At 47.6% G+C, this 246639-nt stretch overlaps 2 protein-coding genes across 13 annotated transcripts; one reads left to right on the forward strand and one right to left on the reverse strand.

Annotated features, from left to right (window-relative positions):
* The first annotated feature begins 22773 nt into the window (after positions 1-22773).
* On the forward strand, positions 22774-95380 carry RIPOR3 (RIPOR family member 3). 5 transcript variants are annotated; one of them, XM_036827005.1, is made up of 22 exons: positions 22774-23167; positions 65910-66028; positions 71936-72082; positions 74348-74426; positions 77481-77504; positions 77813-77866; positions 78551-78700; positions 78884-78947; positions 79301-79344; positions 79532-79657; positions 79736-79881; positions 81631-81805; positions 83339-83911; positions 87224-87354; positions 88301-88424; positions 88980-89115; positions 89747-89908; positions 90625-90786; positions 91294-91496; positions 92542-92625; positions 93736-93826; positions 94253-95380. In XM_036827005.1, exons 1-22 carry the CDS (start codon positions 23165-23167, stop codon positions 94354-94356), a joined length of 2901 nt encoding a protein of 966 aa, XP_036682900.1. In that variant the 5' UTR covers positions 22774-23164; the 3' UTR covers positions 94357-95380. The 5 variants fall into 5 exon arrangements, with proteins under 5 accessions (XP_036682900.1, XP_036682901.1, XP_036682903.1 ...); XM_036827006.1 differs by having other exon boundaries at positions 83351-83911; XM_036827008.1 differs by having other exon boundaries at positions 81676-81805.
* Positions 95381-96051: 671 nt separating this feature from the next.
* On the reverse strand, positions 96052-186441 carry PTPN1 (protein tyrosine phosphatase non-receptor type 1). Of its 8 annotated transcripts, none has more exons than XM_036824827.1 (10): positions 163793-164010; positions 119367-119457; positions 116054-116154; positions 113157-113255; positions 107770-107907; positions 103920-104129; positions 103360-103521; positions 102753-102976; positions 99848-100019; positions 96052-96199 (listed from the first exon to the last, which is right to left on the reverse strand). In XM_036824827.1, exons 1-10 carry the CDS (start codon positions 163853-163855, stop codon positions 96191-96193), a joined length of 1269 nt encoding a protein of 422 aa, XP_036680722.1. In that variant the 5' UTR covers positions 163856-164010; the 3' UTR covers positions 96052-96190. The 8 variants fall into 8 exon arrangements, 7 of the variants coding, with proteins under 7 accessions (XP_036680722.1, XP_036680723.1, XP_036680726.1 ...); XR_005016399.1 differs by lacking the exon at positions 96052-96199 and adding an exon at positions 96496-99412 and having other exon boundaries at positions 99597-100019; XM_036824828.1 differs by lacking the exon at positions 96052-96199 and adding an exon at positions 96496-99412.
* Between the last annotated feature and the right edge of the window lie 60198 nt (positions 186442-246639).

The following is a 246639-nucleotide window of genomic DNA, read 5'->3' on the forward strand; positions in this document are numbered from 1 at the left end:
ACACAGCGAGTACTCAGAAGACACCAGCTGCTATTTTGAGCCATTACTCAGGGCTAAGGAAAGAGGAGGTGGGAGCGGAGAAGAGAGGATGACTAAGTCAGGCCTCGGGGGGTAGTCTGGAGCGTTTCACGGGTGAAGTGACTTTGGTTAGAGCCAGGGCAGAAGAATGAGTAGGAGTTTGCTAGAGGCACGGGGTGGGGGGGGGGGGAATGGGGCGGGGGAGGAGGCGTTCCAGGGAGAGGGAGCCTTGCAGCAGAGGTGTGGAGGCCGGGGGAGAGAAGGCGGTGTGTTCCCTGCGCCCTTGCGTGGGGCGTGGGTGTGTGCTAGGTGGCGGCCCTCTCTGGCCACGGGGGCTGGAGGAGGAGGTGGGAAGCGATGAGATGGGCCTCAAAGGCCACAGTGGGGAGTCTCTGCTTCCTCCAGCTGGTGCTGGGAGACTCCTAAAATCTTTAAAACTGGGCAGTGAAAGAAACAGATTTGTGTTTTCATAAGATCTCCGGAAGACGTAGGCAGTGGGGCAGCGAATTTAATGAGTCTTGCAGGGAAGGGTGTCATTAAATGGCAAAATGAGCGGTGTAGCGTGTGGGACTTAGGGAGGGGGCGGGCCGTCCAGCCATCAGTTATTGATTCATTCAGCACATCTTTCTTGAGGCCCAGCTACGAGCCAGGCACCGGCTGGATGCGGGGGCCGAACTGGGGAATAAGATCATCTCTTTGCACGAGGGAGACAGATGATAAGCAAGTAAACCCAATTTTGGGGTGGGGGACACAAACGGGATTGCTTTACCACCCAGGCAGGTGGCTGCGATGGGTGCAGATGCCAGGCAGGGCCTGCAGAGGGGAGAGCTCCCGCAAAGTCAAGAGCTCACCCAGCCCAGCCCAGCCCGTGGGTCTGTATGACGGTGGACTTCATAGTGGCAGGTCTCGTGGTTCTTTAAGAGAGGCTGGACATTTTTATGTGAAACTTCCTGATTTTTAACTGCCGGCAAGTGATCAAAAAAAGTGCAGTGACTGAGGATCAGTGGAGTGTGTACGTGTGTTTGCGTGTGCGCTCACGCTCGAACATTCTGCTTAGGATGGGTTGTGGGAAAAGCTCTGAGGAGGGGCTAGTGAAGTATTATAAGGTGCTGGCTGGGGCGAGAGGGAAGAGCATGTGCTAGAAGGATCCAGGCAGGGAAAAGCTTGATGTGTTTGAGGAGTTAAACGGAAGCCATGGCTGGAGCTGGAGGAGTGAAGGAGAAGAATGGTTCTAAACGAGACTGAGGGTGAAAGGGGGGCAGGGTGGGTTGTGCAGGGTCTTCCAGACCATGATGACTTTGGATTTTCTTTCAGGTTCATTGAAAAGCCATCTCTGAATCATTAGAAGTCATTCTAAGTTCCGTGGCATCTGAATCTAGATCTAGGAGGGGGAGAATGAGGATAACATTCTCTTGGGTGATTATTAAAAATGCAGATTCCAAGGCCCCCTTCTGTGATCCCATTTCTGGAGGCCTGAAGTGGGGCCCAGGGAACCAGTAATTTTAACTATGGGGATTCATCCCCTCCAGTAAGTTTGGGAAATATTGAAACAGGCACTCAGGTGGCACTGCAGGTTTCTGACCTGGGAACCAGGAACTGGTATTTTCAGATGGATTTCAGGAAAGAGTTTGCAGGCAGGAAGACCGGTGAAGAGGCCCTTAACATTTGTCAGGACACAGGACTTGAAGGTCTGGACTTGGGTTGTGTAAGGGAACTGTGGTAGTTTTCTAGGGCTATTGTAACAAAGAACCACAAACTGGGCGGCTTAAAACAGCAGAAATTTGTTCTCTCCCAGTTCTGGAGGCTAGAAGTCCAAAATCAAGATGTCAGCACAGTGGGCTCCTTCCGGAGGCTCTGAGGGGAAATCTGTTCCAGGCCCCTCTCCTGGCTTCTGGTGGTGGCCAGAGATGACTGGCGTTCCTGGGCTTGCAGGCCCGTCACCCCAGTCTCTGCCTCCATCATCATGTGGCATTTTCCTCCTTTTCACCTTTAAATTAGGTGTTGCCTGAACGTTGATTGAGGAAGGTGAAGAGAGGGAAAAGACCACAGGATTTGTTGAAAAGCTGCCTACCTGACACATCATAAATTCTCTCGATGCTGGTCCTGGGAATGCAGAAACATTTGTTGGAGACTTTGGGGAATGCAGTGTCAGGAGAAGGCACATTGGAGGCCCCTGCAGGTGGATAACGGGGAGAAGAGGACCGTGGCAACACCTGACGCAGAATAAGATGTGTGCCGGAGATGACCACCGATAACGACAGCTAAGACCGCAGAGCGTTGAAATGTGCAGGTGTGTTAAAGTGTGTACACATCTCTTCTCTTCTCATCTCAGGTGACCAGCTCATCCCGGTTGGCCCAGGACTTTCCCAGTTTTAACCCTGAGAGTCCCAGAAACCCCTCAGTCCCTGGCAAACCCTAATTCATCTTCACAAACATATATGGATTTAGGTACTGTTATCACCTTTATTTTACAGATGAGGAAACTGAGGAACAGAAAAGTTAAGTAACTTTCCCGGGGTCACACAGATCAGTGGCAGAACTGGTACTCAAATCCAAATTGTTGGATTCCAGAGTCTTCTAGTTTGCCTTTTCTAGGGTCGGGTGAATGTCGGTGATGGATTTTAAAGTCTTTCTTCCTTGATGAAATACATCATTTTGTTTGGAGGCAGAAAGCCTGCCTGTGTCCTTTTCCCCCTTCCCCGAGACAATCCTACAGGTGAAAAGTCGGCTAAGAGTCAGGTTGCAAGACTTGCTGCCCTCTAGGAGCCTTCTAGAAACACGACAGTCTCCAGGGGGTGTGCCCCACGGCCCCAGCCTCTGATCAGAATTCCTCGTGGGATTTTTTTTCAGGGGGAGGGAGAGTGGGTCACTATGGAGAGGAGTTTCCAAAATGAAAATAAACCAGCAAACAACCCAACTTGTTAACGAGATCCAGTGACTTAGCCCTATTAAGTTCAACGTTAAGGAGAAGAGAACGAAATCATTTATAGAAACCTTTTTCTCCCTCAGGAGTTATTTAAGAACTGAACTTTTTTTTTTTTTAATTTAAAGGAATATGCCAAGGTTATGTAAAATTATACCAATGATGAAAGAGGCTACAGAACAACAACAAGGCCAGCCAAAGTCGATGCCCACAATCTTAGACTCTTGGGAGACACAGAGGCAAACAAGAACAAGGAAGCCAAGAGCGTGAGAGTGGGGTGATGGGGAGCACAGCTGGGGAGCCTGGTTCCCTGACCAGCTGCTGTCCCCGAGCTGGCAGAGCTGAGACAGGGGACCTCGCCCACTGAGTCTCGTCTCTAAAAGGGGATCCGGAGTAGCTACCTCAGAGTGTTGTGTTGAGAACTCCACCAGATTACAAATATGTCATTTAACGCTGTTTCTGGCACATGGCAGGTGTTGAATCAATAGTACCTGTTACTGCTCAGGACTCTTTTGGGTTCGCACTTTGGTCTGTGATTAGAAAAAGCCCCCAAGCTAGTGTCTGAGGGCTCACGCTGTGTCAGGCCTGAGCTAGGTATGCTACACACATTCTGATATTTAATCCTCACATTAACTTAGGTAATATTATTATTCCGCTTGTAGATGTGGAGACTGCGGTGGAGGGGGGAGGAGAAATGGTTTGCTTGAAAGATTTACACAGAGAGGGAGGGATTAGGACCCAGGTCTATTCTTTTTTTTTTTTTTTAACACCCACAGGTCTATTCTGACTCTGTTTTCTATGATACAAGTTTACAGGGAAAAATACCACTCCCCCCCCCAAAAAAAGCAGATGCCATTTTTCTAGTTCCAGGTGTCCTTAAGTATAAAGAAGATCTGTTTGTTTCAGGAAAGTGCCAGTGGGGAATTTTTAAATGGAGCAAGGTGTGCCCGGCAGCCTTCCTGATTGGGGAGTTTTTGCTTATGTGCAGAGGCAAAATTTTCAGGCTCTAGGTGTTTCCCACACAGTTGAAGAGCTTAAGGCAGACTTGACCCAGGGCTGAACCCTGCTTACTCCCCAGTTCATCACCCCGAGGTGAATGTGCCCTAAAGCCTCCACTTAGTTCCTTAAAATAGGATCCTGTGCACACAGTCTGTGTTTCCTGTTACTCCTTCAGGATGGTAAGGAGATGGTTATCTCCGTTACTAACCTCATCTGACTTTTGTAGTCATGATCAGTGAATGTAACTTTTTATTTGTATGTGGGCCTTGCTGGTGGGTCAGTTCCATGACTTGGGGGGAAAAGGTCTCCCAGCTCCATCTTTTTTTTTTTTTTTTTAAATTAATAGATTTTACTTTTTTTTTTTTTAATTAATAGACTTTTACTTTTTTTTTTTAAGTATTTATTTATTTATTTATGGCTGTGTTGGGTCTTCGTTTCTGTGTGAGGGCTTTCTCTAGTTGTGGCAAGCGGGGCCACTCTTCATCGCGGTGCGCAAGCCTCTCACTGTCGCGACCTCTCTTGTTGCGGAGCACAGGCTCCAGACGCGCAGGCTCAGTAGTTGTGGCTCACGGGCCCAGCTGCTCCGCGGCACGTGGGATCTTCCCAGACCAGGGCTCGAACCCGTGTCCCCTGCATTGGCAGGCAGACTCTCAACCACTGCGCCACCAGGGAAGCCCCCAGCTCCATCTTTAAAATCAGGAGAGTGAACGCACAGTGATGCTCATCTCGAGTCTGGCCATGAAGTCCTAAGCCTTCACCCTTTGCGTGGCCCTAAATGAGACACCCCCATCCCAGCCGTTTTACTTTCTGTGGCTTCCTCTTTGTCACTCCTACCGTCCATCATTCGGTGATTTGCTCATTCATACAGCAAACTTGGAGAGCCTGCCACCGTTTGGACATCTGTCTTCCCTCCAGGGACCCAGTGCTATTCAAACAGGAGTACTGAAGGACCCGTTTTTCAAAACTTTCCCAATTGTCACGGATGGACGCTTTTGTAAAAATAGAATAAAAATGAACTACCAGGGACTTCCCTGGTGGCTCAGTGGTTAAGAATCCGCCTGCCAATGCAAGGGACATGGGTTCGAGCCCTGGTCCGGGAAGATCCCACATGCCGCGGAGCAACTAAGCCCGTGCACCACAACTACTGAAGCCCGCGCGCCTGGAGCCCGTGCTCCGCAACAAGAGAAGCCACCGCAATGAGAAGCCCGTGCACCGCAATGAAGAGTAGCCCCCACTCGCGGCAACTAGAGAAAGCCCACATGCAGCAACAAAGACCCAACTCAGCCAAAAATAAATAAATAAAAAAATTAAAAATATATATTTAAAATAAATAAATAAAAGTCAAGCATTTTGTGATAGCCCTTATATGTGGAATCTAAAAAGTACAACAAACTAGTGATTATCATATAAAAGAAGCAGACTCACAGATATAGGGAACAAAGTAGTGGTTACCAGTGGGGAGGGTAGGGAGGGGCAATATAGGGGACGGAGAGTGGGAGGTACAAACTAACAGGTATAAGATAGGCTCAAGGATGTATTGTACAACACGGGGAATAGAGCCAATATTTTGTAATAAGTGTAAATGGAAAGTAACCTTTAAAAATTGAATAAAAATAAAAATTTTTTTAAAGTCAAGCATTTTTTAGGGGGAAAAAGTCTCCCTTTTACCCTGCCTTCTAGGTCTTTTATTATACACACACAAATACAGCAATGGGCTCAGACCATACCATAAATTTAAAATATATATATTTTTACAAATCTTGCTTTCTTCACTCAACAACATATCATGGTGATACTTCCACTTACATACCATCCCCATTCCTTTTTCCTGGCTGTATTTAGGCTGTGTATAGGTAAGCCATGACTTATTTAGGCAGTCTTGTGATGGTGGACATTTAGGTCATGATTACTCAGAGTGTTGCAGTGAACATCCTGTGTGTATGTCCTGTGCACTGATGTGTGTATTTCTCTAGGATAGATTCCAACAAATTCATCAGTGGGTGTGCACGTTTGAAATGTAGGTACTGCCAAGATTGTCCTCCTGAAAGATAGGACCCGTCATCATCAGATTTCAGAGTTGGAAAATGTGCTGTTGAAGTTGTCCCTCCTTTTGCCAATCAAAAGGCTGAAAGGGGGAAGAGTTTGATCTAGGTCACATGTGACTTAAGAGGGAGCCAAGAACACAGCCTCCTGACTCTCTTTCCAGTGAGGTTCCAGGTTTTTATCAACTTCTAACAGCCCAATGGCCATTTACCTTGATTGGGGGCGTGTCCTGCACAGAACTAGGAATGAAAGCTTTGAATAATTATGTTCATGTCAAATTTGAACCTCGGTCCTTAAGATTGTGTCTTAAGGCTCTTAAGAAAGGGACTGTGGGGACTTCCCTGGCGGTCCAGTGGTTAAGACTGCACTTCCAGTGCAGGGGATGTGGGTTTGACCCTTGGTTGGGGAACTAAGATCCCGCCCGCATGCCGCTCAGTGAGGCCAAAGAGTAAATTAAGAAAAAAAAAAAAAAGAAAGAAAGGGGCTGTGACTTGGGGTGCCTTTGCAGCCCCTCTAGGAGGAACATCTGATTCCCATTTGACCAAATCACCCTTGTCATGCACGGGGACAGAACTTGGCCTCCAAGCTTAGCTCTGCTCTGACTTTGTGATTTGGGGCATGGTACCTAGGCCTCTCTGTGCCTCAGTTTCCCCATCTTGGAAGGAGTAAACCCTCTCACAGAGTAATCGTGATGACAAAATCAGAATAATGCATGGAAAAGGCTTGGGAGGCTCCCACAAAATGTTGGTTTCCCCCTCCTCTCCTTGTATCCTTCTCTTGTGGAGTTTAAAAGGATCAGGATTTGCGGTTGAGGCATCCAACAGAGGGCACTCACTGTCTGAGCTGGAAGTGGGATTCTTCTCCACACAGAGAGGAGCATTAGTAAGACGCTCCAGTGGTGCTAATTTATTCCCAGAGTTTAGATTTAATTAAGGTCAGAGTCATTTTTACTTATCATTGCTGAGCTGTTCTGAAGAGGTTATTTAAGGACTAGTAGTGGCCACATCCCCAAATTCCACGGACACTCCCTTTAATCTAATGCCTCTCTGAACTCCCCGTTTCCTAAATATCATCATCTGTCTTCACTTCTCTGTCTTCCGTGTAACCCATCTCTGTTAACGGCATCACTATCTCTTGGGCCATCTAGGACCATAACTTTATTTTGGACTCTCTGTCTCCCTCATTCCCTGTATCCCTGATTCAAAATATCTAACACACTGGTCCTTCTCTGTTGCCATGCAGCAGCGCCCGGGGGGCAGACCTTCACGACCTCCTGCCAGGACCACACTCCACATCCAGGCAGGTCTGGAAGCCTCAATCTGAGTGCAGCCAGAGCTGTCTGATCCGCCCCTCTGGAGCCGGGGGGGGGGGGGGGGGACTGGGTGACCCCCATCCCCTCCATTAGCATAACATTCAGGGCTGGGCAGGGCCCGGTGGCCCCAACCCTCACCTTCGGCTGCCATTTATGGAGAGCTGACTGTAAAGCTAAGGCATTTATAGGCCTGGTGTCATTTAATTCTCAGGAGATAGGAAATATTATTAACCCCTGTTTATGGACAAGGAAACTGGGAGCCAGCAGAGTGTAGAGACTTGCTAAAGGTCACAAAGCCAGGAAGTGGTGACGCTGGGATTTCAAGCCCTATGTGTCTTAACTATGTTTCCCAACAGTGGTCCTAATACTGTCCAGGGGTGTGTTAAGAGGGTCCCTTGGGAATTCCCTGGCAGTCCAGTGGTTAAGACTCTGTGCTCTCACTGCTAAGGGCCTGGGTTCAATCCCTGGTCCAGGGACTAAGATCTCACAAGGCACGTGGCAAGGCCAAAAAAATAAAGAATAAAATAAAATGGTACCTTGAAATGTCAAAAATGGCAATGGTTCCTGGCTAATTTCTACTTTAAAAAGATGAGTGGAGTCATTATTTTTAAATTTCCCTTAAAACACCTGGCAGTGTAGGACTTTTGTTAGTCCAGGAAAAAATGAGCCTGAGTGTGACTCGGCCACTTGCTTTTTTTTTTTAAATTAAATTAAATTTATTTATTTTTATACAGCACGTTCTTATTAGTGATCTATTTTATACATATTAGTGTGTACATGTCAATCCCAATCTCCCAGTTCATCCCACCGCCACCCCGCCCCCTTTTTCCCCCCTTGTCGGACACTTGCTTGGTTTCAGTGATGCTTCTTGAGGACCGTGCGGTCACACGGTATTAAATTGCTTTAATTCTTAGACTATATTGCCTCATTTATACCCTAGCAGAACCCTGATGTTGTAATCTGATAAATTAATGAAAAGCCATGTTACTGAAAAACCAACATTAAAAAGAAAAATTTAGCAATGATTCTATACACATCTGTACTTTCTTAGTTAGTGGAGCAGTGCTTACAAATTAAAACCTGAAAAAAATCTCTCCTCACCTCTTAGAAACAAACACAAAAATTTAAAAAAAAGAAAAAAACTTTGAAAAACACAAAATGCAAGGATTTTAAGAGAAGTAAAGTTCAACAACAGGTGGCTGTTAGGACCATGGTCCTTTGACTAGAAAATAAGCTTCATGAAGTCAGGGATCATGTCTTTTACTGCTGGGTTACCAGTTCCCGGCACATAGGAGACCGTCAGGAAATGTTTGTTGAGTGAATGAACGTCCATGGTACGGTTGCACCCAGGATAAAATGTAAATTTCCGGACTTGGTCCCTTTAGAAAGAACTGAACAATGACCAAGATTTTCTGCTCTTTATAGTTTGTGGTACTCTCATCGTCTCATTTGATTCTTACAATCACCTGTACAGTAGTGTTTTCAGAAGTGGCTGGGAGAGGTGAAATACTGGGTTCAAGGTCCCACAGTAAGGGAGAGGGGCCAGGTCTTTTGAGTCTAAATCCAGTTCTCTTCCCACTATCCTCCACCCTCAGCAGGTCAAAGGAGATCAGAGATTGGTGACTAAATTAAGCAAGGTTTAGATTCCTCCTCTGTGGAGTGGAAGTTTTGATTGGCACCCATGTCTACTCTGTCCTTGGACCTCTCTCTTCTATGACTCCTTCCCCCGGTGACATCACCTAATGTCATGGCTTTAAATACCACCTATGTGCTGATGGCCTTCACATGGATATCTCCTGCCCCAAACTCTCTCCTTAACTCCTTATATGTGTACTTAGTTTCCTCCTTGGCTCCATTATTTATGTCTACTAGGCATCTCACACTAACATGGTCCACACTGAACTCTTGATCTCTCCACTCCCCTTCTCATCAAGAATCTTCTTCCATCTCAGCAGATGGCAGCCCCATTCTTGAACTTGTGTCTTCCAGATGACTTCCATTGGCATTATCCTTGACTCCTCTGCTTCTCTCATACCCCATATCCAGTCCTACTGACTTGATCGCCAAAATATATCCAGTATCCAACTGCTTCTCACCACCTCCATACCGTCTACCCTAGACCAAGTCACTGTCATCTCTCGCTTGGACTATTGCAGTAGCCTCCAATCTGGTTTCTCTGCTTCTGCCCCTGCTTCTCTACAGTCTATTTTCTATACTAAGCCAGAAGGATCCCAGAAGTCCTAGGATCACTCTTGCTCCTCAAACAGGCTCGCTCTGATTGTCCCAGATTGCACAAATACTCAGGTGGAAAGCAAGCTGGTGGCTACACTGTCCCAATTCATTTTCCTCCCTTTTAGAAGTCCCATCCGTCTCCAACTAGGTTTGTTGGCACTGGGTCTTAAATTCTGATAATTGTATCTTATATCCCTGTCACCTCCCTCCTGCCCCACCTCTTTCCCTTTAAAAATATTTCAAGACTTTCTCTATGGCTGTTAAAACCATAAGGTAAAGACTCAAGTATATATTTAAAAATGCATTACATAAAAGAACTGATTATATCTCAACAAGTGGAATCCAAACAGAATGAAACAAAAATTCAGCAAATATGTATTTGTTCTTGTTACTTATTGCTCAGAGCAAAGCCAGGGAGTTTAAGTGGCAGAAAGAACACATGTCTCCTGTTTAATATTAGGCAGCTGTCATCACCCCCTTGATACAGCGTTCACAGGTTATGGTTTGTCTGGCACTGAAATATACACACCCTGCCTCCCTACGTAGAGGTGTCAGGAGTCTTCAGTCATCTCCTATGCTATGGTGGATTACATTTTCCAAACAATGAGCACAATTTCTCCCTTAAGGAAACTTGTTATCGAAAGATTCGAGGGATTGGAATGTGTAATACAAAACAGACATGCAGAGAAGAATGAGTTTTATGGCACAGGAAGAGAAGAACTGACTTTATTGGCTATAAAATAAAGTCCACATGCTACAAGTTGGCCTGAACCCACCTTGTGCATCATTTTTTTCAAATCGACCTAAGGTTAAAAACCAGTCAGCCCTTTTATAGCTGGGGGACTTTAGGGATAAGCCCCTTAGACCTCTCTTAGATAAGCCCCTTAGAACCTGTCTCCTATGAAGAGGGGCTAGTGCCTGCCAGGGAAATTGTGAGAAACGGGAGGACACACTGGCCAGTATCAGCATGTTCTGGGTTGGATGCAGGAGAGTCATGTCCCGTTAGGCAGAATTATCACCTAGTTATTGTCTCCCTTAGGAGATGAAGTATGGTTCAAGGAGATGCATGTGGGCATCAGGTTGACAAGGAGTGGACTCCTGAGGATAAGCTTGATGTATCAGCTTAATGGACTAAGGGATGCCCAGATAGCTGGTGAAACATTCTTTCTGGGCGTGACTCTGAGGGTGTTTCTGGAAGAGATTAGCATATGAATCAGTCATCTGAGTAAAGGTAAAGAAGATCACCCTCACCAATGCTAATGGCAATCTGTTGAGGCCTGAATACAACAATAAGGCCAAATAAGGGCAAATTTGTCCTCCTTATTTGAGCAGGAACACCCGTCTTCTCTTGCCCTTGGTCATTGGTGCTCCTGGTTCTCTGGCCTTCAGATTCGGACTGAGAGACACACCATCAGTTGCCCTGTCCTCAGGAATTTGGACTCGGGCTGAATTACATCACCAGCTTTCCTGGTTCTCCATTACAGAGGACAGATAGAGGGACTTCCTGGTCTCTATAATTTCATAAACCAATTGCTATAATAAATCTCCTCGTGTGTGTGGGTGTATATGTGTGTGTGTGTGTGTGTGTGTGTGTGGGTGTGTATACATATATATGTATGTATGTATGTGTATACATATATATATATGTATGTATGTGTATATATATATATATATATATATATATATATATATATATAAAATTTGTAAGTATCCTGTTGGTTCTGTTTCTCTGGAGAACCGTGACTAATGCATTACCATCATTTTTGTTTCCCTTCTGACCGGGCTCCACAGAACCTCATCAAACCTGGGCACTGCTGGCCTCCATACCTTTGCTTATGTGATCCCTTCTTCCCAGCAGGCTTTTAGAACCTTTGCCTGCCCTAAACAAACTGCAAAGTTTCTCACAAAGGCCGCCTCTTCCAAAACGTCTTCCCAGATGCCACCAGTCAGAAGCAATTTGTCCCGGCTCATCTCCTCAAGCATGATTGTACCTCTGTGATGGCCGTTCTATAAGACAGCTGTCAACATGGCGGTCTTGCAGCATCCCTGAGGGGTGGGGGAAGCCTCCTCAACTTGCTCAGGTCCGAGGCCAGGTGGGGCTCCAGATACCTGGCTCTTCATCACCTTCAAAGCCGTCGATCTTTGCCCATCTCCAGCCCACTGTTCACAGAGATCTTTCTCAAATGCAAACCTACATTATCATGGTGATGCCTAAAACCTTCAGTGGCTCTCATCAGTCTGAGGTTGAAGATTCGGGGTCATGATGCCTTGAACGGGGTGACCCTGTCTATCTCTGCAGCTTCATCTTTTTGTTTTGTTTGAGATATAATTCAAATGCCATAAAATTCACTCCTTTTAAGTGTACAGTTCAGTTTTTTTTAAACTAAATTAACAGAATTGTACAATTATCACCACCGTTTAATTCCAGAATATTTTCGTCACCTTCCAAGGAAACCCCTAGACCTATTAGCAGTCATTTTCCAGTACCTCCTCAGCCCCAGCCTCTGGCAACCACGAATCTTCTTTCTGTCTCTATGGAGTTGCCTATTCCGGACATTTCATATAAATGAAATCATACAATATGTGGCTTTTTGGGTCTGGCTTTTTTCCCTTAGCATAAGGTTTTCAAGGTTCATCGACATCATAGCATGTATCAGTATTTCATTCCTTTCTATGGCTGAATAATATTCCACCATATGAATATACCACTTTTTTGTTTATGCATTTGCCAGTTGATGGGCATTTTGGCTGTTTCTCGGTTTTGGCTAATATGAATAATGCTGCTGTGAACATCTGTGTTCAAGTTTTTGTCTCAACAATATATTTCCATTTCTTCTGGGTATACGCCTAGGAGTGGAAGTGCTCGTTCAGATGACACTCCATGTTTCACTTTTGAGGAACCACCAGACTGTACCACCTCACATCCCTCCAGCAGCATCTGGGGGTTCTGGTTTCCCCCCATCCTCCTCTAGCCTCATCTGGTACCGCACTGCTCCTGGGTCTCTGGGCTCTAACCCCATACTTCCTGTTAGATCTTACATCAGCCTGACTCCCTGTCCCACTGCAAGAGGAGAGTCGTAAAGGTGCCTGTGGTTCTAACCTCATCAGACCCAGTGGCTCATTGTCTACCCTGAAAGGAAATTCACAAACAGTATAACTTACCTACTCATATACTGAAAACATGTACATGTACTTCTCAAACTCTAAGACAAAGGAGAATAAGTAGAAAGTAATCTATAAGAAAATCATATGTATTTTAATGCTGGAAGTCCTGATGAAGTAGCCAGGGGCTTGAACCGAACAGGTAGAACCTCTGTGAAGGTGACAGCTGCACATGCAGGTAGGTCTAGGTGTGGGGTGTTGGCCACTCGGGCACCACGAACATGTCGAGCGGAGTTGCTGCCAGTGCTAATACTCCAGAAGAGTGACCAGTGTGAACCCCCAAGCAAAGTCCAGTCCAGCCTTCTCTCAACGTACATGGTCCCTGCATTCCAGGAAAATTCAGTACATATTACAACCATGCCAAAACTATTCTGTGTTTAAATGTAAAATAGAGTTGGGTTCTAGGTTAACCTAACTGCTCCTGGTAAGAACCACTGCCATGGGCTTCCCTGGTGTCGCAGTGGTTAAGAATCCACCTGCCAATGCAGGGGACACGGGTTCGAGCCCTGGTCCAGGAAGATCCCACATGCCGTGGAGCAACTAAGCCCCTGTGCCACAACTACTGAGCCTGAGCTCCAGAACCCGTGAGCCACAACTACTGAGCCCGCGAGCCACAACTACTGAAGCCCGTGGAGCAACTAAGCCCATGCGCCTAGAGCCTGTGCTCCACAAGAGAAGCCACCACAATGAGAAGCCCCCGCACCGCAATGAAGAGTATCCCCCTGCTCGCCGCAGCTAGAGAAAGCCTGTGTCAAGACCCAACGCAGCCAAAAATAAACAAATAAATAAAATAATTAAAAAAAAAAAAAAGAACCACTGTCATATGCTCTTCCCTCAGCCTGGAATATTCTTCCCCTCCTTTTTGGCCAGGCACTTCACCTATTCTTTCAAGTCTCAATTTGAAAGGTGCTTTCTGGGAATTCCCTGGCCGTCCAGTGGTTAGGACTCCGTGCTCTCACTGCCGAGGGCCCAGGTTCGATCCCTGGTCTGGGAACTAAGATCCCACAGCCATGCGGTGCGGCCAAAACAATAAAAAAAGAAGAAGGTGCTTCCTCAAGTAAATCTTTCTGGCCTCTTCTCACCAAACTAGTTCAGTATTTAATACCGTTTGCAGTCACGCGTTTATGTGGTTTCCTTTCATTAACTCCACCTCCCAGCTCGACTCCCGACCCCATGAGGTCTGGATTTGTGACTTTCCTATCATTGTATTCCCAGCCCTTAACGTAATGCCTGGTATGCAAATATTTGCTGCACGAATACAATAGTGCTTTTGTCTATCTCCTTTGTTGTCCCGGGAGTTCTTAGAAGACATTAGTGTGCCAGATTTATCTGTGTCCCTAGTGCTAAAGATAGTTCTTTCTTTTATGTGGAAAACAGTGGTCAAATATTTAATGAGCAAATAAAAGCAAAAGCACAGTTGGGCTCCCAACGTCCTAATGAATGAGCTAGGGACAGGGTAAGAGGCGTTTGGGTAAATCCTCCAGAAAGTGCTGTCATCCTGGGTCGTGCTGGAATCCTTTTTATAGCTGTGGTTTCAATAGAGGACCTTCGTTTTAACTGTGTTAACAATGATTTGAGCTCTAGCCGCTGTGTAACAAACCACCCCAAACCTTAGTGGCTTCCTTTAACAGAGAGCTGGTTGTGTCTTTTGATTCTGTGGGTTGGCCATCTGGGTAGTTCTGCTGGCCTCTCTTGGGCTCACTCGTGTGACCACAGTCATCTGACAACTTGACAGGGACCGGAGGGTCCACGTGGCCGCACTCACGCACCCAGCAGTGGTCTGGCTGTCAGCTTGGGTGCCATGGTTCCCATCAACGTGGACTTCCGTCTTCTAGGAGGCTAACCCAGTCCTCTTCACCATTGTGGTCTTGAGGTTCCAAGAAAGTGAAAGCAAAGACAGAAGGTGTAAGGTGAAGACTGCTTCCAAAGCGGGAGGGCCGTCACTTCCTCCTCGATCTGCTGGTCAGTGCACGTCACAGATTCACGTGGCTATAGCGGCATCAGCTCCTTGCAGGGGGCAGTGGATCCAGGCGGCACGTTCACTGGGATGCTTATTATAATAATCCACCATGGCAACCTCTCTAGAGGATACTCTTCTAGTTCCTCGTTCTGGAATCCAAAGGGCAGCTCTGGGTCTTTCTTGTGAATGGAGGGTCCTCTGGGACCCTGAGTCTCCCCTCCAAACGTGGCGTCTTCTTGTCTGGGCCTGGAGATAGAGTTGGAGAAGGTGGAGGAGATTAGGTTGGATGTGTTCTCTTCCAGATTTTGTTTGGTTTCATTTGGGGAGCAGGATCTCAATTTTGCTTTGGTTAAGTCATGATCTCATTTTATTTTTCCGCCATTTGCCTTGCTTCTTTTCCAACTCAACTGCAATAAAGAGTCGAGTTAATGGAACATTCTGGCTAGTTCAGCAGATTTTACTACAAAAGGACCTCAGGGTTGAGAGAGTTGATTCTAGAGCAAGACTCCTTGAGTTAGAATCCTGGCTCTATCAATTACCTGCTGTGAGACCTTGGGAAAGTGACTTCACCTTCCTGGGCCTCGGTTTCCTCCGCTTAACGTGGGGATCATGAGGCCGAGGGCGGTGGTTGTGAGGATGGAGTGAGGTCGTCAGTGCAAATCACTTAGAGCAGGCACAGCACAGTCACCACCCCAGACAACTGGGGAAGAGCCAGATCAGGGCATTTGCACACAGGTCAGGCAGATGGTCTATGGCTTCTGCCATAGGTGTTTCTCTTGCGGTGGGGGGGGGGGGGGTACAGATGGGGATGGGAAAGGAGAAGGTGGCTTCACTAAAAAGCGGTTTGCAGTCTCTCTTAGTATATCCGTGAGACAGGAAAGCCTCCATGTGTGGTTACTTTTGCACATAACTGCCTCTCATTGCAGCCCTATTATGAGGTATTTGTGCTTTCAGTATAAATTATAAATCTAAACACATGCAGGGTTTGTTTTCCCCCCAAAGCAGATTCCAACCCGCATGAAACCAGCCAATCCAAATAAACTGTGCGCTTAAGTCCATTGTTTCCAGCAACATGTAAACTGTTGGGTTGTAAAGAATTGCTTTGAAGAAGGCGCCCCATTAGTGCTTGAAGCATCAGGGTTCAATTTAGGCTGCGCATTTTTTGAAGAGTTTACTAGAAATTTGTGGCAAAGAAAGACACGCATTGGGGTGGGTGGAGGGGAAAGGGTTTTTATCAAATTATACAAGATGCATTAAGAGGATGTTGTCATAAAAGCACAAAATAAAGCCACAACCCTGAACTCCAGGAGAAATGCAGAATTCCTCGGCTGGGGAAGTCATTCTGGGAATGCAAAGATCGCTTCCAATGTTATGTTTGTAAGGAAATGACAGTCACCAAGTGGAGAATGTCAGGTCCTCTGAGAAACCCTGTGGGCACTCACGTGCAGAACGCTATTTACTTAACTGGAGTTGGTTCGGAAAATATTTGACTCTGGAGGGTCCCTAAGGGAGCATGGAGGGCATCTGGGATTTTCCTTCAGGTCAAGACTTGGCCTTTGCTAATCCCCCCAACTGATAAGGCTCCCAGATTTCAGGGCAGATTCATTCCTCCGCTGAACCAAGGTTTATGGCCCAGCCTGAGGCCAGAGGGGGGACCTGTCATTCCAAATGCTTCCCCAGCTCCACAGAGCCAGCCTCTATCTGACGAATCAGTTGTTTGCCACTGTGGAGCAGAGGTGCAAAGAACGGGACCCTGAGTCAAGATGGCAGTGGAGGAGAAGCTTGGCAATGACGGATCAGGATATTTATCTCCAGGAAGAATCCAGCAATTGGATGTTCTCTTCGGTGCTGAAGGGTTGATAAAGGAGGGGAGTTTTGATCCTACTACCTGTAGGAAAATGATGGATTTTACCAACTGGGATGAATTTCCTCCCATCAAGCTCACCCCCATGCCTTCCTGAATGGGAGACCCCTTCGCCATCCAGACTTTGTTCCTTGTATCTGCAGGAGGCTGGGGGTTTGGAAAAAGCTCAGCTGGGAGTAAGGCCACTGGGTTCCAGTCGGGCTTTTCCATGAAAATTAGACAATGACTTAATCCAGCCATCATTTATCAAGCACCTGCTCTGCTCTGGGCACTGAGTTTGCAATGGTGCACGTGGCAGTCGTGGTCTTTCCTCTCAGGTGGAGAAGGATGAGGAAACAGCAATCCTGTGGGATGATGATGGCAACCACATCTATTTAATAGGAGCCAACTGCGTGCCAGGCAGGGTCTTCGCACTTTACATATAATGTCTCAGTGCTTCTCAACTTTAACGTCCATATGAATCACTTTGGGATCCTGTGAATCTGGTTCAGAAGGTCGGGGGTGAGGCCTGGGACTCTGTACTAACAAGCATCCCAGGTGATGCCCCATCTGCTGGCCCATAGACTGAGCAACAAGTTATTGTTTCATCTCATCTTCACAACAACCCAATGAGGCTCTATAGTTACTCACATTTTACAGATGAGGAGATGGAGAGGTCAAGTGACTTGCCCAAGGTCGTTCAGTTGGGAAGAAGAGGAGTCAGGATTGGGCGCCGGGGCCTGTGAGCTTACACAGTTTTGCCACAATGAGACAGCAAGGCTGCCCAGGAGAGGGTCTCCACACCAGAGGGGGGGTTCGGAGAAAGCTTTGGAGAATGTGGTTCCTTAGTGGGCTCCAACAGGGTAAGGGTTAAGGTCTTAAACAGGTAAAAGCCAGGAGGGCGTGGGAGATGGCCAAGGGGAGAGAGTTCTGCTGGGGGAACCATGGGAGAGAGCCAGGCACATTAGAAGGACGAGGGGGCAAAGCAGGAGAGGGGTAGAGTCCCAGGCTCTGCAGGGCCCCCAAGGCTGCAGGTTTGGCCTTCCCCCAGGGCCAGAGAACAGAGGTTCTCTAGAAGGAGTACGTAATCTTTCTGTTTACTCATCCTTCCCTGCTGACACACTTCCCTGGGGCATCGTCTTCATTCTCGAAGGCGGGGGAGGAAGGGCCCTCCCTCACTGCCCCGCCCACCTGGCCCTTACTACCTGGGCTGAAATTAGCACTTGGCATTGTAGGTTTCTGTTTACATGCCTGTCTCCCACTAGAACATTTCCTCCTTCTTCATCTCTGTCCCCGAAATCCCCAGCCTGGCACGTGGGATGATAACACCGGCCCTGCCAACGTCACAGGATGCTGTGAGGGGTAGAGATGGGGAAATGGTTTGAAAGTGTTACGAATGCTATGCTGTTGGAAGTTGTGTGCCTGTGAGGGCGGCGGAGAAGGTTCTGTGGGCGACAGGGAGTGAGTGTGGCCACGCAGGGACTTGTGAGGGTCCTTTGGAGTCGCCACAGATCTCCCCGCCAGGCCACCTCTTAGCCTAGTTTCCCTCAAAGGCCAGCAACTCAGCACCACCTTGACAATTTGGCTACACTCATTTGCCACCTGGGCTCTTATGTACTAAATATTTTTCTTTATATTGATTTACTTTCTCTCCCAACTGTTTGTTTCAACAAATTTCAAACCTGCAGCAAAGTTGGAAGAATACCTTCAAGAACCCCCAGGATAGGACTTCCCTGGTGGCGCAGTGGTTAAGAATCCGCCTGCCAATGCAGGGGACACGGGTTCAATCCCTGGTCCGGGAAGATCCCACATGCCTCTGAGCAACTAAGCCCGTGCGCCACAACTACTGAGCCTGTGCGCCACAACTACTGAGGCTGTGTGCCGCAAGGTAGAGTAGCCCCCCATCGCCACAACTAGAGAAAGCCTGTGAGCAGCAACAAAGACCCAATGCAGACAAAAAACAAATAAAATTTAAAAAAAGAACCCCCGCATCCCTCTCACCCAGACACACCAATTGTCAACATTTTGCCACATTTGCTGTCTCTCTGTTTCTCTCTGTACATACAGTCAAAGAAAAGCAACATGCAACCACAAATAACAAGTGTTGGCGAGCATGTGGAGGAAAGGGAACCCTCGTGCACTGTTGGTGGGAAGGTAAATTGGTGCAGCCACTATGGAAAACAGCATGGAGTTTCTTCAAAAACTGAAAATAGAGTTACCATATGATCCAGCAGTCTCACTGCTGGGTATGTATCAGAAGAAAACGAAAACACTAGTTCAAAAAGATACGTGCACACCCATGTTCATAGCAGCATTATTTACAATAGCCAAGATATGGACGCAGCCTAAGTTTCCATCAACAGATGAATGGATAAAGAAGATGTGGTATATATACACACACACACACACACACATAAACGTACACATACACACACATACATATAAACACACACAATGGAATGAAAAGAATGAAATTCTGCCATTGGCAACAACAGGGATGGACCTAGAGAGTATTATGCTTAGTGAAATAAGTCAGGCAAAGAGAGGCAAATACTCTACGTTATCACTTATATGTGGAATCTAAAAATTGAAACAAACGAATGTATATAGTAAAATAGATACAGACTCACAGATACAGAAAACAAACTAGTGGTTACCAGTGGGGAGAGGGAAGGGGGGAAGGGGCAAGATAGGGTAGGGGATTAAGAGATACAAACGACTATGTATAAAATAGATAAGCAACAAGGATATGTTATACAGCACGAGGAAATATAGCCATTGTTTTATAATAACTTTAAATGGAGTATAATCTATAAAAATATTGAATCACTATGTTGTATACCTGAAACTAATATAATATTGTAAATCAACTCTACCTCGATTAAAAAAAACAAAGAACAGCAACAACAAAAAAAAACCATGGACTTATTTTTTTTCTGGGTCCATTAAACATAGTTAAATAAACTTTCAATTTTATTTACTTATTTTTCTTTCAGTTTTATTGAGATATAACTGACATACAGCACTGTATAAGTTTAAGGTGTACAGCATAATGATGTGACTTACATACGTCATGAAATAATTACTGCAATAACTCCAGTGAGCATTCATCATCTCATACAGGTACAAAATAAAGGAAAAAGAAAGATGTTCTCCTTGTGATGAGAACTCTTAGGAGTCACCCTCCTAACAACTTTCACATATAATGAACAGCAGTGTTGATTATATTAACTGTGTTGTGCATTACATCCCTAGTACTTATTTATCTTATAACCGGAAGTTTGTACCTTTGACTACCTTCATCCAATTCCCCCCTCCCCCAAACCCCCGCCTCTGGTAACCACAAATCTGATCTCCTTTTCTATGAGTTTGTTTTTGAAAAATTGACCTACAACACTATGTTAGTTCCTGTTACACAACATAGTGATTCGATATTTCTACACATTACAAAATGATCACCACTAAACTTTCAATCTTGGAATAGTTTGAAACTTACAGAAAAGTGGCAAAGATGGTACAGGGAACTCTACATACCCTGCACCCAATTTCTAATTGTCCCTCTTGTTGTCATCTTACATTGCTATGGTACATTTGTCACAACTAATGACCCAATATTGATGCATCATCATTAACTAAACTCTGTGCCTTATTAAGGTTTTGTTAGATTTTCCCTTAGCTGATGGATTCCCTTTTAAACTTAAAAAAATTACAAATAGGAAAGTGGAAGACAGTGGAAAACCGTGATCACTTGCCAAACAGGATTCTAGCTGGATGCTGTGGGCTGCTGGCTGACCTAAGCCTGAGGCCTGCTTTCTCTTTGTCAGAAAGAGAGATTAGTAGATGGTAGAGGTGTTAAAGACAGATTAGCACAAAGCTGAGACTCTGTCCCAGGCCAAATGGGATGGGAAGAGAATTGTCACAGGAGTGAAATGACGTTCCCACTCTAGGGGCAGTGCTGTTCAGTGCCCAGTCTGTGTGTCACCCAAAGTCATCTTGGGCACCGACCCTACGTGAGTCCCGCTTTGGGAACTGCATACTCTGCCATATCCTCAGACGGCTGGAAACACCAAGTCTGAGACTGCCCGCCTCCAAAGCTGGGGCTCCTTTCTGCCCTGGAGGACGAGCTGGAGGGGCTGGTGCCCCCACTGGCTTGGGGCTCTGAGAAGCATCACTTGTCTTCTCTACAGTAACTCCCCAGCCGAATTCCCAAAGCCCGCAGGCACTGGACAAGTGAGGGAATTCTGGCGAATTCCATCACATCACAGCACATGCGAAGCACCTTGTGTGGAGTACCAGGCTCGCCTGCCTGTTGTGCCTGTGAGATGTGGTCGTGCACTTGGTCGGTGAGCAGGAGGGAAACGGCTGAACTGAAGCTGTGCTTCTCGGCAGCCCTTTTCTTGGCATGAAGTCTGAACTTGTTCACTCCTTTAAAACGCTTCAAAATGGTTTTCATGTTTTTTAAGTTAGAGGAGGTGACATTGCTTCCTGAAACCAAGCCATCACTTTCCAGTACTTTGCTTTCAAATATAGATCTGCTGGCCTCCTTTCCCAGGAGACCTAAGCCCACTCTGGAGTAACTTTGACAGCTCCCTGGCTCTTAAGGAATTTCACTCAGTGGAAAGTCACTTTCGGCTCTGGGTCCCAACACCTGACTAGAGGTGATCAAACTGGAGTGTTTGTAGAACTCCTGGGTTCACTCCTCAGGACTGCTGTTCGGTTCTCAGCTGACAGATTATAGAATTCTTTGAGCTAGTCCAAGAAGGCAAACGGGGGGATGAAATTTTCTCCGAGTATGGGGTGCAATGTCACTGGTGAAGGAAGCTGGTTGAGAATCAAGGTAATAGATGAATCCATTTTCACTTTTCAGAATGAAGCTGCTACAGGTAAGAGCACCACCCTTAAACTTCTGCCTCCCCCACTTCCTAGAAGTAACGGCTCAGTGTGGTTTATATCTTTCCAGACTATTTTCCTGGCTTTATGTGTTTCCATAGCATTTCATTTTATGTGTGTATAAGGGCGGAGGGTTACACAATCAGGATGATATTGAATGTATCATTCTGACCCTCTTTTCGCTCAACAATAATATGTCTTAGAGACCCATCTCCATTGTTACATACAGATGCAGCTCACCCTCTAAATCCCTGCCTGGGATAGTACGATTCTTTCATATTCTATTTAACCAGTCATTTTTTTGATGGATATTTATTTCCAATGTTGCCAGTGATAAACCTTTTTTTTTTTTTAAGCAAACCTCTATGTGCATGCCACCTTGTGGACGTGCATTAAGTGATGTTCTGGGTGGCAGCTTAACCTCATTTCTGGTTTTTAAAGGTCTTGCCAAATTACCCTTCAGAGTATGTGTGTTTGTGGTTGTGGGGAGGGGTGTCAGTTTCTCTTCTTTGGGGATGTTTACTCCTGGTTTCTTGTCTGCAGTGGCTGCAGGGTGGCAGGGAGCCAAGGGGTAGCAGAGAGAAATTTATCCCTAGGTGTTACAGGCTGGGAGGCACCATGGCTGGGGGGTGGGCTCTGCGTGGTGGCGATGAATGGGGCCTTTGTTCCTGGGTCCATCCCTGAGCAGAATCCGAAAGCCGAGAGCCGAGATGTGCCGAGGTGACCAAAGGAGCAGTGCGTCGTGTCTGGACTCCACCCTTGACTGGGAGACACCGTCAAGTTCATAGGAGTTCTACACACCCATGTAATGGGGGTTGGGCGGCGGGGCAAACCCTGAAATAATTAGGTTGTAAAGAAAGAAAAGAGGCCGTAAAAGAAGCTGACCACTAGCTGTAAAGATGTAAAGGGAAAAGGCCAAGCTAATTTACATCCCAGGAGAAGTGGGAGGTGCAGAGAGGGCTTGGGGGGAACCAGGACCAGAGGAAGGGTTGTAAGGAGGACCGGATCTGGGACAGAGGCAGGGAACAGATGGGAAAGAGGGAAGAAAGGAGGGAAAGGAGAAAGAGTGAGGTGGGGGACCCGAAAGTGGCAAGGTAAGAAGAGGGAGAAGAGGGCGGGGGAGGGAGGGGGAGGCTGGGTCCCGTCTGTTTGTGATTAGCACGAAGCCCGGTGCAGAGTGAGTAAACAGAAACTTCCAGGCCTCCCCACACCCCCCTCTGAGGCAAAGCAGAAATCAGATGCTCCGTGATTAATCGTGGAGAGTTCAGGACACGACCACAAACGCCGTGCGGACTTGAAATTAGCTGCCTTCCCCGGTCCCCTTGCCAAGATGCGAGTGGGGGTGGGCCGTGAAGGGGTGGGGCCCCGCCTGCAGGGGGCCAGCATGGAATTCTCCCTGGCAGAGCTCACAGTGACACTGACGGGCAATCGGCCGCGGCCAGAGCGGCAGGCAGCATCCGGGGGGAACGGGGCCGGCGGGGGGGCCCCAGGCGGGCTTCCTGGAACCCCGGCTCCGCGGCCGCCTGCACCCTGACACAGGCCGGATAAGAGCCAGGCTGCTTTATCGGAGCCCGGCTGGCGGCCGCGCGCCGTCCCCACGGCACCACGAGGAAGATCGCGGGCAGGGGGTCCTCCGAGGCCATCTTCCAGCGGCCAGTCCGGACAGGCTGGTCTCCGGAGTCCCGCAGCCGATGGGAGCCGACACTCGCTTCAGCGATAGAGAAAGCCGGGTTGCTTCCAGGAGGACGGCGTGACACGGCCCTGAATGTCGAGACCTGCTCGATGGTGAGTGCGAAGTGACTGCTTCGTATGCAGCTGCCGTGGACCAGACTTTAGAGGGAGTCGAGTCGGGGTGTGAGGAGGGCGTCCGCACATCCCACCTGGAGCTCCCCAAGCGCTGAGGCTGAGATGAGATGACAGCATCTTGCTGTGTGGCCTTGGGCAAGTTCTTTCCCCTCTCTGGGCCTCCCTTTGTCCATCCCTACAATGAGGCGTTGAACTAGGTGATCTTTAAGGGGCTCTTACTATGACTACAGTTTTTTCCTTGTTTTTAGCAGCGCCAGGCAGCTTGCAGGATCTTAATTCCCTGACCAGGGAATGAATCCCGGCCCTTTCAGTGAAAGTGCAGAGTCCTAACCACTGGACTCCAGGGAATTCCCTACGACTGCTATGTTTTGTGGGCCTGCTGCATGCCAGGCACTGTGCCAGGCATTGCTGAAGCTTTAGCTCAGAGAATCCCCATGAGCCCCTGGCAGGACAGGGATTCTTACTCTTATTCTCATTGTACATTGAGCAAATGGAGGCACAGGGAAATGAAGTGACTTGCCCAAGGTCACACAGCTGGTGGGTGGCAGAGATGAGAATCAGATCTCAGAAGCTCTCCACCTCCAGGAGTAGCTGGGACTTCTGTGTTCTCTGAGTCTGTGACTATCCCAGGAAGCAGAGGTGAAGGAGGAGAGGGTGTCAGGGGAGTGTTATGTGCACGAGGAAGCAGAGCAGTGGGACAGACGAAGCAGCAAGCAGGCTAATCAGCCTGCAACTATTTAGAGGGTATGTCAGCCCAGGGATGGGCAGGGGCTCCTGGCTTGAATGGAGAGGGCCTGATGCCACTTGCTGTACGAGCCTCCCGGGGAATGAGAGAAGAGGGTTAATATTAGGCAGGGGTGGGGAGAGCTGGGGGTGGGGAGAGTGGCACATGCCTCTATGAGGTTTTGTTCCAGTTTTATTTTGCCTTTTCAAAAATCTGTTTCGAATCATTCTGGGCCCCCACTGCTCCTCTGGACGAAACAGAATTGTGAAACACATACAGTGCTTTCCACATGCCTCCCTTGGGGGGAATCACATATTAATATTATCGTAGGCCATTTGCATATACATCCCTGAAGCTGTGGTGACAGCAGCCAAGAGATGAGATGCAGATAAAGTCAGCTAGTGTCTCCCTGGCAGCAACAAGGAGTTGGCATGTTACCTCAAGGGCTGGGAAATCCACAGCAGGGCTGTGGCAGGTGGGAAATCCCTTGGGTGCCAGCCATCTGGGTAGAGCTGGAAGTCCCAGCACCCAGATATGGCCTCCTCTTTTCTCTTCCCTTGGAAAATTCCATCCTGCAGCAGCTCTGTACTCACTCCTTTTCTTTCTGGGACTGGCCCAGACCCTCTGCCTTGGGCTTGAGTCGAGACCCGACTGGTGGTCCTAGCTCAAGAGTGACCAACTTGTCCCAGGAGACCCCCTCAGTCCCGGGGAAACCGGGACAGTTGGTCATCCTACCCAGTTCTGCCCTTGATTTTTGTAATCTTGAGCAAGTCACTCCCCTTCTCTCATCTATAAGACGAGATTATTTTAGGAAATCTCTAAAATCTCTTTGCAACTCTAAAATGCTGTGACTCTGGCTGGAAGGCACTTATGTTCTAAACGTGGGTGAGATACAAGCTTAAAGAGGAGGAAAATCTCCCCGGGAGTCCCCCAGCGCATCAGGGGAGGGGCCGGAGGAGTCTGGGATTAAGATGGGCTTGAAGAAGTGATTGCTGGCATGCAGTGCCCCGTGACTGCTGTCAGTGAGAACAGTCCTAGGGCCCCGCAAGCTTCAGGAAAGCCTCATGAAATGCTGAAAGCCCAGCTCAGTCCCGCAGCTTAGGTTTGGCACAGAGTGATTTAACCCAGATGTCTGCCACTTACAGAGCCCTCACCTACGCGTCATTGGAAGCTCAGCATCCCCAGGGTCCCCCAGTTCTTTCTGGGGAGCTCCAAAGGGATGTCTCACGTTGGCTTGCAAACTGGTCCCTCGCCTCTGCCCCCAAGGCCACTGGGAGAAACTTCACTGTTGCCAGCACCCATCTGGTGGGGCCAGACTCCAACTGCTTAGTGCCTGAGCTGCTCTGGGTTCTGGGCAGAGGTAGAGGGAAGGGCTTCCTCCCCAGCCTGTGACACTCTCCGCCGTGTGGCCCCTGCACCGGTGGTGTGCCGGAGCCAGCTTGGACCGGCTCGCGAAAGCCGATTGTCAGATTTTCAGGAATTTGGTGAACTCGTTGCTAACCAGAGCCATTATTAAAAATTAAGCTACATAAACTTATAATTAAATAAATTTAATTAAAAATAAAGGTCGTGGGGCTTCCCTGGTGGCGCAGTGGTTAAGAATCCGCCTGCCAATTCAGGGGACACGGGTTCAAGCCCTGGTCCGGGAAGATCCCACATGCCGCGGAGCAACTAAGCCCGTGCGCCACAACTACTGAGCCTGCGCTCTAGAGCCCGCGAGCCACAACTACTGAGCCCGTGTGCCACAACTACTGAAGCCCATGCGCCTAGAGCCCATGCTCCGCAACAAGAGAAGCCACCACAATGAGAAGCCCGCGCACCGCAACGAAGAGCAGCCCCCACTTGCTGCAACTAGAGAAAGCCCGCATGCAGCAGCGAAGACCCAACATAGCAAATAAATAAATTAATTAATTAATTAATTAAATTAAAAAAAACAAAGGTCGTAAGTACTCAAAACTCATCACTTTCCAGTTTTTAAAACTACATGTTACTGATACTGGTTCTTCTGGGGATATTCACATCCGGTGTGTCTGTCTGGTGGGAACACCCCCTAACAGTGCACTATTGCAGATCTCTTCCCAATTCCATTTTTTGCGACTTAAGTTGGTAGCCCGAAGTCGGCCATGGTGGGAGTAATTACACTACGGGAATTGGCAAACAGTACAGCTCAGGGCTTGATTTACTGTTTTGTTGATTGTCTAGATCAACAGACAAAGTGATCTAGACAAAGAAAGGGAGGGAGAAAAGGATGATGCAGGTTAAACATAAAAGTGTGTCATGTCTCTAATTGTTATAGTGGGAATAACACCAAAAAGCAGGGAAGTTGCACACTTCGCTGACAAACCAGGAAAGTTCCGACCTGTTCTTTGGTGTATCATTTTTGTCTCAGTCCTTAAGGTAAAGGCAGATATCAGCCAACATTCTGGAAAGAACTACAGTCACTCATCAATTATAACCATAGGGTGACAACAGATACAAGAGTTGGGGGCAAAAATCAGCAAAAATGTCCTGTGTGAATCAACTGAGTATATGAAATTTACAAAAGGGGGGGCTATTGTACTTTTTTTTTTTTTTAATTTATTTTTTATTTTTTATGGCTGTGTTGGGTCTTCGTTTCTGTGTGAGGGCTTTCTCTAGTTGTGGCAAGCGGGGGCCACTCTTCATCACGGTGCGCGGGCCTCTCACTATCACGGCCTCTCTTGTTGCGGAGCACAGGCTCCAGACGCGCAGGCTCAGTAATTGTGGCTCACGGGCCCAGTTGCTCCGTGGCATGTGGGATCTTCCCAGACCAGGGCTCGAACCCGTGTCCCCTGCATTGGCAGGCAGATTCTCAACCACTGCGCCACCAGGGAAGCCCTATTGTACATTTTATGTTTATCCGTAAGTTGTGTGCTACACATCCTTTACATCCATACAATCTATAGTAAACCTGAGTATATATGTGTTTATGTGTGCAAGCATGAGTAAGTGACTATATCTGTACACGTGTGCACGTGCATACACGCACATACACTTTCCCCTGGAAAGCTGGTTGTTAAACCTTTACTAACAAACACACCACTGGCCCCATAGCATATATGCTTGTGCCCAGGGTCTTAGAAATCTTGTCATGGACCGTCCTTAGCTCTCACCCAAAGGCATTCAAACTCCAGGCACTGGGCCTTGGACACAATCCCTCAACTTCCTCCTCTGGCCTCAAACAAACCCAGCAGCCAAACTCCTCTCTCCTGCCCTAAGCGCTGGAATGGATGCAGAGATTGGGAGGGCCAGAAGGTGTTATTTGCACCGGCTGCATCCAGGGCCCCAGCTCAGGCAGCACAAAGGCCCTGGGTCCCCGCATTCTTGGTGCCCCCCATTCGCGCCCCCCCGCCCCTCCACATTCGAAGGGCGTTTCCGGGTCCCATCAGGGGCAGCTCCCTGTAAATTTCATCTCTTTTCAGGTCTCGCTCCCGCCATCCTTGATTTTCATGCACAACACATGATTCTCTAATCAAAATGGCATCTTGGAACATGGAGGAGGAACAGCTAAGCCAAACCTATTGGAAAGTTCAGACAACTCTCTATTTTTAGAAAGCCTAGGAGCCAGGTGGGCCCTTTCCAGTCTCCCAGGCCGGCAAGCACGAGAGGAAAATATTTCTCATTCCCCTGTTCTGCCTTCTTACAGGCCTAGCCAAGGAGGAGGCCCAGGTGGGGACGCCGGCCGCCTATGAGAAGTGAGGCTGGGATGGCAGGAAGCGAGCCCTGCCCACAGCAATCTTAAAAGGAGCTAAACCCAGGGTTTTTTGATTCTTTTATTTTGCATGTAAGAAGGGCAATCTTGACTTTAAATCTCAGTGGGTCCCACTCCAGGTAACCACTGTCTATTCTTCCAGACCATTCATTCACTCGTATATGTAAATTTAATGTTCAAAAATGAGGTCATTCTTACATTTTATTCTGCATCTTCCTTTTTTCACTTGACAATACACCCCGGGTGTCTTTCCCTGTTAGCACATGAAGACCTAAACCACTCCTTTCAATGCCTGCATAACAGAAGCCCCAGGAGGTTGTGAGAAGGGAGCCGTTTTGACAACCACATCTCTATTTTCAAACCAGGTCTCAAACTTTCTTGACTGCAAAACACATGAGTAGAGCCCAGCTGCTTCCATTTTTCAGTAAAATAGACATTCTATTGGCTCTACCCTCAACCTGTCTCCGGAAGCTGATGGCTTCCCGGCACCTCCACTGCCGCCACCCTCGTCCCCGCGGCCATCATCCCTCTCTGGACTGTTGTGGTTGCCTCCTCACAGACGTCTCTGCTTCTCCTCTTGCCTCTCTGATGGGTTCTACACCTGCAGCCAGCAGGTCTTATTAAAAGGAAGTCAGATCCTGCCCCTCCTCTGCTCAGGACACCCTCCTCCCCGCAGGCCTGGCTCCCTGCTCCTAACCATAGCCACCAGGGCCCGCAGAATCTGGACCTCATCTCCAGATTCTGCCCTGCCCTGCCCCTCGCCACACTCACTGTTCTCAAGTGAGCCAGGCTCAGTACTGCCTCAGGACCTTTGCACTTGCCTTCCCCTCTGCCTGGGACATTCATTCCCAGATCTCCACGTGGCTTACTCCTTACCTCTTTCCATCATCTAAAAATAATATATTATTTTTCTTTTGCAAAATATCCTCTACTAGAATGTGAGTTTTCTGAGGGCAGGATTTTTTTTTTTTTTTTGGCCTGTTTTGTTCAGTGCTGTATCCCATAGTAGGTACTCAGTTAAGACTTATGGCATATTTGCTTTGCTACGTTGCCAAGGGTGACAAAGCAGTCAGACTGAATGAGGGTCCCTGGGAACCTCTAGCTGCATGCCACACTTCATTTATGAATACCGCATTTTAATAGCCCGTGCTAACTCACCAAGCGGCCGCTCCTTTGCAAAACAGTGAGAGTCTGTGGAATCGTGCATCCTCACATGTGCCCGTCAGACCAACCCAGGCCCAGGTTCCAGGCTCTTCATGTGGCGCCTGTACTCACCCCCCCTTGTCTGTCTCAGGTGGGCTTGGAGGACCCGGTAAACAACCCCCTCTTTCTTACCTGAGTTCGGATAAACCCAGGAGTCAGGCAGGTGATGGGACACGGATTCTGTCTCGGCCAGGTGGCTGTCACCGTGTTGTCCCTTGAGTTGAATCCCTCTCCCACCACCCAGCGCTGCCGGCAGCCCTCCGCTGAGGAGCGAGCCCAGCATCGCCCTCCAAACTCGCTCCCCAGGGGAGAATGAGTGAGGGGAGGGGAAGGCCCTGCAGGTGGAGGCATGAGGAGGCGGGCTTAAGTGGTGCCTCCAGACCATTGGTTGCGCCCACTCGCCAGATGCCAGATAGGCTGATGCCTGGTCGACAGCAGCGGGAATGACCCGAGGTCTTTTCTCACTTGCCCAGTGGCACCCACTAGATCCCTGGTCCCCAAACCCAGGTCCAGAGAGCTTTCCTCAAGTCTTTAAAAAATAGACCTCAGGTGACTTGAATTAATCACAACCCAGGTGAAAGAGACACTTGAATGGCCCCATTTACCCACCCAACCCACAAACAGCTGTGACAATTATTTATAACCAGGTATGTGCTCCTTCCCACTGTGGTAGCTACTATTTGAATTTTGTGTTTATCTTTCCCTTGGTTTTTAAAAAATTGTAGTAAGATATCCATAATATAAAATTTACCATTTTAACCATTTTCAAGGATACAATTCTGTGGCATTTAGTACACTCCCAATGTTTTGCAACTATCACCATCATCCATCTCCAGAATGTTTTCATCATCCTGATTTCTCTTGTTTAAAAAAGTAGTATGATCACTCACATATTTATGCCATAATAATATATTATTTACTTTTACTTATTTTTGAACTTTATAAAAAGATATATGTTGTCTTGTGGTACCTATGTGTTCTTAAAGCATTTTATCACTAAAATTCATCTATGTCTGCATACGGCTTGCTGTTGACTCGTTTTCACTGCTGTATACTATTCTGCGGTATGCTAGAATTTGTTTTCCAAGTCTATGGGCCTTTGGGTTGTTTCCGCTTGTCTGTTTGCTGTTATAAACATAATTGCTTTGAGCATTCTTGCACTTGTCCTAGTACATTCATGCTGGCGTGTGTCTCAGATGTGTACCCAGGAGTAGGATTGCTGGGTTGTAGGGAACATGAAATAATATACTGAACTATTTTCCAATGTGGCTGTACCGATTCCCACCCACCCTCAACCATGTGGCATTCGTCAGATGTCTTACTTTTTTGCCACTTGAATGAGTGGAATTTGCCCTGGATCTCGACCACCACCACAGGGACAGGCCCAGCTGTCATCGACTCTGTCTCTCCAGGTCAGAATACCCAAGCCTGAGCGGGCTGTGGATTCCTGATGTGCCACATCTTTGTGGTATGGCTGCTTCTGGAGGGGAACCGAGCCTGACAGCTATGCTATAGGAAGGAAAATGTGGGGTAGGGATTAAAGACCTTGACCTGATAGCATCGACCTCTCCTTCCTCCCCTTCCCCTGCTTTTATTTAGTCTGACTCTCATCACATGTGGGAAACAGTGTGACGGGGGTAAGGGTAAATCCTCACCGTGAGACGGGCACTTTTCCACACACTTTACATGTACTGCTGTAAATTCATTCAACCCTCAGGTCCCGCAAGTGGAGGTGCTCTTATAAGCCCTACTTTACAGGTCTGGAAACTGATGAACAGAGAGGTTAAGTAACTTGCCTGGAATCACACAGAGTTGGGTTTGGATCCAGCTTGTCTGGCTTCCTCTGGAGTTTATTCCCCCTCTTGGTAGAGCTTAGCAGTTAAGTGTTGCAAACTCTTCAGTCCTACAGACTTGGGTTCAAATCCTGGATCCCCTACCACTGTGCTGTGTGACTCTAGGCAAATTACTTCACCTCTCTGCACCTCTAAAGTGGCAAGAGCTCTCTTTTCCAGAAGCCTCATGAAGTGTTCCTTTCTTGCGCCGTACTGTATCTTGTTAGCTTGTATGCCCATTCCTGAAATATCCCTGGAATACGTTCCTTGGCATGAGCAACTGACAAGGCTTATCCTTGGAGCTGAGGGGGAATCAATTCCACCCAAACCAGTGTCGGCGAATCAGGGCCTGAGGTGCCCCAAAGCCAGCTGCTGTTCTTGGGAGAAGGGCGGGGGTGCTGGGTAACAGGAGTGGAGACGTCCACTCGTCTGGACTGGTCTGGCCATTGACCTTGGCGACCATCTTATTGCCAGAAGGGCCGACCGGGATGAGTGGTGACCGGCCCAGGCCGTCTCTGGCCTCGCCCATGTGAAGCTGACGGCCGTGCTTGGGCCATTGCACACACACGTCTGGAATACCTATCCTGAAGGGTAATTCCCAGGGAGAAAGCATGTTCATACTTTTTTTGGGGGGGGGAAGATTCCATTTCTGTTGCCAATTAGTTCTGCTTGAGAACAGCTTTTCTCAACACCAACATGTTGGCCGTCCAGGCTCGAGTTCTGTTGATTAGCTCAGAGTGGGGGAGAAAAGTGATTTTTCTTTCCTTCCTCTGCCCCCGACCGTGATACCCGGCTGTTAGTGATGAAAGGGGTCCTGTAGCTCATTTAGTTTTCCTTGTCATGACTCCAGGAAAGGCTGTAAAAATCATCAGTGGGCCCCGCTGGCCATAATTGGCTGGAGGAGAAGTTGGCTACCACAGCGGCTGAGTTATCAGAATCCGCTTCAGACGAGGACGCCTCAGTCAAGCCTCTTCTAATTGCACCTGCTCCCCAGGCTGGCACAGGGCAGGGAGCGCTGAAGGGTGTCTGCGTGCCTCTCTTCCTTCCCGGGTTCCAAGAGCGCCAGGGCTCTTGTCAAGACAGAGAAGCTGGGAGACCATGTGGCAGGCTGGTCCCCAGCCAGCCTCTGTTGCCCGCACCAAATCGCAGCTCCGCTGTTCGTAGCCACGAGCCGTGGACGAGGGACTTGAGCTTTTTGTGCCTCACTTTCCTCATTTTAAAGTGATGGTCATGGCCCCTCCTGAGATTGCTGTAAGGACCAAATGAGTGGATACACTTGGAAGAGACCCTGACCACATGTAAAGTCCTTCCTAAACGTCAGTTTTTATTATGGACTCAGGATCTCCTCTGACGCTTGAGTCATATGTGATTGTACCAAAGTATCTTAACCCAGTCCCCTGTTGATAGACGTGACATCGGTTCCAATCTTTTGTGATTGCAAGTCATGCTGCGCTGAATGACCTGTAGCTTTGTGTATCCACCCCTCCCCGGGGTATGTGAACCCCACGATAACCTTGGCTCTGGACTTTCCTCCCTGGGGCCTGCAGAATGAGGAGCGATGTGTGGGCCATGGGCCAGCCCCGGCCTGGCATGCAGACCGGCCTGTGGGGCAGGGCAGGGTCAGGCCCTCCCGAGCCAGGTGGGACAGATTCCTTCTGAGTCCCTCAGAGGAGTGAGGCCATCTGGTCCCCAAGTTTCTGGCAAATGCCTGAGCTGGCCTGGACAGAGGAAATCTGTGCCATGCAGGTTCAGCCCATCTTTTGCGATCCTCTTCCTCCAGGAAGGCCCCTGGGATCTCTGTTCCAATACTCTTGGCTGTCTCTGCATGGATTTAGTACCATGGTGCCTGGCTCCCTTTTGCAGGCACAGGAGGAGTCAGGAAGGCTGGATTTTGGTCCTGACTTCTTAGCTCTCCACCCATGTAACCCCCAGGGCCTCCGTGTCCTCATCTGTATGAACCGGGTAATAACAATAATGGTAACAACTCCTCAGGAAGGTCTTGGGAGGTCTCAGCGATACAACATTGGTGAAGTGTTTGACCCTGTGTCGGGCATGAGAAACACAAGCTCAGGTTAGGCATGTCGCATCTATGGGAGGGTCCAGGCTCACCTCGCCCACTGGGCCGTGGGTACTTGCAGGCCACAGCATCTGGTCTGAAATCGAGGATAAACGGAGGCCAAACTAACTGTGTGGGCTTGGGCAAGTCGTCCTCCCTCTGGACTGAGTCTTCTTTCAGAAATGGGGGTCCTGACGATTCCTATCTAGTAGGTTTGTTTTCGGAATTAAATGAGGCAAAGCACATAATGCTTTGGATCTAGCAAATGCTCAATAAATGCTGGCTACTGCTGATACTGTTAATCTTCGGTGTTAACAGTCGTAAATATCCTCCCAGAAACCAGCACAGTGCCGTGCATGCACTGGGTACTTAGTGAATCACATGCATTGACTGACAGGGCCAAGTCCGCTGGTTATAAAGTAGGGCCTGAGGGAGGCACTGACGGAAGACCCCATTTCTCATGTTGTTGACCCCCTTAGAGAGAATAGAGGAAAACCACCCAATATGACCTGACCTGCGGTTATGCCATCTGCTGGCACTTAACTCCATGCGATGCTGGATCAGGCGTCAACACCCCCATTTTACAGATAAGAAAACTGGGGCCCAGAGATGGGAGAGTCTCACCCTGCGCCCCACAGCCGGCCCGCGGCACAGCAGGGGCCGATCCACTTCTCCTGACCCTCAGGGCAGTGGTCCTCACCCTAACCCTCAGCCCCGTGCAGGAAATGGACCGCGGGGGCGAGATACAGTGTCCCTCTGTGGCCAGAGCTCTTGCACATTTCTGACATTTTTGCCTCTTGGGACAAAGGGTGAAGAAACTCAGATGAACTCTTCTTGTTTCCCGATGGACAAACACTCCTGACCCAGGGTGAGGGATGTTTGCTGCTGGATTGGATCGGAAGCGTGGTTTTGCCTGGGTTTCTCCCCCTCCTCTGTACCCGACTGCAGGGCGACTGTAGAAAATCCAGGGAGGGCAAATCCAGGGATGACCTTAGGAATTCTTCCAGAGTATCTGAAGGGTCAGGGGGCTCCCTGCACCGTGGATGCTGGCAGCCCCGGGTCCGCGCCCAGTGTGCTGTTGGACCTGCCCCGAACGAGAGAACAAATGAATGAGCAGGTGTTCACTGCCCTCACCTGGCCCTCTTCCGTGTGTCCTCTCCTCTTATAAGGACACCAGTCATTGGATTTAGGGCCACCATAATCCAGTACGACCTCATCATAACTAATTACATCTGCAAAGACTATTTCCAGATAAGGTCACGTTCTAGGTCTCTGGGTAGACATGAATTTTGGGGGGACACCATTCAACTTATGACACCACCTAATAAATATTCGCCATTATTAACAGTCCCTTCACCACCTATTGAAGCAGTACACACCGCGTGCCGGGTATTTCTCTTGAGCTTCTTTTATTCCTTCTCTCATTTGGCCCTCTCTGAAGCTGTGTGAAGTGGTCCTGTGATTATCTCTGAGGCCCAGATAGGTGAACTGACTTGCCCTAGGTCACACAGCTGGCAAATAGCAAAGCTGGGCTTCAGAGCCTTTTCTTTCTGACTCCAAAGCTGGCAAGATTTCGAGACGCTCCGATCCCACGCTGAGAGTTGGGGTTGCCATACTTTCCTTCCCAGGATCCCAGTATCTGAGATAGGCTCGCTCCCGGCCCGCACCTCTCTCCAGAAACATCCCCCCGGAGAGAGGCTGTAAAGGGACAGAGGAGGAATCTTGTCTTTATCGTGGGAACCTGAGGTTGTGCTCTGCCTCGGGTTGCTGGTGCCCGGGTCTCCTGCGGGTAGGAAGCTGGCGTGCCACGTCATCCCTCACATCTGGGGACATTTTAGGAGTCTTGACTGGGGGCTACAAATTGAAAAATGGTCCATTAAGGTGTGATTTATTCATCTTCAAGACAATGCCATTAAATGCTCGCAAAGTGATTCACTCTGGCAGGTCGACGAGCCCCGACTTCTCGGGCCAGGCCCGGCCACGGCCTTGCAGCATTGGTGGGGCTGTTTCTTTGATGGTGGCATCGGCGAGGGGAGAGTAGGGCCTGGTGGGGCCGGGATGGGGCTCCGACAGAGACGAATGAACGCGCGGCCAGATGACGCTCCGCAGTTCACTTTTTATGATGCCGCCGTGGAAAGAACTTGCTTTGGCTAATGGGAGACGTGTGCAATTAGGAGTCAGGAAAGAAAACTTGTAATTTCCAACAACTGGGGCTTTGGGGCCAGGAAATAGTTGCTCTGTCAGAGTGGAGAGAGTGAGTGGATTGGAGACCCCTGGGGAGCCCAGGGGTCCCCGAAGGACAAAGCCAGTCCGCAGCACTTTGTGTGGGCGGTTGATGGGCCTGGCTAGTAGGTAGGGGCTGGACAGACACATGGCAGAGAGCACTGTCTCAAAGCCAGACTACCTGGGTCCCAATCCTATTCCCCTGCGTCCAGCCCCTTAGACAGCCCTATGTGGGCGAATGATGAGTAGACCATGATTTTTCGGAGTTGGGTTTGATTTAACCCACCTCACCCTCTGATTGGAACGGTCAGAATGTAAGATAGGGATTGTAACAGACCTCCCTTGGGGGCTTGCGGGGACGTCCTGAGCTAACGGCATAGAGCAAGTTCTTATTAACGCCAACCATTGCTGTCAGGACCGCGATCCGGTGGGGGGCTGGCCGCGTGTGGAGAAGAGCCGAGGCTAGCAGCGCGCCGGCTTCCGGCTGTGGCTCCAGGGCCCGGCTCCTAACTCACCCGCTGCCCACTGGGCAGGAGCCTTCTGCTTCCTCGGGGCAACTGGGAGCCCAGTACCGAAGTGGTCGTCACCCAGCTTGGGCGGCCCATGTGCCCAGCATCCAAGAAGCTGTGGGATCAGCTGGACCCAGGAGGAGGGCTGGGGTTACCCCCAAACCACTACCTGCCACAGCTGAGTCGCCCATGGGCTGCCGGCCTGTCTCCACGCCTGTGGACATCAAAGGTCTGACTCACATTCCCGTCTTCGGAGCGACGGCAGGACAGACAACGGCCATGTGGCCCCTGTGGTCCTCTGCTCAGGGGGCTCCAACCCTGGATGAGAGGAAGGGACGGACACGCGTCTCTGTGGGCAGTCAGCCTGGGCTGGGGCAGGGGGGCTGGGCTGGGCCGCACGGCGGATCCAGCTCAGGGGCGGGGATCACGTAGGCCTGGGGTGGGGAGCGCTGGACATCGTAGTCACGGAGGCTCCCGGGCCCTGTGCGCTGCATCTGGCCTCAAAGTCTGTTCTCCCAATCCGGAGTCAGGCATCTGTTGCCATGTGAAGGCTAAGGCCTGACCCCTTCCCCTTCGCCCCGTCACCGCCAGGTCTGACTGCTCGGGGACCACGGCCAGGCCGTGACACTTGTGCCAGCTGGCTGCAGCTTTCCCACAAAGGCCAGTTTCTGGAGCTCTCAGATGCCGTGGCTCTCGGCTTGTTTATCTCCACGGCGCCAAGCCTGGCCGGCTTTTGGGCAACAGCAGCCCCTTGGGGAACGTAATCCATGAAGAAGGGACAGCAGAACCCAGCGTCGGGGTATGGGGGAGGCCACAGGATGCTGGGCGCCCCGGCGGTAGGCAGCTGTGAGCACAGTCCTCTGGAGCCCCAGGAGGCCCTGGTCGGCAAAGTGAGGCTGGAGGTAAGGCTTCTCTGCGGTGGAGGACCTTTCCCCGCGGGACAGCGGGGCACTGACCTTGTGACAGCTGTTCAGTGAGGGCTCTTCACAGCTTCATTCTGACCTACCCTTGGCCTTCATTCCCTGATTCTGTGATCTTTTCAACGCTCAGCCAGGGGTCCCACTCATTCATTCGTTCATCCATTTTCTTAGTCCTCACAATGAAGCTATAAGGTGAGGAGGTTATAGGAGCAATTATACTAGCAGTTATATAGCAGTTATCATTATGCACATTTTTAGATGAGGGAGCACATAAAGTGTGAGTAATTGGTTCCCGGGCACAGAGGTAACGAGGGGCTGTATTAGTTATCTATAGCTGCGTAACACATGATCCCAAAGCTTAACGGCTTAAAACAGCCCGTGTTTATAATCTCAAAGCTTCTGCAGGTTGGGGGTCCAGGCCTGGCTCGGCTGGATCCTCTGCTTCAGGGCCTCTCACGGGATGCAGTCAAGGGGTCAGGGGGCTCCAGTTACCTCAAGGTCCAACTGGGGAAGGATCCATTTCCAAATATTCTCAGCGGTGCAGGCAGGATGCAGTTTCTCCACGGCTGTTGGTGGGAGGGCCTCAGTTCCTAGCCACGTGGGCCTCTCCAGCACGTCAGCTTGCTCTGTCAAAGTGTGTGTGTGTGTGTGTGTGTGTGTAGTTGAGTCACTGTCTTTTATAACCTCATCTTGGAGATGACATCCACCCCATCACTTCTGCCATATCCACTCATTAGAAGCTCGTCACTGGGCCAACTCATACTTAAGGGGCCAGGGTGGCCGCCAGCAGGGGTGGGTGGCTGGGGGCTGCTTTGGAAGCTGCCCACCACCAGGGCCAAGCCAGAGTTTGAACCCAGTTAGGTCTGACTCCAAAGCCTGCCCCCCTGTCCCTCTGCCCCCCAAAGGAAGCTGAGAAAAGAGTTCTTTCTTCCCCAGTCCTAGAGATTGGCCACCTGTCTGTTACCACTCCGAGTCAGAATCGAGTCGCCATTCACATATTCAGTGGACATTTCCTGAGCATGTACTACGTTTCAGACACAGTGCTGGACAGAATAGCTGTGGTTCCCACCCACAGGAGTGTCTATCCTGGGGACTGACATTGGGTGACTGTACATTTCCTCACACTGTCACATGTGTATGCAGAGAAAACTGTCTTTATTTCCTGTAACTGATCTGAGATTTCTCACAAACCCCAGTTCTAGGGCAACAAGGAAAAATGCTAGCTTTAGTCTAATCTGGTAGATTTAATCTGATCCAGGACTTCAGGCCTTTAGGTAATGCTCAGTCTCAGATTCCCTTCTGCTCCCCCCTCAGCCCCCTCTCTAAGTGACATCTGAGTCTGTGTGTCTGGGAGGGATACTGATGACGAGGCTCCCCATGGAGGGGAGGAGACGGGGTCTCCAGCCACGTCTGATGCCTGGATCACTGCTTGCCTTTCTGGCATCTGTGGCTAAAGCTGGCGGCTGGAAGAACTCATGCTCTGGGTCTGGAGCCCTGCCTGGCTGGCTTGTCTATACCTTGGCTCAGACCTCCCATCACCACTTCATCTGGCCCCCTGCCCAGGCTGTCCACCGCCTGCCTCTGCTGCGGTCACTCAGCCCCTCCCCCAACAGCATGTCCCCCACTTGAGCAGGGACGTGTTGAGCCCCATCCTGGCTGTGGGGAGACCCCGTGTAGCCGGGGAAAGTGGACCACGGGGCTTCTTTCTCTTCAACCTGCTGCATCTCTGGGTTCCCCATCCCTAGCTGGTGGGCGGTGGTGTCAGTGCAGCTTATTCCTTGAGCCTCCAGAGGATCAGCACAAACCCCTGCCTTTGGAGCTGACCCTGCTTGTATAAAAACACCAATAAATAGAAGCAGCTGACACGCAGGGTGCCTATTACACACTGGAGTCTGTTTTAAGCACTTCACACGTGAGCTCATTTAATACAACAACTCTGTGAGGAAGTACTCTTAGTCCCATTTTACAGACGAGGAGACTGAGGCCCAGAGAAGTGAAATGACTTGCTCATGGTCACAGAGCTAGTAAGTGGCAGAGCTGGGATGTGGACCCAGGGGCCCTAAAGTCCGTGCTTTTCAGCATTGGCCTCCTCCATCTCCTGTCCTCTCTGGGCTGAAGCTGAGAGGGGCAGAGGGGTCCTTGCTTCCTCTGTGTACTCTCCTTCGGCCATAGTTAGCAAGCCCGGGGTCACAGGGGAAGGGAGATCTTCTCTACTTTCTCAGTGATTTGGGAAATTGCTATGCCTTTGCTATGCTCATTGGGAGCTAAGGGACTTGAAAAAAATATTTTCTCACAGTGGAGGCTTTTAAGGCTACTGTCTCGTGGCAAAATCTATTTAGATTATGAGAAACTGAGTCTAGCCATGGTCCTGCTCATTATTCCTCTGTACAGATGGATATCTGAGGACCAGGAGGGGAAGGGCTGTTTCCCCACAAAGGCAGAAACTAAAGTGCAGTAATATTTTTCAAATTATTACCTGTTACGGAAATGATCACACACTTAATCAGTCACAGTTGTGATAAATTTGCTGAAGGAGAAACACACAGCAATACGGGTGTGTAATGACTGTCTGAGCCCATTCAGGGCTGCTGTGACAAAGCGCCAGAGACTGGGTGGTCAGAGCCACCATGTCACAGCTTCAGTTCTGTCAACAGACTCTGCGGCCTGGCAGAGGCCCAGCCTCAGTCTCCCTACCTGGGAGCAAAGAGGTCAGTCTGTCACCTCTGAAAGGGTAGAGCCGACAGTTCTCCAGGGGGTGACCTGGGATGCTGAAACTAGGGCGGCCGGGGAGAGCAGGTCAGGACCACCCAGGGTAGAATGATGCGGAAGTTCTGAGGGCTCCCAAACACTCTCCTCTTTCTCTCTTCTCCATCCTCCTTCCTTCCTGCCCCCACCTAAGCCAATCTAAATGAGAAGGATATAAATACTAATACTCTGCCATTTACTATGTCAGTCATTGGGCAAACATTATAACATCGAATTCTCAGAGACAGACACAGTGAGTAGTATTATTATCCCCATTTTACAGAAAGGAAAACTGAGACTCAGAGAGGTTAAGCAACTTGTCCGTGATGACACAGTGAGAAAGAGGCATGCTAGGATTTGTCCCCAGGTCTGTCTGGCTCCAAAGCCTTCGCTATCCTCCCACCGCTGCTGTGCCCGTCAGGTCTCTGGATAGGGGGCGGGGTGGGGGAGAAAAGAATTTGTCCCAGAAAAAAACTTCAAGAGGTGGACTCCAGAAATGCCTGAGGGAGCCAGGCCAGTGAGCCGAGCTGCAGGGAGGATATGTCAAGAACTTAAAGCAGAAACCCAATTTTGAAATGTTCTAGGACAAGGCAGGGAAGGGCCCTCTGGGGATGGGGTGGAGATTCCAGTCCATTTAACTGGAGGAGAGGGGGGTGGAGGGACATTAACTTTGCTGGTTGATGGTTAATGTTCCCTCCCAAGGGTATGTATGATTTATGCCGATGTTTTAAAACAAATTCAACCAAGCTAGACTCAGTGTCCCAGGAAGCTAAGGAGACAGCAGTCCTGAAAACTTTGGGGGGAATAAAAGGATATGTTCCAGACAATTGCCTCCTTTTTGACTCTACTTATCCAAAGCAGATGTCCTCTTATCACAGAAACCCCTCAGGAAGGGTCTTCCAGGCACCTCCATCTGAAGAAATTGGTGTCCTGTGTCTGCATTCTAGGCCTCTTGTCTTGACTGGATCAAAGAGAAAAAACAAAAACAAACCCTCAACTGTTCCCACTGTCATGTTAGCTAAACCCACTTTGGTCCCCATTCTGGGGTCTGCCTGGGAAAAAGAAGAATCTGTACATTAAGACTCTTTGAGTTACATGTGACAAAACCCCAGTTCATACTGGCTCAAGCAAAAAAGAGAATGTATTGGCTTACATAATTTAAAAGTCTAGGATTAGGTGTAGCTTCAGGTATGGCTGGATCCGGTGGGGTGGTAGGGGTGGGGGATCTTAGGGCTGATTTTCAGTGACCTGGCCTGGAGGAGATTTCCTTGGCTGAACCCGTCACGGTGGCTGCAAGGATGTGGTGGTCTGAATGAGTCTCAGTGGTGTGCACTGAAAAGTCGTAAGGGATCATTCGTCATGAGAAACCTTTGGTGATTTTAGAAGCAAAGTCAAATCAACAGAGAGATCTTCTTAAGTTCTGTCTGATCCAATGAGATCTTAAGAATCTGAGCTGTTCTCAGCTCTGAGGAACCTTATAAAGCATCTGGGTTGGGGAGGCCAATATGCGTGCCACCAAAATACTATTCTTCCCTCCTTCAATTCCTGGCAGACATCGCTAACGGATCACAGCACCCTTTCCCAGGGAGCCTCAGACTCCGTCTTAATATTGCTTTGGAAGCAACCCGTGTCCACCAGCTGGTGTTAGAACAGGAGCCGAAACGATTTGCAATTTCTCTCCTAAGCGGATGGAGAAAAGGAAACCAAAGCTCCGAGAGTTGTGATTTGCCCAGCGTCACGCAGGAACTCAGGGACCGAACCCTCCTGACTCTGGCCAGCCTCCTCTCCTGTGGGATTGCCTGATTTGAGCACTGAGTGGAGGTCTGTCCCTCAGTGGAGATTTCCACTGCAGACAGCTGCGGCACGTGGTAAAGAAATAGACTTGAGGTCAGAGGAAAGCCAGAAAGCTCGGCCACTGACCCAGCTCTTGCTGAGAATATCCCCTGGAGCTGAGTGCAGCTTGGTGGGCGGGGCGATTGGTGGGGAACCCACCAGTCAAACCACTTGTCCATCCACAGAGATCTCAACGGGCTTTTGGTGCCCTACCTTACATGTAATAAAACCCGGGAACGTGCTCTACTAGACACGCATTCTCAATGGGAGGTGATGCTGAAGTTATTCCCTCCTGGGGACGGGGATCAGGGTTGTCTTAGAGGGAAGGAGAAATGACTAAGAAGCCAGAAAGTGGAGAGTAAGTCCTGACATAGCTATTATTCTCCCAGCTCAGCCTCACCCAATCGGAGCAAGAAAATACGTGTCAAACAACCAGCTGATTATTTGGCCATAGGGAGGTACGGAAGGCAGGTCCTGACCTCAAGGAGCCTACAGTGATGTATGGGATGTGAACTTACTCAGTAATTTGTGTGGACTGACATTGGGCTCGCTGCGTGCCTCTCACAAAGCTAAGAGCTTTGCCTGCATTATCTTAACTCAAATTCACATGACAACCTGGAGGAGGCAGTGGAGATTTTCCTTATGAACAGACACTGAACCAGAGGCTTGGAGAGAGGGCGCCGCGCTGCCCATGGCCACCCTTGAGTGAGGGCAGAGCTGGGCTCCTGGTCAGGCCTGCCTGACCCTGGTTCTGACCGAGCCACACGCCCTGGGCTGGCAGACGTGGTGAAGAGGAACAGAACGGAATGTGTGAGCCGCTGGAAAGCCATTAGGCCCGTTGCCCCCAGCAGCAGTGTGCAGGGTGCTGGTGGGCTCAGAGAAGCACGCGCTCGTTCCCAGAAAGCACAGGTGTGCCCTTGGGAAAACGTCACCGGGGAGGCTGAGTAATGTAAATAAATGCCAGTCGTGACATTTAAGCCTGTGGCCCACAGAAAGGTGCAGTCGGTTTGAAAACTTCTGATCTAGAACAAGCCCCCCATTGTACAGGTGAGAAAACTGAGGCTCAGGAAGGAGAATTGACTTCCCCCAAGTTGCACGGCCGTGAGAAGTGGGGCCAGGACTTGAATCTGTATCGGAGTCCCAGTTGAGCCAACTCCCCTGGGGGCCCATGGGAAATAATAGGAACCAAACCGTGGCAGGGCAGTGACGGAGCATCCAAAAGAGGGTGCTGGGGGGGCCCGGATGGAGAAACACCTGAGGGTGCTGTGCCTCGCCACCTACAACAGATCCCCCGGGGTCGGGGTGGGGGGACGGCAGTGATGACGGCAGCGCCTATGATGGCCACCACCTGAGCTCAAACCCAGGCCTGGGACCTGGCGCTTAAAAAGCACCCGATTTCACAGATGTGGCCAATTCTTATTGCTTCTTTATTTCCTTTGGAAATTTACTTTTTTTTTTTTTTTAATAGAGAGAAAGTCTTTTATTTATTTATTTATTTATTTATGGCTGTGTTGGGTCTTCGTTTCTGTGCGAGGGCTTTCTCCAGTTGCGGCGAGCGGGGGCCACTCTTCATCGCGGTGCGCGGGCCTCTCACCGTCGCGGCCTCTCTTGTTGCGGAGCACAGGCTCCAGACGCGCAGGCTCAGTAATTGTGGCTCACGGGCCCAGTTGCTCCGCGGCATGTGGGATCTTCCCAGACCAGGGCTTGAACCCGTGTCTCCTGCATTGGCAGGCAGATTCTCAACCACTGCGCCACCAGGGAAGCCCGGAAATTTACTTTTAATACATTTTGGCTTTCCCCGTCCTCAGCGGGGTCTGGCCCTAATCAAGGCAGCCTGATTGATGACAAAAGCAGAGGCTCCCAGGTGGGCTGCACACACCCACACCTCCGGTGGGTCCGGCAGAGGCTGGAGGGAGAGTCAAGTTTGCAGCGAATCCTTTTCTCATCAGCAGTCAGCTCCTCGGAGCCTCTGGAGGGGCTGCCGATTGTGGAACCAGCTGGAAGGGAAATGCGAGGGCAGATGTGGCCACAGCCAAAGGCCTGAAGTCGGCAGAGCTTCGCCGCAGCGTTTTGGAAAAGGTGCCACACCTGGAGCCCATTAGATGCAGATTTGCATCCCAGAACTACCACTGACCGCCGAGCCGCTCTGCCTGGATGAGACTGGGTTCACCCCCAGGAGCGCCCTGAGCGCTGGGGCACTGCCTGCTGAGTGACTGCTATTTGTCCCTGTTGTCAGCTAAACTCACTGTGGACAACAGCTATTCTGCAGGGGCCAGGGGAAACGGAAGACATATTTCTCCCCCTTCTCTCCCAGGCCCCCGACCTGCCCTTCAGCCTCAGGAGTTCCGGGCTTCACCCTTTGTCCAGGACCTTCAGAGAGATTGTGATAACAGCAGTTCTGAAACTGAGAAGGGGTCGTCGTGAGGACAGCGTGTTCCTGTAGCAAAATCCTCCTCGCCTCCTTGCCCCTCCTCCAAGTGCTGCAGACCAGAACAGGGGAGCTTGTCATTAGGGACATGCAGGGACACAGCTTGGAATCCTAACTGTCTCAAAGGGCTTCTACCTGCTTTGGTGTAGTGTGTTTGGGTTCTCTGGACCATAAATCTACTGTAACAATTCTAGGTAAGAAGGGGATGACTTGGACGGTCACAGAGATGTTCCTTTTGATTATACAAAACAAAACAAACACCAAACTCCAGAAAATCTAACAAAACTAATTTGAAGAAAGATTTGTTGGGTCATGTATGGAAAAGTCCAGTGGTAGTGTAGGTTTTAGGTGAAGCTTGATCCAGCCACTCAACATTGTCACAGGGATCCAGACTGCCACAGCATCTGTCCCTCTTCCACATACCTCTGTGTGTGTGCGCTCCCGGAATGGCCATTCCAACTCCAAATATCCATGACCCTTCAGCTCAAGTATCTGCACCAACTGAAATGTCCTTCCATGTCTCTTCATTTGTATTCCTGAGGGAGGGAATCACATGTCCAGGCGCATCCTTTCAGGCCAAGCACCAGAAGTTGTATGTTTCTGGCCAGTGAGTGGATGGTCTCTCCTGGGTCCAGTTTCCAACACTTTTTCAGTCACCAGTGGCCAGACCACAAAGGTCACATGGTTGTTCCAACCCGGTGGAGGCAAGATGTCTGAGAAGGGATCTTGGACCAGTCAACCACCCTGATACCTTCCCAGAGAAGTGGGGACCCACAGGCTGAGTCCCATGAGTCTCCGAAGACTCTGCAATTCCTCCCTGGCCTGAAGATTATCTGGAGTCCTCTTTTGTTCTTAATTAGTAATTTTAGGAAAATTTTAAGATTGGCTCTGGTTAGAATTTTTTTCCCAAGCTTTTTCTTGAGGCTCTGTTTCTGGTTCATTCAGGAGGAGAATTTCAGACTTGGTTCAGGAAACAGTGTTAATCACTGTTCCTGAGAAATCTGTCAGTAACCACGTGTGTCCACCGTCAGCAAGCCCAGGATTATCCTCAGCTGGCTGTTGACAGGCAACTGGGCTGCTTCTTCAAACAAACTCTGCATTAGTTTACACTTTCATACCAGGAAAAAGGTTTGATCTTCAAAACAATGTACTCACGTCATCGATTAAGCTGGAAGAACTTGTTTGGCCAAATTTAGAACCCACAAGAAGGTCAGAGAATAAATTTAGAACTGAACTCTGCACCCTGAGGGCCAACAGCTCCATCTGGCACTGGGTGCCTACCAACTCCACCTGCTACCTTGAGTTTGGTTGAATTTTCCCCTCTGATTATGTGTCTACAGAATTCTTGCAGGATAACATAGTCTTTAAGGGCACGACCTGGCATCTAAAGCCTGTCTTTACTACTTGATAAGCTGTGTGACTCTGGGAATGTGTTTCATCATCTGATCCTTAGTTTCATCATCTTTTAAAGAAGTGGGGAGGGTAATAATAGCATCTACCTCACAAGATGTTACAAAAATTGATTAAGATATTTTTGTGTGGGACTTCCCTGGTGGCGCAGTGGTTAAGAATCTGCCTGCCAATGCAGGGGACACAGGTTCGAGCCCTGGTCCGGGAAGATCCCACATGCCACAGAGCAACTAAGCCCGTGAGCCACAACTACTGAGCCCGCATGCCACAACTACTGAAGCCTGCGTGCCTAGAGCCCGTGCTCCGCAACAAGAGAAACCACAACAATGAGAAGCCCACGCACCGCAACGAAGAGTAGACCCCTCTCGCGGCAACCAGAGAAAGCCCGCGCGCAGCAACAAAGACCCAACACAGCCAAAAATAAATAAATAAATAAATATTTTAAAAAAGAAAGATACTTTTGTGTGGTAAAATATATATAACACAAAATTTACCATTTTGATCATTTTTAAGTGTATGGTTCTGTGGGATCACATACATTCACACTGTTGTGTGCAATCATCACCGCCATTCATCTTCAGAATTGTTTCATCTTCCCCAACTGAAGCTCTGTACCCATTAATCAATAACTTCTCATTCCCCCTGCGCCAGCCCATGGTAACCACCATTTTAATTTCTGTCTCTATGAATTTGATTACTTTAGGAACCTCATGTAAGTGGAATCGGACAATACTTGTCCTTTTGTGACTGGTTTATTTCACTCGGCATAATGTCTTCGAGGTTCATCCATCGTGTAGCATGTGTCAGAATTTCTTTCCTTTTTAAAGCTGAAGAATATTCTATTATATGGATAGGCCACATTTTGTTTATCCATTCATCTGTCAATGGACACTTGGCTTGCTTCCACCTTTTGGTGATTGTGAATAAATGCTGCTATGAACACAGGTGTACAAATATCTGTTCAAGCCCCAGCTTCCACTTCTTATCCAGAGTGTGATTAAGATATTGATATTTTATGGAGAGCCCTTAGCCCATGTGTGGCATATATTAAGCATTCAACATATTGTAGCTGATAAAATCAGTATTAGAAAAATAGTGGGCAAAATTTTTTAAAATGCAATTAAAGAAGGAGGTGACATTTTTGCTTGTCAAATTAGCAATAACTAAAAGGTAATAATCCTCAGTGCAGCTGGGACATGGTGAGATGGATTGTGTCATACACATCCGTGGGAAATCTTTTTGGAAACAACTTGCAGTGCTAAATATGATATATTGAGGTTCTCAGAAGTGTTCATACCATTTGACCCAATAATTCCACTTCTGAGAATTCATCCTAAAGAACATCAATTGCAGACCAAGATTTGACTCTGGAGAAGTTTGTCACAGCAATCTTTGTGATATTGTGGAAGCATCCTCTATTTCTGTTCATAGAGAATAGTGAAAAAAATATTGCTGGTGTAGTCCTGCAATGAACTATTTTGTAGTCATTAAAAATGCTGATGAGAATAGTGAAATGAGAAGATGTACATGCTATACTCTTTCATGAAAAAGAAGGTATAAATATTGTATATATTGATCCTGTAAGGATAGGTACCATTTATTGAGCATTTACTATGTGCTGGAAACTCTGCTAAGTTCTTTACATACTTTCTTGTTTACTCCTCCCCACAACCCAAAGAGGTGGGTACTATTATTACTCCATTTTACAGATGAGGAAACAGAGGTTCCAAGTGGTGACATGACTCTCGGGGTCACACAGTCAGCAAGAGGCAGAGCTGGGATTCCAACCCAGGCCCTTCGGCTCCAAAGAGTAGAAGAGGAATGGAAAGAACACGGTGCACTAAAAGATAATCATGCTCCTTGGAAGAGTAAGAGTGAGCTAGTTTTACTTTCTTCCTCATGCTTGTCTGTACTTTTTTCCCGCAAACCGGAGTGGGGTTGGGGGAGAGCATATCAGATAAAAAGGGAAGGAGAGAGGCAATTGCCTCTTGCAAGGCAAGAACTCAGTTTGTGTCCTTTTTTTTTTCTGGTTAAAGTAGAGCAGAGTGTCCTGGCTGTGTCTTCTGGCTGATTGCTTAATAATTGTGGACATACACACACACACACACACACACACACACGACAGAAGAAGAGACAAAAACCAGCAGTAGCCAAAACTCTGCTAGATCGACGTAGACTGTTACACGCGCAGCTTTCCAAAAAGCAGAGCTCAGTGAAATAAATATTTTTCCTGTGAGAAGAGGCTTAAGTTGGCGATCTTAACAACCCTCCAATTCATTCCAGATCTTCTCTGAGTGGCTCGCGTCAACGCACCCATCTTGATGTACTTAGGATCACTTAGTAACTGCAGTGTGCCTGAGTGTCTGCCTGGCTTCTCCGGCTCGGCAGCATGCCAGGGTGCTGGGCAAGGGGGCAAGGAGGGGTTTGGCCCTGGGGAATGCTCTCCCCACTCCTCGAGCCCCCCATAACTTCTTGGGGTCCCCAACTTTCTTTTCCTGGTAAACCATCACATTTAATCTAAACTGGAGGCCTGAGAATTCAAACACTTTTCTTGGCAAAGGCTCCATTCCTTTAGTCCTGGAGAAAATCTGCAGGAAGAATTTAGAATCAGGGACTTTGGAAACATATACACATGAAGAAGTCTGGGCTATCTTAAAAACTGACAGCTTCACTGTCCAGGCAAAAATGTATTGATGGATGGATTCATTCATTCACTTGCTCACTCAACAATTGTTTATTGGGCCATCTCCTGTGTGTAAGATTTGATACAAAGTTAGTGTAAGATAGTACAAAGCTGCTGGACGTACAAGATTCATCCAACCATCCGCCCATCCATTCAACCAGCAGATATTTACTGAAGCCTCCTAGGTGCCAGGCACCTTCTGGGGATGCTGGGCCATTAGCAGGAAACTGCTTCTTAGAGCTTGCATTCTAGCTGGGGTGACAGACAGACAAGGAAAATGTAGCATATAGGATATCGGATGGTATTAAATGCTAAAGAGAAAAGTAAAGCCGGGATGGGGAAAGGGGGGCAGAGGTGGTCCCACTTAGATGAGGGGCCAGGAAAGGAGGTGTTAAGTCACAATTTGTGGGAGATGAGGGAAGATGATTCAGGAGGCACAGAAATTAAATAACAGTGACTCACGGATCACGTGCAGGTCCTGTTTCAAGTATCTTTCAGTCCCGATTACGCCAACGAGAAAGTCTCTACTTGTTAATATGTCTTTGATGCCTCCCTAAGACCCACTAATCTCCCCCTTGAAAGCACAGAGGCTTAGCAGGCAAGCATGCCTACTGGCCCTGGAACTTGGCTTTGTGTTCAGTGTGAACATTTTGCAGTTACTGTTTATATTACTATAGATGGGGAATGACACTGGCTCTTCATTTACAGTTATGAGAAGCATCTTTCTAATTTCATCTATTTTTTGAAAAGTGAGCTGATTTTATTTATTTATTTATTTTCGGCTGTGTTGGGTCTTCGTTGCTGCGCACGGGCTTTCTCTAGTTGCGATGAGCTGGGGGCTACTCTTTTGCAGTGCGCGGGCTTCTCATTGCGGTGGATTCTCTTGCTGCGGAGCACGGGCTCTAGGTGCACGGGCTTCAGTAGTTATGGCATGAGGGCTCAGTAGTTGTGGCTCACGGGCTCTAGAGCGCAGGCTCAGTAGTTGTGGCTCACGGGCTCTAGAGCGCAGGCTCAGTAGTTGTGGCGTATGGGTTTAGTTGCTCCTCGGCACGTGGGATCTTCCCGCACCAGGACTCGAATCTGTGTTCTCTGCATTGGCAGGCGGATTCTTAACCACTGCGCCACCGGGGAAGCCCTGAAAAGTGAGCTGATTTTAAAAAGTATTAAGGAACTTATAATACAGGTGGCACTCAAATATGTGGGAAATTGTGAAGGTGATAATGAATGAAATTTGGGACACACTTAAATCAGATGTGGGACATCCCTGGCGGACCAGTGGTTAAGACGCCATGCTTCCAATGCAGGGGGCACGGGTTCGATCCCTGGTCGGGGAACTAAGATCCCACCTGCCTCGCGGTGCGGCCAAAAAAAAAAAAAAAATCAGACGTGACCCTTCTCCTCGAGTTGCCCAGAGCCTGGCTCAGGAGATGAAAGCTCTCAGTGTGACTCAGCCTGTGATCAGCACCTCCCTTTAAGGGCCTCTGGAAGGGGACGGCGTTCCCTAAGGCTCTGATGGGTCAGGGAGAGCTGGTCAGAGGGGGAGCTGCCAGGGGCACGCTTGAAGGCAGGGGCAAGTCTGGACCTGCTGAGGGAGGACAAGTTGGGCATTCCAGGCAGAGGGAACAGGGAAGCCAGGCAGCGGGGGTGCAAAGATGAGGAAAGTCAGCCAGGCAGCAAGTATATAAGGGAGCAGAGCTGCTGGGGGAAGCAGACCCTTGGGAGACCACCCCAACTTTATACTAGACCTGCGACTCCTCCTCACACAAATTCCGTTCTTTGAGCACTGCTTTCCTGCGTTTTCTTATGTGATCTCGGCGGACCCACAAGGCAACACTGTGGTTAGTCCTGTTCCACAGACGGGGAGTTGCGGGCTCAGGCCACATCACCTGTGCAAGGTCATGCACTTAGCAAGCTGCTGTCAGCACTTTTTTTTAAACCTGTTTAAAAAAATTCAGATATAATTCATATACCATAAAACACACCCTTTTAAAGTGTACAGTTCAGTGGTTTTCAGCCTTTTCACAAAGTTGTGCAGCTATTGCCACCATCCAATTCCAGAACAGTTTCAATGCCCCCAAAAGAAATCCCGTACCGGTGAGAGCAGTCACGCCCACTCTCCTCTGCTCCCAACCCCCAGCCACCACTAATCTAGCTTCTGTCTCTATGGATTTGCCTGTTCTGGACACTTTGTGTAAATGGAATCATATAATACGTGGCCTTTTGTGTCTGGTTTCTTTCACTCAGCATCATGTTTTCTAGATTCATCCATGTTGTAACATATATCGGTACTTCATTCCTTTATATGGTGAAAAACATCCCATTGTATGAGTGTACCTTCATACATTTTTCTTATTCTTCAATAGCTGATGAACATTTGGGTGGTTTTCACCTCTTGGCTCTTAGGAATAATGCTGCTATGGACATTTGTGTACAGGCTTTGTGCGGACATATGTTTTCATTCCTTTGTGAATATATCTGGGAGTGGGATTGCTGGGTCATATGGAAACTCTGTGTTTAACCTTTTGGGGGAACTGCCAAGCTATCTTCCTGATCGGCTGCACTGTCCTGCGTGCCCACAGCAGTGCCCGAGGGCTCCAGTTTCTCCACATCTTCACCAACAGTTGTTACTGTCTGTCTCTTTGATTACAGCCATCCTAGTGGGTGTGAAGTGGCATCTCATTGTGGATTTGACTGGCATCCCCAGCAGTCAAGTTGCGTTTAATTAGAAACTTACTCCAGCCTCCTGTGGCTGGAACTGTGGTCAGTGGGAAGAGGCGGGAGGACTAATTGGGGCCGGGGTGCGGGGACTTCAGCAGCTGCTCTGAGGACGGGAGGCAATGAGAAGGGCAGTCAGAGGGGCCCCAGGGTTTGGAGCCTGGAGAATTTGGGGTGTGGTGGGGCTGGTAAGGGCAAGTACCAGGAATAGAACTCGGAGACTGGACCCACCTCTCCTCCTGGGTCCGGGGCGAGCTTCTTCCTCACGAGGACAGGCCTTGGCCTCGGGCCTCACTGAGATGGAGGGGGACAGAGTGAGGCAGCAGAGTTCCTCCTCAGGGAAGCCAGAGCAAAGGGGGTCTTGAGGAGCGAAGCACCCCCAGGCCTGCACCAGACTCCGAGGGGGGGCTCAGAGCTCGAGGCCTGGGCTTCACCCCGCCAAGAACGCTGGGCACATACCACCCGCTGTTTCCAGAGTTGTGACTTTCAGGTTCTGACTCCCAGGACACGGGCTGGGGCTCGTTCCTGTGCCCCTGGCGTGGGGGCAGAGCTCTGACGACCACAGGCCCACTGTTGTTAGTTGTCAACCGCCAGCTGATTTCTAGTCATTATCATGTACAATGTTCATGTTTCTTAAGCATTTACTATGTGCCCTTATGACGTACTCGGATGCTTTACATGCACTTAATTTCCATCCCCATTTCACAGATGAGCAAACTGAAGCTCTGGGCTGTGAGGGAGGTCTTGCAGCCAACCCCACATAGCCAGCGAGTGGGAGAGTCAGGTCTCCAACCTCGTCTCTACTGTCCAGACCACACTGGGAGGGAGATGGTGTAGGAGCCTTCCACTTTAAGGCCTTCCTCACAGGGGGCGGATTGGTTTTCTATTGCTATGTAACAAATTGCCGGAAACTCAGCAGCTCAATGCAATCGCATTTATGAGCTCCCAGCTCTGGAGGACAGAAGTTGGTATCTAAGATACCGGGTAGACCGAGTTCTTGTTTGGAGGGTCTGGGGACAAATCCACTTGCAAGACTGTTCTTGTTGGCATCATTCAGTTTCACGTGGTTGTAGGACTGAAGTCCCGCTTCCTTACTTGCTGTCAGCCAGGGCCACTTTCAGCTTCTAGAGGCTTCTGATTTCCTGGCCACATGATCCCCTCCCATCTTCAAAGCCAGCAATGGAGACTCTCTCACACCGAGTCCCTCTCATGCTTTAAACCTCTTCTGCCTGGAAGAGCCGGTCCTGTTTCAGGGCTCTCCTGAGTAGGTCAGGCCTGCACAGGATAATCTCCCTTTTGCCATAAAAGATGACATACTCACAGGAGTCATATCTCCTGATATTCACGGGCTCCGCCCACACTCAAAGGGGAGAGGATTTCAGGCAAGGTCAAAGGTCCTGGGGGTCATCATAATATTCTGCCTGCCACGGAAGATCTTAGGTTCTAATGATAATGATAGTAATGGCCACAGGAACAGTGATACTTCCTTTTACTTGCTCAGAGCATCATGGTTTCCAGACTCACTGTACATCTGTGATCCAGTTGGAGCCCAACAGCAATGCCGTGAGGTATGAACATTATCCCGTTTTACCCAGGAGAGAGACGGATGCCTAGTTAGCGTGTCTGGGGCCGGAGCCCAAATCTTCTGACCCCAAGCCAGCCCAGGGCTCTTGGAGCCCACAGCACCCCTGCCTGCCATCAGAACCCTCAGACCTCATTACCGTTCTTGGAAAGGGCGAAGCATCTCTTTCCAGCCAGCCCAGCCCTCCGGGAGCGCTTCCCTGCAAACTCACCACGTTGGGTCATAGAAACTCCAGCGTTTACAGGAACTGCTGCTGGGCTGGGTGAAGCTCACCTCATTAGGCAGGAAAACGAGTAAAGACTGAGGGGCACAGAATCAAAACAGCATGTGTGCAGGAAGAACCCCATGGCCGGGGAGGGCGTCTGGCTGAGGCTGCGATGCTCTGGCTGAAAGAGAGGGGTCCACGCTGTCCAGAGGGCCACGTGTCAAGTAGCACTCACCACTGCCCCTCGTCTCCATGCGCCAGGCACAGGACTCACGTGGGTGCCCTGAGCGGCAGCCCCTGGGTGCCTGCATCTGCCAGGCTTCTTGTGGGGTACCCTCCCCTTAATATTAACCAGGGCCCAAGACCCAAGTGGGAAATCCCTGCCCCCCACACACTATCCCCAAGGATTCTCGAGGGTCTTAACATTTCTAGATAGCTTTGTGCTGATACGTTAATTTTCTAAAATATTTCATTCTTCTCCTAAAATTGCTGGATGTAATTTTAAAAAGGAAAGAGCCAGCTTTGCAGCTCGAGGAGGATGAGGGATAGTTAACAGTCATCACTATTAGAAGGCCAGTAGGGCTTTACGGGGTAGGTAGAACTATTGTAAACCAAGGAGTTTGGGAGATTGGAATATCTGCTTGCCAGATCTATAGAAAACTGCAGGCCTAAGGTGATTGGATTCACTGGGAAGAATTCAAAGCACAAACTCAAATCTGCATAAGATTACCAAGAGCACAATTCTGTTCACTATTATTTTTAGGAGAACAAAATACGCAAAGCTGTGTTCATGTCCCTCAGAAAGCATTCTCCTGAGCAGTATTAACAGCTCAAGAAGTAAAAGCCACTTCTGTTTTTCCTTTTGACACCATCATTTTGAAGTATCACTCATCATAGGTGAGTCTGACCCTCCCAGAGGAAAAGACAGTCCTAGGGAGGGTCACAGGCCTGAGGCAGGCAACGCCACACTGAGAGTGCAGGGGAAAGAGCCTGTTTGGCTGGAAATAGGTCTGTCAGTCAGTGATGTGGACCTGCTTAAGGGACAGAGCCCTATGCTGTGTTCTGATAATGGACCCCTGGATGCAAAGGTGGTTAAAAACCAACCTTCAAGATAAAGACAAGCTGATCCTGAAATATAGTTCATTTGAAGTTTTTGGATGTTTTTTTCTAAGATTAAAAAAATGCTTAGGATTATTATAAATCAATATTTATCAAAAAGTAAAAGTATATTTAGAATAGTTTTGTTTACCTGATTAAATATCTGGTTTTTGGTATGTGAAAAAAAAAAGACAAAAAATTGTCTTTTTCCCTTTTATTCCACGCTGGATGCTGCTCCAATTCTTTCATTTTTCCTAAAGTTTTGCTGACACAAGGCTGCTGGGAGAGCGGCCTTTGGAGAGGTCTGTGGTGAGCCAGTGCAAAAGAATCTGGCTAATTTAAGCTGAGGGGGTCTCCTGGAAGGTCATGGGGAGTGGGGGTCACTGAATGGATCCAGAAAAACAGGACTGGAAACGGCCTGAACTAAGGGCTCGGGAACCCGAGACGGTCTCACGATAGACACTGCAGTCAGGGACTCACCGAAGCCAGAATGAACGAAATCCAGCATGTTCTGTCTGCTGTCCTACTCCAGTTTCCCTTCCCAGGAAGGCTGTGTCTGCTTAGCCCAGTGAGGTCCTTGTCCTCGCCTTAGTGAGGGGATGGTGGGGCTCCGGGCCAGTCCCAGCAGACTGAAGGCAGTGGGCTAGAAAAAGGGAAACAGGGTGCTGTCGGGAAGAAAGTCCACAGAATTTGGGGTAATGGGAACCCAGGGGTAGCACACTTGGAAGTAAAGTCTGGAATCACCACCCTAAAATCCCATTGCCTGGAAAATGTCCCATGTTCTGCATATTCTGCTCTCCCCTCCCCTCCCCCATAGCCTTCCCCGTCTCCAGCTGTCAATCATCAACACGCACATGTCAGTACCTTCTTACACGTAACAGTCCAGCATCTCTTCCCCCACCCCACCAATGCCTGGAGCCCACCTTAGCACATCCCAAAGCTCATTAAACTGCCGGGCTAAACAAAGTGTTTTCGACCTGCTATGGGTTGAATTGTGTCCCCCCGCAAAAGATATGCCGAATTCCTACCCCCTTGTACCTGCGAATGTGATCTTGTTCGGAAATACGGTCTTTGCAGATGTAATCAAGTTTAGAGGAGGTCTTCTGGGTGGGCCTTGATCCAACGATGGTGTCTTTACAACTAGAGAGAAATGCCTGGTGAAGACAGAACGCACAGAAGGCCATGTGGCCCTCGAGGCAGAGATTGGAGCGGTGCAGCCGAAAGCCAAGGAAGGCCAGGGATTAAGGGCCACAACCAGAGGCTGGAAGAGGCAAGGAAGGACTCTTTTTTTTTTTTTTTAATATATTTATTTATTTAATTTATTTATTTTTGGCTGTGTTGGGTCTTCGTTACTGCACGTGGGCTTTCTCTAGTTGTGGTGCGCGGGCTTCTTATTGAGGTGGCTTCTCTTTGTTGGGCAGCACGGGCTCTAGGTGCGTGGGCTTCAGTAGTTGTGGCCCACGGGCTCAGTAGTTGTGGCTCTCGGGCTCTAGAGCGCAGGCTCAGTAGTTGTGGCGCTCAGGCTTACTTGCTCCGTGGCATGTGGGATCTTCCCGGACCAGGGCTCGAACCCGTGTCCCCTGCATTAGCAGGCAGATTCTCAACCACTGCGCCACCAGGGAAGCCCCCATTTCAATGGTTTCTATTTTGTAGATGAGAAAACTAAGGCTCAGAGTTTGTGGCTTATCCATGTCACATAGTTAGAAGGAGGCAAAGGCTGGACTTGAACAAGATTTTGACCCCAAGACTTGTACCCATCATCCTCCCCGGGAATGTGTGGCTATGCGTCTCACAGGTTAGTGCAGAGACCCCAAATCCTAGGCCCCAGATGTCACTTTTCTTTATTACATGAGCTCAAAAGTTAGTACTAGCTTTGTTCTTACGGGAACTACCTGTTCCAGCCACATTTTCTGTAACATGAGCCTCTGTAAAGCGAACCTTTTTCCCTGGTGATTTTCATTACAAAATCAGAGATTCACTCCCACCAAAATCATCTCCCCGTAGACCCAAGTAAGAATGTTTGGCAAAGAAGGAATTAATTGATAAACAGCTTGTAGTATACTAACTCCAGTGTCTGCCTGGAATGTTTTGCAACACTTTTGGAAACTCCAGGATTATGATTTCAGCACAATCTGTTGATTTCAGGCTATTAAGCCGCATGTGTATTCCGCATGCTTGGGAATCCACCGGCTTCACTCTGAATGGCAAGAACGGAGACCCTCTCTCACTTTCGGGTGGGCATTTGTAGCGGTTGGTAGAGCAGGGCTGCAATCCCTGGGGAGACCAGTAGGGGGGTCTTCTTCCAACAGGAAATACATTTCAGGCTGAAGATTCTCTAAGTTCAAGGCTTTGGGTGCTAGAAAATAAGTCTGTTTCTTCGGGATGAAACCTACCCTCCTTACAATGTGGATTAACCAGTAGGTGTGAAATCACTCAGTCCTGAGAATGGGGCAAGAAAAGGTGTGAAAAAAAAATCTGACTTCTCCTGCCTTCTTGCCCCTCCCGGGAGGCACTGGAGCTGAGGCCAGGGTGCCTGGGACAGTCTCTGTCTTTCCAGTCGGCACCAAGGGGTAAAGGACACTGCACATCCGCACTGTCGAAAGAAAAACCAGAACGGCAAGCTGGCTTGACTTTTCTCTTGTAAATTGTTTACCTTGGGACAACCAGATGGCTCATCTCTTGTTGACCCCTTGACCATTTCTCGTGCTGTTAACAGCCTCTATTAGCAAACAGTCCCACTCCACTGGCCCATATGCCTGTGCAGGAGTCCCAGGGCCTGCTGGCTGGGGAGTCTCGGGCATTCCAGGAGGTTGACTCAGCACTGCTGGGCTAGCGATCTTCATCAGGGTTCAGGGTCTGGGTACTTCAGCTGTAAATGGGGTGAGGGGCTGCCTTACAGGCTGGAAATAGGATGGATGATGTAAAGGCTTTGCAATCCCTCCCACCCCCCAGCCCCTCATCCCCCAAACCCCTGGCCCTGCCTTTACCATGACAAGACCTGGTTGTGATTAATGTTTGAGGGGTGAGAAGGGGGCTCTTGCCTTCCTGGGCAGTGGGCAGGGAGCGCTCCGTCGTCCCTGTCTGGGTTCCATCCTTAGGCACTGCCTCCTTCTGGACCTTGTGGGTATGATGCGGGGGTGCGATTTTAATCCTAAGAGCTCCCAGAAGCCCCGAATCTGGGGTTGGGTATAAGAAACAGATGGACATTTTTAAAAGCTCACTCCAGTTTTCAGGGCAAGTGGAGGCGGGGAGACCAGTGGAGACCCGAGAGGTGAAGGGGCTTGGTCCTGGGGTAAGGGTGGAAAGAGGGGACAGATTCCGGGTGTTTCTGAGAAGCAGGGTGCAGAGTGAAATCTCTTGACCAAGGAGGAGGAGAGCGATGCCCTTGAGGGTCTTACAGCCCAGCTGCCAGCAGGACAAAATTCTCACCCACTGTAGACTTCTCACTTCTCACTATCTCACTGTAGACTTCAGTGGTCCACAGATCTGAAACAATTTTAGAGGTGGACAAAGCAGGTTCTAAACTCTAAAGCATAGAAGGAATGTTCACAGACCCAGACACGTAAATATTTGAAGCTTCTGTTACACACACTCACACGCACGCACACCTCATTAAGAGCAAGGTAAAAGGTAAGTGAAGGGCTGGGAGAAAATTCAGAAAAGATCACCAATCCAGGATTTATAAATAGCCCCTGGAAATCAATGAGATCAAGCTGGATAACTGGGGACTTCCCTGGTGGTCCAGTGAATAAAAACAGACTCTGCATTCCCAATGCAGGGGCCCCGGGTTTAATCTCTGGACTGAGATCCCACATGCCACACAGTGCAAATTACAAAAAAAAAAAAAAACTAGGTAACTGTACAAAGGAATATGAATTTGTAAGTTCCAGAAAAGAAGACTCTAAGGATAATGTACATATGGAAATATGCATGAGCTCACTAGGAATCATGTCCAAACATAACTTCTACCTGGGAACCACTCAGTCCATTTTAGAGATCTGGAAGTTGAGGCCTGCGGTCGATAGCACGGGCCAGAAGCCAAAACTCAAATTCATTAGACCCAAAAGCCAGAATGGGATGGAGTGAAACCTGCAGCACATTTCACTGAGGGTCAAATGAGCTGATTTGGGTCAAGTGCAAGGTCCGGCCTGGCTCTCTTAGCTCTTCCATCTTGGGGGGTCAGGCCCAGTGGACTTGGGAGTAGGGAAGGGGGAGATAAAACTGAGAAAGGGGGAGACAGGAAGGAAGGGTGAATCTGATTTGCATCATAAAGACTTGTGTGGGAGGGAGCTGGATAGGGAGCCCCAGGGCAGGGTGGGAGGTGGAAGGATTGATCTAGAGGCAGACAGATTGGAGGCGGGGCTAGGAGAGGGCCAAGGGCAGGGCCACGTGACGACTTTCGTGCCATCCCCACCCCCCCAGCACCTTGGCCTTCCGGGGACAATTCCTGCATAAAAAATATTAAATAGTATAGGATATTATGACTGGTATAAAGATGGATGTATAAAATAAAATACAGTCTATTAATATATATAAATAATATAATTTTACATTATATAATAAAACATTCTCTTTGACCTAAAATTTCATTTTGTAGTCTTCTGATTTTAAAAGTAATCCTCACGTTTTCATGGGGCCTGTGCACTGTGCCCCCGTCCCTAGTGGAGAAGTTGGCCCTAACTTGTTCCACAGACAGCAGTCAGGAACAGAATTATTTCCCAGTCCTTTTGGCTGGTTTGGAGAGAGACTCCTGGGCTCTGATGTCCAGCTGTGTGGCGGGGGGAGAGTCTGTGTCTCCAAGATTACCGAGAATTCCAGGCGGTTCATCCAGGGTGGACGGGTTGGCCCACGTGGCCGGCAGAGTTCTGCCTGCCTGGGTTTGAATCCAAACCCTGCCTGTGTTGAGCTGCCCCAAACCAGTGTGTGCGTTCATCAGCAGTCAGGTTCTTTGGGATTAAAAAGGTAGGTAGCCTTTGGGTCTCTCCTGGCCTCCAGGTAGGGGGTTACGATGAAGGCAGGTCTCACGCAGAACTCTGATGTTACAGCAAACACCCCCCAAGGAGAAGGTCAACCTCTACTCCAAGCTCAAGGCCTCACGCTCAGACCTCCAGGCCTTCATCCATACCCTGGCGTGTGTGCGCGTGTGCACACGTGCGTGTGAGGGGTGGTGGTGGCAGAGGCCCAGTGGGAGCTGTAGGCCCAGGGCCTCTTCTGCATATGTTGGGCTGCCGGGGCCCGCAGGTTCCCACACCCTATTCATGTCAGGAGAAGGAGCCTGAACAACATTCGTAGCCAACGGAATACAGTATCTACAACACTACTCCTTTCACCCGTGAGAAATCGTTCCTGACACCCAGCATGCTAATTCACCAGCCCTCTCGTGCAGATCTGACAGCTGCCTTTAACCTTTAACCCGGTCCTTCCCATCGGGCACCATTCTGCACCCCACCCCCGCCCCCGGGGGACAGTGCAGTGTCTGCAGACAGTCTTGGTTGTCACAACTGGAGGGTGGAGAGCTCCTGGCATCAAGGGGTGGGAGGGATGCGGCTAAATACGCAGGACAACCTCCACAGTGAAGAATGACCCCAAATGTCAGCGGCGCTGAGGTACAGACCCTCCCATAGCTGCTTCTGGAGTGCGGACCCACGTTAGCGCCCTGCACGCAACACCTACTCACCCCTAGGATGTGGGCTAGGTCTACGCACACGGGCCACGCTGCCCGCACATAAGCATTTTAAGGTGAGTTACTGAAGACCTAGTGCTGCCACGTGTTAGTTCAGGCCATTTCAGTTCTACCAGCCTCAGTTTCCCGGTCTGTAAAATGGGGGTGGTAACAGTGCCCACCTCAGAGGGGTGCTGTGGGGAGATGCCCAGTCCCTCCCGCCTGACCGCATTTTTATTGCTGGTCCTAAGCAGGCCAGGGTGGGGGTGGTGCTTCCAGAGGCTCAGCTTCATCACCTCCCCCCATCTCTGGGCAGCTCCAGCTTCCCGTCTCCCCTCCCCACACCCACACACACTCCTACCCCCGTGGCGGCCTCAGGAGGCTCCTTCCCCCAAGAGTTGCTGTCTCTTCCAGGTGACCCCTGGTCGACCCGCCAATGGGCGTGTGTCGGTGGTGATCAGGGGCCATTTAAATTAGAACACCCTCTGGATATTTCACAGAAATTCATGAGTCATTTTTGCCTCATAAAACCCAGTGGAGTTAGCTGGGAGTGTAGACGATATCTGCGGACTTTAATAATTTTTTTTCCTTTTTTTTAAAGAGGAAAGTTTCTCCTTTGATCCCAGGTTCATCCTGAGAAGCAACGTTCTCTAGGTTGGAGGACACGCAGTTAGCTTGGCAGCTTGATTACTGTGCGACTGAGGACAGCTTAGTCAATCTCTCAATTTTCTTCAAATTAACATTTTTTTCTTAATTTGAGGGAATACATGTCCATTGTAGCACATTCATAAGGTATTGTTTCAAAAATAAAACATGCTGTATACCGTTTACATCTTGCTCTGGTTTACTCACATCTTATCTCAAATATTTTCCCATGTCACTATTCCTCAAAATCATATTCCTAACGGCCGCACAAATTTCTTTTGTATGGGTTATCTAACCTGTCTCTTGCACTTGGCCATTTGTGGCTGCATCCCCAGTGTTCCCATCTGTGAAATGGGCACAGGTGTGCTGTGAAGTCCATGAGAGGGCCTGCCCGTGCTCTCCTGTGACTGGTCCTTGACGAGCCTACAGGCCAGAGTTGGAGCAGGACAGGAACTCCTCCCAGGCCTGCCCTGGGCAGGAAGAACACAGGGGGCTGTGGACTGCATGATACACTGAGGCAAGGGCCCTCTTGGATCCCGGATCCTGACTCCCGTGCCTGGTCTTGAACCATCTGGCCATCAGGAAGTTTCCATTTGCCCTGCAGCTGTGGGACAGTGGACTCTGGGGGGACAATTGGGGCTCCCCAAGGAGCTGCTTGCTCTTCTCTTATACCAGAAGCCGGAGCCATCAGCCCATCTGTCTCCTTGAGGCCAGCTGGCCATCTGCAGAGACACACCTGGGGTCTCCAGGTGCCACGGGCTCCAGGTGCCACTTCCACGGTGGCCCCTGAGAGCTGGTGGCAGGACCCAGGAATGTGGGCTGCCAGGCAGGTGGGTGCCTACTTGCTCTATTTAAACCAAGTGCCCTTCAAATCCGTACTGTCTTCATTTAAACATGCTATTTAAAAAAACACTTTAAATCATACAGAAGACAGCTTGCTCTAAATGGAAGGTTACCTTAAATGAAATTCAACAAAACAAAACAACCTGACTGCATTCAAGCTCCTCCTCTGCCCGCCCCTGGCTCTGTGCCCGGGGCCAGCTCTGTGCTCTGTTGAACAGGAAGGGCGGCAAGTGACAGAGAGCCGGGGAGCCATGATGAAAAGGGGACTAAAGACTAAAAGACTAAAGACCAAGATAACTCTCCCACCGAGTGACTCATAGAGTCCACTGGGCATCCCTCACGTGGCCCAGAGTGTGCTGTGCTTGAGGGAAGCCTGAGTTCTAGCCCAATCCTCCCATTTTACAGACTGGGAGACAGAGGTTCAGAGGGGAGGGAACTTGTTCTAGATCACATGCGGCTGGAACCGCATTCTCCTGTTTCCCCGGGCACGTCTTCCCGGCCCCATACAACCTGGCTCAGGAGGCGCTCAGCAGGGAGAGGGGAGCCCAAGCCGGCAGGCGTGGAAGCCGACGGAAGGCGTCCATCCTGCGTGGGTCAGCTACGGGATTTTAAGTGGGCTCCAGCGGAGGAGCAGGGGACTGGGTTTTGGCAAGGACAGGGAGTTTGGATTCTTCTGACTCTTCCATTCACCTCTGGGTGAGCTGGGCAGGTCGTCTGACCCCTCTGGGCTGGGTCTGGCCATCAGTAAGATGAGGGAGTTGGACTCCATCTGGTGCAGACAGTCTGGTTCCCAGAGAAGCCTCCTCAGGACGCCCTTCCCTCTTATGTATAAACTCACATTCCTCATCCTGGGCTATTCTGCCATTTCCTTTCGTGCTAAACCAAAGGGCTATTTTGGAAGCTCCTATAAGCAAACTAATCCCTGGCTGGCATTTGAACGGATATAAAAGAGCCCTAAGTGAGGGACTCAGGCATAAACGCTGCCCAGCCCCGAGAGCCCACACCGTTAAATTTAGAAGCATCACTTCCAAATGAGGTGAAATTGCAGGTTCCCTGTGGCCGGTGGGCAGCTTTGGGCAGCACCGAGCAGGACAGATTTAGCAGAACAGGCTCCGGTTCCCTCTGGCTGCACCTTGGGGGAAGAGGCCCAGGACGGTCCCTTCAGTGTCTGGGGAGCAGCTGCTGGGTAAGGAGCCCCTTCAGCTGGCCCGCCTGCCCTGCGCTCCCCAGCTGGATCCAAGCATCAGGTGCTGCGCGGGTGCCGGGCCGGAGAGAGGCAGTGAGGGACACGCGGGGAAGAGGCCGTCCTGTCTGCCACCGAAGGTTTGGGACCCGCATGACTTCTGTACCTCTCTCCTCTGCCCAGGGGCACAGTGAGGTCCCCGGCCTGCCTCTCATGCCCTGCAGAGTGCCGGCTGCCCAGGGCTGCCCGACCTGCCTACAGTCCAGCCGCTAAAGGGTAATGCCGGCAGGGGGAGGGGGAGGGGGGGGATGGTCTCGGGGGAGGAGTGGGGTCTCCAAGGTGCCCAGCCTCTGTTCTGAGCTGTCAGTGCCGCTGTTGTGTCAACAACTAAACATGAAGAGTGTGACCCTTGGTTAAAGGCGACAAACATCCGCTGGGACTTGTCAGGAGCCCACTGAAGGCTCCTGGGATTCCAGGGATCTCAGCCCGGCCATCTCATGCCGAGTCCACCAGAGGGGGGATTGTTTTGCAGCCCGCTGGGTGAGATCACAAGGGTCAACTACAAAGGATCAGCCCCACCAGGGATCCGCCAGGAGAGGCGCTGCTGGGATCTGACGCTGGTCCGAAGGGACCTGGGCTCCCACACCCTGAAGCCTGCAGGGGATGGGGCTTGATGTTTCTCAGCCACCCCCAGTGCTACGTTTCTAGCTTGGCAGGTCTGGGTCACGAACCTGCTTCCATTCTGGGGCCCCCTCCCTCCTGCTCAGGCTCATGGCAGCGGAGGGGGGGTGGTGTCCTCAGCACAGCCCCTGCGGAAGCAGGTGCAGCCTAGCACGAAGTAGCTGGGCTTTGGAGCCCATCATGCCCAGGTTCAAATCCCAGCTCTGGCAGTTCTGACCTGTGTGACCTTGGTTGAGTCATTTCCCGTCCTCTCTGAGTCTTGGTTTCTTTATCTGCAAAATGGAAAGGATAATAATAATATTTGCCTCATACAGTGTTGGGAGTATTAAATGAGATTTTAAACCTTTAGAGCAGGTAGCAGACAGAGTGCTGGCCACCCAGGGGTCATCCATCAATAGCTGCTGCTTTTGTAAATAATGTTTTAGTGGAACATAGCCAGACTCATTCATTTGCACATTATCTGTGGCTGCTTTTGCTCTAAAACGGTATAGTTGAGTAGCTGTGACAAAGACTATAAGGCCTGCAAAGCCAAAAAAATTCACTATCTGGCCCTTTACGGAAGTCATTTGTCCACCCCTGCCTTGGAGTCCGGCACACAGTGGGAGTTCTTATCTTTATCCTGTTCTTCCACTGACTGCACCTTGGGATGCACAGCCTGCTGAAGTGGGGGAAGCAGCCCCAGCCATTCAATCCTTATCCTCTGGTCCCATAAAGATGCGCTGTGACTCTTTCAGGCCCTGGAGAACGCCTCCAGCCCCACCTGCATGGAACTCTCTGTCTAGTGGGGGAGGCAGACAAGTCACCATTCACCGTCCACTGTAACTAAAGTGAGGCAGGGACTGGGGGGAGGTCCAGGAAGGCTTCCTGGGGGAGGTGACATCTGGGCTGGAAGAGGAGCGGGGAGGTCTAGCCAGGAGGCCAATCCCCACGTGACAGCCAGACCTCACATTGGAAAACGTGGCTCCCTGAGCCAGCCTCTTCACCTCTTAGAGGCTCTTTCCTCATATGAAGAGTGGGGTCATTGAACCTCATGGCCTTGTCGTGAGTAATCAGTCCGCAGCCAGGTGCTGGCACATTGCATGGGTCTGCACCGAACCTTAGTTCTCCTCCTCGGTCCTCCTTTCCTAATGTTGGGCAGGCAGATGGTTGGGTTTGTTCTAGCAAACTGCATGCAGAGGAACTGTTTAGCGATTGTCTTTCTCCCTTATCTTGAAGTGGAGGACCTGCGGGAGGCTGGAAGAACGACCCAGAAGGCCTGGGAGGGAGGGTGGTGGGGATGTGGAGGGAGAAGGTGGAGGGAGGGCGTTCCGGTCCCCAACCCCCCGGGGCTGGCTCCAGAGTCCATGTCCCACCCGCTGACCTTGGGGATCTCCCTGCCTGCTCCCTCCTCGTGCCCTTGCTCATCTTGGCTAGGATGGAGGGAGGGTGTGTTTAGCAGTTTCAGAAGGTTCCAGTGCCACCCAGAGCCTGTGCTGATAGGGGTGGGGGCAGTGGTATGCTGATAAAAGTTTAACAACAGGCAGAAAAACAAACAAACAGAAACACCTCAAAACCTCATTTGTAGCACTTGCCCATTTCCACGCTGTACTTAATTCTGTCATGGCTGATTTCAAGCTACCAACATTCCTGAAAATTTAACCGTCGACTCTTGTGAGCTGGTCCAAGCTGGCAGCAGCACAGCCCAGGCAGGGACCGTGGGGGCATGAGGGTCCTCCCGCGGGGCTGGGGCGAACCCCCAGAGCGCGGGATGCCTGCCCACGCACCCGAGAAGTGCTGCCTCGGCATCAGTCACGCTCGGGTCCTCAGCCTGGCTCTGCCGCTTCCTAGCTGGGTCCCTGAGCTCGTCTTGTTACCTCTCTGAGCCTCAGTTTTCCTCATCTATTGAATTAGGTTCGCAACAGCTCCTACACCTCAGGGGCTGTGTGGATCTACTAAGATAATTTACATAAGGCACGTAGTGGACAGCTGGCCTGATTATGAGCGCTCGGTAAATGGTGCCTCCACTGCCAGACTGCGTCAGTTTCCCCATCCGTACACCGGGCTGCTGTTCACGGATCTATCGCGTGGGACAGTCCCTGGCACTGGGGCTCCACTCAGTGGGTGCTCAGCAGACACTCGCCGCTTCCTCCGTCGGGGCCAGAGGTCGCTCCTCGGCTCATCTGCCCCAGCAGCTGGGGTCTCCAGGCTGGGGTCTTGGTCAGCCGATGGCACACAGACAACCAGCTCTTTCTGGTGTCTAGTTCACATTCTGTGCTGTCAGCACATTGTGTCCTTGGTCCTTTTCTGAATTTCCATTTTACAGATGTGATCACCGAGGCCCAGAGCCGGTGAGCGGCACAGGTACAGCTGGGGTTTGAGCCCAGGACTGGCTTTGTTGCTTCCAGAGCTCACCTACGCACAGCACATGTGGGGCTGTGGGGTGCGGGAGGTATCGGAGGAGGAGGAAGCTTGTGGGGGGTCACGCAGATCTGCCAGGGGGTTCAGAGTGAGGGCTCTGGAGCTTGTGGTGGGAGCTGACTACAAACAAAACGCAGGACTAGACACTGGATAGACGCGGTTGCAAAGGGAACGTTATTCCAGGCAGAGGCCCCAGGGTGGGCAAAGGTGTGGAGTCTGGGCTCATCCAGTGGGTGGAGGGGATGTGGGAAGCAGGGGCCCTACCGAGCGGGAATAGGAGGGAGTTGGCGAAGCGGAGCTTTCTCAGGGCAGTGGGGTCCCTGGAATCCTTGCACTGACGCCACCCTGGCTGAGGAGTGAGGTATAAAACTGTAGCAGCAGAGATTTAGGTTAGATATGGGGGAGAACTTTCCTATTGTGTTGGAAGACACTGGGTGATATTCCCAAAGGATGTGGTGTTATTTTTCCAATCTCGAGATGGTTTGGAAAAACGTAAAGACAGCCAGCGTTCTAGGCTGGCCTCCTTGCAACCTGGGTCAGAGATGGGGCAATGGATCTGTGGCTTCTGGAAGCCTTTGATGCCAGCAGCCTGGCCTCATGTGAACTGGGCTGACTCACCCCCTGCTCAAAACCTCCCATGGCTCCCAGTTACCCTTAGCCAATTGCAAGGTCAAAGTCCTCCCTGGGGCCACCAAGGCCCCTGACCTGTGCTCTGATGGCCTCTCCAACCTCACCTGGAGCCACACCCCAACCCACTGAACTTCTTTCCATTTCTGGATTACACCTTGTCCTCTGCACCTCCAGGCCTTTGCTCATGCTGTTCCCTCTGCTTCAGATACCTTTCCCTCCCCCGCCTTCCCCTTCTTCCCTCCTCGGCCTTCCCTTCTCAGCTCTTGGTCGCCTCCTCCATGGGTGGGTCTGGTACCCCCATCATTTCACTATGGACTCCCTGCTATAATGGTGGCTCATCAGCCTCCTGCTGGACTGGGAGCCCTGGAGGGCGAGGGCCTTGCCTGCCTTGCTCAGTGTCTGGCACACAGGAGGTGCTCAGTGGGGGTTTGAGGAGGGGGGTCAGGGTTACTGGCAGAGAGGAGTAGCTGAGGGGAGGTGCGGAGAGCTGGTTCACGAGTTGCTGGATGCCCCCTGCACGAGGACTCAGCATTGCGCAGGCATCGAGGACCCAAGCACAGGGTGCGGAGACCGGGGTTCGAATCTTGCTCCTGCCGCCCCCCCACCAAGCTCCCTGACCTCACTGAGCCTCAGTTTTCTCATCTGTGAGCTGGGGACAGCAGCAGCCGCCCCCTCTCTGGGGCTGCTGTAGGGCCCTTGGGGGCCATGGTGGAGGGTGGCCGGCCTGCGGTCAGCACTCACCGGGTGCCAGTGCGAGGCTGACTGTCCTGCCCTCTCCCTGCAGGTGACAGCCATGTCGGTGAGGGTGCGGTTCCTGTCCTCCGGGGACACAGGGGCTGTGGGGGTCATGGGCCGGAGCGCCTCCTTTGCCGGCTTCAGCAGTGCCCAGAGCCGGAGGATCGCGTAAGTTCTGCCCGGGCTGTGTGTGGGAGGCTTGTTTGAGGGCCAGGGATCGGGGGGCCGGCGGGGGCATCCTCCTCCCATGCGAGTGACCCTGAGGCTCACTCTCAAGCCAGGCCTGCAGCGCAGGGTAGTGTGTGTTTGTGTCTGTCTGTGTGTCTGTGTCTGTCTGTGTCTGTGTGTGTGTGGGTGAGACTCTTGGTGTTGGAAGAAACCTGTAATTTGCTGCAGATCTGAACAGGTATCACCCCACATGTTCCTGGCAGTTGATCCTGGAAGCTGATCTGCCTGAGCTTATCAGGCCCACTTGGCAGATCAGAAAACTGAGGCTCAGAGAGGCAGAGCTGCTCACCCAAGGTCACACAGCAAGACTGATTCAGAGTTGGAACTTAGTCTCGTAGGGGCCAGGTTAGGAAGGAATGTTCTTCTTGTTTGATAGAATGGGAAATAGGGCCACCTGTGACCTGGGGCAAGTGACTTCACCTCTCTGAGTCTGGTTTCCTCACCTGCAAAATGGGGATCACAAATGTCCCTCCCTCATGGGCTTGTCATGAGGGCACAGTGAGGTGACACATGGTGAGCTGCCGGCACGTGCTGGCACGCAGTAGGGGCTTGTGGGAAGTTTTCCAAGGAGTCGGAGCAGCCTCTGCAGAGACGGGCCTGGTTGGTACTGACCCTCCAGACGTGAGTTCACGGCTGATCTGCGATGTGTCTCCTCCAGCTGCAGGTAATGTCTGGGAGGAAAGTGCGTTTCTGCTCCTGGGGCCACAGCCCTGCCAGCCCAGGCGTGCCGGGCCCCTGGCTCCAGGGATCCTGAGGGCCCCAAACGGCTGCCAGTCTGAACAGCTGTGGTGGCCAGGCAGGGCCCTCAGCCAGAGCAGGGTGCAGAACCAAATCTCCTCCCGGCGCTCCCCTACCTGACACCCTCCGGAGGCTCCCATCCCACTGAGAGCACAGTCCGGTCCCCACGCGGCAGGGTCTCGCCGGCCAGCCTCAACCTGAACCCTGGGCTTTAGCCCCGTTGGCCTCTCTGTCCTCCAGGCCTTTGCACAGGCCCTGCCCTCCCCCTGGAACCCTCCCCACTGCTCTTCACCTGGCCTGGTCCCGCTTAATCTCATCAGGCCTTGGCTTCAAAGCCACTTCCTGGGGGTTGGGGGTGTGGACCACCCGAGCCCGGCAGGCCCTCCTTGTGCTCTTTCCCTAGGGCTCCCCAGCTGCGCGTTAGCCCCCCCCTTCCCCTCCCCCCCGCCCCCCATCACTGTGAGGCTGGCCCTGCGGTCAGGCCCTCCCAGCTCACTCGCCTTGTCTCAGGGCAGCTCAGCTCCTCAGTTCTGAGGTGTGCCTGGGAGGAGTGGCATCTCAGGGCTGAAATCCTGGAAGCACCCTTAGGAATCCCTAATTCTTTCCACAAGTATTTATGGAGCATCGACTCTGGTCAGGCCCTGCCCGGGGCTCTGGAGACAGACCCAGGCCCAGCCCTCCTTTCAGGATGGAAAACAATAAGCCAATGATAGTCAAGATGGATGCAGCTGGCGGCAGGTGCCCCGAAGGGGTTAAAGCAGGGAGGCAGGAGGGCAGCAGGGGGCTTGGAGGAGGCCCCCAGTGAGGCATTTAAGCGAAGGCAGAGAGAAGAGGAGCCAATCACGTGCAGACAGGGTGTGGGCGTGGGAAAGCCTTCCAGGCGGAGGGGACAGAGGTGCAAAGGCCCTGAGGTGGGAATGAGCTTCGAGGGACAGAAAGCGGGTGTGTGGCCGGCCTGTGCGACAGTGGTGTAAATGTCCTGGACCCCTCCTGGGGCTCCTCGTCCTGCCCCCCCCCCCCAACCCTGCAGGGAATTCTGGAGGATGCCTGGCTTGGACGGGTTCTGAGATTCCTGAGTGGCCTCCATCTGGCCTTGCCCTCTGTAGTCCCCTTGTCCAGGGGTGAGGAAGAAGCTGCCCATGCTGGCAGAGAAGCAGCACATCTATTTTTAACTTCCTGTCTCTGTACAACTCCCAGGGGTCTGGACCCTTGGCTCCGGGGCTGGACGGTCTGGATTGGGTTTCAGGCCTCACCTCTGGCATTATTTCCCAGGTAATCCAATCAGGCTGAAACACGGCCACGTTGCCAAGGCGCTCAGCAGCGGGGGCAGGTCAGGCAAAAATAACCTTAGACAGGAGAGCAGGAGAGCCCGGTTCCAGTTAGATATCCCCAACCCTTATCCCTGCCCTGGCACCTGAAGCCCCTTTGACTCTGGACAGGGTTGTTTTTTCCCTTTATTGCGTAATCAAAGAATTCACTTGGGGAAGTAATCTGGTGAGGAAATTTTACACTAAGTTTGAATGACTGCTATAACAAGGCCACATATAATAAATATATAATAATATATTATAACATAAGGCCATATATAGTAAGATGAAGAAGAGGGCCAGGCCCTGACACTGTCCCATTCTGCCCTGACTGACAGGCACGGGCTGCTCTTAACCCCTTACTGCCATTCCTCAGGCTGCCAGGCAGGGACCCTCCTGAGCCAGGAGACCCTGCAAGGTCCTCACCACCTGGGAATTCCTCCACTGGGACGGCTGGGAAGTGTAGGTGTGAAAACTAAGCAGCAGCCCTTGATTTTCAAGGAGAGGAGGCTAGAGAAAGGGGACAGAGAGGAGGGCGAGACCTCAGAGACATGTATCAGGAGAAACAGGCTAGTACACAGGAAGCACCCAGAGCAGAGCTTGACCTTTGCGAGTGCCGTGTGCGTGTTTGTCATCATTCCTGGGCATCTAGTACAACCAGATGCAGGAGGAAAGGTGCGCTTACACCCAGCTGTGAGTCCTCAGCTGAAATGTGTCCGGTCGGTCCTATTATTTATTGCCCCGCCCCCAGCCCCGCCTACCTCCGGATCCTGCACCTGCAGCAGCCGTGCACCGGGGCCTCCGATAGTGTCTCCCAACGACACCAGGTAGAAGGGCTGGCCCTGTGGCCTCACGTGAGGGCTGGGGCCAGTGGGTCACACATGCCCATCTGGAAGCTCGTCTGGCATGCCGGGGGATGTTTAATATTTACTGAGTCCTCCCAGAACTGCTGTGACATCCGCCCCTGGAGGTTGCTCCCTGCCTTGGCAGTTGTGACACTGGGCCAGACATACAACGTGATTTCGCCATCCGGAGGCTGCACATACATCACCATCCCTGGCGGGGCTGGCCCTCGGGGTGGCCACCACACCTGCTCTGTTGAACCTCAGACAAGAGCAGTGGGTTCAGAGCTTCCCCAGGAGCCGGTGCTATCAGGCACAGCCGCAGAGCGAGGGCGAGGAAGTTTCCAGGTAGATGGAAGCGGGACCCAGCAGAAGGCACGCATCTGCCGGGGACTGTGGGACTCTGGGAGCTGGCAGGTGAGCGGGGCTCCTGCAGCCCCACCTCCAAGCTGCTCGCGCCCAGCCCACCTGCCTGCCTGCCCACCTGCCGGGGACCCTAGCCTGTCTGAAACCCGCTTCTCTCGAGACTGCAGCCCTGCCTGTCCCTGCCAGCCGGGAGATGGCAACTTTGTGGAGGGTGTGTTCCAAGAGGTGGGTGATGTGGCCTCCGGGAGGGTCGGGGAGGAGGGAGCACAGTCCCTTCCTGGGCTTTGCAATTGACATATAATATATGTCACTGGACATATAATATATGAATAACAGCAACAGCAGGTGCAGGGGTGAGCACTACTGATGTGATAGGCTTTGTCCCCAGGGCTGTGTGCACATTACCCAGACTCAAACATCGCCTGATTGGAGGAACCTTCCCTGTTCACCCTTTACATTCATTATCCTTCCTTTGTTTTTATTCTTGGCACTAGGCACTATCTGATATATAATTTTTTAAATTGAAGTATAGTTGCTGTACAATATAACTGATATGTACTTTTAAAAATTACCTTATTAACTTCAGCACATATATAGCACTTACTCTTTCCTGGGAACTGCTTGAATCTCTTTACATTTATTAACTCATGTAACTCTCACAGCAACCCTTTCTCTGGTCCCCATTTTATGGATGAGAAAACTGAGACACAGAGAGGTTCAATAACTTACCCAAGGTCACACAGCTTATAACTGGGGGAGCCGGATAGAGACCCCAGCATGTGGTTCCGGAGTCTGTGCTTGCTACCACTTCCCACGGTCTCCCCAGCTGGCAGGGCAGCTCACGAGGGCAGGGGTTTTGTCTGTTTGGGTCACTGTTCTACCCCTGGCTCCTAGAATGGCATCTGGTGTATGATAGGAGCTCAGTAAATATTTGTTGAATGAATGACCATCTCATGACAACTCCATGGGGCAGGCCCTCTTATTATCCTCCTTTTACAGATGAGGAAACTGAGGCTGCAGTAGATTAAATACCTGTGCCCTCCGGGGCTAGAATTTGGACATGGGCGGCTGACCAGGAGCTTGTGTCCCATGAGATGATATGAGTTCCTAGCTTGGTGAGGCCCCTGAGGTTTCCAGGGCGGGGTTCCAGGTCCTTCCTTGATGCAGCATCCTTGGGACCCAGTTCTCAGCATCCCCGGGCAAGCCCTGGGATCTGTATTTCTGGCACGTTGGCCTGTAGTGTGGCTGTGCATCCATGTTTTGGGGAACCACGGGGTTTGGGGCTTGATGCTCGACAGCAGGGGTGGACAGGACAGCTCTACCGAGTCAACCACAGGACCCTGTGACCGTGCGTGGAATGTGCAGCGTCTGGTTGGCTTGGAAATACAGCCCAGCCACCTGCCAGGCCTCTTGGGGACCAGGGCTTGGCGATGGCCCAGGGGCCCTTCTCCCAGGCCTGGAGAAGGGGCTGGAGCTGTGTCCACTTGCCACCTGCCCAGCTCTCCAGACCACAAGCCCCCCACCCCTCCCCGCAGACTGTGAACCCTTGAGGGTGGGACTCTGGCCCCTTGGCTCCCATCATGTTGTGTGACTCAGAGAAAGCCCCGCTCTGTGAGTGTTTGAATGAATGAATGAGCCTGTGCCCTTGATTTGAGACCCTAAAAGGGCAGCAGACTGTGAGGGGAATCCAGGGAGACTCGGAGCTCGGTTTCTAGCAGGAGGACGTCTCCTGAGTGAAGCAGAAATGGTGAACCCCTGAGAAAGTGGTCCTCCTACTGTGGTCTGAGGACCAACAACAGTGTAGAGCTAATGGACGGTCTGCTCCATAGGCTGTCCAGGGTCTGTTCCTTCTCTCTTGTTGCTCGGCCATCCCTGTGGGGGGCCCCAGTGCACATGATTGAAGCTGGCTCTTCAGTGCACCCAAGGAAGATGAGGAAGGAAGGGGGAGAAGTTCTCTTCCAAGGAAGCGGAATATGTTGACTAACCCAGTCCTGGGACATGGGTTTGCCTCAGAATGCCCATGGATGCATGGGCGTGTGCGTGTGTGCGTGTGTGTGCGTGTGTGCGTGTGTGTGTATGGTGATTTGTCAGGCTACCTCCCTCCAAACTATATGTATAAAGAGCAGGGTTGGGGAGATGCCCTCGAGGGAAATTGAGGTGCTATTAACAGAGGGAGGGGAATGGATGTGGGGCAGGCAAAGCCAACAGGTACCCAACCCATGGGTATACCACTGGACTATGATTTGGCCTCCCACATAGCTTTGCCTGCACAGAGCTTGATGAAGAGCACAGACAGCATTGGCATTTGGGCTGCTTGATTGTATTTCTCACTGTAAGTTAATTTCTCATATCAGGTTAGTGTCATTATTTTTTTAATCCTCAAATCCAAGCCCTCATTTTACAGATGAGAAAACTGAGGCCCAGAGAGTCTTGGCAACTTTCCTGAGACCACACAGCTTGGTGGCAGTGGGGTGAGACTCAGCCAGGTCTCCTGACTGCCTGGGGCTCTGGCCACTATTCCCAAAGTGCCTGCCCCTGAGAAGGGCTTTGTCCAGACCCCTGCTCTGACCACCCCCCCCAATCCCTTCTCACAGAAAGTCCGTCCACAGGAACTCAGTGAGGTCTCGAATGCCTGTGAAATCCTCCAAGATGTATGGCACGCTGAGGAAGGGGTCTGTCTGCTCGGATCCCAAGCCACAGCAAGTGAAGAAGATCTTTGAAGCACTAAAGAGAGGCCTCAAGTAAGGATGGCTATTCGTTGCCTTTAACAAGTGCATTCTTTGTCCTCGTCTGCTTGGTCCTCTCTGCCTCTTCCTGGGGAACGTGGGTGGGTCTCGTCTGTAAGAGGCCACAGAGGGAGCTCCTGGTTATCCGTTTAGTCAACAAGCATGTCCTGGGTGCAGCCATGTGCTCGGCCCTGTCCTTGGGCACCGGGGACACAGTGAATATGGCAGGGGGACCCTGGTCTCATGGAGCTCACAGTGTGGAGGGGGAGACGGCAATAAAAAGTAATGTGATCAATACCGTAACTTCCACGAGCCCAGAGGGCAGTGAGGGAGGTGATGGAGAGACAGCATGGGGAAGGCCTGTCACACAGGGTGGCCCGGAGAGCTTCACTGAGGAGGCCCTGATGGTTTCCGAGAAGGAGCCATCGTGCTGGCCTCTGGGGGACAAGCATGCTGGGCAGAGGGAACGGCACGGGCAAAGGCCCTGCAGCAGGAGCTTGCACAACAGCTGGAGGTCAGGGTGGCTGGATTCAAGTGAGGAAGAGACTGACTGACTAACTGAGCAGAGGTGGGAACAGGAAGATTCAGTCACTTATTCCCCATATTTTTATTGAGGGCTTATCAAGTGCCAGGCGCAGGGTACGGGAATGAACAAAACACAAAAAGCCCTGCCCCCGTGGAGCTGACATACCAGTGGGGGACACACAGACAATAAGAAATATAGAAAAGTAGAATAGAGAGTATGTCAGAGGGTGGTAGCTCTTATGGAGGAAAACGAATCAGGGTAGAAGGTGTGGGGTTGATTTTAAATAAGGTGTTCAAGGAAGGGCTCACTAAGAAGGTGACATGTGAGCAAAAACCTGAAGGGGTGAGCCCTGCAGATAATGGGAGAACATTCCAAGCCAAAGGAGCCACTTGTGCAAAGACCCTGGGGCAGGAGCATGATTGGCCCATTAGGGGCACAGTGGGCAGGTCAGCATGGGAGCTGAGGTGGGGGGAGGGGCATTCGCGCATTTGCCGAATGGAAGGCTGTTCCTTCTTCCTGGGATGCCCTGCCCTGCCCTCCACCTCTGTGATCCTGCTCTTCATCCCTCACTAATTAATAATAATAATAATAATAACAGCAGCAGCAGCTCTATGACTTGTTTGGTGCCTCATATACTTCGTGTCCTTGATGCCACGAGAGACTCTCTTAGCCTCCTTTTCCAGGCGAGAAAGTGAGTCCCAAAGATGGGAAGCATCTTGTCCAGGATCCCACAGCCAGGAAGCAGAGAGTGGGGCTCCAGGGCCAAGGCTGCCTGCCCCGCTGTCCCCTGGGCTTAGGGTAAATGTCACCTCCCTCCGTGCCGGTGCCTGGCTCCCTACGCAGAGGTCATCCCACAGTGCGCCCAGCGCTGGTGCTGAGTGGGAGCCGGGGATGTGCCCAGAGGGTGGAGGCCTATCTCCAAGGTGTCCCTCTCCCAGGAAAGCTTCTGGTGATTCCTGTGAGGACCGCACATTTGAGACTTGTCTGGGGTCAAGGGCATCTCCTTCTTCCTGGGGAGCCCAACCCCTGAGGGAGCTGTGGTCTGGCAGAAGGTAGTATAAGTGGGCCCAGAGAGGGTGAGTCACCTTCCTAGGGTAAGCCAGCAAATCTACAATGGAGCAGGACGGGAACCCCACCTGGCCCCCAAGTCCAGACCTCAGGTTCCATGTCCGAGTCTCTTTTTGGCGGAAAACACAACATGAAAAGTCCCCTCCGGTCCATGGCTTTTTCTGTGCTTTCCAGAGTGGGTTTGTCAGGCCCCTTTCTGGTCCTGGGCATCCAGACAGCAGGACGGCCTGCCTTTGGCTGTGAGGGAGGTGTGCTCTCCGTAACCTCCCCACGGGCTGGGGTGAAGATACTGGACTGTGGAGGCCACTGCCTGGTTTCAGACCTGGGTTCAGCCTCTTCCCTGCTGTGTGACCCTGTGCTGAGTTGCTTCAGGGTCAGTTTGCCCATCTCTAAAATGGGTATAATAACAGTAGCTCCTGTTTGCAGGGCTGTTTGAGGAATCACCTAAGGGATTCCCCATTTTGTACAGCGCTGGGCGCACAGCCCTGGGTGTGTGGGATGTGGAGGCTGAGCGAGCCGGGACTGGGCTTCCGGCGGGTGGGCTGAGTCTGCCCTCTGACCCCTGAGCCTGCTGAGCACCCCCTGCTGGTGGCCGTGGCTGCCTCCTCCCTGGAACTCTGCTCATCTGCCTGTTTCTTTCCTTCCTCTGCTCCTTTTCCAACTCCGTTTCCTTGTTCTCCTCACAGGGAGTATCTGTGCGTCCAGCAGGCAGAGCTGGATTACCTGTCAGGACGCCACAAGGACACCCGCAGGAATTCCAGGCTGGTGAGACCCCTCCCGGGCCCTTCCCAGGCGAGCAGCCTTGGCCAGGGTTCAAAGACGGACCCTCCTTCACCCCGTTGCCTGCATCACGGGTGTGAATCTCAGTCTTGGAACTCAGAGGCCTAAGGAGTGGTCTTTATTTTTGATGAATGAACCTCACCTGGACCCGGATGAATTTAACCTCACAGACTGGTGGGAAGCTCCCGGCAGCCCCCAGCCCTCACATGGTGCAGCAGTTCACACATCTTTGGGCCACCTCCCTTTAGTTCTAGAAGTAACTGTAAGGTAGGTGGGTGTACAGAGGGGTGTCTACGTTAGATGGCCCTATTCTGTAGGTCTTGGCCATCTGGGCCCCCTGCAATCAGGGTGGCTTACATGATGGCAGGAAATTGGATCAGGCATTGAATCCAGGGTGTGTCACAGTGGCCCTGACACCGTCCTTGATCAACCCTGCGTGTTCCCACAATGTCCGGAGGCTCTGCAGTTTTGCTGCCATCCGAGTGGCATCTTTGAGGCTGCCCTGGGGCCTGTCTAGCCCAGGATTCACCTGCTCTGGGCTTCTGCCACCCCCTTAGCAGAGCCAGATTTAGAAGAAACAAAAACAAAACAAACGCCACAAAAAACCAATACCAAAAACAAACCAAAAAAATAGGATGCCCAGTTAAATTTGATTTTCAGATAAATAACAAATCATTTTTCAGTATGTCCCGTGCAATCTTCAGGACATAGTTATACTTAAAAAAAAAAGTATTCATTGTTTATTGGAAATTTAAATGCGACTGGGGGTCTTGTTTTTTTTTTTTTTTTTTTTTTGGCCATGCTGTGTAGCATGCAGGATCTTAGTTCCCTGACCAGGGATCGAACCCGTGCCCCCTGCGGTGGAAGCGTGGAGTCCTAACCACAGGACCACCAGGGAATTCCCTGGTGTCTTGCATTTTATCTGCTGGCACTGCCAGGACCCCACTGCTGGGTGCCTGCATCTCTCCAGCGGGGAGGCTCTTTCTTTTGCGTCTTGGGGAGTCCCTCCCAGCCCCCTCTTCTCTATCCGGCTGCTGCCTTGTGAAAACCCCTCCTGTCCTTAATTAGAACTTCTGGAAGCAGAAACCAGGAGCCCTTGATGTCTATGGTTTTCTCTAGCTCATTCCAGCACTGCTCCTCCAAGGGCCAAAGCAGAGAGCGGGCCACCGGCTTGATGGAGGGACTGCAAACACGAGGGGGTGGGGAATGAATCTATCAAAGTCGTGTCCCCCCACCTCTATATCCTGGCCCCAGCAAAGAAGACCTCGGGGGTCGACAGGGTGGGAGATGCAGGGCTCCCAGCCTGCCGGCCCACTTGGAGAAGGGAAGGCCGGGCAAGCTCAGTCATGCCTTGTCCTTGGTGGGCAGATGGGTCAGCGCAGAGGCGGAAGGAGGCGCTGCCTGGTTCCCGGCCCTTCGGAGCACTTGCCGAGTCTCCCTCTCTTGTGGGTGTGGCTGTTCTCACGTCCTCCGGTCTCTCTCTCTCTCTCTCTGTTCTAGAAGTAACTCTAAGGGAGGCAAGGTTTGTGTAAAGGTCTGTATGTGTTAGCTATTCCCATTTCATAGGTGGGCACACTGAGGCAGGGAAGGGGCAGCAACTGCGCTGCGGCCACCCAGAGGGACGATGCACCTGGGGTCTGGTTCTCAGTTTCTGAGAAGCTGCTGTGCAGTTACTTTTCTTTCCAAAGCCTTGGGAACTTTCCTATTTCTTAATTTCTTGCATAGAGTGTTTTGTGTGTGTGTGTGTTTTTAAAAAATATTTATTTATTTTGCCTGCGCCAGGTCTTAGTTGCAGCATGAGGGATCTTTTAGTTGCAGCATGCAAACTCTTAGTTGCGGCATGCATGCGGGGATCTAGTTCCCTGACCAGGAATTGAACCGGGGCCCCCTGCATTGGGAGCACGGAGTCTTAACCACTAGACCACCAGGGAAGTCCCCTTACATAGAGTTTTAATTTCATAATCCTACACGTACAATGTCACATAAATGCATACGTAGGAAAACAGACATTGGCGGGGGGGGGGGGGGGGGGTGGGGGGTGGGGGGTGGGTGGGTTAATCCATCTTTTCCTTCTTGCTTGACTGGCTCCCGTCCGCAATCTTCTCTGTCCCACCCTGTTTAGCCCTTGAGGACAATCTAGTCTTTATCTTTCCATATTTTCCTCCCTGGTCACATAATCATGGAAATATACAGATTGTGCATATAGAGTGGTTTGGTTAACAGCTATCTTACAAAAATGAAATCACAACTTACGTACTCTCCCACGTCTTACTCCTTCTCCTAAGTGGATCTCCAACCTTGTGGAAGTTCGTCCAGGCTCAGATATAGTGACTCTAACCCACGTGGGCAAAGCAGGGCCTGTTTTGGAAATAAAGTTTATCCGAACACAGCCCACACCCATCATTTACATATTGTCTGTGGCTGCTTTCATGCTCCAATGGCAGAAACCATATGGTCTGCAAAGCCTGCAATATTTACTATCTGGCCCTTTATACAAAGATTCCCCCACCCCGACAATATATTCTTTTCATTGGCTACACCGTGGCCCCCTGCAAATCCGGATGCACCGGTCCGGATTTGCAGTTTCCTTAGACCTGAACTCCTGGGTGGCGCTGGCTGCCTCCCCCCACCCTCAGTCCCTCTGCTCATGGCTGAAGTCACCCCTTAAATAATCAAATTGCAGTGGTTCCCCTCTTGTTGAGTTTACACCGTCCTCTACTCTTCATAACTACCCTATGGGGTAGGTGCTGTTGGTACCCCACTTTACATAAGGAAATGGAGGCTCAGAGAGGTAGAGAAACTTGCCTGGGACACACAGCTGGCAAATAGAGTCAGGCCTAGAGTTGCCTCACCCAAAGCCCATGTGTTTACTCATTCTTCCCGCTTGGCCTGGACCACAGCTTGCTGACTGCAGGCCTCAGAGGACGGAGTGGCCGCTGGCTTTTTGTCCTCTGAGCTCAGGCGCCCCTGGGATGTAGCCTCATGGGTCTTGGAGGAGCACTGGAGTCCTGACTCCCTCCTTCCTCTCCTCCCCTGCAGGCTTTCTATTATGACCTGGACAAGGTGAGGGAAACTCCTGTCTGCACGTGGTAAGCAAGGTGGGCCGTGGCTGGGCCTGGCTGGATGAGAATAACGTCTTCGCTTGCATTCCATCCTCCTGGCCGTCCCATGGGAGGAATACTTGGGTTTCCTCCCCACTTTACAAATGGGGAAACTGAGGCTCAGCGATGCGCCTTCATTTGGGATGGTGAGGGGCTGGCCTGGCGTTGAGCGCAGCTCTGTGTGTCAGTACCTGGAGGAGGGTGGCAGGGGCTGGTGGGGGGAGTGTGGGCCGGCTACTTTTGAAGCATCTTCTCTTCTTCTGGGAGAAGCAAACACGCTCTGTGGAAAGGCACATTCGGAAGATGGAGTTTCACATCAGCAAGGTCAGCCTGGCTTCGGGGGCGTCTCTCGGCTTGCTGGGCCTCTGCTGGGTTAGCAGTGGGGGGGTTCTCTGGGTGCCAGGTGGCTGGAGAGAGCCGAGGAGGAGCAGGGCCTGCAGGGGCTGAGCCCTGAGATGGGGATCAGGGGGTTGGGGTTAGAGGGCTGGGAATGTTGAGTCCCGCCACCCAATCATACAGATGGGATTGTAGAGGCCCAGAGAGGGACAAGGGATTGGCCCAGGGTCGCACAGCAAGTGCCTTAAGCTTTATATTCTGCAAACTCTTCCATGAGCTTGCTCTACTCCCCCAGGAGCCCAGTGGGTGGACAGAATATCACAAACCCACCTTCCCTGTTTCACAATTGAAAAATCGGGCAGGGAGAGGGGAAGCGAGGCACCCACCCGCCCAGTTCACTAGTTTTCACTGTGCACCCGCTGGGTGCAAGCCTCTGCCAGGTGCTAGCCTCTGCCAGGTGCTGGGGATGCGGAGCAGACGAGTCAGACGTGGTCCTTGCCCCGCGGGCGGACATTCTACGGGGGCGGGGCCCGTATGACGGGGCGGGGTGGGACGGCCGGGGTGGGGTCGGCAGCTCGGAGGCGAGTGACTGGCAGGTCGGGGCCCCGCCCTTCAGCGTGGGCCACGCCCACTGACCCGTGCGCCGCGCCCACTGGCCCGTGCGCCCCGCAGGTGGACGAGCTCTACGAAAGCTACTGCATCCAGTGCCGCCTGCGCGATGGCGCCTCCAACATGCAGCGGGCCTTCTCCCGGTGCCCGCCGAGCCGCGCCTCCCGAGAGAGCCTGCAAGAGCTGGGCCGCAGCCTGCAGGAGTGCACAGAGGTGGGCGGCGGTGGTGGGCGGCGTTGGCGGGCAGCGCCGCGAGGGTCGGGCCGGTCTTGGGGCTCCCTGGGCCCTGAGGAAGCCTCTCTCTCTGCCCGGGGGCCTCTGTCTGGCAGGGTCTGTGCGTCCCCCGTGGCCGAGCCCGGGGGCAGGCGGTGAGCCACCTTGTGTGGGGCTTTGCAGGACATGTGGCTCATCGAGGGGGCCCTGGAGGTTCACCTGGGCGAGTTCCACGTCAGGATGAAAGGTAACAGAACAGGGCTGAGAGTGGCTGGGCAGGTGCCAGTGCGGAGGGAGCATCAGGCCTTCTCCGGGACCCTGGGGCTTGTGCGGAGGGTTGGTCAGAATCCCGGGGGTCCAGGCCCAGCCCTCGTTTCCACTCCTATGACTTGTGACCTTGTGACTGGGCAAGTCCTGTCCTCTCTCTGAGTCGAAAGTGAGGGCCCAGGCCTGTCCACTGTCATCATCATGGCCTATCCCCCCCAACCCCCGAAGCTGATACCCACCCTGTGATGGGGGGCTCCCCGTGTGAGGGCCTGTGACCCATGGGGCAGGGACAGAGGAGAGTGGAGAAGAGATTAGCCCGTCTCTGTGTTCCAGGCTTGGTGGGCTACGCACGCCTCTGTCCGGGAGACCAGTACGAGGTACAGCCACGCTCCGGGCGGGATCAGTCCTCAGGGCTCCTCACCAGGCCTTTGGGAGTAGGGAGCTGCTGGCAACCAGGGCTCCAGCTGGGTTTCTGTCCCCACCCCGACCCAGTTGGCAGGGAGGGCCCCCAGGCAGGGGGCAAGGGGGGCGGCTGACCCCTCCCTCCGTGGGCCTGGCCCACAGGTGCTCCTGCGCCTGGGCCGCCAGCGCTGGAAGCTGAGGGGCCGGATCGAGTCTGACGACAGCCAGACCTGGGACGAGGAGGAGAAGGCCTTCATCCCCACCCTGCACGAGAACTTCGAGATCAAGGTGGGTGGGGCTTAGGGGCGGGGCCAGGGCGCCGGGGGGCTTGGCTCCGACACCACCCACAACTCCCCATGCCTCCAGGTGACAGAGCTTCGGGGCCTGAGCTCGCTGGCGGTGGGCACAGTGACCTGCGACATCACCGACTTCTTCACAACCCGGCCGCAGGTCATCGTGGTAGACATCACAGAGCTGGGCACCATCAAGCTGCAGCTGGAGGTGCTGTGGAAGTGAGTCGGGGTAGCCGCCTTCCCCTGCCCCTGGCCCACTGCCACGACGGGAGGCCGGCCCCAAACTCCCACCCAGAGAGGAGGGGGCGGGGGGCTCGCCGGCTCCCCCTGGTGGCCTGACCGCACCCTAGCATCCACCTTGGGCAGCCCTGCCCTCATCCTGCCCCCCAGACAGTCTGGGGCCCAGACCCTTCCCTGCAGCACTGCCCACCCCACCGCCCCTGCCCCTCTGAGCTTTGATTCCCTTCTCACTTTGGACCGAGTGGCTGTTAAAGACCTGGCTGGGGACTTCCCTGCTGGTCCATTGGTTAAGACTCCACGCTCCCAATACAGGGGGCCCCCGTTGGATCCCTGATCAGGGAAAAAGATCCCGCATGCCGCAACTAAGAGCCCTCATGCCGCAGCTAAGAGCCTTCACGGCGCAGCTAAGAGCCCTCATGCCGCAGCTAAGAGCCCGCATGCCACAACTAAGAGCCCGCATGCCACAACTAAGAGCCCTCATGCCGCAGCTAAGAGCCCACATACCGCAGCTAAGAGCCTGCATGCCGCAACTACGACCCGGTGCAGCCAAATAAGTAAATATTTTAAAAATAAAATAAAATAAAGACCTGGGCTGGCCAGGACCCTTTCCAGCAGCCTCCTGGGCTGGGTTCCCGGGAGAAGCCTGTCTCTGCCCAGGAGGACTGGCTTTGCTGTGCCCACCTCATTCCCCACTGACCCCTGCCACCCATCAGGCATAACGCCGAGCGGTCACCTTGAGTCCTCCCTGGGCCACAGCCCACAGCCCCATGGATGGGGGACACTCATGAGAACGACCCCTGCCCAGGGTGGGGCTCTCCACCGTGCATGCCATTTCAGTGATCGCTGGTGGTTTCCACAGGTTTCGTTTTTGGTAGCAGAGCTCCTTCTCCCAAATGAAACCTTGGGTTTTGAGGAAATTCCCTTCTCATTCCCCAGGGCAGGTGCTGCAGGAGCAAAGGGGCTGAGACACACTTCCTCTACTCTGGTGCTTCTTCTGACCAGTTGGGGCCAGTCTCTCCTTTCTCCCTGGGGTGGGGTCCGGGCCGGGGTCACTGGAGCCACTGCTCTCTCCCCGGTGAGCTGGGTGAATCTGGACAAGTGACACCCCAGCTTCAGTGTCTTCATTTGTCGAGCGGGGCTGAGCACGCCTCTCAAGTGTATGGGGCGGGGGGCGGCCCAGCGCCATGCAGCCCCAAGCCGGGCAGGTCCAAGGCCCCGGGTGTCCCGCTGGCCCGCAGCTGCCCTGGACAGGCAGGAAAGGTGTCCAGGCGGTGCCTCTGAGCCTCAGGCCCTCGTGGCCGGGCTGGCCCCAGATGTTGCGAGCTAGGCCTGTGTGCAGGGAGGCATGAGGCAGGGAGGGCTGACCCACGCCTGCCTGCTCCAAGGGCAGGCGAGGGCCACCGTGGATCTGCAGCCTTCCTTGTGACTGTGACTGGCGCCCCCTGACCGATGAGGAATCGGAGGGGGGCGGGGACGTGGTTAACCCAGAAGATGGCAGAGCTGAGTGTCCACCTCTGGTCTGCTGAGCTTCTCGAAAGGCCTCTAAAGGGGGGTGTCACTCACCTGTGTGGTGGCCGATTGCTGCCCCTCGCCATCTGGCTAAGGGCGCTCAGGGCAGCGGGCCTCTGAGAGACGTTGCCAAGAGGGTTGAGAACATGGATTTGGAGTCCCTCGGCTGTGCCTGCGCCTCCCCGAGCCTCCATCTCCTGGGTCCTGTCTGTGCTCCAGTGTCCCCCGGCCATCGATGACACCCTGGCCTCTGCTCTCCTCCAGCCCGTTTGATACCGAGAGCTTCCTGGTGTCGCCCAGCCCCACGGGCAAGTTCTCCGTGGGCAGCAGGAAGGGCTTCTTGTACAACTGGACACCCCCGAGCACGCCCAGCTTCCGGGAGAGATATTACCTGGTGAGTGCGCCTCACCGGGCAGGGCTGCGGTGGCCGAGCTGGGATCGGGAGGGGGGGTGCTCCCCGGGGGCCGGCACGTGGGGCTGGGCTGAGCAGCAGCAAGCTTTGGGCTCGGCCTCCCTTGTTTGGGGGTTATCCTGGGTGTTTTTCTGTACTTTCTCGCAGCCAACCCCTCCATTCTGGGGCCTCTGGACTTGGTTCTGGGCTTGGCTGGTTCTTCTGGATGCCTGGGATGGGGTTCTCTGGATGGTTCTACCACCCCAGCCATGACCTTGGCCTCCAGTCTGTTTTACCCTTTAGTATACGTTTCCAGTAGGTAATACCTTGACATCCTGTACAGTAAAATACCTCTTTCCTGTGACCTCCAGGGACCTGGGTCCCCTCCTTAGCACCAACTACTCTTGTCACCTTCCTCCATATTCCTCCAGAGATACTCCGTGCCGTCTGGGAGCAGATGCATCTTCTCCAGCCTTTATCCCACAGCAGCCCTTAACCTAGTGATGTACTGGACACTGTCATTCCCAGAGCGCTCCTCGTTCTTTGTTTGCACCGTGCAGCATTCCACATTTGGCTAAAAATCGCACTTTATTTAACAAGATATTGAGGTTCAGTTATTTGCTGTTACCAACGACGGGGCTGTAAATAACGTGGTACACACGTCATCCTGCATGTGTTCAAGCATCTTCCCAAAGCAGGTGCCCCAGTGAGGGTCCAGGGACAGAGACAAAAACAAAGACATTCTGTCAAGCCCAGAGGGAGGGTGACGCTGAGCTGGATGAACCTGTCTCCCGCCTGTGGACCTTAGGTGGGGAAGGCAGCTTTATATGAGCTGGGCAACTTGTGCATTTAGAGGAAATGTGATTGTCTGGCCAGGGTGGTCCCAGTGTACTTTGGTTAAAAAATCATCTATGGTTAAGAGCATGGACTCTGGAGCCAGATGGCCTGGGGTCCAAATTCTGTCTATGCCTTTCATCTGCTGTGTGACCTTGGGCAAGTCATTCAACCTCTCTGGACTTCAATTTCTGTATCAGAGAAATGAGAATAACAGCACCGCCCTGATGGGGCTTTGTGAAGGTTAAATGACTTAGTTAATGAGGAGTGCTTACAAGAATGCCTGGCAAAAACAGATGGTGCTGTCGGAACATCAACCATTATTATTTGGTCTGGTTGGTGAGGGGGAGGGGTTCGGGTTTACGTCAGCTCCCCTGGATTAAAACTCTCGCACTTTGACCCTCGCCTGTGTGGCCTGAGGATGAGCCAGTGGCCACCCTCAGGGAGGTGTGGTGACGGTTAAATGAGGTCTGACTCAGAGACTGGGGCTGGAAAGGAGTGCACTAGAGGGGTGATGAGGGATAAGGGCAGAGAGGTGCCAGGCTCTTAGCAGCACTTCCGGGCTGCCAGTCACCTTGGTGGACCTCAGTCATCCCGAGAATGTGGGTATGCAGAGCAAGGGTCTGTGGGGGAAGCCCTCTGGGGGCCTCGCTGTGATCCCTGGGGCAGCTGGTGAGGCTGCTCCTGCGTCCCCCTCCCCGGTCTGTCCTGCAGCAGCTAGCACAGCAAGCCTTGCTGCTGGACAGGCCGAGGGCCGCCTCCATCCTCAGCTGCCTGTCCGACGGTGACCTTCGGGGCCCTGGCCTGCGGAGCCGGAGTCAGGAGCTGCCTGAGATGGACTCCTTTAGCTCCGAGGACCCCCGAGACACTGAGACCAGCACAACGGCATCCACCTCGGACGTGGGCTTCCTGCCCTTGGCCATTGGCCCCAACACCTCCATTGAAGAGGGGGCCCAGGAGGACCCCCCGCCCCTGGGCCTCCTGCCAGAGGTGTTCCACCTGGCGGAAGGCTCGTTTGTGGAGCAGCCTGGGTGGAGAAATTTGGGAGTAGAAAGCCTCGACCTGCCGCGGGGCTCCCCCTTCCACAACCACGTGATCCCCGGAGGCCAGGAAGGCCACCATGAGGCAGAAACCGAGGATGGAGTGGATGGGCCCGGGGTGCCCCTCGAGAGGCCCCTGCAGGATGTCCTGGATATACTGAGGTCCACGGACTCTGCCCCGCCCCAGCTCCGGGAGCTGGAGTACCAGGTCCTCAGCTTCAGGGACCGGCTGAAGGTACGTTTACTCTTTGCTGGGCGGAAGCCCTGCTTTGCTGATGGTGTGACAACTGGGAGTGAGATCCTGGGGCAGGGAGCCTGGGCCAGCATCCTGGCCTCACCCCTGTGTAACCCAGGTGGGCGATGTCTCCCCTCTGGGCCTCCATCTGTTCATCAGTCCAATGGGTGTAACAGAGGCTCTCAACGAGCTGGGAGGAGGATTATAAGAGGAAGTCGGGGCTCAGAGTGGATAACTTGCTCCACGTCCGGCCACATCCCAGCCCCATCTCACATCTTCTGACCTGGGTGGGTGGGGCTGCGGCTCAGCTTTAAAATCCCCAATTTGGGGCATTCTCAGGGTCAGAGCTGGCACTGTGGGAGGCCCCTCACAGCCACACACCCCACACCAAAACTTCTCCACAGGGCCCACGCCGGGGGCTGTCCTTGGGTGGCTCTCAGAGGTGCTGGCCTGGGCAGGTTGTTTTAGTTTTTTGGTTTACATATACAGATGTACATAAGCTAAAATGTATACTTATATATATACATACGGCACATATATACAGCATATATACATACAGCACCTACTTATACATCAATTTTTTTTTGGCCGTGTCCCAAGGCTCGTGGGATCTTAGTTCCCCAACCAGGGATCGAACCCGTGCCCCCTGCAATGGAAGTGCGGAGTCCTAACCACTGGACCTCCAGGGAAGTCCCCATACATCAATTACTTTATGGAACCACTGTGTTTTGTGTTCAGTTCACTGGCACTGAAATAGTTTAACAGCTCTCTTCAAAATTCGTTTCGGTTATTCCAGCCCTGACCCCACCTCCAACATTACAGTTCAGCACAGGTGAAAGTTTAATTTTTCACTTTATATCTAGTAACTTTAAAAACACGTTCACCGTTTACCACTGCTGTGGGCTTTAAAAAGGACCTGCCAGAAATTTTCAAGAAAAAAATTTAAGAAATAACGTCACCCTTTTTGTATTTCTTAGCAGCGTTAGTATGTAGAACCATTCGGGTTGGCATGCACGCAGCTTCTGTCACATACCTGTATTTTGAAAAATACACTTTGCGTAAACAACCTAAAGTAATACCGCGATAGGACAATAATTTTAAACATCTTCAAGGAACTTTTTTTTTTTTTGGGGGGGGCAAACCAAGTTAGAACAATACAAATGATTATAGGCTATGGTGTTTAGTTTGACTTTTTCAAGAGAAATTATACACATAGGTATAGGTATATAAATACACATATTTATATACATGTGTATATGTGAGGATTTAATTTTATACGTGTGTATATATATTTATATACACACAGTTAATTCTCACTATTCACAGATTCTGTTTTTGCGAATTCACCTACTTGCTAAAAGTTGCTCCTGATGCTTTCGTGGTCATTCAGAGGCACGTGCAAAGGGGCAAATAATTGGAGTCACCTGATGTGCAAGTTCCCAGCTGAGGCTGAAGGAGATGACGCTCTTCCTTCTTTTCTCAGCTCATACTGTACCCAAGTGTCCTTTTCACCGAATATTTAGTGCTACGTTTTCCACATTTCTGTACTTATTTCTGGTGATTTCACTGTTTGAAACAGCGCCCAAGTGCCAGGCTGAGGTGCTGGCCAGTGTTCCTGACGTGCCTTATGGAGGAAATGTGTGTGTTGGATAAGCTGTGTTCGGGCGTGAGTTAAAATGCCACCGACCTTGGGTTTAGTGTATCAGCGGTACAGTGTCTATATTAAATAAGACGTCTTTAAGCAGACACACAGAAAACAAGGTTATGTATTGATGGGTTGATGAAAATGTTGACCAGAGGCTCATGCCTCGGCATCTCCCCTGGGAGCAATGGTTCAGTTTCAAATCCAGAGGTCATGGTGACTTTACACACCGTAACTACCGTGAATAACAAGAGCTGACTGTGTGTGTGAGCATGCACCTGTGCCTGCGCATATATATATATATATATAGTTTTTTTTTTTTTCTATTGGCCAAGGAAACCTCTGCAACTAGTCTTATTCTTCTCTTGTTGCTCAAGGTTTTCTCTTTGGGCTCAACTTTCAGGAGCCCAGTTCTGGCTCTTGGGGCAGCGTCTACTTGGGCTGTGCCTTCGGTGCACTTTGTGTGAGACGAGGCTCCTGGGGATGGGAATCAGCCACAGCGGACCCGCCACTGGGAGGCTCTGACGACACCCCCTCCCGCCGCCTCCCCCAGTCAGGGGCTGCCTTAAAACTCCTCTCCTTCCACGTCTCCCCGGGAGAGGAGACACCTGGAACCCAGAGGCTCACCTAGCAGCCTCTGGCCTGGGTTGTTGGGAGTTGTTTGGCCTGACCCACGCCGTATTTAAAAAATAATTTGGAATTACTGGGTCGTATGGTAATTCTATTTTTAGTTTTTTAAGGAACCTCCATACTGTTCTCCATAGTGGCTGTATCAATTTACATTCCCACCAACAGTGCAAGAGTGTTCCCTTTTCTCCACACCCTCTCCAGCATTTATTGTTTATAGATTTTTTGGTGATGGCCATTCTGACCGGTGTGAGATGATATCTCATTGTAGTTTTGATTTGCATTTCTCTAATGATTAATGATGTTGAGCATTCTTTCATGTGTCTGTTGGCAATCTGTATATCTTCTTTGGAGAAATGTCTGTTTAGGTCTTCTGCCCATTTTTGGATTGGGTTGTTTGTTTTTTTGTTATTGAGCTGCATGAGCTGCTTGTAAATCTTGGAGATTAATCCTTTGTCAGTTGCTTCATTTGCAAATATTTTCTCCCATTCTGAGGGTTGTCTTTTGGTCTTGTTTATGGTTTCCTTTGCTGTGCAAAAGCTTTTAAGTTTCATTAGGTCCCATTTGTTTATTTGTGTTTTTATTTCCATTTCTCTAGGAGCTGGGTCAAAAAGGATCTTGCTGTGATTTACGTCATAGAGTGTTGTCGATATTTAAAAACGGGGCAGCTCCCCACAAAGTCTAGATTTCCACTTTTTCTTGGAAAACTGAACAATCTGGCAACCTCAGGCCTCACACTCCGGGTGGCAGGTGGCCCTCTTGGGGGAGGGCCCTGCTCTCCAGCTCTCTCCTGTCATTTGCCCTGTCCCCGTGGGTGTTTGTGACCGGTGAGGTTTTTCAGATCTGCCCTCCTTCCAGCTGTCATGCCAGACCTTGTCACAGGCCGTTTGGGAGGGACCTTGGGGACGCGTCCCCTTGCCCGTCCCTGATGCAGGGGATGGCAGCCCTGCTGAGGGACGGTGACCAGGACGCCATTAGGGTGGGTGTGCTGGGCGGGTGGCCGGGCTGCCCTGAGTTCCGGCTGTCCATCCGTCCGTCCGCAGCCCCGCGGAGCCCGCCGGGAGCACGCGTCCGCCGAGAGCCTGATGGAGTACATCCTGGAGAGCTTCTCCTTCCTCAGCGCCCACATCGCCCCACACGAGCTGGCCCTGTTTGGGGGCTCCCAGGGTCCCCAGTGAGTGCACCCGTCCCAGCGTGGCCCTGGTGACCAGCCTCGGGGCCAAACTTCCTGCCGGCCTCGCGGCCAGGGTCTCCCACAGCCCCGCCCTGATGTCTGTTTTCTTTATTGTGGCCCCAGCCCTGCTCCACACAGAACAGGTCCTCGGTGACCACTTGAGTGAACGAGGATACCTCAGACTGGCCCTGAGCCTTCTGCCCGAGCGATGGGCTTTTTTTTTTTTTTTTTTTTTGATCTTAAAAAATAACAATAGCGCACTCAGTAGGACCTCTGACCTCTGCGGAGCAATCGCCCAAGCGACCCTGCTCCCGGTTCCTTCTACACAACCACCCGCCCTCACCTGCGACACCAACTGCGTTCTCGGTGAAGCAGCTCCCACCTGCCCACTCGCACTGGCCTGAGCGCTTCTCCTGCACCCAGAGCTCAGCAGCACAGAAGCACGTGAACAGGCCACATTTCTCCTCTCTTCTCATGATCCCATGGGGAGGGTGTGGCATCTCCACCCCCCTCAGGGCTCAGGCTCAGCCTCTGCCCGGAGCAGACACAGTGCTGGGTACGCTTGTGTCTCACTCACCCCTCACGGCCCCGAGCTTGGGGTTCCTGCCCCCACTTTACAGATGAGTAAACTGAGACTAGGGGAAGCTGACTTATCCAGAGTCACAGAGCTAGGAATTAGTTGGAACCTTAGGCTTCTGCTGCAAATTGCACACCCTGCAAGGTGCGGGGGGGCCCCCAGTGCCGTCCCAGCACCTGTTTTGAGTTGTTGCTACCTTTTGCTGCTTCTCCTTTTCTCTTAGTTTTCTCCTCAGTTTAACTCCATCTCCCTGGGACCTGGAGTTGGCCTCCCTGATCAGAGCTCTCCAGAGAGGGAGGGTTTCCTCTACCCTTGGAGGGAGCTGAACTGCTAACCGAACGGTCACCAGTTCTTCTCAATTCAACTCAGAAAGGACAAGACTCCACCTCCACCGCCATCGCTGAAAGCGTCGTCCGGGGAGCTCACGGCTGGTGCCCCAGAGCTGGACGTGCTGCTCACGGTTCACCTCCGAATCTGCAAAGTGCTGCTGCAGGTGGGTGAGGAATGGGGGAGGGTGGGGTGGGGTCGGGGTGGGGTGGCAGGTTCAAAGCGGGGGTGATGGTGGTGGTGCTGGTGAATAGTCATGGGGTCCTTATACAGCCCAAGCCCTAAACCAAAGGCAGTGGTTGTGTCTCTTTCAGTGGCAGATGCCAGAACTCCAATCCAAACTGGCTCAACCGAAAGGAAATTTTTTGGCTCGTAGAATTGAAAGGCCCAGAGGTGGGCTTCAGGCCCAGCTGGATCCAGGGTTTCAAACGTCATCATGACTGAGTCTTTCCCTCTCTCAGCTCTGCTTTCCTGTGTTGGTTGGCTTCACTTTCTGGCAGGCTGGCTCCTTCTGGTGGCAAAGGTGGCTCCTGGCAGCTCCAGCCTGCATCCTATCGTCTCTACCCCTTTGGCAAAGGAGGAATCCCCAGATGACAGTCAGGGAGCTACCATCGGGATAGAAGAAAGGATGGGCACGGGGAAGGTGGGCGCCACGGTCATGGTGGTTGACCTCAGAGGGCATGTTCTGTGCTAACCTGGAGCATCACGGGTTGCTTCCCAGAAACTGGACTCTCCTAATTTGTCGAAGATGGTCCAGGAATGCCTTCTGGAAGAAGCTGCACAGCAAAAACAGATTCTGGAGACGCTTTCTGTGCTCGATTTTGAGAAGGTCAGCAAGGCGACATCCATTGAAGAGAGTAAGTACCTGCCCTCCATCCATGGGCTGCCCGTGTGCATGGCAGGAAGTGATGAGGATGAAAGCCCAGGGGGCCTCCTCTCCCTTCCCAACACCCAGAGTTAAATGGAGCCCAGAGGACGTGAGTCGGGGCAGTGGCTGGGATCAGACACACACTGTGGGGTGGGAAGGGAGGCCCGCTAGCCTCGGTCAGCTGTGTAACTCTGGGCAAACGATTCACCTCTCTGAGCCTCAGCTTCCCCATCTGTATAGGGGAGGCCGCTGGGTAGGTGTCAGTGAAGGAGCCCCAGGACACATTCAAGGCATACAGTGTGCGGTCAAACAGTAGCTGTGACCCCAGTTCTGCCTCTGCCCCCTCCGTGGGACTTGCCCTTGTCCATAAGGAGAGGCTGGTGACAGCAGCAGCCCCAGGGTTGTCGTGAGGGCTGCAGGTGGTGACCCAGATGAGGTGCTCACAGCCGAAGCTGCTTGTCTCTGCGGGTCACACTGGGACGTGGGAAAGGGCCTCTGCGTTAGGCCAGGCCATCCCTCGCCTCCCCGACCTCTCAGGGCCTAGTGGAAGGACATCTCCGGGCTTCCTCACTGCCTGCTCTTCCCCACCGCCAGTCAGGCTTCTGAGCCTGGGCTTTCAGTCATCCCGCAGGCCACGCGGAGGAAGGGGTGCCTGAAGCTGTGGAGAGGCTGCACGGAGCCCGGCGCGGTCCTGTCCTGCCCTGGTACGGTGCTGCTGGACCAGCTCAAGAAGACGTTCCTGCACAGAGTCAGAGGGAAATACCCGGGACAACTGGAAATAGGTAGCCCCCTGCCTGTCCCCACCCCCCTCGGAAACGCTTTGTGGATCCTCTGGGCCTTCAGCATCGCCTCGGCAGGCCTCCTTGTAGCCCCATCTCCACCTCTGCGAACGCCTTCTCGGCATGAAGTGGAGGCCTTTCTGAGCTTGACAACAAGGCATCTCCTTTTCCTGGGGAGAGGAGGGAGGGGTCTGTGAAGCCGGGAAGCTGCAAACGTTAGAGGGCTCGTGCACCTTTCTGGGGACTGATTCCATGGCTTCCACCAGAACCTTAGAGGGGTTGAGAAGGAACCTTTATGAGAAGGTAGGCAGGACTTCACCTGCCCCATAGCAGTGTCTTGAATCTTGGCTGGACTCTTTCCCAGAATGCAGAGCTGCAGCATTTTTCTCTGTTGACAACTGAAGGGTGACAGTCATACTCCAGGCAGTGGCTCTGGGCCTTAAGCAGTTCTAACCACCTGCATATTCCCAGGCCCCGGCTCTGTGATTCAGATCGAGGGGCGGGTGGGGCCCAGGGCACATGGATGCACCGGAAGACTCCCAACTCGGGCCTCTGGGCCTCAGCTGGAGCACGCCCCGCGCAGGCGCAGGGGGCGCAGGGAGGGATACCCACCCACACGCCATCAGAGAGCCTTTAAAGTGACCCGGCCGTGGCCGGCTGAGCGGCGCCAAGGGGGCGGGGTCTCGGTCTCCCCTCACGCCTTGTCTGTGTGTCGCCAGCGTGCCGCAGGCTCCTGGAGCAGGTGGTCAGCTGCGGCGGGCTGCTGCCCGGAGCCGGGCTCCCTGAAGAACAGACCATCACGTGGTTCCAGTTTCACAGCTACCTGCGGAGGCAGAGTGTCTCCGACCTGGAGAAGCACTTCGCTCAGCTCACCAAGGAAGGTAGGGGCTGGGGCGGGGGGCACGTGGCCTCAAAGCAACACACTGACGACAGAGGAGTATCCATCGTGGAGACCTCTGTCTCGGCTCGGCTCTGGGAAGCCAGTGTTTCAGAATCACTGTGTCTTTCCCCTCCAGCTGTTCTTTCGAGAACCAGATTTAATTAGATTCTACATTCAGCCCACGTAGAAATGAGCTTCCAGGGTAGGAGGCTTTACAAAGCACAGAGCAGAGGTCAGAACTGGACAGGAGAGCTATTGCTGGGCTGGCCGGAGGCCCTGAAGTATGGACCGGGGTTTTATTCATTTTCAGGGTGTATTCAATCCCTTGCTAGAAAGCCTTCCTGGAGACTCCAGGAGGCTCCCTTTGAGACCAGTCCAGACTGGGCCTTGGTGATCACACGGGCTCGTCCTGGGATTTGCTTCTCCCTGGCTAATGCACGAGCCACAGCTGTCCAGCCCGGCCGCAATCAGAGGGGACCGTGGGCCGCCTTTTTTCTGTCTCTTTTAGTAACACTCTTCGAGGAGCTGCAGTGCATGGGCCAGGCCAAGACAGTCAGGAAGCTGCAGGGGAAGCGGCTGGGCCAGCTCCAGCCCCTGCCCCAGACGTTGAGGGCCTGGGCGCTGCTCCAGCTGGACGGGACCCCACGGGTGTGCAGGGCGGCCAGTGCTCGCTTGGCCAGCGCAGGCAGGAACAAGAGCTTTCGGGAAAAGGTACGGTGTGGGAGGCGGCAGCCCCTGGCTGCAGGTGTGTGAGCTGGGGGGAGGTGGAGGGAGGTAAGCTTCCTCTTGGAAAAACAGGGAGCAGTGAGCGACTGGGGGCTGCATTTGCTGCCGGTGTTTTGATTTAGAGATGCTCCAGACATGAACACAGCCTTCCGCATGCCCTCACCACTGGCAGCAGCCAGCCAGCCCTGGGGAGGGAGCTGGCGTTGCCAGGCGGTCGATCGTTAACAGCACGCCACGAGCTTACCACCTCATTCAGCTCAGTGTTTCTAAAGCAACTTATCTATTCGGTCTCTGAGATGTCACCTGCACATAGAATGTCTCTTTCTTAGACTTCTGACAGTCAGCCTCATTTACTTTCAACTAATGTGTGTGGCTGGCTGGTTCGTTGTGCTCGGTTCACTTGGAAACCAAGAGATTGGACCCCTCTGCCTTTTAGGTTCGTGAACACCTGTGACTCTTCTAGATTTCGGGTACCAGCCCCCGTGGTGGGAGAAGGGAAATACTGGGGCCTTGGTCTCAGGCTCACCCAAGTGCCAGGCACATCCCCACTGGCCCCTCTCCCGTGCTTAATAGCCCTTACAACAATTTTGCAAAGCAAGTGCCAGCTTTCTTTTCCAGCTGAACCGACTTGGCCATGGTCATGTGACTGACGGGGCGGGGTCAGAACTGTGGGTGGAGAAGAGTGAGGAAGGGAAGAGATGCTTTTCCTTCTGGCCAAGGCAGCAGCCTCACCGAGGCTCCCTCTGTGTATTCACTTCTTCTGCTGTCCCCGCTGGACAGCGGGTTTCTCTGATTCAGCATTTTATCTAGATGGCAGTTTCGGAACGCATTTTGTAAACAGTACTAGAGAAAAAGAGTTTTCTTATGTCATTACCCTCAGCCCAGGGACCAGCGTTTTTAGATAAACTGAATGCCGTAGCCTACAACTCGACACTGTGCACACATGCTGTCAGCATTCGGGGGATGAGCCGTGGGCACCATGGACCTTGCTCTCACCAGCGCCCCCATTCACAGCAACCTTATTTCCTAGGCTTTGCTCTTCTACACCAACGCCCTGACCGAGAACGATGCAAAACTCCAGGAAGCTGCGTGCGTGGCGCTAAAACATCTCAGGGTGAGTTTAACCCATCCTTGATGGGGATGGAGAGAAGCCTGCTTGTGGTTAATGCTGAAGTTAGTTCATTTCAAAATGATTCCACTGGGACCGAAAGAAAGAAAATCACTGCCAGTGAAGAAGCCCCGTAAAGAGCTGGTTGTAGAGGACCAGCCACCAGCTCCAGCAGCAGAAGCTCTGATGGCAGAGCCCCCTCGGAAACAGTGCCCGTTTGCTCTGGCTCGGTGTGAACAAGCAGGTGGCCCCAGAGACTCACTTTTGAGCTCTCAGATTATATGGTTTAATATGCTCAATGAAAAACGTTCTGAGAGCACAGTAAGCTCATTGTAGAAAAAAAGTGTAAAAATACAGAAATGCAAAAATTATCCATCCTAATTCTTGAGCTTCTCTGTACATAAAGCTTTTAAAATTTATATGGAGTTCTGAATTACTTCCTTAGGCTAGACTTAGTGTTATCCCAGGGCCAGAGAATGCATTGATAAATGTTTTTGAGACTCGTGATACAACACACCCATTTACACTCCCGAAAGCAGACAGGAGGGGATGCCCGTTTTACCTCAATCTCATCTTCATTTGTAACCCTTATTTAAAAAAAAAATCACTGCCATTTTGCTAGATGAAAAATGGTCCAATACAGACTAAATTCATTCTGGAATGAACCGACAGGAAATTCTACAAGGACCATCTGGTTATAATCAAATAACCAGTGAGTGTTAGGGTGCCCACTAGGGGGAGCTAAAGTGCACTCTGGTCCTTGGCCCTGGAGGTGATCACGTGGAGTCAGCCTTGCCTGAACCAGGTCAGGCCTCCTCTCCTGGTCTGACCTGGAGGGCAGGGTTGGGAGGAGAGGGGTAGAAGGGTCCAGGGGAAAGCAGGTCTTCTCATTTCCAACATGGGCCTTTCCGAAGGTGTCAGGATTGAAAACATGAGATGCTGCCAGTGGCACTTCGATGAACCTGAGGCCACAGGAGAAACCTGGAAGGCTTCAGAGAAGGAAGGGGCTGAAGCCGCAGAGACCATGCTAGGGCTGGTCCTGCAGGGTTTATAAAAGTGGATACCTGTTCCTTAAAATGCCCCCTAATGGACCCCCTTTCCCCCAACCTCAAACAGGGCATCGAAAGCATTGATCAGATTGCCCGCCTGTGCCAGTCTGACCTGGAGGCCGTGCGCGCGGCAGCCCGGGAAGCCACGCTGTCATTTGGTAAAGTACAGCATCCAGCGTTTCGAAGTGCAATGGGGTTGCTGGGGCCCGTAGAAAGGTTGTGCCAGAGAGGCCACAGCCAGCTCTCAGAAGACGCAAAATAGCACACGGGACGGGCACCGTTAGCAACCTGTTTGACTGCATTTGGCCAAGGCAGGTTTCCTTTATGGCTGAGGTGGCCGTTTACGGTCCTTGGGAATGAAAGCCAGATGCAAGGCAGGATTAAGGTTCAGCGGGCTCTGCCTTGGACAAAGGGACAAGGCCCTGGGTCCACGTGAGCCGGTCCCAAAGGCTCCCCGCCCGCTGCCCTTTACAGCAGCACCGGAGGCCTAGGCGTCTGGAAGTACTAAGGCCACCTTGGCTCACCAGTGTAGAAACGAGTGAGGTGGGGAGACAACCCAGTGACAGATGACCTTAATATTTCAGGTGAAAAAGGACGCTTAGCTTTTGAGAAGATGGACAAACTTTGCTCAGAACAAAGAGACGAAGCCTTTGGCCAGGAGGCAGACGTTGAAATCACAATATTTTAAAAAGCCTCAGCTAATGAGCCCAAATCTGGCATCTTTGTTTTTGCTGCTGCCCGGCTTCGACACAGGGAGGGCTTCGGTGGAGGTACACGGTGCGCTCTCCCAGAAGCGTGAACTGGCCAGAGCTGCTCCCGGACTCTGAGCCAGTTACGAAGCCCCAGGGCACAAGTGGGACTTCTGTACAGGAGCAGAACAAGGGGCTGAACGGCACTTTGGGGGCTGCACTTCAGTCAATCAGCCTTTGGCTTTGAGAATCTGCCTGACCTTCCCCGGGGGCAGAGCCGGGTCAGTGCCAGCCAGCCACGCCACGAAGGGGCCGAGGCCAGGCAGGCGGAGGCCTGGAATCAGCAGGTCAGCTGGCTCAGCACTTCTGGTTCACTAAAGACTGGGATCGAGGAGGCGAGCAGACCGAGCGTCCCTGCTGAGGACAGTACTCGGGTCATTTCCACGGCAGCAGGCTGTCACCGTGGGGAGGGCAGAACCAGGGTTTCAACGGTTCGCCCCCTCAGCCCGAGCTGCAGCCCAAACGCCACAGGGGAGCCGGCTGGCGGCCTGCTGACCGCGGGCCTTATTTTCACTGTGGTTCAACAGCACAAAGGCAACAAGAACATGCCATCAGCCGAGAAGTCTTGAGTGCCACTTGCTTTGACCTCACTCATCAGAATGGAATCCATTTTCTGAAGCAAGTCAACTTAGGGCTTATTAAATAAATTGCTTCAGAAGCCATAAGCTAGTTTGAAGAAAGATTTTACTGAACATCATGTTTAAAGAAAGAAAATTAATTTCCTATTTAAGTCTATAAAAAAAACCCAAACGTGTCCTGGGCTGTTTCTGAGTTAAGAAGAGTGTAGAGGTACCCTGGGGTCTGGATGTGTTATCAACAATGGCATTGGAAAGCTCTGTAACTTAAACATGCTCATTTACATTTCCTGTATGTATTTTGTGCTTTTCGGTTTAACTCAGTATTTATTTGCCTTGTCCATATGTTGTTTTCTGAAATTTCAATTAAAATAACTTTTTATTGGTGTTTCACTCTACCTGAAAAAAGTGGAGGGTAGTGGTTGTTTTCTGGAATATCCTGAGGGAAGAAGCCACCCCTCCTGTCCCTCAGTGCTCTCTTTCCAACGTGACATAGATGCAGGGGTGGAGGAGGGCAGCCTCGGGGCAGGGCCGCCCCTTGGACTCTCCACGTGCTCTCTGAGGCTCCCGGAGTCCCTTCTCCTTACAGACACCGGGCGGCATGGCCCTTCTCTGGCCTTGGGCCCTATCTGACTTCTGCTCAGTTACAAATTTAGTTATTTTTTTCCACAGTGGCATTCCTCCTCTTCATGAAAGCCTAGATGTCATTTTTTTTGTTTTTTTGTATCTGAAAACAATTGAGGTGACAGTGGGTGTGACACCACCACCCAGGTCCCCACTGTCCTCGCTGGGTGTTGTGTGGTCACATGACCACAGACTTTGTTTCTGGGTTCCATGCATCTTGCTGAAAGGCCACAGCGTAAAGAGTTTACTCAGCAGCCAGCTTTGAAACAGTCATAACACCTTGAAGGATATAAGGGAATTCTTTGTAGGATTTCTGCAACATTGTGCAAGTCTGAAATTATTTCAGAACAAGAAGTCGAAAAATCACTTTAGGGGAGACTTACGTTTAATTTTGTACATGAAAAGAAGACTACACGAATTGTTTATACTTCACTGTTACCTCTCAGTGTCAGTCTCCACGGATGTGTCAGTTCCACATCAAATGTGGCTCGGCAGAGGTGCTGAGATGTGGCCACCGTTGGGTCTTACAGGCAGCCGGCTAAGGGACACACGTTCTTGAGGTTTGAGCAGTTCTTCAAACAACCTGTATAAATTCATTAAGTTATTCAAGGGCCCTAACACTTGAAAAGGTGAGTTTTGTTGTTGTTGTTGAAATGGGTTGAGGCCTGAGGCGCTGAGTAAACACCAGGCAGGGAAAGTGTCCCCCGCCCAGAGGCACCCACGACTCCAGGAGGCCACCGTCGTAATCCTCAGATGCGGAAAAACTACAAGCCCTCTTGACTGACAACATCTGCTTCACATCAGCAGGGATGGAAAGAAACAGGAGTTGCCCAGCCTGGTTTAGGCCTAATAAGCAAAGAAATGGGAAGCACCCCAAAGCCATGTTCTTTAGAAAAAAATTTTTATTGTTGCAACTAAAATGCAAACCCATCATTTATATGGCAAGTTGGAAAACTGTACAGTTTGACAGTTCTGTGAGGTCACAGAAGACCCTGAGACGCGCCCCCCGCCCCCCCATCATGCATCCACGTATACACACACCTGAAAAGGTATCATACCAAAACACCTCGCTTTTTTTGTTTGTTTTTATTTTTGTAAAAATGGTTTATTCTATGGCCATCGTAAAAAATAATGACCTGATGAGTAAATATTGGCTTAAGGCATATAGCAGAGCAGCTCGCTACTTCTCTAACATACGTGTGACAAGATGGAGAACCATCTGTTTTCCAAGGATAGGAGGTTAAACCAGTATATCCATTTTGAAATGCTACTATATATACACACCAAACTACTACATACATATACAGGACTTAAAATAACAGACAAACAAGCCCAACTCAAAAATGCTTACAGCCTGGCACCTCAGTCTTATCCACACCTCACCAAGGCTCTGCAGGGCGATGCCTCAAATGTTCCCACCACAGAATTTCTCTGCACGAGCTTCTAACACGTGAAAGGCAAAATGTGAAAATGCTGGCAAAAGAGCAGCTCGTGAGCTATAGCTGCCTTTTTTTTTTTTCTTGTTAAAAAAGCCACTTAATGCGGAGGTCTTAAGTTCCCCTCGCAGGAAGAGTCGTGAGCACCATCAGTGCCCAGGGTTCAAGGGCAGGGGCAGACGCCTCTCTCAGCAAGGCCCCCGGACCTAAAGGGCCGCAGGCTGACTCGAAGGGACCGTCGTCCAGGCTGTTTCAAGAAGTGTGGTTTCCAACAGTCGCCTTGGTTCCAGATCACGGTCCGCTCAAGAAGAGTGTGAACTTGGCACAGTGGAGGCTGATCCCAAAGGTGTGTGTGTCGCGGGGGCCCTGCTTGTCTAAATGTCCAGAGTGCGAGGTGTGACTATGGCTTCCCATACCCCTGGAATGTCTGAGTTACAGTGGGGCCCAGCTGGACCAGGACAGGCTGGGCCTCACTAGGAAGTCACCAGAGTGTCATGCCAGGAATTAGGCAAATATCTGTTACTGGACAACATCACTCCGTTGCCGAATGGCGATTATTTCAGCAACGGTCTTAGGAACCAGAGCCACGTAATGCTCAGCTCATGCAAAGGTAGACTGGACTTGTACACGGAGCGCATCAGTAAGCAGAGATCTAAGGATTTCAAGCACGTGGTATTTGATCGGGACACAAGAAGACCGTACATGCATCCTAATACACACAGGGAGAGCGGTGACTGAGATCGAGGTTCGAGCAGACAACTGGGGAGGGGAGGAACCGGGACAAAGTAATCTCATGCCATGTGTCTTAAATAGCCAAGTGTTCATTATATATTATCCCTTTGTCCTATAAACATAGGCAAACCTCTTCTCGTGTTACCCAATGAAATCACGATTGCTTACAACTGTCCTCCTTCCTAGTACTGGTCTGACGCAGCAGGCTCACGGCAAAGTCCTCCGTTCCCAGTGCTACCTGAGGGTTTATTATTGTACTTTTTGATAAAGCCCTTGATGCAAGGCTGACATCAAAAAACTTTAATACATTATTGGTTTATGAAGATACTAGTGCACTGTGGATGCCTTCAGGAGAAAAGAATTAAAAAATAAATATGGAGTGGAGAGGCTCACTACACGCCGTCTCCAGGGAGGGCCGCGGGAAGGATGTCGCTTGCCGCCTGCCAGGGACGTGCCAAGGGGGCACCACGCGAGGCTCGCCCCTCCACCCGCACCGGCCGCCTTGCTCTGCATCACCAGCACAGCGCCCTCTGTGCCCTCCTCAAAAAATGGGTTGTAGATCTGGTATTCAGAGGAAGGCGGGGGGGGGAGAAAAGTAGAAGGATGGAGATGAGGCCAACCGCCTGGAGAGGGGGGCTTTAGTGCAGAACCAGCGTCCGTCGGGGCACGGCGGGCTACGCTGTCCGATGGCCCTCGCCTAGCGGCTGCCTGCTAGGCAGCTGAGGGCTCTACGAGCAGAGGCGGACCGTGGGTGGAGGTGGGTCAGATCATGTGTGGCTGTCAAGCAGGAACCGGAATGAAAGCAAACATTTTCAGGCGGGCCCGGCCCCGCCCCTGCAGAGCTGCAGGCTCCTGCACCACCTCGGCCACCCTGGCCACTCCAGCCCCCCGTGAAGGGGGTTTTGGTTATTATTATTATTATCTTTTACAACAGCTCCCCCTTCCCAAGATCACCCCCGAGGAAAAAGCTGTCTGCACGTTGCTAAACCATCGGATGCACTCAAAGGTGGTTGCTTAGAAAGAGGTAAAATATTTAAAATCATTAAAAAAAAAAAAAAAAAAAAGAAGTCTTGTGAGGTGATTTCCACGACCAGAGTTTTGAAGCTAATCCTTGCTCTTCTCCTTAACTTTAACGGCGACACATTCTAACGTGTGGATTTCTACTGAAATGGCATTTATATTCCAAGCAAAGTGGAAACTGCTCCTTCTGGATCTCAATGGCTGGGTGAAAAGCCGGTGGCCACCCTGTGGTGACCTCTGACCCTGAGGCAGGGGCCCTGAGGAACCCTGTTTGTGGGGATGGAGCAATGGGGGCAGGACGTGCGCAAGACGGCTGTAACGAGAGGGGGCCGGTGGAGGAGTGGACAGTGGGAGACCAGCGGGACACCCTGAGCAAAAGCAGAAGCCGGGTTCTGTTTTCTAGAGACGGCCTTTTGTTGTTTTTCTTCTTAAAACGGGAAAGCTCGCAGGCACTGTCCCAGCTCAGTGCGCGCTCAGCAGAGGAAGCGCCTGAGCAAGATGATGTCCGAAACCCTCAAACCCTCTCCTCCAAAGGACTTTACATTCGCAAAAGTGTGGGAGTCTTTCCCTGGGAAATCAAATAAAAATTGTGTATCTGGTTACACCACCTAAGGGTACAAGAAAGTTTCGTAAGTGCCTCGTCTTTTTTTTTCCCCAGAAATAACAAAAAGCTGCTTTTTATAAAGGTTAAAAACAACAATGTGTTGTAATTCTATTATTTTTTTTCAAAAACAAATGAACAAAAAAAAAAAAAAAAGAGAGAGAGACATATTTGGCATTTTGTCTACTTACTCCTGAATAGGTTAAGGCCCTGAGATTAGACTCTTCTATTCTTGGGACCACAGGGCTCCTTAAGACCCCGGTGCATCAATCCTCAATTCTCTCTCGTTAGCCCTTCACAGTCCCAGACTTCGCAAACCTTTGATCTGTCTCTTCTGAGGCTGGCTCAGAGGCTCCCGCAGCACTGAGCGCTACCGCCGGGCTGGCGGCCAGGGCTTGCTGTACACGCGGTCTGGCCAGCACGTCCGTCAGTGAAAACATACCCTGTAGCAGAGGTACGCGCCAGCCGTGAGGACCGTGGCCACGCACACGTTGACCAGGAAGGGCTTCCAGTGAGTCGGCGCCTGGTCCTGCTCCTCCTTGGACGGCGACGGCTCCCCCTGGGCAGGACCTGCCCTCACGACCCGCCTTCTGACTTCAGTGTCTTGACTCGCGCTGAGGAATGAGGGGGGCAGAGGCAGGTTACTCACTAGGGAAAACAATGGCAAGGATGCTATTATTCCCGGAGGAATTCTAGGAAAAAATGAGCCACGTGGAAGCAGAGCCTGCCGATGCCGACACTGGCCGGAGGCCCGCCTGTCACCGCCTCCCTCCCAGGGCCCGACAGCAGGGCCAGGGCGGGGTTCCGGAGACCGCGGACTCCTCGGTGACGGGGCTGGGTAAGGGTCTGAGGGGCAGTACAGCCCCTGGGGCCGCTTGCAGAATGTTCCCCTTCAGATCAGGGAAGGTAACAGTGCAGCCACAGGCTTCCACTCCCTCCCCGGGGCCTGACAGACGCGGACACGCAGAGGCCTTTGTTGCTGCTGACATGTGGACACCACACATCTGCAGTGCCGACCCTGTGCCCTCCCCGCCGCACGCCCAGCGAGTCCTGCCAGCAGGCCCACTTCGCAGGTGTGCCGTGTGCAGTCAGGTGACTACCTTGCTGGGGGCGAGCCAGAGCCACCCCGTGGGGCTGTCCCGGGAGAGGCCAGCAGAGGCTGTGGGCCTGGGTGCAGCCAGGCCCTGCCTCTCCCCTCCCCACCTCTCCCAGGCCGTTGCCCTCCCACCCTTGCGTCCATCGAGGCGGCCCTGGCCACAGGAAGTCCCGCCTCCCACGTGCCTCTCCTCAGCCCTGCTGCCCCAGCAGCCTCCTGCGTGACTGGCAGGACCATCCGGGGACACCGCCTGCCCAGGAGACAGGAGGAGGCTGCACGAAGCCCCTTTCTCGGCGCCCACCCGGCGAGGCCCCAGCCGCAGGACTGAGGCCTGTGTGCACATGGCCTCCCCGCCCTCCCTGGTGCCCAGAGGCGCATAGGTTCTTGGTCCAACTCCATTCTTTTCCTGGAATTCTCTGGCTTTCAGCTTCCCAAATCCACACCTCCCTGCTCACCACCTTCACCCACAGAATGTGAAATGCACCTTTCTCTCCACTGTCTTCATGAATAAAGAAACAGGACCCATGACACAAATCTGACCCAAGTCAACGTGCCAGCTCTCATCCCTCTCATCCTCGGCCCTCGGCGAGCCCTCAGAGGGAGCACGCCAGCCCACCCTGAGAATGTCAACAGAGGCCCTGGGAAGCGGGGCACAGCCGCACTCGCTCAGCACCTGCTCTGGGAGGCCCCGCTGGACAAGCGTCTCTCGAGCCGCAGAACCAGACCCGGTGTTCCTGTGATGAGGACCAGTTGCACGAAAGGCCCTGGGGAGTAGGTTCATGGGTCAGGACTGGGCCCTGGAAACCAGCATTTAGCAAAGTGCCCGGGGAAGATTTTGATGATCAGTTTAGCCAGAGGCCCCGGTGGGGCACACACTGTGTGACCTGCTTTCTCATGCATGACCGTTCCAATGTCCGGCCGTAACAATACACCCTGATCCCATTCTTTAATAGCTGCAGAACATCCAACACAGGGAGAAAGCACGACTTATCTAGTCCCTGGATATACAATCAGCTCATCTCTAGCTTTTCACCATTACAAATAATGCCACCACGAACACCTCTACCTGTACATCTCTGCACACCTGCTTGAGAACTCCTGCGGGCTGAGTTTCTAGTTGTAGACAAACGTGGGGTCAAAGTGTGCACTAATCTTAAACTGCCCTCCAAAAATGCAGGCACCAAGGGCACTGCCTCCACAGTCTCAGGCTCGGGCTAACCCCCGTTCATCCTTCAAGCTTGTGCACGATGCCACCCCCTGCTGGCAGCCTTCCTTGACCACCCAGGGAAGGCTGGGTGTCTCCTCTTTAAGGCTGACCCCCTCAGCGTGCACCTCCATCATATCCCTGTCCATGGGCCACCAGCACAATCTACTGCTCCCTTCCCAGTAAGATGGTCCAGAACACAGACCAGGGGCCCCAGTCTAGTTATCTCAGGGTTTCACATGCATCAGTAGGTGCTCAGTAATCTTTGTCAAACTGTAAGGAAGCAAAACGGCAATCAATTCAATCAAGACCACATGAAAAGGGGGACTTCCCTGGTGGTCCAGTGGTAAAGAATCCACCTTACAATGCAGGGGACGCGGGTTCGATCCCTGGTGAGGCAACTAAGATCCGACATGCTGCGGGGCAACTAAGCCCGCGCGCCACAACTACTGAGCTCACACGCCTCAACTAGAGCCCACGTGCCCTGGAGCCTGCGCGCCAGAACTAGAGAAGAGAAAACCCGCACGCCACAACTAGAGAGAAGCCCGCGCGCCTCAACTAAGACCCAATGCAGCCAAAAATAAACAAAATAAATAAACAATAAACAAATCTTAAAAAAGAAAAGACTACATGAAAAGGTTAAGTACCCCAAAACCATTCTGGGGGCTGAAGGTACGTGGTCAAGCCTGGATATCAGTTTCAGGACCGGCCTGAAGTCCAGGGCAGGCTTTTGTCTTCTGTCACTGTCATCACTGGGCTGGAAGACCTGACTCAGTCGCACCAGACCCCTGATTCCAACAAGCACCACCAGGTGGTGCTAGATCCCCGCTAAAGTCAGTCACTTCCCTGGGCCAACCTGTGGCTCAGTCAGAGGCTCCTCCAGCTGGGGCAGGAGCAGTGATGGTCCAGGGGCCCGTTCCCCAAGGACACAGAAGCACTGTTTGCCAAGAGGAGGCTGGGTCCACAGGGTTTCAATATCAATATGTATTTCTGGAACAGAAGGTCATTTCCCCTTGCCCCCAGTAAGCCAGGACCCTCTCACATTACCTTTCCAGGCTGCAGGGGACGTTCAAGAGGGTTCTGGTTTCTTCCTTGATGGGGCCATCTTCTTTAACCTCCTCAGTCTCATCCTTCACCCACTGGTGGTTTGGGAAGAACTCCTTGCACTTCCCATTGTGTGGCTCCAGGATTCGTTTGGGAGGCCGGGGAGGTGGGGGGATGTGCTCGGGTGGAGGCTCCAGGTCCTCGTGGGAGAGCTCTTTCCATTGTTCCTTGAAAAAGCAGCAAGAGGAAGTCCCATGAGATTTCACGTTTGGCTGATTTGTCAGGAAACCTGCTCCCCTTTAAGTGAGCAGAGGTGAGGGCTAGGTGAGGGGTCCTCTCAGCTTCTTGGGTCTCAAGCCATGTGCTTGGAAGATGAGATCTTATGAAAATAAAGTCTATTCTCCCTACTCATGATCTCTATGTGAGCACTTCAAAGGCAGAAATTGGAACATGGTGAAACCTTCCACAACTTTTTAGCTATTTAAACACGAAGCCTAGCTATTTCCTCTGACCCAGGATACTGTTTCAACGTTTACAATGAACAGCCTCCTTCTTTACAGGCAAAAATTTAAAACCAACACACCTGGATTAAAGCAAAAGCACTGCTGACCTGTACTGAAGAGTCTCCCATGATGAACTTGGCGCCTTCGATCACAGCCAGGTAGGAGAAACGGAGCTGGTCTGCTGTCTGGATCAGTCCCATCCGAAATTTCCGCATTTCTAACAGAACTTTCTTGATATCAACAGAAGAAGGGTCTTTCCTTTTGTCCATCTGAAAGCCAGAGAGGAGACACAGCTCAGTGAGGTCCGAGCCTTAAGTACAATGTGACTGTATATGTCCTGGAGCGTGACAGTTCCTACTCAGGAAAAGTCATAGCGAGGAAGGCAGAATTCTAGAAAATGTGGCAAAATTGGGACCATTTGAGCACAGGGGAAAAATGAGAGGGAAGGGGATTCTCTGGATCTTCCTGGCTTCCACATTAAAATTAAGGGCCTTCCTTCAAGCGAAGCTATTTAGGGTAAAGCTCCTTTCATGGTAAGGAAGCTGTTAAAAAGTGAAGATCAAAGCTAGTTTATTGCAGAGACAGTAACAGAGAAGCTGTGGCTGGGCCAGACTGGAGGTTAAAATGTGCTCCCTTCTCTTCCCGGGGTATTTAAGGGCCTTCTTACCAGCAAGAGGCAGGTGTCAGCCAGACAGAAGGTCCCCGACCTGCCGATGCCAGCGCTGCAGTGCACCACAATGGGGCCATACTCCGTGCTGAGCGACCCCGACTCGCGGACTTTGAAAAGAAAGTTCAGAAACGAGGCTGGCGATTCAGGGACTCCAAAGTCAGGCCACGTGGTATAGTGGAAATGTAAGATCTCTCGAGTTTCTTGAGACTGGAAGAGAAATATACTCCTGACAATTCTAAGAGAATCACCTGTACAGAAATCACTAATTCCAAGTAAGCATGAAGTGCCTTTCCACCCACCTAACTCCAAGAGTAGCCTTAATTCTCAGAATTTTCTCCCTGGGTCCACAAACCCAGTGAACAAATACCAAGCCCCGAGTGGACCCCAGGTTGCTCCTGCTTCAAGTGCCCCTCCTTTAGGATGGAACAGTCTTGCCCACAAGAGCCCTTGTCTCCAATGTTCCTCTCACTTCTGCCATCTTCATGGTTACAGCCTATTTCTGTCCGCCCCACAAGTCAAAATGATGCTTCGCTGCCACCCACAACAATCTTATCATCAAAGGCCTCGGGGTTTCACATGAAAGAGTGGAAACGTAACTGCACGTGTGGGGCACCAGCTCTGGGTAACTCGGGGCTTTCCTTACAGGACTATCTGGATGCCTCAGAGGATTGTCATTGTACAGAAAAAAGTCACCAACTCAGTCTCCAAAGACAGGAGGCTGCCACGTGTGGCTCAATATCCAGCTGAACAGATGGTCCACGATGAGGAGGAGGATGCCGACAAGACCAGCCGCACTGGGCCCACAAGCAGAGAGCTTTCCACGTTCCGGTGGGCACGAGAGCTCACTGAGTTCTCACAGCAATCCCTCGAGGCACATAGTCCTGTCACTCCCATTTTCCAGATTAGAAGACTGAGGCTTGGCAGCTAACCCTCCATTAAGTGGGGGAGCAGGAGTTTAAATCTAAGCTTGCTTGACTCCAGAGCCCGCTGCAGGAACTCTTGAAAGGAGGACCCTGGCCCTTGTCCCCTAGCCCAAGCTGCTCGCCGTGGAACAGAAAGAACGGCCTCTGGTGCTGTTTCCAGCTCCGCTCCTTCCTCTGAGCCTCTGAGACTCCACTCCCAGGGTGGACAGCTGGTCGCCAGGAGCAATGATCAAAATGTAGTTCTTGCTGAGGAGAGCACCCAAGATTATACTAAGGTAAGAGCCCACAGTAATGGGAGCCAGTCACAGGGGAAGTAAGGCCTGCAGACAGGAACCACCCCAGCTGTGCAGCGCAAAGGGCCAAGCCAGTGCCTAGGTCACCTGGACAGCAGCTGATGGTGAAACACTTTGGGCCAAAGATCCGCTGACCGACAATGTCTCCCTTCGTTTGGCAAATGTCCACAACGTGCCTCCCGTGTGCCCGGCACGATGAGGTAATGACCCCACGCCCTGCCCTCCCAATGCTCACAGCTTAGTTACAGCAACCTTCCCTGACACTAGTGTGATGAAAACGTGTGAAAAGGACCCACAAAAACAGCAAGGACCTAACATCAGCAGAGAAGACACACGTGTCGCCCTGCACCAGCTGTTACACACGCTGGTATCTTTCTGCAGAACTGGAAAAAATCTGCTTATGACATTAGGATAACTTATAGAACCACACCATACAATTCCATACTTTCCTCCCTAGAAAATGATCTCCTTATATCTTTTAATGGCTTAAAAGAGAAATGTGTCTTCTATTTTTTTGGAACAGAAAAGCACTTAAAAATAGATTTTAAAAAAAATGGAATAAGAAAACATGCCAAAAGCAAGTTCCTTCTTTTAATTCTTAAAAAGGTGTGGGTTATCTCCTGTTTACTCCCTCCCTCACGCCTGCCCACCTCTTTCTCAAGGAATTCATTCCAGACGTGTGCTCGGCCAGGTACACGTCTGACAAAAGACTTTTTCAAAACCACGTCTGTTAGAGCAAACAGATCTCCCCCAAACCTCCAAGCTGCTGCCTCTGCTCTGCCACGCAAACAGCACAAACCTCTTCTGCTCTGTCCGAATTCTGTTTCCCTTAACAAGCAAACGAAATTTTCTCAAGAGTTTACCAGAAGTCACTTGCAATGTCAGGCTTGCAAACGCTCAAAAGCATTAAAAAAGTCTACCACGTAATTCTCCAGGCACATTCCAACCCACTGCCAACATTACTGCTGAAAATCCTCCGTATCAAACCCCTCCATAAATCACACCCCGAGAGCCCGCATGCGGCTATGGCCGGGCTTGGGGCTCCAGCGCTAGCGCACAGGGGGCGGCGGGGGGACCTGGACCCACTGTGTGGCTGCGTTCCTCCAGAGCCATGCGATTTTAACCTCTTCTCCACTTCCAGTCACCTGCGCTAAGTTCTCGATCTTACTTTGACTGTTAATCCCACCCCAGGCGTCATGGTGACTATAAAGCAGTAAACTGAAAACTAAGATGCGAATATAACGCAGGAGCAGATCCCTCCTCTTCAGCCCCGGCCCGCAAGCCCCAATGCCAGTCCCACTGCCCCCACATAAACCCACGTTCCTTTGACCCCACAGAACCTGCGAACCCTTCCCGGCACGTGCTCTGAGCCTGTGCTGCTCTCACACTGCACACGGACCACCGTCTGGAAGGCTTTCAAAAGCCCTATCTGACAGGCGGGCAGACAGAGACGCGGTGAGAACGGTGTCCTTTGCCTGAAGTCTGACAGTTTGATATGCTGGGGCCAGGAATCAACCCCAGGCAGTCTGATTCCAGAAGGCAGTGGCCGACCGTGTTTGAGGGTGTCCCCAGGAGCTGCCGTCAGCTCCCTTCCACTGTTCCCACTACAGGCATGGTTCCCCAGAGTGATGGCTCCGGGCGAATCAGTCAGCCTCCCCAAGGGCAGGGTCTTCCATGATGCCGCTTCTAGCACACTGCCCAGACATATTCCAAGACCATCATATAATGATAGCCGGCAGGTGGTGTTATAAATTCTCCCCACACACGGGCTTCCCTGGTGGCGCAGTGGTTAAGAATCCGCCTGCCAAGGCAGGGGACACGGGTTCGAGCCCTGGTCCGGGAAGATCCCACATGCTGTGGAGCAACTAAGCCCGTGACCCACAACTACTGAGCCTGCGCTCTAGAGCCCATGAGCCACAACTACTGAGCCCACGTGCCACAACTACTGGGCCTGTGCTCTGGAGCCCACGAGCCACAACTACTGAAGCCCGCGCACCTAGAGCCCGTGCTCCGCAACAAAGAGCAGCCCCTGCTCGCCGCAACTAGAGAAAGCCCGCGCACAGCAGTGAAGACCCAATGCAGCCAAAAATAAAATAAATGAGATAAATAAATTTATTTAAATAAATAAATAAATAAATTCTCCCCACACAAACAAGCCCAAGACTTCATCTAGAAAACTTACGCTGACTATGAACTGGGAGTCAGCCCTGGAGGGCCCTTCTTTCCTCACTTCAGACTAAAGAGACTGTGGACCACAAGAGAGGCCCACGTGCTCTGCTGGGATTTAATTCACAGGCCATCACTTTAGTCCCTCTGCAGTTGCAAAGGCAGGAGCAGGAACAGGTAAGTTTTAGGTTAGAACTCCCTTTTTCCTAAGAACTGGTGTTAACTAGCATTGGGAGAGAGCTCTGTGGAGAAGGAGGCAGGTAAGACCCGTCCCCCGCCCCCAGGCACCTCTGGTCACCCGGTAAGTAAGCAGGTAAGCTCTACTCACCATAGTGCTAAAACTACTTCTTGCTCAGAGCACAGAAAACCACTGGCATAAACAACTGGTGTTAAGCAGTATCACCCAAGTGAAAAGACATCTCAACCAGTAACTGTCTGAAGTACTCAAGTGCATGCCATACTCACTGTGAGGTTTTCCAATTCTAGTTGTCGTACTGTGTAATATGACTTAATATCTTCAGAGATCAATGTCAATTTCAAATTTGTGTCTTCAAAGATCATTTCTTCTTCTTCTTTTTGTGGCCAGTACTGTGCACATTTTAACTAGGGGAGAAAATAACATTGAATTATTGTGAGCAACTAACTGTCTTCCTATGGAGGTTTGAAGTACCGTCCACGAGCTTTATGATAACCCAAAGACCCAGGGTTTTCTGACCTTGGAGGTCGCCATCCATGTAACCTGCCTGCCTCCAGAGGAGATGGGGAGGGGTCTGTGAAGATCTAGACCAGGACTAGTCAGGCAGACAGGACTTGCACTTCCAAACCCAGCCGCCCCGGTTATCCACACAGCGAAGTGTTCCAGGGGTCTGATCCTCTCCCTATCACCCATGAGGGAAGCCAGATGGCACACAAGGTTTAGTCTCTCATGAACTACTTTATGTAGCCATTTCCAAGGTTATCAAGAACCTGATGGGTGCTCTCGGCATAGCACAGACTCCTTATCCTGGGGACGATAACCAAGACTAGAAGAGACCACATGAAACACCGTGAAAAGCTTGAAGGGCTGGAATCAAATGCAAACCAGAATCTAGAAGGCTTGCAGAGGGATCCTCCAAGGCTGGGGATCACCCACTGCCCAACCCCACCCTTTCATTCTGGTTTGGTTCAGTTCAGAAAAATCCCTTGTTCTAGTTCAAAAATTTTAGAAACTACTTGATGCTCTTGATTTAAACGTAGCTCATTAACATTTTCCTTAAAGCAAGCAAACTCCCAAAGATTTGGTTTCATTTAGAGTTCAAGAAAGAAAATCTGAGTCAAATTTAGTGGCATGCTTTGCTTGAGCCAAGTTTCTATGCCAGACATTTCTGGTTGCTGATGACTGTTCTGGACAAGAACAGCAGGTAGATGGGGGCTAAGCTGCCAGGTCCATAAGCCAGAGGAACTGACATGTCCCCAGACAGAGGGACCCTCAAAGGCGGTGTGACTTCCAGCAAATGAAATACCAGTGTGTGTAAACAGCTCTTTGGGAAATGGTACAAGTTCAAGACCCTTATAATTCAACATGCACTGACTCAGAGGAGCCAGGAGGCTCTTGAAGAGGCTGAAGACAGAACAACAAAAGCCCATCGGTCCTGCTTTAATGAAAACCAAAGCAACAGAAAAAAGGGAGGGAAACAAATTAAGAAACACCACATTGAGATGCCGACACGGCATCAAACTTTATGGTTCCCGAACAGAAGGCCAATAAGGCTTTCTAAAGAGCCTGGATACTGGCCTGTTGTAAAGTTTTGGCCAGTTTCACCCTCCCTGCACCAATGATGAGTGCCAAAGATGAACCCCTGGAACAGAGCCCATCTGTCAGCACCAAAGAGATCCTGCCACTCAGGACACAGAAGCATCAATGGCATGGCACGATCCCATGCTTAGCCAAAGTGGGCGAGGCAGATGACAGCAAGACTTCAGGAGACACTTAAAGGATGCATTCATTCCCACACTTCAAATCATTAGGCCTGTGTAATGCCTTGAGACTCCAGAAACAGAGACTGCCCTGGTAGGTCCAAAACCACGTGTGCTGGAGTGGGCACCCAATTCAGTGAGCAGACCAAGAGTAAAGCAAGGAAGCAGAAATGCAGAATGGCAGGTTGCTACCAAAGAAGAGGCCAATGTTTTCATGCCTCATGGGCAGGAAAGGCCAGTCTTTTCAATCTCATGTCCACACAGCAAGCACTCACTTTCAAAAGCAAATACAAAGCCTTACAAATCTCTGTAATCTGGGTAAAGAGCAAGACTTTGGAACTCTACAGCTGAGGAATTCTGACACACACGAAGTGTCGATACTTATTTAAAAAATAGGAGTTCTTAAAAGAACTCTTAGGCATCTACAGCAACATGCCACGGCCTGCTCTCTGTCATTTCCTGTAGAAATTTTTATTGTAAACATACGCAACAAAACAAAACAAAATAAGCACAATATCAACTACTTCCTGTTATCCTATTTAGTTGATACATAGTGACCGGAAAAGGAGATTTATTTTATTAGAAAGCAGTCCTTCATCAGGGTTAAAATTGAGGCATGTCTTGGGTTGGCACCAAACAGCCACGTGGCAGTGCCAAAGTGCTGGCATCTGTCATACCTGCTGTTACCACCATGAAGGCGGGTGTGAGAGAGTCCTTGCTTGGGTCCATCTAAAACAAAGAGCTACGCCATCTTGAGAAAAATCCATGAAAGTCATCTGGGGTGACCCTGTGATGGGTGACTTGGCTGAAAGAAGAATGAACACAGAGAACTAAAAGCAGAGTACAAGAGAGATGCACAAAGCCTAAAGCACCTACGATACAAAACCTAGTGTCTCGGGCCTGAAAGCACTTGAAATCAAACAGCATCTTTAGTAGGGATTTCAGGGGAGAGATATGGGCGATGTTTCTGGTTGAACATGGCCTTGCTACTTCCCCTGCCTAGACAACAAGCCCGGCCCCTACACACATGCACTCTATCCCATCATGTCTAAACTCGGTTTTTAAATTGAATGAATGAGAACTTTGGCCATTTGGATGACCTCAGTCTAACACACACAATCATTTTCTGCACAATGGTTTTCCAGGAAGCACAGGGTCCCAAAAGGGTAACGGGCAGGTCTGCCAAAAGTACAGGGAGAACATCTTCCACTATTTGGCGAAAGAAGGAAACCAGAAAACAAATATGCATTACGTGGAAATGCTCTGCAAGCTGGTTTTTACCACGGGCTGTGTGGAGAAGTTATAATTAGATTAGTTGAGCAAACAAGACACTGCAATTTCTTATAATTTTCCCCAGTCAGCCCTTATGGGGGTGATAGTGTTGAGGCCAAATTAAAAATGTTTATCCCAAGGAAACTTTAAGAACCATAAACCATACGCTGCTTTCCATGCCAATCTGCAGGCCCAAAAGACCCACAGTAAAAAGAAGAGCTGCAAAGGAAAACAGGGACTACTGTCACATCATCACAGTAAACTACAATAAAAACCAACTAGTTTTTTTTTTTTAATGGCCAACATAGCAGTCCAAGGGGAAAGGCTGTCACAGTGGATCTGTGGTCCATTTATGGTCGGCCTTGGGCGGGCAACAACCAAGAGCAGGGCCTGGTGACGAACATGTGACTGCAGTACAGGGACACCACTCCTTGTGTCCTGTGACAACAGTAGCTAAAGCAAACCGCGTGCAAATAGAAAAGAGGTTTCACCTGAACTTTTAGTAACAAATAAAAGGCAAACGCTACCATATCTGATGATTTTAAAATAAATAAGTCATGATTTACAATTCTCAACCCTCCATACGACTAAAGAGTGTTTCTCAACGGAGGGCAATTCTGCCTCCCAGGGGACACTGGACAATGTCTGAGGACATTTCTGATGGCTTCAACCTGGGGTGGGGGGGATACTGGCATCCGGTGGGCAGAGACCAGGGATCCTGCTAAACACCCTCCAACGCACAGGCCGGCCCCCCATGACAGGGAGCGATCCGGCCCAAACGTCAGCAGCACTGAGGCTGGAAGACCCCGAAGGGTCATCTGTGCTCAGCACCTGCGCCGGCCACCGTGTTTCACTTCCCCTTGCGGAGTGCGTGTGCTGCGGGAACCTCGTGTTTTGTTTCTTTACTCAAAACTGCTGACAAGAGTGGTGATGGGTGAGGGTTTGCTTCACATTTGCAACTTCACATTTTATTAATCAAGCCACTGCAGAGAAAATCAAAAACCACTCTCACTGGAAACATTTTTTTCTAAGACAAGAAGCATTACTGCATCAACTGAACACTCAGGTAAGCTCTTTACACCTGCGACCGTGGAGCGAATAAATACTCTCTTTCAAGAGAAGGAGGCAGAGGCAAAAATATGATTTTAAACATGTGCCGTCGTAAGAGGCCATTTGTTGTAACCAAGACCGTTCCTTTCCGGGTGGGGGGGGAAAGAGGCTTTGTGGCAAGTGCTTTACTGCTTTAGGTTTTCACCGCTCACGTTTCCTTTGATGTGTTACTTCTTTGCACTTGTATTTTTTCCCTTTAGGGCCACGACTGTGCTTTCTTCAGGGGGTGGCGTCTCCGGAGCCTTCATGTTCTCCTGGCAAGCCACGGCCGCATCCCGACGCAGCCAGGACGGCTGCGACAGCAGTGCCCCCGCTGAGCCCCAGCGCGCACAGCGCCAGCACCTGGCCAGGCCTGGGCCACACGCTCCTACCGGTCTCCATGCTCCTCAGTCCACCTCCTCCCGGGGCCCCCACCTCTGAGGCTGCGGAGCCCCGGCGGCGCTGGTGCTGGCCGTGAGTGTCGGGGGAAGCGGGCGGGAGCCAGGGGGGCGGGGATGCGGCATCTATTCCCTACTTCGAAGACCACACCGTGCCCTGAGACGTGTGGGGCGGGAGAGCACAGCCACCGCGGCCCCAAGGGAAGCAACGTGGGATGCCGGGAAGTGGAGCGAGTGTGATTCGGATCATTAGCCCAGAGAACTGGCAAGAAACTTAAAAAAAAGAACAACTTAATAAAATAAATAAACGTTTGTCCTGGCTGGAGTCTGGAGACGGAAGGCAGGGCTGGGGGTCCAGTTTAACTAGGGCCCAACCACACCCGGTCTGGTAGCCACATTATGCATATCCTGGGAGGCAGGGGGAGCCCCCAGAAGAGTTTCAGCTGTGAAGAGGTGTGGTGAGACTTGCTTTAGAAAGATCATTCTGGATACAGGATGCAGGAGAGACTGAGGAGAGCCGTTGAGGGGCAGGAGGTGGCCTGAACAAACGCACACCTCGAGTCCACGTTGCAAAGAACTTGGAAGAAAGGAACACACATCCTGAAGTGAAGCACAAGCAGACAACGTCCACATTAAAGAGGTGTGGCCAGGAGCCAAGCGTCCGGGGATTTTACGGAGGCGAATCCAGGGTCCAGCTGCTCCCACAGCTCAGGTGCGGAGAGGCACGCTTTTACCAGCCAGAAAAAGCAAATATAATGAAGATACAGTAGGAACTTGCTTTTCAAAATAAAACTCTGCTTACACAGCTCCGCAAGGCAAGCACAGCAGCACACGAAGCAGGAGAGAGACTGAGAGGTGAGAGGAAAGCAGGACACACGCATCCCACACTGGAGAGAGACTGACTGATGGGGGTGGGGTGGAGAATAGGTCAAGGGCAGTCTGACTTTCTTCCCTCTTTTAAATTCACCTACGTATCTGACTTGTTTGCAATAAACATGTATTTGTATACTGCTTCTGTATGTTTTTCTAATAGAAATATAAAAGCAACTCGAGGAAATAAACACGGACAGATGTCGGCTTTGTGGACTGGCACCCGCACGGGCAGCGACGCAAACAGTGGATCAGTCTATGACTTACCGAGCCTTTCTCCATCACTCTGTTGAGCATGACAACGCCCCTGCTTTTCTGCTCCCACACCATCTCCCAAAAGTGACCGCAGGTATTGGGCAAAGGGCCCTGCAAACACACAATGCACAGTGTATGCATTTTACACACAAACACGTTCCAGTGCAAGCTCACTGTTGGCGGTGAGTGGATGACAGGGCCCTCAGGCAGCGTGGTGGCCATGGCTGGGACAGGGACCCGCCTCTCCCTGCCTAGTGGTAACCACAATTCTATTTCCTACCACGCGGTGAAAGGTCATTTCTGCACCTCAGGGCTGGTTCAGAGCTGAGCGATGGAGGAGAGAAAACACAGATTCTGCTTTCTGGTTTGGGCTGGCCAGCTGAGGGGCTCCACTGAGAACCATGCCTTAGGGCGGGTGGTATAGCGAATAAAACTCCTGGCTGCAGGAGAGAGGCAGTGTGGGGAAGGGGTCAACAGGGACGTTTCTGACGGCTTGGTCCCAGCTCCAATCACTTACTATCTGTGTGACCTCGGACAAGTCACCCCACCTCTCCTTGCCTCAGTTTCTCCACCTATTCACAGGGTTGTGAAGATTAACTATGTTCATATATCAATACTTATTAGGCCTTACCACAGTACCTGGAATACAGTAAACACCCAATAAAATGTACCGATTATTATTACTATTAATAATGGTTAACCTGACCACAGACAGCCTTCATCCTTGGACCAAGGAACATGAGATGTGGACACACAAATGGTCAGGCGGGTGGCCCAAGGGGTATGGTGTCACCGGGGCATGGGGGGTAGGGGTGCCTGCTGAGCAGCAGGGCCTGTCTCACTCCAGCCCCCCTGGCAATGGGCACAAGTGCTGCCTGGAAGGGACATCACCTATCACCTGCACGACAGAGCATGTCACCTCCTCTGGCCAGCACCACTTCTTCTAAAATGGTTTCCATTCACTTTCATCCAAAATCTCCTCAAGTCTTTACATCTTTTCCCTTTAAGTCTCACCGCGCTTCCCTCGACCACGGAGCCCTCAGTGCCCTCTCGCTTCCTTCCCTGAACTTATCTGGGATTTGCTGCCTAAACCTGACAAATCCTGGCTCCTTACAGAGTCTCAGACAATAGTGGATTCCACGGTAACCCCTTCCAGCCAACTGACAGAAAAATGGCTCCAGGAAGGTAGGAATCAGGGGTCCCCTGGCTGGGCACGAGGACCCTATTGCCAGGTCCCCATAGCGGTGGCTCTTGTCACTCCCCTGCCCCCATATTTCACCCCAATTTAGAATGGGTCTGAGCGATTAAAAATCCTGTAAGATCTGAAAGGATACACGCCAAACTCAGCCAACACTTGAAGATGGACATGAAGGCCAGCATCTGTGACATTATTCTCTACACTTTTAAAAAATGAGACTATAGCCTTGCATTATTTGCATAACGAACAACATAAAAATAAAAAGTGCGCAGGGTTTTTTCGGTTTTGTGGCTTGGAAAATATTTCAGTCATATTGTCCAGGGATGTAACTTTGGGGTCAGGCTGCTTCAATCCCGCATGTAAATCTCAGGGCAGAGGGAGACCACGTAAGCAGTTGGATATAACCATGGTACAACCTGACAAACAGACAGACCTTCAGATGTGCCAAGGAAGCGCTACGGCACAGGGGTGGGGAGGACAGCGGTGCAGAAGTTTCCATGGTGACTTCCTACAGCTCCATGTGACTTCACAGACCCTATCTTTGCTTTGGGCTTCCTGACCCCACACCAAAGCTGAATGGCTGAAATTAGGAAGTAAGAAACTTGACTACTTCTAAAAAGAGAAGTTCCTAAGAAGCCACTTTTGCCTCAACCTCTTCTCACCAGCCTGCCACCACCAAGGTCTCACTCCTTCTCATCCCCACCCCAGAGGTGCTGGCCTGATGGCCTGGGGACTGACGTTCCATACACGGACTGGGGGGGCACGAGGGCCAACTGTGGTCACGTGCGGAAAGGAACTGGGACAGGACAAAAGGGACAGTAAAGAAGGGCCACCAGGGATATGCCCTGCCCCAAAGCAGACTTTGTTCACTGTGCTTTCTGGCTTCATTGTCATTTTAGTCTCCAAATATTAAGCACAGTTATGACGTTCACAAACACCCTATAACGCAAACCCAATATACTACTGATAAAAACTGATACGCAATGAAAAAACAAAAATTAGGATTAAAAAAAGAGAGAGAAACTTAGACTGTTTAGACCAATTTACAGGTAACAGATTAAGACGTGAGAAAATTAATTAAAAAGAAACTCCTTTATCCCCTTTCCCAGATACCCATGGTCTTTGGGTCATACACCAGTATGTGTTTCACAAAAGGTCAATTATTAAACCACTTTTATGATTTTTTTTTCCCATAAAGATGCCAAAAACCAGTGGGAGTTTCAAGTGATTTTGCACGCTTGTCCACATAATCTACCCCCTCCATGCCCTCCCCCCTCCCCAAGAATGAGTACCATGCAGAGGAATTCTGAATGGCCATCTGGATAAAGATTCCTCGTCTATTGCTAACCCTCTTGGATTTCCATGAGCAGCACTGGACACTCTGAGGCGAATATTTATGGACTCAACACAGATACTGCTCTTCTCTAGCTGCCGCCTCTGTCAACAGACCACAGGCCACTCTGGCATTTTATTGCTGTTTTTCTATAAACCCAGCAATGCCATACTTCCCAGAAAAGACTCATGTCACGACCAGACTGAATCTCTGAAGGAAGACTTTTTCCTTCCTTGTTGCTTTTTTGGGTTAAAACCTGGTCTTCTAAACAGATGTGACAGATTTTATTTGAGGTGTAGACAACAGCACTCTGAAACTCTTACGCTGACATCAAGTAAGGCAAAAACCATTAGAGTCAAATTCGAACAATCCGTTTACCTGCGTGAGAATGTAACTCCTTTGGGCTTCTTCCATTTTTATCAAACTAGCATTGATATAGTCATTATCTTCTTGATGAAGTTTAATCCGACTATGGTCAACTGAAAGGCAAACCAGAACTCAGAGGTTAATCCTGGAGGACCCAAATGTCCACGCAGGCAGTGCGCCCCATGGGGAAAAGCAAAGAAGGTGAGTTGGTGGCACTAAGGGCGTTCGTTCACATTGGCTGAGGCCAAGCTGTTTTAATTGAGATTAGTTATCAAGATGGGAACGACTAGTATTTTCAGAAAGGTTTTTGGAAGTGTTTGAAACTTAACATGAAACAGCAACAGAGACAAACTACACTAAAACACAGAATATGTCCTGTTTGGGAAATCTGGTTTTAGGCTATATCGTCTTACGATATTTGTTACTGTCCCCACAACTTGGAAGACTGGGGAAAGGGGATGTCAAGGGATCTGTTCTCTGATGCCTAATATATACTTTTAAAGGGTAAAAAATACAGTGGCTTCAATCTTTAAAAGGGAACAAAATCCACCAAAAATTCCACCCAGTCCCCAGAGCTCTAGTTGGTACAATGAGCTAAGTACGTAAGACTTACGATCACACCTCAACCTCACCTATGCCTAATGGTTCAAAGATTAAGTGGCCTAAGTATACAACAGTGTGAAAAGTCATACCTTGAATTCCTTGATACGAGGTTGTCTTTTTCAAAGTTCAAGTATAACATAAATCTCATGATCAAAGACACTTTTAAAAGAGAGTTTAACAGGAAAAAATAAACTCTGAATCCAAAACACTGAAAGTCTATTAAATGTAACTTTCAGAAGAGTTTTTAAAAATAAGCTTGCATTTGGAAGGTCTGCCCCAGGTTACTGAAAAAGCACAGCCCCTTTTTTTCCCCTTTACCATAACTTTGTCACAAAAGCCATGTTTCCCTGAGGCCACCTTCCGTATCCTGCTAGTGCAGCTAATAAGAGCAGGTGGGTATTTTTATTTCTGGTACAACACAATGGACGGTCAGCTCAGGTGACCATCCATAAATAGTTCTCCCCCTGCCCAGTGGGAAAGGAAAAGTTAATGGGGATAAGTGGTTTGGGGCTTCCTATTCGAAAGGATTCCAAAGAGATGTTTTAGGAAATTAGCCACTGTTTGGAATAATGTTTCTCATCATAGAGGGTTAATACAAACTGAAATACTTGGGTAATATTTAAGTGGGTCATGGAGATAAGAGATCTCAAAAAAAAATTATGACCGGCACTGGTGGTTATGTGAGTGGATTCAAACAGCACTGGGTGGTGACCCTGGGCAAACAACTTTTTCACCGAGTGCTGGGTTTTCCACCTGCCAAATGGAAGGTAACACCCGGTCCCCAGAGCTTCCACCTTGAAACATTCTCCCCATTTCCTCCATAACTTTAAAAGAAAATTACCTTTTCTACTGAAGAGTAGAGGTAGGGGAGAAAAAGCAAAATATAAGGAGTAAGATTGGGTGAGGGTGAAAAAGTTTGGGAATTGTATCTCTGGAAGAATTTTTTTTTTTTTTTTTTTTTTTTTATTTATTTTTGGCTGTGTTGGGTCTTCGTTTCTGTGCGAGGGCTTTCTCTAGTTGCGGCGAGCAGGGGCCACTCTTCATCGCGGTGCACGGGCCTCTCACTATCGCGGCCTCTCTTGTTGCGGAGCACAGGCTCCAGATGAGCAGGCTCAGCAGTTGTGGCTCATGGGCCTAGTTGCTCCGCAGCATGTGGGATCTTCCCAGACCAGGGCTCGAACCTGTGTCCCCTGCATTAGCAGGCAGACTCTCAACCACTGCGCCACCAGGGAAGCCCTGGAAGAATATTTTAAATGCTGTTTTTTTCTCTGTAAAACTGGTTCATAAAACCATTTAGATGAGCCTTGATCAAAAATGTAGAAAAGGAATATTAAAGACAACATCACTGCCTAATTCAGAGCAAGTACAGCAAAGGCTAGAGACCAAGGGCGTGGCCACAGCGTGTGAAAGGTGCGGACAGTGATGGTTCTTTCCAGCTCAGGGCGGCTGGCCAGGGTCTCACAGCAGCACCACCTGAGGAGAGGCTGTTAGTATTATTTTTAAATAAAGCCTACAAGGTGCCATAGCCTAGACGTGCTCAATCAAGAGTATTGGGCATTGGGGCAAAATCATGTGTCACTTGACCTAGACCCGCGCGCTTCAGATGTCCCTGGCGAGCACCTTCAGTTAGTGACCATCTCAACCACAGCCGACATTCACGAGTGAGACACTGGGCTAAGCGGCTGACGTGACTTTATTCATCTTCGTACGATCCTGAGATCCGCGTTGACTCCTGTTTGACTGGAGATCAGAGGAGCGGGCAACCGGCCCAAGGCCACACAGCTCTGAGGGGCAGGGACCGTGGCAGCCGTTGGAGGCAGACTGCTCTGTGCCAACCGGGGTCCGACTTCGCGCCCCTCCCAGGGACCTGGGCGCTGCACAGTTCAGGGTGGGAGGGCAGTGAGCTTTGGCAGGCTGGCGGGAAGTGCCTGGCTGGGGACTGACCGGCTGCATCTTCAATGTCCCTGGCAGAGAGCAGTGCCGGGGGAGCTGCTGGCAGCCACAGCCCTCACTGATTGGCAACGGCCACGTGGAGGTGAGCCAGAAGGTTCTCTGTGGCCTAGAGGAGGTGGCAAAGTTCACGTCCTTCACTCCCCTCCAGGTTTTGTTACTTTATACAAATTCTAACATATTTGGTTATTTACTTTCGAGATATCAGCGGACTGAGAGCCAATTACTCAGAAGGCAGAAGAGGCTGCCAGCGGGCACACTGAGAGCTAATGGCAGGAAAGAGCTCGAAAAATGATGATGGCAGGAGGGGGTGGGGTCAACAAGCAGAGCTGACTGCGGCTTTAGTTGAGGGGGTGAACCGCTCCCACCCTTTAATGCCTGCGCAGGGCATCGTTAGCAGTTCAATACAATGCTTGGGGTCTAATAAGACTTTTGCTGAGTCACCCAGAAGTGGTTATATTATGCCTGCTATACCCTGCTTCAGCTGGTAGGAAAATGATTCATCATTAAAATAGTCAAAGCGAAAAAAAGTGCTTTGAACTTAGCTGAATTTTCCAGGAACTGAAACCTTACCCCTTCTACAAGGGTGGAAAAATGAACCATTACTATAAGTCTCTAATGCCTTTATTATAGGAAACAATCAAGTCATAAACCTTTACTGCTATCAATTTATTACCAAACCCCGGGGCTAAAGGAGTCCTGACTGAGAGGTCCTGCAGCTGAATAAGAGCCGACGCAATAGAAGCAGAGTAACGGCGATGTGAATACTTACAGGGACTGACATCTCTGTACCTGTTTCGGTTTTTGTTCTTAGGAAGCTTGGCCACTCTACATGGGAAGTCACTGGCTTCGTGTCGGATATCCTACAAAAAAAGGATAAAGAGTTCTCTCTTGAAATCTCTGGCATCAGGAATTCATCTAGATAGTTAACTGAGCGTGGACCCTGTGCCGGGCACTGAGGAAGACCCAGCACAGAAACGGACATCAAAGGGAACCACGCAGTGTGGGAAATGCAAGGTGCTAATTCAGAGGCATGTCCAAGGTCATGGGAGGAAAACAGAAGGACAACTGGGGTGGGGGGAAGTGGCATGGGGCTGGGAGCTGGAAAGATGGGGAAGAGGGCAGGAAGATGGGGCGGGGGGCGGGCACGTTTCACTCAGGAACCCCCAGCACAGCAAAGGCACAGGGGCTGGAGTTCACATCTTACGCAGGAACAGTGAGTGGGCTGGTGGGAGGAACAACAGGCCTGGGGCACACAGGTGGGTACAGGCCAGATCTTGGAGAGCCTTCCAAGTCAGGCCTGGGAGTTCCATCTGTAACCTTTTGTAAAGCTACAGTTATCAAGAGCAGATAAAATGCCCTTTTACGCCAACAAACTATCCAAGTGCTTTCCTAGGAGATGGTAAACAAATCCCATTATACCAAACTGTCAGAAAGAGCAAGTGCCTGGACTAACAGAAGATGCACATTATGCGTCCTGCTAGACGGATCACACACATCTAATTTTGCTCCCCTAAATCAACACCCTTATCATCCTATTTAAAAGTCTTTTCCTTTAAGTCTGTATTTTACTATATATTATTAAAAGAAAAGCTCACCCAACAATGTGAATGTACTTAATGCCACTAAAATGTACACCTAAAAATGGTTACAATGGTAAATTGTATGTTATGCATAGTCTATTACAACTTAAAAAAAAAAAAAAAAAAAGACGAACCCACAGTGAGAGAACAGGAGAGCAGATAATAGCAACACAATTTTGGAAGCTGGAAATCAGACTGATTAGTAGTTGGCAGGCCTGAGAAAGCTCAATTACAAGCCAGCAGTGGGGAAAGCAGAGAACCATCCCGATTTCCACCACAGAACCTTCCAAAGATGCAGAAAGTGTGCTCCTCTGGAGGGAGGGGTGGGATTCACTGCAGGGGAGCAGCATCTCCACTCCTACCGCCCCCTTCCTTGCTGCTGGGTGACTGCTGCCTCACAACTCTGCAGAAATCTGGAGATTTATTTTCTGGAAGATGTCAATCAGGGGGCAGAGTGCTCTCTAGATGATCTGAGCAGACAAGAGGAAAGACCAAGAGATGCCATTACGGGGGTATGGAAATAACAGCCTACCTGCACCTAGAGGCCCAGTGGCCAGATCTGTGCTGATAAGCCCCTTACACCTGCTCAGAGCTCGCTGTAGACCCTGTTAAGCCCTTATTCTTCATCATGCACACACCACTGATTACAAGATGGCAGAGGAGAGAAAGCCTCTAATACAAGAGATTTAAAAGAAAAACAAAACAGGCAAAAAAAGCCCCTTAGAGGAAATAAACTGCAGAGAAATGAAAGCTTAAAATATATACATTATTAATATACTCAGATAAGATACTGTATCCATGGATTAAGAACAGGATGTTGTATACAATAAAAATGTCTCTTGCAACTTAAAAACAAGATGGCAGAAATGATAAGCTTAACTGAAGAGTGATAAGATAAAGGTAGAAGAAATCCTACCTTTCCAGAAGGCAAAGCCTAAATAAATAAATAAATAACAATAATGGAAAATTAAGCAAAACAAAATATAAGAAAAGAATACATTAAAAAATAGTTCAAGGAAATCTCTCAGACACATCAAGTGCTCATCAAAATGATAAAAACAGACCCATACTGAGGCACACTAATTTGCAATTCCAGAATCCTGCAGACAAAAAGAACATTCTGCAAGTTCCCAGGGAGAAAAAATAGTTCACTTTCAAAAGATAAGGTGATCAGATTCTGCAAGAACACTGAAAGCTGAAGGGCAATGGCGCAATGCCTTCAAAATTCTGAAGAAAAATGATGTCCAACTTAGGATTCTATACACAGCCCAATAATCAACAAGTGAGAAGGGACAAGAAAAACATTTCAGATATGCAAGGTCTCAAAAACTTTACCACCCCTGCTCCCTTGTTGCAGCAATCCACTGGAGCATGTCTTCCACCTGAGTGAGGAAATAAACCAAGAAAGAGAAAGATGTTAAGATATACAGGACGGGGGTCGGGGGGAAGGATCCAACACAAGAGCAAAGGCACAGGAAATTTCCACAAAAGCTGTGACGGGGGAGGCCCCAGGATGACAACTATGTACCAGCCCTAGGAGGCAAGCAGCCAGACTGGCCCAGAATGACTCAAGAGACAGACGTGTCAACAACATGCCTTTGTCCCCTGTACCAACCGCGACCGAATGAGACCACCAAAGGGAAATGAGAAGACCTGAAGTCCAGAAAACAGGGCATCCAACTGAGAAGCAAAGCAAAGAAGTCTCAAAATGGTAGCTGTGTGGCAGCCTACAGACCCAGCGACCCAGACCAAAGAACAGAGGTCCCCAGTAGGGACGCCTCCAAGACCAAATCTGAAGCTGAGGAATCACCTGAAACTGCTCTCTCCGAAACAGCAGCCCAGCAGCCACGAGCCACACGCGGCTACTGAGAGCACTTGAAATGCGGCCAGCCTGAAAAGAGATGTTGCGCAAGTGCAAAAATACACATCGGATTTTGATGACTTAGTGCTAAAAAAAGAAAGTAAGGTATTTCAGGTATTTGAAATACTGGCTATTGGTTGAAATAACGTTTTGAACACATTGGACTATGCAAACTATACTACTACTTTCATCTGCTTCCTTTTATCTTTCTTACTGTGGCTACTAGAAAAAGCAGAATTACACATATGGGTTGCGTTGTATTTCCATTGTATAGCACTGACTGAGCTTGTGGAAAATTGTCCTGAGAGGCTATCAGAAGCTATGGGAAGAATTAGCAACAGGTAGAAAGAAAACTCTACAGATGAAAAAAAGGCAGGAAAGTATTAACTACAGGAAAATCTATTAAAAAGGAAACAGTACAGTACAACACTATCTGTGACTATGTGCATAGGCAAATAATGTACACAATGAATATGGTTTTAACCAAAAAGTATAACATACTGGGAGAATGGGGGAGGGGAAGCAAAGTGGGAAAGCAGAAGGAATGGCTGTTTAAGAAAATGAAATCCTATACCTTAGTAAAGATCTAAATCAATGAAACAAAAGATAAACATTTTCCTTAGACATATGGAAATAAATACAAGCTAGAGTCAGCAGCTCAAAGAGTTCAAAATAGTCATCCATGAAGAGAAAGACTGGGGAACAGGGAGGTATGGGCAGCAAGTAACTGGATTTTATTATAAGCTTATCATGGTATTATTTAAGTTCTTAAACCACGTGTACATTCAACTTGGATTTAAAAAAAAAGAATGCCCACATTCTGCTACTCTACTTATTAAAAAAACTACAAAATGACAAGGAGGAGTTTCTGACTCATACTAGAGATGAGATAATAATTTAAAGCTATGATGATATATTATAAACCCACTTGGGATCAAACAAATTAGTCCAGTAGTAACTTAGCCATCACATCATTTATGGATGAGATTAAGCTTTCAGGGAAATGCTACACAACACAGAAAAATGACTTGAAGGAAAATAAAACTCAGTTTTAAATTTCTTATTCTACTTGTTATTTGGAAGTGTTTAGCAAAAGGTACGAATTTTGCCTTGTGATGTGAAACAATCTTATCAGTCCAGCTGGTGTGAATGGATGAAGATGGAAGAAATCATTGACATGGATAAACCACTGAACTAACAAGTATTCATTCTGAGGAAATAAGGGCCAAAATAGCAACAACAGTGTGCAATTGATTTTATTCACCCAAAGGATTTATTAATCTGTACTTTTTTGGTGAGAGAGAACACAGCAAAACTTGGAGATACCTAATAAAAATAGGAGTTATTCACACAATACTTTTTTAAAAAGAGATTCTAAAATTAAGGTATACTCATAGAGCAAAATGCATAGATCTTAAGTATGTATTTCAATTAGTTTTTCTGACCAGCTTTGAGGTATAATTTATAAATAATAAAATATACCCAGTTTAAGTGTTTCTCTATTTTAGAATGGCATATGGGAAATATATGCATGCTTTGAATACAAGTGTTTACATTTCATTCAGTAAAATAAAATGCCAGGATTAGAGTCTTAAAATTGAGGAGTGATAAAGTACCTTTAAAATTAAAAGTAACTACCAATAGTGGTTTAGAAGAAAGCAGATAAACTACTGTATCACAGAACTACAGTAAAACAAGATTTCTGTATTCTAAAACTGTATCAAAGGTAAGCTAACCTTCTAACAGCTGTAGAAAAAGCAGATCCCGGACTAATGAAGAAGTTTAGGGAGACTTTCATCCCAAGCATGAAGTATCGCTAGAAGATCTTTGATTACTCTGACCAAAGATTAAATAATCCACCAAAGTATGTAAAATTTCCACACAGAGAATAAAATAAAGGCCTTAAAGCTGATGATGAAAAGATGAACGCTGGGTAAATTGAGGAGCCAAGCCAAAAAGGAAACAATAAACTTGCCATGAAACGTATTCCCAGAAGCATCCCCTAAAAAATACCCACTGAACATATCAAGAATCATTCAAAGTGTACCTCATAATTTCAGGGATGGATCACACTAACTTAGAAATTTTACCAGTGGGAAATTAAATATACCAACAAATAGATAACCTAACCATTTCCTTCCCTTGGACAGTTCTTTACTGGCATTTTAGAAGCTTACTTCCTATTCTTAGTGTAGGTTTCAGAAATGTCATAGAATGAAACATCGTATGTAATGGACGTCAAACGTTCATGCTCTCTTGGAGAATAAATCTGATGATGTGCTACCGAAGTAGAGCTCAAGTTTGGTCAAAGCTTACAGGCAAATGGTTTAAATTACACTGTATCATTTTATATAGGCACTGGGCACCCAAAATGATCTGACTCATCTCTATAGTGAACCATTTTCATGAGAGGAAAAAAGCAAGTTCTTCCAAAATTATGATTTAGCTGGGCTAGAAAGCTGGGCTACAAAATGCTTGATGAAGTTTAAACAAAACATCTGAACTGGAAATCTTAAGAGGCAAGGAAGTGAGCAGGGCAGAAACTGACATTACCTGCATAATTTCTAAAGTTAGTTCTTTATTTCCCATCTTCCCACACTCACTTAACAAGATAACAGATGACCTCCCAGTGAGTACAAAGGGATATAACATGCTTATAAAGCTCTGGTAATTCTGGAATTAATTAGGGCCCAGAGTGAATCAATTTCTGTATTTACAGGAAAGCTCATGATCCATTATTCAAATACTTCCCAAATCCAATTAGGCAAAAAGTCAAACTTGGGTGAAAAGCTGGTAATTTTTTACTTGAGATTTCTATTTTTGAAAACACATAGGCATAAAAGCCAATCCAGCCTTGCAGAAATATTTTCAGGTTTATAGCACTTTGTTAAGTTAAACCTAGCGATTTTGGTTTTAACACCTTTTTCTCTTTAGTCCCAGAATAGGGTGAATGTCTCTTATTGGCTCTACAGTAAAATGCATATTTCTCTTAAAACTATTCGAGAGTGATGAGGTGGAGCCAGCATCTTGTTAAAGCTGGGAGTCTGCTGGGAAGGGCCTAGACCCTCACCTCTGTCACCCCTCCTAGCACCGGCCCAGGCTCAGAGTAGGCACTCAACCTAATTCTAGTGATGGAATTAAGGGATGATTCCAAAGGTCCCCAAAGCTCAGAGTCCTTAACTCCATACCAATCTGCTTCATTTTATGGAGCAGAAATGTTCTTGAAAGGGAATATGTTTAAGCAAATGTCTGGTCCAATCCTGCTTTCCAATCATTTTATTATTATTATTATTTTGCTGTGCAATTGAGTCACACGGCCTCCTGACAAGAGAGAACCAAAAGAGTTACTAAAACATGGATTCAAAGCAAAAAGGGTTATTTTTAGATGGTTCAGACAGCCATCTGTTTTAAAAGTCTAAAGGAAGAAAAAACTCCAGTGGTACCTTTTATTTGCTAGAACTGCAGTGAACTACAAGTCCCTTAGCACCTTCAGCATCTTCTATGCTCCCCCGCACCCCCATTTTACAAATGGTTGCCTAATTTGATTGCTCCGGCCGTTATCTAGTACTTTATGGAAGCCACTGGCTCTCAGAATTAGACAGAGCTAGACTGAAGGGAAATGCAGAAGTACAGTAAAGGCAATAATTTAAAATGCAATAAGTGAACATACAGGGTGTACATTTCCTGGAACTCTTGCAGTAGTCACCACTGAATAGGGAGATATATATAGAAATGGGGGGGAGGGGTGGCTAGACTAAAATTTTAGCAACCAACTCTTCAAAATAACATGTGTTGAACAAATTTCATTATTCATAAATCTCATTTAAATGAGAATATAAAATTTCTGTATAACAAAGTATACTCTGAGAAATACACAAATTATCAAAGTCAGAAGTTTAATGTCTTTCAAGTTGAAAGCAATGCTGTATTCTTTATACTAGTTAATGGAACAATATAATTTACTATAAAAACCTTAGGAAAATATTTTATTATATTTATCTGTTTATATAATCAATACACGGGAAGTCACCTACTCAATATTGTTAAATTTTAAGATAAACTACAACACTTAGATAATAAAGAAGAAGCTTAAAATTTAGCTAACAAGCACCAAGCTTGCTTTGGTTTAAAATTTAAAATGATTATGTACTGAACAGAAAAAGATGATGAAAAGTAAACCAAGAACCTAAGACTCTTACGTGGTAGTTGAAAGAGAAAGAGGGGGAGGGAGGAAGGAACAAAACTGGCCAGCATTTAAAAGGCAGCAGGATATACAATAATCATCCCTTCCAGAGCCTGAGGAAATGTTGGGTCATCTTGTACACTGGTCGGGGGTAAGGTTAAAAGAAAATGGAGTTACAAATCACGACCAGAACAATTATGTACATTTGGAAAACAACATGGAAAAAAGCATAATCAAATTGTTTTACAAATTCCCCACAAACGAGAGGATGAGGGCAGGAATGGAAAGTGTGGAGTACCCTTCACAAAGGGGAACCATCTGGTGGAGACGGTGGGACCAATTTCACGCTCTGATGTGCACCCTCTGCTCTGAACACAAAGCGAGGGTTGATTAAATATAAAGAAAAGCACAAAGGCACAGCTAGGCTCAAAAACAGAACAAGAACAAATGAAAAAAACAGGCCTCCCACTCAAAGTGATCTGCAAGCAAGGTACCAAAGAAACAGAAGACGACTAGTTCTGAAAAAGATAGCCAACAAATCAACTAGAAAAATAAATCTATTCCACAAGAAATTTATTGTTAGCCTGTCAGGCGCTTTAAAGATAAATATATTTGAGATCAGGGATAAATAAAGGAATCATGTATAAAAAAGATGTTATAAATAAATCTAGGGAGGAATGAAGCCAGAATAAGTGGATAGGAAAGAACAAATGAGAAATCTTGGAAATGGAATTGACAATCACTGAAATTTAAACAACAACAACAAACCTTAACAGATGAAGATAAAAACTCTACACTGAACACAAAGGATGGGTACTTTGAAAGCAGAGGAACACAGCATGGAGAAATAGGAGATGTGAAGGAGCAATTCAGAGACACAGAGCATAGAGCAGCCCCAGCACACCCCTAAAATATAAATCAGTACCCACACGTTAGGGTCAGAGTAAAGCTGCAAAATAGTAAGGATAAAAAATCTTCAAAGTAAATTACAATATCTCTTGGAAGCTTAACAGAACGTTAACATTGTCATTTATTTAATTTTTACACAGCTGAATAGTTAACAAAGAAATATAAAAATTGCATTTGCAAGTGCCACTGACTTTAAACCTTATTTTTACAACCCTTAAAGTATCTGTTTTTTGTTTTTTTAAATCACTTATGTTTTCTGTTAAATGTCATAAATTTCACCTTGGGCAGAAATCAATAGGCAGAAAATGAATCAGACTTACAGTAATTGATGTCAATGAAACATATTGGAACAAGTATTTTTTTTTTAATGCTGAGAACCACAAAACCATTCCTGTAAGAGAACAGTCTAAAAAATTGAATCTACTTTCACTTCTGTTTTGTTTACCTTCTGCTTTCCATAAGGACAGTTTAAGTGTTCAGGCCCTGGGGTTCTGGCACTTTGCCGAGGACAGTGGTACAGCTGACTAAGGACACAAGTAGTTGGCAGACATCTGAAAGTGGAAGGTTTACACCTTCGTTTACTTGGAACCAGACTGCCAACCACCAGCTTCCTCCCTCCACGGTTAATTTCCCTAAGCTCAGTAGTCACAGGGAGGGACCTTAGGAACCTACACGATATTCCTGCTCTGAAGTAACAGAACCATACTTATGAAACTGATGATATTCTGTGTATAATTTGGGAGTGTAAATGGGAGGGAAACAGAATGTCAAAATGAAACTAGCTTTGGTTAAGCATTTCTTTAATATTCCAAGAGCAGTACAAGATTCTGTACCATAACCAAAGAAAAGGCTTTTGCATTATTGTTATCAACCATATGAGTTTTCTAAATACTTTCTAGATGTAAATGTACTTTTCTACATACCATTTCGGGGATTAGGGCTGACGAGGAAAGACGTGACCAATGCCCAAAAGCATTATGAAGTGATAGTTTTTTACTGAAGCCACAAAGATAAAATGACAATTTGGGGAAGAGAGGAAGCAGGTGGCCAAGCTCTTCTGCCTGCTTTCCAAAGAACTCTGTGTATGTGGATTAAAGAAGCAAGGTTTAGAGTCAGTGTTTGAGTCCCTGCAGTTCATCCAAATATTTATTGAGCACTGACTATGTGGCAGGCAATAAGGATATGAAGATGAACAGCTAGATAAACAGACGCTAGGTTCTCAGCTAGGCACTGTCACATGTATGTCACACAAACACATCCATGACTATTCATCAAGAATTAACAGTAAAACAGAAGGATTAAAGCCCTGAGCAAGTGGATACTCTACCTACACCCCCTCCCCACCACCAAGGTATCTGATCATTCTTGGAAAGGCAGAAGGAGTGGTTCAGAAGCCCCAAACTCTATCTGCACCTGCATTTCTTTGTGCTTCCTCCTGTGGCTTAGATTAAGGGTTCTAGCACTGAACTGTGCCTGAGAACAATGGTACCAGGGTGTATGCATAAAACCACATGCACCATACATTATGGGTAAATTAAGGATAATCTGATCTATACACAGATTTCTTATCTTTTTTTAGACCTCAATCTAGTGTGAGATGCAACTCTACTACATAAAGCTAATTTAGGATGTTGCTGAATAAACAGCAACGGTCTTAAAAACTTCAGGGTTTCAGGAGAAAAATCTCTTTGGGCCAATTTGGTGTGAGAGGACTTTTTATTAATAAAATCAACAGTTCAGTGAATGCTTACTACTTACCACGCCAAGACATGCTAGTCTAATCATAAGGTTACAAGAAACAAAAACCCATGTGAGCCCATAGCCTGTGGCTTTCTATCTGTTTTCTCCACTAAGAAGTCATGCAATACTCAGAGTTACTTGAAATTCCTAATTAAGAAAACATCTGAATGCAGCAAATGAAAGTAACATTCTGTGAATGACTTTACAGCCATTTGTTTTTTAAGTAACTTATCATAACATCAGCATCGATGTCACATGTCACACCTGCTTATAAGACACCTGGAAAAGTAGTAATACCAGAGCAAGATACTACTGCTACAGGCCAGAGGAGCCCTTGAAGTGTTCTGAAGAAGGTTCACTCTTTGTTTTGTACATTATGTGGATTTTGACAAATTTATAATGACATGTATCCTCCATTAAACAGAGTATTTGCACTGGCCTAAAACCCCCGTGCTCTACCTATTCATCCCTCCCTCTCTCCTGGCACACCCCTGGCAACCATTGATCTTGCTACTGTTTCCATAGTTTTGCTTTTTCCAGAAACGTCATACAGTTGGAATGATATCATATGTAGCCTTTGTCCACTTTTTTTCTATTAGGCTGTTGTCTTTTTCTTAATGATATGCAGTATTATGTATTCTGGGCACAAGCCCTTTGGTGGTCACACACACTGCAAATGTTGGCAAAAGCCAACTGATACACATATCTAACCACCCCAAAACACAGGGTTTACAACAACTTATTTGCTCTTGATTCTAGAGGTTGGCCATTTGAGCTAAGCTTAGCTGGGATGGCTTGTCTCTGTTCCATGTACTGTTGGCTGGGCTCACCATATGCATTTGTGATCACTGGTGGCCCACTGGCCTCACTTACAAACCTGGTGCTTGGCTGGCTGTTGACAAGGGTGATGGCAGTAATCAGGTCAGTGTCATTCTTCATCCAACAGGCTAGAATCCAACAGGCTAGCCTGGGTTTGTTCACACTGTAGTGATTGTAGAATTCCCAAAAGCAGCAAGAAAGGGCAAGGCCCAATATGCAAGTACAGAGACACTGCAGGTTCAGTTCCAGACCACAACAATAAAGCGAATATCGCAATAAAGTGAGTCACATGAATTTTTGGTTTCTCAGTGCATATAAAAGTTATGGTCATATTATAATAGTCTATAAAGTGTGCAAAAGCATTATGTCTGAAAAAAACAATGTACATACCTCGATTTAAAAATACTTTATTGCTTAAAAAATGCTAACCGTGAGCTGAGCCTTCAGTGAGTTGTAATCTTTTTGCATTAGTAACATCAAAGATCACTGAGCATGGATCACCACAACAAATATAAGAATAATGAAAAAGTTTGAAATATTGCAAGAATTACCAATATGTGACACACAGACAAAGTGAGCAAATGTTGTTGGGAAACTGGTGCCAGTAGACTTGTTTGACACAGGGTTGCCACCAACCTTTAATTTGTAAAAACCACAATAAAGCAAAGTGCAATAAAATGAGGTATGCCTGTATTTTTTTTAGGCCTCTGCTTGTGTCATGATCACCAACATTCTACTGGCCAAAGCTTGTCACGTGGCCAAGCACAAATTCAAAAGTGATTGTCCACCTCTTGGTGAGAGTCACATTCAGAGGGGCATGAACGTGACAGACAGGGATGGGAGGAATTTGGGGCCACTTCTGCAAACAACCCAATGTTAATGGTGTCTTTTGATGAAGAGAAGTTCTTTTTTTTTTTTTTTAACATCTTTATTGGAGTATAATTGCTTTACAATGGTGTGTTAGTTTCTGCTGTATAACAAAGTGAATCAGCTATACATATACATATACATATATCCCCATATCTCCTCCCTCTTGCATCTCCCTCCCATCCTCCTTATCCCACCCCTCTAGGTGGACACAAAGCACCGAGCTAATCTCCCTGTGCTATGCGGCTGCTTCCCACTAGCTATCTATTTTACATTTGGTAGTGTATATATGTCCATGCCACTCTCTCACTTCGTCCCAGCTTACCCTTCCCACTCCCCATGTCCTCAAGTCCATCTTCTACTTCTGTGTCTTTATTCCTGTCCTGCACCTAGGTTCTTCAGAACCTTTTTTTTTTTTAGATTCCATATATATGTGTTAGCATACGGTATTTGTTTTTCTCTTTCTGACTTACTTCACTCTGTATGACAGACTCTAGGTCCATCCACCTCACTACAAATAACTCAATTTGGTTTCTTTTTATGGCTGAGTAATATCCCATTGTATATATGCGCCACATCTTCTTTATCCATTCATCTGTCAATGGACACTTAGGTTGCTTCCATGTCCTGGCTACTGTAAACAGAGCTGCAATGAACATTGTGGTACATGACTCTTTTTGAATTATGGTTTTCTCAGGGTATATACCCAGTAGTGGGATTGCTGTGTTGTATGGTAGTTCTATTTTTGGTTTTTTAAGGAAACTCCATACTGTTCTCCATAGTGGCTGTATCAATTTACATTCCCACCAACAGTGCAAGAGGTTCCCTTTTCTCCACACCCTCTCCAGCATTTATTGTTTGTAGACTTTTTGATGATGGCCATTCTGACTGGTGTGAGGTGATACCTCACTGTAGTTTTGATTTGCATTTCTCTACTGATTGGTGATGCTGAGCATCCTTTCATGTGTCTGTTGGCAATCTGTATATCTTCTTTGGAGAAATGTCTATTTAGGTCTTCTGCACATTTTTGGATTGGGTTGTTTGTTTTTTTTGATATTGAGCTGCATGAGCTGCTTGTAAATTTTGGAGATTAATCCTTTGTCAGTTGCTTCATTTGCAAATATTTTCTCCCATTGAAGAGAAGTTCTTAATGTCAATGTAGTTCAATTTATCAATCTTTTCCTCTGTCGTTAGTTTTTGTGGGGTGTCTTGTTTAAGAAACAGTTGCCCATCTCAAGTTCATAAATACACTCTTCTTCATTATTTTTGAAAAAATTCAACTAAAGAAAAATGTTTTTCCATACAATTTCATTTATATCTTGATTATGCCTCAAGATGTTGGAATAAAACATACAGACGACAGTATGGCATGTCTGTCCCTTCCAACAGCCGTTTTTGTGCACAGTAAACACTACTTTAACTTGACCAGCAGGCACTCAACGTCTGCTGAATGATGAACACAGAGTGACTGTCTCTGTCCTTTGCCTACCAATCTTTGAGAATATTAGTATTTTTCGTACTCATGTAAGCTCTTTACATATTTTAAAGCCATCAATTCTTGGTCTATCCTGAGCAACCACTTTGCAAATTTATTTGTTTGCACATTTAAATTTAATTTCCCCTAAATAAAAAAATTTTAAGTGTGGAAGGATTATCATAAAATGTCATTATAATAACAACAGAGCTGCCACTTGGCAGAATTATGAGTGATTTTTATTTTCTATTGTTTTCCAATTGTTTTCTACAGCGCATATGCATTACCTAACTAATAAAGAGTTTTAAAGTAGTTTTAAATTTTTAAGTATTCAAACCTACTGACCTTTCCCTCTGCGATTTCCTTTATTGCTTCTAATGGTAGAAAGTCCTCTTCCTCAGTATGGTAGTAACAATTTAGAAAAAAAATTTAATCTTAATCCATCTGGTTTATTTTCCTTCTACAATTTTCAACTATACCCATTATATTGCCTTTAAATCTCAAACTATGCTAAGAATAGGTGTTTCTTCCGGTTCTGTCAGCTTAACAGTTCCACTATGCTAGCCTTTGTGTCTGTCTATTACAGTAGTTCAAATTGTATATTACAGAGTGCTTCCTCCTCCCTTCTCCCTAAACTCAAATAGGAACAAAATGCAGCTGCAGCTGATCATTCAGATTTCAGGGTGAACAAATCACTATTTTTAAGAGAAAGATGAACCATTACAACTAGGTAGAGTTGTGTTTTTTTAAGAAGATTAATGCAGGCTAGATTCATTCTTTGCAACTATTTAGCAAATTAAAGATCAAGAGGAACACAGGAGATTAAAATATAGGGAATTAAAAAACCCCACAATAGTATTTCTATAGTTAAAATGAATACTGTTACTTTGTTCTTCTGTAAGGAAAGAGTAGGCAGGATGGCTCTGGCACAAAATTTTCCCCCCATATTTATCTGGTATGCATTATTATGCGTATAAACTTGTAGTGAAATAGAAGAAAAAATTAAAACATTAAATTATTTCTGTTCACCATGTCCATAAGCAGACTATTTTTTAAAAAGCATAGTTCTCCATGTCAGTTACCTGACTTCTAACTTTTTAACTTCCGTCAAAGCAAATTTTAATTTATTAAGTGTATTTAAATAAAAAGCAACTTTCAGAGTAACTACTTCAAACAAGATCCAGCATAAAATACCTGTATGTCAACAAATCAAATTAGAACATCTTCCCATCTCCTTGACATATTTAGGGAGATGCAATTGTTTTAAAACGGTTCTATCCCTTCCTCCTCTCCAGCCATAAGCCTTGGGCAACAGCTGCATGATCTTCTGGTCATCTGCCTTCTTAGAACTGGATACATAAAAAATACATTTTCTATACAATGAAAGGAGGCAGTAAACCTCTGCTAATAACATATGATCAATTTTTAGAAGGCTGACTGATGCCAAATACTTCCTCAAGAGGATTTGCTCAATATCTCAATGCTACAACTAAAACTATATAGGAACCAAAATCCATACACATATTGCTAGAGACAGACCTAGGGTCACTATTATTAAATAAATAACTGAAGCTATTGTAGAAGTAATATCCTTTAAACATACTACAATAGCTAGGCACTCTTCTCCCCAAGGCTCACAAAATGATGACATCTTCATTGGGTTAACAGGAAAATAAATCCCTAGGACCAAATAAATCAAACATTTTGCAAAAATCAGGATAAATAAAGAACTTTAGGGACACTAAGTCTAGTGACATTTTCATGTAACAGCAATGCCTAAACTTGAACAAAACTCACGATTAGAATGTTTGTTTTCTTACTGCACTGTAAAGCAATCTTCAAGTAAACAAGATTACTCAGAGCAAACAGTGGAAAGTTTCAGTGAGATATGTTCATTAGAGAACAGGATAGTTAAAAAGCCAGAAATGTAAAATTATTTTAAAGGTAATTGGTCTCACCACCCAAGTATATTTTTTAAAGCAAACCCTTACATACGATGCCAAAGTCAAGTTTTGAGGATCACCTTCACAGCCAAGACTGCAACATTGCTATCACTGTACTTGCAACCAATTTTTGTTCTTGCATTTCAGGTTGTACCAAGTGTTGACGGGGCAGGTGGCTCTGTCATGGTCCCTGTCCTCAGTGAGTTCCCACTCGGTGGGGGAAGACCGCCTGTGGCCACAAACAATGCTACTGAGTAGAAAGTCCTGCTCAGAGGCAAAATCTATTCACAGGAAGAAGGGAAAGGCAACGAGAAGAGCTGGTAAAAATGAAAATAGTAAATTCAGGAGTAACTGTGGAGCAGCCACATCTGGTGCAGAGGAAAGAGCTCTTTCTGGCACTGCTGACCTGTTGCCTCTCCTTGCCAACTGTGGTTGGCATTAAGGGGAGAAGATACATCATACAGCTATATCCAAGCTGTTTTGCCTAGTCTGTCCCAGCACTGTTGCTTGAAAGGAAACCTTAGCAATGAAGGCTGGGGTGGAGAAAGGATGGCCATTCTCCGTTGGAGCAACCCCAAAGTCTGCTGCCTGTGTCACTCTCCAAGCCCTTGCCATCACACCAAAGGTCAGAGAGGAGAGAGTGGGCCCACACCACACGAAAGTGGCCTGCGACCCAGGTCTGTGTGCCCAGACTCCTACGGGTGCACAGGGCACACACATAACACTTCCTAAACTTGCCTCCGCTCAACAGGGCTGCAGAGGCTTTCCAAGAGAGATTGCTGTCTGAGCCTCCTCAGCTCAAAGGAGCAGACACTTGAGGTCTAGCTTGTTCACCAGCAGAGCACGACTCCTGCAGACACAGGGCCCTCAATAAGGATCCACTGAATGAGTGGGCTAAACATGTCAGAACGAACCAAGGTGAGATATGAATTTGGAATTATGAAAATAGAGATAGCATGAGGATGGCAGTGGAAAACAAATAATGAATGCAAGAAGAAAGCACCAGTGACCCAACTAACTTTGAGAACTCTGCTCTCTCTTTGACTTCCTCAACAGAAAGGTCAGGGGTGATTTCCCAGTAATGAGTAATTTCCTGCTATGATACCCAGGGAATGGCTGGGTGTGAGAGAAACATTTCTTGGAAGGATGTGCCTCTTCCCCTCTACTTCTCCTGCAGGCAGCACGATTTTCTGATGCGGTACACTCCTGGAGAAGGCTACATTCCATCTGAGATGAAATCTAGGCTCCCTACAAACTAGGGAGGAGCAGGTCAAGGGCTGGAATAGCAGGAAGGCTTTTGCATGGAGCCCCCGAGCCAGGCTGAGGAGGGACTGAGCGTGGTCAGCACTCAGCACTCCTAAATCAAGACCCACCGGGGCCCTCAAACAATTGCTGCAAACAATATTCAGGTAGGAATGGCAAGTGCTGTCTTCCTAGCTCCTTGTGCCTAGCAGAGCTCGATATGATGATCAGCTCCCTAAGGTCGTACTCCGAATGTATTTCCAAGCTGATGGTCCCTCAGCCCAGACCCTGGATGGTAACATCAGCTTTCCTTGACATTTCACTTTCCTCTCCAAGTACAAAGCAGACGTGGTTCTGGCTCCTCTGATCCCTGAGTGTTCAATTTTTTTTTTTAAAGTATTTGTTATGATGTTTGGATTTATTTCAAAATAAATTAGAGCTGGGAGGGGTTAATGGGTAGGGGATACAGAGGAAAAAAGATGAGCCATGAGTTTTTAATTATTGAAACTGGGTGACGAATACGTAGGGGTTCATTATACTAGCCTATTTCTATATGTTTGAAAGTTTTTGTGAAGGATTCTTGCAACTCAAGTTTTTTTTAAAGTAGGGAGGAATGATATAAACGGATACGTGTTTTTGAGCGATTACTCTGGCTTTATGATTCTGGGAAGACGGTGGCAGCAGTGGCACAGTTTTCCATTCTCCCTGAATCCCCATAAAAATAAATGGAGGACTTCCCTGGTGCCACAGTGGTTAAGAATCCGCCTGCCAAGGCAGGAGACACAGGTTCAATCCCTGGTCCAGGAAGATCTTACATACCGTGGAGCAACTAAGCCCTGTGTGCCACAACTACTGAGCTTGTGCTCTAGAGCCTGTGAGCCACAACTACTGAGCCCGCGCGCCACAACTACTGAAGCCCGCACGCCTAGAGCCCGTGCTCCGCAACAAGAGAAGAGAGGCCCACACGCTACAATGAAGAGTAGCCCCCGCTCACCACAACTAGAGAAAAGCCCATGGGCAGCGACGAAGACCCAACGCAGCCAAAAATGAATAATAAATAAATAAACAAACGGAGCAACAGGATAGCCAAACCAACACAGAGAACCCCTCAGACAACAACTAAAACAAAACCAGAGACAAGGCACCCTTATGACTCTGAAAGTACAAGGAAGTGGGGGACACCCAGCTATTAAGACCCATGTGGTATTAGCATTTGTGTGGGAGGAAGGAGAATCAAGACAACAGGGGCTTCTGATGGCTGTGACCAGGAGAACCCCAAATCATCAGGTCTCACTGGGAATTGTGACAGGCCAACTTGTGTGAGCAGCCAAACTAGGAGCAGATCCTGTAGGCTCCAATTCACAGGCATCCCCAGGCTCCCCCTCCCCAAGGTGCTGGGTCAGCCTAGGCCCTACAGACTCTCAAAACTAAGACCTTCTAAGTAAGACACAGCCTGCATGGAGGAGAAGCTTCTTGGAGTAGAACAAACTGAGCAAGATACAGACAAAAGGGGCAAAGGAAAGAGAAGGCTGAGATAATAGGTAAAAATGGGAAGCAGATCTTAGAAACACAAGATGCTTTAAAAAATCACTTCACAAAGCCAGCTAAAGAGGGAGCCTGAGAGCCCTGCGCTAGAACATCTGTCTGACCCACCCCTTCCTTCCTAAAACTACCAGGAAACTGTTCACTTAAAAACGGTCAGTAGACAAGGAACAGTTGAGTTCCACACAGCATTAATATATGAAAGAGAATAAGGGACAAACAATATCCCTACAGGAGACAAAAGCAGGCTAGAAAGATGCCCACAAAAGATGAAACTAATCCAACAAGAAACTAAGAAAATGGTAGAAGCTATGGAAGAACAACATAAATGAGAATGAGAACTTAAGAACCAAAGTAACTGGAAAAAAGAATGATCTGAAAAGAGAAGTGAAAGAAATCAGGAAAAAATTAAAAAGAAAAGAAGAAAATATTTTCAGAAATGAAGACAAAACAAGGAGGAACACAAGAGCAAATAAACACGTTTAATGCCTTAAAGGAAACAGAAAACAGGAGAGTTTAACAAAAAGAAATTCAAAAAGAAGTAACCAAAGAGAAGTAGGTTCCTTGTACTGTTATAATTGTTCTGTAAGTTTGAAATTATATTTTTTTAAAATTTAAAATCATATTTAATAATTTTTCATATGTTTTCAAAGCAAATTATAAAGATTTTAAAAATTTTGAGAGGAAGTGAAAGAAATAAATGATAGGCAAAGAAGATCAAACATACACACAACAGGCTGAGTCCCTGAGAAGGAAATCAAAGCAATGTAACAAAAGAAATACTGAAAGCTTGAATTTAAGACTCTTCTGAAATTAAAAAAAGAAAAGGTTTGAAACTATACATTGAAAGAACACATTGATTTGGGGGAAGAATTCTTCTTGGACCCAAAATGGCCAACAGCAAGATATGATTTAATAAATGATTACACTTTGAATTAAAACTTTTTAAAAATCCTTTGGGAATCTAGCAAAAAGACCAAGTCACTTTTAATGGCAAAAAATTAGACCATCAAACATCCACAGCAATGCTTTATACCACAAGACAGTGGAATAACATATTTAAATTACTTAAGGAAATAAAATGTGATCCAAAGATTTTTATATACAGACCATATGGTCTTCAAATATTAAAGCTGCAGACAAACTGTTATGAATGTGCACTGTTAATTCCCAGAATGTTGTTTCTATAAACCATTCCTGAAGAATCTAGTAGAGAATGAGCATCAGGCAACCAAAATGACTAGAGAGATTTAGGGAACAACTGATAGTGAGCATTAATATTTACTAGTAGGTCTAAGATAAAAGGATGGCTGTAAGGGAGACGGTGTACTATATAATGTAGAGTACAACCACCAAAGGGAGTGTGGAAGGCAGAACAGGAAGAGTTTTTAAAAAAGAGAATAATCTTGCTAATAGTTTTATGGATATTGACTGAGACTCTTCAGATAGCAACTGAGAATACTTCAAATCAGATGCTGGGGGGAGAGGGAAGGGAAGAATAGTTGATTACTAGGTAACTTCAATACGGCTCACAGAAGGGAACCACAGTAATACCTAAAAACTGAGGGCACTAGGGGTATATAATAAAGATATTAGTATAGAAGGAGTCATTAGAAAATATAAGCATTCCTAAATACTAAAAGACTTATTATAAAATTCCTCCTCAAAAATTATAAAAATAACATGTCCAGTGTATACAATACAAAGACGTAATGAAAAAACTTAGCCAATGTTAACAGTCTAGTATTGTCTACTCCTCCAAACATGCAAAATAAACAATGAATTCTTAAATAATGAATTATTTATGAATTCTTACTATTTGTTTTTACATAGATAGGCCCACATTATACATATTATTCTATGATAAAATCTTGTTATCCAGCCATCTAACCTACCTTCATCTACTCATGAAATTTTTCTTAAACTCGTTTTCTAGGTTGATCAATCACATTGCAAATAGAATAAATCCGTTTCTCCCAATTGTTTAGCAATGATTTACTTTTCTTATCTTATTACTTTATCTAGAGCCTCCAAAATAATGTTCAATAACAGCTGGGTTAAGATAAAAACAACTTCAGCATTTTAACAGTTAGGTTTGAGAAACAGATTCTCTTGTTGAAGTAGCTTCCACATATTCTTACGTTATTAAATTTTAATTATTAAGAGCTGCTGAATAAGGCCAGCCAGAACTCAACAGTTATTTTTCATTAGTGAGAGCCTAACCTCCACTGAGAGATCCTATTCTGGACAGAAAGAGCTCCCTTCTCTCACTATCCAAACTCTAACAAGACAATCATGCCTAACTAGTTTTTCTTCTCATGTCTTTTCCATTTGCTTGGATAGAGTTCCTTGGCAGTTATCTCCTCCTTTTAAATTTTTTCAAGCTGCCTATCTGGTTGATGTGCTTTTAGCGACCCCATGCCACTTGATGACTAGCATCACTCATCCTGGCTTCTCTCCTGCTCTAGTCATGCTTTCTGAACTCAGTTACAGTACTTTAAAACAACTTCCTTTTTACTTTTCATATGTTCTATCGTTTCTTTCCTTTTTACTCCAAAATTGAAAATTGGGGGTATTTTCTGAATTTTCTCAATGGAAGCATTGAGAAAATACAAGCAACACTGAGAACCAGACCACATATGAAAATCATATGACCACTGAAAATCAACTGACTACACATGCAGCAACCAAGTGGTGACTATCTTTTTGGTTATTTGTCCGACAGAGGGGGAGTCAGTAGACAGACGACCTCAGAAGAATATTTGCTCAAGAAATAACAGCAAAGGTCTCTAAGTCTCCTTTGTTACCTGTACTTTCCCGGTACATGTTTATTCTTCTACTTACTCTGTTCTGCTTAAATTATAGGCAACTTGACATTTACATCACTGTCAGGCCCTTTTCAGACACTGTTGATACTTCAGTCTATTTTGAATGGCACTATATGGTTCTCTCTTGGTTAGAAACCACCCAGAGTATCTTTCAGCAGCAAGGCCAGAAACTATAAACTGACTAAACTGTCTATAAACAATCAGTAAGCTGGTAAAGTACATTCGGACTGACTATTCCATTTTTAATCTATTTATTTCTCTTACAGGTAGCTGCTTTTTGAAACAAATTTAGAGAAAACACACGATGGCATGAGAGGGATATAAGATTAGGAGAGGGAATGCTTTTTGAGGGCAGAAAAGAAAAAAAACTAGAATGAAATCACATAAAAAATAGCATTACTAATACAAGAGTCTATGGGAAACAAATAATGCACACACAAATGAGCCCAAGTAAAACCAAAGAAATATGATAAGATGGACAAACTGTTATCAATGTCAATATCCTGGCTGTGATAGCGTACTACAGTTTTGCACAATGTTATCATGGTGAAGGAAACTGGGCAAAGTGTACAAGGGACCTCTCTGTATTATTTCTCACAACTGCACATGAATCTGTAATTATCTCAATAAAAATTTCAATTAAAATATGACTGGCAGAATACAGACAAAATGTTTATAGTAGTTATACTGTGCAGTGATAGGGATAAAGAAAGCTTTTATTCTCTTTTGTTTTCCATAGTAAATATATCACTGTATAATGAAATACAGTATAAATTACAAAAATAAGAATTCTTAACAAGGGTTGAAAGGATATAATCAAGACTTTAGGTATTTTTAAAATATTTTATAAAATCTCAAGGAATATGAATGAGTATAGCGAATACAGGACTGTTCAACAAATCACGGGATTCTAGTATAAGACAAATCCTTAATTTTTAAAACGTGTATAAACAAAGGGGAAGTACTCCTTTCCGCCAGTGAATAATAAACTTCTGGGAGTCATCATCTCAGGAGGTGACATACTCTGGAGACCAATGCTCGGGCCGTGCATGCCTTCCCTTCGTTCTTGAAAATTGCTAAGCAACTTCTAACTGAAAGGCTCACCCACCCCACCCTGGAGGCCTCGCTCAAGGATTCACTGACCCCTTCATACCAGCTTAAAGCCCCTTCTTCAACACTCTCCTTGTACCTTTTATTCTTCTTTCATGGCACTTCCTCCACAATTAATAGTTTGTGTGACTGTTTCATGTCATCTCTCTCCTATGACTATTAACGAGACCACAGGTGTGTGTTCCCTATCACCCTCACTCCTGTACTTGTCACTGCCTAGCACACTGCCTGGCATCCACAGGCACCCAATAAAGTTGTAATGAATTAAGTGCCAACATAATTTATATGACTTTATAGGTGACCATCATAATGGTTTATAGGACAAATTACGACTCTTCTGTTCAAGAATAATTGTTAGGTAGATTACTCTGAAGTGCTGAGTCCTAAATATGGTTTATTTAATTCCACAAACATTTCTGAAGGGTGTACAGAAAGGCCATCTTATATGGCAACTAAATTCTACAGTTAGCTATGAGGCAAAAATTTCATGCAATTAAGATTAAAACCTTGGAAAAAATACTTTAAATTGCCAGCATCGAAGCCTTAGATATTTTAAAGCCCAGATCTTAACTTCCTTTGTTTCTCTTTCACCTGTAGTCTCCCTTTCCCTACAGAGGATTATCAAGGTGTGGTCTGATAGGACAATGTGGTATTTAAAGGAATTTCTCTTTTTTGCTTGTGGCAGTATGTATAGTTTAATAAGCAAGGTGAAATGGGTGCATGATACAAGTCCGCAAGGTGACACTAAGCCAGACACTACAGTACACTCAGTACTGAGGATACAAAGGTCTAAAAGACATCCCATATTCTCAGAGGGTTCACATTCTAGCAAAGAAGAAAATAATATTTAAGCAATAGAATTAAAATAGTAATTCATATAAAATATTATTAAGTGTTAAAAAGGAACAGCACACTGCAAAAAATGCTATTTGGCATGTCAGAAGCAGAATACGTTCTTTCTCAGTGGCTTTCTTCCTGTAACCAAATCCTAATTTTCCCCTAGAGAGATGGATTCCTCAGGTGAATTAGGGAAAATTAATATATTCACAGAGGTAACAGAGAAAGCATGTTAATATTTCCCATAGAACAAAAAAAAAGGGAACTTAACAGAAAAGTCAGCTCAGTGCTGGGGGCGGGAGGCACGTGCTCCACTGAGGCAGGGCCTGTGAGCTGAAAGGAGGGTGAATGGTGGCCGCTCAGCAGACAGAAGATACAGCACCAATGACAACCCAGTTTGGAATATGCGGGGAAGGGGTCGGGCAGGGGTGCTGGTCAGCAGAGCTAAACCAACACCCTTACCCAGACCTGCTTTAAGCACCTGTGTTAGGTGAGGCCGAGGAATCAGGAGACTACAGTCCCAGCAACGGGGAGCCACTGGAAGTTTTCAAGTAGGACAGGGATATCACTTCTTGTCCCATGAAAGACAGGATGGAAACAAAGAGCCTAAACCAGCTGAAGGTGACCATAAAAGGCCAGAGATGAGGAGGGCCTGAATGGAGGCAAGGGAAGAGGATGAGGAAAGAAGGAAAGAGGTTCAGATGCACATTTCAAGAATGAAGTTGGAGGACTTGGCAATCAGCTGGATGTAAGGGTAAATTAAAGAACTGAAGGTTACTTTAGGTTTTGAGTTAGTGCAACTAAGGATAGATACACATATTAACTTGTAAACAAGTGTCTACTGATTTTATAATTACTCAGTGGATTTCACAATACAGGAAAAAAATGCTGGGTGGTTAAAAAAATATATCAAGCTTACAAGACAAGGTAAAGCCGTGCTCTACATTACAAAATACATCCTCTCAACAAAAGCATGAGAAAGTCTACAGAAACCTATATAAAAAGAATGCATTAGAAAATATATAAAATCTTACGGGTTCCCATTTCTATCTGATCTATTTTAAAAGAATGTAACATATTTGCACAGGTTAAAAAAAAAAAGGCTTAAGTGCTTGAGTGATTTTCTGGCAAAATAATTAGACATTTTCAGAAGAACTGCCAGTAAATTAGAGAGAGAAAATCTGAAGTCTCATTTGGATAAAACTTGCTAAAACCAGAAAGTGCTGTTTAATATGACAGCTTCTATGGCCAGACAACCCCACTCCCCCTACCCCTTCTATGCTCACGATTACTAAGGGGAATAAAATGCCAGAAACTTTCATCACACTACGCCAGAATGCACTTGTAGAACAATCTGTAGTTCTGGGGGGCAGCCACGTTCCACCTGCAGCCCCACCTGACCCACCTTCTTGTTTACAATGATGCCAGACTGAACCTTTCAGAAGTGGTACATCACACCTTCCTTTCTGGGTGGGCTTGGGTGGGCACAGTGTCCCTTTCTGCTCAGAAGTGAAACAGCAGCTGTCAAGTGAGGGACAAAAAGCCGAACATGAACTAGCAGGGAACCTCCAGCCCTGCAGCTCTCCACAAGCCAGTTTAAAAGCAGCAAACTGCTAAATGGAAACACCCAGACCAACTATCGCCATCAGCTAAGAGCCCAATGCCTCAGCATCTCAGCAGTGCTTGGCTGAGGACAAAAATGAGGTGCAAGTTGGGTGCCTGTGGGTTCAGGGAGTGGAATGTGATATTTATGGGAGATGATGGCCCTGGAGGCAAACCCTTTTATCACAAGGCTGCCAGGGCCAGGCCTGCTGTGCCATTCAGATGCTCTCAGAGATCCCATTTGCTATAACCAGCTTATGCAGCCTGTCCTTACCCTAAAAGATTTCTTTGTGGCAGGTGAAGAACAAATCAAGCCATAAGAGACCACAGAGATCACCTACCCAAAGGTTTATCCAGTCTCCTGGCAGAAGTCATTTTGGACTCTGAAATACTGCTGTGGACAGTTTCAGAGGATTTAAGTAGGAAGTGCGCTGTACGGTTTTGTATACTGTCATGAAAAGGTCTTATCTGAAAACAAATCTTAGATAAGAAATATAATCAAGGGAGGCAGTATTAATTATAAAAGCTATTATTTGCTGCGATGTGATACATAACACAGGAGAATGAAATGGAAATACAGGTGCAGTTTATAAAGATCATAAAGATCAGTCATCTGGGATTCTACAATTTCTCACAGCAAAATTAACATGTGATAACTCTGCCACAACATTTAATTTTGAAAACCTCAAAAAGACTATATATTTATTTCAAAAGCAGGAGACCCTGACAGAAAATTCAGTTGTAGACCAGAGGCAAAAACCCTGGTCCAAGCAAAAAAAAAACGGTAACCAAGGAAAAAAAGGTCAATGCCTGGGGACCCCGGAAGAAGACAAAAGGGGGTAATGAAGAGATAGCCAGGCCCAAGAAGTGTCCTGGGAGCTGTCATTGTTCTCTAGCCCCAGAAATGCCAGCCTAACCTATTCCTCACGGCTCTAACCTACCCGCTGCATCCTTGAATCCAGCCTCTCCTCCAAAATCCATGACAGTCCATATTACTTGGAGGTGAGAAGAAAAACCACTTCCAGTGGCAAGGCTGCATGAGAAGGGGATGTATTAATACACACCTATAGCCACCCCCCACACATACACACACACACTACCCCCCAGATGGAACCCAGAATGGTTTTTATTCATAAAATCACTATTATGTATAATATTAAATATTATATATAGTAATCATCATCATATATAATAATTCTATGGGAAAATCACATATGATATTAATAGGAATACTTCAGGTATACTGCAGATTAAATAGGTACCAGGGTAAGCTTGGAACTTAACCACCATTCATAGCACTGATTCTATAGAAAATATGTTCAGAGTCCCAGACAACTAACTTTCAACCTTTTGAAGCAGACACATTTATGTATTAGGGACTGTCTGCACTTTCATGCTTGGTTACCAGTTGACTCTCTGCCAGCCAGAAAAGTCCATCTGAACATTGTTCCCATGAACTGACCCAAAGAAGATTTAAGGGGACACTCTGGATAGTAATAAACTTTGAGCCTCAAAGCCAGGGACTCCATGACACACAAGACTGGCCGTAGCTTTTTACTTGAAGACTGTCGATTTAAAAAGGACTAAACAGGGATATTAAAAATCAAACAAAAACAAAACTCTTGAACACAAAATTCTGCCACAAACTGAGCCTGTTCTGTTTTACAGGCTGTTGTAGTTTTCTGGCTGTCTATTAGCACCTCTCCCAACTTGCTTAAGCATACGGTTGCTTCTATCATCCATCCTCTTCAACTGGCATTGGTAGATTATAGATGTACCCTTAAATACAGAGATAGAAAGCAACTACAGATTAGATAGCAGAAGAAGCAGTTTATTGCTAGTTTGCAGCCAATCAAACGTCACGAGGCACACAGTGAGAGAGCCCACAGAGCTTGGTAACGACGTCAATGGCCAACCCCACTTGCCCCACATCCTTATAGGGAAGCAGCCTCGAGATCCAACATGTTGGTAATTGCTAGTGGTGGTTGTGGTGGCCATGGGGGGAGAGGGTGGTGAGGAGGGGAAGCAAGGATGGGGGAGAGCAAGACAAAGAGGATGATGGTGGGTGGGGACTCGGTAACACACAGACTACAACACGGGGACCATACAAGTAGGTCTGAACCCAACACACTGGAATATAAATGCTAACTGCTTCCCATACCATCTTCAACACGTTTCACAAGACTCCTGCCAACAACTCTGTCTTTAACACTATTTCTACTTTGTTCTCAACTGTTCTACCTCTGGCCTTCAAACTTGTTAAAAGGCACTTTTATGTTTAAAAAAATCTCAGTAAGTAACACTGAGGATCCAGAACCTCTGCTCTGAGATGAACAGAATGAAGGCAGGTGAGCGCTGCAGTCCAACAGGAAACCTCTATTCCGTTTAATCACGGCTACTCTGATGAAAGGTATTCCTAGGGCTCCGGGAAAGCAGCACGTCTGGAGGAAGGGACACTGGACCAGGAAGAAAAGAATTCTCTTGGGTCACAGGTCTGCTCTGTGACCACTTAATCATGCCAGATCTCAGTTCATTTGAGAAACAACCCTGACCCAAGTCATTCACCACAATGACTTGTGTTTAACACAGGTAACAGAAATGTGCCCTGCAAATTGTGAAACTAAGTGCGTTTATCTAAATTTGATTACATTCACAGAAAAACTCCGGTTTAAAAGACAAACCTTTAAAAAAAAAAAATCAAATCCACAAGAAGCCAAACCAACCCGAAATATCCCTTCTTCACCAGACTAGACATGTCATTCTGCTCCAAGCTACTAATATAGAGCCAAGCCTGCCTAGGCAAGAACAAAGCTTTTACATTTACTTTTATTCCTCTCCTCCTCTTCTCCATTCAAACAATACCGCTCATTTTGTAAGAACCAGAAGATGAGAGAAAAGTTGAAATCCACAAAAAACAGAATAACCTTCAGGGCTGAACCAAGGATAATACGTTAAGGAAAGAGTTGAAAACAAAAGCAATGATTTCGTTTCACATGCACATGCTTCACCTGCCCAGAATTTTGTTTTGCTGGAAACTTTCTGGCAAGATCAAAATCTCAGGAAATTCCAAACAAATGAAACTCTAAAGGCAAATTACTTAGGAAAAAGGATCTAACTTTAGAGACCCAAGCACGCTCCTCCCATTTTTGTCCAGTTCTTTACTTTTATAGAGGAGCACCAAACCAACCATAAAATCATATGCTAACAAGAGCTCTGCATCCTGCAAGTTGACAACTCTGGCTTTTAATAAATGCCTCTATTTCCTGTCAGCATTGGTCAGTCCCAGCTACCAAACCTATGAAGTTTCAACGAGGGAGACTCTCATACCGCTGATGTCTCTCATACTTGGCCGGCCTGATGGAACACAAGAACTAAGAAACCACAGGGAAATTGCCCCTCCAGAGTGGCATGGGCTGTGCACGGCCCTGAAGCAGGACCAGCCGAGGAAGACAAGGATGGGTTACAGATGAGACTTAGTTCCACTGAGTGTACACAGTAAGTCCCCTACATATGAACCTTCAAGTTGCGAACTTTCAAAGATGCGAACGTGCATTTGCATGTCCAATCACGTCAGGCCTGAGTGAAACTGCAGCTTGCCCTCCGTCTCCTATTGCTGATGATCCTTCAGCTCTACCATCTCCCACCTCCTCTCCCTCCTCCAGTCAGTGACTCTTCTTGCCTGATCACTCAATGCCAGCCCCTATATGCCAGCTGTTGTATTGTACTACTGTACTTTTCAAGGTACTGTACTGTAAGATTAAAAATGTTTTATTTTTTGTGTTTGTTTGTTTTTTATGTATTATTTGTGTGGAAAGTATTATAAACCTATTACAGTACAGTACTATACAGCCGATTGTGTTAGTTGGGTACCTAGGCTAACTCTGTTGGACTTACAAACAAATTGGACTTACGAATGCGCTCTCAGAATGGAACTCACTCGTATGTAGGGGACTTACTGTATATGTGCATGTGTATCTATCTATCTGGGATTAGGCCCACTGAAATGAAGTTCAGCTACACTCAAGGCACTGGCGGGAGACACCAAGAATGACACACGGTTCCCGCTCAGAAGGGCTTCTAATTTCAATGGGGGAGGGGGTTGTTGCACACATAATATAAAGGGTGAGAGAGAAAACAAAATGTGTGCTAAGGTGATGGTGGGTCAGTAACACATGGTTTGCACAATATTATAAACTCGATGTCTCCCTATCAACCAGTTTCCAATTCATGAACCCAAATAGCATAGCTCATCACTCATTCAGGAACTACCTATTGGGTACTTTTATATGCCAGGCACTATATTGGATCAAAGAGACAGAAATGACTCAAACAAAAGCAATCCTGCCCCTTTTAAGACAGGTAACTTGGCAATAGGTAAGTAAACAGGCAACTACAGAACAATGGATATCCTTACAGTATAATCACACAAAGTGCTATGAAAGTGGAAGTACAGGGGCCATGGGAAGACCTGTAAGAGGTACCTACCTGGGGAAATCTGAGAAAGCACCCTAAAAGAGGATGCCTAAGATGGAACTGGAAGGAAGAACAAGAACTAGTGAGGGAGAATGTTCCAGGCAGAGGAAACAGTATACGCAAAGGCCCTGTGGGAGACAGGGAGCCTTACATTTCAGGAACGAAAAGTGTTTTGGAAGCTATACCAGAGTGCAAGAATGTCTATGAGCCCGCTCTGAATTCAAGGGCTGTTACTACTTCTGGGTGAAAAACTGAAACAGCCTAAGAAGAACAGAGTCAGATGAAAGTGGCAGCGTAGGGAGACCCCCAGCAGATGAGCAGAGAAGCCCAAGAGTGAGAGCTGGGACTAACTAGCTAGAAAAGGAGAATATATAAAAGGAAAGAAAAAGGAAAAGAGAGAGTTATGGAAACTGTGGTTAGAGAATATTCAAGAAGCAAATAGAGGTCGACCATGTTAAATGGTGTTATGATAAGGATGCAAAGAATCCATTGCCTTTAGCAACAAGGAAGCTAACGGTGACCCAGTGAAGAATTATTTTAGTGGCGTGGCAGGGTGGAGCCTAGCTTCCCTGGGTCGAGGAGTGACTGGGAGATGAACAATGGACGCAGTGACCTATTTATTTCAAACATTTCAGCTGGAGAGCAGTGACTAGAGGGGGCGTTGCAGCCGGAGGAAGCCTGAAAATGTTTAAATGGTTCAAGAAAGATGGTAACATAGAGGGAGGGCTAAGGACACATACCTAAAAAGAATCACTAAGCTACTGGTGCAAGATACCTTGAACAGGTGGGATGGGAAGGTGTGAAGAGCGCAGATATAAGGCTGCCTTAGACAGGAACAAAGGCTCCTTTTTCCTTGTGAGAGTAATGAGGCAGAAAGGATGACAGGCAAACTTCAGATCTGACAGCCAGGAGCTGAGGGAGACAGATCTGAGGTTACTGACCTGATTTCCTTCTAGTGGTTCAATCTGCAAAACCAGGAGATTTTTCTCCAGCAGCACTTAGGGGCCTGGGCCCAGGAAGAGAAAAGCAGGTAGCTGGCCTGGTCCAGGTAGAGCTGGTCTGGTATGCTGATGGCAAGAAGATGGGCAGGGGTTTCCCTGGTGGCAAAGTGGTTAAGAATCCACCTCCCAATGCAGGGGACACGGGTTCGAGCCCTGGTCCGGGAAGATCCCACATGCCGTGGAGCAACTAAGCCCATGCGCCACAACTACTGAGGCTGTGCTCTAGAGCCCGCGAGCCACAACTACTGAGCCCACGTGCCACAACTACTGAAGTCTGCGCGCGTAGAGCCCATGCTCCGCAACAAGAGAAGCCACCGCAATGAGAAGCCTGCGCACCGCAACGAAGAGTAGCCCCTGCTCACCGCAACCAGACAAAGCCCGCACACAGCAACAAAGACCCAACGCAGCCAAAAATAAAAATAAATTAAATAAATTAAAAAAAAAAAAAAGAAAATGGGCAGAAGGGCTACGCGGGGATATTGGAGAGGCAGCATTTCAAGGGACTGACCGGCCGCATAAGAAGGCAAGGGAGGACTGGCGCTGGAAAGGAGCAGCTGGAAATCTGGCTGTACGAGTAAACCCAGAGGAGGGAAGTAACTGAGTGAGGGAGTGTGGAAGCACAGGAGGCTGTGATTGGAGAGTGAAAGGTCTGAGTCTAATGAGATGGCAAAGACAGAAAAGATCCCAAGGGCCAGGGCGTGCCCTATGGGAAGGAGACGGCAAAAGGAGAGGGACATGAAATTTCCAGGGGAGGAGGTGAGGATGGTGGGTGGACTGCCCAAGGGAACACTGACGTGGCCCAGGGGCGACAGCAGCTGTGGAAAAGAGAACATGTGTGCCAGGTAAATTAAGGGGAGAGGGAGGGATGCAGAGGGGCCCACTTAAAATATGACCAGCATAATATAGGCAAGTAATTAAACAATTCCCCCAAAGGCAATTTATTGACTGGGAATGCCTGCTGGAATCCTCTCTAAGATTCAAACTCCCACCCCCAACACATGCACATCTACACCTCCCCTCCAATCCTAAGACAAAGCATAATCAGTGAACCAGGGTCTTATCCAGAGTTTGGACTTCTATTAAGGATCTATTATAATTTTATAATGCTTTCTTATTCACTTCCATCTTAAAAACGGTTGCTTCCCCCCTGCAATATTCTGTCCATTTAATAGCTATGTTTAGAGGCTTCCCTGGTGGCGCAGTGGTTAAGAATCCGCCTGCCAATGCAGGGGACACGCGTTCGAGCCCTGGTCCGGGAAGATCCCACATGCCGCGGAGCAACTAAGCCTGTGCACCACAACTACTGAGCCTGCGTGCCACGACTTCTGAAGCCCACGCGCCTAGAGCACGTGCTCCGCAAAAAGAGAAGCCACCACAATGAGAAGCCTGCACACCGCAACGAAGAGTAGCCCCGCTCGCTGCAACTAGAGAAAGCCCGCGCGCAGCAACGAAGACCCAACGCAGCCAAAAATAAATTAAAAAAAAAAAAAAAGTTATGTTTAGTGACTCTGTTGAGAGGCCTGTGAACTACTGTTTTTCTACTCCATATATCTATTTCTGCTATGGATGTTCTATAGTATCCATTCAGTGACATGTAAATGACTCCAAAATAAAACCGGAAGGAGGAAAAACAAAAACAGAAGCCACATTGAGACATCCTCCTTCACCAGTGAAGGAAAAATAGTCAAAGCTTCTTTTACTCTACTTTGTCCTCCATTGATAAGAAAAACTCTTCCCTTTTCAAATCTGTAATGACTAGTAATCAAGAATTATTCTTTAAAAAATTGAATCCAGTACTACTTCCACACATGATCTTCAAAGCCAGAATTAGAAAAAGGAAAAAAGAAAAGATGTTTCACAACCTTAATGGTTTGCAGATATCTAAGTCTGACTGCTCCGACACAGCAAGGAATGAGTTTAGTAAGTATGTGAACGGAAAACAGGCAGCAATCAGCAACTCATTCAGAATTACTCAAGATGATAATTTTTGTGTTTAAATCACAAAGTCTCAGAATATGTAATCATATCCAAAAATGTTAAAATGCCTAAAAATTAAAGCCTATCACTTAGTCATTTAAAACTAGGATAAATTATCAGTAAACTTATTTTACAAGGTACTTGACTTGAAAGACTCACTCGAACAAAGCCGTCTATGTATAGAGAACTGCTAATGAACAGACCACATAATGGGATAAGCCAGCCAACACCATTAAAAATATCCTTTAACATTCACAATGAATAAATGAGACCTTTCTTCTTATAGTGTCATCTGCAAATCAGGGGGATAGCCACATATTTTCAATTTGTACTTACTGAGTCAGGCTTATACTTAAAGATTCTTTTTTAAAAACATTTTGTGTCATAAAAGATAATTCTGCTTTTTGTACGGACTGAAGAGTATCTGCATAAATACCTGGATAAGAAAAATAAAACTATTTATATAAAAGCTATCACTTCATTGCAATCAATACTGTACTACCTGCCTACTAAGTGTAACGCACTGTCCGTTAACACTGTTAACACACAGACGATAACACAAACATGTCTGCCAGAGAAGACACCTACACAGATGACTTCACTACACGGCAGCAACATGAGGTCAATGACATGTTGTAGCCCTCACTAAGTCACCCTATTAGAAGGATTCTGAGGCCATTATCACACTCAAGGTGAGAAGTAATGGCAAGGGAGAGAGGAAAAAAATGTATATTAAGAGAAAGAGAGACAATGCATATGAATCGTGGAGGGGCAAGGGGTGGATGGGAGGCGGAGGGTTAAGAACAAAGAGGAAGAAAGTTAAATATGCTCCCATGCTTTCAAGCTTAGGTAATTTAACACTTAACATGAACAGAGAAGGGCAAGGAGGCCTGAACCCAGATTAGGGGACTGGAGAACATAAGGGGCTCACTCCTGCCTGCCCTTGGAATCTCCACTTAGATATTACTTTTATAGACTATCTTTACCTGACAGCTCTTCCGCTTGCTTCTCCTTCTCCCAAATGCCTCTTCCTTAGTGTCCCCAAGTACCCAGGCCTACGCCTATGAGAGCTCTCATCACTCTGAACTGGGACTGTCTCTACCCAGCCCCTTTGCTGGCTGCACTGTTAAGCTTCTTTTTTTTTTTTTTTAATAGTAATCTTTTTTATTTATTTATTTATTTTTATATTTTTTATTTTTTGGCTGTGTTGGGTCTTCATTTCTGTGCAAGGGCTTCCTCTAGTTGCGGCAAGCGGGGGCCACTCTTCATCGCGGTGCGCGGGCCTCTCACTATCGCGGCCTCTCTTGTTGCAGAGCACAGGCTCCAGACGCGCAGGCTCAGTAGTTGTGGCTCACGGGCCTAGTTGCTCCGCGGCATGTGGGATCTTCCCAGACCAGGGCTCGAACCCGTGTCCCCTGCATTAGCAGACAGATTCTCAACCACTGCGCCACCAAGGAAGCCCTGTTAAGCTTCTTAACAGCAAGGACCAACTGTGTCTTTCTTGCTCACCACTTACCCTCACTGCCGAGCAGAGCCTGGCCCCTAGCTCATGTACTTGAATGAGTGAATGGACTCTGCCTGAAAGGAGCTTACCATTGCAGAACAGAAGAGGAAATAAAGCGGAGATGAAAAGCTTAATGGAGTAATTGATCTCCACTTATTGATTTTAATTTCATATATACAAAAAAGTATTAAATGGCCAATGCCATCATGCCACACGATTCAGGAGTGCTAAAACACCGAGTTGGTTTTGTCCTCCTGGGATTCAGCTTTAGGAGAGGAAAAGGTACAAAACTTAGAACAAGGACCCTGATTGTTTTATAATGGTAAAGAATCTTCCCTATCTATTGCTTGTTCTAATTTGTCATATGTAATATACCCCTATGGAAGAAGAGATGTTCAAGAGGGATCAAAGGAATAGCATCTCCTACAATATAACACATACTTCTGTCGCTAAACACGGATAGAGACCTTTCACACATATTCTTTGTAACATATATACATATATATATTTTTCCCCCCAATCATGGCTACCATTTATTTCATCCCTTGATAGAGAGGATAAGGTAGAGAAACCATCTAATCATGAATTGAGACACATGACAAATGGTATCATTCCTAACCAGGTCACAAAGCAAGTCATTAAAAACACTACTTCTTAGATTTTTCAGTGCAAACTTATGTGAGCAAGTCATTCTTGTCAAGTCCCATATTGACCATCCAATTTAATTTCCAAGTTGGTCATCAAAAATAGTTCATGGAAATAATTGAACATGGGACAAAAATACAGTCACACACAGTTGCTCGAGGTGGAAAAAAATGGTGGCAGCTTCCAACTTCCTCAAAATAGCAGAAAGGGGATAAGGATGACAAGGGAAGGGGGAAGGACAGGAAGGAAAGAAGCACCTGGCTAATGATTTTATCCCGGATTTTAATGTCAAGGGCACTCCCTCAGGCATTTTCACACTAGCCACCATATCTCCAGCTAGTCTTCCCTTGCTTTGATTTTATCTAATGATAGTACACCAACTACTTACAAGCCTAAAAGTCTTTTTAAAATCACCTTAATTCTAATGCTAATAAACAACTCCAAGAAAAAAAACCCAGTCTGGAGTAGAGGCTACAAACTCAAGTGCGTCCAATGGCTGGGTAGTTCATATAAGCGAGGACAGGGGGACTCGCTGGGGAGAAGAATACACACGTGCCCCTCAGATCAGCAGACCACTGCCACGGTGGGCTCAGGCCGTGTGATCTTCAGATTTTTCAAGTGAAGCCAGAAATCCAGATTTGTATGTGATTTCTCCTGATTTATCAATAATGACAAAAGCTTAAACTCCTCTTTTTTTAAAAGCACTGTGTGGCCAACTTGTGACATCTAGGTGAGAGGTCAGAAATATGGGCAAGGGTCAAAAATCTACAAACTCTCTCTTCCTATGTGCTAATCAACCAGGAGGCGAAGCACAATTCCTTGTCCCTGCAGTTGTGTATCAGTGTGAGCATGGCCACAGTGCCATTGTAAAGCTGGATCCAGGACATGGGAGACCTCAGGCAAAGAAGAACATCGAGGCTCTGACACCTAACTGTCCTCCCAAAACATTTCCTGCTATTAAAGACCAATTTATGGTGTGTAACAAATGGTACTGCATGTAAAGCACTTTGCGCAGTGCCTGGGGCACATAACAGAATTCAGTAAATGTTAGCTGTTATTGGGTTTTATTACGAATGAGGGTAGAACATGGATCAGACTGTGCCTTTCTCCCCTGAATGGGAAATTTTAGTCCAATTACAAAACCCAATAATCCTCTTTAGACATGAGAAGAATTTCAAAGGAAACTGCATTCATCACTGTGGCATTCAGTCATTTTATAAAATAATGGATTTATGCCCACACAGGGTGTTTTATTCTTTTTAAGGACATAATGGATTTTTAAAGTTTTGATTTGAGTTAATATGAAAATTTAAAGCTCTGTCTCACTTTTAGATAAGGGGGATCATGGAACATATATGGCTACCAAATCTAGCATGAGTGGGAAGTGAAGCCCCCATTTTTCCAGCAAAGTTGCCCCACTCTCCTGGCTCCTCGTGTGACCACGTAGGTGTAGGATGTTAGATTCCAGTCATGCTGTAAGGCTATCTGGTCTAATCACCACATTTTACAGATCCTGAATGTTAACTCCTTCAAGGTCCCACAATAGCCGAAGGCAGACCCAGAACCCAAACCCTGTCCTCTTCTTCCATCACCTCACAAGTCCCTGGGGGGGATGTATGTTCGGGGGAGTTGGTTAAGGGTGGGTAGCAGGGCAGCTGGGACTAAAGCTTTGAGACAAAGGCCCAGCCTTTATGAGTAAAAGGCTCTATCAACTAGGGGGACAGGGTGGGGAAGGTTTCCTATACGCAGCCAATCAAAGCCTTGCTTCAGTACATCTCAGGGTCAGTCAGACTCTTTTAAAAATCCTCTAGTATCAACCATACCCTTTTAGCCACTGGCTTGTAGCAAGAGTTCCAAGCCTCTATGAAGGAATCTAATTTACTTGCTGGAAAAGTAGAGACATGGCTAAGCAAAGGAATCAATGATTTTTAAAAGAATGTTACTATGTTTCAAAGTGTCCAACTACCAAAGTACTGAGAAAATATTTTTTTGAAATGTAGCCAAGTGTAGAATATAAACTGAGTCCTACATTCAAAATTTGTCTTTCTAGAAAGCAAATGTCAAAGGATATAAAGCAAGCTGTGAACAAGAGACTAAAATTAGCTCAAACCACAAATAACCTAACATACTTATCACTTCCTTATGATCAACCTACAAAAATCAAACATTAAAAGCATTTACAAAACTAAAGGTGTGATGCCAATTTAATCCTTTAACTTCAGCTGTATCCTTTCTTCCTTCTAGCATGTAAACATTACCAAAGAATGACATTTTATTAATTTGAAGGCAAGTACAAGGGAAACCATTAGAGTTAAGTTTTGCCCTGTAAATAAAAGAGCATGTACCATGCAGTTCTTAAGTGGTTAGAATGGTAACCACCTCCTCAAACTGAAGATAGGAAATTTCAGATGATGGACCACACCCATCTCCAAATGCGCTTCTCACAGAGAGCTAGGGACATACCAGACTCCTACTTCAGACCAAAGCTTGCCTCCATCTCCTCAAGCCGTTTATTTCCTACTTCCAAAAGCAACATCTTCCAATGAACAAAGGCTGTTGGGAAACACAAAAGTTTTTGTCATAAAGTAGTGGAACGTGTTGCAAAAGGAAGCTTAGTTGACAAATGTGGGTTCATGCAAAAAAAAAAAGGTACTAGTTTGTTAAACTTCAACTACTTTTACCATGATTCTCTCTGCGTGATGACTACATTTTTGATAAATTTTCTGGGGAAAGTTCAAGCTCAAAAAGGATGGAAACGAGTGGTTAAGAAACGATGAGTATAATACCTACCAACTGCTACTGTGCACTCTTCAATACTAAAACTCTCAAAAGCATTCTTATCAGTAAGTAGAAAAACAAGGGACAGTAGCAGACCTGGGTACTATGACAAGAACAGATGAAATAAAATACTGCTAATGACACTAATATTCCTAGGATATATTAAGAAAAACTGTTAGTGGGACATGAAGGAATATTTAAATACACTTAGAAATGGTACCATGATAGGTACATAAAGGACCCATTAAAACGCAGCACATCATGGGGATGTGGATTCTCAAGGATGGTTCATGGGAGATGTGGACCAGCTAACCCTCAATCATGGCCATATCACCCGGTATACTGGGGATTGCTCCAGAAATGTGGCTTTGTGCCTGTCAACCTGATGTGGCTTAATGCAACTTCCTGATATTGCACCACTCTGCTTCACCTCTTCACCCCACCTCCGAGGATGATCCAAAAGACCCTGGCAACAGGGAGGTGGTATCCAGGTGGTGGAGAACAATAATGGCAATGCTCTTAACTCTAAGATGCTGTCAAAATAACGGTTTGAATCAGGGTAAAAATAAAGCAAAACAACAAGAACAACAAAACCCACAAAACAAAGTATCCTCCCTCTGAAAGACCCCTGAATATCTCCTTAGAGGCCTCTTTTCTCTGTGCAAAAGGGAGGCACACAAATATTTATGACCCAGTTAGGCATACTTTGCCTTTCTCCTTGTAGAAGCAAACTCAGCCCTGACTATTTGAATAGTGAAGCAATACAAAATCTAAAAGAGATAAATATAACAGTGACAAATGTTTAAGCACCGAGGGAATTTAAAGCTAATTTACCGTATTATGCTAAATGCAGCTTGCCTATTTGTTCTCTTGAGTGAAGTTATATTCAGAAGTGATTTCATGCGCAGACATTTTTAAGTAACCCCCTGTTCTTCGGAGAATTCCAACTACTTGGAGTAATTACTTGATGTTCACCTTCCTGTAAGCAATTCACAATAGTGTATATTTCTCTGAGTAATCAGTACTCATCAGAATAAAAACTAGCTAAGCTGTTCCCTGGAACTTAGCATGGCATTTTTTAAATGAGATTCTTTAAAAGGAAGAGATGCACCAGTAACAAAGCCATTAGATAAGAAAAAAAAAAAGTTTGGGGAAAAATGTTTCATAACAGAGAGAGATAAGGGAGAGTTTTCCTTCTCTAATCACTAACTAATAAATTTAAAAAACACAGTTTTGGAAACCTAGTTTTGCTATGCTCATCTTATCTTTGCAAGTGGTGTCGCTTGCCCACAAAAACCACAAACACAGCCGAGGCTTTTCCTTCTTCATCTGTAAAAGAAAACGTGCCTCAATCAGTCTTTGGGAAGAAAGCTCTGCAAGTAAAAAAGAAAGAAGCCCAGGACACAAGTCCACTCGAGCCCAAAGGTTTGCTTCAACAAGCGGTTAAGCCTCAATAAGGACTCAGAATTTCCTGGCACACTACTAGATTAAGAGTAGTAGGGAATATGTATATTTTCCAGAGAAAAATATGGACCTTAAGTGTCCCTTTGCTAAGAAGCCATGTTTATTTTGTGATTCCATGTTGTAGAACTTCTTAAGCACCAATTCTAATTACCACGGGGTATCCGTAAAACTTTACAAACAGCGTTGGTAGAATCGTAAGCATTCAAAACTGCAAACTGAATCAGGTCACAAATTAAAAAACAACAACAACAAAAAACTGAAAATCATTTATCAGTAGTTATTTTTGTCTGCAGTGTGACTTGTACCACATTCCGAAGACCAACTGATTTGGGGGGCCTTGACTTTTCTTTGGCTATTTATTTCAGGGGAAAAAAAATCTTCCATGGGAAATGGTCTTGTTCCTAGCTTTCAGACATTTCAAAATTTACAAAACTGTCAGTAAGACACTTGTGATACGTCAAGCTGCCCTGAGGAAGGAGAGGGCAGCAGCTAGGAAACTATGAAGCCCACTTCTACAAAGTGAAGCATTATTTCTAAAATGCTGGAGCCTTAGGTACTTTCTTCTCAAACACGGCAGCTGTGTATACTATCACGCTCTTCAAATGAAGTTTAGACCAGATGTTGGTTTCTTTCTAAAATTACAACATAAAGGGCAGCTACTCTTAGCGTACCTAGCTGGGGTTGAATCTTTCGTAAATTCTCGAGAATCAGTTCCTCTATCTTTACAGGAAAAACCACCCAATTGCTACTCAGAGAAAAACTGCAAGCATAACTCATATGTCAGTGCCACTCATTTTCCCACATTACTAAACCAAATGAACCCTACTCATTAAAAATGTTCAATACCTCTCGGGAAAAAAAAGATTCAATTCTTTTGAATCTTTAACTATACTCACAAAACTCTTACACATTTTTGAGCCTAACTGTACCCACCGACACCCACGCACCTTACAAAATTGAGTAACCACAGCAGTGGTTACAAGGATTACTTCAGGAACATCAAACTCTCTGTGTGAGCATATTAAAGACTTTCATTACTTGACGAGAACTTAGTGATCAGTTAGTCAAGGATCATTTTTACACAGGAAGGGACTGAAGCCCAAAGAAAGGAAGGGACCCATTCAGCCTAGTTAGTGTTAGAGCTAACTAGAGAAAAAGCAAAAGATAAAGCTACTCTCTTGCCCAGAAGGGTGATCTGATCAAAGGCCAAAAACATTTGCCTTTAGCATTTATACTTTGAAAAGAAATCACAGGTTTTATAAGGGTTGTTACTTTACGGAGAACCATATTTTTAATCCCACAGTCAAAAAATATTTTACAAACCAGCTACATGCAAAGTCCTTCTAGAAGGCATGTGAGAACAAGTCAAGAGTGATGAGAACAGAGTAATTCAATAATTCTTAGAGAGACAGATATATCACCTCCAAGTTTCCTATTAAGTTCGCCTCAGGCGAAGTACAAATTTGTTGTTAAATTTGAAGTTCCTGTGAAACAAACTGGGTTTCCTACTGGGTAAGCATCCAAGCTTTTCTTCCAAGCCACCACAGCAGGCAATACTAAACTGCCTCATCAAGCCATGGCTCAAATTGTACTGGTTTTCTCTGAGAGTGGCCTCTGCTATTAGTACTAACGCAGGCTAATCTTTTTGTGTCTACCATTCCTCCTCCCCCAGAATGGGAGTTGGGAACTGTGACTTGTCTTTCTATTGTCAGGGCCTGGGGCAAAGTGCTGACAATCGATTCAACCCCAACATTTCTTAGGCACTTTGTGCCCGGTGCAGAGGACACCAAGATGAATGAGAAAGATGGAAGAGCTGACTTCCACAGTTTGGACCCTAGAGTAGATGGACCCGGATACAAACGAACAGCTCCCATGAGAGCAGGGCTTTAAAAGAGATAGGTATGAAGGTGTATGTAAGCACACAAGTGAGAGAGCCAAAATCTAGTGCAAGGGGCCACACATTTGAGCTGGGAGGCGCAAGCCAGAATGAGTGGGAAAGGCAGCCTAAACAAAGTGTTGAGCCAAAGTACAGAGGAATGAAAGAGAAGGATGAGTCTGGAGAACGCTGCACCTTCTAGTGTGGCTAGAATAAAAGGTACACAGGAGGGGATGGCTGGAACCTGGCTGCCATGCCAAGGAGCTTGGACCTTACAGATAAATGAAAGCATAGAAGTAAACAGAGGAGTGACAGACTCAGGTCTGTTTTTAACACAATTACTCTAGTGATAATGTGAAGAATATACACAGTGGGGCGGGGGGAAGATGTGGAGAGATTGCTGAGGGACCTTATTAATATGCTTCTGGTTTCACTAATTTCTGTAATGTGAAACCAGAAACGACAGCAGTATTATAAGCAAAATTTGAGAACCTAGACCACTGGGATGGTAGGAAGGACATCATAGTGACCAATCAATGAGATGTGGTAGAGGGAATCAAGAACCATTCCAAAGTCCCCAGCACTTCTGGATATTCAAAACATGCACCAAATGACTGGTACCAAACTACATTGTCTTGGACACAATGACCCTGCTGGACTTCCCCTTTTCCTAAACATGGGCAGTACAAAGAAACATGTCCAGACTATTTGTAGTCAGTATTAGTTGGTTACCATGAACAAATTAACATAAACACTGTAGGGAGGAATGCCAGCTTGTGCAAAATACACATGAGCTCAGGCTGGCTTATGAAAAAGTACCTGCAATTAAAAGCACACCATAAGACAAAAACTGCCAAAAGGATTCTGCCATCTAAAAGATCAGAAAATAGACAACTCAAAAAAAAGAGAAACGGGAAAAAAGAAAAGGCACAGTTATTTCAGCAGTTAAGAGTCTGACAAAACCCCTACAGGAAATTTTAAAATTTATTTCTATCATGAAATTCAGTATACGTTCAATTACACTACTCAATACCAGGCATCTTTTTAAATAGGTTTGGGGGAGCTATTCATGCTAAAATGCAAAATGCAGGGACTTCCCTGGCAGTCCAGCGGTTAAGACTCCACACTTCCAACGCAGGGGGGCATGGGTTTGATCCCTGGTCGGGGAACTAAGATCCCGCATGCAGCGCAGCTCAGCCAAAAAAAAAAAAAAAAAAAAAAAAAAAAATGCAAAATGCACTGGAGGGGCCTTGGAGCCCAATGGTAGATAACTGGCAACCGAAAATCATTTGCATTACCATTATCCCCCAGCTGAACCATCTGATATAGTTTATGATGTACTTCCAAAAGAACCAAAGTATTCCTATAAATATGCCAGTGATGTCAAACAAATAATGAGAGCAAAAAGTTCTTCCCTCCACTATTTCTACTTGTGCCCCCAGTTAATCTGAGTCCAGACAATTACAAACATCTTTGCACCATTTCCAAAGTGGTGATCAGACACCTAAATTTAGTTGACTCAAACCAGGGCTACACAAGAACATTTAGATCTAATGGGTCACTCAAGATGACTAGAGCTTCCCATCCTCTCCATGTCACTTCCGTTTGTCTTTCTTTTTTTTAAGTGAAGTGAGTCATAGTATATAGATCTTTCTCCTCTGCACAAAACACAGTTTTTCTCGGAAGAGAATGGTATTTATACAAAAATTACTGGGAAATTTTAATATTCATCTTGGACTGTAACAAAATAAGCTGTATACAGCAGTAAGGAATTTTAGTGAATTATTGTTATAACATGGTTTTAACCTAGTCAGGCATTAGATCGTATTTCATAATGAAAGCAGCTATAAAAACAAATGTCAATTGGAAGAGTGGCCCGTATTACAGAGCCTGCCTCTAACATAGAATAAATCTTGCCTTCAAGTCACAAGCTATTGTTGCAATCTCCTTTATCTGAAACAATCAAATCATTCATACTGAAAAGTAGTGAACAGTGTCAGAGAATCAAAGAACTAGAGATGAGAGAAATGGCGAAACACCTGACCCAAACCTTAAACTACAAATGGAGGGTAGTTTTTTCCTATTTTCATTCATTCAAGCCCCCTCTTCTCTCATTCTAGCTCCAAAAACCAATCCCTTTGCCCTATCTGTGTTCTCTCTTCTCTTTTGGGCACTCCAGGCTTGCTAAGTATTACTTCCACTTTTCAAACCAGACATACAATCATTTAAATGATAGAAAACAATTTTTTAAAGCCATCTACACATGCTATCAAGGCTGACTTTTTATAGACCTAAATGCTTATTAGTATCTATGCTATCTATTAGCATTAACAACTATATAAAATTAGTTATGCTCACTTTATCAAATTGAGCTAGCAGAGAATCTTCGCCTGAAACATTTGTTTTCTAAGCCGCCTCATTCCTCGGCATTCGAAAGTCTACTTCATCCTTTGTTCTTTTCCCAATTGTTTCCAAGTTTTTACATCTTTTTGTTCTAGTCAGAAGTTAGTATAGTGAGAAATAACTGCACCGCTTTGTTTACAAAATGTTAAGCAAAAATTACATATTATTTACAAAATCACAATAGACTAAGCAAGCTCAAAATGACTCTGTATAAGGCTGCCTTCATTGTGACGGGCTACAAAATATTAATTTTTTTAACTTCCATTTTCTACCCACCATAAACACATTTCTTTGAATTCCTGAAAAATAATGGTTTTCGTAAATTGACACACACTTTGGAAAATTTGCCACTTTAGACTCAAGGTCATTTGAACTCTACATTTTTTTTAAAATGCCAGAGTTTGCCACTTTTAACATCAAGAAGGAAAAGAGCGTCTGATTTAGATTTTGTAAAAGAAAAATATCTGTACTGCAGAGGTGAGAAAGCCCATAGTGGATAATTCTCTAAGATAAAAGAAACCACCTCTAGAAATGTGGCAATCGATTAAGGATCTAGAGAACTCTCAACATACAGCAATCTCGACTAACTCCTGGGGTTCCCAGGTGGTAGACAAACATAAGAACAATGAGGGAAATTAACTGAAGACCAGGCTCCACGCTAGTGACTTGCTTAGCATAGTTTTAACAGTGCTTGGGTGACAGGTCTCCCACTCCTCCCTAAGACTGTAAGTAATCAAATTCAAACAAGGACTTTTTATAATATGAATTTGCTGTTGCCAACTGAGTCAGCTTCAGTATAAAAGATTCTCCCCAGTACCTCCTGGAGGCCACCCCTACTTGTGATGGGGTATATCATTATCAACTCCAACACTTCAGACCAAGAATTTTTTCATTTAAAACCACTTTAGACTCTACTGTATTCAATCTGATGCAGAAAATTTGTCTACACATTCTCAAAGTCACTAGTGGGATTCATTCAGTTAACTCAGAGAGACTAGACACGGAATACAAATTTTATATATTGATCGATCGTACTTATACAGATTAGAGTGGTTATATGTATTAGTCTATCAGAAGCTAATATACATTACAGCGCAAGTAAAAAGAATCCTGTCAAATAAGCTTGATGCAAATCCACATGAAACCAAGCCTGCCAAAAAAAGGCTTTTGTTAGTCAAGCATACCAAAGAACTGCTTAAAGCTTTTTTCCTTTTTAAGTGGAGCTCAAAATAGATTTTAATACTACCAGCTGATGGATCTCACAATTTGCCTTTTGAGCCTATAAGCCGAAAACAGCCTTCTCCCTTTACACAAGTAACAACATCTCTCTATTCTGTACATTGCTTATTTAAAATACCGAGTGTGGTTTTGGTTAATCCTCACAACCCCCGCGATGACATTTAATCGGGAGCACATATTTTCTTCAGAGGATTTAGCTCTTGTGAAAGCAGACCTCTTCATCTTTTTAATCTGATGATGTAGAGATACGTGAGAAACCCTACCTTCCGAACTTTTTATTTATGAACCACCGTAACCCACAAGGAGATGAGGACGGGGAAGACACCATCATCTCAACCATGACCAAAGGATAAGATGCTCATCGGGAGAAAGATGCTATTTTAGAGAGAGTAAAAACGTTAACCTCCCCTGTTGCCTGCCTGACACGGGGTAATATTCTGGCCCCAGTGGAGTGGGTACTCCAGACCTCCTGGCTGGAAAGCTCTTTAGCCTGCTACTCTCAGGGCTTAGCTCACAGAGCAAGTATCTCTTCCTCTGACAGATCTTCCCTGATCCCCTTCTCTGAGGCAGGCCATCTTCCCTGAAATCACTCTCTACCCCGTTATGTTGTTTTCTTCATAGCACTTGTCCCCATCTGAAATTGTCTGCTTATGTGTTGGACTGCCCTGTTCGACTCTAAGCTCACGGGGGATAGGATCTTGCCTGTCTTGTTCAGCAAACACTACCTCCAGCGCCTCAGCAGCGCCTAGCACGGAAGAGGCACGTCAATTCAGATCCATTAAATGAATGAACAGGAAGGGGGAAGGGACTGTCATCCTTGGGACTCGACGCACAGAGACCAAGAGAAAGGAAATGTAAAGGAGGGAGGGGGGAGTAACCCTTTCCCCCGGGGAGACAAAGGAAGACAGCCTGAGGTGGTCCAGTCTAGAAAGGAAGTAGTGGGGGTGTTCTATCCACCCCAGGGGACAAAGAGTGGACAGGCAGGGGGGCGGGGTCGGGGTGCGAGGCTTCGCGCTGAGAGCAGAGACTGGCGGCTTCCAGGCTTGAGAGGTCACCCGGACTGGAGGATATGAGGTAGGTGGGGGATCAAAGGGGACTGCGAGGCCGGGGAGAGACGCAGGCCCACCCGGGGGACAAAGAGAGAGGCGGCCGGCCTCTGCCGCCGTCGGATCGAATCCTCACGGAGCAGGGCCGAGGCGGAGGGCGGGACCCAGAGGGAGAGCGGGGCCTGGGGGTCTGAGGGGAAGGTTCGCTAGGCCTAAGCGAAGGGCCTGCCGCGCTCTGGGGCGCTCCCGCACCTGGTAAATGGCCGCCCAGCTCCCAGCCTTGTCGATCTGCTCGAACTCCTTTTCCATCTCCATGGCGGGCCAGGGGGGCTGCTGCGCCTCCTCCTCGGCCCACTGCGCCGTCTGCCGCTCTAGGCCGCGTCGCGCTCTCCGCACTTAGTGCCGCTGCAAGCCGCGACTCTCGCCGCTACCGCCGCCCTAGCCGCCGCTGCTTCTTCATGTCAACCCGGCAGCCGGAAGTACGCACCGCGCTGCCGCGGGCTCCGCCCCTCAAGCGGAAGGACCAATCAGCGCTCAGGAATGTCGGCTAGCAGTTCCGCGGGGCGGAGCCGGGGGAGGTGCTGGGGGAAGACATCTTGCAGCGTGCCCTCCCTCCTCCCCTCCCATCCCGGTCTACGAGCTTGGGCGTGGCGCGCGCCCGTTGCCTAGGCGACCCCGGGAGCCCCGCCCACGGCGCGTGGGTTTGCCCGGCTGCCACCGATCTTGAATTCAAGCATCGATGCGGTCCGTTGAGTCACAGAGTGACCTTGAAGCAGTCATGCATCTTTCCTGCAGCGCCAGGGCCCAGGCCTCAGTGCTCCAAGGGGGAGGAGGGGGTTACATGCTCCCCTTCCAGGCTCCCGCCTCTGGCCAGATGTCCGCCCTCTTTTCGAGAAACTTAGAGCTTCATGATTTACCAGGCTGCTGGGGAAGACCCACTACTCTCTGAATGTACTTTGCGTTTGGGGTCTCCTATCCTGGGCACTGCAGAAATGAATGGATTGGGGTCTTGGAATGATTTTTAATACGTCCCAAAGTAGCAAGGAAGTCCTGCTCAGAATGGACTCAGTGGAGCACAAATTCCATGGTGCATTAGTGTTGAATAATGGCAGATTTCTGGGCTCACTTCCAAAGGATTCGGATACAGAAATCTGTATTTTTTACCAGCAACCCCAGCTAATTCTATACCTATGGTCCTTGAAGCACACATGAGAAGGGCTGGTCAGGTGGTTTTTCTGCAGGATGTACTTTAAGCCATTCACTTTTGTGTCAGGCACATTATATGAAGATTGTGAACTCCATGGGGTCAGGGACCCTAGAGGACAGAATCATCTCTGTTCACTCTTCCCATCTCAAGCCTACCCAGAGCAGCGGTGTTGAATTCCAGCTCATTCCTTGAGTGCTTGTGGCAGGCACTGTGCCTGGCATTCCAAGTACATTTTCTCATTTAATCTCTACAACAACCCTACAATATAGGCACTTTTATTGTTCCCATTTTATAGATGAGGAAACTGAGGCACAGTGAGGCAAAATCACTTGTCCAGAGTACCTTTGCACATTGGTATGGAAGCCAGGATTCTAACCAGTCTTCAGGGGAGTGCTCGCTTTGGAGACAGGCTGCCTGAGTCCAAATTCCAGCTCTACTAAATACTAGCTGCGCAACCTTGGGCAAATTACCTAACCCCTCTCTGCCTCTGTTCCCTCCTTTGTAAAATGAAGATAATGAAAGTACCCATCTCATAGGGTGGTGTGAAGATTGAAAGAGTATATATAATGCTTTTAGTCTAGTGAGTGGATCAATAAATATGAGCCCCCATTGTTATATACCTTCAAATAATAGCAAATGGGAGGTAAATCCTTGTTGAATAAATGCAATTGGTTTGATAAACAATGTCTTTAGAAACTGAGTATTCCATGGAGGGGGAAATTAACAAAAGATGCCCCTTCGGGTGAAAAGTTTGGGAACGCCACACTTGGAAGCTGCCTAATATAAGTCTTAGCCATTTAAGTGACTCTCCAGGTTCGTGTACTCTTCCTGCCCTTGTTTCTTTGAGAGCTAGTTTATCTGGAACTCACAGAACTCAGAGCTCCTTGTTGTGGGGGACAGAACAAGGCTGGTTCATTCTTCTCACTGTGGGCTGACCTAAGTAAGTAAATAAATCAAATGCCCATCTGGAGCCCAAGTGGCCCTCATGCCTGCAGGGAGTACCACCCAGTGACTGGAGCGGCCTTTGAGTGGGGCCAGTGCTATGCACGGGATCTTGATGAAGGAGTGGAGGTGGGTGTGTGCGTGCAGAGTCCACGTGTATTTAGTGGATGTATTAGTTACCTAGGGTGGCCGTAACAAATTACCACAAATGTGGTGGCTTAAAGCAACAGAAATATATTTTTGAACAGTTCTGGAGGCCAGACGTCTGAAGTCAATGTGTTGACAGGGCCACACTCCCTCTGAAGTCTCTAGGGGAGAATCCTTCCTTGCCTCTTCCAGCTCCTGGTGACTTCAATGGTTCCTCAGCTTGCGGCAGCATAAATGCAGTCTCTGTGTCCATCTTTATGTGGTTTTTCTCCTCTGTCTCCTCTTCCAGCTGTCTAATCTCCCTCGGCCTCACTCTTTCAAGAATACCTGTCATTGGATCTAGGACCCACTCTAATCCAGGAGGATTTTGCATTGCCAGGTAATCCAAGATGATCTCATTTTGAGATCCTTAAATTAATTACATCTGCAAAGACCCTTTTTCTGAATAAGGTTATATCCCAGGTTCTGGGGGTTAGGACTTGGACATATCTTTTTTGAGATATGTCCCCCACTCAACCTACCACAGTGGCAGAGGGTGAAACTTTGTCACAATATTGGTCCTGAATGAAACCCCTAATTTCAGGTATCAACTAATCACTATTATATCCGTTCTTCACATAGCAGCAGCCAGAGAGCGCTTTTAATTTTTTGGATCATGAAACTCTTGTAGGTAAAACCCTCCAATAGTTTCCCATCCTTCTTAGAATGAAACCCAAACAAGTCCTAACCCTGGCCCACCTCCCCTACCTTTCTCCTTTTCTTGTACTCTAGACCAATCCTCTAATTCATTGAATGAGTTTCTACCTCAGGACCTTTGCACCAACTGTTCCTGCTGCCTGGACCACTCTTCTTGCAGATCTTGTCACCCTTCAAGTCTCAGGTCAAATGTTACCTCTGCAGACAGGTCTCTGACCACGGTCTCTAAAATAGCCCCCAGTCACTTTCTGCCGGTGACCTTGTTTTCTGCATCACAGTGCTCATCTCTAAAATCTCCCTCTTTATTTGTTGGCTTGTTTCCTTTTCCTGCCCCCCACTATAGTGTTCCATGAGGGTAGGGACCTCGACTTCTTGTCTGTGTCCCAAGCCCCTGATATTGGGTTGGGAGGAGGGACTTGAGGTGCTGGAATCTTCTGTGGCTCTCTAAGGCTTGGCTTTCGTCTGTCACGCTCTACCAGTTCTCTGCCAAGTCCTGGCCTAGAACCAGCCAAGCCTTGGTATCCCCCAGAGCTGTGATGGTGGTGATTGGGAATCTTTTAGTGATGACTGGTTAGAAAATAAACAAATGACCATGTGTCATGATAGCTAAAACCTTTTCTTGGCAGGCCTGCCTGAGGAATGGTCTCAGGTGGTTTCTTGGGCCTTTCCTTCACAGATTTAGCTAATGGAGCAAATCAATGACCCATTAAACTTTTTAAAATGTCCTAAAGAGTTGTCAGTAGAGAAGGATGGCTGTTTACCAAGCCTCCAATGGATCATCGACTCCTAACTTAGCAGTGTCAGCAAGCTTCCTGGTAAAAATCCGGCCTGGTCTTTTTTCTGGGAGGTAGACCAGTGTTAAGAGCTTGGAATTCAGAGAGAGACCAAAGTAGTCTCTGATGAGATGTCACTTCCTCGGAGAGGCCCCTTCTGATGCCCCCTAATAAACGGTTCCGTGAATCTGTATCCTTTTTCCTTCTTAGAACTTATCAGGCATTTGAGGACATATTTTCTCCCTACTGTTACCATGTAGTATTATGTCATGTGTTTGTTCTCTATGTGTTATCGTCCATCTCTACCACTAAATGTAAACTTCATGAAGAAAAGAGATTAAGTCGATTTGGTTCAATGCCTTCTTCCTTGAGCTACAGGTCATTCCCAGATGGGCCACAAGTCCTTGGAAGATTCCAGAAATCAAGATGACAGGGCTTTTTCCTACCTCATAGACTCAGACCTCCAGGGTCCTCAGGGTCATCCAGCTCGCTCTGTCTACCAGTGAGGACACATAGCCAGGAAAGGAAGTGGCCCTTCCCTCTGAGATTCACAGCTGCTCTCCTAACGAAGTTTGGGTGCCTTGACTGGTTGGCTGATTTGGGGTCAGCCAAAGACATTCCTGGGATAGAATAACTGACTAGGGGCAAAACCCAGGTCCACAGCGCTGGAAACTGGATGCACAGAGCTTCAGTCTCCAGCCACAGACAGCGCTAGGTGTGACCTCCCAGTTTATATTTCCCAGAAGTCCTGCAAGCCTGGTGTTGTCCCATTTTGCAGATGAGAAAATGGGTAAAGAGGTGAAATCAATGAACACCCAAATACAGAATGCTGGTCTGGGTGCAGCAGGTTAGAATTTTCTAACCCTGGTCTGCTACTTACCAGCTTTCAGACTTTGGGCAAGTTGCTTAACCTCCTAGTGTCAGCCTGTATGCTTTCCAGTGAGAAAAACCCAACTGAAAGTAGCTTTCACAAAATAGGGAATTCACTGGCTCATGAAACTGGGAAGTCCAAAAGTGGTTTGCTTCAGGCACAGCTGCATCCAAGGGCTCAAACAATGTCATCGTGACTCTCTCTTACTCCTGCTCTCTTAGTGCTTCCCTCTGTGTTAGCTTCACTTTCCTTCCCAGGTAACCAGGATGGCCCTGGCAGCCACAGGCTCATATCCTGCCAATTCAGCAACCCTGATGGAAAAAGTGCTTCTTTTCCCTGTGGTCCCAGCACAAGTCCTGGCCTTGAAGTTCATTGGTCCAATTGAGTCTCACATGCCATCTCTAAGCCAATCACTTTGTCCAAGGGAAATATTGGCAAATAAAGAAACCGAGGCCCAGAGAGGTCAAATTCTTAACCAAGGTCGCACAGCTCTAAGTATGGAAGTAGGATTTAGATAATAGGCAGTCTGGTTTCAGCATCTGTGCTCTCAGCCGTGATGCTACACAGTCTCTCCAAGAATTCCCATGAACTCTAAACAAATAATAACAATGAAGACGTAATAATAGTGGTAATAATTATCACTTACAACAACATGGTGAAGCTATTACTATTATTATCCCCCATTTGAAGTGAGGCACAGAAAGTTTCTCAGATTGCTTGTGGTCACACAGCTAAGAAATGGTGGAGCCAGGATTTGAAAGCAGTTTAGCTCTAGATGCTGCTTCTAGTTCTGAAATTCTATGAATATATGTGAGTTCTGCACTGTGAGAGCTTACAGGAAGGTTAGCAGCCCAGAAGCTCCTCACTCACGTCCTCACTGGGTCCTTCCCCATCCTTGTGAAGACTCTCCCTCCCCTCCACTCCCAGAAAATATTTCAGACTTTACTCCAAGCCATTAAAAATAAAAACAAGAATAAATACATAAGTCTAATCTGGAGCTGCCTCTCCTCCAAGAGTGAGTGCCCAGGGGAGGGAGGAGCTCAGGGGGAACTAGGGGGAATCACGTGCGTTCTGAGAAAGGTGGGTCAGAGACAGGGGGTGGTTGAAGCAGGGAAACTTCAAGCAGGCAAGTTTGACCCAAGGATGGAAACCAGACCTGGCCCCATGCTTTCAGCAAAGGAGGGTTTCCAGAGGCCACTGCTTCCTCCACCCTCCAGTTTAGGGGGTGGGGGGACACTGGTGGCACACACAGTGATTCTGGGCGTAGGTTCTGCAATCTGGCAGACTTGGGCTTCTATGCCCTTGGACAGGTTACTTACCCTCTCTGATTGCCAGTTTTGTGTCTTTTACATTAAGACAGGGATGTGATGGTCGGACGAGATGGTGTCTGAGCCTTGTCTCTAGTTCAGGGCAAGGACTCCATAAATGAGGCTGTTGTTATTACAGTTGTGTAGGTTGCTGAGTAGAAAAAGCAGGCTATGATCTGCCTACAGATGTTTTCATAGTATATGTTGCAACCTCCTGTTTTACATCTCTAATTTCTGTCATGCCGGTGGAGGTGAGCAGGGCCAGCTTTGTGGGTGTGTCTGTAATCGGTGCAGCTACACAGGGCCTGGGCTCAGAAGGGCCCTGCGCTTGGTTTAATGCTCTGCAGTCACCATCTTGAAATCCTTAATATTTTTGGAATCAGGGACCTTGCATATTCATTTTACACCAGGCCTTGTAAATTATGTAGCCAGTCCTGGAGGTGAGTCTAGATTTTCAAATTCTTGAAGTGGGTTAGAAGCAGTTTCTGTCTTTGAAGATGGAAATGGTTTCCCTCCTTTATTCTGAGAGGAACTACTACTCTTGGGGGAAGTCTTAAAACAGTGACATTATTCAGATACAGATTCCCCATGTTGAGTTGTTTATTATTGTTTAGTAATAGTAATTATAATTGCTACATGTATTGGGTGTTAACTATGGGCCAAGCTCTGTGCTAAGCTAGCGCTTTACCTTCATCCCTCTAGATCTTCCCAAGAACCCTGTGAAAGGGTCTGTTATTAACCTTATTTGACAGGTGAGGAAGCAGAGTGGTTATGTAATTTGTCCATTGTCACCAGCAGTGTTGGCATCATGTCTATGAGCTGAGTGGCACTGTAGCAAGATGGCAGCCCTTTTAGAGAAAAGGAATTAACTTCTAAGCTTTCATTTAGATAAAAGTGTTCCTGGAGTCCTTGGGAGAGAGGTGTGTCTTTTGGATCAAATATTTGCTCCGGTAGTTTTTGTATTTGAAGATGGAAATGGTCTTCCATTTGAAAACTGACCGTGCAGAGAGGGAGGGGCTGGCCTGTACTTTTCCTTTCCTGTGCTGGAGGGAGGCCTATGGCGAGGACCCACATTTAGAGTGACTGAAAGCAGAGGGACCCTGACTTGGGGGAATGTGCTCACAACTCTCAAGCTGTCCTCACCTGGGCCATGGGGAAGCACACAGTGGATGGAGCTTTCCTCTGAAGGACCTGGAGATTCCCACTGCCCATATCTCGGGTAGGTGAGGAAGAGAAAGGCTCTAAATTCTAGAGAGAGGGTCAGGAGGCCCCCCCTCCGTGGGAGGTAGACTGGCTCCCACAACTGGCTGGAGAGAAAGGAGGACGGAGACCGGCATGAGGGACAGCAGGATGCAGGTACATGGCCTCTAGAAACTATCTGCTTTCAATTTCATTTTGTGTTTTCCTTTTCTGCATTGTAGTTCCCACCTGTTATCCTCAAGTCTTCGATAAAATGTTGTTCCCTGCTGCAAGCTCATCTTAGGTTTGGTATTACCCAGATACTAATTGTCCCCAATATCAATTCTCCTCTTCTTTCATAGAAATAGGATTGTACCTGGGCCATGGCTGCCCAGCTAAAGACTACATTTCCCAGGTTCCCTTGAAGCTAACTATGCCATGTGACTACATGCTGGCCAATAGGATGTGGGTAGAAGTGATGTGGTCCACTTCTAAATCATGCCCTCAAAGGCCCAGGGGGTGCTGGGCAGAGGGACAGGAAAAGTTCTTTCTTTTGCTTTTTACTCCATCCCGCTGCCTGGAACGTAGATATAGTGGGTTCCAACTTGGACTGTGCAGACAAGGGCAACATACAAGGGATGGAAGAGAACAAGACAGAAGGAGCCTGCCCCATCACCCCTAGACTGGTCACACACAGACTGTTCCATGAGAGAGACATAAAGGGGGCTGATTTTCCGCTGATATGCACAGGTCTAGTCATCCTGGTTGCTTATAGACATCATTCTTATTGTTAAAAATAAACTTCTGCTTTGTTTAAGCCACTGTTCATGGGAGTTACAGTAATTGAATCTATATTCTATAATTAACCCAGACATGTTTCAGGGGGCTGATAAGGAAGAGGGCTGTGTACCGCCTCCAGATGAAGACGGCGCTGGGGTCAGGAGCAACCTCCTGATGCAGGCAGCTAAGAGAAGGCAGACAAGGGCAGTACAGGTCCTGGGAGAGACAGCCCACCGTGGTTGCCAAGCAGCCACAGGGATGGTCCATGGGACACGTGAACATCCCCCGGAGATTCTGAGTAATATCCTGCAGAAAGAACCTGATAAAAGTTTGCTCTTCTTAGAGTCATGGGGTCTGATTGTTAGTTAGATATTAAAGGGGAAGCTGGAAATTTCGGGGACAGCTGGGGTTAGAAACAGTGCCCAGAGAATGTTAATTCCCTTCTGAGGCAGATACTTTTGGTTGCCTATCTACCCATCATCCCCTCCCCCCTTCTTCTTGGCTGACAGAGCCCACCCATTATAACAGAGGCTGAAAAAGTGAGCTATTCCTTTTCCAAGCCACCTTTGCAGTTTGAGCATGGACGTATTACTCAATCCCAGCTAATGGGATGTGAGGCAAAGTCTGCCCAGGAGCTTCTGGGAAAGGTTTCTCCCTCTTGTAAGAGACACGTGGAAGGAATTGTGCCTCTTCCTCAACAAGCTAAGGCTGGAGGAGCACAGAGAGAGAGCCCCCGAGCCCTTGGCAAAGTCACTGAGTTACTGAACTGTCCGTGGAACCACCTAGCTCTGAACTTCTTTGTAAAGATCATAAGCTTTTTAGTTTTATCGTTGAAGCCACTTTGGGTTGGCTTTTTTATTACTTGCAGCCAAAAGCGTGCTAACCGCTACACTGTCTTTGCCTTCTGTTTCTACCTTCCTTCAGCCCTATGGGTCTCAAGTTTAGCCTCATTCCTTCCGCTGAGCCCTGGTTGCTCTGGAAGTCAAGATCTTTTGGAAACCACCTGCGTCAACTTGTCACCACTTTTCTTCTAAATAAGAATCTCCCTTGTCCCTTCTTACTTCTTCATTTCAGAACCAAGATCTGTATCTGGGTGGGGTGAAAGCAGAACTTCAGCCTTTGTACAAAACTCTATTTGGGCATGGATTGATCCTCTTGTATTGGTCTTATCAGTCCGGATGTGTGTCTCTCTCAGCTGACCGGGAGCTCCTCTCAGGCATGGACTGGGTAGTATTCATCTTGGTATAACCCTAGTGTAGCTCAGGGCTGGGCAAGAGGAGGTGCTCCCCAAATGCTTGTTGAATGAATATATGAAAGAATGAATCATCTAAGCCCAATTTTATCACCTCCCTAAACAGAGCCAATTTCCCTCCCCACTGCTCTCCTACACTACTCTAGGACAAGACAGTTCTTGCAGAGGTAGAGCCAGGAAGAAGAAGAAGTTAATCCAATTCTCAATTCCAAAGCAGTGTCTAATCCTTCTCTCCTTAAATTTCCTTTAATCCACCCACTGTCAGCCCTAGCTCTGGTTCAGCAATGAGCTGACTCTGACCCAGATTGTCTCCAAAAAAAAAAAACAAAAGGAAGAAGGAAGAAGGGAGAGAAGAAACTGTGTTTGTATTTAAATCAAATTCCAGAAGCCTGGAAGAACTAAAGAGAGAAAGGATTCAAGGTGGGCATTCTCTCCACCAAGAGGTGTAAATTCTAGCACTGGAGGTGGGACCTTTTTTTTCTCAATTCTTTTTCTAATCTCAAAAGTAATACATGTTTAACGAAGAAATCTTGGGGCTTCCCTGGTGGCTCAGTGGTTGAGAATCTGCCTGCCAGTGCAGGGGACACGGGTTCGAGCCCTGGTCTGGGAAGATCCCACGTGCCGCGGAGCAACTAGGCCCGTGAGCCACAACTACTGAGCCTGCGCATCTGGAGCCTGTGCTCCGCAACAAGAGAGGCCGCGACAGCGAGAGGCCCGCGCACCGTGATGAAGAGTGGCCCCCACTTGCCGCAACTAGAGAAAGCCCTCGCACAGAAACGAAGACCCAACACAGCAAAAATAAATAAATAAATAAATAAATAAATAAATAAACAAACCCAAAGTTTAAAAGAAATCTTGAAAAGCACATATGAAAGAGAGGAAACTTAGTGTTTTAGTCTCACCACTTATGATGGTGACAACATTTTGGTATGCGGATTTCCACAGTTCTTTGGTTTGTCTCTGTCTCTTCACCTCTGTTTCCATCTTCCCCTTTCCCTCAGCCCCTCTCATCTCTCTCTCTCTCTCTCTCTCTCTCGCTCCAGGTCTCATTCTCTCTTTCTCAGACTTAAATGTTTCCAGGTTCTTCACCCTCCAGACAGGGTCACACCCCGCCCCCATTTAATAAACACTCAGTGTGATCTAATTCCCATCTCATGACGAAGTAGGAAACCCAGTCCCCTCGGCTCCACAACACTTTCTGAGAAATCTGAATACCTTTTCCTCGAACTCTGCTTACCACTTGTCTCTTCTTGCTCTAAATTTTCACTTCAGTCTACTCTCCAGCTTCCCTTGCTCTCCCTGTATCAGACGGGAATGCTTTTGGCTCTAAGTAACACTCAAGCTGAAGCAGATCAGAGTTTCTTTTCCCCACAGAACGAGCAGTCTGGGGACAGGTGTTCCCCCTGCTGATGGCCTGCACATCCCCTCAGCCCTTGGTGTTCACACCGCAGCTTTCTGGCAGAAAGCTTTCTCTGGCCACTGGAGTGGGCTCAGCGCCCCTCAGGGTCTGGCCAGGAGCGCATGCCTTTAGAAACAGCCCTCGACCAAGGACAAGTGGAAGCTTGTGGGTAAGCAGCTCAACTCCTTGCTCCTCAGGGGGGACAACTCAGGGGCATGTTCTCCACGGGCTCTCAGAAGTCTCCAGTGGGGCAGAGTCCCACTTGCCCTTGGTGGCAACCTGCCCCTTCCTGTTCCTGTCTCATTCCCCCACTCCTGGACTGGTGCTCCCTGAGATCTCCTCTCAAATCACTTGCTTGCATTCAAAGCCTTGCCTCAGCGTTGGCTTCTGGAGGAACTCTGTCTCAGACAGTAGACTTGGGCTTTTCCTTCTGTCTAACTAAAAGGCCACAAATAGAAATGTCTTCTTCCACCAAGTATGACTCCACAAAATTCTGGCCTCTTTAAAAGAGCAGTGCATCCCCACTTCTAGTCCTCGAGATATCAAATATATTGGGTCTCCATCTAGGGCACTCCCCCCCCGCTACATATGCTTTTGCACCCGGCACTTTACATACACAATAAAATGAGGAAGGGGCCTTCTGAGTCTAAATTCAGAGGTCATCTAGCAGTTGGGGACAACCACTTCTCTTCAGGGGTCCCTGTGAAGCCATTTTAAGGGAAAGGCACCCTACTCCCACTCCTACCCAGCCCCCTCCACCCCCCACTTCCAAGCCCCTAGAGCCATAAGTCTTGCTTGAACTGGGTGTTGGAAGGGGGGAAGGTGCAGAAGAACTTTGAATCAAATTCTAGATTGAAGTTTTTTCAAGTAAATTTTTACTAAAATATAATACATATACAGAAAAAAAAAATATATATATATGTCATAAGTACACAGCTTAAAGAATTTCCACCAACTGAACACGCTGATGTAACCAGCAACCAGATCAAGATGCAGAACTCTACCAGCCCCCCCAGGGAGCCACCTTGTGCCCCTTTCGGTCCCATCCCCTCCTCAAGGGCTACTACCATTCTGACTCCTAACACCCTGGGTTAGTTCTGCCTGGTTTTGAACTTCGCATAAATGGAATCACGCAGGGTGTGCTCTTTCATGCCTGCCTTCTTTCGGTCAATGTCACGGCCATGAGATTCATCTGTGTTGGGTCTAGCTGCAGCTCACTGGTTGAGACTGACATTTTAATTTGAGGAGTTTTGGGTTTTAAGGACTGAAAGGAGATGGTTTTGGTAATTAAAAGAGCCTGAAAAATGATGGAATTGGAGAGAGGTGGGTTGAGGAAGCCCACCCCTTAAGAGCTGCATGACTTTGGACAAATGACCGAACTTCTTGTTTCTCTGTTTCTGTAACATGCGGCTAACACAGCTTCCTACTTCACAAGGCCATTGTGAGGACTCGGTGAATTGGTGTCTGCAAGAGCAGTGGCCCGTGGTGTCTGCAAGAGCGGTGACTGGCCCGTGGGGGGGGGGCTCTCTTGGGACCCTGCTGCTCCCTCCCCTACTGCCCCTACCGTGAACACTACCTGTACTCTCGTATTTTTATTATTACCCAGAGGGAAAAGGGAGGTTTCAACAGAGGATATTTGGTAGTAGTTATTATAAAAATAAAGCTAGTTGAGACGTATCCCTAAACCGGTTAGGCGTGCGTCTCGGGTAAAGCACACATCAACCCTGAGAAGTGAGTACGGATCATGCTCATTTGATAGACCAGGCAGCTGAGGCTTGGAGGGAGAAGCAGCTTCTCTGGGGCCACAGAGCGACTTGATGGTGGAGCCAGGGCCTCTCGAAGCAGGGAATCCTGCTCTTCTCTTTGCCCTTTTACCTACTTCTCATCTCCTGCTAGATCCGGCCGTCCTCAGGATGCACTGGGGTGACCCCACTGGGCTACCCTTGGCATGACCACCCTGTCCATGTGGTGCTGTCTTTAGAACTTACTGGAATGTTTTCTGTATTGATTTTCTTATCGACCTGTTCACATGAGGCTCAATCTTTCCTGCGGGTCTCATAAGCAGCACTTTGTGAAATACCAGGTGGGTCAGTCATACTCAGCAAACAGGTTCTAAAGTAGCCCCGTGGTAGTGGTATGGTGGCTGGGAATGTTGGTTTTTATGGGGCTGAAATTAGTCAACTGAGGTAATAGAATTCTATTCTATTGGCCTGTTTACCCCCGAACCAGAATTCTCCCACTGCAAATCAAGAAATTGGCCCACAGGAACAGGAGAGGAGTTTGTGAGAAGGGTGTAAGGCACTTTATAGACATGGAGAAAGAAACCGCCAGAAGCAAGTTTGAAAAGGCTTGAGAACAGGATGCCCTGTGGGGGGGTCTTGGTTGCAGAAACTGGCGAGTGTCTTCTTCAGCTCTGATGACCTGTCACTAAGGACGCTTTGGCTGCAAGTAATAGAGAACAATGACTCAAACTGGCTTAAGCAGTAAGGGAATTGGTAGGTTGGGCAACTCTGAAGTTGGTTGACTCAGGGGTTCAAGAATGTAATTGAGAACACAGGTTTTCTCTCTCTTCCCTTTACTATCCACCTGCTGGCTTCAACTGAAAGCTGGTTCCCTCTGTGGCCGCAAAGTGGCAGCCAGTAGTAAGCAGGCTATAAAATTGTTAACATCCAGTAGGGAAGAAAGAGAGAAAGTGGCTTTCCCTGGCTCTCTCTTAAGAGTAAGGAAGTCTTGCTGCCAGAAGTCCCCAGGAAATCTATCCTGGTGTCTCACTGGCTAAACTGGCTTGGCCTCTTCACCCCTGAACCAGTCCTCAGCAAGAGGCATAGGGGGTGATTTTGGCCCCCATTTGGAGGACATTTGGCAATGCTGGCAGACATTTGGGGGTGTTAGTGGCACCTCATGGTTAGAAATTAGAGATGCAGCTAAATATCCTACAATGCCCAGGATGACGCCTCCCTGCTTCACACACTACAGAAAATTATCTGTTCTGAAACATCAACAGTACAGAGGCTGAAAAATCCTGGCTTAGACTAATCAGGACCTCCCTGCACTTGGGGTGTAATAGTTGGTGGGGAGTCACCTACAGTGTCCACTGCAAACTTTTTTTTCAGAATCTGTTACTCTGTTGGAGATTCAAATTTCAGAGAGGGTTTGTTTGGCTTGGCCTGGTTCACTTGCCCACTCATAGGCTAATTGAGTGTAAGGCACTGTGGTTGACCAGTAGTTCCCCCACAGGAAGATCCTGGCACAGGAAGTGGGAAGGGATGTTAAACAAGCAGAACAAAACAAAAAAGCCCACCTCAACTTCTCAAAGAAGCTTAAACTCTTGATGCTGCTGGAGAGGACAAGTTTCATGTCTTAACTGGAAACCCACAAAACTGTGATGTGCTTTTGCAGTGACACTCCTCTCAAAGAACAAGAGGGAGACGTCCCAGAATGAAATAGGGGAGGGGAAAAGCATGCAACATCCTGGGATGATATGGGGGAGGAGTGGGGAGAGAAAGAGTATGATACACGTTAACTCGACTTCAAAGATGGTGGTCATTCATTCTTTCCCTCCAGGTATGGCATCTACTCTTCCACACCCTTGAATCTGAACTGGCTTAGACCTTGTGTCTGTTTTGACTAGTAGAACATGGTGAAAGTGATGCTGGGCTAGTTCTGGGCTTCCTGCCACATGTAGCCCTGAGCCACCACGGAAAAAGTCTAGGCTGCTCCAGTGGGAGAGCACTGAGATGCCATCTTGGATGTCCAGCCCAAGTCAAGATGACATCAACCCCAGTAGCCATCTGCTTGCAACGGCACAAGAGAACCCAAGTGAGAACCGCTCATCTGAGTCCAGTCAACCCACAGAACATGTGAGTGAGAATAATAAACTGTTGTTTTTAAGCCACTAAATTTGGAGGTGGTTTGTCATGCATCAATTGATAGCCAGAACAATATATAAAAATAATATGCATATATAATAAAGATATTTCAATTTTCATATGTACTAACATTTTCATTAAAATACTTTATTATAAAAGTCATATAAAAGTGTCGCCAAAAATGGAGAAAAGAAACACCACCCCTAGTTACACCGATGTAACTCCAATCACAATGACTGTAAGCATTTTAGTGTGTATTCTCCCAGCCTTCTTTCCTATGGAAGATTTTCATATGGCAGTTTGAGAGCATCTTTTTTTCCTTTTACCAATATGTCATCATCGTTATTCTACATTGCCATAGAGGTTTTGTAACCAGAAAACTATACTAACAATGCTATTAACAGCCACTTATAGTAGACAGAATAACGGTCCCCCCAAAGATGTCTATGCCCTAATCCCCTGAACCTGTAAATGTGTTACTTTATGTGGCAAAAGGGACTTTGCAGGTGTGATTAGGTTAAGAATCTTGAGATGGGGAGATAATCCTGGATTATCTCAATGGGCTCAATGTGACCACAAGGGTCCTTATAAAAGGGAGGCAGGTGGGTCAAAGTCAGAGAAGATGATGTGAGTAAGGAATCAGCATCCGAGAGAGTGAGCAGAAGAGGCCATGCTGTTTGCTTTGAAGGTGGAGGACGTGCCACAATCCAAGGAATTTGGCAGCCCTCTAGAAGCTGGGAAAGGCAAGGAAACAAATTCTCCCCTGGACCTTCTACAAGGAATGCAGCTCTGCCCACACCTGGCTTTTAGCTCCACAAGACCCATTTTCTTGGACTTCTGACCTCAGAACTATAAGATAATAACTTTGTGTTGCTCTAAGCCACTCCATTTGTGATAACTTGCTACAGTAGCCATAGGAAACTAATACAGCATCTTATTTAGCATTTAACACACAGTATCTTATTTAATATCTCACAACAACCCTGTGAGGCAGGTCCTGGTACCATCTGCATTTTGGAAATGAGGAAAGCTGTTGCTCAGAGGGACGAAGAACTTCCTCAGGCCACAGAGCTGCTAAATGGCAGAGCCAGGGACATATGCTGGCCCTGCCACTTATGGGTATACTTACAAATACCGCTAGTATAGGACTTATTTGGGCTTGTGTAAACACACAGACGTTGGTCTAAGCCTTTGTCATGTTGCCATCTTTTTTTTCATTGTTTGTTCCTGTATTAACATTGTGACTTCTCTGGAAGTCCCCACCAGCCATAAGATGAAAACCACAGTTTTGAAATTGCATGGGCCATTGACTCATTGGTTTTTGTTGTTATTGGCACTGAAGTGTCTCATTAAAAAGATGAAATCCCAATTCACTTTGGGGTTTAGATGGACCAGATGTAATTCTGAAGTTGCCTAAATCTTAACTGCTATGTCAATCTCCTGCTTCTGAGATGTTTTGTTTTTTTAATGTTTTCTTTCTTTCTTTCTTTCTTTTATTTATTTATTTTTGGCTGCATTGGGTCTTCGTTGCTGTGCGCAGGCTTTCTCTAGTTGCGGAGAGCGGGGGCTACTCTTCGTTGAGGTGCACGGGCTTCTCATTGCAGTGGCTTCTCTTGTTGCAGAGCATGGGCTCTAGAGCGCAGGCTCAGTAGTTGTGGCACACGGGCTTAGTTGCTCCACGGCATGTGGGATCTTCCTGGACCAGGGCTCGAACCCGTGTCCCCTGCATTGGCAGGCGGATTCTTAACCACTGTGCCACCAGGGAAGCCCCAGAGATGAAGTTTTAATGACATCTAAAGAAGCTCTGAAATGGGCCCCGAAGGCGTCTATAATCTGAAGATAGCCAAGAGTTTATGCAAACAAGATTCTTTTCTGGTAAGCGGAGTTTCCCCCTCTTTCAGCAAGGTTGGTCAATCCATGGGCTAAGCTCACAAGGGCCGGTGTGAAGTCCAGTAGTGTTCCCCCAGACAGCTTTTGCACTGATCTGTTTGGAACAATCTTTTTATTTTTTTTAATCTATGGAAAAGTCATTCCTCACATCCAACACCAAACGTCTGCATTCTCATAAAGATCTCCCAGTTGCTTACACGTGAGTTGGTCCGAATGGTCCTGGATTCTCACTCCTTCTCACACAGTCCCCGCTGGGGTCAAGATCTGCTTCAGAGTTCTCACGAAGCTTGATTTCCCTGCAAACGTCCAACTGATAGTCCTATTGTAGAGTCTTCTGAAATAATTTTATTTTTCTTTACTTTTTTTATTAAGACAATCTATCTACAGTAAGATTTACCCTATTTAGGATCCAGTTCTATAAGATTAAGCAACTTACAATGCATAGGACAGTCCCCAACAACAAAGCAGTCCTGCGCAATCGGGCTGAGGTTGAGAAACTGCATCACAGCTGTGATCAAGTAATTTCCCTTTGTCAGTGGCCTTCCCTTCCCCATCACTTCCCCACTCTAAGATCCATACTTCCGTTGCTTCCCATATATGTATTTAGCTGTTTAATGTCTCTTTTCCCTCCTGTGATATAAACCCTAAGGGGCAAGGATTGTGTATGTTTTGTTCTCACCATGTAGTAGTTGCTTAATAAATATGCTGAATGAATGAAAAGTGCAAATGAAAACTATCTTTCATAAAGCATCTTTAAAATTTGAGGACACCAGGAGGCTTCTCTTGACTTCAGTCTTGATGACTTTCTAAACATCATTTGGGAAGAAAGGAATGTATGAGAGAGAGAGGGAGAGAGAGAGAGAGAAACATTGTCTTTGTAGGGTAAATGTGAGCTGGATTTCTAACACTGCCACTTAACTGCCTCATTACCAAGAGCAAGTCACATTCCCTCATCTGTAAAATGGGAATTATAAAAACAAGATGAAATGTGCTAATGGATGTCAGTGCCCTGCACTTCGTAAATGTTGGTTTTTTACCTTCTTCTCTGTTTCCTCCTTCTCTTGAGTTTCCAGGCCAGTGTTGGTGCCCACGGTCATCCTATTCAGCCCACCCTGGAGGACTGCCTGAAGCTTGGTGGACAGTTCTGTACACGCTTATGGCATCTGCATCACTGCCCAGGGCCCGTGTGTTCAGCGTGTACACAGCAGGTCACAAGGGAAGTGCCTGGGAGTTGATATCCCCAGGCAGCACCTTCCACCATTGAGAGATGGGCATGGTGGATAAATGTCCCAGCTTCCTCAACCCCTCACAGGACAATGCTGAAGTGTACTCTACATCATCTTCCAGAGGTCTTCACTGAGATTGAGCCCTAGTTGCCCATAAAGGTAACCAACTCATTGACACACCCTTTATTCTGGTCCTCCCTTCCCTGTCTCATTTCCCACTTCCTCATTATTCTTCCTGAGGTTGTTTCGCAAATAAACTACTTGCACCTAGGGAGTAGCAGTTGCTGTCTGTCAGCCTCAGATTTTATCGTTTGCCCGACTTCGTCTGCCCAACTTTTAGCTGCTAGCATCTTCATCTTTTTGCATAAGTTTGTTTTTTTCCTGGCTGTTGGAGTCGAGCAGGCTAGAAGTGCTGGAGAATTAATTCTCTCTCCCTTCTGCCCAGCAGCCATCAACCTGTGCATGGAAGGAGGTGGTGTATAAATACCCCAGCTCCCTGGTCCCTCAGGTAGAATAACTGTGAGACACATGTTCTATACTGGGAGGGTGGGGCGGGGAGGTTAAGATCCAGTTGCCTGTGGTAGTAACTGTCTTGATAACTTGCTTAATTTTGGCTGCTCTTCCTTCCCTTCCTCACTTTCCTCTTCCCTATTGATGTGTCTTTTGTCTTCCAAATAAATTACCTGTCCTTGAATCTTTGTCTCACAATCTGCTTCTGGGGAAACCCAAACTACGCTACAAGCTCTGCTATGGGGGCTTCCCAAACTAAGATATCAATTAGATCCAAATGCAGTCTTGCCTTAAATCTCCCCCAAAGAACAGGGTGGAACATGCTATTGTCCAGTTATGTGGCACTCCTGTAATAATTCCATCCAGAGCTGAAGCAGATGACTCCTACTCACTGAGTGGAAGGACCTCATCTTTCCTGTGGCATTAACAAGCCTCACACCCCACCCTTTGGTACATAATCGCCCCCTGTATTTCACATGAATTCCTTTGTTGTCTTTCACAACTTTACTGAAACACAGACAATGCTCTATTGGTAGCTTTGGAAATATCCCTTGGGTATCCAGCGGGGGGCGCCTCTTTCTCCTATTTATTTAGTTACTTTCTGGGGATAGTCACACATGCTGAATGTTGTCAGCGAAGTTAGTCTGGCTGAATACTTTCATCTGCCAAAAGAAATTTTGCAGAGTGGCTGATTGGAAATCCCACAGCAACCAACCCCCCAGCCCCATGACACTATGTTATTTTCTAAATTTTCTTTCTTTTCATAGTGGTGAGTATGAAGGATGTTTGCTAATTGGGGGCCCTTCTGCATCTACTGCATTCTCTTCTGTGCCAAGCACCCTGCGTTTCCACTGGCATCACCCCTTCTGCAAGTTCTCTGTCCAGGAAGTTCCTGCGACACTCCTCTCAACAAAGAGCATGTGACTTAGCACCAGCCAATCAGTGGCCACCACAACTGGTTCAGGAATGGGCATGTGGTACAAATTGGTCCAATCAGAGTTCACGTCAGGATTTGTTTGGTAGCAACTACGAAGCAAGCAGCTCTGTCTTGCAGTTCCCTAATGAGCTCAGAGTGGTTGGGTCACTGACAAATGAACTTGGCTCACTGAAAGTCTCAATTCCTGAGGAATTTTAGATGTTAAAATTTTTTTTTCCACCAAAAACTGCTCCCTATTGTATTATGTTAAATCTCCCTGGAGAGCAGATTCCTTACCAGTATTTTTGAGCAGAGACTATAATTTTCTATTCACTTTTGCTTGTTTTAAAAAGCTTAGCCTAAAATAGTTCCAAAATCTGAGCAAATACCTGACTTAAATCTTATATTGGTCAGGATATTAGTCCAACTGCAGTAATAAAATAACTGGCTTGAAAAAAATGAACGTTTAATCTTCTCTCATGGAACAGCCCAAGAGCGTACAGTTGGCCATGGTGGTTCCATCTTGTCTGGGATTCAGACCCTGTCTAGTTGCTTGGCACCCTTAACATGTGGCTTCTACTTTGTGTCTAAAAGAGCTGTTAAAAATAAATAAATAAAATAAAATAAAAAATAAAAGAGCTGTTTCGCTCCTATCATATTCCCTCCTACCAGTGGGAAGAGGAAAAGGGGAGGGAGAGGGCCCTTCTCTTCCTTCCAATGGCACAATTCAGAAGCCTGTAGTCATGGAGACAGGGATGCGATCCCTAGTCTTCAGCCTCCTCCTCCTTCCTCCAGCCTTCCCCACTCTGCTCTGCGACCTACGCGGACAGCATCAAAGGGCTCTCCTGCCTTCTGGCTTCTGATTGGTTTGACCAATGAGAGACACTGGCAGGAGATGGGAGGAAGGGAGCAGAGTGGATGTGGGTATTTATTCCCTCAGCTCTCCTGTTGGGACCCTCAGCCACTGTGTCCCTTGACTGAAGGTCACAGCTCCTTCAGACAGCCTCTTCATAGGTCTCCTCTCCAGATCTGGCAACTGTTTCCATCTTTGCCCTTTTTGGCTTAGGGTGATAACACCTTCCACTAGGGGGTTGGAATGCCCCCACATTACTACTACTCAGTGGTAACACCCCCTCCGTTACTAGCCTTGGGGTGTTGCAGCATCTGTGGGTTCTACACCCTGCCCACACCTTTATAAACAGTCCATTCATAAAACTCTCCTCCTGCTGGGCCCCTGACTGATGTGAATCCTCCTAACAGTCAAAGGCCATAGATGTCTTTATCATCATCCCTATTTTATTTATTTATATTTATTATTATTATTTTTTTAACTTGAAGAGCCATCCTTATTTTATGGATGAGAAACTGAGGGACAGAGAGGTTAAGTGAGCTGCCTGAAGTCACAGAGCTAGTAAATGGTGGCACCAGCGTTTGAGCCAAGGCAGTCCAGCTCCAGAAACCACATTCTTTATCACTACATGAGCCTTGGCTTCTTGAAATGTGAGAAGGACAAGGTTGTGGATTATCCCCCAGGTCATCATTAACTTGTTGCCTCAGTTCCTCATATTTTTGGTGAAAGGGTTGGACCAGTCCAAGAGTTACAAACCCATATGCCCAGGGAGGCCAAAAAGTGACATAAACAAAGTACGTGGACTGGGTCATTGCCACAAAGAAATATGCTTTCTCCTGTTTTACTTTAAAGATTTGGCCCTCTTATCTATCCTTCCTTTCCCCAGTAGCATAGAGAACTAGGCACAGAGATAAATCATTTAGCAATTGCACTTGGCTGCCAGTAACAGTTACTTGACTGCGGGAGTTTAAACAAATTAGAGATTTATTTCTTTTACATAAAACCAGTCTGGAGGTCAGCATTCCAAGGGGGTAGCTCCACGATGTGGACAGGAATTCCATTTCCTTCCATCTTTAGTATGGAACCTCTCTCTTTAGGGTCACAAAATGGCTACTGAAGCTCCAGCCATCAATGTTTGCATTGCAGGGAAAATGAAGGAGAATGGTAAGGCACCGAAAAGCTTTCTTGGAAGCCCCACCATCAACTTTCATTTGCAATGCATCGGCGACTCAACCTCAGCACTACTGAGATTTTGGACTGAATAATTCTTTGTTGTGGGAGTCTGCCCCATGCCTTGCAGGATGTTTAGCAGCACCCCTGCCTCTACCCACTAGATGTCAGTAGTGCTCGCCCTCTCTAGCTGTGACAACCAAAAACATCTCCACACATCGCCAAATGTCCTCTGGGGGACAGAATCGCCCCTGATTGGGAAAAATTAAGGCATTCTTACATTCAAAAGAAGCTGGAAAATGTGATTTTTGAATATATTACCACCCCCAATAGTGTAGGGGTGTAGTGTACGAAAGAAATAGAGATTAGACATTTGGATGGCAAATAACCGTCCTTGCTCCAAGAGATCTCATTCAATTTCCTCTTACTTTTACTAAGCGAGAAACAGTGACCTCAGAGCGATGATAAGCAGTCTCAGTGTCAGGAGTACAGAGAATGGTGGAGACTGTGGTAAACTGGGAGCAGAGGGCCCGTCGAAAGGGGGTGCTTTCCAGCTGCCTCCCAGCTTCGTTACCCAGAAGGATTGTGGGACCAGAGTTACTAGAGCTTCTGATTTTTCAAGAAAAGCTGGAAATTGAGACTTTAATATGCAATCTCCCATTTCCAAATATTGGCAACCAGTTCAATTTTTATAAAGATTTTTACAAGTAATGTTTGACCCACAGGATGCTAGTTTGCAGTGACTGGTATACGGGATTTTAAAAAAATTTATTTTATAACATACAAAAAATAGAAACATAATAAATACCTGGGTATCCATCTTCAATAGTTTTCCACATTTTGCCAATCTCATTTGATTATCTCCCTTCAAATTACTCTTTCTTTGCCAGAGTATTTTTTTTTTAACATCTTATTGGAGTATAATTGCTTTACAATGGTGTGTTAGTTTCTGCTTTATAACAAGGTGAATCAGCTATACATATACATATATCCCCATATCCCCTCCCTCTTGCCCCTATCCCACCCCTCTAGGTGGTCACAAAGCACCGAGCTGATCTCCCTGTGCTGTGCAGCTGCTTCCCACTAGCTATCGGTTTTACATTTGGTAGTGTATATATGTACATGCCACGCCAGAGTATTTTAAAGCAAATTGTTGGCCTCTTGTCATTTCACCAGTAAATACTTGATAATCACTTTAAAAATTAAATCACCATGCTATTATCACACCTACCAAAGTTAACAATGAGATCTTAGAATGGACCAGATGCTTTTTAAGGGGGAGTCCAGCTTTGCCATTCGAAGCTTTATTAACTGATTCTCCTCCTTGTCTCCTGATCACCCTCCTTCTCCCACCTCTGTCCCTCCTTTTACACACATAGACACACAGACAGATATATAGATATACACACGGAAGCACATGGGCAAACACACAAACACAGGAATACACACAGACACACAAACATACAGACCAACTCACAGAACACCACTCACAGACATTCAGCACACGGACACACACAGACACCACGCACACAAACACAGATACACATGCGCTCCTCAACCACTTCTTGAATTTAGACCTGCAAGCATTGTAAACTGGGCTGGACCCAGTGCCTGCCCCATTCCCACCCACGTCCTGCATCTCCCTCGTGCTGACTAATTTTTGACCCTGGACTTGTTCACTCACCCAGGCCTTCATTTTCCTTTGTGCAAAACAGGGAGAACAATTCCAACTTGCCTCCAACAACGATGCAGGGAGGAATGTAATGAAAGGATTGCACGCTCCTTGTGCAAGGATGAAAGTGCTTAATAATTACTGCAACAACGGCAGCAATGATGAGGCGATTAAAAGCTCCAGCGGAAGCAGAGTGTAAACAAAGAGGCCCAGAAAGGGCTCTGACGGTCTTAATCTTCTGATTGCGGACAATTTAAGACCCACAGCCCTCCTGTCCCTGAAGCCTTACACTTGCCTTCTATTAATACATGAAGACGTTTTGGGGCCTGGCAAGAGGTTCAAAATCCAAATACCCAGCTCAAGCTGTTAGGGGAGAAAGATATTTTGCAGCTTGGTTCCTAAATTAGAAGATGATTTCTGGGTGTTTAAATATCTCCCTTTATCTCTGCACCACTTATACTGCTGCTGACACAGCTCTGGGGCCTGGGCGGGGCTTGGGGTCAAGGGGAGGCCGGGTGATGCATTCTTTAGGTGCGCCCTTGGAGGAGATGTCCAAACAGGCCTCTGGTTCCTGCCATGCTCTGCCAAGGACACTCCCAAAATATCCTGGGGACAGATGCTATTTTTGAGGTTCAGCTTAAAGGCTACCTTGTGCCCCCCACAAAATCTGATTTCGCTCTGAGTTTGCTCTTAAACAGAGCCTGCCTCGCTTTTTGAACTTCCCGGAAATTTGGTTTCTCTTGGGGTCGCTTGAGTAAAATGTGAATTAGCCTCAGTTCTTCTAGCCTTTTCAGGAGAACCCAACTCCCTTGAGGTTTAAAAAAAAATCTGTTTTTCTTAATCCCTTGCTGTTTCTTTCCTACTGTTGAGTAGAGAGGATGGCAGCTAAGTGCTTGAGGTTAAAATTTAAGATGCCAGCTCTTAAAATCCAGTTCTTCCTGAGATGGTACGAATTTATCATTCCCAAGGTCAGTTTCTGGCTTAGCATCAGGAAGCTAAGGAAGGGAAAATGAGGAATTTTTGTTTTCCATTGTTCCACTTGTTACATACATATTGGAGGTCGGCACCCTCTGAAGATAATTTCATTTGCAAAATATTATAAAGTTGAGAAGTGGCCATTTTATTTCTGCAAAATGGTCAAGATAATAATGATGATGATGTAATGATCTTAGTAGCATAAGAGCTGCTTTGATTTGAGCATTCACTGTGTGCCAGGCACTGCTAAGCTTGTCACTAGCATATCTCATTTAACCTTCTCCACAGCCCTGTGAAGTAGGTACAGTTATATCCTCATGATGAGGATTTCCACCTCTTCCAGGAAGCCCTCCCTGACTCCAGCCCCATACCTTCACTCCAGGCTGAGTGCTCTGTCCTTTAGGCCACTGGACTCAGTGATCTTTTAAATTACTTGATTTCATGTCCTTGAGAGCAGAGCCCATGTCTTATTCAGCATTTGTAGCCTAAGGGGCCAGAGCATGGTAGGTATACAGTTAAGACTTGTTGAATGAATTGAATAAAGATCTTGGGCAAATTGCCCAATTTCTCTGAGCTTCACTTTTCCCCTGTCTAAAACTGGGTTAGTGGGACTTCCCTGGTGGTCCAGTGGTTAAGACTCCACGCACCCAATGCAGGGGGCCCGGGTTCAATCTCTGGTTGGGGAACTAGATCCTGCATGCCGCAACTAAAGATCCCGCACGCCGCAACAAAGATCCTGTGTGCCTGGCCCAGCTAAATAACTAAATAACTAACTAACTAAATAAATATTTTTTAAAAACTGAGTTAGCAACAATAATAACAGCTGATATTTTTTGAGTTCTCATGTGGCAGAGATGACTGGCTGCTCTCCCAATACCTACTCCTTATTAACAAACCCTGATTTTGTTCTGGGCAGCAATGTGCCTCCCATGCAGCTAGGGGAGAAGCAAGCAGATGTTGTTGGGTGGAGCTGATAGTTGGCAGATACACACCTTTTGCCCCTCCTCATGCCCTCCTTCTTCCTGCCTAGAATGTGGACATGAAGGCTGGCACTCTGGCAACCATTTTGGTCCTTGAGGCAATCTTAAGGATGGTGGAGGAAAATGATAGAAGTCTAGGACCCTGATGATTGTCTATTCATCATTCTAACCCTGGATGTCACACCTTTTGATTTCTTAAGTGCGCACAGGATAAGGGCAATGAGGGGAGAGAAAGGGAGAGAGCTCTACTTGGGATTTCTGTTTTATATAGCCAAATCTAATTCTAACTGACAAGACTTGGCCAGGTCCATGTTAAGTGCTTATTATGCACCTCAGTTAATCCTCCCAACAGCCCTTTTAAGCAGGCATCATCATTATCACTTCTATTTTATAGATGAGGGGACAGAGGCTCAAAGGGATTAAGTGAGTGGGATTTGAAGTAGACAGTCTGCCTCCAGAGCCAGGACTCATAGCCGCTACATCATGCTGCCTGCTTTACTGTGATCTTGTGGTGGGTGTGGAAGGGCTATAGACGCTGTAAATCACTGGATACATAGTCACTGTCTCCCTCACTTACTCATTCACTTATTAATTCATTTATTTAGTCAACAAACATTTACTGAGAGCCAACTCCTATGCTTATATTAGACTTGGGGGCTATGAAAACAACCATGATGGTTGTCTGCCCTCCAGGAGCCCCCCAGTGTGAGGTTCTGTTATTGTTACTTTCCAGGGGCAGATAGTGGGTCAGGGTCCCATGTATGGTGATGCACTGTACAACCCCAGGGGCACCATCTACACAGACCTCAATATGAAGGGTGCCTCCTGGAGTTGGGCAGTCCACAACCTGCTCAACTGTATGTGGCAGCCCAGCTAGTGACAGAACTGGGAAGCAAATCCTGGTCTCCAGTCTCCTACTTGGATGCCTTTCCATCTACTCCCTGCAATATCTTGGTTTGTTCCCAGATCCCTTTTACTGTTTGTTGATGTTGGTCTCTGTCTTTCATGTTGGAAGTGTTTCTCAGATGTCAGGGGCTCTTAGGACCTCTATTCATATTTGAGAGGGAAGCACTAAACAACTATTTGGAAGCTCCATGTGTTTCTCTGTAATGTGGCTGGGCAGTGAGCCAGCTTTTTCATTCTGGGACCCAAATGTCATTGTCATCAATCTTTTTGCCGAGGATGTCCACTTCTACTTCTCTGTAGAGGACTCTCCGGGGGTCCTGCCTGAGCCAGGCTGCCTGTGTTCTGGAAGCTGATGTAGGGAAGGGAGCTGGGTCTGACTATTTTATTTTTAGCTCCTTGCTTCATCCCCAGCCTCTGCAATGTCCACCTCCTCTCTATCCCAATGTCTCCAGAAAGTAACCCCCAGATCCCTGCCAAGGTGGGAAGGGCAGTCACCTGGCTACACAGGCTGGCAGAGGGGATTGAGGGCCTTCTACCAGCTTCCAGCCAAGGCCCCGTGCTCAGCCTTGCCCTGTTTCCCCACACTCAGAGGCATCTGGCGCCACCAAGAAGTTTTTAAAATGGTAGATATGACTGATTGAATAAAATACTTAAGTTTAATTTTATAGGAGAGAAAGAAATGAAAATGAAACTGAAGGAATTTTCAAATTTCAAGTAAAAGAATGTTCTACCCCTAAAATTATTTGAAAATTTTCCCTAAAGTTAAGAAAAATGATTATGAAAATACTAAGATGCTTGAAGCATTATTTTTTGTCATTTATTTTTTTTTTTTAATGAATATGTTGACTTTTGCTAAGATGATGAAATTAGTCCATTTATTCTTTAACAATATTTTAAAACTGAGGTATAATATACATACATTGAAGTAGCTAAAATGCTTTTTACATATGTTTATACCTGGGTAATCGCCACCCAGGTCCACGTTTAGAGCATTTCCAACCCCTCCCACCGCAAGTCCTCCTGCTTCCTTCCACTCCCCCACCCAAGGTAACTTCTATTGTGACTTTTATCACTATAAGTTAGTTCTGCTGATTCAAGAACGCTATATAAATGGAAGTATACAGTATGTATTCCTTGGTGTCTGGCTTCTTTGACTCAGTACAATGTCTATGAGATTCATTCACGTTATGTGTATCAATACTCCATTCTTTTTCATTATTTTAGCATATACCTTCTATTAATCTACTATCTGTCTATGTATCTATCTATCGATCATCACAGTTTATTTATCCACCTGCTGTTGAAGAACACTGAGCCATTTCCAGTTTGGGCTATTATGAATAGAGCTGCTATGAACATTCTTGAACATGACTTTTGGTGGACATACGTCCCCACTTTTCTAGGGTAGGCATAGGACCCCAATTTGGAATCCACACAGGATCTGTCCTTGTTACTCTGTTTACACTGTCTCAGTTCTTATTGGCCTCCCCCACTGCAGGCTCAAGTACCCAACTGTCTACTTGATGTTGCCACTTGGATGTTTTACTGACCTGTCAACCTTAATATACCATACCCTGGAGTGCACCCCCACCCCAAGCCAACCCCAGTCCCCTCTCCCTAGTCCTCCCAGCTCAGTCAACACTGTTGCCACCCACGTGGTACCTGAGCCAGAAGTCAGCCTCCAGTCTTCCCTTTGCTTCACTGCCCCTTCCGGTGCCACATCATGGATTCCAATTTCAAACTTTCTTTTAAATCCATCCTCTCCTCACCATCTCCACTGCCTCCTCCCGGTCCAGCCCACCTCATCTCTCCCTTAAAGAGGGAGATAACTGCCCAGTCTCCTAATTGGTCTCCCTGTTTCCATCTTGCTTTCCGCTAATAGTTTCTCCAAATGGCAGCAAGATGCTCTTAAAATGTGAATCGGATCATATTCTTCTTTTGGATGTCTTCGCACTGAACGTGGACTCAAGACCAGACTCCTAAATGGCAGTTTAGGCTCTGTAGCATCTGGCCACCACCTGTCACACGTCCTCTTCCCCAGGCACACTCCTAGTCCTTGGAATTCACCACCTTTTTTTTTTTTTTTTAACCTTGGGGCCTTTTGCATATACTGTTCCCTCCAGCATTGGGTTTTTAGTCCCTTGCATAACCTTTAAGATATTTTTTGCATATATAAGCAAATAGCAATATATATTCTTTTCCTCTCCACCCCCTTAAAATATCAAAAACGAGTATGTGCTATACACATGGTTCTGTACATATATATATATATTTTTTTTTTTAGGAAGTCCTGGCATGAGCTTTACTTACCTGTTTATACACAGCTGCCTCTTTATTTCATATCACTGAATGTTATTCCATTGTATGTATGGATTGCCATTTATTCATCCTGTCCTTTATCAATAGACATTGTTTCCATTTTTTTTACTATTAAAAATGATGTGATAGGGCTTCCCTGGTGGCGCAGTGGTTGAGAATCTGCCTGCTAATGCAGGGGACACGGGTTCGAGCCCTGGTCTGGGAAGATCCCACATGCCGCGGAGCAACTGGGCCCGTGAGCCACAACTACTGAGCCTGCGCCTCTGGAGCCTGTGCTCCGCAAAAGAGAGGCCGCGACAGTGAGAGGCCCGCGCACCGCGATGAAGAGTGGCCCCCGCTTGCAGCAACTAGAGAAAGCCCTCGCACAGAAACGAAGACCCAACACAGCCAAAAAATAAATAAATTAATAAAAAAAAGAAAAAAAAGAGATCATATTCATGCACACACATTAAAAAAAAATGATGTGATAATGAATAACTCTGTATACGTCATTTAGCATATGTATGAATAAACCTGTAGGATAAATTCTTAAAAGCAGAATTGCCAGGGTAATAGGTATGAGCATTTTATTTTATTTTTAATTAATTAGTTAACTAATTAATTAGGCTGCGTTGGGTCTTCGTTGCTGCGCGTGGGCTTTCTCTAGCTGCGGTGAGCAGGGGCTACTCTTCGTTGCAGCGCGCAGGCTTCTCATTGCGGTGGCTTCTCTTGTTGCGGAGCACGGGCTCTAGGCGCGTGGGCTTCAGTAGTTGTGGCTCGTGGGCTCTAGAGCACAGGCTCAGTAGTTGTGGCGCATGGGCTTAGCTGCTCCACAGCATGTGGGATCTCCCCGGACCAGGGCTCAAACCTGTGTCCCCTGCATTGGCAGGTGGATTCTTAACCACTGCGGATGTGGGCATTTTAAATGTAATGAAACTGCCGAAGTCATCTTTATACTCATCATCAGTTTATACTCACACTAACAATGTGTGAAAGTGCTCATTTTCTGATACCAACATAGTGGATTGTCAAACTAGGATTTCTGTTAATCTGATGGCGGGTAAATGATATCTCATCTCTTTTATTATGCATGATATTGATCATCTCTTTATATACTTAAAAGCCCCTTGTTTTTCCTTCTCTATGGACAATCATTTTTTGCCCATTTTCCCACAGAATTGGTGATTCTTTTCTTATTGATTTGTCAGAAAACTTTGTATATTAGGTAAATTAACCTTTCGTGATTAGCCCAATTTGTCTTTCGGCATTTAATTTAGTAAATCTTTTTAACCATAAAGATTGTTTTTAACATCTTTATGTTGTCAAAAGTATGTATCTTTCATTTTAGGACATTTCAGTTTTGTTGCATTATTAAAAAGGTCTCTTAGAGTCTGAAGTTATAATAGACTTATACCTTTTTTATTTTACTACATTTGTGATTTCACATTATGTGTTTAAATCTCTGATCTATTTGGAATTCGTCCTGGTTTACAGGTGAATGAGGGATCCAGCTTGATTTTTTCCCCCAGTGACTACCTGGTTGTTCCTTCTCGCCTTGTCTCGGTTTAAACATCACCTCGTCTCTGACTGTCCTATTCAAAGTATTTCTTATCTCAGTCCATTGCCTGTGTCATTCATAGAACTTATTGCAATTTGTAGTTTTAAAAACATTTGTTAGTTTTTTTTTTGTCTCTCCCACTAAGATGTCAGCTCCTTGAGGGCTGGGACATCCATCTTGTTCGCCATCATATCACCCACAGCTTGCAGTGTGCCTTGTACATAGTAGGTGTTTGTGGAGGACATGTGATATTGCTTCTGCCTTCCAGCATCTGTTGTTCCTTCTTCTGGTATTTGCACTCCAGTTTTCCTTTGACAAAACCACACCTCCAGGGGCTTCCCTGGTGGCGCAGTGGTTGAGAATCTGCCTGCTAATTCAGGGGACACGGGTTCGAGCCCTGGTCTGCGAAGATCCCATATGCCGCGGGGCAACTAGGCCCGTGAGCCACAACTACTGAGCCTGCGCGTCTGGAGCCTGTGCCCCCCAACAAGAGAGGCCGCGATAGTGAGAGGCCCGCGCACCGCGATGAAGAGTGGCCCCCGCTTGCCACAACTAGAGAAAGCCCTCGCACAGAAATGAAGACCCACCACAGCCAAAAATAAATAAATTAATTAATTAATTAAAAAAAAAAACAAACCACACCTCCATTGCTGCTGGTCCGTGTGGTTTGGATAGTGTAGACTCCACCCCTGGCTTCAGGTGTGGGGCGTGACCAATCTGTGGTCCACCCCCTGGCAACAGTGATTGGCTGAGATGGGCACATGACCTAAACTCAACCAATGAGATACAATCTCAGGACTGATAGGCATTATTGAGAGGGAGCATCCTCACAGGAAATCTCGTACAGGTTATCTGAGGCTCTTGACTTTATGGGACAGAGGCACAGCCTTCTCATCTAAAAAAGAAAAGAAAAAGTCCTGGCAAGGCAACTTTGGTCTCTCTCTTGTTGATCTTGAAAACAAAAGAATATTCTGATTCCACATCTGGGGTGTTTGATGATTCAGTTAAAGAGAAGCTTTCATTTCTTTCAATCCAACAAATATTTCTTGAGCACTTATAAAGTGTTTAAGACTTGAGCTGAATTCTGGGACTGGCCTCAATTCTTAATGGTGATTTTTTTTTGAAAATACAGCATGCTTCTAAGTTTTTTTGAATTAAAATAACATATATTAGAGTTTTTAAAATCCAAAAAGTATAAAGGCAAAAAAAGGCCAAATAACCCCTACTGACATTAAAAAAATATATACAAGTAATACTTGTATGTGGTTAGGAAAGTGAAGTCATTCAGAAAGTCTCAAAACATAGCAAACAGGTATAATAAACCTCACCCACATTCAGAGAATTAAAAATTAACAGTTTTTGGGCTTCCCTGGTGGCACAGTGGTTAAGAATCCGCCTGCCAATGCAAGGGACATGGGTTCGATCCCTGGCCTGGGGAAGATCCCACATGCCACGGAGCAACTAAGCCCGTGCGCCACAACTACTGAGCCTGAGCTCTAGAGCCCGCAAGCCACAACTACTGAGCCCACGTGCCACAACTACTGAAGCCTGCGCGCCTAGAGCCTGTGCTCCGTAACAAGAGAAGCCACGACAATGAGAAGACTCCACTCGCCACAACTAGAGAAAAAAGCCCGCGCTCAGCAATGAAGACCCAACACAGCCATAAATAAATAAATAAATAAATAAATAAATAAATAAATTATTTTTAAAAAATTAAGTTTTTTAAGCTCACAGGCAAAAATTTGGCACCGAGTCTACCTCCCCATTAACAGTTTCTTGTGGTTGTGTGTAGAAAAGTTTTATACATATACAAGAATATTTATATATATCTGCAAAACTATTGTTTTGCTTTTAATTTACAGAAGTGAATATAATATGCATCCTGTTCTGCCCCTTCATTTTTCATTTAATAATTTCACTAGAAAAATGGATAAGGGATATGAACACATAGTTCTCAGAAAAGGAAATACAAATAGCTCATAAATATATGAAAGGATGTTCAACCTCCTTTGTAATAAAAAAAAATGCAAATTAAAGGTACACAGAGAGATCATTTCTCATCTATCAGATTGGCAAAAATCCAAAGTCTGATAACACTGCGTGCTGTCAAGTCTGCAGGAAAAGAAGCACTCTTGTACCCTGTTGGTGGAAGTGGAAACTGGCACAGGCCTTTGGAGGGCAATTTGACCCTATCTATCAAAGTGATAAATGCATATACCCTTTGATGCAATAGCCCTAACTTCTGCAAATGAAACCTTCAGATAGCCTTGCTCAAGTATAAAATGACATATGCTTGGGGTCATGTTTCGAATAGAAGTTTATTATCAGGGAAGCTCTGTGAGGGCAGGACCCTGTTGGTCTTGCCCACCTCTGGGTCTCCAGCTCCTAGAACAGTCCTTTGAATGTAGCAGATGTCACAGGGACAACACTCACTCAAGCTCTTCTGCCTAACCAACCCTCCTTTGCAAAAAGGTCATAAATATGTGGCTCATTTCTGCCCAGTGGGATGTGCAAAAGTCATGGAGGTCACTTCCAGCCTAGTCCTTAAAAAAATCCCATGCAACCTTCTAGCTGTCTCTTTGCCTGCCATGTACATCTCTAAGACCACCTGTTCCAGATGGCACAGCAACAAGATGGAGAAGGGCACTCAATCTGCATTGTAATGAGAATGTAAGAAATAAACCTTTGGTGGATTAAGTCACTGAAATTTGGGAGGCTGTTATGCAGCATAGCCTGTCTTATCCTGACTAAAGTGTAGGTGCTCAGTAAACGCTTGCTGAATAAGTGTATGCTGCAAAGAACAGGCTTGTGCACATAGCTGGATGAATGAGGGCAATCTTAGGCAAAGTTTTCAGCTACCATGTTGCTGGGTCAAGGAGGACATACTTAACATCTTGGTAGATAGTGCAAATTGTCCTCCTGAGAGTTTGCATTAATTTATACTCCCACCGACAGGCATAATGATAATACATACAGATCTCATTCTGTTCCAGGCACCACGCAAGGTGTTTTCTGCATGTGGAATAAACTCACCCTCACAATAGCCCTATTGTGGCAGATGCTATTACTGGCCTCATTTTTTGGAAGAGGGACTGGCGGCACAGGGAAGTTAAGTAACTTGCCCAAGGTCACACAGCCGGTAAGTCAGGGAATGTCTGTAAATTATAAATTCCTCATATCCTACTTCTTCAACTCAACTGGCCAAGAAATCTGTATTTAAAAAAGACTCCCAGGCTTCCCTGGTGGCGCAGTGGTTGAGAATCTGCCTGCCAATGCAGGGGACACGGGTTCGAGCCCTGGACTGGGAGGATCCCACATGCCGCAGAGCGACTAGGCCCGTGAGCCACAACTGCTGAGCCTGCGTGTCTGGAGCCTGTGCCCCCCAACAAGAGAGGCCGCGATAGTGAGAGGCCCGCGCACCACGATGAAGAGTGGCCCCCACTTGCCGCAACTAGAGAAAGCCCTCGCACAGAAACGAAGACCCAACACAGCCATAAATAAATAAATAAATAAAATTTAAAAAAAAAAGACTCCCCATATGCTACTGATAGCCAGGTTTGGGAATCAGGAGCCTGGGGACTTCAGTTAAAGGTGCCAAAAAGTGGTTTTGTTAAAGCAGCTAAAATATAAAGGCACCTTGGATGTCTTCCCTTTACATGGTCTTCAGTATTTGTGGAACAGGAATAAACTGATATAAGTGAATCAAAACTGTGTACTTCTTTCTGTTTTTTTTTTAAAGGATTTACTCCATGTATATATTTTATGCAATTTTTCAAGCCAGACCCACTTCTTTAGAAGTGTACTATTTTGAATATAACTTCATCTGTGGAGTTCAGAGACATAAGGGACAGAAATATGATAAAAGTTTCTCTTTCACACAGAAGCCCGAGTTGGGGTGGTGGCTTTACACCTTGAAGTTGTCAGGGGTTTGGGCCCCATCATCATCAGCATGTTGTCCTCATCCCAAAGGCCAAATGGCTGACCACCATGTTTGCTTTCCCATGTTCTGTTCACATCCCATTGACCATCCCTCAGTCACATGGCCACTCCCTGCTGCAAAGGAGGCTGGGAATTTCAGTCTTTACTCTGAGCAGCCATGTGCTTCTGTGGAGCTTCTATCAATATCAAAACCAATACTGGGACAACTCCCAAACTCTACCACTGAAGGCATTACTAAAGAGTATAGAATTTAGATTCTGGAACAAAATAGATTACTCATTCCCAATAACAGCACTACACCATATGGTTTCAGAATTTCAGCTGACCACGACTGCCAATTTCAGGAGGCCCCACTTGGCTGGTCGTTGGGCTTTGTGGTATGCCTTATGGTTGTATCATGCAATAAGCACATGTGGGTCCTCAAACTAATCAACAGTAATAGATTAGAGCCAATTATGTTTATTTTTAAATTTCTTCTCAAGGGTGTCATCCTCAGTGTCAGAAGAGAGATTAATTAATATTTTGCTGATTATGTAAGAAGTTGCATGTAGAAAATAAAGATTTCTTTCAGCAGTGTTTTAATGCCATGGATATATTGGTGTCTAAGGGCTGCCTGAATCACCTGCTCCTTATTCTAGCTCCATCTCTGGTATTAGCAGAGTTCCCCCTACCTCACCGCCCACCTGAATTCAACTTGATCCCAAATACGGCTCCGCATTCATAGAACCCTGGCTAAGTCCTAGGCACGCAGCTAAAAGAGTAATTTACCTTTTGGGGTTTGCCTACCTAGCAGCCATTTCCTCTTCTTCTGATAAGAGCATCATAGTTTTCTTACAGAACACTGTCTCACTCACAGTCCGTGCGGCTTACGCGGGGCTCAGCCTACTCCTGGGCTTCAGCATGGGCATATGACCCAGGCCTGGCCAATCAGTGCATTCCATTCTCCCGGCCACAGTGATTGGGTTGGAGAGAGACATGTGATCTGAGGTAACCAATGAGACTCATGTGATCTGAACCATTGGGAAACAGAAGTTCTTTATCAGCTGGACTTAAAGATAGTATGGGGCTTCCCTGGTGGTGCAGTGGTTGAGAATCTGCCTGCTAATGCAGGGGACACGGGTTCGAGCCCTGGTCTGGGAAGATCCCACATGCCACGGAGCAATTAGGCCCGTGAGCCACAACAACTGAGCCTGCGCGTCTGGAGCCTGTGCTCCGCAAGAAGAGAGGCCACGATAATGAGAGGCCCACGCACCGCGATGAAGAGTGGCCCCCGCTTGCCGCAACTAGACAAAGCCCTCACACAGAAACGAAGACCCAACACAGCCAAAAATAAATAAATTAATTAAAAAAAAAAAAAAAAGATAGTATGATGTTCAATAAAAAATAAATAATATAAAATTTAAAAATAAATAAATAAGTAGCAAAAAAAAAAAAAAAAAGGTAGTATTATGTCCTGGGCCTAAAGCTGCTGGGGTTTACCTTTGCCATCTTTTATTCATTCCTTCATTCAGCAGGTACTTACTGAGCACCTACTTTGTGCCAGGTGGTGTTCTAGGCACTGGGGCTACAGCAGTGAAAAAACAGACAAAAACCTTGCCTTCGAAGAGCTAACATTCTAATGGGGGATACAGACTATAAACAAATATGTAATGTGGTTGGAGGATAATAGGTGATATGGAGCAAAAAACCAGGATAAGGGGGCGGGAGAATAGAGGGTTGCTATTTCATATAGAATGGTCTGGGAAGAACTCTTTGAGAAAGTAATATTTAAGCAGAAACCTCAGGGAATAAGGAACTGCCATGTTCCTGTCTTGGGGAAGGGCATTACAGGTGGAGAGAATTTCAAATTGGAAGTCTCTGAGGCAAGAGCATGCTTGCCATGTTTGAAGAATAACAAAGAAAACGGTGTGGCTAGAGCAGAGAGCACAAGGGGGAGAGAAGATGGTGATGAGGGGACTGACTATGACAGGCCTAGTAGGCCATGATGAAGATTGAGGACTTTATCCTGAGGGCACAAGGGAGCCATCAAAGAGGTCAGAGCAGGGGAGGAACCTGATCAAATTTGTGCTTTAGAAAACTCACTCTGGCTACATGAGGGGAGGCAGACTGGAGAGTTTGAAATGTGTATTGAGAAGTGTTTTGGGGCTCTGAGATGAGCCACCTGCAACCTAGAGTGACAGTTTTCACATTTAAAACTCTGCACCAGAGTTTCCTAAACTTCAGTCATCCAACCACCACCTTCCTTATGTATGTCCCCTACTGCCTGCACCATTATCTTACTTAATATTTTTCTTTAAACAAACACATTTATTTTACTAAAGTGTATTTATTTTTAAAGGAAATGTTTTATTTCTACTGTATCAGTCAACTCATGCTAGATTTTGCTGCAATAACCAACAACCCTAGTATCTCAGTGGGCTGTCAACAACAAAAGTTTATTTCTCATTCGTATTTCATGTTGGTTGCAGGTTGGCTGCAGCTCCGGCCCATGTGTCCTCTTTACTCTGGAATTCAGGTAGAAGGTGCAGCCCACCCCCTGCCCATCTCACTCACAGCAGAGAGAAAACAGCAAGTGGCAGAACCACGTGCTGGCTCTTAACACTTCTCCTTGGAAGCTTAGTGAACATTCTATTGGTCAAAGGAGGTCACACAGCCAAGCCTGACATCAGTAGGGCGAGTTACCAGGGAACTGCCGGTAGGAAGGACTGATAAACATTGACAGTAACACAATCTACCACATCTATTGTAAATGGAAAACCAGCACCACTTGCCCTCAGCAAAAGGTGACCACAAAAAAGTAAATATTATGAAAACATTTAACTTTACTAAATTGTGGCCGAATAACCTTGGCTTCTGAAGGCTCTAAGTCTGAGGCCCACACTCTTTTTGTACAAAAGGAAGATGGGTAAGCATTAGAAAGGCATTAAAGACATAGCAGTATCAAACTGTTACCTAGATGTAATCAGAACGTTTGAAAGAAAATGGAATGTTATTTGATGGTGCAGCCCTGTACCCACTAAAATCTTCCCATGAAGCACCATTGGTACTTGGTCTGTACTTTGGGAGATTCTGATTTAGAATCACTCTGGGGGAGGATGGAAGGAAACTAGAAGTTTGAGGGAGTGATGATAATGAGAGTCACGTGCTCCCAGGTGTTTGCTGTGTAACATAGCGGCCTGGAGATGACTGATGTCCATAGGTTACCTCATTTACTTCTCACGTCTGCCCTACCACATAGGCAGCTTTATTTCCACTTTACAGCTGAGAAAAATGAGATCCAGAGAGGTTCAGCACCTTGCTGAAGACCACAGAAGAAGGAGACGCTCCCAGCCAGGCTCGTAATAAACCTGAGGCCCAAAGGTGTAGTTTCAGGCTTGGCCACTTGGTGTCACTCTCTCCAAACTGTCGGAAGACTGCCCAGCCGAGATGCGCCGAGTACTGGGGACTCTGGGCAGAGCTGCTTGCAAACTGATCCTGAAGAAGGCAAAGGAACCCTATCCTGTCCTTCCCGTGGGTGTGCAGAACTCCTGCCTGTTACTTTTTCCCATCGTGCATGAATAAGAACTGGGTCTCACTCTGTGTCCACACTGAGCTAAGTGCTCGACGGCATCAACTCACACAAGCCTCCTAGCAGTGCTATGGTCTTCCCATGTTATGGATGAGAAAACTGAGGCCAAGAGAGTTGGAATGATGTGCCCAACTAATAAGTGGCAGATCTGAACCTGATTCGAGGCCAGATTTAAGTTGGAAGCTTAAGAGTTTTGGTGCCAGCAAGTGCATAGTTGGGTGACTGTATTAATCCTTACTTTTTAATGGAATGTATTTCCAACCACCCAACCTCAGACCCCACAATGTTCCTGACAATGAAAATAATCTGACTATTTAGGGGACAGCATGTTTTCTGTTGTTGCTTTTCGTTGTAGAAGTTAGTTTTCCTCTGACTACCAAGAAAACACGGAGGGCCTACTTTTAAAGAACTTTTTAAGCTACCAAATATTCTTTGATAATTATTTTTAAAAATTAGAAAATCCATCTAAGTAAAAAGAAGAAAATAAAAGTCACTCCGAATTCCCATCAGCCACCCAGAGATAAGTGCTGCTGACACTTTGGAGCACACCCTTGTGGGCATTTCTCTGTCTCATCTATCAGTGTGCATTAAAAACTTTTAAAAAATTAATAAGGAAACATATTTACATGAAAAGTAATTGAAAAGGTACCATAAGATTTACAGTGGATATTCTCCCTCTAATCCTTAACCCCTGCCCCCCAGCTCCAAAGCTCCAAGCTTCCCTTTCCGGAAGCCATCCTGGTTATCGTTTCTTGGGGATTGTTACAGAGATATCCAGAGTGTAGATAAGCAAACATGTACATGGATTCCTGTAGTTGTTTCTCTAAATAGAAGCACACTACACACCCTGATCTGCATTGGTTTTGTTTTGTTTTTTACTTAACAATGTACCTTGGAGATCTTTCCAGATCAGCACTAGGAGAGCATTCTTCACACATTCCATTGTCTGAATATAATAATTTATCTAACCAGCCCCTGGTGATAGTCATGTAGGTGATTCCAGTCTTTTGCTGCAGCAAACAATGCTGCAATTAGTATTCCTTTCACAGGAGTCTTTCCGTGTATGTGGGTCCATTTCTGTAGGGATAAATTCTTAACAGCTGAACTGCCCAGTCACAGGGCAGGTGCATTTTTAAATTTTAACACTTATTGTCTAAATGCTTTCTAAGGTCATACCTACCAATTGACATTCAGACCAACAATTTACGTGAGCACTGGTTTCCCCACACTCTAGCCAACACCAACTATTATCTGACCTCTCGATCTTTGCCTTGCTGATTGGGGAAAAATGTGTTCACCATGGTTGTAATCTGCATAGTCTTTCCTTAGGTTGGGAATTTTAAAATATATCTAAAGGCCATTACTATTTCTTTTCTGGTAGCAAAGCATTCATGTCCTTTGCCTAGTCTTCTATTAGATAATCGTCTCTTTTTTCATCTGCAAGAGCTCTTCACATACTAGGAAAATTAGGTCTTTGTTTCTCATAAATGTTACCAATGTACGTATTTTAAAGCACAGATATGTCAAACAAAAATGGGATCTGCCGGTGCACAATGTTTTTGAGGCCTGAGGTTATTGGACAATATATTGTGGATCCCATTCCATATTAGTAAATATGCCTTTGCAACAAAATTGTTTATTTGAGACTTACTTAAAAATCACTCGGGGTATATTGGAAGTTCATCAAATATAAATGGCTATGGGTCTAGGTGAACACCCGCGTCAGAGAGGAGGATTATGAAGCATCTAATATGTGCCATCTGTTTATGTATATTCCTTAATATAATCCTACCAACAACAGTGTGAAGTAACATTATCCCCATTTTACAGCTGAGGAAACTGAGGTCCAGAGGGGTCATAGGATTTGTCCAAGGTATCCCTGCTGGTCTGTGGAAGAGCTCAGATACAAACCCATGTTATTTTGTCTCCCAAGCCTTTGCTGCCATCTTTCATTACCTTAAATCCCCACATTCCCACCTAGTCTGGATGAAGATGGCCCTGGGGTAAGTCCCCATTCTCCCCCCACCACCCCAGGCTGGAGAGTTTCATGCAGTTTAGGGATGAGACCACCGGGAGGCGCTAGGGACACATCCCTTGTCTAATTGGCTGCAGCCTGGAATGGGAGGGACGTTGTGACAGTCCTAAATGTCTTTAGACATTGTCAGATCTAGACACTGCCAGATGGCCCTCGGTTTAGAACCCCTGTTGTGGACCCACAGGGTCCAGGCTGGTCACACAAAGTGACCAAAGTTAGTCCTGTCTCACACACAGAGAGCTTCACATATAGGAACCTGCTAATTAACACCCTGGAGGTGGGGACTGACACCATCTCTGTCTTAGAGATGAGGAAACTGAGGCCCAGAGAGGTTCAGTGAGTTGCCCAAGGCCACACAGCCAGTAGGTAGCAGAGCTGGGGCTTGACCCCGGTTGTCAGACACCAGCACCTGTGCCCTTAACCACTGTACTCTACTGTCCCTCAGGAAAGTATGTATTGTTTGGGCGTCCAATCCACAGGAGTACTCTCTTCTTCCACAAAGAAATACTTTCTCTCCCAGTTTTCTTTTTACATATTTTCATTTTCCCACTTTCTTTAAAAAAACAATTAGAACGTGATTAATTTTGAGTACTTATTAACTTTGTTTTCTCTTTTAATAAATTTATTTATTTATTTATTTTTGGCTGCATTGGGTCTTCATTGTTGTGTGCGGGCTTCTCATTGCGGTGGCTTCTCTTGTTGTGGAGCACGGGCTCTAGGCTCTCGGGTTCAGTAGCTGTGGCTCATGGGCTCTAGAAAGCAGGCTCAGTAGTTGTGGCGCACGGGCTTAGTTGGTCCGCGGCATGTGAGATCTTCCCGGACCGGGGATCGAACGCTTGTCCCCTGCATTGGCAGGTGGATTCTTAACCACTGCGCCACCAGGGAAGTCCTCATTTTCCCACTTCCGATGGAAAGTCAGGTACAAGAGATTTTTCTTTTTCATTTAAATTATACTATGAGAAAAACACCAGCCCGAAGTGCCATGATAAACGGCAGCTGACACCCAACCTCGACATCAGGGATGCGCTGGAGAGTGGTGGGGACTGCGGAGTCCCAGATGGCTCAGCCCTGTCAGTCCTGGCACGTTGTTTCCTGGCATGTGCGCTGGCCCAATTTTGCAAGAGAAGCCAGAAATCTAGGTTTCTCATGTGAAATTTCCTAATTTTAAAATAATGGCAATTAATTTAAAAAATTAAAAACCTGTGATGACCAAACAAAACATGTTTGAAGCCTGATTTGGCCTGAGAGCTGCCAGTTTGCAACCTTCCTGAAGGGTGCATTCAAGGTCCAAGAACAAACACATATCCCCCTAGTGCCCTCTGCCTTTCATGATCATTTATTTAATTAATTCTTTTACATATTCAGCCATGCATTCATTCCACGTATGCATTCCCACCACCCACTCATCCATCGATATCTATCCACCCACCCATCCATCCATCGATCCATCCATCATCCATCATCCTTTCATTCATGCATTTCACCTACCTACTCACCCATCCACCCATTCATCCATCCATCCATCTACCTATCTATCCATCCCCCATTTGTTAATTCATTTATTCAGTCATTATTAGGCCCTCATGTGCTAGACCCTAGCCAAGCCCTGGGGACATAATGAAGCCTGTGAGCCCATCCCTTTATCTAGAAACTCACCATTTGGTTTAGTAGAAATGAGAAGAAGGAGGCCAATCATAGACAAGGATGGAACCAAATGGTGTTAAATTTAGACTCTGCCATTTGCCAGCTAGGCAACCTTGGACAAATCATTAAACATTTTGAGCCTCGGTTTTCCCCTCTGTGAAATGAGGCTAACATAGTGACCTACAGCTTGCTCACAGGCAGGTTGTCAGAACCAGGTTAAGCTAGGTAATGTACGTGAAGAGGGGCACAGACACGGTGGTGTGATACATGTTAGGCTACAGGGACACATGGGGCTGTGGCGTTAGGCAGGGTCGCTAGCCCAGCTTGGGGTCTGGGGAGGCTTTGGGGAGTGGCAGCGTCCACAGTCTCCACCATGCCCCGTGCTGGGAGAGGGCTTGCTTTTTCATTATTCGCACAACTTCCCCCTGGTCGGCTGACACCTTCCGCCAGCCCAGAACGCACTGGTTTTCCCACTCTTGCTTCACTTCTAAAGGGCAGCTCTTTCTCTGACCACCCTGCCCCACCCTGCCCCAGTTTGTGGGAAAACTCTATGGAGCAGAAAAGGCTTGCGGGCTTCCCTTTCTCTAGATTTGTTTTTATTTTTTCCCATTTAAATTGAAACCATGCTTATTAAAGACGATTAGAAAAAAACACATCAAACAAGAAAGAAGAAAAATTATTCTTTGTCCTATCCTTCTAATGCAACCACACTAAACATCCTGTTTTTTTCTCTTTCTCCTAAGCTAAAGGTGTGTGTGTGTTTGTGTGTTTGCATAGTTGTAAATCATACTGCTCAACTATTTAGTGTTGTGTTTTTAAAAACTTTTCCATTATATCACAAGCATTTCCCCCCACTGCTCATCTTCATGAACATATTTGAAGGTCTGCATTAATTTATCCAGCAAATGTTAAGTGAGCACCTATTATGGTGTGTGGGAGAGAGAGAGACAGCGTAATAATACTGAGCACAAATTCTGTGCCAGACACTGTTCTAAGCACTTAAATTAAATCACTTCTTCCTCACAACCATCCTATGAGGTGTGTGCCATCATAATGCCCACTTACTAGATGAGAAAACTGCGGCCCAAGTTGTACAGCTAAGAGGGGGAGCCAGCATTTGAATCCAGCGGGCCAGCCACAGAGCCTGGACTCTGGCCATGCTGGGGTACTTTGGCCACCCGCAAATGGTGACCCCAATCCAGAGTGGTCAGAGCTGAGACAGGGAATGTACAGCAGCATGAGACAGCCCTGAGGGGGCTCCAGACCCATCCTGGGCATCAAGGAAGGCTTCCTGGAGGAGGAGGTGACATCTCGGCTGAGGAGGTAGGAGGTGAGGGCACTGCAGGCAGAGGGAGCAGCGCTATGAGGACCTGAGGTAGGAGCAGTGTGGGGTGTCGACAAGCTGACAACGAAGCTAGCCCAGGCTGGGGAGGTGGGTGGCGCCAGATCACACAGGGGCTGTGGGCCCTGGGACTCTTAGGGAGCCCTGGGGAGCCCCAGGGGGTTGTTCAGCTGGGATGTGTCATGACTGAGGAGGCTTTCCCCTACCCTAGGCCAGGCAGTGTCCCTGCTCTGGCTCCCACAGCCCATCTGTGGCACCCTGGGGACTCCTTGCCTGTTTGTCACGCCTCTGTTATTCTAGACTGAATAAAGCTAGAATCTGGACTAATTCATTCACTTCTGTGGCCTGGGACCTAGCTTGGTGCTGGGCAGATAAAATCCCTGGAATGAGATAATAGTTGACAGCATGTGGTGACTCTGTGTCACGATTGTGCCACAGCCACAGGGACTGGGCCCTTCTGTGGCCCTTCAGGTCCCTCGGGGTTCAAGGCCTCTTGAGATGTGCCCGGGTCTGGAGGTTTGCCAGGACTTTGCTCTAACTTGCCCGTGGTGTCTTGTTTGGTTTCTGAGAGGCCCTGGTCAACAAGGCAACCCTTGCTGGGCCCTCTCGGTGCTGGAGCTGGCGAGGAGCAGCCTGCGGGCAGCGCACACACCCACCTCCCAGCCTCCCCCAGCACGGATTCACCCGCCTTCTGTCCACACTGCCCGTTGCTGGAGGGGGGCCGCGGCCCCCTCTTCTGCTCGGGCTGAGGGCCTCCAAGGTAACTATTTGCTCCTGCCCCCCTCCGCCAAGCCCACTATCTTATCAGCTCAAACACTTCAGAGTTCAGGCCAAGAAGCCAAAGTCAACTTTGAAAAAGTCTTTAAAAGGCCAAAACACAAACACCAGGGAGGGTGTTTGGAGCGGGGTGGAGAGGAGGTTGGGGAAGGGTGAGCTCTTGGCTTCCTTTAACAGACTCCAAAGGACTCCCATGACTCTCTGGGCCCCAAGATGTATGTTTGAGGACAGTCACTGTTTTCAGTAGCAAACGACTGAGTTCACCTGCGTCCATGGATAGGGGAATGGATAAATCGTGATGTGCCGTACAGTCTCTGAAAAGAGCAAGACCGCTTCATATGCAGTGATATGGAAATAGATTGTAAAGTGGAAAAAAGAAAAAGCCAGGATATAAAGCAGATCTGTGTGTAATCTGATCCTTTTTGTATAAACAGAAAAGGTGGGGATATATATCCCTACATGCCTGTTTATGTGTAGAAAATTTCTGGAATCATTTACCGGGTATCTGGAAATGTTAGCTGCCTCTGTGTCAAGAGTCAGAGGGAGACAGACTTCTCATTATACTCTTTGTATCTTTTGAATTACTTAATATCATGTTAAAGTAATATTATAGAGATAAATAAACTAAACAAGAATATCAGTGATTTTGTTCCAGGCAAACAGCCAATAGCACAAAAGATGAGGAGGGAAACGGCTGCAGAAGTTATAGTGACTTTTAGCAGAGATCAGATGATCGAAGGTCTAGCTCAAGGGGAAACCTACGGCTATTTAGAGTCCTCTCAGTAACTGACCACATTCAAACAAGGCTTTCAAGGTTCTCTCGTGTTTTATAAACCTGGATGCTTAAAACACACTTTCAAGACACCATCTCATTGAACCTCTTGAGGATTCTATAAAGTACATAGAATCAGATCACTGTGTGGCTTGATTAACTCACAACAAATAGTTACTGTTCTAGGTGATGAGGAGGTTAGCAATGAACAAGACTCTCAAGATCCCTGATTTCAGGGAGCCCATGGGTCCAGGGGGAGTGCTGAACAGATAACAAGTAACCAACAGCAACACAAAAAAACAAGTATGACAATTTCAGACAGAGAAGCTGGGAAGAAAAATGAGACCAGGGAATATAATTGATGATGGTTGGTGTGGGGAGGGGTCAGAGAGGGGCTCTCTGAAGAGGTGCTACTTGAATCGAGACATGAAGGAGAAAAAAGAACCAATCACAGGAAAATCAGGGAGAGGATAGAAGCAGGAATAGCTAGTGCAAGGGACCTGTGGCTCCACTAAGCTTTGCCTGTGGACGAAGCAGAATGGTGGCCAGTGCGGCTGTGGCTCAGACAGAGAGTCAAAGAGCATTGGTAGAGCCACTTGGAGAGGGTGGCAGGGGCTGATCCTGTGGGCCTTGTGGGCTTGGTAAGAAGGAGTCCAGATGAAGAAACTGAGGCTCAGAGAGGTTAAGTAATTTACCCAAGGTGACACATTTATCAGTGGCCAAGCCAGGATTCAGACCCAGGTTTTCCAACTCCATGTCCAATCCTCTAAGCAGTCACATATGTCTACATGTGGCAAAAACATGAAACATGTATTTCCATACAGCACAGCCCATGTTCTGAAAACATTAGTATTTTTTGTTATTTTTTGCACAGAAAAGTGCATACATCATACAGAGAATTCTCACCAAGTGGACAAACTCATCTAATCAGCATCCAATGAATGTTCCAGAATAAGACAGAACATTCCAGAAGCCCCCTTCATGTCTCCTCCCAGTAAATGTTGCCTAAGGTTAACTAACCACTGTCCTGAGTTCTAACCCCATAGCTTAATTTTATTGCTTTTGGACTTTATATAAATGGAATCACACAGTATGGGCTCTTTCCTGTCTGGTTTCTTTCGCTCAACATTATGACTAGAAGATTCATGGTGTTTCAGTAGACTTTTACTGTGTTACAGCCCAGACCAAGATATCATGTGAAGCACACAAAAGCTTCCCTCCTACAAAAAAGGCCACGAGGAAGTAGCTTACACAGGAAGCAGTTCCAGGTATGTCGTTACATGAAAAAGGCAAGTTCAATGCAATATGTGTAAAGCAATCCCATTTTTGTTGGAGGAAAACAGTTCTCCTTTTATGTAGAGCCAAAGTGATCCTAGAAAATCAGTTAAATTTTCTCTCAACCATAATGCACTATGAATTCTTTGTAAATCAAAATAGCCACTGGATGGAGGGGCTGCCTTGTGCTTGGGGACGTGCTGAACACAAGATAGGATCTGTCAGCTCACCTGAGCTATTTAGGTCATTTCTCTCTCTCTCCCGTCCCCCCTTTGGCCCACTGTTCATGGTGAAATAGTCTAAGTTAAATGCCTGTATCATGTGATTCAACCCTGGAGTCTACTGTTTCATGGAGATTCTCCCTGCATGCTGGGTATGACAGGTGGACTTTATTTTTCCATATTTGTTTATTCTAACTTTTGTAGAAAGAATAAGAATTCTTGTGTATTAAATAATAACCGTGGCAGCAGCAACAATCTGACAAACAAAAGGAAGGCATTTCCATCCATGGTTTATGTTGCTGCCAGAAGGTCACCCTGAGAAAGGGGATGTCACCTGAGGCACTGAGTCAAATGGGACTGGGAAAAGAGCATCGACCCGCCTCATCACGGCCTGAGGAATGGGACAGCACCCATGGGATCAGAAAGGGATGACCCTGAGGCCAGACAGGCTAGGGTTTGAATTCTGACCTTACCCCTTGCTAGCTGTGTGTTTTGGTTACCACTACTGCTGCATAACAAACACTCCCAAACTTAGTGGCATAAAACATCCATTCTATTCTTTTGGATTTATATCTCTTGGATCCTGTGGGTCAGGAATTCAGACAAGGCACAGAGAGATGTATTGTCTCTGTTCTATGATGTCAGCAGTCTCAGCTGGGGTGACTTGAAAACTGGGGGTGACTTGGTGCTTGGGGGGCACTGGTATCATGTGGAGAGTCTTCACTTGCCACAGGCTGGCAGCTGGTTCCTCAGAGGGGCTGGCAGTAGGACACCCTATATGTGACTTCTCCGTGTGGTCTCTTCACTCAGGGCTAGTTGGGCTTCCTCACAACATGGCGGCTGGGTTCCCAGAGCAAGCATTCCAAGAGAGCAAGCTGGAAGTGCAAGGCATTCTTATGATCTGGGCTCGGAAGTCATGTAGGATCATTTGCACTGTACTCAGTCAGTTGATGTAGTCATAAAGGTCATCCAAAGTTCAAGGGGAAGGGACAGGAGAGGACAGAGAGACCTCACCACTCAATGGGAGGAGAGTCAAGGTCACTTTATAAGAAGAGCCTGAGGAGGATGTACGGAACCTAGAACCTCACACATTGCTGGTGAGAGTTTAGAATGGTGCAGACCCTTTGGAAAACAGTTTGGAAAAGCGGTTCCTCAAAAGGTTAAACATGGAGTTTCACCAACGATTCCATTCCTACATATATATATATACTCAAGAGAAGTGAAGACATATGTCACCCGAAAACAAACATCTGTCAACAGATGAATGGATAAACAAAGTGTACCATATCCATTCAACAGAGTATTATTCAGCCATGAAAAGGAATGCAATACTGATACAGGCTATAGCACGGATAAACTTCAAAGACATGTTAAGTGGAAGAAGCCAGTCACGAAAACCCATAGATTGTATGATTCCCTTTATATGAAACGTCCAGAGAGGCAAATTCACAGAGACAGAAAGTAGATTACTGGTTGCCAGAGTCTGGGAAGAGGGAAATGGGGAACAGCTGCTAATGGGTTCAGGGTTTCTCTGGAGGGTGATGACAATGTTCTAAATTAGATAGTGGTAATGGTCGCACAAGTCTGTGAATATACCCAAACCCCCTGGATTGTATACTTTAAAAGGGTGAATTTTGTGGTATGCAAATTATATCTCAATAAAGCTGTTTTTCAAAAGAAAAAAAAATCATGAGGGATGGGAGATACGGCTGTGAGCCTCTTTAGAAAATACAGAGTGAGCAGGAGCTCATCTTCCTATGCCTCAGTTTCCTCTTCTGTAAAACGGGGCTATTTAACAATCAAATGAATTCATAGGTCTTTGGGGGATTAAAAGATACAGCCCCGAGGCTGAATCGTGCAAGGGCAATGTGGCTGGCTCAGAGTGAATGAAGGAAGTTTCTCATAAGTGCTAAAAAGAGCTAGGTGGGAAATACAGTAAGTATGACCAGAATCCAACCTCTTCTCCCACCTCCGTGGCCACGACCCTGATGTGGTCACTATCATCTTGTGCCTGGACTACTGCAGTAGGTCCTCACTGGTCTCCCTGCTTCCACGCCTGTCCCCCACCCCACCCTCTACACACACACACACGCACACACACACAGTCCACCCATCTCATGCAGCCAGAGGGAGTGTATCAAAGCCTGAGTCCGACGATGTCCCTCTTTTGCTCAGAACCCTCCATGGCTCCCACATCATGCAGAGTAAAAGCCAAAGAGCCTATGAGGCCCTCCAAGACTTGTACCCCTGACACCTCCCTGACGTCATCTCTCTCACTCTCCCCCTCACTCACCCCTGTCTAGATGCACTGGCTTCCTCACTGCTCCTCAGACACACAAGGAAGAGTCCTGCCTCAGGGTCTTTGCACTTGCTATTCTTTCTGGCTGGAGCATTCTTCCCACAGATACCCTAAAGTCTTGCTTCCTCACCTGCTTCAGGTATTTGCTCAAATACCAGCTTGTCAGTGAGGCCTTCCTCGATCACACCTCATGGTCCATCTCCACCTTTGCTGCATTATTTTTCTCTGTAGAACTTATCATTATCTGGCATTTTATGTATTTTTCCTTATTATTATTATTTTTGTTCATCGTCTGTCTTCCCAACTGGAACATACGTTCCATGAAGTGGGGAATTTTTTTCTGTCTTGTTCACAGCTATAATCCCAGTGCCTGGCACATAGTAAGTGCTCAATAAATATTGCTTGAGTGAATAAAATGTAAAAAAAACCGAAACAAGTGAAGCAGTTCTGATGGAGGGCAACAGGGAGTGGTGGGGACCGTGCAAACTGGTAACCCTTGTCCCATCTGAAAGGTGCAGCTAACACTTGGCTACATACAGCCTAAAGTTCCCATGTGGGAATATGGGCCCAGTATGGCCAAGCTCCAAGTGTTTCCAGGGAGGCCAGAAACTTCTGTATTTGTGTGAAAAGTCTTGATTTTGAAACCATTAAACCGCTGCTGATCAAAAATCCGCATCTGCTGCCTACCTAGGTGGGAAGCTTGCCATTTGTGACCTCTGACCTAGGTCAGAAATGCTTCCAAAAATTGGCCTCATAGAACCCCCAATTTCTGGGAAAGCTGACAGGAGTTCTGAGAGCAGGAGTTGAAGAAGTAAACTTGGTCTTTAAGTGTTTCTGTGAAACGAATGGCATTTTCTTATTTAGGTTCTTGAGATGATTTTATTTCAGGGTGAGTTCCTTTCTCTTCTCCTAAGTCTCAATTCCACCCTCACATTTACGCTGGGCCTGGGCATCTTTCCTCCACGCTGGAGCGAAGATCAAAAGTAAATATTGGCAGAACATTGGTTTTACTGTGACCCCGATAAGGAACAGCCTAAAACGGAAATAGCGAGATTTGATTGTTCCTCCCACGTCTCCCCCGCCAGCCGGACTCCCTCAATATTTACTTATTAATTTTGCTTCATACAAAGTCTTGGTGTTGATTTTGTTGCCAACGGGGCTGCCACACGGGGTGGGGCCTGCACAACTCCAGGGGCTCCAGGCTATAAATAACCCCCACGAACAGCGCCCCCTGGAGTTGTGCCGTGGTTGCCTATATGTGTTTATTTAGATCATCTCATTCTAATTGACAGTGGCATAGGAGTCCTTTTTGCTTCGACAAACATTTTCTGCTTTGTAAAAGTAACACGCGCACATGGAGAAAAATTCAAACAGTATAAGAGGGTTCTGGGGAGAACTGTCTGCCTTCTGCCTTCATCTGATCTTTCCCAATTTCAATCTGATCTTTCCCAACTCCAGAAACACCAACTGTTGCCAGTTTCTTATGCGTCCTTTTAACTATATATACAAATCTTTCTTATTCTCTCTCTCTCACTCCCTCTCTCCAAATAGATGGTATATCACACACACATCCATACATACATGTAACGAAGTATCTCTCTCTGTTTCCTGTGTTTCTCTAACATTTCTTTTTGCACCAACGGTAGATACAAGGCATTAGCAAACTATAGATCTCAGGACAAATCTCTCCTGCTGCCTGTTTTTGTACAGCCTGCAAGCTAAGAATGGTTTTTACATTCTCAAATGGTTGAAAAAAATCAAAAGAAAGAGAATACTTTAGGGCACATGAAAATTATATGAAATTCAACTCTCAGTGTCCATAAATAGAGTTGTACTGGGACACAGTTTTGTCCGTGTGTTTGTGTGATGTCTGCGACTGCTTTCGTGCTCCGACAGCACACTTGAGGACTTGCATCAGGGACAGTGTAGCCCACAAAGCCCCAAGTATTTACTATGCGGCCCTTTACAGAAAATGTGTGTTCACCCCGCTTTGTATCGTACACATTGTTCTGCTTTTTTCATGTAACCATAGATCCTGGGGGTCTTCTGCTATCAGCACATACAAACGGTTCCCAACATAGGGTTGTTCAACTGACGATTTTTTGATTTTATGATAGTGTGAAAGCGATAACACCTTCAGTAGAAACTGTAATTCAGATTTTGAATTTTGATCTTTTTCTAGGCTAGCAACATGCGGTCCAGTCCTCTCTCATGAAGCTGGGCAGTGACAGTGAGTGGCAGCTCCCAGTCAGCCCCATGGTCACCAGGGTGAACAACCGAAACACAGCCATCCTGGACCCCGACAACCATTCTGTTCTTTACTGTCAGTACAGTATCAATAGGTGACATGAGATATTCAACACTCTATTATAAAATAGGCTTTGTGTTAGTTGATTTTGTGCAAGTCTAGGCAAATGTAAGTGTTTTGAGCACGCTTAAGGTAGGTGAGGCTAAGCTCTGATATGTTGATAGGTAGGTTAGGTGCATTAAATGCATTTTCTTTCTTTTTTTTTTTTTTTTGCCGCACTGTGTCGCTTGCGGGATCTTAGTTCCCCACCCAGGGGCTGAACTTGGGCCACTGCAGGGAATTCCCTTAAATGCGTTTTCAACCTAACAATATCTTCAACTTATGATGGGTTCATCGGGACTTAAGCCCATTGTAAGTTGAGGAAGATGTGCACTGATTTACGTCATTCCTTTTAACAAAGGCTCTAGCATCTCTCATTGTGTTGCTGGGCCATAACTTACCCAGTTCTTAGGATGGACCCCTGAAATTCTTGTTTAAATGAAAGGAGTTCGTGTCTCAGGAGAGTTTGAAAATTCCTGTCAAGGACAAGAAATCTCAAGTGGTCACTCTGTTTATTATTTATATCTTGTTCTTTGAGAAATAGGATTTGTAAAACCGTAAAACCACTAAGACAGAGGTGAAATACCAGGAAAGGATTGGAGTCAAGATGCCTGCCCTTCCTGGCTGAAGAAGCCTGGATTATATTGAGCTCGAGGCTTTATTTGAATCATACTTGCAGATGATGCACAAATCTTTGTGGATGTTTATTTTCCTCAAGAAGGAGGTTGCAGGCAGAATGGCTCTGAGAAGCTAGAAAAAATGCCAATCAGGGTAACATAGAACAGTGTTTCCTACCCTTACAATTGCCAAATCTTGAAGTAAATGAATTATTATTTACTTAATATTCTTCTTTAACTCATATAATTTTTTTAAAAAACCTTAAACACAGTTGTTTCATCTGGAGAAATAATATCCATGAATTCATGGTTCTGATGAGTTAGTAATATGTGTATTTTTTCAAATGTGTGTAAATATGTAATAAATTATAAAAATTTTTAAAAAGCACAACTTCATCCTATAATAATCATCCTTCATCCTTCACCACCTATAATAATCTTGAAAACCAATGTGGTGCCTGTGCTAAACATTTTAAAATGCTGGGGTGTCAGACACTGGTGGTTGCCATGCCAACTGCCATTTTCCCCTTCCTTTCTGCTGACAGAACCCTGACTTTGTTCTGCTGGCCATGTGCCCAGACCTGGGAAATAAACCACATTTGGTTTAAAGCAACCATGGCCATCCTATTCTCCCAGAGTTGTGATTGGTCTAGGGGTGGTCATTTGACCCAGTTCTGGCCAAAGGGAAACTCTGCTGGGAGCTTCTGGGAAAGGATTTCCTGTCCGATAAGAAACAGGCGCATGAGGAGAGACCTATTTGCCTCTTTTCTTCCTTTCCTGCTTTGGACATAGTTGTGTGAAGAGGTGATGAGTGAGCTGTGGCAACCATTTTGTGACATTGGGTGACAAACCTAAGGAAAAGGTGCTGACTTGCTGTTGAAGGCAAGGAGCCTTGGTCCTTTATGACAACCTTGAGATGCCAAATATACCCTAGGGTCTCCAATATCCAGAAGTCTTTTAAAAAACAATAAATGTTATTATAATCTAAACTGTTATCGTAGAGCCTCTGAAACTATCTTAATGGATCCAGCTGGCTTCGTCCTTTAGAGCTGGACTCCAGGATCCAACGGATTTATGGCCATATTCCAGCTCCACCAAATACTCCTAGCTCTGCTACCCTGGGCAAGTGGCTTAATTTTCCCAAGCCTTAGTTTTTCTGTTCATAAAATATAAATAGTACTGCTACTTATCTCAGACAGTGATTTTTGAGAAAAAAATTAAAATTCATTTAAAGCACTCAGAATATGAAAGTGCTGTTAGTATCAGTATCAGTATTATTTCTTTAGTATTCATATAATCCTCTAAAAAGGGGGGTGGGGAAGCAACATGGACAGAGACAGGAGGTTGACAACACATAACTAAAGACCACCAGCCTGGCACAAGAAGAGCAGAAGATGATCTGAGTGTCAGAGCTGACCACAAGCTGCAGATGAGTCAGCGCTTCATTGGACAAGCTCAGTGGAAGCCTTGGGGACTAGCCTACGAGTGTGACAGGCAGATTCCTGGCTGTGAACTTTCTGTTTCATGATTCGTGACTCACACTTTCCAGGAGCATAGATTCTACGTTTGGTCATCTCATCTTTTTAAAGGATGTGGGAAGCTGTCCTGGGTCCAAAGGCTTGGAGGCAGTGGCCTGGGGGCTATTTACGTAAGAGACTGGAAAGATTCAGGGGCAAGGTCGTCACTGCCTTCTGTTTAGTTTACAGAGCAGCTGTTGGCTGTGTCTACAGCAGCCTGAATGAAAGGAAATAGACCAGGAGGTATAGCATGAGCAGAAGGAGCACTGGATGGTGAGTCAGTAAACTGGTGACTCCACCGTGTGACCCAAGGAAGCTTCCTCTCAGTTCCAGAACTCAGTATCTCTGTATGTACAGTGGGGCTCCAGAGCAACCTATGGTCTTGAGGAGGTGGCTGTGACAGATAGAAATGCATTTGGCTGCAAGTAGCTGGAAATCCAAGTGACTGAGGCTAAAACAAGCAAGGGTTTATTTCCCCCATAATAAAAAGTTCAGAGAGAGGCAGTTATTGGTTTTGACTTAGTGGCTCAAGAAAATCAGGGCTCTTGCTGGCATCTCTGCAATTCTCTTGGCTTCCCCATGATGGTTTCAGGATAGATGCTTAGTCCTTCTAATGATAGGAAGAAGAAGGGCAGCACCATCTACTTCTGTCCACTTTATCCCAAAGTGAAAGCTTTCCCCCAACCCCCAGAACTCCCCTCACATGTCTTTTGGCAGAGCTGATCACGTGACTGATCACATGCCTGACCCAGCTGCAAGGGACCCTGGGAAAGTGAGGATCTGGTCACCATTGTGAAAGGTGAGAGGGAGAAGGGAATGGGCATCAGTTTGCCAACCACAGGATCTTCGGGCTACAAACCCCTAATCCTGGCCCCTGAGGTCTCGGGCATCCAGAGCCACTGTCGACCACCTGTGGCCCTTCCAGCTACAGCAGAAGTTGTGAGAACAAGACTTGAATTCGAATCCTGCCTCTGACACTGGCTGTCTGTGGGACCGTGGGAAAGTCACTGCACATCTCTGAGACTTCATGTCTCAACAGGACAGAAAATAAAATCCAACTCCTAAATGGGGCCTCGGGGCCCTGTGTAGTCACACAGCACCGCATGCTCCAAAGGGCCCCGCACTTGGTTTAATGCTCTACTCTTGCCATTTAGAAATCCTTAATAATTTCAGAACAAGGACCTTGTGTTTTCATTTTACACCCGGCCCTGCTAATCCCATAGCGGGTTCTGCGTGGTTTGTCAGGCCCTGTGTGAACCGTTTCTCCACTCCACTCTGGTCTCACTCCCTGCTACCTTCTTCCTCCTCCCAAATGCTCCAAGCTCACTCTCCCCTCAGAAGGGCATGGCCCGGTGCGGTGGCTGTCCGCAGCTGAGGCCGCCCCTGAAGGAGCTGGCAACATCTGCTGACCACTCTCTCCATGGCAGAGCAGCAAGGCCCTCCTGGAAGGGGTTCTGAGTGGCACGTCTCCATGTTCACCACTTTATGTTTGTCTTCAACTTTCTGTTTACCATCTCGTGGTAACACATTTGGGGGCAAAACTTGAGAATGTTGGCAAATGTGGAAATGAGGCAGTGCAGCAGAGGGGTGAAGAGCTCAGGTTTTGGAGTCAGCGCTTCATCATCTAATTGCTGTGTGGCCTTGAGCAAGTCACTTCACCTCTCTGAGCCTCAGTTTTGTGCCTTTTTTTTTTAAGTTAATATTTATTATTTATTTATTTGGTTGCACCGGGTCTTAGTTGCGGCAGGCGGGCTCCTTAGTTGTGGCATGTGAACTCTTAGTTGCGGCATGCATGTGGGATCTAGTTCCCTGACCAGGGATCAAACCCAAGCCGCCTGCGTTGGGAGTGCAGAGTCTTATCCACTGCACCACCAGGGAAGTCCCGAGCCTCAGTTTTGTTTTATGTAAAGTAAGGACAATAGTTTTTACTTCATGGTGCTGTTGTGAGGACAAACAGGCTGGCAAAAGGCTCAGCACAGGGCCTGATACCTGGTAATCATTCAGCAAATGATCATTGTTATTAGAATATCAAAATTCTGAATGAATGATGAACGTTTGTGGAGTGAAAACAAAAGGTTGCCTCTTTCCTGAAACCAGTTCTGCTTTTCTCTCCTCTCACCTTTCAGAGCACTTTACATGGATTTCTCGTGGTCTGCTTTTGCCAAAGCTATTTGTCTTCCAGCCTGGAAATAGCTATTTACCCACTTGTATAGTCCAGGTCTTTGGGCTGAAAATGATGGAAACAAACCCAACTCAAAATGGCTTAAGAAAAAAAAGTGTGTGTGTGTGTGTGTGTATATGTATTGGTTTATGTAAATTTAAAGTCCTAAGATGGGTTCAGCTTCAGGAATGGCTGGATCCAGATGTGCACCTGTCGCTTAGGAACCATTCTCCTTCCAACTCTCAGCTCTGTTTTCTTCTGTGTCAGTTAGGATCACCCTATGTCCCCAGGATCCCAGGCTTCCACTCCGTCAGGTCAGCAAACGAAATGGATAAAAGCTGACTTTTCTATGTAGTCCCAGCATAAGTCTGGGGTTGACTCAGGTTGGCCTGACTTGGGTCACATGCCCATCCCAGAACCAATCCCTGGGATTGGGAGATGGAATATGTTCATTGCCCAGGCCTGATCCACCTTGCTGGGGAGACAGCCCACTTCTTCTTGAGCCACATGGAGTGATATTGGGGAAGGAGTGGTTCCCCAGAAGAAAGGGGGATGGACAGTAGTCAGGTACAAACAACAGCTGGCTATTGCGTGCCCTCCTCAACTGTCCAACTATCTCTATTCCAAGGCCTCCTTTGGACATGCTTGGTACTCAATAAATGTTTGTTAAATGAATGAGTGATTGTACAAAGTAAACTATTAGAAGAAAAATCCATCTGATTTATCAGAAAGGGCGTGATCTTAGGGATAATTTCTTAGGGGGCATAATGCAGCTTCTGATTTTCCATGTCTTGCCCATTTTTACTCTATTCTCCCAGGATGGCATCATTTCAAACTTCAAAACCTTGATTCTGCCTGCTTCAGTGGCAGAGTGAGGCTGCTTCACGGGGCCGTGCCCCACAGTGGGCGCCCACCCACCGCAGGCCCGGGCAGATGCCGGGTGAATCAAGAATGGCTCACTCTGCCCCGTGGAAAATGCACAGGAGGCTCCAGCCCAGGGAGATGGTGAGCAGCGTCTGATAAAGGCAGGCGTCACCGTGTCTTTTTCCTCCCCTCATTGGCCGGTTTCAGCAGGCCACACTTTCACCCAATTCTCTTTCTCATCAAGAACTTCCAAAGAATCCTCTTCGTGCCTGAGTCACACACAGGCACTGGGCAGGAGATACCTGGAGCAGACAGACTTGGGAGCCTAGCAGACTCAGGCACACATGCTCAACCTCAGGGAGTACCTAGGAGTCGGCTGCCACCCATTGTGGCCCCGTGAAAAATGTGGGAGCAGTGTAGCCAGACCTTCTGATTTTTTTAACAGACTGTTTTTTGGAGGTTCACAGCAAAACTGAGTGGAAAGTACAGAGAATTCCCATGCTCCCCCCCACCCCCCACCCCATGCTCAGCCTCCCCAGCTATCAGCATTCACCCCCCACAGCGGTAAACTTGGACACATCAGTGAACCTAATGGACACATCATTAGGGATCCACCCAGAGTCCATAATTACATTAGGGTTCATTCTTGGTGTTGTACATTCTATAGGTTTGGATCAATGTACACTGACACGTATCCACTATTGTAGTATCATACAGAATAGTTGCACAGCCCTAAAAATCCTCCGTGCTCTGCTCATTCATCGCTCCCTCCCCTCTAACCCTTAGCAACTACTGATCTTTCTAATGTCTCCGTAGTTTTGCCTTTTCTAAATCTTTTGGTTTTTTATTGCTTTTTCTTGTGATAGCCATGGCTTTGGCTGGACTGCCAGAGTCAACTCTGAATGGTAGATGCCCAGGCCAGTCTGGTTAAATATTTTGCATACTATTCCTGGAAATATCCCTTTCTTTAAATGCTGATGATAAATTCTAATTTTATGAAAACATCATGCAGGCCAAATCAAATAGGTTGCAGGCTGCATTTGGCTCATGGGCTACCAATTTGAGACCTCAGACATGGGGGATTAAGAAGGGTGAAGCTGGAGTCCAAAAGCCCTAGTCTTGTTCTGCCACTTCCTAGCTGTGTGACCCTAGGTAGTCACTTTGCTCTCAGCCCATCTGTCAAGTGAAGGCCTTGAGCATGTGATTATGCAGGAAGAAAACAAGTCAGTGCCAATCTCTGAGGTTAGATGTCCTGGCATTTTCACAAGCTCCCTTGGATTGCACTGGGCACAACAAACCGAGACATAGATGTATTGCTCTTGTAAAATTTGAAGACAGTAAAAACATCAAAAGTTCCCATAAACATACAGGCTTTGGGGTAGAGAGAAGTGAGAGACCAGTGGAGGGATGCTTGTTGCCTGCTTGGCTGGGCAAAGGGAAAACCAATTTCTCTGCATCCCAGAAACTCTCCATTGCAACAACCATCTTGACGAGGGCTAACGTTGATCCAGGGTTAGGAGCCAGGTGCCTGGGGTCTAATCCTGGTTCTGCCGTGTACTAGCTGTGTGACCCTGAGCAAGTGGCTTAACCTCTCTGTGCATCAGAGCTTCAGGGGTGCTGTTCTTGTCATGGTCTATGTGACTGGCGCCCCCTGATTGGGCAGTGCATGGCTGTCTCTGGTGGCCCTGAGGTTCTTGTCTGGAAAACGAGGATTAAATGAGTTAACACATGGAACCTGCATGAAGTGGTGGGTGCCCGGCACAAAGTAATGGCTCCCTAAGCGTCCACCAAGAGAGGTGTTATTGTCTCTGCTCTGTGCCACGTGCTTCACCTGCATCTAGCACGACTGTACTATAATCACCCCATTTTATAGACGAGAAAACTGAGGCTCAGAAGAGAAAACAGTCTCAGAGAGGGTCAGTAACTCTCTGAGGGTCATCCAGCTAGTAAGTGTCATATACCAACAACAACAAAAGCAAGAATGTAACCAGATTGGAAACATCTAATACTGACTCAGCACCCCTGTCTCATGCTGGGCCCACTGCTTTAAGCACATTATCTTAGAGTGGCTCCAACACCCTTGCCCTGCTCCCGCACACCACTACCCCTGCCTTAAGAGGGTGTATTTCCCACCGCCCCTAACCTCCACTTAGGAGGTGAGAAGGGCTCAGCTCCAGGCAGGCTTGCCACAGCCGAGTCTAGTTCTCAGGGTTCACAGTGGGGTGCCCTGGCCCTGTGACCTGAGCCTCACCCCTTCTCCCCCTTTTATCCTCAGATTTCAAAGCACTTTACACTCACACTTGAATAAGAGAAGACACATTCCTGTATTTATAAGTAACGGCCTCTCTCCTGAGGCCGCAGGGCATCAGAGCTGCAAACACTACTAATTCTAGGATATACTCACAGGGTAGTCAGGACGGACCCAGACTACCTGATCCAAAGTAGCCCCCTCTTCTCTCTCTCTCCTGTACCTGCTCTATTCCTGTGTAGCACTGATCAGTTATTTTAAATCGTGTATTTATTTAACAGCATATTGACTTAAAATAATAGCAGCAGCTACTTTTATAGAGCAGCCACTATGTGCTGGTCCTGCACTTTGCTTGTACAGTCATCTCTCGGTAGCCACAAGGGTTTGGTTCCAGGACCCCCACGGATACTGAAATCTACAGATGCTCAAGTCCCTTATGTAAAATGGCAGAGTATTTGCATATAAGCCACTTTAAATCATCTCTAGATTACTTAAAATACCTAATACAATGTAAATGTTATGTTAATAGTTGCTGGCACATGACAAAGTCAAGTTTTGCTTTTTGGAACTTTCTGGAATTTTTTTTCTAGATATTTTCTATCATCGGTTGGTTGAATCTGCAGGTGTGGAACCCGCCATACAGAGGGAAGACTGTATCAACCTCCTGGGGTACAGAGAGGTTAAGTAACTTCTTCAAGGTCACATAGCTAGTGAGGAAGCTATATTTACCTGCTTATTTGTTTATTTATTTGTCTGCATGTTTTGTGTTTGTCTCCCCCACCCATCCATCCAACCTTCCAGTCATCTATCCATTCCTTTATTTAACACATTTATTTAACAAAAACTATATGCCTGGCTGGGCTTTACGCCCTGGGGACACAGAAGTGATCTTGTTCACTGCTGCATCCCCAGTGCCTCGTACAGTGTCTGGCACGTAGTAGGCACACAAAAAATACCTGTGGATTGAATTAACTGAGGATCCTGTGCTCAGCCTGTGTGACAGCACAAGTCTTTGAGTAGACATAGATGTCTCTTTCTGTGCCCCAGGGAGAAGGAAAACCACATTGTTGGCTCTTCCTGGTTCTCATGCTTTTTCACTTCTCCACACCTTTGCTAGAGCTATTTCCTCTTGTGGCCTTTCCTTTCCTGTCATATAGATCAGGGGTGGGTACACTATGGCCTAGGAGCCAAATCTGGCCCATCATCTGTTTTTGTAAGTAAAGTTTTATGGGAACACAGCTGCATCTATTTGTTTAAGTATTACCTATGACTGCTTATGATCTACAATGGCAGAAGTGAGTAGTTGTGGCAGAGACCTGTGGAGTCTAAATATTTATTATCTGGCTCTTTACAGAAAAGGTGTGTTGGTCTCAATCTAGCTGACTTTTCCATATCTTGAAAGAATGAGTTGAAATGCCTCCTCCTCCAGGAAGCATTCCGTGATCTCCCAGTCTGGTTTAAGGGCCTCTACTGTGTTCCAGTAGTCCCATCTTCCCTCTAAAACAGGGTTTCTTAATCTTCTCCCACTTCAGGAGCCTTTTTAGATACTTTTTCCTAATTTCCAGCTCCCCTCCCCCCATGAAATTTTAATACACAGATAAACTGTATATCTGTTTTTTTACTGCAGCTTTTTGGAGGGCCACAAACCATGGTAATCTTTAAGTTTTTTTTGCCCCTGCTGAGAATGCATGCGAACATAACTCTTATTGCCATGTATTCATTCAGCTGAACAGAGTGTATTGAGCACTTACTATGTGCCAAGCCCTGCTCTAGGCACAAAGGACACATGGTGAAGGTAGCAGACACAGTCCCTGCATCTACTCATCTATTCATGGGAATGGTCCCTCAACAGACCTGAGCAACTGGGAGGCAGGGAGCCAGCTAATTCAACTTTACATGAGAAAAATTTCCTGGAGCCCAGCTCTAGTAGGCATTTAATGAGTTCAACAAATTGTTAACATGAGTAGTTATGGAAATGTAGTCACCGGAGGGATGGGGTAATTGGGAAAAATAAAATCGCACTGGAATAGAGACAGGGATTATTGGATTAATGATGGTGTTTTGGAGATTTTCAGTGTGCCCACTGCTGGGCACTCAGTCACTCAACAAACATCTATTCACTGGGTAATCTGGACCAGCAGGCCATGGTGGGGACCATCCTTCCCGAGTCTCTGTGATGTAGATGTCACAGACTGCCGGTCCCAACTACGGATGTGTATTTTGATCCTCACAGTGTTAGAAAATAACACAAAGAAATTGAATTGATTGCCAACCTTTAGAAATTGGGAAATTTCATATAAAAATCTGAACTTCTGTCTTCTCTGGAACAAAAGGGAACAATCGGGTAGCCTTGGCCGGTATTCCTCCTTGGCAGGAATCAGATGGAGATAAGCAGCAGCTGTGACTTTAGATGAGCCTTACACTCATCAGTTTGCCCCAGTCTCCACCCCTCCCTGCTGTCTGCTTGACCCTGAGACAAGAGTCAGTTGCTGTTCAGCACCATGTGGTTGCCTTACACCTCATCCCCTTCACTCCTGCCAGGTTCCCCAAGGCTTCCGAGTTTTTGATCCTCAGGCTGTGATGACAGGAGGGTCATAGCGATCACAGTTAGAGACCAAGGGGCGTGTCTGTGGCAGTGACAGCCGTTGGCCCTCAGATCCAGCCCCCTACCCTTCCCTCCTCTGCTGGGCATCACAGGAACTGCATTTCCCCTCTTCCCTGCCCTCTGGCTTCCTCCAGGGGCTGGCCTGTGGGAGGCAGCATTGGAGGGTATAGGAGGGGAGGGGAGAGAGATGCAAGGGTATTTCTCCCCCTCTCTAGGCCTCGGGCATTAGACATGCTCCTCTCGGCTGCAGCTCCCACCTGGCAGACCATCCCTGGTTCTAGCGCTCACCGGCCGGCTGGCTTCTGTGCTTCAGTGACACCACCCCATCTTCTGTCCCTCCAGCCCCAGGGACAGCTTCCTGCTGCTGTTGTGCCTCTGCCTCCTGCGGCCTCTCAGCTTCTCCGCCACAGGTAACCAGTCCCCATGTTAAGCTCCCTCTCTTTGGAAGACCTGAGTATACCTGGAAGCAAGGGACTCCTCCTCTCCGGGGGACAAAAGGACATTGGGCCCAGTGGCCTCATAGTCTGCTGGTCATTGCCAGTTGCTGAGCGCTTTAGGGATGGGACAGCATCTTTGACCTGCATGGTCCCAGCTGGTGGACCCTACTGGAGGCCCTGGTGAAGCAGGAGGAAAAGGCCCTTCCAGAGCTGCTGGTGATGGATACTGACTGGCTGAGACAGAGCCGTGGTGTGGGATCAACACTGCTGTGGCCGCTCACAAGAGGGGAGGCTTGAGCGTCCAACTGCAGCCTTCTTCTGACTCCTAGGAGGGCAAGATGTGGGCCCCAAACAGGGATGCTGGGAGGTAAAACCTGGCACCTTCCCAGCACTCAATACAGAGCCCATTTGGTGACTGGGCCTGGCTCTGGCTTTTGCCAAACTGGAGTGGGGGAAGGTGGGGAGAATGTACGTGGGCATATCCACTGCCATAAGGGTGCAGCCCTGTTTCCTTCTTTCTCGAACTCAGGGAACTGCAGCCCTGTGCTCATCATGATCATGTTGGTGGAGAATAATTAATTATCAAAAACAAAAAGGAGCTATACTGAATGTCCTATTCACCTGCTTTTGATGGGCAATTCTGAGAATTCTTCATTGGTTGTGTGTGTTTGTGCTTGTGTGTGTGTGTGTGTGTGTGTGTGTGTGTTACACGTGTTTCTACACAGCATCCAGCTAGGATATTTTTAAAAATGAACATCTACAGTGTGATGTAACATGAGACTCCATAGGGCAACTCAATCTTTGGCAATAAACGTTTTCCCACGCAGACAAAGAGAATGGACTTGAGGACACGGGGAGGGGGAAGGGTAAGCTGGGATGAAGTGAGAGAGTGGCGTGGACTTATATATACTAACAAATGTAAAGTAGATAGCTAGTGGGAAGCAGCTGCATAGCACAGGGAGATCAGCTCAGTGCTTTGTGACCACCTAGAGGGGTGGGATAGGGAGGGTGGGAGGGAGACGCAAGAGGGAGGGGATATGGGGATATATGTATATGTATAGCTGATTCACTTTGTTATAAAGCAGAAACTAACACACAATTGTAAAGCAATTATACTCCAATAAAGATGTTAAAAAAAAATAAAAAATAAATTTGCTTTAAAAGAAAAAAAATAAACGTCTTCCCAGCTCTTTGGTTATTGTCTGTCCTCCCCATCAGATTGGCACCTCCAGGAGGACAGAAACATGCCTGCTTTGCTCCCCATGTACTCATGAGCCTAACACACAGTAGGTGCAAAAGTATTAAGAAATCTTGGTACGCCATATGTAAAGATTAACTCAAAGATGGATTAAAGATTTGAAACTAAGACCTGAAACCATAAAACTCCTAGGAGAAAAAATAGGCAGTAATCTCCTTGACATTGGTCTTGGCCATAATGTTTTCGATTTGTCACTAAAAGCAAAGGCAACAAAAGCAAAAATAAACAAATGGGACTACACCAAACTACAAAACTTCCACACAGCAAAGGAAACCATCAACAAAATGAAAAGACAGACAGCCTACTGAATGGGAGAAGATATTTGCAAATGATGTATCTGACAAGGGGTTAATATCCCAAATATACAAAGAACTTATATAACTCAACATCAAAAGAGCAAACAATCCAATTAAAAAATGGGCAGAGGATCTGAATAGACAATTTTCCAAAGAAGACATACAGATGGCCAGCAGACACAGGAAAAGATATTCAACATCACTAATCATCAGGAAAGGCAAATGAAAATCATGAGATATCACCTCACATCTGTCAGAATGGCTATCATCAAAAAGACAACATATAGCAAGTATTGGTGAGGATGTGAAGAAAAGGGAAAGCCAGTGCACTGCTGGTGGCACAGCCATTATGGAAAACAGTATGAAGGTTCCCCAAAACATTAAAAATAGAACTACTATATGATCTAGCAATTCCACTTCTGGGTATTTTTCTGAAGAAAACAAAAACACTCATTTCAAAAGATATATGCCCCCCTCAATGTTTATTGCAGCATTATTTAGACTAGCCAAGATATGGAAGCAACCTATGTGTCCATCAAGAGATGGATGGATAAAGAAGATGCGACACACACACACACACACACACGCACACACACAAGATGGAGTATTACTCAGCCATAAAAAATGAAATCTTGCCATTTGTGACAACATGGATGGACCTAGAAGGTATTATGCTAAGTGAAATAAGTCAGAGAATGACAAATACCACTTGATTTCACTTATATGTGAAATCTGAAAAACAAGACAAATGAACAAACATAACAAAACAGAAACAGAGTCATAGATACAGAGAACAAACTGGTGGTTGCAAGAGGGAGGGGTGGGGGAATGAGTGAAATAAATGAGGGAGATTGAGGTACAAATTTCCAGTTATAAAATAACTAAGTTACAAGGATGTAATGTACAACATAGGGAATATAGTCAAAAATATAGTAATAACTTGCTATGGTGATAAATGGTAACTAGAGTTATGGTGATCATTTGGTAATGTATAAAAATATTAAATCACTATGTTGTACACCTGAAACTAATATATATTAAGTCAATTATACTTCAATAAAAAATTTTAAAAATAATAAACAAACCTAAAAAACACTAATGCAAAAAGATATATGCATCTCCATGTTCACTGCAGCCTTATTTACGATAGCCAAGACATGGAAACAATGTAAGTGTCCACAGACAGATGAATGGATAAAGAAGATGTAGAATGTGGTATATATATACTCAGGCAAAAAAGGAATGAAGTCTTGCCATTTGTGACAACATGGATGGAAATTGAGGGCATTATGCTAAGTGAAATAAGTCAGAGAAAGACAAATACCGTATGATCTCACTTATAGGTGGAATCTAAAACAAAAACAACTTAGCTCATAGATGCAGAGAACAGATTGGTGGTTGCCAGAGGTCTGGGGGGATGGGGGCAAAACAGGTGAAGGGGGTCAAAAGGTACAAATTTCCAGTTATAAAATAGATAAGTCATAGGGATGTAATGTATAGCATGGCAACTATAATTAATAATACTGTATTGCATATTTGAAAGTTGCTGAGACAGTAGATCTTAAAAGTTCTCATCATAAGGAAAAAATGTGTGTAACTATGTAGGGTGACAGATGTTAACTAGACTTATCGTGGTTATCATTTCACAATATATACAAATATCAAATCGTCACATTCTACACCTGAAACTAATATAATGTTATACATCAATTATACCTCAATTAAAACAAACAAAAAAAGAGAAGTCTTGAGTTGTAGTTGGTTTGTTCTCCTGCACAACTCTGGTGTGACCTCTGGGTTTCACCTCTGGGCATTTGCATGTAATTTTCCTCTGCCTAGGTAGCCCTTCCACCACTTTGTCCCAGTTAATATCCCATCCCCATTCACATCTCAGCTTCAATGTCACCTTCTCAGGGAAGTCTTCCCTGAATTTCCAGACAAGATTCAGTACCCCCGTCAACGTCCTTACATCATTCATTCGTTCATTGTTTCTTTCCTTCACTTAAACATTCAACCACTTATCCAACAAACATCCATAGCGCACCTACCCTGCTCTAGGATTTGTTCCAGGCACTAGGGACACAGCCCCTGCTTTCATGGAGCTCACATTTGGGGATCATTCAATAAACAAGTAAACAGATAAGGTAACTTCAGATCAATATGTGTTACGAAGTAAACAGGGTGATGTGGTAAGAGCGTGACTGGCGGGGGCCTCCCTGAGGAAGTGATGTTTGAATCAAGATTTGAATCAAGAAGAAGGAACCAGCCATGGGAAGATCTGGGAAGAGCATACCAGGGAAAGGGAGCAACAAGTGCAAAGGCCCTGAGGCAGGAATACCCGGCACAACTGAGAAACAGCCAGGAGGTCATTGTAGCTGGAGCACAGTGGGGAGCTGTGAGCTCAGAGAGGTAGGGTAGTGGCAGGTTGTGCAGAGCCTTGAGGCTACAATAAGGACTCTGGATTTTGACCTGGGAGCAGAGGGCAGCCGTCAGAGGGTTTTAACAAGGTTTTGTATTTCTTCACAGTCTAAGCCCACATCACCTTTTGCAATTCTGCTTTTGCATGACTTTGGGAGTGGTGTCTGGCTTTTGATTGTGAGTTCCCTGAGGGGGCAGCCATGTCCCTTCTGACCCCCAAATATCTGTCTCTCTGTCTCATAGTACGTGTAGGTCTCAGGCTGGGTGCCACCAGAAGCAGACACTGAGACAAGAATTCAAGTCATTTGTTTGGAAGGTGATCCCAGGAAGTAAGAAGGTGGGGACATGAAACAGGGAAGGAAAGGCAGCCAGTACAGGGTATATTTTTGAGCAGGTTACAGCTGTGGGCAGTTGGGGCTCACTCCTGCTGGGGAACTGGGACCTGTGTAGAACATGCCTCCAGAGTATTCCCACCCAGGAGTGAGGAAGTGGGTTTTTATCCACCACCTCCCACGTCACTGGTTGAGGCTGCTGCCAGGGCATAAACTCTTGGGCACGTCCAGCCTGCCCTGCGTGGCCTTAATAGGCTCTGGTGGCCAGAGAGAGCCCTCAGCAAAGAGACGCAGGCACTGGTGACTGGAAGCCATTGAACAGAGAGCAGGGGGCGCAGTCTGTATTTAAGTAAACTAATGACAGCTGACCAATAGAATAGCCATGAAAGAGATGCCCCTGAACACGACAGCGGGGGCACCACTTCCTCTTGAATTTTCAGTGAATCCCCAGAGTTCCTCAGGGGGTTAGCTTTTGCTCCAGTCTCTTGGTTTTTGTGTGGCCAGGATGGAAGGTCCTGGAAGCCTGCCCTGCCATCCCAGGAGGCTGGGGCTCACCACATCCTGGGAAACTGGAGAGGAGAAATTTGGATTTTCTCTAGGAAGCAGTTTCCTCAGCAGTCCACAAGACTTTATCAGCGTTCAGCCCTCTCTTATTGGGCAGGCAGCCCTGATGGTGTGGGCCCTGCATTCCAGGAGCAAAAAAACCCTGCCCTCCTTACCCCGCCTGGTAAAACTGGGCTGCATGGGGATGGCACCGTGCCCTCCGGCCACCACCCGGAAACTGGCTTGGCTGGCAACGGGGTGGGTGGGGAGGAAGGCAGAGCTGTCTGAACATGTCCCTCGCTGCCGCAGAAGGGGTGGGAGACGGCAGGGGTGAGCTGCAGAAACGTGGTGAGGTTATAGTTTCCTCTTGATGCAAATCCTCTCGCCCTATGAATGGGCCTGTGCGGACAGAGAAGGTGAGTGATATAAAGATGTGGTGGAGCAGGGAGATGCCTTTCAGACGAGGAAATCAAAGAATCCTGCCCATTTCCTGGAACCCGGAGGCCTCTCACCTGTCCTGGGCACTGGGTAAGTAGTGGGCATCATTCCATGAGACCAAGTCTCCTCAACCACGGCGGCACTGTTAACCTTTGGGGATGGATACTTAATTCTCTATAATGGGGGTCTGTCCTGTGCATTGTAGGATGTTTAGAAACATCCCTGGCCTCCACTCACCATGCGCCAGGAGCAGTTCCCCATTCCCAGTCATGACCATCAAAAGTGTCTCCAGACATTACTAAATGTCCTCTAGGGTACAAAATCGCCCTTGGTTGAAAATCAGTGCGTTAGACCCACCAGTACTTACACGAGGGCTTTTTTTGTTCCAACCCTGTATTCAGTGATTTACATGTCTCAGTCAGTGCATTGAGTCTTCACAACAAACTTATCAGGCTGGGGCATATTGTCATGCCCAGGCTGCTAACTTGTTCTCCCCTCCTTGCAGTGTTGCCCTGGTCTCATGGTACAACATGGCTCAACCCCACATCCACATTACAGCCAGTGGGAAATGGAGAGGGGAAACCTGGAAGTTGTCCAGATAGCTTAACACCACATCCCATTGGTCAAAACTTGGTCACATGGCCACATCTAACTGCAAGGAAGGCTGGGAAATGTAGTCTTTATAGGGACAGCCCCATGCTCAACTGCGAGTTCATTACTATGAAAGTAGGGGAGGATACTGAGGGACAACTAGCAGCCTCAACTACGTCCCATTTCATAAACGGGGAAACTAAGGCACAGAGTGGTTAAGTACTCCTCCAAGGTCACACAGAGAATAAAAAAATAAAGTATGAAAATGGATATAAAGTGTAGGTGCTTAAAGCCAGCCTTCTTCCTTCCCATATATCCTTTGAGTATCATCCATTGAAATTGGTCAGTTCCAAGGGTCTCCTTTAGAGGAGGATACTGAAAGTTTTCCTGCATTCCCAGGACTGATGAGTTTCCTTCAGCCCCTGAAATCCACACCCTTTAGGTCATCCAGGTGCAATCCTAAAATAACCCAAAGGTTTTTAGGATCCTTTTATTTAGTGGAGCAAAGGACCCATGGACCCTGCTTTCCTACATGTGCAGGTGGGAGATATGTTGAGGCAAGTTCTTAGCCAAAAAGATTTCCTTAAACTGCAAGGAAACTGAGGCCCAGAGAGGAGAAGGGACTTTTTCAAGGCCACACAGCTGCCTCCTGGCAGAGCCAGGACTAGGACCCCAGATGAGGAACCCTGGCGAAACACTGTCTTCCAGCTTCCAAAACCTGGGAGGCGTCACTCCTCCTCCACCTTCTCATTGCCTGTTCTCTGTCCTGTGCATTTGTTCCCTTTCCCGTTTTAATCCCTTTACTGCTGTGTTAGTGAGATTTCTGGGAGAAGCTGAGGTTTACACTTTGGAGACCATTGTTGTCTACCCAACAGCCAGACTCTCTTGTCTTCAAAAGCAGAACCCTGATTTTGTGAAGGAGTAGGAGGTGGTAAGTCCAGCCCCAGGGGAAGGATTAAGACTGGGCTAAATCAGTCATATTATCCCATGCCTCTTGGCTACAACTCACTTTCCCAGCCTCCTTTGCAGTGCGGAACAGACATATGACCAGTTCTGGCCAATTCAATGTGAGGGGAATCCCTCCAAGGAGACAGTGGGAAAGATTTTCTTCCCAGATTAAAAGAGCTCAAAGAGAAATGAGATTCCCCCTGTCCCCCCAACACTTTCTCCTGCCTTGAACTCTATTAAGGATGTGATGCTAGGGACTGTGGCCCTATCTTGTGACCATGAGGTTTCAAGACTAATGACAAAAAGCCAACACACAGGATGGCTGCTGAGTGGAAAGGTTAGAGTGGCTGAATACTGGATGACATTGTTGAGATGCTGCCTTGACCCTGAAACTATCTACTTCCAGACTTTTTGTCCTCTGAAATAATTAAACGCCTTTACTGTTTAAGCCACGATTAGTGGATTATTCTGAAATTTGCTGCTGAAGGCATTCCTAATTAATATAATTAAGTTCAGCCCACCATATTTTGGTCCTGGAATTTATACCCAAATCCCAGATGGTAGGACCATCACTTATTTTTATGAGTGGCTGACACCCCTCTTTGCCTCCACGGAAGCTGATGGAGAGCAGTCCATTCAATCTGCTTGGGTCCTCGCAGGATGAATGAGGTGTGAAGAAACACACATAATAATTCTTGGGAGACTTTTGAGATGTACTCAAAAGGGTACAACATTTGCTTATATTTGGGGGTTTGGATTCTTTAATGTATTATCAACTCTCAGAGTTGCACAGCATTTGGGGAATTTTGGACTTAATAAAATGTATCAATTAGAAATGCTTGGATGCTGATAACAGAAGAATCATAATGACTAACAGTTATATGCTGAATATAACTTGCCAGCACTTTAATAAGCCCTTCACTTACACTAACTCATTTATTCTTTACAACCCCACGAAGAGATACTATCTTCCCTCCATTCTCCAAATAGGGAAACTGAGGCACAGAGCTAGTAAGTGACATAACTGGGATGTGACGCCAGGCAGCTGACTCCAGAGTTCATGCCCTTAGCTGCCACTCTTTAGAGCCAATTAGCAGTGACTTCAGCCATAAGAACGTCTGTCATTTACTTAAAAGGAAGTTTAGCACGGTGTCCCCTAACCTTACCCTTTGCCATCCTCAGCACGCTGGCTTTTGCCACCTAACTGGCACAGGATGGTGACTGAAGTCAAGCATCCCCCTGCCCCATGGCTGTATCCAAGGCAAGCAGGTAAGGCAGTGGCAGCACTGCCAGTCCTCCTTAGTGGGAGAAAGGTCTCCCCGGAGCACTCATCCAGCAAACTTCCTGTTGTGTCTCATTGGTCAGAAGCCAGTCACATGCTCACCTTGGACCAATCACTGGCAGACTGGAATGGATGTGCCACGATTAGCTAGACCAATCACACTTCTCCCCAGGGCATGGTGTGGCTGGCACAAATTGGGGTTCAGTTAGCAAAAGAGAAGGGGGATGGCTGTTGGGTAGGCAGTCAATGACATGGATCCCAGCCGCTGACATTACTGAGTGTATACAGTGAGCTGGGCTTTGCCTTCAGCTCTTTACATAAATTGATATTATCGAGTCGTCATACTATTATTATCCCTGTTTATGATGAACAATTTGAAGTCCAGAGAACTTAAATTGACTTGCCCTAAATCACCCAGACAGGAGAGGAGGAAGCTGGATTCACATGCAAACCCCTTAGAGACCTGCTCTCAACCCTTCTAGGTAGGGTTGCCAGAAAAAATAAAGGATAACTAGTTAAATTAGAATTTCAGATAAAGAAAATATTTTAGTATATGTATGTCCCAAATATTGCATGGGTTATACTTATACTAAAACAAATTTATTGTTGATCTGAAGTGCAAATTTAATTGGGCATCCTATATTTTTATATGCTAAATTTGACAATCCTACTTAGGGTCACCGGGTAGGAAACCTAAGCAGTGGTGTGGGAGCTCAGCCACACTTTGTTTGCATAATAAACACTAAGAAAATTCCACAAAGAAATATGCATTCTCCCATTTTTCATGAAACCTGATCCCTCTTGGGTTATTATTTGTTTCCTTCTTTTTAAGAGTGATATGGGTACAGAGAAAATGTCCCTGCCTCAGAAAAACAACAGTGTATGTATTGTGATAAACGGCAACTGGCATTCGGCCTCAGGGCCAGGGAGGCAGTAGGGAGAGTTGGGGAGTGTGGGGCACTGGGGACTCCTTTCTTACACTCCCATTCCCAGTTGGTTGTCGCCAGGAAGAATGTGGGCCTAGCACAGTCCAATCTTTCAATGTTTTAAGGGAGGGAGAAATCTGAGTTTTTAGGTAAAATCTCTTTATTTGTGAACATTGGCTGAAATTTTATTAAAATGCCACATGGGCCAAAGGAAACATATCTGCAGGCTTGTGGGCAGCCAGGGAAAAACCTCTGCTGTTTAGTTTTGGGAGATGAGGCTGCAACTTCTGCAAGCCGGGGAGCAGAGAGACTGGGCTGGAGGCAGCCTTGGCAATAGGAGAGTCCCGTGGGGCAAGGGACTGCAGCCAGAACTGGCTTCAAATCTCCTCTCTTCTAGATAACTGCTGTGTGATGGTGGGTAGGTTGCATAGCCTCTCTGTTTTCCAAACCATTCAGAGGCTATAACTGTATCCATCTTGCTGTGTAGCTGGGAGGATTCCACTGATGGAGTTGATGTAGGTAAGGTGCCTGGCACATGCTGAGGGTATGCTAATTCCTTTCCCTTCCCTGGGAAGGGCTCACACTTAGAAGTTTGATTTGAGTATTTCTTTTTCAGGTCCTTCCTCCTTTCCTTCCTTCCTTCCACCTTCCCTCCCTCTCTCACTCCCCCTTCTCTTCCTCCTCCTCCTTCTTCTTTTTCTTTTTTAATTAAATTGTGTGAAGATTTAGGGCCAGGCATCAAGAGAGCCAGGGGTAGGCCCTGGCTCTATTCCAACCTTGAGGTGGGACTGGGGAAAGATTCTCTTCCTCATAGGGCCTCAGTTTCTCCCTGTGTGAGAAGGTAGGTCTGATTGGAGATGTAGATGCTCTTCCAGGGGGGCCAGGGTCATGCAATTCTGTGGAGCCTTCTCAGGGAGGGATGGAGGCAGGGATGGTGGCCTTGGTGGTGATGGGAGGTGGGTGGCTGGAGGAGGCTGAGTCAGAGGGCGCTCTCAGAGCTGGGAGCAAGAGAAGAACATACCAGCACATAGTGCCCAGTGACTCGCAAGCCATAGGAAGCCAGCAGCCCCTGTCATCAGCGAGCCTGCAAACACACTCCAAGGAGAGCTAGGTCCCTGCTTGTCTTGGATCTGACCACGGGCCCATCCCAGGGATTTGGGGTCAAAGCTCTTAACAGATCACCCTGCCAGGAACATGGAAATGCCGAGCCCCTCCTCCCGGCTTTCCGAGATCTGACCTCTGCTCACCTCCCCTCTCACCCTCCTCCCTCTTGCCAGGTCAGAGTCTGGTGAGTTTCTCGAACATGCAGTCCTCTTCCTGAGCCTCCAGGCCTTTACACAAGCTGTTCCCTCCACCTGGACTGTTGTCTCCCTCTTCTCTAGGCCTCCCCAAGATCACGTTTCCTTCTGGTTCAAATGTTAGCTCACAATCACCTCCCGTGGGAAACCTCTGCTGGTTCCCAGGTGATCTCAGGCCCTCTTGTAGCCCCGTTCAACTTCTCCTTATGGCGCTCACAGCCACCTGTGAGCTGTATTGCTCTGCTTGTGTGTTTGCTCAGTCTGTCTGTCCTCCGGAGGGTGGGGACTGGGGGGTCATTTCTGCTACTACAGCCCATTCATTGAATGAATAAATGAGTGAATGAACGAAAGAACAAATGAAGCTCTCCCAAGGGTCTGGTAACTCTCCCAGGCCCAGGGAGCTCAGCGTCCTCTCAAAGGGATGTCACAGCAGGTCAGGTCATTCCTCAGCCTCAACCCTCCCATATCTCCCCACTGCACTTATGAAAAAATCCCAGACTCCACCCGGGGCCTCCCAGCGTGCCCCAGGATCTAGCCTGGCTGATCTCTGTGACCTCACTCCCTCCCCGCTGTGCCCCCTGCCCCATCCCAGCTCCAGCCACGCTGGCTTCCTTTCTGTTTCTCCACCAACCAGGTCTGTTCCTGCCTCAGGGCAAGCACGTTCTGTTCCCTGGAATACTCGGCGCCAGGCCTTCTCCTAACTTATGTCCCAGTCATGTCACCTCACAGAGGCCTTCCCCACACACACTCTTCCTCAGGTCACCCTGTTTTGTTCCTTCACAGCATGTATCACTATCTGAAATGATTTCATTTATTTTCAAGCATTTGATCCACTTTTGGCAGAGTTCAAGGCTGTGCAGAATAAAGACAGCTTTTCCCAGCTTCCCTTGCAGCTAAGTGAGGCCATGCAACCAAGTTCTGGTTGAAATTGGGAGTATGTGTGGCAGTTTCTGGAATCTTTCCTAGAGATTTAGCTGTTGCTTGCCCTTTACTCATTATCTTTCCTTCTCCATCCTGCCACCTGGAAGGCAGAGGAGAATGCTGGTGCTGTGGCTTCCATGTTGGAGCATGAGAAGGAGGACCACACCCTAGGGATGGCAGAGTGGTGAACAAGACAGAGCCTGGGACACTGAGGGCTTCGTGCAATCTCCAAACCAGCCCTGAACTGCCTATATCTGGACTTCATCACACAAGAGAAAAATAAACTCCCCTTTTTAATGTTGATTTTTTCAAGTTAAGCTTATTATACTTTATCATGACTACATTTGTATGTCTTAAGCAGTATAGTCTCATGAAAGATGTCAGCTAGAATATATGCTGGATCTTTTTATTTTAACATGTGCTCTATAGGGCTTTGTCTACTCCATCCAGAATTTTAGTTGGAGTTACTGGAAGAGCCCTGGGCCAGAGAAGGGAGGCTACTTTCCTGAGGTCACACAGCAGGGGAGGGGCAGAGCTGGAGTGTGACCCCTGGGCCCCAGATCCTAACCCACAACCCTCTTTCTCAGACTCTCCCAGCTTGAGGTGCTGCTGGACTTCCCCCAGGACAATGGGCAGAGTGATTTACACCCACTCTGCTTTTTAGGCCATTAGGCCAAGAGGTCCTTTCTTATTTCTCAGGGGCCCAGAGCATGCTGGAACTGTGAGAGAAGACCCTGCTTGTGGGGTCTGGTGGGGGTTGAATCTCAGCCCTGCTGCTGGCAAGCTGTGCACCTCGAGGAAGACTCCAGTCTCTCTGAGCCTCAGTTTCATGATAAGTAATGCTCCAGGGCAGGGCAGGTGCCCTGCAGATTCCCTGAGGTGCCGTTTTTAGAATGTCTGACACCTCAAGAAGGGTGGAGCGCTACATCCCACAAAGTGGAAATTCCTGGAGCACAGCTGGTGTCATTGGTGTTAGGAGGAAGTGGGCAACTTAGTGCAAACTTTGGAATCAGTTCTGGCTTCAAATCCTGGTCCCACACTTAGCAACTGTGTGACCCTGAGTAATTCACTTCCCTTGTTCTGGCTTTCCTAGTGTCCTCGTTGGAAAACATGGACTCACTCATTCATTCAACACATGTGCTGAGCACCTCTCAGGCCAGATTGATTCTAGGTGCTGAGATTCGGCCGTGAACAAGTTAGACAAAGTCCTCCTCGTGGGGCTGATGATTGAGTGGGGAAGGGAGCCAGACAGCAAAGAAAGAAACATGTAGCAAGATAATAAGACACATGAAGCAAACTAAAGAGGGGAAGAAAGAGATGGTGGGAGGGGCTCTCTGAGACAGGGTAGTCAGGGAGGTCTCCCGGAGGAGGTGACACTGGGGCAGAGACCTGAATGGTGTGAGATGCGAGGTTCTAGGGCAGCTGAGCCTGGTCTCTCCCGTCACCCTGTAACTATTCCTGGGCCTCCCCCAGCTGAATTCTTCCTCAGAGCAGGAACCGTGTGGTGGCCAACTCTGTGTCCCAGGCACCAGCCCAGGGATGACTGGTTGAGCAGAGACACTGGCTCTCCCTGCCCCCTCCCCCCAAGCGTCCAGTCCATCAGCAAGGCTGCCTGTTTGGGCTCCTAAAGTTCTCTTGAATCCATCCACTTCTCTCGGCCCACCCTCATTTCCTGCCTGGACTATTGCAGTAGCCCCCTCCCTGGTGCCCCTACTCCCACCTCGCTCTCCTGTAGTCTGTCTTCCCCACAGCATCTGCATTAGTTTCCCATGGCTGCTGTGGCAAATTACCACAAACTTAGTGGCTTAAAATGACATGCATTTATTTACTTACAGTTCAGGAGGTCAGAAGTCTGAAGTCAGTCTCTAGGCTGAAGTCAAGGTGTTGGCAGGGCTGGTTCCTGCTGGAGGCTCCCAGGGAGAAGCTGTTTCTTTGCCTTTTTCAACTTCTAGTGGTTACTTGCATTCCTTAGCTTGTGGTCCCCTCCTCCATCTTCAAAGTGCATCCTTTCAGTCTGTTTCTGTCATTCTCTCTGCCTTCTCCTCTTCCGTGGTCACACCTCCTTCTGCCTCCATCTTATGACTCCTGTGATTACATTGAGCCCACTCAGATAATCCAGGATAATCTTCCCAACTCAAGATCCTTAACTAAATCATCACTGCAAAGTTCCTTTTGCCATAAAAAGTAACATTCAAAGGTTGGGTGATTAAGATGTGGACATCTTTGGAAGGGGGGCATTATTCATCCAAAGGGATCTTATTAGAACCTAAGTCAGGTCCTGTGCCTCTTCTGCTTAAAATCGTCCCATGGCCCCCAGCTCCCTCAGAGCACATGCAAAGCCCTTACAGTGGCCACAAAGTCCTGCACATCTGTGTGCTTGTTACTTCTCCTCTCCAGCCACAGGCCTCCTTGCTGTGCCTCAACACTCCATGCATGCTCCTGCCTCAGGGCCTTTGCACGGTGCAATTCCCTCTGCCCAGAACCTTTCACCCAGCCTCTGCCCAAGGCTAGTTCCTTGTTATCCTTCAGGTCTCACCTCCTCAGACAGGCCCCTTTGGACACCACCCTCCCTGTAACAGCCCTTTCCTCTCCCCTCAGTCTGAACAAAGTCTGAAATTTTCTTGACTGTTTATCTGTTTTCTTGTTGATTACCCACTGTCCCCACTAGACTATTATCTCTTAAAGACCTAGTAGGGCTGGTCTGTCTGGTTCTCGGCTGTATCTTCTGCACCAAGGACAGGGCCTGGCACCTAGCAGGTGCTCAGAAAATCCTTGCTCCATGAATCCCTGAGTGGCTAACTTCCAAAGGCCCTCAATGCTGCTGTGAATAAAATATAAATTCGCTTAAAGGCATTCTGACCGTCCAGGTGACTTTTTGGCTTGATCTATTACTTCAGTCAGTGATTAAAACACTGTCTTCACATGTAAAAAAGTGGCAAGGCATCATTTAGACTAGGCAAGCAAGGACTTTGAAGGGCCTGGAATAGAGGCAGGGGTCTCCTAAGGGCAGGAGCCATCAGGAGTGGCAGTGGGGTCTCATGGGGAAGAGCAGGGTCACGGAGTGGGCGCTCAGGCAGTGGTGCTCTGTCTCTGTGCCCCGGCTTCCACATCTGCAAAATGGAGATCATAACAGACCTCACCTCATAGCAGGGTTCTCAGCCGCTGTGCTATTGGCATTTGGGGCCGGATAATTCTCTGCACGGGGGGCCGTCCTGTGCGCTGTGGGGTACGGAGCAGCATCCCTGGCCTCCACCCGTTAGATGCCAGTAGCATTTTCCCAGTCGTGACAACCCAAAGTGTCCCCAGACGTAGCCTAAAATCTCCTGAGGGACAAAATCGCTCTGGGCTGAGAACGGCTGCCTCAGAGGATCATCCTGGGGGTTGAAAGAGATGATGTGGGTAAAGCATCTGGCACAGAGCCTGGCACTCAGCAGCTGCTCAGGAAATGGGAGCTGTTATCTGGTCAAGAGGGTGGCTGGGTTGGAATCTTGGCTCTGCCACTTAACAAGTTAGCAGGTGGCACTGGGCAAGTGACTCTAGCTCTCTGAGCCTCAGTTTCTTCATCTGTAAAATGGAATAATAATAGCGCTCACTCTCTTGGGACTTCCAGGGCTATGCCCCGTGCACAGTAACTGCTTAGTAAGTGGGAACTCGGAGGATGAAGATGAGGATGACGGAGGCTCCTGGGAAAAGTGGGAGTGAGTGAGAGAAAGGGCACTTTGCGAGCACAACCTGGGGTCTCTAGAGTGTGTGCCCCTGCATTAATGAGGGACACATAGTCACAACTGCCCACAGCCGGGAGGGCAGCTGGCTCAGACCCTCAGCCCTGCTGGGCCATTTAATAATTAAGCTGGATAAGGGGTGACAAGGCTGGAAGGCCAGCGGTGAGCGGGGCCTGGCCTTGTTTGGCTTTGGTGACGCTATGGCCCTGGGATCATGGCCTTCTTGAGCCCATAAACAGGGGGTTGGGCCTCGAGACAGGCAAGGCCGGGCCAAGGTCTCTGCCAGTGGCCTTGTGTCCGAGTCATGCAGTGGGTGGGAAGGGGGGCACTCGGCAGCAGCAGGAAAAGGGGCGCTGTGGAATGAGGGCTGTTTTTCACAGGGTCAGCTCTCACCTCTGTCTTCGCTCTGTGCATCCCGTTTCTCTCTGTCCTTCCCTACCCACCCCTCTCTTATTGACACCTCCTATTTATTGAGCACTTATGACCTGCAGAACTCTGCCAGAGTACTTCCTGTACTCCCACCACCCCTATCATGAAGGGGACGCTCTGCCCCCTCCCCAGATGAGCAAGGCCTGTGACTGCAGGTCCCATTGCTCAGGTAGGAAATCAGAGGCCTGGAGCGCTGAGTCACCCGCCCACGGGGGCAGAGCCACAGCCCAGCCCAGGTCTGGGGTCTCCCCAGCTTGCACTTAACCCCATGCCCCGGGCCATCGCCTCTGCACCTCTTCCTCTGTCCTCTTCTGTCTGTCTGTCTGTCTGTCTGTCTGTTGGTCTCTCCACCCAACCCCACCCCCGCCCCGGGGCCCTGGCTTTCTCTGAACAACTTTCTATTGGTGTTTTCCTGTATCTCCGTGTCTCTCATTTTCCACCTCAATTTCCCCTTTTCGCGCTTTGGGTCTCTCTCTCTCCCTCCCTCCCTTGGGTTTCCCTCTTTCTGGTTCTGTATTTCTCTTCTTCACCTCTCTGAAGTCTCTGCCTCTCGAACTCTCTCTCTGTCTGTTTGTCTCTCTTTCCTGTTCTCTCCCCCTCGCCTCTCTCCCTCTGACCGCCCCGCCTTCAGGCCCCGTCTCCCTGCAGCCAGCCCTTGTCCCGACGCCAGCACATTATGTCCCTGGTCAGACCCTGACGTCAGGCGGGGGCCTGGCGGGCGGCCACCGGCCGCTGCCGGGCAGGCGGAGGGCGTGCGCGTTTTCCCGGTCCCCATCGCCCTCCCAGCCCTGCAGCTGGGCTTCAGTTCTCCCCGCCTGGCCTCAGCTGGCTGCAGAGTGGACGGCGGCGCTCGGTGGCCGTTTGGCCTGTGAACCTGGGGCTGCACATCACTCGCCTCTCTCTCCCCTTCATCCCGACCCCAGGGCCATAAGAGACAGCTCCTGGCCCTGCCTGGTCCCCAAAGGGAGATGGTACAGCGTGGGGACAAGACCCGGGGCTGACGAATCCTGACTGTGTGACCTTGGGCAAGTCACCCAGCCTCTCTGAGCCTCATCTCTGTAAAACAAGGCCACTGAGGCACCTGCCTCTCAGGTCTGCAGGGAGGATCAACTCTAACAGGGGGAGAGGTGCCTGGCCCACTGTGGGAACTCAGCGTCACCACAGGGTCGCACCCAGCAGTCCTCAACAGGGGAAGCTTCGGAGAGGTGCGGGGGTCTAGGTGACACCTGACTGGGGACACAGCTGGTGTTTAGAGGGTAGGGACATGCATGGGGTTGGGGGGGGGGATGGCCAGGCACGATGAAGGAACACCCCACCCAAAATACAAACAGTGCCCCTGCCGAGAAAACCTGCCCAAGCCCAGTTGGTCTCAGGCCCCATCAGAGCCTGAATAAGTGGTTTAAAAAATGTCATATTTCTTGTTTGGTTTGTTTGGTTTTCTCCCCCTCTGATGTTCAAAGCAATGCGATTTCCTTGAAGGACATCTTGAAGGGCACCTGAGCATCCTGGTTTAAAACAGACTTTGGGGTTAGACAAACCTGGGTTAAATCCAGCAGTATGGCCTCTGGCCAGTGGCTTCCGCAGCTGAGCCTCAGTTTCCTCATCTGTCAAATGGGGATAATAAACATACACACATTAGAGGCTCATTGTGAGGAGTAAGCAAAACAATGCTTCCAAAGCACAGTAGTCTTTTTTCCTGTCTTTTTTATTCTTCTAATTTTAAACATAGGAGATATAGAAAAGTACAGAGAAGAAAACAAGAAGGTCCCCCAGAGAGAAACACTCAAAGATTTTCGTGGAAATTTGGCTCAGTTAACATATTTGTCCTGAGATCCTACTCGTGCCTGCTTTTTTGTTTTTCATGAAAATAAAACCTGATTTGAAGTTTTCTTTAAAAATATCTTTGCCCATTTTATTACTATTGTTTTTTTTAATACGCGCAAACTCAAACGGTTTAAAGGGCATCCAGTGAGCTGCGAGGCTCTCTCCCACCCCAGCCTCTGGCTCCCCTTCCTGGAAGCTAACACAGTTAGCAGATTCTCACATGTCCTTCCTTCCTTTCCTGGGGTTAAATCATCTTTGGGCACATGACTTCCAATCCCTCTCTTCATTTTGGTTTTGTTTGTGTTTTTCGATTCACTTAATTATAAAGTATGACATTGTTAAAAAAAAAATTAGAACACACAGACAATCAAAAGAAAGGGGAAGATAAGAAAAGTGGAATCACCTGAAATCTTACTCCACCTTTAAAATTTTGGAGTACATCCTCCCAGGCTCTTTCCATCACCTGATGTCTGTAACATTCTTGCAGTCCCAGGTAGCTTTTCTTCTTAGCGCTGATCAAAGCTCGTGACAATGCATTTGTATTTGATGATCAGATAATCTGATCATTATCTTCCTTCTCCACTGTGCAGAAAGTTCCAGGAGGCAAGGAGGGTCACGTCTCTGTCCCCCACAGCCAGCAGGGTGCCAACACACAGTAGGCCTGTATTGAATATTTTCCAAATGAATGAATGAATGGGTGAATTCCCTAAAGGGATTATACATTATAGTATACTATCCTGTGACCTATTTTTTTTCACTTAACATATTTGGTACATCTTTCCACATCTCTAGCTAGGCAGCAAATCTCCATTTTTCATGTCTGCATGGAGGTACCACAATAAACATCTTTTTGATTCTGGCCAGAAGCTTCTGCCCCTAACTGGGAAATTCTTTTTCAAACACAGATCTGTTGACAAATTCCATATGAGCTACCCGTGCCCCAGCCCTCTGGCCGTTTACTTTCAGCCTGACACTTCAATGGGTTTCACGGGACCATTGTTTTTTGGGACAAGTCAAGATTTACTGTCTGTCCTTGACATCAAGTTTTTCCAGAGAAGCTTAAGAGTGAAGAACTCATCCCACCCCCATCCCACTGTTTCATGAAACAGTGCCAGTTAAATGTTCTGGAGAGTTGCTGAAGCTGGGAAACTTGGTATAACCCTTGCCTCCCTGGCTGCCTCGTTGCAAATAGCACACACCAAGCTCATTCCTACCTCAGGGCCTTTGCACTGGCTATTTCCTCTGCCTGGAATATGCTTCTCTTGGATATTTACTTGGCTTACCTACTTCAGGTCTCTGCTCAAATGGCCCCTTCCCAGACAGGACTTCCTCAACCATTTTTCTAAATTAGCATCTCTAAGTCACTTGTCCAGTTTTACATTTCTTCCTAAAACATTTACCTGGTATCATATTATATTATGTTATGTTAATATTGGGGGGTTTTCTTATTTACTGTCTATCCCCCTGACTATGAGGGCAGGAGCATGGTTTGTTATCTTTCCTACAGTATCCCCAGCACCTAAAACAGGGCCTGGAGCATTGTAGGCATTCAATATTGGTTGAATCAATAAATGTTAATTCCAGGATTCCAAGCTTCCTTCCAAGGCTGAGAACTGACTGCCGTTTTCATGCATTCATTCATTCCAGATTTATCTATTGAGCACCTGCCGTGTGCCAGGGCCTGTCTGGGTGCTGGGAGTACTACAGTGGGTAAGGCAAACGGGCCCCCCTCTTAAGGGATGTGGTCAGTGGTCAGGGAGATGCACATCCACCTGGATAACGACATCCAGGTTGACTCGCTGGCCTCGGGTGGTGGAGTGAGAACTGGGCTTGGGTTCTGACACACGCGGGTTCCCAGCTCTAACTCAGCCCTTGCAGAGCTGGGTGAACTGCAAGGCTGACACAAACAGGAACGATATCCTTGTCCTCTTTTTTTCTGCCTGAGGTTCCTTCATCGTAAGTGGAGAAGAAATGAAAAAGTGATGCCAGAAACCTTTCTGCATCCCTCCCACAGGCCCAGCTGGGGCTTTGCTTGTGGAGCTAAGCTCTGCCCTACTTTCTGGCTGCCCCACAACTTCCTCCTTCCTTCAGGGAAGCTCCTACCCGAGTAGCCACCACTCCCCAACATAGATGCCAGAAAACTCGCATTCCCAGCCTCCCTGGCAGCTTGGTGCAGGCATGGGACTTGGACTCCACCAGCCAGACATGCCTGCTAGAGAGATGTAAGTAGAAGAGAAGGGCAGGACAAGAGTTGCGGAGGAGAATGGACGTGGCTCTGGGGGATGCAGTGGGAGGGGTGCCGGGAGAGCAAGCAGGCTCACTGGGACAGCCCTCCCATAAGACCTGGACCTCGTTCCTGGCTGTATAGCCCCCAATCCTAACCCATGGCCCACCTGGGATGACAGGTATTACAGGTATTAAGAATATTCATGTTCTTTGACCCCCACCAAATCCCTCTTCTGGAATTCTATACTGAGGAAATAAGCACAAATAGTGAAAATGCACAAAGATGTTCACAATCTAATTACTTAGAGTGGTGAGGAGTCAGAAACTACCTGAACGCCCAACGACCAGGGAATGGTTCAGTTAATTAGGTGAGGATTCCTAAAAGAAGGTTAGAGACGACCCCTCTGGCAAAATATTAGTGTAATACTCAGGATTAGGTACCTCTTTGAGTGGCCGAAAATCCCAAAATAACAGGGGCTTACATGAAAGAGAAACTTGTTTCTCTCTTACATAAAAGAAGCGTGGAGCGTCCAGGGCTAGCAGGGTGGCTTTATACATTCATCAGGGACATGCGTTCCTTTTCTCTTGTGGTTCCACCATGGCCCAAGATAACCACTCAGTTCTGGCCTCATATCTTCATTCGAGCCAGCAAGGAAGATGGGAAAAAAGAGCAGGCAACCTCTCGCTAAGGGCACTACTCGGAAGTTATATCCCATTGGCCAGAGCTTGTCACATGGACACACCTAGCTGCAAGAGAGGCTGGGGAATGTAGTTTTTTTCCGGGTGGTCACATGCCCAGCTAAAATTTAGGATTTCTATTACTAAAGAAGAGGGAGAGGTCAGAGAATTGGAGAGAAGGAGGGGGGGTCTGCCACAACAGCAACAATTAAAATAATGTCTAAGAGGATTTTGTAATAACATGAAAGAAACATTGTACAGTTTGGGAAAAGCAAGATTTGAAATTGTGTGTCCAGTGTGATTACAACTGTGTAACAAAATTTCAAAACAGAGAAAGCTACTGGAAGGACAAAACTGCTAGAAAGTTAGCCTTTGTGGGTATAAGAAATGTCCTTTTTTCTTTTTATTCTGTATTTTCCAAACGTTGATAATTGAGCAAACTTAATTTCCCGAAAGAAAGAATCCCTGTGCAGATTATAGAGTCTACTTGAGCTATAATTCATGCCACACAAGCTCTTTCTTCGAATGTGCCAAGGCAGCCAGATGGGGAAAGAAGAAATGAAATGAGCTCTAGTCACAGACAACATGATTATGAATGGAGAGAAATCCAAGGAACCCACAAAAAGCAACTAGAAGAAGAGGGACCTGGGACTTATCACAGGTTCAAGTCACAGCTGTGCTGAAATGCCAGCTCTGTGACCTTGGACAAACCACCAACCTCCCCGTTTCTGCATCTGTTCAGGGGAAGGAAGAACAGCATCCGCCTCTGGATGTGATGAGGGCTAAGAGGAAGCGGCTCCCGCAAAGCACAAGCAGCAGGGATCTGCACGGAGCAAGCTCTCCACAGAGGTTCTCAGCAGTGAGTGTGTCCCCCCGGGGGACATCTGGCAATGTCTGGAGACCTTTACAACTAACTGGGGGAGGGAAGAAGCTACTGGTATCTAGTGGGTAGAGGCCAGGGATGCTGCTATCGTTCTACAATGCACAGGACAGACTCCCTCTGCAAAGAATACCCAGCCCCAAATGTCAATGGTTCTGAATGAGAAACCCTGCTCTCAACACGCATCAGCTGTCACCATCATCGAGCTTGTTTCCTGGCTTTTGCTGTCATGAACTGCACAGTAGCGGTCAGCGGGGTCACATGCCTGTGGACACGTGTGTTTCTGCAGGATGTGTCTCTGGGCATAGAGTCGCTACAGCAGGCCCTGCTCTGCACTTTCATATACTGTAGCCTCCTGAATGCCCCTGAGAGGTCTTCTTCATCTTATCTCAGGCTCTAGGCTAGGAGGTTGGAATGTGTCTGCACCCAGGGGAGCTGGGAGAAGGAGCAGGAGGGCCCCCGGCCCCCAGGGCAGTGATGACGCAGCTGTGACTGCTGATACAGCACCACCTGCACGGCATCTCCCCAGTGCTTCCTACCCCGTGGGCGCTCTGCTTAGCTCGTTCCATCCACCTGAAACCCCCCGAGGTAGGCGCTGCCATCAGCTCCACATCAGAGATGAGGAAACAAGCTGAGAGGCAGAACAGGAGCCAGATCAGCTGGCCCCAGAGCCGGCACGCTCTTCCTAGACCTTGCTGCTCTGGCCTAGGGGTCCTTGGCCTGACTGTACATCAGAATCACCTGGGGATTAAAAAAACCCCAGATCCCCATGTGCCCCTGCTGGCCCGGTCAGGTCAAGCTTGGTTGTGGAATCAAACACATCTTAACTTGAATCTTCGCTCCTCCGCTTTCTGGCTATGCGACCTGGGGTCAGTGACTTTACCTCTCTGAGCCTCAGGATTGTCCTCTGATAAAAGGGTAGTGTTAGTTACTCCCTCAGAGGGTGGCCATGAGGATACAGTGACATGTTCTATGTCACAGGCTGAGCATGGGGCTTGGTACACAGTAAGCACATGTTAAGTGTTAGTTTTTATTTTTGGAGCATGGCTTAGGCACGTGTGTGTGTGTGTGTGTGTGTGTGTGTGTGTGTGTGTGTGTGTGTTTAAGCTCTTTAATTAATTCTGTTGTGCCTGGCTAGTTATCTATCCATTCATCCATCATCCCTCCAATCATCTACCCAATCATCCATCCATCCATCCATCCAATCTTCTATCTATCCATTTATTCAACACATTTATTTAACACAAACTGTGTGCCTGGCTGAACTTTTGTCCCTGAGGACACAGAAGTGATCAAGATAAAAAGCCTCCCCTCACAGAACTGACAATATCAGTGTTGGGAGAATAGACTAGATAATAAATGAATAAATATGTAAAGTCATATGTAAACAGCATGGGATGGAGCTCCTCTTAAAGATGGACTGAGAAGCTGACGTCTTCTGCTTGTCCTTCCAGACCCCCTCTCTACCCTGCACTGTGTCTCAGGGCAGATCTGTGTGGTGGGAGCCCACGCCTCCCCAAGGCAGACACGAGAAAACTCACTTTCTTAGCCTCTCTTGCAGCTTGGGTGCGGGCGTGACACCTGTGCTCGGGAAACAGCAAGGAGGTCTTGGAGGTAGCTGTGGGAATTGAGGTTCAGAGAGGGCAAGGGGCTTGTCTGAAACCAAGCAGTGGGGGAGTGTGAGGAAGGCAGAATTTGAATCCAGGAATACTGGATCCCTCAACTGAGCTCTTCACTGGTTTATGGCCCTCACTGCGGGAGGGTTGCATTGCATTGAAAGGAAGGCAGGGAAAAGTGTCCCACACTGAGGCCCACCTCAGTGTTTTTCAATCACATACTGTAATCCAGGCCTGGGCTCTGCACTTTCATAAGCACGGGCTCACAACAGCCCTACAAAGCAGGATGAGCAAATCTGGGTTCGGAGAGGTCAAGCAGCTTGCTTGAGGTCACACAGAAAAGGAATCGGGATGTAAACCCACTGTTTATCTCCAAACCCTTTGCTCTTTGGATTACACCCCCCTTGCAAGAAGAAGACCCATCGAAGATGT

The sequence above is a fragment of the Balaenoptera musculus genome, chromosome 15 (genome assembly GCF_009873245.2).
Source record: "Balaenoptera musculus isolate JJ_BM4_2016_0621 chromosome 15, mBalMus1.pri.v3, whole genome shotgun sequence".
NCBI classification, from domain to species: Eukaryota; Metazoa; Chordata; class Mammalia; order Artiodactyla; family Balaenopteridae; genus Balaenoptera; species Balaenoptera musculus.

Bases quoted from the DNA above. Each gene is read 5' to 3' on its own strand.
- RIPOR3 (XM_036827005.1), top strand. The intron at 79,658-79,735 runs GTGGGTGGGGCT...CCATGCCTCCAG, and splicing joins ACGAGAACTTCGAGATCAAG to GTGACAGAGCTTCGGGGCCT. The intron at 91,497-92,541 runs GTACGGTGTGGG...CTTATTTCCTAG, and splicing joins ACAAGAGCTTTCGGGAAAAG to GCTTTGCTCTTCTACACCAA.
- PTPN1 (XM_036824826.1), bottom strand. From the start codon at position 163,855: ATGGAGATGGAAAAGGAGTTCGAGCAGATCGACAAGGCTGGGAGCTGG. The intron at 116,155-119,366 runs GTAAGTATTCAC...TTTGCCTTTCAG, and splicing joins GTACAGAGATGTCAGTCCCT to TTGACCATAGTCGGATTAAA. The intron at 107,908-113,156 runs GTAAGTCATAGA...TTTCTCCCCTAG, and splicing joins GAGTGATGGAGAAAGGCTCG to TTAAAATGTGCACAGTACTG.